We start from the raw sequence: 288,358 nt of genomic DNA on the forward strand, positions 1-288,358 counted from the left end.
CCTTGACTTGATATGCAAATTTGCAGACTTTGTCCAAAATTTGTTATAACAATATGGTGTAGAAGTGCTTATGACTACAAAAGTGATTAGAATTAAATTCTATTTGAATATGAAATGATTCAAATTTGACACGAATTTATAATTACTAGTTTGAGTTTGAGTTTATTGACAATGTTTGTTTGAAATTATCATAAGGATGAATAATGTTATCAATGAGATAAATGGTGTTAACAACTTATAAATAACATAGGCGACATGATTAACAATATTATCATAGAGGGATTTGAATTGAACTCAAACTAAACTATCAAATTGAAATTTCAATTTGAATTTTACTTGAATTAAGTTAAACACTTAATTAAATTGAACTAGTTTAGTCTGAATTCAATCACAAATGAAATATAAAGCCTTTAGTTGAGATATGAGTTTTTAGCTTATGGTATTTCTTTATAGAAATGGCAACGGGGAGGGGCAAGGAGGGGATTGATATACCTGTCCCTGTTGTAGGGATGAAAAAGATTCCCCGTCCTTTCTTTGCGGGGAAAAACCTTTTCTTTGTACCTTCTAAATACAACATAAATATATTAAATAATAAAATTAAATAAAATTAAAACTACTCTACTATTTCAAATATTACAAATATTATATATTAACCACTTTAATATACACTACCAAAACATAAATAAATTTGAAAAATATAAATAATCTAAAATTATAAAGATATGTTAGTATTTTAAGTAAATATATTAATATAAAAAGGTGGAGATAAGGACGGGTACAGAGATAGGGATGGAGACGGGGACAGGGGTGGGGTGGGGAGGCGCCACATGTATCCTCTTTCCTGATTACAATGATTTTTTTCATCCTTATATTTATTTTTATCAAAAATTATTCTCCCTGTTAGAGTCAAAGGCCCTAAATTCGGCCTAAAATTATCATTTTTATTTCTCTAATGCACCATTTCATATAGTCCGTTTTTCTAACAATTAATAATAAAAAGATTAAAAATAAATAAAATTATAATAATAAAAATTTTGAAAAAAGAAAGTACAAAATTGTAATATTTGAAGAAAGAAGGTACAATCGTTACCTTTTCTCCTCACTGAATCTTCAAGTTCAAGAATACTAATTAATGAATGAATATATTTTATAATGTAATCAGAAAAAGAGAGACCCATGCCATGTTTTTCTGGCAGGAACTTTCAGTTCTTGTTCTGAAAATAATTAAACAAACAGTGTGTGGAATTGTAATTTGCTGTTGATCAGGCATGAAAGTAAGCAAAAACAGTGTGTTTGTTTGTTTGATTGATTTTCAAAGGTCTAGATTTAGAGTGCCCAGGATTACTAACCTGGACACTCAGAAAATGTTTACAAACTAATGAAAGCTCTGTTTTTCACTCAAAGATTGAGATTGGTCACAGTCACACTGATCTCTTTTATGATATTGTGGGCACACAGCAGTGGGGCTGGAAACCAGCTCAGTTGCTTTTCCACCACAACAAATAAATGAAGTCAGTCGTCAATTCTACAATACAATTCTCTTTTTCTTACTTTAATAAATATTTCTTCGTTACCGTGATGGGACTCCACTTTAATTAATTATTTCCTGCAAACTTATAATAAATCTATCATGTTCACATTAAGCTACAGTTTTTTTCTCTGTCATAAAAAATTTCAATTTTAAAAAGAAAAAAAAATTATTATAATTAGAAATGAGTTTTATATATTTTATATAAAATTAGATTATTTTGTATATTATAAAATGATATTATTTTATTTTTTGTCCAAAAAAATAAAAAAATATGATAACTTATAATGTTAGTTTAGTACGATGAGTATATAAAATATATTTTTCATACGATTTAAGGTTTAAAGATATGATTAAATATATTTAAAACGATAAAATATGACAAACATATATAATATACGAATTTATTAACTAGAGCTACTATAGAGATACTTTGGCTATTATAGTCTATTTAGATATTAAAAAATTATCAAGACAATCTTGATTTTATTATCATTCTATTTTTATTTATTAATTTTTAAAGACAAAAATATTTTCAATTTCAATAAATATATCAAGTAATATGAATAATATTTTAAAATAATTAAATATTTAAGTAAAATAATATTTTAAAATAATTAAACATAATAATAATTTATAAATAATTTATTTTTTATAATATTTTTTTAATAATAAAAAATTATCAAAACCAATCATACCCTAAATATATAAAAGAATGTAGTTTTGGTGAATATATTATTATGTATTCCTTCTGCACTTTCTTGTGGAATGAGTTGCTCTGAAAAAATGTTATGTCAAAATATACATATGTATTTTTATATGGGTATTGCCAAAAGAGGACCCATAATGGCCGACATAGACTGGTCATCGTCATTCAACTAGAAGAAAGTGAAGGGGTCCACGGCAGGATACCATTATCCACCGGTTTTCCCATGATTGCACTTTTTTTCTGCAGCAATCATTCTTGTAACACGGTGAGACTAATAATTGAGTTTTCTATAATTGATAAAAAGGGAAATTAATTGGTAAGCACTTAATAAAGTTTAGCTAATTTATCTACTGTATGCTTCATTTTCCACCATAACAAATTATCATTAGAATGAATAATATTATCTATGCATAAATACTATCAAAAACTTATAAATAATATTATCGATAAAATTAACAATATTATCAAACAAAAATTTAAGTTAAACTCAAACTGAGTCAATTTAAATATTTAGTTAAATTGAATTAGTTTAGGTTTGTGATTCGAATATAAGATTTTTTTTTATGTTGTTTTAACTAATAATATAAAAAATAATATTTATTTAATAATTATTTGAAATAATTTTCGAACTAGGTCGTGTTATACACCAAGTTTGTGAGTTGGATTGATCTGAACTCTCTTTAATTTATATTATGAGTATAATTTTATGCATAAATAATGATATATAACTATATAATTGAATATTTTTAAATTAAAGATAAAATAATACTCAATTATATGATAACATATAATTATTTATGTAAAAAATTATATTCATTATTTAAGCTTTTAGTACTAGTTTGATTTTAACATTACCCCTACTCTAATTTGAAAAGTAAAGTCACTGTAATGTGGTAGCTTCTTTGAAGATGCAAACAAGTTTATGAAGTATAAAATAAGAAAAAGCAAAAAGGGAAATTACAATGAAGACCCCCCATGTGAATATGTCTCCAAAATCTAAAAGTTTATTTAGTCTCCTCACTTTGAAAAAGAAGAAAAAAAGGTTTTTTTCTCCTTGCACATGAAATTTCCTATTTTATCTCCTTAACAATCATGGAAGATTTTTTTTGTAATTTCAATCATAATATTTTTATTTTTACTATTTGAAGAGTATAGTCTTTGTTATGTGATAGATGTCTCTGGTTTTATTAGATTAATTATCTAATATGTTTGGTTAGAATAATATTTTATTATAAAAAATAAAACATTACTTACAAGGTTATCAAACATAAAGTATTATAAAAATTGATGACTATAAATAATTATTGTTTTTACTAAATATAATAAAATATTATTTTACTCAAATTTTATTAAGTATAATTATTTTAAAATATTATTTATATTATTTGTTATATTAATTAAAAATAAAAGTATTTTTGCCGTAAAAATTAATAATTAAAAATAGAATTATAACTAAATCAAGAGATTAATTTAATAGTCTATTAATACATATGATGAAATTAGTAATCAAATTAAATTTTTTATTATCTGTTTTATAACCATGATTAAAATTTTTTATTACTTATAAATCAAATAAAGTAATGTGTCACATTACAAATGATAATAAAAACTAAACAAAGTAATATGCTATATCACCACTAGTAATAAAAAATTATTAAAATATTTTATTATTTATAAATTAAAAAAATATAAATACTAAATAATAGATTAATATATACTTTTTTACATACTTTTCATATAACTTAATATATTAATATCTAATTAAGTAATTTTAAAATAAGAAAAAAATCTTATTATCCAATAACATGTTATAGTTATACAATTTAATCATAACTAAACATTTATTTATATTTATCTATCTACTACTTCATGACTCTTTATTTTTCACCATATATTAATGAGGTGAGTGGTAATTTCAAGTGTCAAATGAGTTGAATTTGGTAGAACTTTCATTTCATTTTATGTTGTAATGAATTGAGATGATAATTCATCATTCATAGCAAACTTAAAACCATTGTAAACCTTTTCACGAGGCTTTTACCCAATTTATAAATTCGCAAATCATATCATAAATTTGTTACAACAATTTGTTGTAGTAGAAGTACTTATAAACTACAAAAGCAATCAAAATTATATTCAAGTTGAGTTCTATTTGAATATAGATTGATTGAAGTTTGACGTGAATCCATAATTGTTAGTTCAAGATTAAGTTTGTTTGAGTTTATAAAAAACATTGTTTAAGATTATTATAAAAATAAATAATATTATTAATAAGGTAAATAATATTAACACCTTATAAATAATATAATCGAATTGATTAACAATAATATTATATAAGAATTTGAACTAAACTCAAACTAAACTATCAAATTAAAATTTTATTGGGATACAAAACCTTAGGTTGAGATTGGACTTTTGGTTTATTATAATTTTGTGATGTATACTAACAATAATAATACAAGATTAAAAAAAAGTAAGACTAAAATAATAATAATTTGAAGAAAGAAGGTACAATCGCTACCTTTTCTCCCCTCTCGATTCTTCAAGATCAACCATACTAATTAATTAATTAGTATATTTGATAAAATGTCATCAAAAGGAGAAATGCATGCCATGTTTTTCTGGTAGGAGTTTTGGGTTCTGAAAATAATTTAACAGTGTCTGAAATTGTAATTTGTTGTTGATGAGATATGAAAGTAAGAAAAAGGAAGGAAGAAATTGATTTTATCAGGTATTAATTCGAAGAGTACAATCAAAGTCAATGTAATATGGCAGCATCCTAGAAAATGCAAATGAGTTTATAAAAGCAGAAAAAAGAGATTACAGTGGAGACTCGTCACATGAATGATGTTGAATTTACTCAAAGTCTATTTCCATCACAGCAATAAAATTTTTTAATAGATTTTCTCATAAATTAAGAGTTGAATTAAAAATAAGTGGAGTGCCACCAAGAACAAAGAATTGCTTCCATAAATTGAATTTTGTGAAACTTTCATTTCTCTTTATCATCTTTACATTTCTTCTCTTTCAATCATTCAGAAATACTTTCACTCACAAACCTCTCTGAAACCACATCCTTTGATTCCTTCGGTTTGCGCCTTACTTGCCTTGTCACAAACCTCTCCGAAACTAGTTCCCCTGATTTCTTCAGTTCGCACCCTGGTTGCCCTGTTGCTTTCTCTGTTTTACTTTCTTTATTTCAGAATTTTTTTGCCCTATTTCTGGTTCTTTAATTTTTTCTGTTTCAATATTTCTGATTTCTTCAACCGAAAAAAAAAAAAAAACATTTTTGCTTTCAGTTATTTCTTGATTACTAGAAAGAATTATCATTTCTCGTATTTATTGTTAAATATTTTCATTTGCTTTACTTCTCTTCTGTTTTTGATTTCTTCGGTTTGCGCCTTACTTGCCCTGTTACTATCTCTCTTTTACTTTCTTTATTTCAGCTTTCTTTTTGCCCAATTTCTGGTTTTTCTTTTTTTTTAAAAAGAATATCTGTTTCAATATTATTTCTGATTTCTTCCAAAAATAAAAAAACCTTCTTGCATTTGGTTATTTCTCAATTACCAGAAAAAAATCCGTTTCTCTAATTTATTTTTAATTTCGGTAGTTGCATTTTAATTATTTTCATTTTCTTTACTTCTGTTTTTCAAACCTGAAAAAAGTTTTAAAAAATGGTTGATTGTCCCTGTATCGCGAGTGTGGTGAGTCCTGTCCTTCAAGTTGCCGAGTGGTTGGCTGCTCCAATTTGGCGTCCATTTAAGTACTTGTACAACTACACTACCAATTTCAAAAATCTGGAAACGGAAGTTGATAAGTTGAAGCATACAAGAGAAGAAGTTGAGCGTGAGATTATTGCTGCTGAAAGAAATGTGGAAGTGATCAACCAAAATGTTAAGAAGTGGCAGGACAGTGCGCAGGAGATGATTGATAAAGCAGAGCAGTTGATTCAAGAGAAAGAACAGTTCATTCGAGAGAAAGCAAACAACCCGCGTTGTTTCAAGGGATTGTGCTCCAATTTCATCATCCACTACAAACAAAGCAGGAAAGCTTTTAAATTGAAGCGGGATGATATTGATCCACTCCTCCAGCAAGAGAGGGAATTGAGTCCAATTTCCTATCAAACTAATCCACCAGAGATCTGGCTTAAATCTAGTGAAAATTATTTGGCTTTTGAATCAAGAGACACCACTGTGACGAATGTACGGGGTGCTTTAAATGATGAGAATGTGCACATGATTGGTGTTTATGGGATGGGTGGTCTTGGGAAGACCATGCTTGCGCAGGAAATTGGTAGGAAAGCCAACGAGGAAGGGCTCTTTGAGGACATTGTTCTTGTTGAGGTAAAGAAACATACAGTACACAACAATAAGGCTTACTTTATATTGGTTCTGACTGGGTATATATTTTTTTTCCTATCTTGCAGGTGTCAGAATCTCCTAATATACAGAAGATTCAAACAGAAATTGCTGACAACTTGGATTTGAAATTCGAAAACGAAAGTGGAAGGGCAAAGAAGCTATATTCAAGAATGGAGGGCCAGAAAATTCTTTTAATTCTAGATAATATTTGGGAACCTCTAGAATTTGAAAAGATTGGAATTCCTTGCGGAGCTGACCGTGGGAGAAATAAACTTCTATTCACAACAAGAAAGTTAGATGTGTTGGAGAGTATGGGTTCTACAAATAATTTCGGGATGGGTATTTTAAATGAAGAAGAAGCTTGGAACCTATTCGAGAAGATGGCAGGTAAAATGTGCTGTAGAACTTTTATTTGCATGTTTTTTAAATCAACACATTTTAATTATATTTTTTAATTATTTGATGTGTTTTGATGTGAATATTAAAATACCAAATTAATTATAACATGAACAAATTCCAACTTCAAATTTTAATTTCACTTGTGTTCTTGATAAAAAACATTATAATTCATTTTTATTATATTCAAGCTCAAAATTAAGAGTAGATAAAATCCAAGCTGTTTCAAATTGAATATTCAGTACAGATCAAACGAGTCAATTTTACACAAGAGTTTTAGATTAGTAGCTCAATTTAATAATTGACTTATTTATCTATTTAATGCAATTGTTCATCATATCAATGATGTTGTTAATCGCTTTGAATTAGACATTGTTGAGTGTTGACAATGTCAGTGGCTCTCCAATGGCATTGTTCATCAAATTGAACGATCTCCAATCGAACATTATGCCTTTGATCCAAGCTCGAAATCCATCTAGACATCAAATTTTTTTCTTTGATTTTATTGTGTTAATTGTTCTTCTAAAAGTAAGTACTTTTAAATTTTTATTAATAAAGTTTAATTGTGAGTGAAAAAGTGTTATTTATGTTCAACAAGGGTGCAAAAAAGTTTTAAGGTCAAACCTTGGGTGGAACACTAACTTACTCAATGCAGTATTCTGATTCGTGTTTAAAAGCTTAATCAAATTTTGTATAATGTGAAGCCTTTAAACTATTTTGAAGCTTGACTCTAAGGACGGTTACAATTTAATAGATTTTGACCATGAATAAACATAAATTTTTCCACTGAATTTGTGTATGAATAAATAATCTTAAGAACATATTTTTCTCTTGTTTGTTAAATAAAACTATTTTGCATTCAAGATATTAATTCGTATCTTTTTCAAACACTTTGAGAGAGACACTATTTGCCACTTATTATGTTACGAGTGTCTAATTATAGATTTTTTAAAATAAAAATTCAAGAGGAATTATATTTGATATTATAAACTAGAATTCATTTAGATTAAAAAAAATTTGATGGATTTAGTTGGAAAAGATTAAATTCAACATTTATAACTTTTTTTGTTTTTAAATCTAAAGTATGTATGTAAATAAAAAAATACAATTCGTATAATCTTAGATCTCTTTGCAGGAGATATTATTCAAAAACATGGATTGCATTCTCTACAAAAAGATGTATGCAAGGAGTGCGGAGGATTACCTCTTGTCATTAGTGCAATAGCTAAAGCATTAAGAAACAAGAGTGATCCATCTGATTGGAAGTATGCATTACAAGAATTGAAAGGACTTTCAGAAGTAAAGTATACAAGATTCCTTGAAAAGGAGTACACAAAGATCGCCTTGAGTTACAAATATTTAAGTGATGAACTTAAGAAAATGTTTTTAATTTGTAGTCTAATGGAAAATAATACTTCCATTTCAGACTTGTTCAAACATGTTGTGTGCCTGAATATACTTGGCGGAGTTAATTTGACAATGGAAGGTGCACGAAAAAGACTAGATAAATTGGTTCATGACCTCAAAGATGCTTGTTTGTTACTTGATGGGTTCGAAAGCGGCCAATTTGCTATGCATGATGTTATTCGTGATGTTGCCATAGTATTTGCACATGAGGAGTACCATGTGTTTACAACAAGAAATGATGTTGAACGAGATTGGAAGGATAGAGCAAAACTCAAGAAATGCACAAAGATTTCTTTACCTGGTAAAAGTACTAATATTAGTCAACTTTGGCCTTATGATTTGGATTGTCCAAATGATTTGGTTTGTCCAAAGGATTTGGCTTGTCTAGATCTTGACTATTTCTATATGACTGATATGTGGAACTCTTCTTTTGAAATGCCGAAGGGCTTTTTCACGGTGATGCCAAATCTTAGAGTATTGAATTTGGTTCGACTACAACAATTGCCATTGCCATCATCAATTCATCAATTGACAAACCTTCAAACATTGTGTTTAGATGGTAGCAACATTAAATATATTGCTATTATTGGAAAGCTTAAGAATCTAAAGGTCCTTAGCATGCGACATTCTTACATTAAAGAGTTTTCCACGGAAATGGATCAATTAACTTCACTAAGATTGTTAGATTTGAGCGATTGCTATCATTTGAAAGTTATTGCTCCAAATGTGATATTAAAATTATTCAATTTGGAAGAACTTTATTTGAAGGGGTGCCCTATTCAGTGGAAGATTGAAGTACTTGAGGAATTGAAGTGTTTGTCTAAACTCGCCATTGTAGAATTGGATATTCAAGATGACAAGGTTTTGCCTGAAGCCTTATTTTCTAGAGAGCTTGAAAGGTACAAAATATTAGTGGGAAATTGGAGGTACCAATATCTACCAATTGGTGAACACAAGTGTTTGAGGATATTGAAATTGATATTCAATCGTACCATCTACTTGGAAGAATTTTGCGGAATCAAAAATGTTGAACTCTTATGCTTAGTCAAACGTTCAAAAGATGAAGATAATGAGGATAAGGATGAAAGGATGTGGATGATGATGAGGATGATGATGAGCATGAGGATGAGGATGGACGAGGACGAGGGGGAGGGGGAGGGCGAGGGTGAAAGCACACCGATTTTTAACAAAAAGGTTTGATTTACTAGAACTTCTTGTATTTGCCTATTATATATTCTTATTTTCTTTTAGTTTTATTCTCATTTGTTAACATGTAGTTGTAGTATTCTCACTTGCATCTTTTTTACTAGTAACTCAAATTTTCAGATTCAATTCAATTTCATTATCAAGTACTATTCTTTAATTTTTCTCATATGAGTTTTTAAATATTGAAGCAACAATTAACTTTGATTGTAGGTTATCTTTTCTGATTTAAAGGTCTTGGTATTGAAGAATATTATTTCTAGAAAGATTTGGGACAACCAACTTCCATCATCCTCCTTTCAAAATTTGAAAGAATTGATATTGTGGAGATGTACAAGGATAAAATTTGTGTTTCCTTGTAGCATAACCAAAGACCTCAAGCAACTCCAATATCTTGAGATAAAGGCTTGTATTGATTTAGAGGAAATTGTTGCTACAGAAGAAATAACAGAAGCAGCTGCCAGTTTTGTTTTTCCTGAACTAACCTTTTTGAAGCTTGAAAATCTACTGAAACTTGCAACTTTTTATCCTGGAATACATACTTTGGAATGCCCAAAGTTGAAAAGGTTGGAGATGAAAAGTTGTAACAAATTTAAGATATTCAATTCAGAGCCAAGTTCTTTATGCTTGGACTATAAGGTATGAGTATCTAATTTTGTTCCTCTTTGAATGTTTAAAAAACCTTCTTTATACATATAAATTTGAAACAACTGAATTATCCCTCTCCTTTTTTTTTTTTCTCCGTAATGCTTTGTGAGTTGAATATTTGTTTTTCATTAATAGTGAACTTATATAGAAGTAAATTCAACTGATTGTTGATGTTTCCAAGAGACAAAGTAGGCATGTTAAAGGAATTCCAACCCCCTTAATCTTCACTTTTTGAAAATTTTACTGAAATTTATGTAAAGTTTCACAATTAAGATTTTTCAAAATTTTTTTTTAAAGATATATTTAATTTGTAGTTTTTGAAAACAGCTTTTGAACTTTTTAATTTTTATATTGATTTGAAATTTAAAAAATAAATAATTGAAGGCTTCAACTAATAAGCCATTAACTAAACTTTTGTTTTAAGAATATAATTAAAAAGTTGATTGGATTTTGTTTTGATGGTTTTGGAGATCAACCATGCTTGACTTAGTGACTTCTAAAAATTTCATCCCTATTTTTTACAGAAAAATATTAATGAAAAAAAATAAAAATCCTTAATAATAATTAACTTAAAATACATCTTCATAAATAATTAACAAAATTTAATAAACTAAATTATATGTGAATAATAGGAAATTATAATTAATTTCATAATTTATTGTAGTGATAAATTTTTTATTTAATTATTTGTTATATATGCTTATTTACGAAGATGAATTTTTAGTTCAAGTTGTCACTTAAGGAAAAGGTGATAACTTGTTGTACTTTGCTATTATGCTTTTTTATATTCTCTTATGCTTATTCTCATTTGTTAGTTGTAGTATTCAATTATTTGTTATATGCTTATTTTCCTTTTTGCATTTCTTTTTAATTTTTCAAGTGAATTAAATTTCTTTTTTAATTCATGCTTGCATCAATTTCACTAGAAAGTATTGATTTCATTAATTCATGCTTGCTTCTGTAGTTAATATTTTTAGAGACAAAAAAAAAACATTGTTAATATTATGAAATGTCATGATAAATGCATGAGTCAATTATTTCTTTTTAAGATTTTGAAACAACAATTAACTTTGACTGCAGGTTCATTTTGGTGATTTAAAGGTCTTAGAATTGAAGAATCTTCATTTTGAAAAGATTTGCGATAGCCAACTTTCAACTTCTTCTTATCAAAATTTGACACACTTGACCTTATTTGGATGCGATAAAATAAAATATGTGTTTCCTTTATCAATAGCCAAAAACCTCCAACAACTCCAATACCTTGAGTTAACGAGTTGTGAGGTTTTAGAGAGAATTGTTGCTCCAGAAGAAGGAACAGAAGCAACTATCAATTTTTTCTTTCCACAAGTGAGCACAATGAAGCTTCAATATCTACCAGAGTTTACAAATTTATATCCTGGAATACATACTTCAGAATGGCCAAAATTGAAAGAGTTGGTGGTCAAAGATTGTCCTAAATTTAAGATGTTCACTTCAGAGCTAAATTCTCTATGCTTGGACCAAAAGGTACAAGAACCCAATTTTATTCCCTTTTTTGTCTATAAAAATTTTCTATATTATATTACATAAATTCAAAACGATTGACTTAATGGCTTCTACAAATTCCATCCCTATTTCTTACAGAAAAATATTAAAGGAAAAAAATAAAAATCCTCAATAATAATTAACTTAAAATACATCTTCGTAAATAATTAACAAAATTTAATATACTAAATTATATGTGAATGTTATAATTAATTTAATAATTTATTATAGTGATAAACTTTTTTATTGAAAAGATTAAAAATAGTTTTTTTTTTTAAAACCATGTGGGCTAATAGTTTTTCTCCACTTGGCTTGAAATAGTTTTATCTCTCAAATTTTTTAATTAATTTAATAATTTAATAACTTAAAATACATCAAATTGCATATTGACACATCATCATTGATATCTAATTTGGTACTCATTATTAGTGCACATTATATTACTCATTTCAAAATTTTATCAACATGATTTGGTACTGAACAAGAATAAAAATCAGTTTAATTTTGAAACAAATTATATTAGGGTATTTGCCAATTTGATATGTATTGAATTCTTTGTATGTATAAATTTGTAAGAAAAAGGAATAGAAGCGACAAGTTAGCTAAGACATAAATTTTAAAAAATAAATAGTGTATAGATCAAGCAATTCACCGAACAGTTGGTGAACAATAACAACAGCTTCTACAAATTCTAACTGTCTCTCCTTTTTCTTTTTTGATGAAGCTTAGTGAGCTGAATTTTTTTTCATTAATATTGAACTTAAATACTAGAAGAATTCTAACCGCCTCAATCTTCAGTTTTTGAAATTTTTTATTATCATTTATGTAAAATAGATCATTTCAAAATGAGGAAACATGATTAAAAAAAAAACAAAATTAAACAATTAAGATTTTTCAAAAAAAAAATAAAAGATATATTTAATTAGTAGTTTGCGAAAACAGCTTTTGAACTTTTTAATTTTTATATTGATTTTAAATTTAAAAAATAAATAATTGAAGGCTTCAATTAATAAGCCATTAACTAAACTTTTGTTTTAAGAAGATAATTAAAAGGCTGATTGGATTTTGTTTTGATGGTTATGTAGATCAACCATGATTTGGAGTTATTTGTATTAGAGACTCAGAGCATGAGGATTATTTGGAATCGTAATTATAAAGCTCTGGATATCTCAAGTGATGAGTCAGCATATACTCCACTTCCAGTCCTTCAAAGATTTCAAAGTCTGGAAAGGCTCCAACTAGATAAATGTGAATACAAAGAAATTAAGAGTGTATTTGATCTTCCGAATCTTAATGTTCTAGGTATAGTGTGCTGTCACAAATTGGTGAGTCCAGTGCCATCATCACCTTCAACAGCTAGAAGCTTGGTACAGTTGAAAGAATTGTGCTTATCAAATTGTGGAATGCTGGCTGAAATATTAGAAAATAAGAGAGATGTAACAACAATTGAAATTGTTTTTCAAAAATTGACCAAGTTGTCACTTTATCAGTTAAAAAGTCGCACGTGCTTCTGCTCAGGGAATCACTCTCTCAATTTCCCATCATTGAAAGAGTTAATTATTTCAGATTGTCCCAACATAGACACTTTCTTCAGGGAAATCTCAAACGTTTCGGAATTGACTTTGCAATCCAATGAAATAACGCCATTTTTTAACCAAAAGGTTTGATTTATGATAACTTCTTGTACTTTTCTATTATGTATTCTTATATTCTCTTATGCTTAGTCTCATTTGTTAGTTGTAGTGTTCAATTATTTGTTATATATGCTTATTTTCCTTTTTCTTTTCTCAAGTGGATTAAATTTTCAGTTCAATTTTACTAGTAACTATTGATTTCATTCATTCATGCTTGATTCAGTAGTTAATATTTTTAGAGACAAAAAAATACATTGTTAATATTATTGCATGTCATGATAAATCCATAAGATTTTCTCAAGAGTTCTTAAATGTTGAAACAATAATTAACTTTAAATTTTTATATTTAATTAGTAGTTTTTGAAAATAGCTTTTGAACTTTTTAATTTTTATAATGATTTTAAATTTAAAAAATAAATAATTGAAGGCTTCAACTAATAAGGCATTGACTAAACCTTTGTTTTAAGAATGTAATAAAAAAGCTTATTGAATTTTGTTTTGATGGTTTTGTAGATCAACCATGATTGACTCAATGACTTTTAAAAATTTCATCCCTATTTTTTACAGAAAAATATTAAAGGAAAAAAATAAAAATCTTCAATAATAATTAACTTAAAATACATCTTCACAAATAATTAACAAAATTTAGTATACTAAATTATATGTGAATAATAGGAAATTATAATTAATTTCATAATTTATTATAGTGATAAATTTGTTATTTAATTATTTGTTATATATGCTTATTTTTCTTTTTTCCTTTTTCTAGTGCATTAAATTTTTAGTTCAATTTTACTAGTAAGAATTTTTAGTTCAAGTTGTCACGTAACGAAAAGGTGATAACTTGTTGTACTTTGCTATTATGCTTTTTTATATTCTCTTATGCTTATTCTCATTTGTTAGTTGTAGTAGTTAATTATTTGTTATATGCTTATTTTCCTTTTTGCATTTTTTTTAATTTTTCAAGTGAATTAAATTTCTATTTTAATTAATGCTTGCATCAATTTCACTAGAAAGTATTGATTTCATTAATTCATGCTTGCGTCTGTAGTTAATATTTTTAGAGACAAAAAAAAAATACATTGTTAATATTATGGAATGTTATGATAAATGCATGAGTCAGTTATTTCTTTTTAAGATTTTGAAACAACAATTAACTTTGACTGCAGGTTCACTTTCGTGATTTAAAGGTCTTAGAATTGAAGAATATTCGTTTTGAAAAGATTTGGGATAGCCAACTTTCAACTTCTTCTTATCAAAATTTGACACACTTGACCTTATTTGAATGTGATAAAATAAAATATGTGTTCTCTTTGTCAATAGCCAAAAGCCTCCAACAACTCCAATACCTTGAGTTAACGAGTTGTAAGGTTTTAGAGAGAATTGTTACTCCAGAAGAAGGAACAGAAGCAACTATCAATTTTTCCTTTTCGCAGGTAACCAAAGTGAAGCTTCAATATCTACCAGAGTTTATAGATTTCTATCCTGGAATACATACTTCAAAATGGCCGTAATTGAGAGAGTTGGTGGTCAAAAATTGTCCTAAATTTAAGATGTTCACTTCAAAGCCAAATTCTCTATGCTTGGACCAAAAGGTACAAGAATCCAATTTTATTCCCTTTTTTCTCTATAAAAATTTTCTATATTATATTACATAAATTCAAAACAATTGACTTAATGGCTTCTACAAATTCCATCCCTATTTCTTATAGAAAAATATTAAAGGAAAAAAAAATCCTCAATAATAATTAACTTAAAATACATCTTTGTAAATAATTAACAAAATTTAATATACTAAATTATATGTGAATATTATAATTAATTTAATAATTTATTATAGTGATAAACTTTTTTATTGAAAAAATTAAAAATAGTTTTTTTTTAAAAACCATGTGGGCTAATAGTTTTTCTCCGCTTGGCTTGAAATAGTTTTATCTCTCAAATTTTTTAATTAATTTAATAATTTAATAACTTAAAACACATCAAATTGCATGTGACACATCATCATTGTTATCTAATTTGGTACTCATTATTAGTGCACATTATATTACTCATTTCAAAATTTTATCAACATGATTTGGTACTCAACAAGAATAAAAATCAGTTTAATTTTGAAAGAAATTATATTAGGGTATTGCCAATTTGATATGTATTGAATTTTTTGTATGTATTAATTTATATAGGAAAATGTTATAGGTTATAAATCATACATTTTAACTGCCTCTCCTTTTTCTTTTTTAATAAAGCTTAGTGAGCTGAATTTTTTTCATTAATATTGAACTTAAATACTAGAAGAATTCTAGCCGCCTCAATCTTCAGTTTTTGAATATTTTTATTATCATTTATGTAAAATAGATTATTTCAAAATGAGGAAACATGATAAAAAAACAAAATTAAACAATTAAGATTTTTCAAAAAAAAAATTAAAAGACACATTTAATTAGTAGTTTTCGAAAACAGCTTTTGAACTTTTTAATTTTTATATTGATTTTAAATTTAAAAAATAAATAATTGAAGGCTTCAACTAATAAGCCATTAACTAAACTTTTGTTTTAAGAATATATTTAAAAAGCTGATTGGATTTTGCTTTGATGGTTATGTAGATCGACCATGATTTGGAGGAATTTAATTTAAAGACTCAGAGCATAGTGATTAGTTGGAATCGTGAAAATAAAGCTCTGGAAATCTCAAGTGATGAGTCAGCATATATTCCACTTCCAGTCCTTCAAAGATTTCAAAGTCTGAAAGAGCTCCAACTATATGAATGTGAATACAAAGAAATTAAGAGTGTAATTGATCTTCCGAATCTTAATGTTCTACATGTACAGAAGTGTAGCAAATTGGTGAGTCTAGTGCCATCATCAACTTCTTTGCAGAATCTCGAAGTTCTCATGGTAAGTGGTTGCAATGAGTTAGTTAACTTAACAACACTTTCAACAACTAGAAGCTTGGTGCAGTTGAAAGAATTGAACATATCAAATTGTAGAATGCTGACTGAAATATTAGAAGATGAGGGAGATGCAGCAACATGTACAGAAATTGTTTTTAACAATTTGAATAAGTTGTCACTTAACTTTTTAAATAAAAAGTCTCACAAGTTTTTGCTCTGGGAATTACTCCTTTAGTTTTCCATCTTTAGAAGAGTTAATTATAGAAGATTGCCCCAATTTGGAGATTTTTTGTCAAGGAAGCATATGCGCACCAAAGTTAGACAGAGTCATTTACAAGTTTGAAAATAAGAATGTGAGAGGTGTAGAGATCTGGGATAATGACTTGAATACAACTGTACAACAAGAATACAAAAAACAGGTATTTATTTAATTAATTAGTTTAAATTTGAGTAATTTTAAAGAATATTATATTTTCAATGTTAATTATAATTAATTGTGTTTTTAACAATATTGACCTTGAACCGCATAAAAGAATTTGTGTATATGGTGAGCATTATTGTTGAACTAGTGGCCACCACACACTTTCGCACATCTCTTCACTTCTAGGATACAACTAGCTTTCTTTATATTTTTCTAAGAAATTTCTAACAACTATAAAAATTATATTTTTTTCTCCTTGGTTCATGTTAAACATATTTAACATTATTAACTTTAATTTGATTGACATGATTTTTTTTAGGTTGGCTCCTTTGGGAAGGAATTGACATTAAGTACATACAGAGAAACTACAATGTTATAGTTAATGTATTGTTATAGTTAAAATAAATTTATTATAAATGTTTTTAAAGTATTGAGGTGGTTGTTAAGAAAATCCCTCATTTTCTTGTATCACATAAAAAAAAAAGAAGAAAGGAACTAGTGGCCACCACACAGTTTCACACCCCTCTCCACTATTACGATGCAACTAGCTTCCTCTATATTTTTCTAAAAAATTTCTAACGGCCATCAAATTCTTTTTTTTTTTTTAATCCTTGGTTCCTGTTAAAATTATTATAGGTTTTGAAGGGAAATATTGGCTTTAATTTATTGATATTATTTTTCTTTAATTTGGCTCCTTTTAGAAGGAATTGACAGGATCGTCAGAGGAGAAGAAGGGGACTAGAACCTGATGACAGGCATGGAAGATGAAGAAGAAAGCAGCAATGGATGTCCTCCGAGGAAGAAGCTCCGTCTCTCCAAAGAATAATCTCGTCTTCTTAAAGGAAGTTTCAGGCAAAACCATACCCCGTTATAACTTCACCCTTTCTCTCTTTTTTCTTTCTTTCTTTAACTCAAACTCAGTTTTGTCTCTGTTTTCTTTAGGGATAATAGGGGAAAAGTTTCCTTCAATGGGCACCGATTGAATGAGTTTGTTCCCCAAAAAACGTTAGCTTATATAAGCCAAGAGGATCTGCATATTACTGTGATGACTGAGTGAAACACTTGAATTTGCGGCCCAATGTCTTCATGTTGGAAACCAAGGAAGTAGGTTTCCTTAAATTTAATTCAATGAAGTTTTAATCATAGCCACCTAATCAATTCTCACGAGTAGTTGATAGGTACAGAGCTATTTTTGTTTCTGCTTGTGTAGATATGATGATGGAAGTCAGTAAAAGAGAGGAGACAGGCACTGTTCCAGATCCAGATGTAGATACTTACATGAAGGTGTCTTCAGCATACTTATCTTGTTTATATCAGATGTATTGTTCTATATGCAATTGTTGTGTTTACAAGTATGTTGTATCCTTTCATACATAAATGCCTTTCTATTTAATTTCATCTTATTTATCAATTCGTTATGTTGCAACAACTGTTTTTTAATCAATCAGTGCACCTATATTGAATGCTTATCATCAAGTATTCTCCAAAATGACAGTATATTGAATTTTTAGGATTAACTTTGTAAATTTTTTGTAGAAACGTAAAAGAAGATGATTACATACTCAAGATATTAATTCCTAAACAATATGTTTAAATTCACCTTTTAAATCATTTAAAAGTGGTGGCTGCAGAAAGCTTCTCACTTTCTGGTGGCTGAGGTTCTGATATTTAATTGATTGCTGTGATTTTAGGTTCTTCTGTCAGTTCATTCTACTTTTTGTAGTGCACCTTGCCTTTATATCCATGTTACGGTTTTTGGCATTAGTCTGCCAAACTCTGGCTGCTGCTATGAGGGCTGGTGTTTTTGCTTTATAGTAGTCCTAATTTTTGGTGGTTTCGTTATCAGACATGGTTAGACTATTTGGACCTTATCCAATTTGATTTCAAGATCATCTTCGAAAAGGATAAACTTGTGCTATGTCATTGGTTGCAGCCTCAATGCTAGGGTGGTTGAAGTGGGATTTTTGGGTTTCCCCTTTTTCATATGGAAAGATAGGCGTTTCAGTAAATAAATTTTTTGCTCCTTAGTGGCAAAAGGTGAGCTCTCATGGGAACACTTATTGGTTCCTCTAATCAAGAAAATTATGCAACAATCTTGTCAGCTGATGAAATTATTTCTTATATTTATAGACAGATTGTAGTTTTACCAATGGTAGTGTTTGTGCTGCCCAAAAACACTACAATTGGGTACTTGAAAGCCATGGATTATTAAACTTTAATAAATTTAATTTCAAATAAATCACTGTTAGTCTTGCGTTATGTGAACAAATATAATTTAAAAGGGAATTGATATACTTTTGATTCATTGTGCCAATATCTTAAACCGATTGAAGTGATCATGACATATTAAAACTAACATTATTCTTATTCATTAGAAGAGAAGTAATTTGGTTTTTTTTAATATAACAATTTAAACCCATATTTGCATAATGGTACTCCAATTTTTTCCTTTGTGTTATCAGGCAAGATCGAGCAAAGGCTGTTGAGATTCTTGTCAAGGACCTTAAGGTTTTTGCATCTTTCAACGGAGATCTTTTCAAAGGGATTACTCAGCTCCTTACTCTTGATAACATTAGGTGACTACACCACCTTTCTTTTTAATTGGTATGTTATGCTATGAAATTTTTTACTTGATCTTTTCTGTTGGCAATTTGTGGTCAGACAAAATGAGCATCTTTCCAAGTGTGGAGACACAAAATCGGCTTGTAATATTATGCTTGTAGAACTCAAAAAGCTAATTGAAGCAAACCCCCTGTTTCGTGACAAGCTTATACATTCCCAGTGTTCAAAAGTTCACGTCTGAGGACATTACTAAACCAGAGGTTATTCTTGAATCTTTTCATAGCATTTAATTTCTTATTTGTGCCATTGTCCTGCAGTGAGGTTTTTTGGTAAAAACAAAAAAACCTTTCAAAATCATTGACTTTTGTTTGTAAACATTTCTTCTTAAACTTATTTCAAAACAATACTGTTAGGACTAATGTATACATATCACGCAGGAAGAAACACACTAAAGAGAGGAAACCAAAAGGTGACAGCAGATGGGGACAGGTGTCACCCCAGCAGACTCTAAGGCCTTCAGAACCAACAAAGCACAGCAGGTCACAGACAGCAGCTACAGAAACGGTTAAAGGAATGGTCACAGACAACAGCTAGAGAAACGGTTAAAGGAATATAAAAAGAGAATGAGCGTCAGGGAGAGGGGGAGTAGAAAAATATATGAGAAGAGAAGAGGAGAATTGAGGGGGGAGCAGACCTTTTGTAGGCTCTGCAGGCTATTTACTTATTGTTAAGTTTATTTTATGTAATTTGGTTTTCCAGAGTAGTATTAAGGAATTATTTCTGTAATCAGAAGAGATTGCTTATCTTTATTTGGGAATGTTGACAGACTTTCATATTTTCATTGAACTAAACATACAACGTTCATTGTTACACATTTGAGGATAATGGCTCTCCTCTGAATCTATTTTCTCTATTCTGATTTCTTCTTTTTATTACTTTGTCTTGAGTCCTGAGTTCCGGAGATAGTGCTCGCCCATTACGGACCTTTAGACTGTGAGGCTACTGTTGTGAACATCTACCCACGGAAGTTGAAGGAGGGCTCGTTACTGCTACTAAGCTCCCTTCAGTTACCTAACAAATATATACGTTGCCTTCATAAGTTCAATTGATTAAAAATGTATGAATCACTATGTCCCACCCAAACTTTGCTTTTCCACTTTTTAAGTTAGAAAATTTAATTTTCCCACTTATATGCCATTTTTCATAAAAAGTTAACGATTAAAACTATTTTCTCAAATGGATACCACTTCCTTCAAATGCAACAACTCCTGAAGCCTTGCTTTTGATCCCACCAGCACAGGCCCCTACTTCAGTGTCTCCTATGTTTGAATTCTCAAATATGGCAACTTCCTTTCATCTTGCTCTTGTTTAATTATCATTGTTTTTCCACACTAACAGAAGTTTAATGTCATTGTAGAAGATTCTTCGGACTTTTGTCGTCATCAGAATTCTATCTGTACCCAATGTTGATCAATGCTCATGTTTGTTATTAAATTTTTTTGTTGTTGATGTAAAAGGTGATCAAGGAGTGAGTCGAATGGAGGATTCTCAAACGTAAACAAAGATCGTCAGGAGGAGGAGAAGAGGACTGGAACCTGATGATGAGTATGGAAGATGAGGAAGAAAGCAGCAATAGATGTCCTCCGAGGAAGAAGTTCTGTCTCTCCAAAGAATAATCTCGTCTTCTCAAAGAAAGTTTCAGGCAAAACCATACCCCGTTATAACTTCACCCTTTCTCTTTTTTTCCTTTCTTTCTTTAACTCATAAAACACCCTCTCCTTACAATAAATGTTCTACTTTTAACGTCTTGATTGCCTAATTTACTCAGTTCTGCTTCTGTTTTCTTCAGCTATTTTACTTCTCTATAATATTTGTGTGCTATCTTAGTTTAATTTCCTAATATACCCAATTTTGTCTCTGTTTTCTTCATGGGTAATAGGGGAAAAGTTTCCTTCGATGGTCACCGGTTGGATGAGTTTGTTCCCCAGAAAATGTCAGCTTATATAAGCCAAGAAGATCTGCATATTGCTGTGATGACTGAGGGAAACACTTGAATTTGCTGCCCAATGTCTCGGTGTTGGAAACCGCAGAAGTAGGCTTCCCTAAATTTAATACAATGAAGTTTTAATCAGAGCCACCTTATCAATTCTCACGGGTAGTTGTAAGGTACAGAGCTATTTTTTATTTTTCTGCTTGTGCAGATATGATGATGGAAGTCAGTAAAAGAGATGAGCCAGGCACTGTTCCGGATCCAGATGTAGATACTTACACAAAGGTATCTTCAGCATACTTATCTTGTATATATAAGATGTATTGTTGTATATGCTGTTGCTACATGTATGAAATATTCATGGCATGGACATGCGTTACTACATCATTGGGTACAGTCCTAAGGTCGAGAGGAAAGTTTTAATTGCAATGGCTGTGTTTACAAGTACATTGTATCCTTTCATACTTAAATACCTTTCTATTTAATTTCATCTTATTTATCGATTCGTTATGTTGCAACAACTGTTTTTTGATCAGTCAGTGCACTTATATCCAATGCTTATCATCAAGTATTCTCCAAAATGACAGTATACTGAATACTTAGGATTAGCTTTGTAAATTTTTTGTGGAAACCTAAAAGAAGATGATTACATACTCAGGATATAAATTCCTAAACAATATGTTTAAATTCACTTTTTAAATCATTCAAAAGTGGTGGCTGCAGAAAGCTTCTCACTTTCTGGTGGCTGAGGTTCTGATGTCTAATTGATTGCTGTGATTTTAGGTTCTTCTGTCAGTTCATTCTACTTTTTGTAGTGCACCTTGCCTTTATATCCACGTTACGGTTGTTGGCACCAATCTGCCAGACTCTGGCTGCTGCTATGATAGCTGGTGCTTTTGCATTATACTAGTCCTAATTTTTGGTGGTTTCATCATCGCACATAGTTAGACTATTTGGACCTCATTCAATTTGATTTCAAAATCATCTTCAAAAAGGATAAACTTGTGCTATGTCATTGGTTGCAACCTTCATGCCAGGGTGGTTGAGGTGGGATTTTCGGGTTTCCCCTCTTTCATATGGAGAGATAGGCCTTTCACTAAATGAATTTCTCGCTTCTCAGTGGCAAAAGGTGAGCTCTCATAGGAACACTTTTTAGTTCCTCTAATCAAGAAAATTATGCAACAATCTTGTCAGCTAATGAAACTATTTCTCATATGTATAGCCAGATAGTAGTTTTACCAATGGTAGCATTTGTGCTGCCTAGAAACACTACCATTGGGTACTTGAAAGCCATGGATTATTAAACTTTGATGAATCTTATTTCTGGCTAGCATTGGGCGCCTTGTTTGGCATGGCTTTACTTTTCGACATTGGCTTTATCTTGACCTTAAGTTTGTTGAAGCGTAAGTTCATCTTGTTATCACATATTAACTTAAGAAGAAACAATGCTACTCAAGTTTGCTCACCCGGTAAAATTCAAATGCAGCCCCCTGATCATCTTGTGTGATGATTTTGCAAGAAAAGTTGGGCAAGATTCAAGGAGGTCAGGATTCCGTTGATGGTAAACTTATGAAAGAAAAGTCTAGAAATACTCCCACAAAGGTGAATTTAATTTCTTACTTTCAATTCAGATTTTTATCCATTTTTGTTTTGGTTGTCTTTGTTTCACTTTAATGTTTGACATTATCTTTTTTGGGGTCTTATCTTATTTAGCGGCAGGATGGTCTTACCTTTTGAATCCCTATCAGTAGCATTTCAGTATATGAAGTATTTGTTGACATCCCTGCGATACTCCTCAATAGCCATTCTGCATTCAAAAACAATTATTTCCATTGCATGATATTTTAAGGCATCAGATCTCATACAGTCATTTTTGCATGTTTTATGTATAATTTGCATTTTACTTCCCTTTGGTTTTAGGAGAAGAAGAAATTCCCAACTGCTTTGTGATATTCTGTTGGATTAAGGCTTGATGTGCTTACAGCCTTGATGGGTGTTAGTGAAGCTGGAAAATCCACTCTTCTATGTTTTGGCCATACGATGTTGTATTGATAACAGACTTGTTCTTCTTGCTTTAATCTCTCATGAATCAATCAGTAAGGGTTTGTTAGTACTGAAAGCTCTGTGCTCATTCTCCTAGAAAACTGAACTGAGGTAGTCCACTTGTCATGAATTGACTAATTTGTGTTTGTTTGTTTGATTGATTGATTTTCAAAAGCCTAGATTTAGAGTGACCTGGATTACCAACCTGGGCACTCAGAGAATGTATATAAACAAATGAAAGCTCTTTTCTTATATTCATTCAATGAAATCATTAATGAGGTGGTAATTTGTTAGGTCTCCAATCATGCACGTGTACAAGAGGAAAAGCAAAGGAATTAAACAAAGGAAGATCTCAGGCACATCATCAGGAGAAAACAACAAACAATGAGGAAGCAATTCAGAAGACAACAAAGAGGCAAAATCAGGGCAGATAATGGCAGTTGAAATCAAGGCACAAATAAAATAAACTGAAATCAAGGCCGGACAACCAGACCAAGATTGAGAGAACAAAGCCAAAACAGACTATAAAAAGAGAAGATCAGATGAAGAAGAGGCAAGCAAGAATTCAATAATTCTTTAAGGGGGTTTTACAGCCAAAAAAGAGAGGGGGCTGGCACCTCTACTGCAAGTATATTTCTAGTTCTTATTACTATTTTCTGTAAGAGAATAGACACTTGTAGTGTGAAGCTTCATCAAAAAAATTCTGTGCATGTGTATTTACACATTCTGTGGTTCTCTATCTGTAATTTTCGATCAAAGTGGTATCAGCCCACACTGGGGGCTGGGTTATGGTGAACACCCCATATGGATTCTAGGCTGGATCAAGTGGTGACAGATTAGTTGGAGGTTGAAATTCGATCTCTAGTAGAGGGACTTAGTGAGATGAAAGACCTGTTAATAATAATCTTTCAGAGCAACCAACAACAACATAGAGACAAAATTTAGATGGTAACAGTTAACAATCCAAGGAGAAATCGGAGAACCAAGCAATGGGAGAACAAGGGCAAAGGATGCTGATGTAAGGCAGAATCATCAGAAAGAGGGGAATTAAGGTTGATGATAGATGAAAATTTGTTGTTGTGAAATGTGTGGATATTTGAACAATAGATTCTGTGGATATTTGAACAATAGATTCAACGTCTAGAATTGCCTCCTTTTTTGGTGAAGTTTCCCGTCAGGTGGATTTTTTGGGCAGAATGATGATTCGTTGTGAATTGAATGAGAGAAAGGGAGAAGGTGCCAGCAATCACAATCTGCATGAATGATTGGCCTTGTTTTGGTTACAGTGGATGGAATCCTGGAATCTCATGACAAAATTCATGATCGGGCATAATCATTCAACTTCGAGAGAGTGAACGGGTCCATGGTAGGATACTGGTATAGACCAGTTTTTTTCTTGTTTGCACATTTTTTCTGCAGCAATAATTCTTGTGATACAGTGAGACTAATAATTGAGTTTCTATAGTTATTGAAAAGGGCAATTAATGTAGGGAAAATAAGCTCACAGATGCAAGTTTGTGAATGAGTATTTAGCCTACAATGTTTATATCTGCTGTCATTTCCCCTTTTTCTGGGTAAATTAGTTTAAATTTGGAAGAACAGTGAGAAGCTGAAGCTGCTTGCCTGAGTTGATCAGGTTTTTTTGTGTAATGTTCTGTTAACATAAGAAGAAAGGTCACTCCCATGTCTGTGTTTTCAGATGACAAATAATTTCCTTATTTCACTTTAAATACACTAAGGTTTTGCTTCAAAGCTTGCCCTGTATTTTCTTAATATCATTTCTCTTTCCGTACAATTTCAGCTATAATACGTCATTGTACAAATGCAGTTTACAAGCTTTTAGCTGTACAATTCTACAAGTTTTATGTTGATGTATTGGTACAAGGATATATTGTAGCAAAACTCCATGCATGCCGATGATTTTAGCAGTTATGCCACATGAGTTATACTTGTTTTCTTCAGAACAAAGCCTGTCTGTTTCTCAAGGCATCGACATTTTGATACACTGCTTTAGAGAACACTTATTCTGCAGGTTCAAAATTTTCTTGTATTTCGTCTTTACCAATACTTGATCTGAAAGAGCAGTGAGCTCATGTCTCCGGATTAGAAAACTCTTATTATCAGAAAATGACAATGTAGCTGGCAGCTTTATTGAAATTGATAATATTAAACTCACAGTTTTCTGGTTTGGAGCATATCGTTTGGAAATGCCAATGTTAAAAACTTGATTAAGTCGAACCCATGTTTTTTCCTTAGAAGTTTTAATATTCCATTAATTTTACTAATATCTCTTTTTTGGTATCGTTTAAACTTTACTTTAAAATATCAAGGCTTCTAAGATGATAATGAGGAGAGTGAAGTTCAAGTTTCAGAGTCAAAATTCATTCTCTGAAGCATAGGCAATCAACCTTAAGTTAATATATATATTTATGAAAAATCAAAACTTAAGTGTATGATTTTTAATATTTCTTGTTACCTGAAACAAAATTTAGAAAAAGTAATATAAAATGAATGGTGGATTGAATTTGGACAGTTTGTAATGGGAATCTGGTTAATTAAACACATTAAAATAAAGGGTTTAAAAATCTGATGTTGTTTGAGTTTTGAATTTGAAATTGCTTGTAACTTGAGATGACACAAATAGTTGTGAATATCAAAAAATTAAATTAAATGTTAATAATTTATTTAAAAGATTAGTAGAGGTTTTTTTAGGACCAAGTGATACATCTTATTTTTGTGGGTTGATATTATTTTTTAGGTTGGACTTCGATCTTCCAAGGGGTCAGTTCACCATGATGGCCTATGAAGCGTAATTTGATAAGTAAAGGGCGCAGACATATAAAATGAGTTGGGTAGCCTAATCTGTTATTATAGCGGGTTGTGCCAATCTTGTGTATCAGTTGGGTTGTGTTGCAAGATGGGCCGATCCAACATTGTATACAATATTCTTAAAAATAAATAAGTCAATAAAATAATATTATAATATAAAAAATTATTTTTTTAAAATTAATGGGTTAGCCTGACCTTATATATATGGGATCATGTCATAAGTTTTGTATATTTTTAGGGTCAACCCAACCCAAAGACTCATAACTATGTGGGCCCTCGACCTAGCCTACCCCTAGCTCAATGGGCCACACTAGAACAGGCTGAGCCCAAACCACCGAAGCCTCTAAGTAAAACCCTCATGAAAATTTTTTTTTTAATCTAATTTTAATGAATGAATGATTCCTTCCTCAATAGTTGCTAATTTCATATTTAAACTACTGACTAATGTTGCTATTTTGAATTTCATTTATTTTCTTATTTAAATTTATCAAATTTGTTGCACATTTATCATTCATACTCAAATTTGCCTTCATTTTTTGTCATGATGTTGTACATTAGTCTACATCATCAAACATATAGATCTTGCCAAAATCAAACTCGTATCATCATCTAATAATTACTGATTAATGCTGGGCTAGAGCATAATTCCAATATATATGTTCGACCATTCCTTCCATGACACTCCTACCCATTAAAAGTATGTTTAATCACTAGTTTTGTAAGTCGTTTTTCAACATATTTTAATTAGAAACAAGCCATTAACTAAACTTTTCCATGGAATTATTAATTAATTGCATTACCATATTTCATGAATTTAATCATGTGCACTCATATTTCTAATTATTGATTAATTTATACAGTAATTAGTACCCAAACTTTTCTACCAAGAAATTGCTTCTCTAATTTTTCTTTGGCAACAATTAAAGTTTCGTTTTAAGATTATTATAAGCTAATTTTGATTTGGAGGCATTTCATTTTGAGGATGATGTGAGATCAATTACTTGGCGGAGTCAATCTAAAACTTGTAGTTTCACTCAACACAAATATTCCAGTTAAACTCTCTTAGAAATTTTCCAAGCTGAAAGTGCTGCAAGTATTTGACGACTCATCCAAAGAAATTAGTAGGGGCTATTGATCTTCCTGATCTCGAAGTTCTAGATTTAAGAGAATTTTGGTAAAGTAGAAACTTTTGAATTGATTAAGGATGAATATGCATATATTTCATTTCATTTTCTTCTTAAATTTATCAATCTTAAAAAATTCATATTGAAAGTAAGTTCATGCCAAGAGATTTTCTTATGTCGAGAAGGTGAAGAATATGCTAGAGCACTTGCAAAATTAAAAGTTCTAATATTACAAGGACTTTTTAATTAAAAGTACATTTAAAAACAAAACTTTCGGTTTCAAATCAGATTTTCAAAATATTTAACCTTTAGAGGTAGCATACCACTACAATTTGATGACTATGTTGCCACCTTCATCATCTATTGCAAACTTTTTAGGGTACTACATATTTTGTGCCCCAAATGTGGCAACCTCCTAATAGAACACTTATGACCAATGACATAAATGATGGTAAATTAGTTGAAGAGTCTGTTGCTTGCATTTCTTTATTCAAAAATGATTGTTTTGTCATATTTATCCCTAGTGAGGATATGATTTTAAGGATTTGAAGATTGATTTATAAGTTTTTAAACTTTTTAAGATTAAAAGTGTCAATATTAACACGTTTGAGTCTTATTGTAAGACAATTGTTTTTTTTCTTTCAAAATTAAAAAATAATACAATTACTATTTTACCCTTACACTGTTAATTCTTTTTAAATATTTTGATTTTGGATGGGAAAGTGTTATTCATGTCAAATAGGAGTGTAAAGATTTTTAGGCCAAACATTAGGTGTGAAATTTATGTACTGTTCTAATTTTGTTGGATCGAAGCGTAATTTTGTCAAACATCAGGGTCTAATTAGCAGGCACGGGCAGCGGATTCTAATAACTAGTGTCTTTCAACCCAGAAAGGCTCCGACTGCCTCTTTCAAGGTCGGATACGACACGAGAACAAATAAAAGGAAAAAGAGAGTGAGAGGAGAATCCATAAACAGATTGCTCAATGGTCAGCCTTGACTTCATTTCTTCTCTATTTTTTTTTTTAACTTTTATTTCCACAATCATTTCATTTATTATTACCTGAATAAAGAAATGGGAAAAATATCATAGGCTATGTTTATCTATTGTTCTGGTTTCTTAGGTCAATTGGGCAATGGGGTTTCGTTCTTTTTCCAAAATTTGTGAAACTGTTGAAAAAGTTTCTGCATTTTGGAGTAATGTAAATAGTCAGCGAAAGGGTATTTCTAATTCTGCAAAAGTTGGAGTCCTTTATTGGGGATGCTTGGAAACAAGATTTCTGGAGCACAAGGAGGCTATTAGGGCAACTGGGTTCGCTGATTCAATTGTGCGAGGAAATATTTTTTGGAGATTTAAGGTTCTTTGGAAGCAGTGAGGGTAATGGGGGTCAGTTGGATAGAGATTTTCTTGCACAGTTAATGGATTGCTGATAGGAGATAAAAAAGAAGAAGAAAAGTTGTTAAAGAGTAAAAATTATGGTAAAAAGGTTTATGATGCTGGGCCGCAAGGAAGATGGTATTCAGGTTCTGCGTCCCAGAAGCAAATTCTTATGAGCAGGGTAAACCAGTTCTGCATCAACCTCCTGTCAGTCAGTCTATCACCGGCTTTTTCAAACCTGTGTGCTCGGAGGAGGTGAATTTGTTTTTCTTTTGCTTTAAAGTTTTTATTATATGATTTTATTGCTTGTTTTGTTATGGTTATGTTATACGGTGTGAATGCTCTTTTGTTCCTTGGAAGAACATGTCTTGCAAAAGCATCAGCATATTGAATTTATAACATTTCAGTTATTGCATCATTACTATGTGATGGTTATGAACTTCTTCAGCAACACATCCTGATTCAGTTTCTAATTCCTTAACTGAATAAATCCTTTAATATAATCATGTGTCTGTGTTTGTGTTTTTTAGTTTTGTCACTGGGGTAAAATAGGGGTTGGGGGGGGTGGGGCATCATGTTAAAATGTGCTTTGACGTGCACAAATTTTCTGTGTAGTTCCATTGAGAGTTACATGATATTGACGTAGGACCTGTATTTGGGACCAAAGTTGTTGATTTTGTTGTTGTGGCAAAGTTCTTCTTAATCAGACTCATGGCCAATGATTTGGCAATTTACCTAGGTGCCTTTGTTGGTAGTTTGGTAGGTTCTAAGTCAATTAAAAACAATCATCTGTTCACCTGAGTTGCCAGACCAATGCTAATGTGATATGAACCTGCTGTTGCTGCCGAAGATTGCTGCTGGATGTTCCTGCTATTTCCTGCTCAAGTGCTAGTGTTGCCGTGTTTATGCTCAAGAACAAAAATAATAGAAGGACTAGGATAAAATGTATTCTGTACTAATTGAAATTGTAAATACTCAATGCAGCAGTGTAATGGAAAGTTTCTTATATTAGTAGATGAAGTTCAGACTTACAGTAACTGTTCTTGCTGATAGTATCACTCTCTCAACTAACATAACACGAAACAAACCAACAGAGAATCAACATCAAAAGATAAACCCAAATTCCAGCATTCGAGAGGCTGGTCTCTCCCTTCCTTCTACTTGACTGATTTCTCCCTACCCTCTTCTGCATCCCCTATGTCTCCTTTACCATGCTTCCCATAGTCAACTCTCTTGTCTCCTGCTGCAATATCAACCAATAGCATTTCTGTGGTCCCCTCCACTGAAAGCCTGGGCTCGGCTTCTTCAAGGTTACTTGTTGCATGCTTCCTGTCTAGATGACTGCCACTTGTTACTCCTGGATGTTCGCCACTTGTTCCTTCAGCTTCACCTTTCTTTCTTCCCTTTTTCCTTGCATAAATGTCAATAGGCACCTTGCCCTCAAGCTGCAGTTCGGAAAGAGCTGTTTGAGCTTATGATAGCATTCCAAGAGTTTTCGCCAGCTGGTAGCCCTTTCCACTTATCAACAGTTCCAAACTTCCTTAGAAAGTACAAAGACACCCCTGTGTTATGGGTAATAATAATAATATATTAACAAAAATGATTTACTTTACCACAATACTAAGATCGTAAGTTGAGTGCTATTAGATTTGAATTCGATTCAATTGGATTTATTCAAAATTTAAGTCTGAGTTTGGTGAGCTCAGGAGTTGTGAGCTCTAGTTGAACTTACAATAGAAATTGGTGAATTAACTTTAACTTGAAAAATTATAATTAAACGTATAACTTATATATTTATCAACTGTTTTGGATATGATGTTTTTATACCTTTTTGAAACCTTGAAAAAGAAATGTGACAACCTTGAGTACATAATTGTTTAACTGAAGATCCAATTCTTTTATTTTCATGTGATTAAAATTAATATATTTTATTTTATGTAAAACTAAATGGTATTATAAATTGAGGATACTCTTTTATATAAATAAATTAATATATCATCATATGATAGAGTAATTTAATTATACTTAATCATATAATATTGCGTTAAATTGTTTGAATATATTTCTAATCACTCGTTTATACATAAAATTTTTACATTTTGCTATAATTTAGGAATTATGTTATATTACATTTTAGTGTTCAAATTTAAAATTTCACATTTAGGCCTATTTAGACGTAGAAGCCGATTTAATTCTAGTCTAGTCAAATTTGAAGCCAATTTAAGGTTGGATCAAATTTATTATATTCAGTTTGAGTTTGAATTTTGTTTATTGATCAAATTGAGGATATATAGTCTATAGATGACATAGCACTTAAAGTAACATTAATTACTGTTTTTGTTTTACAATTAAATTAATGTACTGTTCTATATGATTTGCCTTCAAATTTTCAGTTGATTAATAAATTACTGGGTTATATATGATATTAATCAAAATTTAAAGGGGCAAAATGAAATCATATATCATATGAAAGACTTTAGTGATATTATCCAATCATTTAAATTTATCACAGAATTAGGTGTTTTTAGTGGTTAATTGCAATGACCCTATCCTAAGAGATGAATCTTGTAGTTTGCTCGAGTTTGATTTTGTGGCTTTAGTTTACAATTAATTTCAAATAAGTCATAATGACCACGCCATCCTTTCCCTTTCGTTCTTTGTAACCCTTTCAAAATTGTCGATAGTCCTGTCTGCTTCATTGTCATAAATCTGTGTCATTTTTGTCATCTCAAATATATAGAATTAAAACTAACTGAATGTATATATTAATATTTGTTAATGTTTTTAATTTCATAGGTGAGATTGTCAAGTTGTTCTCAAATGTATTCGACATGCGAGCAAAGTTGGTGTCAAATGACTTTCAATACACTAGGAGCAGTTCACAAGTTAAAATTGATGTCAATTAGTCTACAAGTGAACTCAATGTGATTTCAAGAACTTTTGTTGATGATTTATATAATGATGTTGTAGTTTTAATATGTGACTTACTTGAAATATGGTTTGAAAATGTGATTTTCGTGTTGTTGCTAGATTATTGTTGGATTGTGAGAAAGGTTGTGTTCGATTTAGGAAAGGTTCATCAAGAATTATAAAGTACAAATACGTTGAATTGAATGGCTCCTGAATGTATTTATGTGGTTAAAAATTTGGTACGCATATTTGTAATTCAGCTTGAATAAGTATAATTTGATAGTGTACTGATACGGAAATAAGTTGTTCATACTTTTAGTAATTTGCTTTTAAAATTGATAATTATACCCATAATTAGAAAATGTAACTGGTGGTTTTATTGAAATTGATAACGGTAGAATTTTAAGCATGTGTACATTAAGTTTGGCTAAGTAGAAGTAATGCTCATTGATGATTTTATATATATATATATATTACAAATAGGCCGAAAGAAACAGATCTGTGCAACGCATAGAGGCTCTTCAAGTACCTAACATGTAATAATGAAGCCCAATTGCAGGCGTTGGTTAAAGTACTAAGGAGAACAAAAAGTCATGATGAACATGACTCAGAAAGGCAGTGCAAAATTTTCTAGGTGAATATGAGAACGGATCTGTACGTTAAACTCGAAACAAAATAATGCTTCATATGTAAATGATGATGAAAAAGATTCAATTCAGTAAAGGTCTGATAGAGTAAGAATCCAGGAATCAATCAGTAAACACATCACGGAAAAAATCCACATAGAGGCTGGCATAAACACCAATGGCTGAACATATTGATGCCACAGAAACTTGAGAATCTGCCACAAGGCATAATAAAACAAGATATAAGAAAGTTTCAATAAATCACAAAAACAAATTATTAAATAAAACAGTTTACTCATGACAAAATGGTAAGAGTTATTCAAGAGGATACGATCCATGAAAGAAAAGATAAAAAGAAAACTTAGTTTACTGGTAAATTTTTGTTTTTGACATATGAAAATATAGAGAGACTATCAAGGACTGAAATCGAAAAACAGAGTACCCTGTGACAATGAATCATGGCTGAGAGAAGAGAGATCGTGGAGTTATGCAACCATTCCCTAAAAGTTGACTATCTGAAACTGAAGTAAACAGAGAAACAGCATAAAGTATTGAACTATTCAGAAATCATATTGCTTGAATCTCATGCTTGACGACCTGCAATGAGTAATTTAACTATCTCCAGAACAACCTGGATTAATGATTTTCCAAGAGTTCACACCCACAAGCAGCTAAAGCTTGGATTGTGAGCATCATGAAAGATGTTGTAGCAAAAGGAGACAATAAAGAACACAACAAAGCAAATCCATATCTGATTCAAGACAAGCAACAACAACTCAAATCTGTATAAGCATTTGAACATACAGGAAGTCAGTATATATACTCTTTTATACCATGTCCATTTAAATCAGCATTTCCAGTGCTTACATAATCTTGTTAAAAATGTCCTCAATCTAGTAACACAAATCAGAATTTAATTAAAAAAAATATGGCATCACTATCAGAATCATGTAACAACCTGTAAACATAAACAATTCCAGCAGATCCAACTAACATACAATTTTGATATGCTTTTTAAATCTGCATTTTCAATGCTTACATAATCTTGTTAAAGAGTCTTCAATCTAGTCAAACGAACCAGAATTTAATATGGCATTGCTATCACAAATAAAGATATGAACCATAAGCACAAGTCCACTCCTGCGAATTCAACACAGCAAGTTCTATACAATAGACAATTTAAAAAGACAAAAAACTTACATTCAGTGAAAAGCCAAGCTGGTGGAGGCCAAAATATACAGAAGATTCAGGAAATGAAATGAGCCACTTGTTACCACCGTCACTGAAGTCAAAAATCGAAGTATACATCCCGGGAAAATCTTATGTAATCTCAAAGAAATCAGTTTCACCCATATAAACACAATTTGGTTTTATTCCCAAAAAATCTTTAGCCGAAACAAATAAGTCACCTCCATCAAACAGAAACAATGCTCTACCATCCAAATCCCTCACTTCAATCCTCTCTTGCTTTTCTTCGTCAAGCTCAAACACATAGAAAATAGAATTCAAAACCACTTTCTGAGCCTTAGCTGGAGAGAAATTTTTCTGATTTCCAAATTTTTTACCACAACTATTACGATTTTCAATCAAATACAATTCACTAGATGTATTTACAAAGCTTTTGTAAGTAAAACGGGTCAACAATGGAGAACTAACCTCCAAAGACTTCGGATCAACACTTAAAATATGCCCATTTGACATCACTACATGAAATTGCTTCCTATAATAAACAATATCCTGAACATCAACATCACCAAAACCCAAGTCGACCCATTTCTTATCACTGCTTCTCCAAACCATCAACTCAAAATTCAGAAAAACCATGACCGCTAACTCATCATTATCTCCAGAGACGGCAAATTTTGCAACAAAATATACTTCCACCCACTAAACTGTCTCGGATGTTCAACCGGAACCCAATCAATTATATATCTTTTACCGATTTCCTGCACGCGATATTCCAGCAAGTTCACTGACTAAGGCAACATGTCAAGAACGTGCCCTTCAAAATGGCGGCGAAATGGCGGCGAGAGTAAGGGTCCCGGACCCGGGTTTTTCCCTGGCTTGATTTTTCAACTTTGATTATCGACGGAGGGGCCTCGAAGGAAAGGTGTTGCAAGGCATAGACAGTGGATTCCGCAATGACGAGTGAAAGTTTCGGAGAGGGGAGAGGGACGGCGAAGCGGAACGTGCTGCAGACGGCGCGGAAACGGCTGAGTTCAGTTTGGGTTGGAGGCGTTGCACGATGTTGAAGAAAATGGGGTCTGGGAGACTGCAACGGTCGGGGGTTGCAGGGGCGGTGGCCATGGATGGAGGGTAATTTGGAAAACAAAGATTAAAAGGGTAAAAACACTCAGCAGAGTACGGAGGGAGGAAGAAGAAAGGGAAAGGGAAAGGAAAGTTTTTTTAATGAATCACAAAGATGAAGATAATGGGATTTCCCAGACATGCCCAGGTCCAGTGTTAGTACGAGTAACTGTATCAGAAAATATCAGAAATCTGCAGTGGAATCCTCAAGTTTTGTAGAAAGTATCCACCCCAGTGTTACGGATAAAATATTATTATTTTAATATAAAGGCAGTTTAACATTTTACTATAATTTTAGCAATTATGTTATATTACATTTTAGTGTTCAAATTTAAAATTTTCATATTAAAGCTTATTTAGGTGTAGAAGTAGATTCAATCCTAGTCCACTCAAATTTGAAGCCAATTTGAGGTTGAATCAAATCTATCATATTATATTCGAATTCAAACTCAAGTTTAAATTTTGTTTTACAATTAAATTAATATACGATTTTATATGATTACAAATTGTTCAAAGTTATGGAATAGATACCCTCAAAAATGTTGGTAGCAAACTGCAAAATCATATGGTAAGTGTGTGGCATTAGATGAGGTTACATTTCTTCTTAAACATATTTAAAAAGAAATAAATAAATAAATATATATATATATATATATATATATATATATATATATATATATATATATATATATATATATATATATATATATATATATATATATATGTATGTATGTATGCATAAAAGTTTCCTTTTGATTAATAAATTCTAAGGTTATATATGATATTAATCAAAATTTAAAGGGACAAAATGAAATGATATATTATATGAAGGACTTTACTGATATTATCTAATCTTTTAAATTTATGGTAGAGTTAGGTGTCTCTGGTGGTTAATTGCGATGGTTCTATTGTTAGAAATAAATCCTGTAAATCTATTCTAGTATTCAGTTTTGTGGCTTTAGTTTACAGTCATTTCAAAACTAGGCATAACACCATGCCATCCTCTCCCTTCTGTTCTTGTAACCCTTTCAAAATTGTCGATAATCCCGTCTACTTAATTGTCATAAATCTATGTCTTTTTTGCCATCTCAAATATATAGGATTAAAACTAATTGAATACGTATGTTAATAATTGTTAGTGTTTTTTAATTTTGTAGATGAGATTGCCATGTTGTTCTCGTATATGTTCGACATGTTGGCAAAGTTGGTGCCAAATGACTTTCAATACATTGGGAGCAAATCAGAAGGTGCAATTGATGTCATTTTTGTAAGATTCTAGTTGTCAGGTGGACTCAATGTGCTTTCAAGAACTTTCATTGAGAATCTATATAATGATGTTGTTGTTTAAAAACGTGATTTATTTGAAATATTGTTTGAAAATTTGATCTTCCTGTTTTGTTACTAGAGTATTGCAGAAAGATTATTCAATTTAGGAAGGGTTAAGGATTATAAAGTGCAAATACATTGAATGATTTCCAAATATATATATGTGGTTAGAAATTTGGTATGCATTGAATTGTAATTCAACTTGAGCAAGTATAATTTGATAGTATATTGATGTGGAAATAAGCGAAGACCGACTAAATGTAACTTATAAAAGCATTTTTTTGTTGGGCTTTTGGTCACTCATGAGCCAAGCGAAGGAGAGGTGTTCCAGCAAGAATTCAATGTGTGTTAGAAGCCTGTCTTTCTCTTGTTGTCTTGTTCCTTTTTGAGGCTTTTTGATTTTTGGTGCTTTTGTTGTGCAGAAAGCTAGAAATGACAATGCATGATAGATAGTGATCTTATATATTCATGTATAATGAACAAATGTTTAAAGTTATTTCTTGGTTTGGGTTCTACATGTTTGGGGCTTTAATGTGTACTGGTAGTGAAACCTTTTAGGATCTGTAAAACTTAGCATGTAAGTGTTTCTTTTAGGTGTTGTTGAGAACATGCTCCTGTATTATTGAAGTTTAAGGATCGTCCTTAACTACTGGAATTGACTACTGTATGAATTTATGACTGGGTGAGGCTGACCATGATTAGTATAGAAGAGTTTTTGGTTATTAAGAAACTGCAAGTTTGTGAATTGATTTCCATGTAAAGAAATATTGTGCTGCTTGTTTCTTCATTCTGGTCAAAGGACTCAGCTGTGAAAATAAGGTGCTATGGATAAAAATAGTTAAAAATGAATAGATTACACTAGATAAATACATGAAGGGTAAAACTACTTTCCTTCATTTTTTCAAGGAAAGTAGTTTGTTTGTTGCTCTCACGGTTTTATATTTTTGGTTGGAATTTCGGCCTATGGTTGTTGATATTGGGTTAAAATATTAAAATTACAATGATAGATACCTACTCGTCTTTTGTAGATGTCTGACTTTAAAGAATAATTTAATGCAAGTAGCATTTTATGTCTTGATCAATGGGGAACCTATGCTCCAATTTTTTTTTTTTTTTAAAATATATAGAGGGTTGTAGTTTCGTTGAATAGTTTCGTTGAATAATTTAATGTAGTTTCGTTGAATATCTTTTTTAAAATAGGAAAAGAGTCCATATACAGATAACTCAGCTATTTTGATTTCTAATTGAGAAAAACACATAATAATACTTGCATACTGATTGATTATGGATGGCATATTGAATGAATGATTTACTTTTTGTAGCAACCCCCTGACTAAGTGAGTTAAATTAGTTTTACAAATGACATGTCGTTTATAAACTTGTTCAATAACAACTTGTGCAGGTGCTATAGGTAAGAAGAAAGATTAGTGGCCTACAAAATTAACAAGCAATCACCTCTTATTTTTCAGATGTTATTGCTAGAGAGTCAAGGACTGGCGATGCCAAGCTGATGATTGTATCAAACAATAGTTGTAATAATTAAATCTGAAAATAAAATAATAATTAATATTGCACCAAGTGAGAAAATGTCCCATCAACCTTTGGAAGTGACAACAACAATTTGTATTAATTTTGATATATATGTGTATATAATCTAAAATCTGGGTTATGAAAGTTGCCTATGGAATATTGAAAGAATCTGTGAGTCAGAAGATAAAAGAGCAGGAAATGAACAAATTCCAGATTTCAATATATTGCCAAACTAGGGCACGAACTTTCTTCTGAAATTCCTCAAAATCTTTCCTTAACCTTGCAAACTAGCTAATACAGACATTTATACAAACACTTGAGCTGCCAGGTCAGTAACTGAATTCTATATCCTGTCCATTGATTAAAACCAGATTTTTTAAAATCTACAGCTCATCATCAAATACAACCGAACAGTAACTAACCATACAAAGAAAACATAAAACATACACTGGATACTCTTTTAACAAAAAGTCAATTTGCACGGTACTTGAGCTAAAACTCCGTGACTTATTGAACTCAGCACTCCAACTTAATACAGTGTTTTTTGCATCATTTACATTAATAAAACGCACCATGTCATGCACCTCATTTACTTAACAGCATTTGGGCCACGTCTGGGCTTTAGACTTGCACATAAACTGGGCTTCTGTTTAACAAATATTATATTACAACTTGACATGTAAAAAAAGGGGGTTCTTATTATTTATATAGAGACGATTGTTGGGTAAATATTTTTTTTAATAAATTGTATTGGAAAATTAATAATTTAGACATGATAATAGATATGGTTATTTTGTTAGAGAAATAATAAATAATGGAAAAATGTGAATTGTTTGGCAGGAGGAAATTAGAAGACAACAAGTAAATGGTATGAATGATTTATGTTTCCCTAAATCAATTTACTATCAACTGAATCAAACTGGGTTATAGTTCTGTCATAATTATTATTGACAACTGAAGTTTGTTAATGCTTTGTATAGCAAGACTGGCATCCGGAGCAGAGATTATAATTGGCAAAGCGCAAAATGGGAATTCTGTTTAATGTTCATTTCCTAGCAATGCAATAACCTTGGATGTTTATATAAGAATTCAGTTCAATTGAAATTATTTATACTATTTGAACAATATTATTAGCATGTAAAATACCTTTTTCTTTTATCAATGGCTTGATGCCCCCTTGCCATAATCACAATGTAGTTTATTTAGATTCATATCAGAAAATTGTAACAGAACATGCAGGGGAATACAGAGCATGGATTTGTAGCAGAAAAAGAGAAGCAGACAAGCTGAAGAGGTTTTTGATATCATTTGCAATTTATAGACTGTTGAATTTTGATTTATTAAATTTTTACTGGGAATAGCAACGATTAAAATCCTTACTGCAGGACTAATGATTATGCATTATCAATATCACAAATAGGTGGGCAAATTCAGTGTGGCAAGGTGGCATGCCGATGTATACTTACCAGAGGAGGCACATTTCATACGCTTGTTTATTCTGGGTACTGAATTCCCCCACTCTTGCTGATATAGCTCTAATGCGTATTTAATTTGTCATACTGATACAATTCTATTGTTTTTGTAATAGAAAATTGAGGTAAAAACAAACTTTAGAACAGGTATGTAACAAATTGCCATTTATGTTTTCTCATTAGTACATTATTTGTAAGCTCAAATGGCTTAAATGCTTGAATCTAGAAGAAATAAGCATGAATGAGAAGGAGAAAAGGCTGCTGCTTGCATCAACAGAGAAGACGGTGTTCCTAGCTTAACTGAGCTGAAACATGCTTTGTTTGAGCCGAGGATCTGGCAGATGCAATATTAGCAGCCTTAGGTTCAGCAACAGCTATGTCTTCCTCAAGGAACATCTACGATGATGATGACAATAAATTTGTCAGATCTCGTTTGAGAATTCATGATGATGCTACTGTCTTCGGATAGTGTGATAATTTTCCTTTCTATGGCATTAGTTTTGGCTTTATTCAAAAGTAGTATTTTGAGCAGGGGATGATACAAAAAGTGAACAAGCTATCCACATAAACCAGGATTAGTGTAGCAAAGGCCTTGAGTGTTTTAAATATTTAAACTATCTGAACAGTAATTGGATGTAAAATACTTTTTTCATTCTTCAGTAGCTTGATTCCTCCTTACCATAATCACAACATTCTTGATTTAGATTGATATCAGAAAATTGTAATGGAAAATCCAGGGGAAAACAGAGCATGGAATTGTAGCTTGAGATGAGCATGCAGAATATCAATCCCATTCACATGCCACCGAATATAAGGTTGGAGTGTTGCTTCTGAATCTTGGAGCCAGAGACAGTTCACGATGTTCAGACATTTTTGTATAATTTATTTGCAGATCCGGTAATTCAGATTGTCCCTCCTTTCTTTGTTCTTAAAATTATTATCTCTTTTTATATTTGTATCTTTAAAATTTTACCTTTACACCAATTTTTCTTTTGATAAAGGACATGATACGCCTTCCCTAGTTATTTCGGTTTATTCAATGGCCCTTGGCAAAATTAATTTCTGTTCTACAGGTTGACATGTCCTGCTATTGGTAGCATTGTTTATGTTTGGGCCATGTTTGTTCATTGCATTTTATCTATTTTCTTCTTTTTTTTCTAAATTTTTACTTGTGCTCTATTTTTTCTTTCATTTTTGTCTGTAATATTGTGTATTGTAATTTGAAAAACTTGTTGCAGGCACATGCTCTTAGAATTGCTCTGGAAACATAGAACTTACCTGTCAACGTCTATGTTGGAATGAGGTATTGGTACATATTTACAGAGGAGGGAGAGCAGCGGGTAGGTTTTAGTCTTCTCACCTTTTTGCCTCACATTGAACTGCCATGTGGTTTATGAGCTTGTATCCTTTTGTTTTGTTAAATGTGATTTCATGGATTAGTTTTTAAACTCTTTTGAAAATAATTGAAAAATAGAAAAAAGAAAGACAAAGCAAGAGATAGGTTGCCCTTTTTTTCTATTTGTAAGCTTCTTTCCGGTGTTCAATTGCATTATTTTAGGACAACATGTTTTAACTATTGCTTTATGATAAGAATGACCCCTTTCTATCTTAGAATTGTCAGTGTCCTGATAGTTCAAAATTTCGCTACATTTGGCAGATTAAGAGAGACAAAATTACAAGGCTTGTTGTGCAGCCACTTTATCTGCAGTTCTCTATCTCTACAATTGGGTTAAGCATCCTTGTTCTTGAGAAAATATTTAGGTGCTGCTTCCGTTTTAATATATTCTCGGATTTCTTGGCTGTGGTAAATCAATTTGTATATCATGAACCATTTCTGAGTGAGAATAATATGTCAGGGAAGATGCATACCTATCTAAGATGCCTGTTTCTATCTTAAGGTCCTGGTATCACCAAGAAGGTTACATCAGGTCTATGGCTGACTTGATTCAGAAAGAGTTGGGGAAATTCTTAAATCCTGAGGAGGTGAACTTACTTAGTAGACACTCCTTTTCTATATGGATCTTTTACAGAACAAAACCAGTATATGTAATAAAATTTGGCTTGCTTGGGTTGGGGTCATTTGATGTAATAAGCTCTATACAACTTTTTTGACTTCTGTATGTGAAACTACAGGTAATGATCTTCTTTAGTGCCCATGGAGTACCAGTTAGTTTTGTTGAGAATGCTGGCGATATTTACAGAGACCAGATGGAGGAGTGTATCTACCTAACCGTGCAGAACCTGAAAAGGCGAGGAGTTGCAATGATCATACTCTGGTATACCAGGTTTTACTTTAAAAGAAATCCAACTGTGTAAGTTTTAGCTTCCTACTTTTTTGTCTTCCCTAGATTGTGAGCACTCTTATCATTAGGTTGGGTACTAAAATGTTTGGTTGGTTATTCTTTGGTTTTTCATTCCTTTCCCCATCTTTTGTTTCGTTAGAGTCAAGTAGGGCCGATACAATGGCTGAAGCCCTACACTGATGAAGTTCTTGATGAGCTCAGCCAGAAAGGAGTTGAGTCTTCTGGCAGTTCCAATCAGGTGCATGACTAGTTACAAATTTAGCATTTTCATGTGTCGATTTGAGCACTAAAACGGCTATCTACAGAGTTAAATTAATTGTTGTATTTACAAATGCTGCCTTGTGAGTCAGCAGGTACAAACACTGGGAGAGATTGGTACGGAGTGACGGCGGTTGGCTCTTGAATCTGGCATTCAAAACTGGGGACATGTACCCGCCCTCAACTGCACACCTTCCTTCATCATTGTCTGGCAGATGCTGCACTAGAAGCGTTACCTTCAGCAATTGCTATATCTTCCTCGAGGAACAACTCCAATGAAGACAACAATGACTTTGTGAGATCTCATTTGAGAATTCATGACAATGCCACTGTCTTGAGATAGTGTGATAATTTGACCAATCATTTGTGTTGAGAATGCTGGTGATCCATGCAACGACCAGATGGAATGCAGAAATTGGAAAGCTGATGATTTGGCAACGATCACACTCTGGCATACCAGGTTTGATTGTGAAACCCAATTTCATATGTTTTAGCTTGCATCTTTCTTGTCCACCCTTAATTATGAGTACTGTCACAACTGCTTTCTACCGACTTTCTTGATCTCATACTTTTTTGTTCCTCTTCATTAGGTTGGGCACTATAATGTTTGGTTGCTTAATTCCTGCACTGATGAAGCTCTCCTTGGGCTAGGCCAAAATGGTGTCGTGAGTCTTCTGGCATTTTCAGTCTGGTACATGACTTGTTACAAAAATATCAATTTTGTGTGTCGATATGAGCACTAAAATGGTAATATACAGAGTTAAATTAATTGTAATATGTACAACTGCAGCTTTGTGAGTGAATGCATAGAAGCCCTTGAAGGGATTTACATGGAGCACAGGGAGTTAGCTCTTGAATGTGGCAATCAAAAGTGGGGATGTTTTCCTGCCCTCAACTGCATGTGTTCTGTCATCACAGATCTGGCAGATGCGATACTATAAGTATTGCCTTCAGCAACCGCTATATCTTCCTCAAGGAACATCTCCAGTGAAGACAACAGTGACTTTGTGAGGCATGCTATCAAAATGTTCTTCAGTTCTATCTTAGCATTCATTTTGTTGTTGTCGCCAAAATGATACTTGCATTCAAGAATAATGTTTTTTGAAAGCGATTAAGAGTAGTATCATACAAGATTTTCAAAAAATGTTGAAGAACAGCTGAGTTTCATATGAACTGATGATTTCAGCATATAAAGTTTCAAAGGTGGTAATGTAGCTTGATCAAAATAGCAACGGCACAGGACTTGACATAGAGATGGTCAAGCCCAAAGCCCATAGGGTAAGAGGTAAACAGCTCCATTAGATCTATTTCAAGCCATGCATACCTCAGAATTTGTGTCTGGTGTTGAGGTGTTAAGCTGTGAACAACAGGATTTTGGTGATATTGGTTTGTGTTACAATCCCAAGTGTAAAATATGGGACTCAAATCCCATATTTCTTTTAAATATTTTGTTTTGTTTATATATAAATGTTTTTGTCAAGGAAAAACAAAATATTTTTGTAAATATTTCTTTTAAATGAAAAGATTCATATAAATATTTTCATTTAAACAACATATTTATATAATTTTTCAAATAGTGTAGACTATCTATTTAAATTTACAAAGTTAAGATATAAACAAATTACTAAAAATTCTATTTTTTTTTTATAAAATGAAAGTAGTATATAAAATAAAATAGAACCAAATGCATATAAATTTTCTTTTGTTTTTAGTTAATTTACAAACTAATATAAAACTATCATGAAATAAACAATTTATAATACAAAATTGAATTGAATTCTAAAAAAAAAAAACTTTAATCCTTAAATCATAAAACACCCGTATATCAACAACACAGCTTCACTATTTTAGTCTCCTTCTTAACAATTCTTCTCCTCCTAAAATCAATACTCAAACCTTCCTCTTTGTTTTGAAAGAAAAGAAAATCCTCACTCTCCCTTTATTAATATTGATTTTTTTTTTTTAAAGGTAAGTCTTAAAATAAATATACATTTATCACAAATAAAATATCTCCTCTCTTTATGAAAAATTTGACTATTATTTTGCTTTTACCTAATAAAATATTTTTAAAATTTAAACTTACCTTATCCCCTAAAATTTAAGTCTTATCCTATTTAAATAATAATAATAATAATAATTAAAAAGTGAATATTACATTTAAAATGTTACTTTTGCACCAATTTTGTTTTTGATAAAGGACATCATACGCCTTTCCGGGTTATTTCAGTTTATTCAATGGCCCTTGGCAAAATTAATTTCTGTTCTACAGGTTGGGATGTCCTGCTATTTGTAGCATTGTTTATGTTTGGGCAATGTTTGTTCATGGCATTTTATCTATTTTCTTCTTCTTTTTCTAAATTTTTACTTAGAAAATCTGTGCCCTATTTTTTTTTCATTTTTGTCCTTCAGTTTTGTCTGTGATATTGTGTATTGTAATTTGAAAAACTTGTTGCAGGCACATGCTCTTAGAATTGCTCTGTAAGCAAACAACTTACCTGTCAACGTCTATGTTGGAATGAGGCAATGGTACCCATTTACAGAGGAGGGAGAGCAGCGGGTAGGTTTTAGTCTTCCCAGCTTTTTGCCTCACATTGAACTGCCATGTGGTTTATGAGGTTGTATCCTTCTGTTTTGTTAAATGTGATTTCATGGATTAGTTTTTAAACTCTTCCGAAAATAATTGAAAAATAGAATAAAGAAAGACAAAGCATGAGATAGGTTGCCCTTTTTTTCTATTTTTAAGTTTCTTTCCAGTGTTCAATTGCATTATTTCAGGACATTAAGTTTTTACTACTGCCTTATGTTAAGAATGACCCCTTTCTATCTTAAAGTTGCTAGTGTCCTCATAGTTCAAAATTGACAGATTAAGAGAGACAAAATTACGAGGCTCGTTATGCCGCCACTTTATCTGCAGTTCTCTATCTCTACAACCGGGTTAAGCATCCGTGTTTTTGGGAAAATATTTAGGTGCTGCTTCTGTTTTAGAATGTTCTCCAATTTCTTGCCTGTGGTAAATCAATTTGTATATCATATACCATTTCTGACTGAGAATACTCTGTCAGGGAATATGCATACCTATCATGGATGCCTGTTTCTATCACATGGTCCAGGTATCACCGAGAAGGTTACATCAAGTCTATGGCAGACAATTTCAGAAAGAGTTGGGGAAATTATTAAAGCCTGAGGAGGTGCATTTTCTTTGCGGAAACTCTTTTTCTATATGGTTCTTTTGCAAAACAAAGCCAGTATATGTATTAAAATTTGACTTGCTTGGGTTGTGGTCATTTGATGGGATAAGCTCTCTACGACTTTTCTAAGTTCTATATGTGGAACTACAGGTCATGATATTCTTTAGTGCCCATGGAGTACCGGTCAGTTATCTTAAGAATGCTAGTGATCCATACAGAGACTAGATGGAGGAGTGAATCTACCTACCATGCAGAACCTGAAAAACCGAGGAGTTGGCATTGATCATACTCTGGCATATCAGGTTTTACTTTAAAAAAAACCCAATTGCGTAAGTTTTGGCTTCCATCTTTCTTGTCTGCCCTAAATTATGCGCATTGTCATAGCTGTTGTATACCGACTTTATTGATCTCTAATTTTTACTCTTATCATTCGGTTAAGCACTATAATGTTTTGTTGGTTAATTATTAGGAATTTTCATTTCTTTTCCCTTGTTTTGTTTTCTTAGGGTTGAGTGGGGCTGGTACAATGGTTGAAGCCCTACACTGGTGAAGTTCTTGATGAGGTCGGCCATAAAGGAGTTATGTGTCTTCTGGCAGTTCCAGTCAGGTACATGACTAGTTACAAAAATAGCAATTTCGTGTGTCAATATGAGCACTAAAACGGCTATCTACAGTGTTAAATTAATTGTTGTATTTACAACTGCAGTTTTGTGAGTGAGCACATACAAACATTTGAAGAGATTGACATGGAGTGCTGGGAGTTGGCTCTTGAATCTGGCATTCAAAGCTGGGGACGTGCACCCGCCCTCAGCTGCTGATCTTCGTTCACAATGGATCTGGCAGATGCTGCACTAGAAGCCTTAGCTTCAGCAACCGCTATATCTTATTCAAGGAGCATCTCCAATGAAGATGACAGTGACTTTGTGAGATACGCTATCAAAATGCTGCACTAGAAGCATTACCCTAGCATTCGTTTTGCTTCTGTAAGCTAAAATGATACTTGCATTCAAGATTAATCTCCTTTAAAGGCAATCTCTGGTAGTATGAAATCAGATTTGAAAAAACTCCGAAAAACAGCCTTGTAGATAACTGAAACTAAACCCTTGACGGGATTAATGAAATCATTTTTTAGTATTGAATTTTGTTAGTATTATTCTAAATAAATTTTAAAAATTTTTACATGCCTCGTAGATATAGCTCTCCCTCTCTCCTTATCCTGCATGTACAAATTCTCTTTGGTTACACAATGAATGCCAAAAGAAATAATCTTTAACTATTAGCTCTCATGCTCTGTATTCCGAGAGAAGAAATTTTAACTACAGAAGTACATCCATCCATTAATCACCCCATCTATGGTTAACGCTTATTTTTCAGCTATCGGCCTGGATGGTAATGTCCCATTTGCCTAATGTAGTTGAACAAGACTGTAGCGCAATCTGTTGTTGAGTCGTTAATTGCATCGGCACAATGGCAAGCATATTCTTTAAAAGCCTTACAACAGCTAGCGGCTGCAAAATTTGGTCCTTTGCATTGGCTTGTGAGGATGGTGAAATCCAGAGACTTTAAGTCCACAGTGCAATCTGCACATTAATTGTACAACATAACATCAGCATAATATTTCTGAATGCACATGCAGCACATTCACATTCAACTACTAAACATACCATTCTTAGCTTGACCAAGGTTTCCGCCAAAGACATCACCTGTATAATTATCAAAGACAGCAACAGATTCAATCACCTCCACATAAAATCACCCAAAAACAAATTAATGTAAACTCAAATGCTAGGCCTTGATGTATTGCCTGCACTGAAAGCTGAAGAAGACAAACCCACAAACAGAAATACAAAGAGAATTGAGCACGTGCTTCCACTCAACCCCAACTCCATCATGAGTAGTGAAATAAATTTTTGTTGTTTATTATGTATGAGTTTATTTATATTTGAGTCTTACTTGTATTACGAGCAAGTGATAACATATTTATATAAGGAAAATTAATTTTTCTATTGAATTTACATTCCATATATAGGCATAGAACAAACTATTCATTTAATTTACAACTGACAATTTCCTAATTTGTCAAGCTCTAATAAGAATAAATCCTGTCTGGAGGATGGCTTACGCTAACACTCTCCCTCAAATTGGTTCATAGATACCCATAATTCCCAACTTGTCAAGTGAGCTATGAAAGATCTTACTAGAACAGCCTTTGTAAGTAGATCAACCAGTTGATCTTCAGATTTAACAAAAGGAAGCCGCAATATTTTTGTTTCAGGATTTTGCTTGATGAAATGTTAATCCACTTCAATGTGCTTAGCACGATCATGCTGGATTGGATGATGTGAGATTTCAATGGATACCTGGTTTCCGTTAGTTTCCCTTTGACTGGATTAGAATAAATTTTAGGGTTAAATAAATGCAACATTTATTTTTGGTAATATTGATTAAAATTTCTTCTCTGGAGAGCATTGTTAGTAATACACTTCTACTGGAAAAGAGGCTCGTTTTGCTGCCGCTTTTTCCACAATTCTCTATCTCTACAACTAGATCAATGGCTTGATGCTCTCTCGCCATAATCACAACATAGTTTGTTTAGATTTGTTAGAACTAATTAGGATTTGTTAAGAATATTCTTTTAGATTATTCAGATTACCAAGTAACCAAACAGAACAATCCAGAATACGAAATCAACAAGAACAGGAACAAAGAACACAAGAAATACTTGGTTCGGGTTTCGATTTGAAACCCTACATCCAAGGCAGAGACAAGTCTCTAGTCGAATCCACTATAGAACACAAGCGATTACAGCTTACAGAATACCCTCCGATGAACCTCTCACGATATCAATACACCGCAAGATAATGCCTCCTAACAAGCCTTCTACCAGACTCAAGACAAATACACAATCAGAGAAAACAAGGAGATTTCTCCTTCGGCTCAACTAAATCAGAGAACCAGAACAGCAAACCCTAATCGCAAACCAGAGCAGAGCAAACCAGGGAGCCGACTAACATCAATCAAATGAGCGCTCACCTTAATATAGTTAGGGTTACATTTCAGTATAAGACCATACTGCCCTCAATGTACAAAATGACATTAATAACCCTAATAAGTCCTATAATGACCAAACTCTCCTTAATACGTTTTTAAGCCATATTCCACATAACTCCACCTTGGCTTAAATTTGGAGATGAAATGCATTCCACTAGAAAACCTTCTCTGCAGTTTTATTTCTGTCATAGCTTTTGACAGATATTTAGAGAGTTCAAGGCTTCCTTGAACTTGCTCACAGGAACTGCTTTAGTCAAAATATCTGCTGGATTCACACTAGTCATGATTTTCTCAATCAATATTTGCTTGCTGGACAGCACATCTCTGATGAAATGAAGTCTCACATCAATATGCTTAGTCCTCTCATGATATGCACTGTTTTTAGAAAGATGAATGGCACTCTGTGAATCACTGTAAATCACAGGAATATCTGAACTCAAACCCAGTTCAGATGTGATTCCCTTCAGCCACATAGCCTCCTTCACAGCTTCTGTCAAGGCAATATACTCTGCTTCAGTGGTGGATAAAGCCACAATAGACTGCAAATTGCATTTCCAGCTCACAATATTTCCACCATAGGTGAAAATATAGCCAGTTAAAGATCTTCTTTTATCCAAATCAGCTGCAAAATCTGAATCACAAAATCCTTTTACAAGTAAACTGTTAGTAGGATCAGATGTGAACAATAACCCAAGGTCTGCAGTACCTTTGAGATATTTCATTAACCATTTTACAGCATACCAATGATCTTTGCAAGGATTGCTCATGAATCTACTTACTAAGCTAATAGCATAGGCAATATCAGGTCTTGAACCAATCATTGCATACATCAAGCTACCTACTGCATTTGAATAGGGTATTTTATTCATGAATTCAGATTCAATAGTAGATAGGCTGACAGTAGATTTTAATCTAAAATGAGCACCCATAGGAATACTAACAGGCTTAGATTCAGACATATTATATATGCTTAAGATCCTTTTAATGTATCCTATTTGTGATAAAAATAAAGATCTTTTTGTTCTATCTCTTTCAATATCCATACCTAATATTCTTTTTGCTGACCCTAAGTCTTTCATAACAAATTCACTTTTCAGCATTTGTTTCAAGGTTATCAAAGCAGACATATCTTTGGAAGCTAGAAGCATATCATCAACATATAAAAGCAAGTAAACATAGCATCCAGCATCAGACTTTAAATAATACACACAATGGTCATAATTGCATCTTAAAAAACCAATAGACAGAACAAACTCATCAAACCTCTTGTACCATTGTCTAGGAGACTGCTTTAGCCCATACAGAGATTTGTGAAGCAGGCAGACTTTGTTTTCAGCTCCAGGTTTTACAAAGCCTTCAGGTTGCTCCATCAGAATTTGTTCTTCCAAATTTCCATGCAGGAATGCTGTTGTAACATCCATCTGTTCCAGTTCCATATCAAATAACACAACAGCAGATAATATGAGTCTTATAGAGGTATGCTTCACAACAGGGGAAAATACTTCATGGTAGTCTATCCCTTCTCTTTGTGAGAAGCCTTTTGCCACTACCCTTGCTTTAAATCTTGGCTGTTCTACTCCTGGAATACCTGGCTTCCTTTTAAAGACCCACTTACATCCAATTACCTTTTTCTTCAGAGGTCTATCAACCAGAGTCCAGGTGTTATTCCTTTTCAGAGATTCTATCTCACTTTCCATTGCTCTTAACCAATCTGAGCTATATTTACTTTCACAGGCTTGGGTGTAATTCAAGGGTTCACTCATCTCAATCAAGTCTCCAATTTGAAAAGCATAAGAGATGAGATCAGCATGAGCATATCTAGAGGGTGGTCTTATTTCTCTTCTTGGCCTATCTCTAGCTAATTTATAGTTAGAGAGATTTTGTTCTCCTGGGCTATGAGGACACTGAACTTGACTTTGAGGTGAGAGTTGCTGATTCAAGTCTGAGATTTCGTACTTTGAAGTACGAATTGAATCCAAACCCAAATCAGGTCCCTCACCAGACTCTATAGACTGAGATGCAGACTCTATAGCACTATGATGTCTAGACACAGGTGTCTCCACCTCAAACTGAACCTGCCCAGTTTTCCTTTCTGAAGAGAAAAGATCTTTGTAGAATTTTAATTCATTAAAAGTAACATTTCTACTCACAACACACTTATGTTCTTCTAACAGCCATAGTTTATAGCCCTTAGTGCCTGTGGGATAGCCTAGAAAGACAGCTTTTAAAGCTCTTGGGTTCAGCTTACCTTGACTAACATGCACATAGGCAAGGCATCCAAAAGGTTTCAAGTGATGTAAGGAAGGTGGTCTTTTTGACCACATTTCAATTGGAGTCTTAAACCCAACTGCTGATGATGGTGACCTATTTATTAGATAGCAGACAGTTGCCACAGCTTCAGCCCAAAATTTCTTGTCTAATCCAGAATCAGCTAGAATGCACCTAACCTTATTTAGGATAGTCCTATTCATTCTCTCAGCCAGGCCATTTTGCTGTGGTGTTTCACTACATGTTCTGTGCCTAAGAATTCCATGTTTCTTACAAAAATCATAAAAAAGTTTGTTGCAATATTCAAGGCCATTGTCAGTTCTAAGCACTTTAATTTTCTTGTTAGTTTGATTTTCAACTAGATTTTTCCAGTCTTTAAAGCACTCAAAAGCCTCATCCTTTTGTTTTAGGAAATAAACCCATACTCTCCTAGAGTAATCATCAATGAGTGTCATAAAGTAGTGTGCATGAGATAATGAATCAGGAACATGAGGAGAACCCCACAAATCAGAATGCACATACTCAAGTATATCATTTGATCTACATGTGGCAGTAGAAAACTTTAACTTATGAGATTTACCAAGCACACAGTTTTCACAGAACTTCAAATCAGAAAGCTTATTTTGATCAATAAGTTTTTGTTTACACAATTCATTTAAGCCTGCCATACTAATATGCCCAAGTCTTTTATGCCACAAGATTGTTTCATCAAAATTATCATGAGCAGAATGCATATTATCAGACACCACACTACCATCTAATATATATAACCCATTTGATAATTTTCCTTTCATTACAACTAAGGAACCTTTCATGATTTTTAAAACTCCTTTTTCAGATTTATATGAAAAACCATTCAAATCAAGTGAACCAAGAGAAATCAGATTTCTTCTTAACTTAGGCACTAGCCTGACATTTTCAAGAGTTTTTATAGAACCATCAAACATTTGGAATTTGACATTACCAATAGCAGTCACATCACAGGAGTCATCATTCCCCATCAAAACTTTCCCACCATTTATGTATTTTAAATCAGTAAGCCATTCTTTCTTAGGAGTCATATGAAAAGTACAACCTGAGTCCATTACCCACTCTTCATCTAACCCTATTTCAGAAAGAACTAACACTTCTGCACTTTCATACCCCTCAAGAAAATTTGCTAGTTCTAGATTTTCAGTTTTATTAGAAAGGACCTTCTTTTTCTCTGGACAATTTCTTTTGAAGTGACCCTCCTTATGACATAACCAGCAAGTTTTCTTAAATCTAGATTTTGACCTAGATGTCTTCTTGTTAATAGCATTATTCCTCTTTTCTTGTCTGCCCCTAATCTGAAGACCCTCCTCAATGGATTTCCTCTCAAATTTTATTTCTAAGTCTTTAGACCTTAGGGCTCCTAGGACTTCATCCAATGACAAGGAATCCCTCCCATATTTAATAGCAGCCTTAACATCCCTAAAAGATTCAGGTAAAGCATTCAAAATTATTATTGCCTGATTTTCATCTGATATTTTTTCATCAATACTGTTCAGATCAATAACAATTCTGTGAAACTCATCAAGATTATCATCTAAAGACTTAGAGGGGTCCATTTTAAAACCAAACAACTGTTCTTTCAAATATATTTTGTTTATCAATGATTTAGTCATATATAGGGATTCAAGTTTTAACCATATTTTTGCAGCAGTATCAGCATCATCAATTTTCCGCAACACATTATCAGACAGATGCAAAATTAATAGACTATAGGCTGTTTCCATTACCTCAGCTATTTCAACATCAGTCATACCTTCCGGGAACTCAGATGGTTTTCCCAATGCCTTCGCACATTTCTGATGCACCAGTACCGCATACATCTTCTTTTTCCACATGTTGAAATCGCCTTTGCCATCAAATTTATCGACATTGATTCTGGTTGAACCCATTCTTCCTGTCTAACAATTTACTTTACAATCTTTAGGCAAGAAGCAAGATTAGTAATATCAGAAAGATTATATTAAAGCAAAAATTCAAAGATATCACCAGAAATCGATCACCAGAACATTCACAACATAAAACCCTAACTGGCTCTGATACCACTTGTTAGAACTAATTAGGATTTGTTAAGAATATTCTTTTAGATTATTCAGATTACCAAGTAACCAAACAGAACAATCCAGAATACGAAATCAACAAGAACAGGAACAAAGAACACAAGAAATACTTGGTTCGGGTTTCGATTTGAAACCCTACATCCAAGGCAGAGACAAGTCTCTAGTCGAATCCACTATAGAACACAAGCGATTACAGCTTACAGAATACCCTCCGATGAACCTCTCACGATATCAATACACCGCAAGATAATGCCTCCTAACAAGCCTTCTACCAGACTCAAGACAAATACACAATCAGAGAAAACAAGGAGATTTCTCCTTCGGCTCAACTAAATCAGAGAACCAGAACAGCAAACCCTAATCGCAAACCAGAGCAGAGCAAACCAGGGAGCCGACTAACATCAATCAAATGAGCGCTCACCTTAATATAGTTAGGGTTACATTTCAGTATAAGACCATACTGCCCTCAATGTACAAAATGACATTAATAACCCTAATAAGTCCTATAATGACCAAACTCTCCTTAATACGTTTTTAAGCCATATTCCACAAGATTCATATCAGAAAATTGTAATGGAAAATACAGGGGAAAACAGAGCTTGGATTTGTAGCAGAAAAAGAAAAACAGACAAGCTAAAGAGGTTTTAGATATCATTTGCAATTTATGGTCTGACGAATTCTGATTCACTGAATTTTTCTAGAAATAGCAATGATTAAAATCCTTGCTGCACTACCAATGATTATGCATTATCAATATCACAAATAAGTGGGCACTTTCAGTGTGGCAATGTGGCATGCGGATGAACACTGACCAGAGGAGAGACATGTCATATGCTCGTTTATTTTTGCTTCCATCTTTCTTGTCTATCCTAAATTATGAGCAATATCATAGTTATTGTGTACCGACTCTCTTGATCTCTAATTTCTTACCCTTGTCATTGGGTTATTCAAATGATCACTTAGACTCATGAGAAAGAGTCCGCTTTTCTGAAATTTTGACAACCGACTTATGTTCCTGTTTTCGTGAGTTTCTGCAAGCCACAAAAAGCTGATTTCAATACAAACTTCAAGCAGCGATATCAAACCTGAGGATGATAGATGAGATAATTAGAGTAGCTGATACAAGCGATGATTGAGAATCTTCTGAATTTTGGTCTTGAAATATTATTATGAATTTTGATTATTGTTGTCGGGTGTCTATAAGAATTATGTGGCTAATTTCTATAATTTTCGGGATTAAGAGGGATCCTTCAATCCACTTGAACTTGTAGTTTTTATATTCTTATTAATGAATTTCATTGATGTTTCATATAATGGATGAGAACATTATGTCTTATGTCTAGTCAAAGGCCTGACTTTATGCATGTTAGTAGGTTCACGTAGACTATCAAGAGGTAGATGCTAGACTGGTTCATACATTTATTAAACCTAGATACTGAATTCTAGAGATAGATTATGTCCTTGTGGAGTCATTGGTGTCACAAAGTTAAAAAGGTGCGTATTAACCAAGTGCTATGAGAGCAGCTGCCCATTTAATGCTTGCATGCTTAGTTAACTTGAAAAGCGGAACTATGTAACATAGGATTGCCAACCATCAACACATTATGAATTAGAGAGAGTATACTCAATCAACTACAAGTTGGGATTGTCAGTGAAATATTAACCCCTTAGATATTGTTGATCTAAACACTATCTGAGTTGCATTTGTTTAGCAGCTAAATAGTAGTAGTGGTATTTTAATCTCATTAGTTAATACACTCTTAATATAGGTCGCATTCCCTAGCTAACATAGATTGCGAAATAAACTTAAAAATTACTTTGACATCTCGTGCACTTGCGAGCAAAATGCAAAATAAACTAGACAAAAAGTGATTGTATCCCAGATGCTAACTGGGAGCCATACTCTTCAGGAGCAAAGTGTAGGCGAAGATCATCATACATAAAAGGAAAAAAAAAAAAAAAGTAAATCTAGGAAAAGTGAACAACATTCCAAGTAGTTGCCTTTTCTTCTTATGAAACACAAACGCAGGAATGAAATTTAGCAGAAATCAGAGTGGAAATTAACTGAAACTAAACCCTTCATGGATTTTGTTAGTATATTTCTAAATAAATTTTGAAAATTTGTACAGCCTTGTATATATAGCTCTTCCTTTCTCCATATCAATTAGGTGATTTGAAAAAAAAAAAAAAAAAGATCTCCACATGAGTTGTTAATACTTCAAACAATATATAAGAAAAGAATATAAAGCTTGAGTTGAGAGCCAAAGCTGCTGGAATTAGAGCAAACAATGAAAGGAAAAAATAATAATGGAAGCAAAGAAGCCTTGAGTCCCAAGGCAAAGTCCATATGAAATTTTTTCTACTTTAGTGCCTTTCTGTTTTGTCCTTCAATTGTTTGATGCTGTAATTCTTCTCCTTTGTGTTAGAACAGATTCTTAATTTTCTTATGAGGAAAAGAATATCTTTTTAAATATTATATCAAACACATTTTCAAATATTAAGATACAACAACTGAACAATCTGAATTGTATTTACATTTTAATAAGTTTTTTTAAGTGACAAACAAGAATATGCTAACTCATTTTAAGGTAGAAATAATAAAAGAATCTGCATACATAAATTCTTTATAAAAGAAAAGAATATGTAGCAAGTAGCCTTGAGTAGAGAGAAAAGGCAAAGATGGAACCAAAGAATGACTTGCAAGGTTCATGGAATCAAAGAAGCCTTGAGGGGCAGGCAAAGTATATATGAAATCCAAAATACCAAAAAGGAACTTGGGAAATTGTTGAAAAGTGCTCTGTTTTCCTCTGTTTTGTTGAATAGTTGAGAAGATTCTTTAACAACTTGGAAAAGAATGGAACCATTATAAGATAAGATCTTTTCTAAATTCTATCCATCATTATTCATCCTCAATCTCTCAATAATCAGAAAAACTCAGAAATTTACATCATGGAAATTGTCACTGCACCTGTGAGTTCCATTTCTGAGATTATTTTCAACCGTTTGTTTGATGCAGCAGGCGGTTGGATTGGTTACCTGCTTAACTACAATGACAACATCGAGGCATTAAGAAAGCAAGCTCAGAAACTCAAGGCTACTAGAGACAGCATCCAAGTGAGAATTGATGCTGCTGAAAGAAACAGAGAAAATATCTTACCTGATGTCCAAAATTGGATATCAGAAGTTGGTAAAGTCAACGAAGAAGCTGAAAAGTTTTTAGATGATGAAGGCAATGCAAACAAGATGTGCTTCAGAGGGTGGTGCGTCAATCTCAGATTGCGTTACCGGTTCAGCAAGGTGGCAAAACAGAAGATAGCAGTGATCACTCAGCTCCAAGAAGATGGAAAATTCCAAACTCTATCTAAGCCTGCTCCTCCTCCTTCAGGAATTATCTCTCCAACTGTGGGATTTTCCAGAATTTTAGAATCCAGAGAATCAATCAAGAATGAAATTATGGAGGCCTTGAAAGATGACAGGGTCAGCATAATTGGAATATGTGGGATGGTGGGTGTGGGGAAGACCACACTAGTGAAACAAGTTGGCAAACAAGCTAAAGAAGAGAAGTTGTATGATTCAGTAGTTCTGGTGGTTGTGTCTCAAAGCCCAAATATCATGAATATTCAAGCCGAAACTGCTGAAATGCTAGGTCTGACTTCACTCTCGGTTAACTCTAAATCAGCAAGAGCAAGTTCCCTGTGGGAGCGAATTAAGGAGGAACGAATCCTCATAATATTGGATGATATTTGGAAAAAAAATTCAATTAGAGGAGATTGGCATTCCTTTTGGGAAAGACCATGGAGGTTGTAAGATCGTGCTTACCACTCGAAGGAAAAATGTATGCGATCAAATGGGCTGTGACAAGACATTTACTATTGGAACTTTGACGAAACAGGAGTCATGGGCGCTATTCAAGGAGCATGTTGGAATGAATGTTGAAAATTCTATTATAAGCTCAATCGCAAGAGAAATAACCACTGAATGTGATGGTCTACCGATTGCAATTGTGACTGTAGCCAGGGCACTGAAGAACAGGGGCATGTATGAGTGGCGTGATGCTTTACAACAACTTAAAAGGTCTACATCAACAAATATTGAAGGAATGCATGAAAATGTAATTTCATCCTTGGAGTTGAGTTACAATTTTCTTGAAAGTGAGGCAAAATCTGTCTTCTTATTTTGCTCTGTATTTCCTGAAGATTTCGTAATTCCTGTTGAAGTCTTAGTGAGATACGGAACAGGATTGAGATGGTTCAAAGACTTGGGGACAATTGAAGATATTAGAGTCAGAACACATGCTATTGTAAGTAACCTTATCTCTTCTTTTTTATTGATTGGGGAAGAATTTGGGGAAGAATATGGTGAGAAATCTATCAAAATGCATGTAGTTCGTGATGTTCCACATATCATAGCACCCAAACACAACCATACATTCTTAGTAAAAGCTGGTATTAATTTGAAAGAGTGGCCAGAAAGAGATATATTTGAAGACCTCATGTGTATCTCATTGATGTTTAATGATATTAAAGAGGTACCAGATGTGATAGAATGCCCAAAGTTACAGTCGTTACTGCTGCAACAAAATTCTGAATTGGTTGTTCCTAATAATTTCTTTCAAGGCATGAAAAATCTTGGAGTTCTAGATTTAAGTGAAACTCAATTATCACCATTGCTTGAGTCGCTTTCCTTTCTTGTAAACCTTAGAACTTTGTATTTAATGGTTGCAAATTGGGTGACTTATCTATAATTGGAGATCTAAGCAAACTAGAAATTCTTAGCCTTCGTGTATCTAATGTTAGGGAGATTCCTATATCGTTTAACCGATTAACTCATCTGAGACTATTAGATTTGAACTATTGTAATGAGTTGACACGAATACCACCTGGTGAAGTAATTTATTGTTAATTGCAAACAATTGTAAATTTTTTTTTTAATAGATTGTATTGGAAAATTAATAATTTAGGCATGACAATAGGAATGGTTATTTTGTTAGAGAAATAATAAATTATGGAAAAATGTGAATTGTTTTGCAGGAGGAAATTAGAAGACTAGTAACTGGTATGAATGATTTATGTTTCACTAAATCAACAACAAATTATTATTCTTGTTTCAGTTAATTTAATGACTAACAATATCTAAACACACCCCACAATTATCTTTACATTTAAAAAAGGCCAAGGAACATCTTACACTAACAAGGGACGGCGTTAGGCTCCCGGTCGATACCACCTGCCCCCTGTTTCCATTCTGAAGGTAATGGTAGTTAGCTACTAAGCTTCTAGCTTCTGTAATTTTCCCTTTTACTGTATTTGAATACATTTTACGGTTACAAAAATGCAAAAATATTGATTATAATGCAAGATTTTGATGATATTGATTGAAAATGCAAAATTTTGATAATGTTTATTTAAAATCTTAGGGCTTGAAATATGTCCTTATTATGCTGGCATACGTGTGTTCAATATTTGAAAACAGCTGTCATTAGATGTTTCTCTTTGTTTGAATCACAGAAGACAGTGATGAAGCCGGAGATGAAGAAGAAGAAGAAGAAGAAGATGAAGAAGGATGAAAATACATCAACTCAAAAATTAAGCCTTGCTTTCAGCTCCACAAGAACGACATTTTTGTACTTGGCTACTGAATTCCCTAACTCTTGCTGATATAGCTCTAATGCCTATTTAATTTGTCATGTTGATACAATTCTGTTGTTTTTGTCATAGAAAATTGAGGTAAAAACAAGCTTGAAAACAGGTATGTAACAAATTGCCATTTATGTTTTCTCATTAGTGCATTATTTGTAAGCTCAAATGACATAAATTCTTGAATCTAGAAGAAATAATCATGAATGAGAAAGGAGAAAAGGCTGCTACTTGCATCAACAGAGAAGATGGTGTTCCTAGCTTAACTGAGATGAAACTTGCTTTGTTTCAGCCGAGGATCTGGCAGATGCAATGCTAGCAGCCTTACCTTCAGCAACCACTATGTCTGTCTTCCTCAAGGAACATCTCCAATGATGATGACAATAAATTTGTGAGATCTCGTTTGAGAATTCATGATGATGCCACTGTCTTGGGATAGTGTGATAATTTTCCCTTCCATGGCTTTAGTTTTGGCTTTATTCAAAAGTAGTATTTTGAGCAGGGGATGATACAAAAAGTGAACAAGCTATCCACATAAACCAGGATTAGTGTAGCAAAGGCCTTGAGTATTTTAAATATTTATACTATTTGAACAATAATTGGATGTAAAATGCTTTTTTTCATTCTTCAGTGGCTTGATTCCCCCTTGCCATAATCACAACATACTTGGTTTAGATTGATATCAGAAAATTTTAATGGAAAATCCAGGGGAAAACAGAGCATGGAATTGTAGCTTGAGATGAGCATGGAAGTGCAGAATATCAATCCCATTCACATCCCACTGAAAATAAGGTTGGAGTGTTACCTCCGAATCTTGGAGGACCAGAGACAGTCCACGAAGTTCAGCCATTTTTGTTTAATTTATTTGCAGATCTGGTAATTCAGATTGTCCCTCCTTTCTTTGTCCTTAAAATTATTATCTCTTTTTATACTTGTATCTTTAAAATGTTACTTTTGCACCATTTTTTTTTTAATAAAGGACATCATACGCCTGCCCAGGTTCTTTCAGTTTATTCAATGGCCCTTGGCTAATTTAATTTCTGTTCTACAGTTTGACATGTCCTGCTATTTGGGGCATTGTTTATGTTTGGGCCATGTTTATTCATTGCATTTTATCTATTTTCTTCCTCTTTTTCTAAATTTTTACTTAAAAAATCTGTGCTCTTTTTTTTTTCGTTTTTGTCCTTTAGTTTTGTCTGTAATATGGTGTATTGTAATTTGAAAAACTTGTTGCAGGCACATGCTCTTAGAATTGCCCTGGAATCAAAGAACTTACTGTCAACATCTATGTTGGAATGAGGTATTGGTACCCGTTTACAGAGGAGGTAGGTTTTAGTCTTCTCACCTTTTTTCCTCACATTGAACTGCCATGTGGTTTATGAGCTTGTATCCTTTTGTTTTGCTAAATGTGATTTCACGGATCAGTTTTTAAACTCTTTTGAAAATAACTGAAAAATAGAAAAAACAAAGACAAAGCAAGAGATAGGTTGCCCTTTTTTTCTATTTGTAGGCTTCTTTCCAGTGTTCAATTGCATTATTTCAGGACAACATGTTTTAACTACTGCTTTATGATAAGAATGGCCCCTTTATATCTAAAAATTGTCAGTGTCCTGATTGTTCAAAATTTCTCTACATTTGGCAGATTAAGAGAGACAAAATTACAAGGCTCGTTGTGCAGCCACTTTATCTGCAGTTCCCTATCTCTACAATTGGGTTAAGCATCCTTGTTCTTGAGAAAATATTTAGGTGCTGCTTCTGTTTTAGAATATTCTCCAATTTCTTGCCTGTGGTAAATCAATTTGTATATCATGAACCATTTCTGAGTGAGAATAATATGTCAGGGAAGATGCATGCCTATCTAAGATGCCTGTTTCTATCATAAGGTCCTGGTATCACCAAGAACGTTACATCAAGTCTATGGCTGACTTGATTCAGAAAGAGTTGGGGAAATTCTTAAATCCTGAGGAGGTGAACTTACTTAGTAGATACTCCTTTTCTATATGGATCTTTTACAGTACAGAACCAGTGTATGTAATAAACTTTGGCTTGCTTGGGTTGGAGTCATTTGATGGAATAAGCTCTGTACAACTTTTTTGACTTCTGTATGTGAAACTACAGGTAATGATCTTCTTTAGTGGCCATGGAGTACCAGTTAGTTTTGTCGAGAATGCTGGTGATATTTACAGAGACCAGATGGAGTGTATCTACCTAACCGTGCGGAACCTGAAAAGGCAAGGAGTTGCAATGTTCATACTCTGGTATACCAGGTTTTACTTTAAAAGAAATCCAACTATGTAAGTTTTAGCTTCCTACTTTCTTGTTTTCCCTAGATTATGAGCACTCCTATCATTAGGTTGGGTACTAAAATGTTTGGTTGGTTATTCTTTGGTTTTTCATTCCTTTCCCCTTCTTTTGTTTCGTTAGAGTCAAGTAGGGCCGATACAATAGCTGAAGCCCTACACTGGTGAAGTTCTTGATGAGCTCAGTCAGAAAGGAGTTATGAGTCTTCTGGCAGTTCCAGTCAGGTGCATGACTAGTTACAAATTTAGCATTTTCGTGTGTCAATATGAGCACTAAAATGGCTATCTACAGAGTTAAATTAATTGTTGTATTTACAAATGCAGCCTTGTGAGTCAGCAGGTATAAACACTGGGAGAGATTGGTATGGAGTGACCGGAATTGGCTCTTGAATCTGGTATTCAAAACTGGGGGCATGTACCTGCCTTCAACTGCACACCTTCCTTCACCATGGTCTGGCAGATGGTGCACTAGAAGCCTTACCTTCAGCAATTGCTATATCTTCCTCTAGGAACAACTCCAATGAAGACAACAATGGCTTTGTGAGATCTCATCTGAGAATTCAGGACAATGCCACTGTCTTGAGATAGTGTGATAATTTGACCAAACAATTGTGTTGAGAATGCTGGTGATCCATGCAAAGACCTGATGGAATGCAGAATTTGGAAAGCTGATGATTTGGCAACGATCATACTCTGGCATACCAGGTTTGATTGTAAAATCAAATTTCATATGTTTTAGCTTGCATCTTTCTTGTCCGCCCTTAATTCTGAGTACTATCGCAACTGCTTTCTACCAACTTTCTTGATCTCATATTTTTTGTTCCTCTTCATTAGGTTGGGCACTATAATGTTTGGTTGCTTAATTCCTGCACTGATGAAGCTCTCCTTGGGCTAGACCAAAGTGGTGTCATGAGTCTTCTGGCATTTGCAGTCTGGTACATGACTTGTTACAAAAATATCAATTTTGTGTGTCGATATGAGCACTAAAATGGTATTAGACAGAGTTAAATTAATTGTAGTATGTATAACTGCAGCTTTGTGAGTGAATGCATAAAAGCCCCTGAAGGGATTTACATGGAGTACAGGGAGTTAGCTCTTGAATGTGGCAATCAAAAGTGGGGATGTTTTCCTGCCCTCAACTGCATGTGTTCTGTCATCACAGATCTGGAAGATGCAATACTAGAAGTATTGCCTTCAGCAACCGCTATATCTTCCCCAAGGAACATCTCCAATGAAGACAACAGTGACTTTGTTAGACATGATATCAAAAATTCTTCAGTTCTATCTTAGCATTCATTTTGTTGTTGTCGCCAAAAATGATACTTGCATTCAAGAATATTGTTTTTTGACAGCGACTAAGAGTAGTATCATACAAGATTTTCAAAAAATGTTGAAGAACAGCTGAGTTTCATATTAACCGATGATTTCAGCATATAAAGTTTCAAACATGGTAATGTAGCTTGATCAAAATAGGAACGACACAGGACTTGAGATAGAGATGGTCAAGCCCAAAGCCCTTAGGGTAGAGGCAAACAGCTCCATTAGATCTATCTCTAGCCATGCATACCTCAGAATTTGTGTCTGGTGTTGAAGTGTTAAGCTGTGAACGACATGATTTTGGTGACAGTGGTTTGTGTTACGATCCCAAATGTAAAGTATAAGACTCAGATCTCCTACCGAAATATATAAACTTCTAGTATGAGATTTATATAGTTTTGGGTTTTTTAATCTCAGTAGTTAGTTTTTAGATGTATTTCTTTTAAAGTTCATACCAATTTGCTGAATGGGTTATGATATTTTAGTTTGCTTCCAATGGTTCCTTGGACAAGCATTTGTCTGGTAATTTCTATTTTGTTTTGCAACTAAAATTATCTTACATTGGGTCGCTGTTTTTCTCAAACTTTGATGCCTATTTAGGGGTGTTTTTGAAAAGAAATAATGCTATGCATCCAAAATGATATGGCATAATGTTATACCTAATGGTATGTTCAATATCTTTTGCAATTCATATTGTCTATTATCATTTTTGCAAGATATCCCGACTATATATTCTAACTAGGGTTGCGAATAAATTAAGTCACAAGTAGCTTAATTGTTGTTAAGCTAAACTTGAGCTCACTAACTCTCAGTTAAAATTTTGAAATTTTGGACTTACACTCTTCAAATATTACATTTAAACTTTTAATAAGAGGGTAATTAATAAATTTATAACTTATGATATTTAACTAGCATTTCCTATCTAGAGCTAGAGCCGACATGTTCTATTTCATGCTCGAACCTCCCTAAAACCCAATCTAGTATTAAAATAACTTGAGTAAATCTAACTTGGATATCTATTACGTTAGATACTTCTTTATTTTTAGTTGTCTGACAAGATGAAATATTCTAACATTCAATACATAAAACGATCCATCTAAACTTATATATGACTTATTTGGTCAATCTAAAATAGGGTTTAGTTTTTCTTATATTACTCATAAATCCATTTAGGTTTTGACAAAAGAGTTTAACTTCTTTTAACTCAATCAATTATATTCAAACTGGTTTTAGATCAATGCTTATTAAACGGGTTTTGGATAAACGCCTATTAGGTCTTTGGATCTCCTAATACTCTATTTGAAAAATAAATCCTTTGACATTTATTAATTACAAACTTTTTAATATTTCTCATAAGTGGAATACATTATACTAAGAATAATAACGTAATTCTACAAAGATTAAAAAGCTGCTTCCTAATCTGAATTGTAATCTTTATTAGCTTATAAATACAAGATTTTGAAGATGAAGTTAGCTCACTGAAGGAGAAATTTGTGAGATCATCATGGAGCTTGTCTTTGGAAATCTTTTAGGGTATCATTTTTGGAAGGTATCATATTGTTTGACCTAGTCCTTTATTAGGTATTGGGATATTAATATTCCTTTTGAGTCTCATATATTTAGACTTGACAATGGGTTGTCTCAAGGCTAAAAAATCCTGACCTGAGGGGTATAATTGTAAAAATATGGGTTATGCGTCAGGGCCTATGAGGAAGGCCTATGGGCCTGCAAACGTATAAAAAAAATTAGTTTCTGATTTACTGGTCTATCAAAATATCCACATAAACACAACCCAGAGGCTAAGGTTGACCTATCAAACTAGACACACCTGACCCATTGTCACATTATACTAAATAAAATAAAATAAAATTTACATTAGCTACGATGATATTACCTTTCTAAATTTAAATTTGTGAATCCAATTTTAGAAAAAAAAAAAAGAAACAAAAGAAGTCAATTTAGAAAGCAAGAAAAACACAAAATATAGGATTTTGTAAAGAACAGGCAAAAACAAATTTATAGAAATTAACAAATGAAAAATGGCAATCAAGATTTAAAAAAAGTATCTCCATAGGATTCCTTATTTTAAAATTTTTAATAACATCCAGTTAAAGCCAAGATCAAAGAATAATCTCCCGTTTCTCTAAAATTCTTCACATAAATTTCATCGCTTGGAACATTTGTTTTTTAGCCAAGGAATTTTACTTAAGTTTGGAAACCAGGGCTGCTTTTGTCCCGGTTTCTTTTGCTTCCGAAAAATTCCTGCAGTAATTATGGAAACAGAGTCTGTTTCCTGGGAGAGTGGCGTCCTGAAACTGGTGTATCCTGGAGTCTTCGTCCAGCTTTACAGGACCCAAGAATGGCTGCAGAAGTCATGATACAAAACCCCAGACACTGCGTTACCCACCCGGATGTGTTCAAGTTTCCCTGGATTGTGGTCCTGATTCGGTTTTGAAGCCTGGACGAGTCTTTTATGTTGTTCCGAATCACACACTTCGCCAGTTGATGCAATCAAAAGGAGGGTCGAGACACAGGGCTTTTTCAGGGAAAGATTATTCTTCCCCTGGTTCGAAGGTTACTTCTTGGATGGAATCCTGTATTGATGGAATGGATTTATCTACTCGACGATAAAGGCATGGTCAGATGCATAAAGAGCAAGATTCGAGTGAAGTTTCCTGCAAGCTAAGCTATAATTTTCATCGGCTTGTGAAAAATGGAAACCCTGTGGTTACAGAAAATAAAATGAACACCAGGTGTGAAGATTGGTCTGAAGACTTTTCAGAAGATAATCAGGATTATTCTCCAAAGAAACAACACAAAAACCAGCAACCAGAGCAAGAAAATCGTTATGTCAATTTGCTCCTGGAAGACAAGCCTTTGTTTTCTGAAAAGCATGACAGCAGAAGAACTCACAAAGTTCATGATTTCTTGCCAAAATATGACTTAAAATTAGACCACAACTCTTCCCAGAAGATCACAATTTTGTGGAAACTTGGTTATACCCTCAACTTGTATATATTTTATAATATGCTTGACGCTATACACAACAATATAGGGAATTTTTTTTCTAAGAAATTCAATACGTTTAATATTGGTATTGAATTTCCTAACTCTTGTTGATGTAGCTCTAAATGCCTATTTAATGATAATGACACTGATACTCTTACTTACCCAAAAAAAAAAAAATGATACTGATACATTTCTCTATCGCCACTACTGGATCAAGCATCTGTTTTCTGGAGAGAATATTTAGGTGCTGCTTCTGGTTTAGTATATTCTCTAATTTCTTGCCTCTATGTAGTAAATCCATTTGTATATCATAAACCATTTGAGAAGAATAATATGTCAAGGAAGATGCATATATATATGTGTATATATATATATATATCAAGGATGCCTGTATGTAACATAGGGTCCTGGTATCAACGAGAAGGTTACATCAAGTCTATGGCTGACTTGCTTCAGAAAGAGTTGATTAAATTCTCAGAGCTTTAGGAGGTCACGATATTCGTTATTGCCTATAGAACCTGAAAAGCCCAGGAGCTAACAACGATCATACTCTGGCACACCAAGTTTGACTGTAAAACCCAATTTCAAAAGTTATTAGCTTCCACCGTTCTTGTCTTCCCATAATTATGAACACTGTCACAGCTGCCATCTATCAACTTCCTTGATCTTAGATTTTCTACCCTCGTCACTAGGTTAAAGTTTCGTTGGTTAATTCCTTGGAATTTTCATTTATGTCCCCTTCTTCTGTTTTGTTAGAGCCGAGTAGGGTTGGTACAATGGTTGAACTCTTACACTGATGTAGTTCTCATTGAGCTTGGCTAGAAAGGTGTCCCAATTGTCTTCTGGCAGTTCCAGCCAGGTACATGACTAGTTACAAAAATAGCAAATTTCGTATGTCAATATGAGCACTAAAATGGCTATCTACAGAGTTAAATTAATTGTTGTATTTACAATTGCAGCTTTGTGAGTGGGCACATATAAACACTTAAAAAGAGATGGACATGGAGTATAGAGAGTAGGCTCTTGAGTCCAGCATTCAAAACTGGCGACGTGCACCTGCTCTCAAATGCACATCTTTCTTCATGAAGGATCTGGGTCTGGCAGATGCTGCACTAGAAGCCTAACGTTCAGCGACTGTTGTATCTTCCTTAACAAAGTTTAGTGAATCTCAGAAGACTTTGGTTATGGAGAACAAATAACACAAAGCTTAATAAATTGTTTTTGAAAATAATCTTGACATGATAACAAGTGATGTCTTCTTAAAAAAATATTTAGTCAGTCAGAGACAAATTATCTAAAAATCTGGTTTGTTTTGCAGAAGGAAATTAAAAAGCGAGAATCTAAATGGGCATGAATCATGTTTCAATAACAAATTATTATTCTTGTATGAGTAGTCATATTTTATAGTAATCTAAAGATTTTATAATTGTATCTTGTGAGTTGAAGCAAGTACAAGTACGATATAATAAGAGTCGGATTTCTGTGATCCTATAGACATAAAAGGGGCAGAGTATCATACATTTAATGTCTGAAGAATAATATTGTTTTGTAAATAAATATATTGTTTTACAAAATATTGCTAGTGCCAACGTTTGAGTTGATTATGGCTGGGGTGGGCATGACATTACTTTGTCACCTTCTCGACACTGGGCTCGAAATCAGGAGGGTAATGTCCCATTTGACTAATGTAGTCGAACAAGACTGCGGCGCATCCTGTTGTTGGGTCGTTAATTGCATTGACATAAGAGCAAGCCCATTCCTTAAAATCCTTACAACAGCTAGTGGCTGGGAACTTTGGTCCTTTGCACTGGGTTGTGAGGATGGTGAAATCTAGAGACTTAAAGTCCGCAAGTAGGGTCGGATTTGAGTCGAGCCCGAGCTCAAGCGATCCCAAAACGAGTCACACATAAACGAGCTCAAGCCTGAGTTTGAGCTTTAAGCCAAACAGCTTGGCTCAGCTCACGAGCCAAGGCAGCTCGCCCATTCTCATTTCTCAAGCTGAGTGGGACGTCGTCCTTCTAGTCTTTTAAAAGAAGAAGCTAGATTGAAAGACTGAAAATCCCATATGACTGTGCATGTAATACCCTCAGGTATATTTCAGAGGCAATTATGTCTTTTGACCCTGTTTTGAGATTTTTCCCATTTTAAATATATATATGTATGGGTGTGCTTTTTTATATACATATATATATATATACATGTATGCATAAATAACTATATATATATAAATACAAAAAGTCAAAAAGGGGAAAACAAAAAGAGAAGGAGATAAGATAAAGGGAGAAAAGCAAAAGACAAAACCAAGACTTTTCCATCATTTTCATTCATATTCCAGCAGCCAGTTCATATTCCAGCAGCCATCATTCTTCATACTTTCCTTTGTTTTCTTGAAGAAAAAAAAGAAGGCTTTGAAGGAATTTGGAAGAGAAGAAAGAAAAGAAAAGAAAAGAAAAGGAAGCACTTGGAAACTTTGGTAACCAAAGATCTCCTTCCTTCTCCTTTTAGTTATGTTTATATGCATGTTATGTGTATATATTAGTGTGTTTTGATATTGATTTAAAGTGATCTTGGTGATAAAGGAAACAAAACAAAGAGAAGGAAGCCAACTTTCAAAGATTTGGCTTGAAACAAGGTAAGGGGAATCATCCTTGATATGTTGCATGTTTTAGGCTTTTGATTCCTTGGATTTATGTTATAAATGATGATTTTGAAGTTGAGAAATGTGGTTTTGCCATTTGGGATGTCTATGTGTATGATTTTGTGCATGGTAGAAAGTTGCATAATATTTACAGTTTTTGCCACTGAGTTCGTCCCATGTTTTGGCTGCCTTATCTATTGCATTATGAGTGCTATTATATCTTTTTGGAAAACTCTTTGAATCCTCTTTCCAATGATATATAGCTTGTATGAATTAGAGATCATTTGAACTGTTAAATATTGCATGAACCTCAAGGACTGTTTTATTAAATAAACAGAGGAGGCAGTTTTGCCACTGACTTCATTTTATGTTTTGACTGTCTTATCTAAGGATATATGAGTGCTATTATATCTTGTTGAAAAGCTCTTTGAATCCTCTTTCCAATGATATATATCTTGTATGAATTGGAGATAGTTTGGACTAATAAATATGGTATGAACCACAAGGACTGTTTTACCAAATAAACAGGGGAGGCAGTTTTTGCCACTGAATGTATCTCACGTTTTGACTGCTTTATCTAATGAATTATGAGTGCTATTATAGCTTGTTGGAAATATCATTGAATCCTCTTTTCAACGATATATAGCTTGTATGAATTAGAAACCGTTTGGGCTGTGAAATTGTATGAAAAAGAAGGCTGCCCAGTAAATGACTGTTTTGTGAACAGTATTTCGTAGTTTTGGGCAGGAAAGAAACAAAGAAAGGAAGAAGAAAGGAAAGAAAGGAAAGAAAGGAAAGGAAAGAAAGGAGAAAGAAAGAAAGAAAAGAAGAAAAGAAAAAAAAAAAAGAAAGAAAAGCAAGAAAAGGAATTTGGGGCTCAAGAGTAATGTCTGGTGGGTTATGAATAAATTTAAATGGAAGCAAAATTAGTAAGATATAAGACCCGCATGCATGCTATAAACTATGAGGGGGCACTTTACACTACATTGCCCACAGTAGGGCACGTCCGCAGTAGGACACATCCGTAGTAGGACATAGACCCACAGTAGGGTCTGCTTACAGTAGAGCATGCTCGCAGTAGAGTTTGATTCAGATTCAAAAATGGTGTAGTGAGAGAAAAGAAGAGAGCTTGAGCTTAGAAAAGTGCCAAATCCCTATAGTTAGCTTCCAGAAAGTATCAAATAGACACTAGATGGGACAAAGTATGACCCAAATAGTAAAGAATGAACTAGATTACCCCTTTAATCTCTTATAGAGGTTACGATGTCAGGTTGAGTCCCGAGAGTGGGACAGGAAAGGAAATAGTTTATTGAATTCTTTCCCCTTACTGAGTGTTCTTATCACTCACTCCCTTTTCTTTCCTGATTGCAGGTACAGGTGATCGAGGTAGCTGCGAGGTAGGGTCAGGTCAGCGTAGGTAGATCCGGCTGGAGCAGGTTATCTCTAGTTTATATTACATGCATACAGTGGCATGTTCTTGTCGACTTTTGACTTTTTGAGATTATGGTACAGTTGCATATGATTACTCCCTGTTTTCAGATACTTTCAGATGAGTTTTCATATGAGTATATACATCTTTTGTTCGCTTCCAGAATTTTCAGTTTTCTTGGAATACTTCCTAAACGTTTTTAATGATGCGTTTATTTTAAAGTATTTTTAAAAAGAAAAAAAAAATAGACGCTCCGAATATTAATTCGTAACATTTCTCCTTCGGTGGATAGTACTTCTGGGGAGGGGTGTTACAGTGCATCTGTCAGTTCATATATTGTCATATCTATTTTCCATGCAAGCAAAGAGATAGAGGTGAATTGTTACTCAGAAGCAAAAGAAAACAACAAACAAAGCCTCTTTAGTGTTTATTAGACCAAAGAAATGAATTGTATGTTTAAACAGAAACTCAAAGCTAGTTGTGGCTGTGAGTAAATAGTTCATAAAAATTACTTATTTGGATGTGGCAAAGAGAGAAGGAATAAATAGAAAGAAACAAAACAAGAGCCAAGAAAAGATGGGGTTTGAATGAGTGGGTTAACAGCATGGGCAAATCAAAGCCCTCATTAAATAATTGAATATACTACAACAACTAAAGTTACAATTGCATCAATCAATGGACAAGCACTAATATTCAATTGTAAGGTAATCTTAATAATTTTCATTTTGATGAATTAGATATATGTTAACATGATTAAATCTCTGGATTGAGGCTACTGCCTCTTTATATAATGTTATTTGTGTACCTTTTAAGGAATATCATTCATTTTTGTTTGTTGTATTTAATAAAATTGAGGTTTGTTCTTTATAAAACGTTATTGTTAATTGTATTTTAGTTCTTAAGAATTTTTTTCTTAATAAAATTAAGTACCTTTGAGCTTAATAATATATGTTTCTTATTCTGAATGATGAGGAATTCTATAGTTTTTGTTGTTTCTTTTTTTTGTTGCTTAATGAATTTTAATTGAAATAATGATATTTATGTGATTCGATTTAATAGATGAGTTATTATAGTTCAATTTAGTTTTAGATTACTGAAAAAAAGGCAGAAGCACATGGGTTTTGAACAAGCTCGATTAAGCTCACCTAGCTCAGCTCATGATCAGAGTCATTGAGCCTACTCAAGTCGAGCTCGCGAGCAGCTTGGCTTGTGAGCGAGCGGAGTTCGAGTATTGAATTTTTTGGCAGCTCGGGCTCATTTTAACAGTAACCAAGCAAAGTTCGAGCTTGAGTTTGGCTTGGCTCAAATCCAACTCTATCCACAGGGCAATCTGCACAATAATTGTGCAACATATTTAACATCAACATAATATTTCTTAATGCACATGCGCATTATAAGTACTAAACACAAAATTCCTAGCTTGACCAAGGTTTCTGCCTGCAAGAGATCCAAAGACATCATCTGCATAATTATCCAAAACGGCAACAGATTCAATCACTACCACATAAAATCACCTAAAAAAAATGCAAACTCAAATTGGTAAGCTTTTATTTTATTTTTTGGTGATAAGGAATCCTACCTGCAGTGAAAGCAGAAGAAGACAAACCCACAATCAGAAATACTAAGAGAATTAAGCAGATGCTTCTACTCTGCTATTTAAGCGCAGCATGAGTTATCCGCATAGTCACATAAGGAAAATAAATAATTAGGTGATAACTTATATAAGGAAAATTAATAAATGAATTTACATTCCATTATAGAAGAAACTATTCAATTAACTGACAATTTCCTAATTTGTTTAAGATTAATAGATGTGGATATTGATTTGGGAATTAATTGGAAAATACAGGGCAAAACAGAGCTTGGATTTGTAGCGGAAAAAGAAAAACAGACAAGCTGAAGAGGTTTTAGATATCATTTGCAAATTTATAGTCTGATGAATTCTGGTTCATTGAATTTTTCTAGAAATAGCAACGATTAAAATCCTTGCTGCACTACTAATGATTATGCATTATCAATATCACAAATAAGTGGGCAATTTCAGTGTGCCAAGGTGGCATGCCGATGAACACTTACCAGAGGAGACACATGCCATATGCTCGTTTATTCTAGGTACTGAATTCCCTCACTCTTGCTGATATAGCTCCAAGGTTGCTGCTTGCATCAACAGAGAAGATGGTGTTTCAGGGGAGGATTTTATCCACAACTCTCTATCTCTACAATTGGGTCAAGCATCCGTGTATTGAAGAGAATATTTAGATGCAGCTTATGTTTTTATATATTCTCTAATTTCTTGCCTGTAGTAAATCAATTTTTACATCATAAACCATTTATGAGTGAGAATAATATGTCAGAGAAGATGCATACCTATCAAGGATGCCTGTTTCTATCAGTCGGTCCTGGTATCACTGAGAAGGTTACATCAAGTCTATGGCTGACTTTATTCAGAAAGAGTTGGGGAAATTCTTATAGCCTGAGGAGGTGCATTTACTTGGTGGATACTTCTTTTCTATAGGGTTCTCTTGCAGAACAAAATCAGTATATATATTAAATTGGACTTGCCTGGGTTGTGGTCATTTGGTGGGATAAGCTCTCTACGACATTTCTGACTTCTATATGTGAAACTACAGGAGATTCCAATTGCATTACTATTAGGTTCCATCTTTCTTGTCTACCCTAAATTATGAGGAATGTCATAGTTATTGTCTACCGACTTTCTTGATCTCTAATATCTTACCCTCATCATTGGGTTATGCAAATGATTTGGAGAATATATTCAGCAATCTTACATGTCTTAGGGTCCCAAGGATCACTTAGACTCATGAGAAAGAGTTCACTTTTCCAAAATTTCAACAATCGACTTACGTTCCTATTTTCCTCAGTTGCTGCAAGCCACAAAAAGCCAATTTCGATACAAACTTCAAGCAGCAATATCAAACCCGAGGATAATAGATGAGATAATCCAAGCAGCTGATATAAGCGATCATTGAGAATCTTCTTAATTATAGTCTTGAAATATTATTATGAATTTTGATTATTTTTGTTACGTGTCTATAAGAATTATGTGTGGCTAATTTCTATAATTTTTGGGATTGAGAGGGATCTTTCGATCCACTTGAACTTGTAGTTTTTACATTCTTATTAACAAATTTCGTTATGTTTTATATAACGGATGAATTATGTTCTATGTCTAATTTCTACCTCTCGATAGTCTACGTGAACTTACTGAGTTTCATTAGTTTAGCAGCTCAATAGTTGTAGTGGTATTTTAATCGCATTAGTTAATACACTGTTAATATAGGTCAGATTCCCTAGCTTACCTAGATTGTGAAATAAACTTAAGTGTTACTTTGACATCTCGCGCACTTGCGAGCAAAATGCAAAATAAACTAGACAAAAAGTGATTGTATCCCAGATGCTAACTGGGAGCTTTCAATTTTCTGTTTCAAAATTGAAGGATTTTGATTGGCAGCTTTCAATTTTATTCTTCATTTTCTATGTTATTAACACTACAAATTTGAAGGATTTTAATTAAAATATATATTTTATAAATTATTGGGTAAATCACTATTCCCACCAAGGTTTAATTAAAAATATATATTTTTTCCTTTTATAATTTATTACAGCAAAATTTCATAATTTTTTCTCCTCTTTCTTTTCTTCCTTCTCTCTCCTTTCTTTTCCTCTTTCTTCTCTTCTTCCTTTTCTTCTTTGGCTGGCCCAACTGAGATGATGCCCACTATAGCCATTTTCTTCAATTTCCGTCTTTTAAGTGAAAAGCTTTACTTTTAAATATTATTAATTAAATTGGCACCGTCACATACAATATGCAATAATGCAAGTTTAAGTCAAGTCAATAAAGAGAAATGGCAGAGCATCCAATGTACTGTCCAGGAAATGAACTGGAAAGCCAACTTGCATTATTACATACGCTATGTAATGATGCAAGTTTAAGTCAAGTCAATAAAGAGAAATGGCAGAGCATCCAATATATTGTCCAAGAAATTTTTACAGGAGCAAAAATTTCTTTTCTATGGAGAAAAATACAAAACTTCAGGCAAATCTCCGAGAGTTGAAAAAAACAAATAGAGAGATATAAAAATAAACAAGAGAAAAAAAAAGCACAAAGAGAAATTCTCTTAAATGGGTTCTCTATCCTTTCTCTATTTCTTCTACTTCCCAATAAAAAATTTAATCTGCTTCTTTATTTATAGGCCAATTTTAATCAATCATGTGGTTGCCAATAAATCTGATGATTTTTTACGCTTCATAAATGGCCTATCGTAATTGATATCCATCACTTTCCAAAAACTCAATGCGAATTTGGCTGAAAATTTGAAGTTTCAAAGACATGATTTCGCCACCAATTTTGACTAACAAAAACTTTTACTTTTAAATATAGGCCAAACGACTATTTCCCACCCAAGTTTTAACTCACTATCAAAAATATATTTACGGTAATTCGAAAACTCAAAAATCTATCTATAGACTAACTTAAAATAAAATTTTTAATTATATATAAAGGTAAAATTACTATTTTATCATTAAATATTAAAACCTTAAAAGGGTACTTGGATCTAAGAGGGAAAAATATTACTTTAGTAATCTATCTTTTATCACTTATATTATTTTGTTTACTTTATATGTAATAAAAAAATTCTGATAATGGTGATGTGACAGGTAATTTTTATTTTATTATAAATATGTTGTTGTTTATTAATTTTTTTAAGAATAAAAATAATCTTATTTTTAATTAATATAACAAATAACATAAAAATATTTTGAAATAATTATGCTTAAAGTTATTTAAGTAAAATAATATACTAATATTTTTTTATTATCTCTAATCAAACACAATAATTATTTATTATTATCTATTTTTACTAAAATTTATTAAACGTAGTAATAATTTATATCTAATAATCCTTAAAATAATTGATCTTCAGGATAATTTTTTAACTTTGATAATAAAACATTCTCCAAATCAAATATCTCTTACGGGGCATTTGGTTTGGGCAATGTTTTATTACTAAAATAGAAATATTACCTTGAAGATAGATTACTTAAAATATTACTGAGTATAAATGATTACTATATTTGATAAAATTTGGTAGGTATAAATAATTATTATGTTTGGTTAAATGTAATAAAACATTACTAGTAAATTATTTTACTTAAATGCCCTTGAATATAATTATTTTAAAATATTTTTTTATATTATTTGTCATATTAATTAAAAATAAATTTATTTTTATCTCAAAAAATTAATAAATAATAATATAATTATAATAAACTCAAGATTATCTCAGTAATCTTTAAATACCTAAGGTAGTAATAGAAGATTACTGTAATATTTTATTATTAATAAACCAAACAAGAAAATAAAAAATAGATTACCAAGGTAATTTTAAAAACCCCCCAACCAAACTCCCCTTGAAAGTTAATATAATTCCTCTCATTTTAAAAACGAACACTTGACATGTAGCATGCAATAATGCAAGTTTTAGTCAAGTTTATAAAGAGAAATGGCAGGACATCCAATGCGTTGTCCAAGAATTTTTGTCGAAAAAAGCTCGAAACTTCATGGCGGGTGCATGTGATAGCTCATCATCTGATGACTTTTAGCTCTTCACCTCACCTACCATAATTGCAATCCATATGATTTTGCCACCAACTTTCACTAGTAAAAACTCTTACTTTAAAATATTATTAATTAAATAGGGCAAATTAAGTCAAGTCAATAAAAAAAATTGGCAGACAAATCTGGGGATTCTTGCAAAAAAATTTTAAATCTAATGCTTGAAAAAAAATTGCTATAATTTATTACAGCAAAATTTCAGTCTTTCTTTTCTCCTCTTTCTTTTCTTCCTTCTCTCTCCTTTCTTTTCCTCTTTCTTCTCTTCTTCCTTTTCTTCTTAGGCTGGCCCAACTGAGATGGTGTCCACTATACCCATTTTCTTCAATTTCCGTCTTTTAAGTAAAAAGTTTTACTTTTAAATATTATTAATTAAATAGGCACCGTCACATACAATATGCAATAATGCAAATTTAAAAGTCAATAAAGAGGAATGGCAGAGCATCCAATGTATTGTCCAAGGAATTTTTACAGGAGCAAAAATTTCTTTTCTACGGAGAAAAATACAAAACTTCAGGCAAATCTCCAAGAGTTGAAAAAAAAATAGAGAGATATAAAAATAAACAAGAGAAAAAGAAAGCACAAAGATTACATAAAGAGAAATTCTCTTAAATGGGTTCTCTATCATTTTATTATTTCTTTTACTTTTCAAAAAAGACTTCATCTACTTCTTTATTTATAGGCCGATTATTACAAAACATGTGGTTATCAATAAATGTGATGATTTTTTTCTCTTCATAAATGGCTTATCATAATTGATATCCATCACTTTTCAAAAGCTGAGCGCGAATTTTGGCTGAAAATTTGAAGGTTTAAAGACTCGATTTTGCCACCAATTTTGACTAACAAAAACTTTTACTTTTAAATATAGGCCAAAAGACTATTTCTCACCCAAGTTTGTTACTTTTAAATATAACCCAATCTTAAAAACATATTCACAGTAATTCAAAACTTAAAAATTTACCCATAGACTAATCTTAGATAAAATTTTTAATTATATATAAGTGTAAAATCGTTATTTTATCATTAAACATTAAAACTTTAAAAGGGTATTTGAATCTGAGAGGAAAAAAGATTACTCTAGTGATTTATCTTTTAACACTTATATTATTTTGTTTAATTTATAAGTAACAAAAGATTTTATTTATATTACTTAGGATAAAAATAATCATATTTTTAATTAATATAACAAATAATATAAAAAATACTTTGGAATAATTATACCTAAAAATATTTAAATAAAATAATATACTAATATTTTTTATTATTTCTAATCAAATACAATAATTATTTATATTTATCTATTTTTACTAGAATTTATTAAATATAATAATAAATTATACTCAGTAATTCTTAAAATAATTTATTTTCAAAGTAATCTTTTAATTTTGATTATAAAACATTCTCCAAACTAAATATCCCTTAAAAATTAACATTGTTTTCCTCCTATTTAAAAAATGAACACTTCACACGTACTATGCAATAATGCAAGTTTAAGTCACATACGCTATGCAATAATGCAAGTTCAAGTCAAGTCAATAAAGAGAGATGGCAGAGCATCCAATGCATTGTCTAGGAAATGACCTGGAAAGCCAACTTCTAATGCTCGAAACTTCGTGGTGGGTGCATGTGATAGCTCATCATCCAATGCATAATTTCTTTTCTAGGGAGAAAAATACAAAATATAAGGACAAATTTCTAACAGAGACTACACAAAAAAAAAAATTCTCTTGTTAAAAAAAAATAACTTCATCAGCTCTCTTATTTATAGGTTAATTCTAATTAATCAGAGTTGTTACAAATCATGTGGCTGTTAATAAATCTGATGAGTCTTTACTCTTCATAAATGACCAACCATAATTAACATCCACCACTTTTCAAAAGCTGAACATTAATTTGGAATAAAAATTTTGTGGGATTAAACACATGATTTTGCCACCAAATTTCATTAAAAAAAACTTTTACTTTTAAATATTATTAATTAAAAAGGGCACCGATACATGCATTATGCAAGTTTTAGTCAAGTCAATAAAGAGAAATGGCAGGGTATCCAATGCCTTGATTTTTGCTAAAAATGGGGCGAAATTTGTTTGCTGGTAGCTCGAAACTTCTTGGTGCATGCATGGGATAGAGTAAACCAAACTAGCTCATTATTGTCTTTCAAGTAATTCGAGTCTATGGTCTGGGTTATCTTATCTTGATCTCGCTACTGCCTGAAAAAATACAAGTTTATTTTCGTCTTTCAAGTAATTAGAGTAAACCGGTGTCGACGGCGTTCGCCAGAGCCTTCCTCTTCATCCTCCTCCACGTAAAATAGTGGGTCTCCTAACCCTAAGAGAAGAAGAAACCAGACTAGCTCAGTTATCATTGGTAATTAATTTCTGATTCACTGCCAGTAAATCGGAACAATCAGCAGATCTTATTTAAACTACATGTAAGCAGATTTTTAATTTTCTCTGCAAGTTCATGCAATGAGTGAAATTCACGACAATGGTAAAATTCCTAAATATTATTTAAACTATACTAGTTCCAAGTGTGTGCGGACTTGATGCAGTAAATTTTCATATAGAGTTATCCTTGTTAACCTTTGTCTTGGTTTTCTCTGTAGTGTGAAGAGTGAGACCGGATTCCTTAGCTCTATCCGACAGATCTGATCAAAGCCCCTCATCAGTTCAAGTTGATGGCTTCTTCTTCCAATAATCCAGACGTAAAGTATGATGTTTTCCTTAGTTTTAGAGGCAAGGACACCCGGAATAATTTTACAAGCCGTCTGGACGCAGCTTTGCGTCGTAAAATGATTCAAACTTTCATCGATGACGGACTCGAGAGAAGAGAAGAAATTTCACCATCTCTATTGGAGGCAATTGAACGGTCAATGATTTCTGTTGTCGTTTTGTCAGAAAATTATGCCTCTTCCAGATGGTGCTTAGAAGAACTTGCAAAGATCCTTGACTGCAAAAAAAGGTTCGGACAGATGGTAATACCAATTTTCTATCACGTTGATCCATCACATGTGAGGAATCAAACTGGAGCTTTTGGGAAAGCATTTGACGCACTCAAAAAGCGTTTTGAGGGGAGGTTAGATGTGCTACAGAGATTTATTTTTGGGCGCTCCCCCCCCCTGTTTTACCCAAAACAGGAAAATGATCTGCTACAGAGATGGGAGACTGCTTTGATGGAAGTAGGCAAAATCTCTGGAATTACTACAGATAGCAAGTACGTATATATTTTACTTAGTTCTCTTTGAAAATATTTTACTTTGTGCTATATTTTTTAAGCCAACTAAGGAAAAGAAATATAATTTTATTTGGAGAAACTTTCTTAACGGAGAAGAGACATATCTTTTATCAAGTAACAAATTGGTTAGGTCAGCTATTGAAATGAAACATGAGATGTCTTTCTGTCTCTTATTTATTTATACTAACTAATGGTTTTTTTAATCTTTTTAGGCGTGAATCTGAACTCATAGAAGAAATTGTTACGGATATATTAAAAAGACTAACAAAAATGTCTCCAAGTGCTCACAGTGACCTAATTGGAGTAGAATCTACCATCAAAGAAATTGAGTCTTTGTTGGAAATTGGATCCAACGATGTTTGTATTGTCGGGATTTGGGGCATCGGTGGAATAGGCAAGACATCTATAAGTCGTGGAATATTCAACAAACATTGGAGATATTTTGAAGGTTCTTACTTCGCTGAAAATGTTAGGGAAGAATCAGAAAGGAGGGGACTAACTTTCTTGCGTGAAGAACTTTTTTGCAAAATATTAGAGGATAGATATGCCAACATAGGGCTCACCCTCACAAAAGAAAGACTTGCCCATAAGAAGGTTTTCATTGTTTTTGATGATGTGACTTCTTTAGACCAAATAAAAAATTTAATTGGAGATCTCAAATGTTTAGGTTTAGGAAGTCGAATCATTATAACATCACGAGATAAACAAGTTCTTAACAATTTTTGTGGGGCAGATAAGATATACGAGCTTGAGAGATTACATCATCTCAAAGCTCTTCAGCTTTTTAGTCGTCATGCCTTCAAACACAATGGGGATACAATTAAAGAGTACATGGAGCTATCAGAATGGATGGTAACATATGCTAAAGGTGTCCCATTAGCTCTTAAAGTTTTGGGCTCTTTTCTATTAGGAAAGACAAAAAGAGAATGGGTAAGTGCAGTGGATAAATTAAAAAGATGTCCTCATAAGGATATCCAAAGTGTGTTGAAAATAAACTTTGAAGAGATAAGTTAGTCATATGAAGACCCTGTAATATGTTAATAAATCAATGTCTAGATGAATTATGTTGTTTAGATATATAGTCATATAATATGAATTATGGTTGAATTTAAATTGAGAATGTTTAAGCTCGAAAGGGCCAAAACAAGTTCAACTCAAGTGAACTCGATCTTAAACTCAAATTTCAGAGTTAAATATTTTTGAGTTCAAATTTTAGAATTATTAATAAGTCTAAAATATTTCGATGCTAATTGACTAAAATGATATCGTTTTAACTAATATGTATCAAAATGACATTATTTTAGTAATTTTTTACTTGGTTGTAATACTGAGTCAAACTCAAAGTTTGGTTGAAGCTCAAACTTGAGCTCAATTTCCCTCAAATGAGTTAAACTTAAACAAGTTTGAAAAGAGTTTAACTTGATTCGAATATAATCTTAACACAAATAAGCAAATTCACACTTTAAACATTTAGACAAACATCTTTCTAGATAAGAAAGGATGTATTGTTTGATTGCCTCTACACATTTGCCATCAAATGAGATACAAATTGCTATAATAGGCATTAGATATAATCATCACCTTGCTAACCAAAACAAATTATATCTTATTTGATTCAGAATAGTTGTACCATTTCAAAGACACAGTAAATGCAAAATAATTAAATTGGTTAGATAGTATGTATCACATTATATCTGAAGCTGTGGCGTTGCACCCAACTATCTTCATCGTGTACAAATTTTGGGTACACCCGTCCCTTTAATCAAATGCAAACCAAAAAACAATTTGAAACTTAGCAAGTAGGAGTTTAGGAATGGATTAAACTTAGGGTGGGAATAAGTCTTTTGGCCTTACAATTATCTAAGATTACTTTGTTAAAGACAGTAACCATAACATTCCCAAGACCTACAATTTCAATTTCCAAAAGCCCAAACACAAATTAAAATTTCCACTTAATTGCACTGCTCTACAGCTCACAAAAAGCTGTCCCAGAGATTACCCCACGACCTTCAATCCGGAAGATCCTGACCCTTCGTCCCTTCCCACGTGTCCCCAATACTTCCGTTGGATCCACGAAGATCTCCGACCATGGGCTCATTCTGGTATTACTCTAGACATGGTTGAGAGAGCTCGAAGAACTGCAAACTTCTGATTGGTTATTCTTAACGGCATGGTTTACTTCGGATCATTTCTGAAGCCATTTCAAACAAGAGAAATTTTTACCCTGTGGGGAATCCTACAGTTGTTACGGAATTACCCTAGCAATGTCCCGGACTTGGATATGATGTTTGACTGTGCTGACTGGCTCGTCATCAAGTCAAAAAATTATACTGCAGCTGATGCTCCTGGTCCACCGCCGTTGTTTCGATACTGTAGCGACAAGCAGTCACTTGACATTGGTTTCCCTGATTGGTCTTTTTGGGGATGGTACATAAGAATTATATTATACATGTAAATTTATTTATACAAACTGAGATAATAATTGGTAATTAAGGGATATGATTAATTTTTTATTTTAATTCAAAATCACTTAATTAGATGTTATCATATCAGATTAGATAAATAAATTTGCATAATTTATTTATTTATATATATTGTATATGTAATGGGATAATATGAATAATACTTTACGTATCTATTTTAAATACACATCATTATATTATTAGAAATTATTTTATTTTTAATTCATAATTACTCAATCATATAATAATGCATATTAAATATGTATCAATTTATATTCTCACAACTGAAATGCATAATTTTATTAGGATCACAATACTCAAATGTATTGCACTATTACTATTTTTCTACTGAAAGATCCAAATTTGTTTTTTTTTTGGGTTAAAGGTGTCAAACAAATTATCTTATTTCTAAAATAAATAAAAACAAAAGAATCCTAATTATGTTTATTCACTACCTTTGACAACAAATACTAGAAGTTCGGTCTTTTCAACTGTTCTTTTGTGAGTTCTAAGTCTGACGTTTAAAGAATTTGCGGGTCTGAGATCAATATAAAGTCATGGAAGCCATTACTGGAGGATCTTAAAGAAGGAAACCGAAGAATGAATTGGGAAGACAGGGAACAAGACTGGCTTAAATGTAATCCAGTCCCTACTTTCCCTACTTTCTTCTTAGGCTGGCCCAACCGAGATGATGTCCACTTTCCCTACTTTCTTCAATTTCCATCTTTTAAGTAAAAAGTTTTACTTTTAAATATTATTAATCAAATAAGCACCGTCACATATGCCATGCAATAATGCCAGTTTAAGTCAAGTCAACAAAGAAAAATGGCAGAGTATCCAATGTATCGTCCAAGAAATTTTTACGGGGGCAAAAGCTTCTTTTCTACAAAGGAGAATACAAAACTTCAAGCAAATTTCCAAGAGGTGAAAAAAAAAAATAGAGAGAGACAAAAATAAACAAGAGAAAAAGAAAGCACAAAGATTACACGAGGAGAAATTCTCTTAAATGGGTTCTCTATCCTTTCTCTCTTCTACTTCAAAAAAAAAAAAACTTCATCTGCTTCTTTATTTATAGGCCAATTTTAATTAATTAGAATTATTGCAAATCATGTGGTTATCAATAAATCTGATAATTTTTTGCTTATCATAAATGACCTATCATAATTAATATCCATCACTTTTAAAAAATTGAGCGCTAATTTTGGAGGTTCAAAGACATGATTTTGCCACCAATTTTGACTAACAAAAACTTTTACTTTTAAATATAGGCCAAAGGACTATTTTCCACCCAAGTTTTAACTCACTATCAAAAACATATTTACGATAATTCAAAAACTCAAAAATCTACCTATAAACTAATTTAAAATAGAATTTTTAATTATATATAAAGGTAAAATTATTATTTTATTATTAAACACTAAAATCTTAAGGGGACACTTGGATTCGGGGATAAAAAAGATTACTTTGATAATATATCTTTTATTATCTCTATTACTTTATTTGATTTATAAGTAATAAAATATTCTAATAATGGTGATGTGACAGGTAATATAAGGGTATTCTGATTATCACTTTTACATTAGGTATTAAAAAATCACCAAAGTAATCTTGATTTTATTATAAATGTATTGTTATTTGTTAATTTTTTTAAGAAAAAATAATCTCATTTTTAATTAATATAACAAATAACATAAAAATATTTTGAAATAATTATACCTAAAGATATTTAAGTAAAATAATATATTAGTATTTTTTTATTATCTTTAATCAAACACAATGATTACTTATATCTATCTATTTTTACTAAAATTTATTAAATATAGTAATAATTTATATCCAATAATCCTTAAAGTAATCTATCTTCAAAATAATTTTTTTACTTTGATAATAAAATATTCTCCAAATCAAATATCTCTTAAAAGTTAATATAATTTCTCTCATTTTAAAAACAAACAGTTCACATGTAGTATGCAATAATGCAAAATTTCAGTCTTTCTTTTCTCCTCTTTCTTTTCTTCCTTCTCTCTCCTTTCTTTTCCTCTTTCTTCTCTTCTACCTTTTCTTCTTAGGCTGGCCCAACTGAGATGGTGTCCACTATAGCCATTTTCTTCAATTTCCGTCTTTTAAGTAAAAAGTTTTACTTTTAAATATTATTAATTAAATAGGCACTGTCACATACAATATGCAATAATGCAAATTTAAGTCAAGTCAATAAAGAGGAATGGCAGAGTATCCAATGTATTGTCCAAGAAATTTTTACAGGAGCAAAAATTTCTTTTCTACGAAGAAAAATACAAAACCTCAGGCAAATCTCCAAGAGTTGAAAAAAAAATAGAGAGATATAAAAATAAACAAGAGAAAAAGAAAGCACAAAGATTAAATAAAGAGAAATTCTCTTCAATGGGTTCTCTATCCTTTTATTATTTCTTCTACTTTCCAAAAAAGACTTCATCTACTTCTTTTTTTATAGGCCGATTATTACAAATCATGTGGTTATCAATAAATCTGATGATTTTTTGCTCTTCATAAATGGCTTATCACAATTGTACAGTGGAAGCAGTTAGGATGGTGATGTTTGCAGCAGTAGTGATGAGGTATATGGTGAAAACTACGATAATCGATGCTCTGATAAAGGCATTTAGTTGGAACTGTAAAAAATGACATGGATGGATGTTATCTCATTGCAGCCAGGCAATCTATGATGTTGCTAGGGTTCGCAGCAAGGGTGGTCATTGTTATGGACCTTGTGATCTTGCTATTGAAAGCACTAGCAATGACAACAACATGATGGAGACCAAATTGGTTGAAAATTTAGTAATTTTCTTGTTCTCTTTAGTTTTCCTATAAATATCGAACTTTTTGTTTCTCTCTTGATTTAAAGCAGGATTCGAGCTAAATTATGTCTGAATGTAGGCTAGCTCTAATCCTATATGACCAACTTGAGTATGAGTTCAGCCCTAATTGGGCTTGTTAATGCCTCCACAAGGTTCATAAATGTAGCACAAAGAGAGATCACAATTCTATAGTTTTTGTTTATAAAATTTCTTACTCTTTAACCCTAATCCAATGGTCTTCAGGTTAAGTGTGAAAACTAAAAAGATTTATGATTATAATTGATTGATGACTTGTAATTTGTTATCACTAGTATCATTCCAACTAACCAACTCACTGTTTGATATTTTTTTGTCCAAAGAATGATATCTTTTCAACCATCATATGACATGATTTCAAGTCTTACAAAACAAGCCTTATGCTCCAAGACAAACATATCTACTATGTAATGTTATAGGTTTAGAGGTTTGGCACAATGGAATTGTTAGTGAGGCATCTTGAATACACTCACTTTTGGGGTTAAGTTTAGAGTTAAGGGTTCTTTTTGCGTTGGACTCATTAGAAGAGTGATTCCAACTCTTGGTCAACTTGTGTAACGATGACTTATTTCCTCTGTTAATATCACACATGACTTCACTTTTGCACTCACCACCCCTACAACTCTTTACTTTCATCTCAATACAAATCAATAACCTTAAACTCTCTTCTTATATTGTTGTGCTTATCACAATGATTTTACATTGAGACATAACCATAAGCATTCAAGTACATGCCAATGCAACATGTCATTTACACCCATCCACCATCCTTAAACTTTAGCCACTTATTCTTGAAAATGAGAACTAGTTGCTATAAATTTCATGCTTTGGTGGTCAAACTTAGAATTGGATTTGAGTCAAGCTTGTTTGAGTTCAAACTTGAGCTTTAAGGTTGTTTGGCTCGTCAAACTCGCGAGCCTAGAAAATTCGATGCAAAAGAATGTCATTTTAATCAATATGCACTAAAACGACATTATTTTAGTATCAAACCAAGTTTAAAGTTTAATTCAAGCTGAACTCGAGTTTGATTACTTTGAAACGAGTTACGCTTGAGTGCCTTTGAAGCGAGCTTGTTTCCATACAAATTGAGCTGAACTCAAACTCAAGCTCAAGCTCAAGTTCAAGCTTAATTCGGTTCGAATCTAGCCCTAATCAAGCTCAAAGTCCATTGTAACTTTGTTTTTTATTGCGATGAGGCTGCTGATGAATGTAGTTCAAAGTTTCAAGTCAAAATAAGGATACATCTATTCATCAATTTGAATATCAAAAGTTTCATTAGTAACTAATTGAATCAACTTTCGAATGAATACACATCTTCCTAAAAAGTGTTCATTTACATGTAAAATGTTATTGTTTTGTATTGATTTTATTATCTAGAAATAATGATAGATGTAGATGGTGGAAAAATAATACAATTGGTGTAATTTTTTAGTCTATAATCTCTGTCCATTGTCAAAATATTGTCCTTTTTAAATAAATAATATCTTTTCTTTTTTTAGTTTTGCAATTCAAAATTAGTTTGATTCAATAATCTGACCTAATATCGAGATATTATCATTTTTGAATATATAATCCTTCATAATTTTGTTATTAATTGTGACCTAAAACATGTTTTGAAAGTTTGAGAATTCATATAATATTTTAACCAGTCTTATCACCCTAAGTGCACATACATATCCAACTCTTATATGCTTTGTTAAGGTGAGATTTTCAAAGGAGCAATGTTATATACATTTATAATAAGTATCAATAATGATATGTTACCATGTGATTGAATATTATTTTATTTTTAATTCAAAATCATTAAATCACATGGGAACACATTATTATTGATGTTCAATTTGATACTTAATATAAGTGTACATAGTTTTATTGTTTGTAAAAAAGTGTTACAATTAATTATAGTTTTTTGTCCTTCAAATGATATTTTCTAGTGAAGAAGAATATGAGAGTGCCCTAAAAGTTTAATGTTTTTTTGGCCAAATTAGACTGAAACAATCATTAAACTTAAACAATGCTATGTGCATATAATTTTGAATATTTTATTGAATACGGTTATTAAATAATTAAATATTATTATACATTTAATTTAAAATTAATTAATTATATAATAATATATTATTTATCAATCTAATTGATTTATCGAAATTAGATATATTTAATTTTATTGATTTAATTCAGAATAATCTCTCAATTGTAATCATATAATAAAAACCAAGAATAGGAAACTCATGGGCACAAAACTTCTTCCTTCACTCTACTTTAATATTACTTGTTTATAAAAAGACAAATCTGGCTATTCTTGCAAAAAAATTTTAAATCAATGCTTGAAAAAAAACAAATTTGCTATAATTTATTACAGCAAAATTTCATAATTTTTTCTCCTCTTTCTTTTCTTCCTTCTCTCTCCTTTCTTTTCCTCTTTCTTCTCTTCTTCCTTTTCTTCTTTGGCTGGCCCAACTGAGATGATGCCCACTATAGCCATTTTCTTCAATTTCCGTCTTTTAAGTGAAAAGCTTTACTTTTAAATATTATTAATTAAATTGGCACCGTCACATACAATATGCAATAATGCAAGTTTAAGTCAAGTCAATAAAGAGAAATGGCAGAGCATCCAATGTACTGTCCAGGAAATGAACTGGAAAGCCAACTTGCATTATTACATACGCTATGTAATAATGCAAGTTTAAGTCAAGTCAATAAACAGAAATGGCAGAGCATCCAATGTATTGTCCAAGAAATTTTTACAGGAGCAAAAATTTCTTTTCTATGGAGAAAAATACAAAACTTCAGGCAAATCTCCAAGAGTTGAAAAAAAAAATAGAGAGATATAAAAATAAACAACTGAACAATCTGAATTGTATTTACATTTTAATAAGTTTTTTTAAGTGACAAACAAGAATATGCTAACTCATTTTAAGGTAGAAATAATAAAAGAATCTGCATACATAAATTCTTTATAAAAGAAAAGAATATGTAGCAAGTAGCCTTGAGTAGAGAGAAAAGGCAAAGATGGAACCAAAGAATGACTTGCAAGGTTCATGGAATCAAAGAAGCCTTGAGGGGCAGGCAAAGTATATAATATATGAAATCCAAAATACCAAAAGGAACTTGGGAAATTGTTGAAAAGTGCTCTGTTTTCCTCTGTTTTGTTGAATAGTTGAGAAGATTCTTTAACAACTTGGAAAAGAATGGAACCATTATAAGATAAGATCTTTTCTAAATTCTATCCATCATTATTCATCCTCAATCTCTCAATAATCAGAAAAACTCAGAAATTTACATCATGGAAATTGTCACTGCACCTGTGAGTTCCATTTCTGAGATTATTTTCAACCGTTTGTTTGATGCAGCAGGCGGTTGGATTGGTTACCTGCTTAACTACAATGACAACATCGAGGCATTAAGAAAGCAAGCTCAGAAACTCAAGGCTACTAGAGACAGCATCCAAGTGAGAATTGATGCTGCTGAAAGAAACAGAGAAAATATCTTACCTGATGTCCAAAATTGGATATCAGAAGTTGGTAAAGTCAACGAAGAAGCTGAAAAGTTTTTAGATGATGAAGGCAATGCAAACAAGATGTGCTTCAGAGGGTGGTGCATCAATCTCAGATTGCGTTACTGGTTCAGCAAGGTGGCAAAACAGAAGATAGCAGTGATCACTCAGCGCCAAGAAGATGGAAAATTCCAAACTCTATCTAAGCCCGCTCCTCCTCCTTCAGGAATTATTCTCCAACTGTGGGATTTTCCGGAATTTTAGAATCCAGAGAATCAATCAAGAATGAAATTATGGAGGCCTTGAAAGATGACAAGGTCAGCATAATTGGAATATGTGGGATGGGGGGTGTGGGTAAGACCACACTAGTGAAACAAGTTGGCATACTAGCCAAAGAGCAAAAGTTGTTTGATTCAATAGTAATGGTGGTTGTGTCCCAAACCCCAAATATCATGAATATTCAAGCCGAAATTGCTGAAATGCTAGGTCTGACTTCATTCTCGGTTAACTCTAAATCAGCAAGAGCAAGTTCTCTATGGGAGAGAATTAAGAAAGAGGAACGAATCCTCATAATATTGGATGATATTTGGAGAAGAATTCAATTGGAGGAGATTGGCATTCCTTTTGGGAAGGACCATGGAGGTTGTAAGATCGTGCTTACCTCTCGAAGGAAAAATGTATGCGATCAAATGGGCTGTGACAGGACATTTACTGTTGGAACTTTGACAAAACAGGAGTCATGGGCGCTATTCAAGGAGCTTGTTGGAATGGATGTTGAAAATTCTATTATAAGTTCGATCGCAAGAGAAGTAACCGCTGAATGTGATGGTCTGCCGATTGCAATCGTGACTGTAGCCAGGGCACTGAAGAACAGGGACATGTATGAGTGGCGTGATGCCTTACAACAACTTAAAAGTTCAACATCAACAAATATTGAAGGAATGCATGAAAATGTAATTTCATCCTTGGAGTTGAGTTACAATTTTCTGGAAAGTGCGGCAAAATCTGTCTTCTTATTTTGCTCTGTATTTCCTGAAGATTTCGTAATTCCTGTCGAAGTCTTAGTGAGATATGGAACAGGATTGAGATGGTTCAAAGGTTTGGGGACAATTGAAGATATTAGAGTCAGAACACATGCTATTGTAAGTAACCTTATCTCTTCTTTTTTATTGATTGGGGAAGAATATGGTCAGAAATCTGTCAAAATGCATGATGTAGTTCGTGATGTTGCACATATCATAGCACCCAAACACTACCATACATTTTTAGTGAAAGCTGGTATTAGTCTGAATGAGTGGCCAGAAAGAGATACATTTGAAGATCTCATGTGTATCTCGTTGATGTTAAATGATATTAAAGATGTACTAGATGGGATAGAATGCCCAAAGTTGCAATCGTTGCTACTGCAACAAAATTCCAGATTGGTTGTCTCTAACAATTTCTTTCAAGGCATGAAACATCTTGGAGTTCTAGATTTAAGTGAAACTCAATTATCGTCATTGCCCTTATCGCTTTCTTTTCTTGCAAACCTTAGAACTTTGTATCTTAAAGGTTGCAAATTGGGTGACTTATCTATAATTGGAGATCTAAGTAAACTAAAAATTCTTAGCCTTTATGGTTCTAATGTTAGAGAGATCCCTATATCTTTTAGCCGATTAGCTCATATAAGGTTATTAGATTTGAATAATTGTAAAGAGTTGACACGAATACCACCTGGTATCATATCCTCTCTTTGTAAATTAGAGGAGTTGTATGTTTTAGAAAGTTTTAGCCTTTGGGATTTAGAAGGAGATGAGGGAGATTCAAGTAGCAATGCGAAGCTTGCTGAGTTACAATTCTTGTCTAGAATAACTAGTTTGGAAATTATTATCCCAAACTTGAATTTCTTAATTGATAATCATGTGCCGTTCAAAAATCTATCCAGCTTTACAATAATAATAGGTGCTCCAGAAGATGAAGAAAAAAGGAAATTTATGAGATTTTCAAGCAAGTATTCACGAAAATTGATGATCTCATATAATAATGAGGTTATGATTTTAGGATTACTTGATTGCTTGAAGAATTTGGTAATTGAAAGAACAGAGTATCTATATATTATAGGTTTGGACAACATCTTTCATGATCTGGTAAATAGAGGGTTGAATGAACTGAAGTGTTTAGCAATGCTTAATCAGAAGGTAACATTTCTTGTAAATATTTTGGAATGTTCATCAAATTTAAGTTTCCACAACTTAGAGTTTCTACAAATTATTAGCAATCCCAACTTGGTTGAAATATGTCATGGTGAACCCTCAATCCAGTCCTTCAATAAGCTCAAGAATTTGACTGTTAAGAGGTGCGGCAGGTTGTTGAATATTGTTCCAAGTAATTTGTTATGGAACTTTCAAAGTCTTGAAAATTTGAGCGTAACTTGGTGTGATTCAATGGTATATATATTTGATCGTAAAGAGGCTAAGGTGGTAGATGGAGAAACAAAGATGCTCTCGTCATTAAAGAATCTAGAATTGCATGATCTAGCAAATATGACACATATATGGATGGGTGACACTCAATTCATAAACCTATGCAACTTGAAGAGATTGGATTTGTATAAATGCCCAAAGTTAATTAGGTTGTTTTCACGAGCTTTATTGCAAAGTCTTGTTTGTTTGGAAAATATGTACATCCGACAGTGTTACAATTTAGAGGAGATTTTCATAATGAAAGAAGAAGGGGAATTAATACCACCAAAGAAAGATCTCACCACAACCTTATCAAGTTTGGGAAACTTAAGTTCAATACATATATCTTATTGCTTCAAATTGAAAAAACTATTCACCCCCTCCATAGTCAAAAGCTTGGTAAAGCTTAGTGACCTTGAAATATATGACTGCCCAATATTAGAAGAAATAATTACAAATGAGGAAGCATCATCATCATTAATAGAGAAGATTGTGTTCCCTAGTTTGTTCTACTTGGACCTTAGAAGGCTAAACAACCTTGGTTGTTTTAGCTCAAGTTCATATTCAATTGAATTCCCAGTTTTGCAGGCAATTTACATCGGTTGTTGTGCACGTATGAAGATCTTTGGTTATGGAGAACAACTAACACCAAAGCTCAACAAAGTTTTGGCAATTTTTTACCTTGTTAAAGAACGATGGATGAGTAACCCTAACTCTACAATCCAACAATTGTTCGAAGAACAACAAGTATGTGAAGTAATTAATTGTTAATTGCAAACAATTGTAAATATTTTTTTTAATAAATTGTATTTGAAAATTAATAATTTAGACATGATGATAGATATGGTTATATTGTTAGAGAAAAAATAAATTATGGAAAAATGTGAATTGTTTTGCAGGAGGAAATTAGAGGACAAGAAGTAAATGGTATGAATGATTTATGTTTCACTAAATCAATTAACAAATTATTATTCTTGTTTCAGTCGTCATATTTTATATTAATTTAATCACTAACTTTCTGCAAACACAACCCACAATATCTTTATGTTTTATAAAGGCCAAGGAACATCTTCCCGTTAAAATCAACGGCGTTAGGCTCCCCGTCGATACCACCTGCCCCAACCCTAACGGCTTTCAGCTCGACATGAACAACATTATTCATCCCTGTTTCCATTCTGAAGGTAATGGTAGTTGGCTACTAAGCTTCTAGCTTCTGTAATTTTCCCTCTTACTGTATTTGAATACATCTTACGGTTACAAAAATGCAAAAATATTGATTATACTGCAAGATTTTGATGATATTGATTGAAAATGCAAAATTTTGATGATGTTTATTTAAAATCTTAGGGCTTGAAATATGTCCTTATTATGCTGGCATACGTGTGTTCAATATTTGAAACAGCTCTCATTAGATGTTTCTCTTTGTTTGAATCACAGAAGACAGTGATGAAGCCGGAGATGAAGAAGAAGAAGAAGAAGATGAAGAAGGATGAAAATACATCAACTCAAAAATTAAGCCTTGCTTTCAGCTTCACATGAACGACAATTTTGTACTTGGCTACTGAATTCCCTAACTCTTGCTCATATAGCTCTAATGCCTATTTAATTTGTCATACTGATACAATTCGATTGTTTTTCTAATAGAAAATTGAGGTAAAAACAAGCTTGAAAACAGGTATGTAACAAATTGCCATTTATGTTTTCTCATTAGTACATTATTTGTAAGCTCAAATGACATAAATGCTTGAATCTAGAAGAAATAATTATGAATGAGAAAGGAGAAAAGGCTGCTACTTGCATCAACAGAGAAGGTGGTGTTCCTAGCTTAACTGAGATGAAACTTGCTTTGTTACAGCCGAGGATCTGGCAGATGCAATACTAGCAGCCTTACCTTCAGCAACCACTATGTCTGTCTTCCTCAAAGAACATCTCCAATGACGATGACAATAATTTGTGAGGTCTCGTTTGAGAATTCATGATGATGCCACTGTCTTGGGATAGTGGGATAATTTTCCCTTCCATGGCTTTAGTTTTGGCTTTATTCAAAAGTAGTATTTTGAGCAGGGGATGATACAAAAAGTGAACAAGCTATCCACATGAACCAGGATTAGTGTAGCAAAGGCCTTGAGTATTTTAAATATTTATACTATTTGAACAATAATTGGATGTAAAATGTTTTTTTTCATTCTTCAGTGGCTTGATTGCCCCTTATCATAATCACAACATACTTGGTTTAGATTGATATCAGAAAATTTTAAAGGAAAATCCAGGGGAAAACAGAGCATGGAATTATAGCTTGAGATGAGCGTGGAAGTGCAGAATATCAATCCCATTCACATCCCACTGAAAATAAGGTTGGAGTGTTACCTCCAAATCTTGGAGGACCAGAGACAGTCCACGAAGTTCAGCCATTTTTGTTAATTTATTTGCAGATCTGGTAATTCAGATTGTCCTTCCTTTCTTTCTCCTTAAAATTATTATCTCTTTTTATATTTGTATCTTTAAAATGTTACTTTTGCACCATTTTTTTTTTAATAAAGGACATCATACGCCTGCCCAGGTTGTTTCAGTTTATTCAATGGCCCTTGGCTAATTTAATTTCTGTTCTACAGTTCGACATGTCGTGCTATTTGGGGCATTGTTTATGTTTCGGCCATGTTTATTCATTGCATTTTATCTATTTTCTTCCTCTTTTTCTAAATTTTTCCTTAGAAAATCTGTGCTCTTTTTTTTTTCGTTTTTGTCCTTTAGTTTTGTCTGTAATATGGTGTATTGTAATTTGAAAAACTTGCTGCAGGCACATGCTCTTAGAATTGCCCTGGAAGCAAAGAACTTACTGTCAACATCTATGTTGGAATGAGATATTGGTACCCGTTTACAGAGGAGGTAGGTTTTAGTCTTCTCACCTTTTTTCCTCACATTGAACTGCCATGTGGTTTATGAGCTTGTATCCTTTTGTTTTGTTAAATGTGATTTCACGGATCAGTTTTTAAACTCTTTTGAAAATAACTGAAAAATAGAAAAAACAAAGACAAAGCAAGAGATAGGTTGCCCTTTTTTTCTATTTGTAGGCTTCTTTCCAGTGTTCAATTGCATTATTTTAGGACAACATGTTTTAACTACTGCTTTATGATAAGAATGGCCCCTTTCTATCTTAAAATTGTCAGTGTCCTGACAGTTCAAAATTTCGCTACATTTGGCAGATTAAGAGACAAAATTACAAGGCTCGTTGTGCAGCCACTTTATCTGCAGTTCTCTATCTCTACAATTGGGTTAAGCATCCTTGTTCTTGAGAAAATATTTAGGTGCTGCTTCCGTTTTAGAATATTCTCCGATTTCTTGCCCGTGGTAAATCAATTTGTATATCATGAACCATTTCTGAGTGAGAATAATATGTCAGGGAAGATGCATACCTATCTAAGATGCCTGTTTCTATCATAAGGTCCTGGTATCACCAAGAAGGTTACATCAAGTCTATGGCTGACTTGATTCAGAAAGAGTTGGGGAAATTCTTAAATCCTGAGGAGGTGAACTTACTTAGTAGATACTCCTTTTCTGTATGGATCTTTTACAGTACAGAACTAGTGTATGTAATAAACTTTGGCTTGCTTGGGTTGGAGTCATTTGATGTAATAAGCTCTATACAACTTTTTTGACTTCTGTATGTGAAACTACAGGTAATGATCTTCTTTAGTGGCCATGGACTACCAGTTAGTTTTGTCGAGAATGCTGGTGATATTTACTGAGACCAGATGGAGTGTGTCTACCTAACCGTGCAGAACCTGAAAGGGCAAGGAGTTGCAATGTGTGTTGGGTCATTAATTGTGTCGACATAAGAGCAAGCGCATTCCTTAAAATCCTTGCAACAGCTAGTGGCTGGGAACTTTGGTCCTTTGCACTGGGTTGTGAGGATGGTGAAGTCTAGAGACTTAAAGTCTGCAAGTAGGGTTGAATTTAAGTCGAGCCCAAGCTCAAGCGATCCCAAAATGAGTCACACATAAACGAGCTCAAGCCCGAGTTTGAGCTTTGAGCCAAACAGCTCGGCTCAGCTCACGAGCCAAGGCAGCTCGCCCATTCTCATTTCTCAAGCTGGGTGGGACGTTGTCCTTCTAGTCTTTTAAAAGAAGAAGCTAGATTGAAAGATTGAAAATCCCATATGACTCTGCATCTGTCAGTTCATATATTGTCATATCTATTTTCCATGCATGCAAAGAGACAGAGATGAATTGTTACTCAGAAGCAAAAGAAAACAACAAACAAAGCCTCTTCAGTGTTTATTAGACCGAAGAAATGAATTGTATGTTTAAACAGAAACTCAAAGCTAGTTGTGGCTGTGAGTAAATAGTTCATAAAAATTACTTGTTTGGATGTTGCAAAGAGAGAGGGAATAAATAGAAAGAAGCAAAACAAGAGCCAAGAAAAGATGGGGTTTGAATGAGTGGGTTAACAGCATGTGCAAATCAAAACCCTCATTGAATAATTGAATCTACTACAACAGTTAACATCTCATAAAACTCTAAATTTATCTCTGTTTATTGGAGAACAAAGTTACAGTTGCATCAATCAATGTACAAACACTAATATTCAATTGCAAGGTACAAAAATAATTATCTTAATAATTTTCATTTTGATGAAATAGATATATGTTAACATGTTTAAATCTCTAGATTGAGACTACTGCCTCTTTATATAATGTTATTTGTGTACCCTTTTAAGGAATATCATTCATCTTTGTTTGTTGTATTTAATGAAATTGAGGTTTGTTCTTTATAGAATGTTATTGTTAATTGTTTTTTAGTTCTTAAGAATTTTTTTCTTAATAGAATTAAGTACCTTTGAGCTTAATAATATATATTCCATATTATGAATGATGAGGAATTCCATACTTTTTGTTGTTTCGTTTTGCTTTTGTTGCTTAATGAATTTTAATTAAAATTATGATATTTATGTAATTCGATTTAATAGATGGGTTATTATAGTTCAATTTAGTTTTAGATTATTGAAAAAAGGCAGAAACACATGGGTTTCAAATAGACTCAATTAAGCTCGCTAAGCTTAGCTCGTGATCAAGGTCATTGAGCCTACTCAAGTCGAGCTCGCGAGTACCTTGGCTTGTGCGCGAGTGGAGTTCGAATATTGAATCTTTTGGTAGCTCAGGCTCATTTTAACAGTAACTGAGCAAAGTTCAAGCTTGAGCGTGTTTTGGCTTGAATCCAACCCTATCCACAGGGCAATCTACACGTTAATTGTGCAGCATATTTAACATCAACATAATATTTCTCAATGCACATGCGCATTATAAGTAGTAAACACAAAATTCTTAGCTTGACCAAGGTTTCTGCCTGCAAGAGATCCAAAGACATCATCTGCATAATTATCCAAAACGGCAACAGATTCAATCACTACCACATAAAATCACCTAAAAAAAATGCAAACTCAAATTGATAAGCTTTTATTTTATTTTTTGGTGAGAAGGAATCCTACCTGCAGTGAAAGCAGAAGAAGACAAACCCACAATCAGAAATACTAAGAGAATTGAGCAGATGCTTCTACTCTGCTATTTAAGCGCAGCATGAGTTATCCGCATAGTTACATAGGGAAAATAAATAATTAAGTGATAACTTATATAAGGAAAATTAATAAATGAATTTACATTCCATTATAGAAGAAACTATTCAATTAACTGACAATTTCCTAATTTGTTTAAGATTAATAGATGTGGATATTGATTTGGGAATTAATTGGAAAATACAGGGCAAAACAGAGCTTGGATTTGTAGCGGAAAAAGAAAAACAGACAAGCTGAAGAGGTTTTAGATATCATTTGCATATTTATAGTCTGTTGAATTCTGATTCATTGAATTTTTCTAGAAATAGTAACGATTAAAATCCTTGCTGCACTACTAATGATACAACTGAACAATCTGAATTGTATTTACATTTTAATAAACTTTTTTAGGTAATAATCAAGAATATGCTAACTGTTGAGGACTCAAAAAATGAAGAGTCCCACATCTAATAAACTTAAGTAAAATGAGTGGTATATAAGTGTTGTGGATTGGACCTTAACATAAGTCAATTGGTTTTGTGTAACATGGGTTTCAATCTACACACTTATAAGCCCAATTTATATTTCCAACATGGTATCAGAGCGCGAGCCAAACGGCGGGTTTAACCGCCTAAGTGTTAAACGGGGGTGTTGAGGACTCAAATAAAGAAGAGTCCCACATCTAATAAACTTAAGTAAAATGAGTGGTATATAAGTGTTATGGATTGGACCTTAACATAAGCCAATTGGTTTTGTGTAATATGAGTTTCAATCTACACACTTATAAGCCCAATTTATATTTCCAACACTAACCCATTTTAAGGTAGAAATAGTATAAGAATCTGCATACGTAAATTCTTTATAAAAGAAAAGAATATGAAGCAAGTAGCCTTGAGTAGAGAGAAAAGGCAAAGATGGAACCAAAGAATGACTTGCAAGGTTAATGGAATCAAAGAAGCCTTGAGGGGCAGGCAAAGTGTATATGAAATCCAAAATACCAAAAGGAACTTGGGAAATTGTTGAAAAGTGCTCTGTTTTCCACTGTTTTGTAGAATAGTTGAAAAGATTCTTAAACAACTTTGAAAAGAATGGAACCCAGAAGCCTTGAGACAGAAGGAAAAGGATGGAAGCATTATAAGATAAGAATTACACACCATTCTCGTCTCTTTTCTACATTCTATCCATCATTATCCATCCTCAATCTCTCAACAATCAGAAACACTCAAAAATTTACATCATGGAAATTGTTACTGCACCTGTGAGTTCCATTTCTGAGATTATTTTCAACCGTTTGTTTGATGCAGCAGGCCGTCAGATTGGTAACCTGCTCAACTACAATGACAACATCAAAGCATTACAAAAGCAAGCTCACGAGCACAAGGCAACCAGAGACAGCATACAAGTTATAATTGATGCTGCTGCAAGAAACAGAGAAATTATCTTACCTAATGTCCAAAGCTGGATATCAGAGGTTGATAATGTCTTTGCAGAAGCAGAAAAGTTATTGGAAGATGAAGGCAATGCGAACAAGATGTGCTTCAGAGGGTGGTGCATTAATCTCAGATTGTGCTACCGGTTGAGCAAGCAGGCAAAGCAGAAGATAGCCAAGATCACTCAGCTCCGAGAACATGGAAAATTCCAAACTCTATCTCAGCCTGCTCCTCCTTCTTCGGGCATTATCTCTCCAACTGTGGGATTTTCTGGAATTTTCAAATCCAGAGAATCAATCAAGAATGAAATTATGAAGGCCTTGGAAGATGACAGGGTCAGCATAATTGGAATATGTGGGATGGGGGGTGTGGGTAAGACCACACTAGTGAAACAAGTCGGCATACTAGCCAAAGAGCAAAAGTTGTTTGATTCAATAGTTATGGTGGTTGTGTCCCAAACCCCAAATATCATGAATATTCAAAGAGAAATTGCTCACATGCTAGATCTGAAATCATTATCTGATTGTCCTGAATCAGCAAGAGCAAGTTCTCTATGAGAGAGAATTAAGAAGGAGAAACGAATACTCATAATATTGGATGATATTTGGAGAAGAATTCAATTGGAGAAGATTGGCATTCCTTTTGGGACGGACCATAGAGGTTGTAAGATCGTGCTTACCTCTCGAAGGAAAAATGTATGCGATCAAATGGGCTGTGACAAGACATTTACTGTTGGAACTTTGACAAAACAGGAGTCATGGGCGCTATTCAAGGAGCTTGTTGGCATGGATGTTGAAAATTCTATTATAAGCTCAATCGCAAGAGAAGTAACCGCTGAATGTGATGGTCTACCGATTGCAATTGTGACTGTAGCCAGGGCACTGAAGAACAGGGGCATGTATGAGTGGCGTGATGCTTTACAACAACTTAAAAGGTCAACATCAACAAATATTGAAGGAATGCATGAAAATGTAATTTCATCCTTGGAGTTGAGTTACAATTTTCTTGAAAGTGAGGCAAAATCTGTCTTCTTATTTTGCTCTGTATTTCCTGAAGATTTCGTAATTCCTGTTGAAGTCTTAGTGAGATACGGAACAGGACTGAGATGGTTCAAAGACTTGGGGACAATTGATGATATTAGAGTCAGAACACATGCTATTGTAAGTAACCTTATCTCTTCTTTTTTATTGATTGGGGAAGAATTTGGGGAAGACTATGGTGAGAAATCTGTCAAAATGCATGATGTAGTTCGTGATGTTGCACATATCATAGCACCCAAACACAACCATACATTCTTAGTAAAAGCTGGTACTAGTTTGAAAGAATGGCCAGAAAGAGTTACATTTGAAAATCTCATGTGTATCTCATTGATGTTAAATGATATTAAAGAAGTACCAGATGCGATAGAATGCCCAAAGTTGCAGTCGTTACTACTGCAACGAAATTCCAAATTGGTTGTCCCTAACAATTTCTTTAAAGGCATGAAAAATCTTGGAGTTATAGATTTAAGTGAAACTCAATTATCATCATTACCTGAGTCACTTTCCTTTCTTGTAAACCTTAGAACTTTGTACCTTAATGATTGCAAATTGGGTGACTTATCTATAATTGGAGATCTAAGCAAACTAGAAATTCTTAGCCTTTGTAGTTCTAATGTTAGGGAAATCCCCATATCCTTTAGCCGATTAACTCACCTGAGGCTATTAGATTTGAACTATTGTGAAGAGTTGACACGAATACCACTTGGTGTCATATCCTCTCTTTGTAAATTAGAGGAGTTGTATGTTTTAAAAAGTTTTAGCCTTTGGGATTTAGAAGGAGATGAGGGAGATTCAAGTAGCAATGCGAAGCTTGCTGAGTTACAATTCTTGTCTAGAATAACTAGTTTGGAAATTATTATCCCAAACTTGAATTTCTTAATTGATAATCATGTGCTGTTCAAAAATCTATCAAGCTTTACAATAATAATAGGCGCTCCAAAAGATGAAGAAAAAGGGAATTTCAGGAGATTTTCAAGCAAGTATTCACGAAAATTGATGATCTCATATAATAATGAGGTTATGATTTTAGGATTACTTGATTGCTTGAAGAATTTGGCAATTGAAAGAACAGATTGTCTATATATTATAGGTTTGGACCACATCTTTTATGATCTAGTAAATAGAAGACTGAATGAACTGAAGCGTTTAGCAGTGCTTAATCAGAAAGTAACATTTCTTGTAAATATTTTGGAATGTTCATCAGATTTAAGTTTCCACAACTTAGAGTTTCTACAAATTATTGGCAATTCCAACTTGGTTGAAATATGTCATGGTGAACCCTCAATCCAGTCCTTCAATAAGCTTAAAATTTTGACTGTTAATGGGTGCGACAGGTTGTTGAATATTGTTCCGAGTAATTTGTTATGGAACTTTCAAAGTCTTGAATATTTGAGTGTAGATTGGTGTAATTCAGTGGTATATATATTTGATTGTAAAGAGGCTAAGGTGGTAGATGGAGAAACAAAGATGCTCTCGTCATTAAAGAATCTAGAATTGTATGATCTAGCAAATATGACACATATATGGATGGGTGACACTCAATTCATAAACCTATGCAACTTGAAGATATTAAGTGTGTTTCCGTGCCCAAAGTTAATTAAGTTGTTTTCACGGGCTTTATTGCAAAGTCTTGTTTGTTTGGAAAATATGAGGATCGAATATTGTGACAGTTTAGAGGAGATTTTCATAACGAAAGAAGAAGAGGAATTAATACCACCAAAGAAAGATCTCGCCACAACTTTATCAAGTTTGGGAAACTTAAGTTCTATATATATATATCTAATTGCTCCAAATTGGAAAAAACTATTCACCCCCTCTATAGTCAAAAGCCTAGTAAAGCTTGGAACACTTACAATATATGAATGCTCAACACTGGAAGAAATAATCACAAATGAGGAAGCATCATCATCATCAATAGAAAGGATTGTGTTTCCTAGTTTGTCCAACTTAGGACTTTTAAGTCTAAACAACCTTGGCTGTTTTAGTTCAGGTTCATATTCAATTGAATTTCTAATTTTGGAGGAACTTTATATCATTAAGTGTCCAAACATGAAAATCTTTGGTTATGGAGAACAACTAACACCAAAGCTCAACAAAGTTAGGACAGAGATTCTCACTTATACAAAACGATGGATGGGCAACCTTAACTCTACAATCCAACAATTGTTCAAAGAACAACAAGTATGTGAAGTAATTAATTGTTGATTGTAAACAATTGTAAATATTTTTTTAATAAATTGTATTGGGAAATTAATAATTTAGACATGATAATAGATATGGTTATATTGTTAGAGAAATAATAAATAATGGAAAAATGTGAATTGTTTTGCAGGAGAAAATTAGAAGACAACAAGTAACAGGTATGAATGATTTATGTTTCAATAAATCAATTAACAAATTATTATTCTTGTTTGGGTAGTCTCTAGTCATATCATATTTTTATGAATTATCAATACTAAACACAGGCGGGCAATTTCAGTGAGGAGACACGTGTCAAACGCTGGTTTGGAAGATGTCCTTATTATGCTGGCATAAATGTTTTCGATATTTGAAACAGCTCTCATTAGATGTTTCTCTTTTGTTTGAATCACAGAAGACAGTGATGAAGCTGGAGACGAAGAAGAAGAAGAAGGAGAAGAGGAAGGATGAAAATACAGCCACTCAGACTTGATTCTGCAATGCATACTGGTGCGAACCATGTCCATCAAATTTTTTTAATAATTACAATGAAATTAAACATTAATTTAATATTGAATCAAACTTGGTTATAGTTTTGTCATAATTATTATTGACAACTGAAGTTTGTTAATGCTTTGTAGAACAAGACTGGCATCCGGAGCAGAGATTATAATTGGCAAAGCGCAAAATGGGAATTCTGTTTAATGTTCATTTCCTAGCAATGCAATAACCTTGGATGTTTATATAAGAATTCAGTTCAATTGAAATTATTTATACTATTTGAACAATATTATTAGCATGTAAAATACCTTTTTCTTTTATCAACGGCTTGATGCCCTCTTGCCATAATCACAGTATAGTTTATTTAGATTCATATCAGAAAATTGTAACAGAACATGCAGGGGAATACAGAGCATGGATTTGTAGCAGAAAAAGAAAAGCACACAAGCTGAAGAGGTTTTTGATATCATTTGCAATTTATAGACTGCTGAATTTTGATTCATTAATTTTTTCCTGGAAATAGCAACGATTAAAATCCTTACTGCAGGACTAATGATTAAGCATTATCAATATCACAAATAGGTGGGCAAATTCAGTGTGGCAAGGTGGCATGCCGATGTATACTTACCAGAGGAGGCACATTTCATAAGCTCGTTTATTCTAGGTACTGAATTCCCTCACTCTTGCTGATATAGCTCTAATGCGTATTTAATTTGTCATACTGATACAATTCTATTGTTTTTGTAATAGAAAATTGAGGTAAAAACAAACTTTAGAACAGGTATGTAACAAATTGCCATTTATGGTTTCTCATTAGTACATTATTTGAAAGCTCAAATGGCTGAAATGCTTGAATCTAGAAGAAACAAACATGAATGAGAAAGGAGAAAAGGCTGCTGCTTGCATCAACAGAGAAGACGGCGTTCCTAGCTTAACCGAGCTGAAACATGCTTTGTTTGAGCCGAGGATCTGGCAGATGCAGTATTAGCAGCCTTACCTTCAGCAACAGCTATGTCTTCCTCAAGGAACATCTACGATGATGATGACAATAAATTTGTCAGATCTTGTTTGAGAATTCATGATGATGCTACTGTCTTCGGATAGTGTGATAATTTTCCTTTCTATGGCATTAGTTTTGGCTTTATTCAAGAGTAGTATTTTGAGCAGGGGATGATACAAAAAGTGAACAAGCTATCCACATAAACCAGGATTAGTGTAGCAAAGGCCTTGAGTGTTTTAAATATTTATACTATTTGAACAATAATTGGATGTAAAATACTTTTTTCATTCTTCAGTAGCTTGATTCCTCCTTACCATAATCACAACATTCTTGATTTAGATTGATATCAGAAAATTGTAATGGAAAATCCAGGGGAAAACAGAGCATGGAATTGTAGCTTGAGATGAGCATGCAGAATATCAATCCCATTCACATGCCACCGAAAATAAGGTTGGAGTGTTGCTTCTGAATCTTGGAGCCAGAGACAGTTCACGATGTTCAGACATTTTTGTATAATTTATTTGCAGATCCGGTAATTCAGATTGTCCCTCCTTTCTTTGTTCTTAAAATTATTATCTCTTTTTACATTTGTATCTTTAGAATGTTACCTTGAAACCAATTTTTCTTTTGATAAAGGATATCATACGCCTTCCCAGGTTATTTCGGTTTATTCAATGGCCCTTGGCAAAATTAATTTCTGTTCTACAGGTTGACATGTCCTGCTATTTGTAGCATTGTTTATGTTTGGGCCATGTTTGTTCATTGCATTTTATCTATTTTCTTCTTTTTTTTTTCTAAATTTTTACTTAGGAAATCTGTGCTCTATTTTTTCTTTCATTTTTTTCTGTAATATTGTGTATTGTAATTTGAAAAACTTGTTGCAGGCACATGCTCTTAGAATTGCTCTGGAAGCAAAGAACTTACCTGTCAACGTCTACGTTGGAATGAGGCAATGGTACCCATTTACAGAGGAGGGAGAGCAGCGGGTAGGTTTTAGTCTTCTCAGCTTTTTGCCTCACATTGAACTGCCATGTGGTTTATGAGGTTGTATCCTTCTGTTTTGTTAAATGTGATTTCATGGATCAGTTTTTAAACTCTTCCGAAAATAATTGAAAAATAGAATAAAGAAAGACAAAGCATGAGATAGGTTGCCCTTTTTTTCTATTTTTAAGTTTCTTTCCAGTGTTCAATTGCATTATTTCAGGACATTAAGTTTTTACTACTGCTTTATGTTAAGAATGACCCCTTTATATCTTAAAATTGCTAGTGTCCTCATAGTTCAAAATTGACAGATTAAGAGAGACAAAATTACAAGGCTCGTTGCGCTGCCACTTTATCTGCTGTTCTCTATCTCTACAACTGGGTTAAGCATCCGTGTTTTTGAGAAAATATTTAGGTGCTGCTTCTGTTTTAGAATATTCTCCAATTTCTTGCCTGTGGTAAATCAATTTGTATATCATATACCATTTCTGACTGAGAATACTCTGTCAGGGAAGATGCATACCTATCATGGATGCCTGTTTCTATCATATGGTCCTGGTATCACCGAGAAGGTTACATCAAGTCTATGGCTGACTTGATTCAAAAAGAGTTGGGGAAATTCTTAAAGCCTGAGGAGGTGCATTCACTTAGTGGATACTCTTTTTCTATATGGTTCTTTTGCAGAACAAAATCTGTATATGTATTAAAATTTGGCTTGCTTGGGTTGTGGTCATTTGATGGGATAAGCTTTCTACGGCTTTTCTAAGTTGTTATGTGGAACTACAGGTAATGGTATTTTTTAGAGCCCGTGGAGTACCAGTCAATTATGTTGAGAATGCTGGTGATGCGTACCAAGACTAAATGGACGAGTGAATTTACCTAGCCATGCAGAACCTGAAAAACAGAGGAGTTGGCAATGATCATACTCGGGCATACTAGGTTTTACTTTGAAAGAAACCCAATTGTGTAAGTTTTAGCTTCCATCTTTCTTGTTTGCCCTAAATTATGAGCATTGTCATAGCTGTTGTCTACCCACTTTCTTGATCTCTAATTTTTACTCTTACCATTGCAATTCCCCCCTTTTTTTTTTGTTAGAGTCGAGTAAGGCCGGTACAAAGGTTGAGGCCCTACACTGATGAAGCTCTTGATGAGCTCGGCCATAAAGGAGTTATGAGTCTTCTGGCAGTTCCAGTCAGGTACAGGACTAGTTATAAAAGTAGCAATTTCGTGTGTCAAATCAGCACTAAAATGGCTATCTACAGAATTAAATTTATTGTTGTATTTACAATTGCAGCTTTGTGTGTGAGCACACAAAAACAATTAAAGAGATTGACATGGAGTGCTTGGGAGTTGGCTCTTGAATCTGGCATTCAAAACTGGGGACGTGTGCCCACCCTCAGTTGCACGTCTTCCTTCATCATGGATCTGGCAGATGCTGCACCTGAAGCTTTACCTTCAGCAACTGCTATATCTTCCTTAACGAACATCTCCAATGAAGATGACAATGACTTTGTGAGATATCCTATCAAAATGTTCTTCGGTTCTATCTTAGCGTTCATTTTCCTTTTGTCACCAAAAATGATACTTGCATTCAGGAATAATCTCCTTTAAAGGCAATATAAAGTAGCATTACACCAGATTTATAAAAAATTAGAATAACAGTTGAGCTAGTGATGTACATATAGTATTGGATTATAGCCTTGTATATATAATTCTGCCTGTCTTCTTATCTTGCATACAACTTCACTTTGCTTACACAATGAATGCCTCAAGAAAAAATCTTTTACTATTAGCTCTCATGCTCTGTATCCCGAGAGAAAAATTTTAACTGTAGAAGTACATGTATCCATTAGTCATTATTGTCAAAGGCGAAAAGTGTCAAAAGACAATGAGTTCTATTGCCTAAGTGAAAAAAGCAAGGCAAAGACGTCTGCATTTTTACCTAAGACAATTAAAAAATTTACGAACAGATAAATTGCAATTATATTTACCTTTTCATCAGTCTTTTAAAATAAAACATTTTAAAGAAAGAAAGTAATTCAATGTATATATAAACATATTTAATGTTTGTTTAAAATTGTAAATATGAATTATGATTATAAGAATAATTGATTATATGATAATCAATTAATGTCGGAACACTCAAGACTTATATCTAGTTTAGTTGTTTATGTATTCTCCTCCCCCTTTTGTGGCTTAGCTTTTCGTATTTTCTGTGTATTTTGTAAGTTGAAGCAAGTACAAACACGATATAGATATAATATGAGTTAGATTTCTGTAATATTATATAAAAGGGGTACATTATCATATAAACTCAGAAGAAGAATATTGGTTTGCAAACAGATATGTTGTTTTCCAAAACATTGTTGGTGCCTGCGTTTAAGCTATTTGATGGCTAGGGTGGGCATGAGATTACTTTGTCACCTTCCCGACACTGGGCTCGAAAAACACCAGGAGGGTAATGTCCCATTTGCCTAATGTAGTTGAACAAGATTGCAGCGCAATCTGTTGTTGGGTCGTTGATTGCATCGACATAAGGGCAGGCGTATTCCTTAAAAGCCTTACAACAGCTAGCGGGTGCGAACTTTGGTCCTTTGCATTGGCTTGTAAGGATGGTGAAATCCAGAGACTTGAAGTCCACAGGGCAATCTACACATTAATTATGCAACATTTTTAACATCAACATAATATTATTTCTCAATAGACATTCAACTTCTAAACATACCATTCTTAGCTTGACCAAGGTTCCTGCCTGCATGAGATCCAAACGCATCATCTGTATAATTATCAAAAACGGCAACACATTCAGTCACTGCCACATAAAATTAATCACCCAAAAACAAAACAATGCTAACTCAAATTGATAAGCCTTTATTTTATTTCTTGATAACGAGGAATCCCACCTGCAATGAAAGCAGAAGAAGACAATCCCACAAACAGAAATACAAAGAGAATTGAGCACATGCTTCTACTCAAACCCAACTCCATCATCAGTGAAATAATTTTTGTTGTTTGTTATGTATTCATAGTGTATGAGTTCATTTATATATGAGTCTTACTTGTATTACAAGCAAGTGATAACCTATTTATATTAGGAAAATTAAAAAATTAATTGATAACCTATTTATATTAGGAAAATTAAATTTTTTTTCCTGTTAAATTTATATGAATTCATCTAATCAGTATATTAGGAGAACAAACTATTCAATTAATTTACCAATTTCCTAATTTGTCAACCTCTGATAAGAACAAATTTTGTTATATTAGGGAGAAATCAGCTATATAAGGAAAATTAATAATTAATTAATAACTTATATCAGGAAAATTAATAATTTGTATTGATTTCAAATGAATTCACATTATTTATTTTCAGCAGAACAAAATATTGAATTAATTTACAGTTCATAATTTCCTAATTTGTCAAGCTGTGAAAAGAATAATAGATTTGGAAAAATAATTTCACTTGTTCCCTGCAATAGTACATCAAAATAATAGCATGGCCTACTGGATTTTTGAAACTTTAGGGATGCTTGTAATAAATTCTGAAAGAGTTATATCCAGTGTTTTTAAAAGTAGATAGTTAAACCGGCAGTCAGTTGGGTAAACTCTTTACATTGATATTAGGCCAAAGGACTTATTCCCACCCGAAGTATGTAAAAAGTCTTCGTCGTCAAGGAAGACGAGTCGTCTTTTCTGATGACGACAGTGCCGCATAGCGTTGGAAGAAGGACGACTGAAAGGAAGACACATTAAAAAGGAAGAGACGTTACCTACAGATTACTGGAGAAGTTTCTTCATTGCTGAAAAAATTGAATGTTGAATGTTGTAAATACTTATACTATTTGAACAATATTTGGATGTAAAGTAGAAGACACTAATTAAGTAGAAGGAGAAGAAGGAGCATATGCAGAGAAAATAAGTAATATAACAACTCTTCAATTCAATTTTACATATTTATCTTTTTATCAGTCTTTTAATATAGAACATTTTAAAGAAAATAAATAATTCTATGTATATATTAATGTATTTAATGCACGTTTAAAATTATAATTATGATTATAATAATAAGAATAATTGATTATATGATACTTCAGTTGTATTCTGTTTTTCCTCCCTCTTTTGTGGCTAAGCTTTTCATTTAGCCTTCTGGTCCTATATCAGATCTCTTGCAATTCAACACCTATACTAAACACTCAGCACTTTTGTTGCCAAGTGTTTTTAATTATTTAAAAACTGACAATTGTTGAGGCATATCATCTTTGTGAAGAAGATACATGAAGACATTTGATTTTCTGTGTATCTTGTGAGTTGAAGCAAGTACAGGAACGATATAATAAGAGTTGGATTTTTGTAATACTATATTAAAGGGGTACATTATCATATAATGCCAAAAGAATAATACTGTTTTCCAAAACATTGCTGGTGATGGCTAGGTTGGGCATGAGATTACTTTGTCACTTTCCCGACTCTGGGCTTGAAAAACGCCAAGAGGGTAATGTCCCATTTGCCTAATGTAGTCGAACAAGACTGCGGCATAACCTGCTGCTCAACATAAGGGCAAGCGCATTCCCTAAAAGCCTTACAACAGCTAGCAGCTGCAAACTTTGGTCCTTTGCATTAGGTTGGGAGGATTAGAGGTGAGCAAAATACTCGAACCGAAACTGGAACTGTCAGGTATCTGGATTTCGGTTCCAGGTAGGAACTGGAACCGACTTACCTTGTGTAAGTTTCTGCTCTAATTCTTTGAATCCGACAGGTTCCAGTTCCAATCCCGATTCCAGACACTTAAAAACCGCAGCCAGGGGTAGGAACCGAATCTAATACACAACAAACCAATCCCTCCATCATCAAACCTGGACTATGCTTATTTGACTCATTGAACCACTACAGACCTCCCTTCTTCATCCCCAGAAAATCAAGAAATCAAAAAATTAGAAGAAGCATGTAAAGATTAAACGCAAAAGCACCATGCCAAGATTGATCTTGCTGGGAGAAGAATGGCATTAAATGGCCTTTGCTTAGAATTAAATGGCAAGAGTAGGAGCAGTAACAAGTCTCCTTTATCACTTAAATTCATTACCTTCTAACAAATCGAAAACTTCTTCTTCTACTTTCTGTTACAGAGATAACATAAAATGCCCTTTGCTGCTGCTTTTTTCAATCTCTTATTTTCCCATGGATAAGTTTATCATTTGCCGTCAGAAAGATATTTAATATCACCTCAGTTGCACCAAAATTTAAACCTTCAGACCTTAAAAGAGAAAATGGCCTTTTCAAAAATTTTTAGTTGTTGGTTCTAGGTAGGATTCGGACTGTACCCAGAACTGACCATCTTGGTTCCAAGTAGGAACCTATTTTAAAAGGGACCGGTTCCGGTTCTGGTTCCTAAAATAGGAACCAACCGGTTCAGGTTTCCTGTTTTTTAACAGGGTATCTGGAACCGCTCACCCCTTGTGAGGATGGTGAAGTCCAGAGACTTAAAAGTCCACAGGGCAATCGGCACATTAATAGTGCAGCATATTTAACATCAACATTATATTTCTCAATGCACATTCAACTACTAAACATACCATCCTTAGCTTCACCAAGCTTCTGCCAAATACATCATCTGTATAATCATCCAAAACAGCAATACATTCAATCACTACCACATAAAATCACCCAAAAACAAATTAATGTAAACTCAAACACAAATACTAAGAGAATTGAGCACATGCTTCAACTCAACCCCAGCTCCATCATGAGTGAAATAATTTTTGTTGTTTGTTATGCATTCATACGTATGAATTTATTTATTTATGAGTCTTACTTCTATTACAAGCAAGTGATAACCTGTTTATACAAAGAAAATTAATAGTTAACTGATAACTTAAATAAGGAAAATTTATAATTTGTATTGATTTCAAATGAATTTACATTCCATCATAGAACAAAATATTTATACTAATTGAACAATATTTGAATGTAAAATTCTTTTTTCATTCTTCAGTGGCTTGATTCCCCTTTACCATAACCACAACATACTTTGTTTACATTCATATCAGAATATTGTAATGAAAATCCAGGGGAAAACAGAGCATGGAATCGTAGCACAAAGAGATCAAAAGGTACATAAACCAATTTTACACTTTTTGGTGTAGTATTAGGTTATTAAAGATTCTCTTTGCAAATTTTATTTTTTATGTTTCATCAATATCACAAATGGGTGATTTGATTTCTTTCAGTCTGGCAAGGCAGCAGGCTGACAACTAGTTAACAGAGGAGCTCGACACAGTTATAGTTGCATTTGGGTACCACATCCCCCTCACTCTAAGGGTCTACTGAACATCAAATAAGTTCAAAGTCTTCAAATTTTACTACTCTCAAGTTGTCCTCGACTTGTAATAGAGAAAGCTGATCTATATGCAAGTGGAGTTGTTATTTGGAGCTGCTAATTGGCATCAAAGCAACTATATCAAGAAATGCAGGAAAAAATAATGCGAATGTACGATGAGTATTATACATACTTTCTGGATATCATGCTGACATTATTAAACTAAGTTATTTGAGTATTGATGGTGCTTGGGCAATGAGAAAAGAAGATGATGAATGAGTTTTGTGATGAACGAAGTTAAATGTATGGCGCATCATACTTCTGCCATTGACAGGAAGGTAATTTCTGATGATTTTCAGCTAGAGATCATACATTCTATCAGACAAGTCAGTATAAGCTCTGGTTAGAGTCTTGTGTTTTCTAGAGCTGTTCAAGTAAAATATATTTATTTTATAATTTTCATTATATGTTTAACAAATGTGTGAGAGCTTTTTTGGAAGGGTAGGAATCAGAAGCACAACATCAATCAGCACAAGCTTTCTTCTGAGAAGATTTCTTCACCAAGTTTATACAATGTTAGCATTTCCTACTTATATTTAATGGCACACATTTCTTATTATTCACTACAACAAATTTCATAAAAGGCGAAAGAAGATTTTTGCCCAAAAAGTCAATTGTAATAAAAGATTAAATCGTCACAAAATACGCATTATCAAAACATAATACCCACGAAAAATATTGTCCTTAATAACTAGTTATTGTCGACAAACTTATGTTTTCTGATAAAACGATATAAATTTTGGGATGAAATTTTTACTCTATAAAGAATTTGATTTCATTCTAAATAATTTTATTTTGTCCCAAAAAGAACACATTTAGGGACAAAATATTTTGTAAAAGGATACACATTTGGGGACGAATTAGTAAATAATTTTTTCACTCTTAGTATCCAAATTGTAATATACAATATTTGTTGTTATTGCTAATTCTTTATCTTTTTAATAATAAATCATCACAGATTTCACAATATTTGTTGCTATGTATAGTTAATGTTTACATTAAGTTTTATCCTAATACCTTTCAAAATTTTATCCTAATACAACATAAATAAAATTGTGAGGGAAATTGTTTTTTCTCTTAATTGATCAAATTTATCTCATGCATAGGCCTGTGAAATCAGTAAATCATGTAAGTGCTTTTAGAATAAAAATAAGATCTAGAAGAAAAGAATATTAAGCTTGAGTTGAGGGCAAAGCTTTTTGGAATTACAGCAAAGAATGAAGGAAAGAATAATCTTTTCAATGATAATAGAACCAAAGAAGCCTTGAGTCCCAAGGCATCTTCTATAAGAAATCTTTTGTACTTTAATGCCTTTCTCTTTTCTCTTTCAATTGCTTGATGCTGTAATTCTTTTCCTTAGTGTTACAACAGATTCTTAATTTTGTAATGAGGAAAAGAATATCTTTATAAGAGGTGAATTACTGGCCATTCACCTCTCTTTCCTACATTCTATCCATCATTTTTCTCTCATCATCTTTCAACAATCAAAAACAAAGAAAATTAAGAACATGGAAATTTGTGTTTCAACTGTCAGTTCAATTGCGGGCAACATTTCCAACCGCCTGTTTGATGCAGCAGGCCATCATACTGGTTACCTGCTTAACTACAATGACAACATCGAAGGATTAAGAAAGCAAGTTCTGAGACTCGAGGCTATCAGAGGTGACATACAAGTGAAGATTGATGCTGCTAAAAGAAACAGTGAAATTATTTTACTTGCCGTCCAAAATTGGATATCAGAAGTTGATAATGTCTCTGCAGAAGCTAAGAAGTTTTTGGAAGATGAAAGCAATGCGAACAAGATGTGCTTCAGAGGGTGGTGCATCAATCTCAGATTGCGCTACCGGTTCAGCAAGGTGGCAAAGCAGAAGATAGCAGAGATCACTCAGCTCCAAGAAGATGGTAAATTCCAAACTCTATCTCAGCCTGCTCCTCCTCTTTCGGGCATTATCTTTCCAACTGTGGGATTTTCTGGAATTTTCAAATCCAGAGAATCAATCAAGAATGAAATTATGGAGGCCTTGAAAGATGACAGGGTCAGCATAATTGGAATATGCGGGATGGGGGGTGTGGGTAAGACCACACTAGTGAAACAAGTTGGCAAACAAGCTAAAGAAGAGAAGTTGTACGATTCAGTAGTTATGGCGGTTGTGTCTCAAACCCCAAATATCATGAATATTCAAGCCGAAATTGCTGAAATGCTAGGTCTGACTTCACTCTCGGTTAACTCTAAATCAGCAAGAGCAAGTTCCCTATGGCAGAGAATTAAGAAAGAGAAACGAATCCTCGTAATATTGGATGATATTTGGAGAAGAATTCAATTGGAGGAGATTGGCATTCCTTTTGGGAAGGACCATGGAGGTTGTGAGATCGTGCTTACCTCTCGAAGGAAAAATGTATGCGATCAAATGGGCTGTGACAGGACATTTACTGTTGGAACTTTGACAAAACAGGAGTCATGGGCGCTATTCAAGGAGCTTGTTGGAATGGATGTTGAAAATTCTATTATAAGTTCGATCGCAAGAGAAGTAACCGCTGAATGTGATGGTCTGCCGATTGCAATCGTGACTGTAGCCAGGGCACTGAAGAACAGGGACATGTATGAGTGGCGTGATGCCTTACAACAACTTAAAAGTTCAACATCAACAAATATTGAAGGAATGCATGAAAATGTAATTTTATCCTTGGAGTTGAGTTTCAATTTTTTGGAAAATGAGGCAAAATCTGTCTTCTTATTTTGCTCTGTATTTCCTGAAGATTTTGTAATTCCTGTTGAAGTCTTAGTGAGATACGGAACAGGATTGAGATGGTTCAAAGGCTTGGGGACAATTGAAGATATTAGAGTTAGAACACATGCTATTGTAAGTAACCTTATCTCTTCTTTTTTATTGATTGGGGAAGAATATAGTGAGAAATCTGTCAAAATGCATGATGTAGTTCGTGATGTTGCACATATCATAGCACCCAAGCACAACCATACATTCTTAGTGAAAGCTGGTATTAGTCTGAATGAGTGGCTAGAAAGAGATACATTTGAAGATGTCATGTGTATCTCATTGATGTTAAATGATATTAAAGAGGTACCAGATGGGATAGAATGCCCAAAGTTGCAATCGTTGCTACTACAATAAAATTCCAAATTGGTTGTCCCTAACAAATTCTCTCAAGGCATGAAACATCTTGGAGTTCTAGATTTAAGTAAAACTCAATTATCGTCATTGCTTGAGTCACTTTCCTTTCTTGTAAACCTTAGAACTTTGTATCTTAATGATTGCAAATTGGGTGACTTATCTATAATTGGAGATCTAAGCAAACTAGAAATCCTTAGTCTTTGTGGTTCTAAAGTTAGGGAGATCCCTATATCGTTTAACCGATTAACTCATCTGAGATTATTAGATTTGAACTATTGTAATGAGTTGACATGAATACCGCTTGGTGTCATATCCTCTCTTTGTAAATTAGAGGAGTTGTATGTTTTGGATAGTTTTAGGCTTTGGGATTTAGAAGAAGATGGGGGAGATTCAAGAAGCAATGTGAAGCTTGCTGAGTTACAATTCTTGTCTAGAATAACTAGTTTGCAAATTATTATCCCTAACCTGAATTTCTTAGTTGATAATGATGTGCCATTCAAAAACTTATCAAGCTTTACAATAATAATAGGTGCTCCAGAAGATAAAGAAAAAGGGAAATTTATGAGATTTTCAAGCAAGTATTCATGAAAATTGATGATCTCATATAATAATGAGTTTATGATTTTAGGATTACTTGATTGCTTGAAGAATTTGGTAATTGAAAGAACAGATTGTCTATATATTATAGGTTTGGACCACATCTTTTATGATCTAGTAAATAGAGGACTGAATGAACTGAAGTGTTTAACAGTGCTTAATCAGAAGGTAACATTTCTTGTAAATATTTTGGAATGTTCATCAAATTTAAGTTTCCACAACTTAGAGTTTCTACAAATTATTGGCAATCCCAACTTGGTTGAAATATGCCATGGTGAACCCTCAATCCAGTCCTTCAATAAGCTCAAAAATTTGACTGTTAATGGGTGCGACAGGTTGTTGAATATTGTTCCAAGTAATTTGTTTTGGAACTTTCAAAGTCTTGAATATTTAAGTGTATCTCGGTGTAATTCAGTGGTATATATATTTGATTGTAAAGAGGTTAAGGTGGTAGATGGAGAAACAACGATGCTCTCATCATTAAAGAATCTAGAATTGTATGATCTAGCAAATATGACACATATATGGATGGGTGACACTCAATTCATAAACCTATGCAACTTGAAGATATTAAGTTTGTCTATGTGCCCGAAGTTAATTAAGTTGTTTTCACGAGCTTTATTGCGAAGTCTTGTTGGTTTGGAAGATATGAGGATACACTATTGTGATAGTTTAGAGGAGATTTTCATAATGAAAGAAGAAGAGGAATTAATACCACCAAAGAAAGATCACACCATAACCTTATCTAGTTTGGGAAACTTAAGTTCAATATATATATCTTATTGCTCCAAATTGAAAAAATTATTCACCCCCTCCATAGTCAAAAGTCTAGTAAAGCTTGGAACACTTACAATAGTGGATGCTCAACACTGGAAGAAATAATCACAAATGAGGAAGCATCATCATAATCAATAGAAAGGATTGTGTTTCCTAGTTTGTCCTTCTTGGCATTTTTAAGTCTAAACAACCTTTGTTGTTTTAGCTTAGGTTCATATTCAATTGAATTTCCAATTTTGGAGACACTTGATATCAATGAATGTCCCAATATGAAGATCTTTGGTTATGGAGATCAACTAACACCAAAGCTCAACAAAGTTAACACATTTATTCCCACTTATAAAAAACGATGGATGGGCAACCTTAACTCTACAATCCAACAATTGTTCGACGAACAACAGGTATGTGAAGTAATTAATTGTTGATCGTAAACAATTGTAGATATTATTTTTAATAAATTGTATTGGAAAGTTAATAATTTAGACATGATAATAGATATGGTTATTTTGTTAGAGAAATAATAAATAATGGAAAAATGTGAATTGTTTTGCAGGAGAAAATTAGAAGACAACAAGTAACAGGTATGAATGATTTATGTTTCAATAAATCAATTAACAAATTATTATTCTTGTTTGGGTAGTCTCTAGTCATATCATATTTTTATGAATTATCAATACTAAACACAGGCGGGTAATTTCAGTGAGGAGACACGTGTCATACGTTGGTTTGTTGAAATATGCCCTTATTATACTGGCATACGTGTGTTCAATATTTGAAAAAGCTCTCATTAGATGTTTCTTTTTGTTTGAATCACAGAAGACAGTGCCGAAGCCGGGTACGAAGAAGAAGAAGAAGAAGAAGAAGAAGAAGAAGAAGGATGAAAATGCATCAACTCAGACTTGATTCTGCAATGCATACTGGTGCGAACCATGTTCATCAAATTTTTTTAATAATTACAATGAAATTAAACATTAATTTAATATTGATTAATGAACTTCAAAGAGGAAATTTACTGTCAACTGAGTCAAAGTTGGTTATAGTTTTGTCATAATTATTATAGACAACTGAAGTTTGTTAATGCTTTGTAGAACAAGACTGGCATCCGGAGCAGAGATTATAACTGGCAAAGCGCAAAATGGGAATTCTGTTTAATGTTCATTTCCTAGCAATGCAATAACCTTGGATGTTTATATAAGAATTCAGTTCAATTGAAATTATTTATACTATTTGAACAATATTATTCGGATGTAAAATACCTTTTTCTTTTATCAATGGCTTGATGCCCCCTTGCCATAATCACAATATAGTTTATTTAGATTCATATCAGAAAATTGTAACAGAACATGCAGGGGAATACAGAGCATGGATTTGTAGCAGAAAAAGAGAAGCAGACAAGCTGAAGAGGTTTTTGAGATCGTTTACATTTTATAGACTGTTGAATTTTGATTTGTTAAATTTTTACTGGGAATAGCAACGATTAAAATCCTTACTGCAGGACTAATGATTATGCATTATCAATATCACAAATAGGTGGGCAAATTCAGTGGCAAGGTGGCATGCCGATGTATACTTACCAGAGGAGGCACATTTCATACGCTTGTTTATTCTGGGTACTGAATTCCCCCACTCTTGCTGATATAGCTCTAATGCGTATTTAATTTGTCATACTGATACAATTCTATTGTTTTTGTAATAGAAAATTGAGTTAAAAACAAACTTTAGAACAGGTATGTAACAAACTGCCATTCATGTTTCCTCATTAGTACATTATTTGTAAGCTCAAATGGCTTAAATGCTTGAATCTAGAAGAAATAAACATGAATGAGAAAGGAGAAAAGGCTGCTGCTTGCATCAACGGAGAAGACGGTGTTCCTAGCTTAACTGAGCTGAAACATGCTTTGTTTGAGCCGAGGGCAGATGCAATATTAGCAGCCTTACCTTCAGCAACCGTTATGTCTTCCTCAAGGAACATCTCCGATGACAATGACAATAAATTTGTCAGATCTCGTTTGAGAATTCATGATGGTGCTACTGTCTTCGGATAGTGTGATAATTTTCCTTTCTATGGCATTAGTTTGGCTTTATTCAAAAGTAGTATATTGAGCAGGGGATGATACAAAAAGTGGACAAGCTATCCACATAAACCAGGATTAGTGTAGCAAAGGCCTTGAGTGTTTTAAATATTTAAACTATTTGAACAATAATTGGATGTGAAAATACCTTTTTCATTCTTCAGTGGCTTGATTCCTCCTTACCATAATCACAACATTCTTGATTTAGATTGATATCAGAAAATTGTAATGGAAAATCCAGGGGAAAACAGAGCATGGAATTGTAGCTTGAGATGAGCATGAAGAATATCAGTCCCATTCACATGCCACCGAAAATAAGGTTGGAGTGTTGCTTCTGAATCTTGGAGCCAGAGACAGTTCACGATGTTCAAACATTTTGTTATAATTTATTTGCAGATCCGGTAATTCAGATTGTCCCTCCTTTCTTTGTTCTTAAAATTATTATCTCTTTTTATATTTGTATCTTTAAAATGTTACCTTTACACCAATTTTTCTTTTGATAAAGGATATCATACGCCTTCCCAGGTTATTTTGGTTTATTCAATGGCCCTTGGCAAAATTAATTTCTGTTCTACAGGTTGACATGTCCTGCTATTTTGGATTATGTTTGGATTAATTTCTGTTCTTTTTTTTTTTTCTAAATTTTTACTTGGGAAATCTGTGCTCTATTTTTTCTTTCATTTTTTTCTGTAATATTGTGTATTGTAATTTGAAAAACTTGTTGCAGGCACATGCTTTTAGAATTGCTCTGGAAGCATGGAACTTACCTGTCAACGTCTATGTTGGAATGAGGTATTGGTACCCATTTACCGAGGAGGGAGAGCAGCGAGTAGGTTTTAGTCTTCTCACATTTTTTCCTCACATTGAACTGCCATGTGGTATTTGAGCTTGTATCCTTTTGTTTTGTTAAATGTGATTTCATGGATCAGTTTTTAAACTCTTCCGAAAATAATTGAAAAATAGAAAAAAGAAAGACAATGCAAGAGATAGGTTGCCCTTTTTTTCTATTTGTAAGCTTGTTTCCAGTGTTCAATTGCATTATTTTAGGACAACATGTTTTAACTAATGCTTCATGATAAGAATGGCCCCTTTCTATCTTCAAATTGTCAGTGTCCTGATAGTTCAAAATTTCGCTACAGTTGGCAGATTAAGAGAGACAAAATTACAAGGCTCGTTGTGCAGCCACTTTATCTGCAGTTCTCTCTCTCTACAATTGGGTTAAGCATCCTTGTTCTTGAGAAAATATTTAGGTGCTGCTTCCGTTTTAGAATATTCTCCAATTTCTTGCCTGTGGTAAATCAATTTGTATATCATGAACCATTTCTGAGTGAGAATAATATGTCAGGGAAGATGCATACCTATCTAAGATGCCTGCTTCTATCATAAGGTCATGGTATCACCGAGAAGGTTACATCAAGTCTATGGCAGACTTGATTCAGAAAGAGTTGGGGAAATTCTTAAATCCTGAGGAGGTGAACTTACTTAGTAGATACTCCTTTTCTATATGGATCTTTTACAGAACAAAACCAGCATATGTAATAAAATTTGGCTTGCTTGGGTTGGGGTCATTTGATGTAATAAGCTCTATACAACTTTTTTGACTTCTGTATGTGAAACTACAGGTAATGATCTTCTTTAGTGGCCATGGAGTACCAGTTAGTTTTGTCGAGAATGCTAGCGATATTTAAGAGACCAGATGGAGGAGTGTATCTACCTAACCATGCAGAACCTGAAAAGGCGAGGAGTTGCACTGATCATACTCTGGTATACCAGGTTTTACTTTGAAAGAAATCCAACTGTGTAAGTTTTAGCTTCCTACTTTCTTGTCTTCCCTAGATTGTGAGCACTCTTATCATTAGGTTGGGTACTAAAATGTTTGGTTGGTTATTCTTCGGTTTTTCATTCCTTTCCCCTTCTTTTGTTTCGTTAGAGTCATGTAGGGCCAATACAATGGCTGAAGCCCTACACTGATGAAGTACTTGATGAGCTCAGCCAGAAAGGAGTTATGAGTCTTCTGGCAGTTCCAGTCAGGTGCATGACTGGTTACAAATTTAGCATTTTTGTGTGTCGATATGAGCACTAAAATGGCTATCTATAGAGTTAAATTAATTGTTGTATTTACAATTGCAGCCTTGTGAGTCAGCAGGTATAAACACTGGGAGAAATTGGTATGAAGTGACGGAGTTGGCTCTTGAATCTGGCATTCAAAACTGGGGACATGTACCTGCCCTCAACTGCACACCTTCCTTCATCATGTTCTGGAAGATGCTGCACTAGAAGCGTTACCCTCAGCAATTGCTATATCTTCCTCAAGGAACATCTCCAATGAAGACAACAATGGCTTTGTGAGATCTCATTTGAGAATTCATGACAATGCCACTGTCTTGAGATAGTGTGATAATTTGACCAAACATTTGTGTTGAGAATGCTGGTGATCCTTGCAAAGACCAGATGGAATGCAGAAATTGGAAGGCTGATGATTTGGCAACGATCATACTCTGGTATACCAGGTTTGATTGTGAAACCCAATTTCATATGTTTTAGCTTGCATCTTTTTTGTCCTCCCTTAATTATGAGTACTGTCACAACTGCTTTCTACCACCTTTCTTGATCTCATATTTTTTGTTCCTCTCCATTAGGTTGGGCACTATAATGTTTGGTTGCTTAATTCCTGCACTGATGAAGCTCTCCTTGGGCTAGGCCAAAGTGGTGTCATGAGTCTTCTGGCATTTTCAGTCTGGTACATGACTTGTTACAAAAATATCAATTTTGTGTTTCAATATGAGCACTAAAATGGTAATATACGGAGTTAAATTAATTGTAGTATGTACAACTGCAGCTTTGTGAGTGCATGCATAGAAGCCCTTGAAGGAATTTACATGGAGTACAGGGAGTTAGCTCTTGAATGTGGCATCAGAAGTGGGGATGTTTTCCTGCCCTCAACTGCATGCATTCCGTCATCAGAGATCTGGCAGATGTGACACTAGAAGTATTGCCTTCAGCAACCGCTATATCTTCCTCAAGGAACATCTCCAATGAAGACAACAGTGACTTTGTGAGGCATGCTATCAAAATGTTCTTCATATCTATCTTAGTATTCATTTTGTTGTTGTCGCCAAAAATGATACTTGCATTCAAGAATAATGTTTTTTGAAAGCAATTAAGAGTAGTATCATACAAGATTTTCAAAACATGTTGAAGAACAGCTGAGTTTTATATGAACTGATGATTTCAGCATATAAAGTTTCAAACGTGGTAATGTAGCTTGATCAAAATAGCAACAACACAGGACTTGAGATAGAGATGGTCAAGCCCAAAGCCCTTAGGGTAGAGGAAAGCATCTCCATTAGATCTATCTCTAGCCATGCATACCTCAGAATTTGTGTCTGGTGTTGAGGTGTTAAGCTGTGAACAATAGGATTTTGGTGATATTGGTTTGTGTTACGAACCCAAATGTAAAATATGAGACTCAAATCCTCCATTGAAATGTATAAACTTCTAGTATGAAATTTATATAGTTTTGTTTTATAAATTATAAATTATATGAATAACTCGTTTTGTTTTATATATTTAAATGTTTTTGTAAATTATATAAATATTTTGTTTTGTTTATATACAAATGTTTTTGTCAAGGAAAAACAAAATATTTTTGTAAATATTTCTTTTAAATGAAAAGATTCATATAAATATTTTCATTTAAACAACATATTTATATAATTTTTCAAATGGTATAGACTATCTATTTAAATTTACAAAGTTAAGATATAAACAAATTACTAAAAATTCTATTTTTTTTTATAAAATGAAATTAGTATATAAAATAAAATAGAACCAAATGCATATAAATTTTCTTTTGTTTTTAGTTAATTTACAAACTAATATAAAACTATCATGAAATAAACAATTTATAATATAAAATTGAACTGCCATGTGGTTTATGAGCTTGTATCCTTCTGTTTTGTTAAATGTGATTTCATGGATTAGTTTTTAAACTCTTCGGAAAATAATTGAAAAATAGAATAAAGAAAGACAAAGCATGAGATAGGTTGCCCTTTTTTTCTATTTTTAAGTTTCTTTCCAGTGTTCAATTGCATTATTTCAGGACATTAAGTTTTTACTACTGCTTTATGTTAAGAATGACCCCTTTATATCTTAAAATTGCTAGTGTCCTCATAGTTCAAAATTGACAGATTAAGAGAGACAAAATTACAAGGCTCGTTGTGCTGCCACTTTATCTGCAGTTCTCTATCTCTACAACTGGGTTAAGCATCCGTGTTTTTGGGAAAATATTTAGGTGCTGCTTCTGTTTTAGAATGTTCTCCAATTTCTTGCCTGTGGTAAATCAATTTGTATATCATATACCATTTCTGACGGAGAATTCTCTGTCAGGGAAGATGCATACCTATCATGGATGCCTGTTTCTATCACATGGTCCAGGTATCACCGAGAAGGTTACATCAAGTCTATGGCAGACTTGATTCAGAAAGAGTTGAGGAAATTCTTAAAGCCTGAGGAGGTGCATTTTCTTTGTGGATACTCTTTTTCTATATGGTTCTTTTGCAAAACAAAATCAGTATATGTATTAAATTTGACTTGCTTGGGTTGTGGGATAAGCTCTCTACGACTTTTCTAAGTTTTATACGTGGAACTACAGGTAATGATACTCTTTAGTGCCCATGGAGTACCAGTCAGTTATCTTAAGAATGCTGGTGATCCATACAGAGACTAGATGGAGGAGTGAATCTACCTACCATGCAGAACTTGAAAAACCGAGGAGTTGGCAATGATCATACTCTGGCATACCAGGTTTTACTTTAAAAGAAACCCAATTGCATAAGTTTTAGCTTCCATCTTTCTTGTCTGCCCTAAATTATGAGCATTGTCATAGCTGTTGTCTACCGACTTTATTGATCTCTAATTTTTACTCTCATCATTTTGTTAAGCACTATAATGTTTTGTTGGTTAATTATAAGGAATTTTCATTTCTTTTCCCTTCTTTTGTTTTCTTAGAGTTGAGCAGGGCTGGTACAATGGTTGAAGCCCTACACTGGTGAAGTTCTTGATGAGGTCGGCCATAAAGGTGTTATGTGTCTTCTGGCAGTTCCAGTCAGGTACATGACTAGTTACAAAATGAGCACTAAAATGGCAATCTGCAGTGTTAAATTAATTGTTGTATTTACAACTGCAGTTTTGTGAGTGAGCACATATAAACATTTGAAGAGATTGACATGGAGTGCTGGGAGTTGCCTCTTGAATCTGGCATTCAAAACTGGGGACGTGTACCCTCCCTCAGCTGCTCATCTTCGTTCACAATGGATCTGGCAGATGCTGCACTAGAAGCCTTACCTTCAGCAACTGCTATATCTTCTTCAAGGAACATCTCCAATGAAGATGACAGTGACTTTCTGAGATACGCTATCAAAATGCTGCACTAGAAGCCTTACCCTAGCATTCGTTTTGCTTCTGTCAGCTTACATGATACTTGCATTCTAGATTAATTTCCTTTAAAGGCAATCTCTAGTAGTATGAAATCGGATTTGAAAAAACTCCGAATAACAGCCTTGTAGATAACTGAAACTAAACCCTTCACGGAATTAATGAAATCATTTTATAGTATTGAATTTTGTTAGTATTATTCTAAATAAATTTTAAAAATTTTTACATGCCTTGTAGATATAGCTCTCCCTCTCTCCTTATCCTGCATATACAAATTCTCTTTGGTTACACAATGAATGCCACAAAAAATAATCTTTAACTATTAGCTCTCATGCTCTGTATTCCGAGAGAAAAAATTCTAACTACAGAAGTACATCTATCCATTAATCACCCCATATATGGTTAACGCTTATTTTTCAGCTATCGGCCTGGATGGTAATATCCCATTTCCCTAATGTAGTTGAACAGGACTGTAGCGCAATCTGTTGTTGAGTCGTTAATTGCATCGGCATAATGGCAAGCATATTCTTTAAAAGCCTTACAACAGCTAGCGGCTGCAAAATTTGGTCCTTTGCATTGGCTTGTGAGGATGGTGAAATCCAGAGACTTAAAAGTCCACAGTGCAATCTGCACATTAATTGTACAACATAACATCAGCATAATATTTCTGAATGCACATGCAGCACATTCACATTCAACTACTAAACATACCATTCTTAGCTTGACCAAGGTTTCCGCCAAAGACATCACCTGTATAATTTTCTAAGACAGCAACAGATTCAATCACTACCACATAAGATCACCCGAAAACAAATTAATGTAAACTCAAATGATAGGCCTTTATGTATTGCCTGCACTGAAAGCTGAAGAAGAGAAACCCACAAACAGAAATACAAAGAGAATTGAGCACATGCTTCCACTCAACCCCAACTCCATCATGAGTAGTGAAATAAATTTTTGTTGTTTATTATGTATGAGTTTATTTATATATGAGTCTTACTTGTATTACAAGCAAGTGATAACGTATTTATATAAGGAAAATTAATTTTTTTCTATTGAATTTACATTCCATATATAGGCATAGAACAAACTATTCATTTAATTTACAACTGACAGTTTCCTAATTTGTCAAGCTCTAATAAGAATAAATCTTGTTACAATAGGAAGAAATCAGTTATTTAAGTTCAGTCTGAGCTACTGTGTATAGTTATATACATACAAAAATTAGCAAATCAAATATTCCTACCATCAATTAAAATGATTTGGAGGATGGCTTACGCTAACACTCTCCCTTAAATTGGTTCATAGATACCCATAATTCCCAACTTGTCAAGTGAGCTATGAAAGATCTTACTAGAACAGCCTTTGTAAGCAGATCAACTAGTTGATCTTCAGATTTAACAAAAGGAAGCCGCAATATTTTTGTTTCAGGATTTAGCACGATCATGCTGGATTGGATGATGTGAGATGTCAATGGATACCTGGTTTCTGTTAGTTTCCCTTTGACTGGATTAGAATAAATTTTGGGGTTAAATAAAGGCAACATTTATTTTTGGTAATATTGATTAAAATTTCTGCTCTGGAGAGCATTGTTAGTAATACACTTCTACTTGAAAAGAGGCTCGTTTTGCTGCCACTTTTTCCACAATTCTCTATCTCTACAACTAGATCAATGGCTTGATGCCCTCTTGCCATAATCACAACATAGTTTGCTTAGATTCATATCAGAAAATTGTAATGGAAAATACAGGGCAAAACAGAGCTTGGATTTGTAGCAGAAAAAGAAAAACAGACAAGCTGAAGAGGTTTTAGATATCATCTGCAATTTATAGTCTGATGAATTCTGGTCTGTTTGTGTTGTGCCTCAGTAGCTGTTGACAGTTGTTGAAGTGGCAGATTTTGATTTGGACTAAGTCAAGGCTGCACATATTTGTTTCTGTTAATTTGTTCTATTTTTTTGGTGTTTGTTAACAGCAACAACAAGTTAGGAGGATCAGTGACTTAATGTGCTGCATATTTTAGTTCTTTTCTGTTTTTAGTTGATCTATTTAAGCAGTGTAATCATTTTAATAAAATACACTTAGCAGCCTATTTTTGTTCTCCGTAACTTTTATTTTCTGCAGAATAAACTTCTGCAATTTTAATTAAACAGACCAACAAATTGGTATCAAAGCCTTCTTCTTACGGGACTTGTGAGTATTTCCAAGTGCTTCCCATTAAAAGACCTAACCAATCTTCCAACAAGTCTATCAAACAATGAATTCAGACTCACCATTTACAGCAGTTGCACCACTTGTATTTGATGGGGAAAATTATCAGGTTTGGGCATTTAGAATGGAGGCCTACTTGGATGCCAGTGATCTTTGGGAGGCTGTTGAAGAGGATTACGAGATTCATCTATTGCCAAACAATCCAACACTTGCTCAAATCAAGCTTCACAAAGAAAGAAGGCAAAGGAAGTCAAAGGCAAAATTATGCTTGTTTTCTGCTGTCTCACCAACAATCTTTACCAGGATTATGACCTTAAAAACAGCCAAAGAAATTTGGGACTTCCTCAAGAAAGAGTATGAAGGCAATGAGAAAGTCAAAGGGATGCGAGTGATGAATTTGATCAGGGAATTTGAGATGTAGAGGATGAAAGAGTCAGAAACAATCAAGGAGTATGCTGACAGGCTCCTCAACATTGTTAATCGGGTAAGATTGTTGAATTCTGATAGGCTTGACATTTTGTATACTGTGAGTGTCTTGTCAAGATTTATGCACTGTGCAAGTGAAGTGCATCTCAAAGCAGCCAAGTGTGTATTAAGATATGTCAAAGGGACTCTAGATTATGGAGTTAAGTTTTGTTATGATCAAAATTTTCATTTTCATGGCTATTCTGATAGTGATTGGGGAGGGTCCATTGATGACATGAAGAGTACCTCAGGGTACTGTTTCAGTTTTGGCTCAGGTGTGTTCTCTTGGTGTTCCAAGAAGCAAAAGATTATTGCTCAATCAACAACTGAGGCAGAGTTTATTGCTGCTACAGCTGTTGTAAATCAAGCTTTATGGCTTAGGAAGGTTTTAGCTGACTTACATATGGAGCAAAAGGAGAGCACAAAGGTGTTTATTGACAATCAGGCAGCCATCACAATCTCCAATAATCCAGTATTCCATGGGAAGACTAAACATTTCAACATTAAGTTGTATTTTTTAAGAGAAGTGCAGAAAAATGGAGAAGTATGCTTGATGTACTGCAAGACAGAAAATCAGCTTGCTGATATTTTTACGAAGGCACTTCCTGAAAGCAAATTTGAGTCTCTGAGAAAGAAACTTGGAGTGTGCAGCTACTAAGGCAAGGAGGAGTGTTTGTGTTGTGCCTCAGTAGCTATTGACAGTTGTTGAAGTGGCCGATTTTGATTTGGACTAAGTCAAGGCTGCACATATTTGTTTCTGTTAATTTGTTCTATTTTTCAGGTGTTTGTTAACAGCAGCAGCAAGTTAAGAGGATCAGTGACTTAATGTGCTGCATATTTTTAGTTCTTTTCTATTTTTAGTTGATCTATTTAAGTAGTGTAATCATTTTAATAAAATGCACTTAGTAGCCTATTTTTGTTCTCCGCAACTTTTATTTTCTGCAGAATAAACTTCTGCAATTTTAATTATACAGACCAACATGGTTCACTAGATTTTTCTAGAAATAACAACGATTAAAATCCTTGCTGCACTACCAATGATTATGCATTATCAATATCACAAATGGGTGGGCAATTTCAGTGTGGCAAGGTGGCATGCTGATGAACACTTACCAGAGGAGAGACATGTCATATGCTCGTTTATTTTAGGTTCCATCTTTCTGGTTTATCCTAAATTATGAGCAATGTCTTAGTTATTGTGTACCAACTTTCTTGATCTTTAATTTCTTACCTTTATCATTAGGTTATTCAAATGATTTGAAGAATATGTTCAACAATCTTACACGCCTTAAACTCCCAAGGATCGCTTAGACTTAGGAGAAAGACTTCACTCTTCTGAAATTTTGACAACTGACTTACATTCCTGTTTTCTTGAGTTTCTGCAAACCACAAAAGCCCGATTTTGAGATAATTCGAGCAGCTGATATGAGCGATCATTGAGAATCTTCTTAATTTTAGTCTTGAAATATTATTAGGAATTTTAATTATTGTTGTTGGTGTCTATAAGAATTATGTGTGGCTAATTTCTACAATTTTCAGCATTGAGAGGGATCCTTCAATGCACTTGAACTTGTAGTTTTTATATTCTTATTAATAAATTCCGTTGATGTTTCATATAATGGATGAGAGCATTATGTCTTATGTCTAGTCAAAGGCCTGACTTTATGCATGTTAGTAAATTCACGTAGACTATCGAGAGGTAGGTGCTAGACTAGTTCATACATTCATTAAACCTAGATACTGAATTCTAGAGATAGATTAAGTCCTTGTGGAGTCATTGGTGTCACAAAGTTAAAAGGGTGTGTATTAACCAAGTACTATGAGAGTAGGTGTCTGTTTAATGCTTACATGCTTAATCAATCTTGGAAGAGGAACTAGCGTAACATAGGATTACCAAACATCAACACATTATGAATTAGAGAGAGTATACTCAATCAACTACAAGTTGGGATTGTTGGTGAAATCTTAACCTTTAGATATTGTTGATCTAGAGGTTGATCTAAACACTATCTGAGTTGCATTAGTTTAGCAGCTAAATAGTAGTAGTGTTATTTTAATCGCATTAGTTAATACACTCTTAATATAGGTCGGATTCCCCAGCAAACCTATATTGCGAAATAAACTTAAGTATTACTTTGACATCTTGAGCACTTGCGAGCAAATTGCAAAATAAACTAGACAAAAAGTGATTGCATCCCAGATGTTAATTGGGAGCCATACTCTTCTGGAGCAAAGTGAAGGCGAAGATCATCATGCATAAAAGAAAAAAAAAGGTAAATCTAGAAAAAGTGAATAACATTCCAAGTAGTTTCCTTTTCTTCTTATGAAACACAAACGCAGGAATGAAATTTAGCAGAAATCAGAGTGGAAATTAACTGAAACTAAACCCTTCATAGATTTCTAAATAAATTTTGAAAATTTTTACATGCCTAGTATATATAGCTCTGCCTTTCTCCATATCAATTTAAGTGCTTTGAAAAAAAAATATAAGATTCCCACGAGTTGTTAATACTTCAAAGAATATAGAAGAAAAGAATATAAAGAATTATAATGGAAGCAAAGAAGCCTTGTGTCCCAAGGCAGAGTCCATATGAAATCTTTTCTACTTTAGTGCCTTTCTCTTTTGTCCTTCAATTGTTTGATGCTGTAATTCTTCTCCTTTGTGTTACAACAGATTCTTAATTTTCTTATGAGGAAAAGAATATCTTTTTAAATATTATATCAAACACATTTTCAAATATTAAAAACATGAAGATACAACAACTGAACAATCTGAATTGTATTTACATTTTAATAACTTTTTTTAAGTAATAATCAAGCATATGCTAACTCATTTTAAGCTCTTTTAAGGTAGAAATAATATAAGAATCTGCATACATAAATTCTTTATAAAAGAAAAGAATATGAAGCAAGTAGCCTTGAGTAGAGAGAAAAGGCAAAGATGGAACCAAAGAATGACTTGCATTGAGAGGCAGGCAAAGTATATATGAAATCCAAAATACCAAAAGGAACTTGGGAAATTGTTGAAAAGTGCTCTGTTTTCCTCTGTTTTGTAGAATAGTTGAAAAGATTCTTAAACAACTTTGAAAAGAATGGAACCCAGAAGCCTTGAGACAGAAGGAAAAGGATGGAAGCATTATAAGATAGGAATTACACACCATTCTCTTCTCTTTTCTACATTCTATCCATCATTATTCATCCTCAATCTCTCAACAATCAGAAACACTCAAAAATTTACATCATGGAAATTGTTACTGCACCTGTGAGTTCCATTTCTGAGATTATTTTCAACCGTTTGTTTGATGCAGCAGGCCGTCAGATTGGTTACCTGCTCAACTACAATGACAACATCAAAGCATTACAAAAGCAAGCTCACGAACTCAAGGCTACCAGAGACAGCATTCAAGTTATAATTGATGCTGCTGCAAGAAACAGAGAAATTATCTTACCTAATGTCCAAAGCTGGATATCAGAGGTTGACAATGTCTTTGCAGAAGCAGAAACGTTATTGGAAGATGAAGGCAATGCGAACAAGATGTGCTTCAGAGGGTGGTGCATCAATCTCAGATTGTTCTACCGGTTCAGCAAGCAGGCAAAGCAGAAGATAGCCAAGATCACTCAGCTCCAAGAACATGGAAAATTCCAAACTCTATCTCAGCCTGCTCCTCCTCCTGCGGGCATTATCTCTCCAACTGTGGGATTTTCTGGAATTTTCAAATCCAGAGAATCAATCAAGAATGAAATTATGGAGGCCTTGAAGGATGACAAGGTCAGCATAGTTGGAATATGTGGGTTGGGGGGTGTGGGTAAGACCACACTAGTGAAACAAGTTGGCATACTAGCCAAAGAGCAAAAGTTGTTTGATTCAATAGTTATGGTGGTTGTGTCCCAAACCCCAAATATCATGAATATTCAAAGAGAAATTGCACACATTCTGGATCTGAAATCATTATCTGATTGTCCAAGTTCTCTATGGGAGAGAATTAAGGGGGAAAAACGAATCCTCATAATATTGGATGATATTTGGAGAAGAATTCAATTGGAGGAGATTGGCATTCCTTTTGGGAAGGACCATGGAGGTTGTAAGATCGTGCTTACCTCTCGGAGGAAAAATGTATGCGATCAAATGGGCTGTGACAAGACATTTACTGTTGGAACTTTGACAAAACAGGAGTCATGGTCGCTATTCAAGGAGCTTGTTGGAATGGATGCTGAAAATTCTATTATAAGCTCAATAGCAAGAGAAGTAACTGCTGAATGTGATGGTCTGCCGATTGCAATCGTGACCGTAGCCAGGGCACTGAAGAACAGGGAATGCATGAGTGGCGTGATGCCTTACAACAACTTAAAAGTTCAACATCAACAAACATTGAAGGAATGCATGAAAGTGTAATTTTGTCCTTGGAGTTGAGTTACAATTTTCTCGAAAGTGCGGCAAAATCTGTCTTCTTATTTTGCTCTGTATTTCCTGAAGATTTCGTAATTCCTGTTGAAGTCTTAGTGAGATACGGAGCAGGATTGTGATGGTTCAAAGACTTGGGGACAATTGAGGATATTAGAGTCAGAACACATGCCATTGTAAGTAACCTTATCTCTTCTTTTCTATTTATTGGGCAAGAATATGATAAGAAATGTGTCAAAATGCATGATGTAGTTCATGATGTTGCGCATATCATAGCGCCCAAACACAACCATACATTCTTAGTGAAAATGCTGGTACTAGTTTGAAAGAGTGGCCAAAAAAAGATACATTCAAAGATCTCATGTGTATCTCATTGATGTTAAATGATATTAAAGAAGTACTAGATGCGATAGAATGCCCAATGTTGCAATCGTTACTACTACAACGAAATTCCACATTGGTTGTCCCTAACAATTTCTTTCAAGGCATGAAAAATCTTGGAGTTCTAGATTTAAGTGAAACTCAATTATCGCCATTGCCTGAGTCACTTTCCTTTCTTGTAAACCTTAGAACTTTGTATCTTAATGGTTGCAAATTGGGTGACTTATCTATAATTGGAGATCTTAGCAAACTAGATATTCTTAGCCTTTATGGTTCTAATGTTAGGGAAATCCCCATATCTTTTAGGCAATTAACTCATATGAGGCTTTTAGATTTGAATAATTGTAAAAAGTTGACACGAATAACACTTGGTGTCATATCCTCTCTTTGTAAATTAGAGGAGTTGTACGTTTTGAAAAGTTTTAGACTTTGGGATTTAGAAGGAGATGGGGGAGATTCAAGAAGCAATGCGAAGCTTGCTGAGTTACAATTCTTGTCTAGAATAACTAGTTTACAAATTATTATCCCCAACCTAAATTTCTTAGTTGATAATGATGTGCCATTCAAAAGCTTAACAAGCTTTACAATAATAATAGGTGCTCTAATAAATTTTGAAGAACTTTTTATGTCTTTTTCAAGGGAGTATTCACGAAAATTGATGATCTCAAATAATAATGAGGTTATGATTTCAGGATTACTTGATTGTCTGAAGAATTTGGTAATTGAAAGAACAAAGTGTCTATTTATTATAGGTTTGGATAACATCTTTCATGATCTAGTAAATAGAAGACTCAATGAACTAAAAGGTCTAGCAGTGATTAATTTGGAGGTAACATTTCTTGTAAATATTTTGGAATGTTCATCAAATTCAAGTTTCCACAACTTAGAGTCTTTATGGATTGATAGCAATCCCAACTTGGTTGAAATATGTCATGGTGGACCCTCAATCCAGTCTTTCAATAAGCTCAAATTTTTAATTGTTAGCTGGTGTAATAGGTTGTTGAATATTGTTCCAAGTAATTTGTTACAAAACTTTCAAAATCTAGAATATTTGAGAGTAGATCACTGTAATTCAGTGGTATGTGTATTTGACTGTAATGAGGTTAAGGTGGTAGACAGAGAAACAAAGATGCTCTTGTCATTAAAGAATCTAGAATTGTATTATCTAGCAAATATGACACATATATGGATGGGTGGCACTCAATTCAGAAACCTATGCAACTTGAAGAGATTGATTTGTATAAATGCCCGAAGTTAATTAAGTTGTTTTCACGAGCTTTATTGCAAAGTCTTGTCTGTTTGGAAGATATGACAGTACAATATTGTTACAGTTTAGAGGAGATTTTCATAATGAAAGAAGAAGGGGAATTAATACCACCAAAGAAAGATCTTACCACAACTTTATCAAGTTTGGGAAACTTAAGGTCAATATATATATCTAATTGCTTTAAATTGAAAAAACTATTCACCCCCTCCATAGTCAAAAGTCTGATAAAGCTTGAGACTCTTGTAATAGTTGGATGCTCAACACTGAAAGAAATAATCACAAATGAGGAAGCATCATCATCATCAATAGAAAGGATTGTGTTTCCTGGTTTGTTTCACTTGTTCCTTGAAGGACTAAACAACCTTGGTTGTTTTAGCTCAGGTTCACATTCAATCGAATTCCCAGTTTTGGAGTCAGTTCATATCAGTAAATGTCCAAGTATGAAGATCTTTGGTTATGGAGAACAACTAACACCAAAGCTCAACAAAGTTGAGACATTTATTTCCACTTTCGAAGAATGATGGATGGGCAAACTTAACTCCACAATCCAACAATTGTTCGAAGAACAACAGGTATGTGAAGTAATTAATTGTTAATTGTAAACAATCGTAAATAATTTTAATAAATTGCATTTGAAAATTAATAATTTAGACATGATAATAGATATGGTTATATTGTTAGAGAAATAATAAATTATGGAAAAATGCGAATTGTTTTGCAGGAGGAAATTAGAAGACAACAATTGTTGTATTTACAATTGTAGCTTTGTGAGTGAGCACATAGAAACACTAGAAGAGATTGCCATGGTGTACAGGAAGTTGGCTCTTGTATCCGGCATTCAAAATTGGTGATGTGTACCCGCCCTCAAATGCACGTCTTCCTACATCATGGATCTGGCAGATGCAATATGATAAGGCCATTAATTGTTACTATTTTGATTTATAATTTCCTTGTGTTGTGTGGAAATTTGATGCAATCTAATAGAATTACTTATCTTTTTGCTTTTAGGAAGTTTTGAGCAATTTTAGAATAAATAGGGCCAAAAAGAGGAAAAACTGGAGCAGATATATTAAACTGGAAATTTCGTAATGCAGACTAGGCGTGGGCACGTGAAAGATGAGAGCAGAATCCGAAAAGCAGATCTAAACGTCCAGATCAGCTGCAAGAGTCCAGAAAATATGAAGATTTGCTTCCTAGGAAAAGGATAATCACCAGCTGGAAAAGATGATTAATTGAGCTAGATAAGGAAGGAGATTGTAGGAAGAAGGATATATATTAAAGATACATATCTTTTCCTTTCTTTTTGGGAAGATATGTATCACTTTGCTTGATTGGATTAGGAGATTAGTTTAATTTCCAGATTTTTAGTAGGAAGACAATATATATACTCTTACTTTCATTTGAGATTAGGAACCATTGTAATTAAAGAATTATAGAGCAAAATATGGTTTACAGTGGCTGAATAGTTTATCTTGGTTGAAGGGATCTGAAACCATGGAACTACAATGATTGTGAGATTTATTTTTGTTCTTTAATGCATCTTTTAATTATTCGAGTATTGATTATCTTTCTGAATTATTTGTTTATGATTGTGTTGGTTGATTTCTAAGGCGCGCGATTAGTTTATCAATTAATATAATCTACGGCTAGTTTAGGTGCTGAATCCGTAATTGTTCAATCCATCTAATTGAAGTGGCAACTAGGGTTATCGTTTACTGCGTTAGAAGCTATAATCCTAGGAAAATAATCAACTGGATTAAATGCAACGTCGTACGTTTGTGTTGTCTTGCTTCGTTGGTCTTTCTAATTCGTAATGCTATTGTTTAATTAAATTCGAGATCGTATCCGAATTGTTAATCAATAAGGGTTAATTGGAATACATGTTTTTGGTTAACTAATCGTAAGGAAGGACAGGTAAATTTAATACCACAACGAATATTTGAATAATTAATTTGATATTTTGTTTCGATGATCAATCGTAGTTCTAATGGTGGATGTGACCGAAGACCAAGGTTTGTTAAATCAATTTATTCCTTTTAGATTATTTTACTAAATTTTTAATTATTGTTTTTCATTATAATTTGCATTCACTTCGAAACCCCCCTTTTTATTTATTTGTTTCGATTTATTTGTGACGATATACTAATCAAAGCTCTTCGAGGGATCGATCCCTACTTTCCTTTACTACATTTTTGTTACAGGAATTTAGGATTTAATTTGGGTGTCAACGACAGCACGTACCAAATTTTGGCGCCGTTGCCGGGGAGTTTTTAATTTGTATGTTCGTTACGCGATCTTTGAAACAAGCTAGTTTACAGTTTGATCCAGAAATTGAAAAGACTGCAAAAGGGCTGAGAAAAGAAGCGAAAAGGAGACTGCAAGCACACAAATCTACTTACGAAACAGAGGAAAACATGGCTGAAAATCAGACTTTACGAGAGCTTGCTGCTCCAAATTTAAATCAACAACCACACTGCATTACTTTTCCGAATTTAGATGTTAATACTACCTTTGAATTAAAATCTGGACTAATTCATCTTTTACCTATTTTTCGTGGCTCTGCAGGTGAAGATCCTCATAAACATTTAAAGGAATTTCATGTGGTGTGCACCGGAATGAAACCGAATGGAGTAACCGAAGAACAAATCAAGATGAGGGCTTTTCCGTTTTCTTTGAAAGATGATGCACAAGATTGGTTGTATTATCTACCTGCTGGAAGTATCACTACTTGGCATGAGATGAAAAGATTATTTCTGCAGAAATTTTTTCCAGCATCAAGAGCAGCCAGCATAAGGAAAGAAATCTGTGGCATTAGGCAGCAAAGTGGAGAGTCTTTATACGAATATTGGGAGCGCTTTAAAAAACTCTATGCGAGCTGTCCACATCACCAAATTAGTGACCAGCTGCTTATTCAATATTTTTATGAAGGACTTCTATCAAATGAGAGAAATATGATTGATGCAGCAAGTGGTGGAGCATTGGCTGACAAAACACCTGAAGCAGCCCGGAATTTAATTACAAATATGGCGTCAAATTCACAACAATTTGGAAATAGATTAGACCATTCGTCTCGACGCGTCAATGAGGTAAATATATTTTCTCTTGAAAGTCGACTTGATGATCTAACTACTCTTGTACGTCAAATGGCTGTAGGAAAAACAGAGGTAGCGAAAGTTTGCGGAATTTGTTCGGTAGGAGGACATCTAACTGATATGTGCCCAACACTTCAGGAGGACTGCTCTGAACATGCTAATGCAGTGGGCAGATTTTTAGGACAGCAGCAGCGAAATCATAATTATAATCCCTATTCAAATACTTACAACTCCGGTTGGAGAGATCATCCTAATTTTCGTTATGGGAATGCAAATACGAATCAGCCTTCAAATAATTTTCAGCCGTATCAGCAGCCCTATGTTCCTAGACAACAGCAACCAACCCAAAATTCTGGTTCAGGTACATCTCTTGAGGATATTGTTAAAACTATGGCTACTAACACTGTGAAATTTCAGCAGGAAACAAGAACAAGTATTCAAAATTTGGAGAATCAAATGAGTCAGATGGCTACTGCAATCAGTAGGCTGGAAGCACAAAATTCAAGTAAACTACCGTCACAAACTATGGTGAACCCAAAGGAGAATGCTAGCGCCATAGTGCTGAGAAGTGGAAAAGAGTTGGAGATGCCAATTAAATAACCACCTGTACCACCTGTACCAACACAAAAAGCGGAAAACAGAGAGGAAACGGTAGTAGAAAAGAATCCTTCCGAAAAGGTAGCGATAGGTAAATATCCTCCTTTCAGCGAATACAAACCTATTCCTCCTTTTCCTGAAGCTTTAAAACTGAAGTGCGAAAGCAATGCGGATTTATATGAGACCTTTCGAAAGTGTGAAGTCAATATCCCACTGTTTGATGCAATAAAACAAGTGTCTCGCTATGCTAAATTTTTGAAAGAGCTGTGTACATTGAAAAGAAAGCAAAAACTCAAAAGGTATGAAAAAATAAAGGTAGGAGAAAATGTTTCAGCCATAATTCGAAAGAGTCTTCCTGAAAAATGCAAAGATCCATGTATGTTTTGCATCCCTTGCACCATAGGAGGAACAAAAATTGAAAAAGCCATGTTAGATTTAGGAGCATCTATTAATGTAATGCCATATTCCATTTATTCTGCTCTTAATCTGGGTCCTTTAGAACAAACTGGTGTAGTTATTCAGTTGGCCGATAGATCGAATACATATCCGAAAGGATTAATTGAAGATGTTCTTGTTCAGGTTAATGATAAATTAATTTTTCCAGCTGACTTTTATGTTCTTGACATGGAAAATAATGACAAATCTGCACCTATTTTGCTAGGAAGACCTTTTCTGAAAACAGCTAAAACGAAAATTGATGTTCATAAAGGCACACTGACCATGGAGTTTGATGGTGAAGCTGTCCAATTTAATATTTATGATGTTATGAAATATCCTGATATGGATTTGCCTGTGTATTCAGTGGATTTAATTGATTCTTTAACGCAAGAAATTTTTGATGATGAAGATGAGTTGGAAGCAGCTAACCAGGAAAATATTTTGGAAGAAAGAGATGAACCTAAATTAATTCCAGATGTGCAGAATACAGTGGCTGAATGAGTGCAGAGAGCTGGAAAATACAGATAATTTATCTTATATTGAGCTGCCAGTACCTAACGAAAAATTGATACCTTCTGTTTTGCAGGCACCAGAGCTGGAGCTGAAACCTCTTCCAAATCACCTAAAATATGTGTACCTTGGAGATGGGGAGACCTTACCAGTGATTATTTCCAGCAAGTTGATTAAGCAGCAAGAGGAAAAATTGGTACAGATTCTGAAGAAGCATAAAACAGCCATAGGATGGACCATTGCCGACATAAAAGGAATCAGTCCCTCTACGTGCATGCATCGAATTCATCTTGAAGAAGGAGCTAAACCAATTCGACAGCCACAAAGGAGGCTGAATCCACCAATGATGGAAGTGGTAAAGAAGGAAATTTTGAAGTTGCTTCAAGTCGGAGTAATTTATCCTATTTCAGACAGCGAATGGGTCAGCCCTGTTCAAGTCGTTCCGAAGAAGACCGACATCACAGTGGTGAAAAATCAGAATGATTAATTGGTGCCTACTCGAGTTCAGAATGGGTGGCGGGTCTGTATAGATTATAGGAAATTAAATTCGGTAACCCGTAAAGATCACTTTCCGTTACCATTTATTGATCAAATGTTGGAAAGGTTGGCTGGCCGAGCTTATTATAGTTTTCTAGATGGTTTTTCAGGATATTTTCATATTGCAATTACTCCCGAAGATCAAGAGAAGACAACTTTTACATGTCCATTTGAAACTTTTGCATATTGACGAATGCCATTTGGAGCTTGTAATGCGCCGGCTACTTTTCAAAGATGTATGGTAAGTATATTTTCAGATTATGTTGAGCACATTATCGAAATTTTTATGGACGATTTTACTGTTCACGGAGACTCATTTGATAATTGTTTGCAGAATCTCACACTTGTGTTACAAAGATGCATTGAAACTAACCTTGTTTTAAATTTTGAAAAATGTCATTTTATGGTTGAGCAAGGTATAGTTTTGGGGCATGTAGTTTCAGCCAGGGGTATTGAGGTAGATAAGGCTAAAGTTGATATTATTCAGTCCTTACCTTACCCCGCTAGTGTGCGGGAAGTTCGTTCTTTTCTTGGCCATGCAGGTTTTTACCGACGTTTTATTAAAGAATTTTCACGTATTGCATTGCCATTATGTAAGCTGCTGCAGAAAGAGGTGACTTTTGAGTTTGATGAAAGCTGTGAAAAGGCATTTGACAAGTTGAAGCAGCTGCTGACTTCTGCACCAATAATCCAGCCACCAGATTGAAGTCTCCCGTTTGAAATAATGTGTGTGCCAGTGATTACGCCGTAGGAGCCGTGTTGGGGCAGCGAGTTGGAAGGGTGCCACATGCCATATATTATGCATCAATGACCTTAAATGATGCACAAAAAAATTATTCGACCACTGAAAAAGAACTCTTGGCTGTTGTTTTTGCATTAGAAAAATTCCGTTCTTATTTATTGGGTACTAAAGTGGTTATTTACTCTGATCATGCAGCTCTTAGGTACTTGATTACGAAGAAAGAGGCAAAGCCAAGGCTTATAAGATGGGTTCTGCTGCTGAGTGAATTTGACCTGGAGATCAAGGATAAAGCTGGACAAGAAAATCGTGTTGCTGACCATTTAAGCCGTCTGGTTCATGTTAAAACAGAGCAGGATCTGCATGAGCAATTTCCTGATGAGCAATTATTTTCAGCGAGCTGTAGGCTGCCCTGGTACGCACACATGGTGAATTATTTAGTTACTAACACACTGTCAACTGATTTATCTAAGGCTCAAAGAGATAAACTGAAAAATGATGCAAAGTATCACGTATGGGACGATCCATATCTATGGAAACGTTGCGCTGATCAAATTATTAGAAGGTGCGTACCTGAAACTGAAATTTCTTCTATCATTACCTTATGCCATTCGTATGCTTGTAGAGGCCATTTTGGAGCAAAACGGACAGCAAGAAAAATTCTGGATTGTGGATTTTTCTGGCCAACTTTATTTCGAGACACGTACTTATTTTGTAAATCTTGTGAACGCTGTCAGAAAACAGGTAATATTTCGCAGAAAAATGAAATGCCTCAAACTCCTATTTTAGTTTGCGAAATTTTTGATGTTTGGGGTATTGATTTCATGGGGCCTTTTCCATCTTCGTTTGGTTACGTCTATATTTTATTGGCAGTTGATTATGTCTCGAAATGGGTAGAAGCGAAAGCTACCCGAACTGATGACTCTAAAGTTGTTTCAGGTTTCCTTAAATCTAACATATTCAGCAGGTTCGACATTCCGAAGGCTCTAATTAGCGATCAAGGGAAACATTTTTGCAACTGAACAATAGAGGCGCTGCTAAAAAAATATGGTGTAACACACAAGATTGCCACGACATACCATCCACAAACCAGCGGACAAGCTGAGGTTTCGAATCGAGAAATTAAATCAATCATAGAGAAAACAGTTGGTCCGACAAGAAAGGATTGGACTTTGCGATTGGAAGATGCGTTGTGGGCATACAGAACAGCGTACAAAACGCCAATTGGGATGTCGCCGTATAGGTTAATATTCGGTAAGGCCTGTCATCTTCCAGTTGAATTAGAACACAGAGCATATTAGGCTGTCAAGCATTGCAATATGAAGTTGGATGAGAGTGGCGAACATAGGAAATTACAGCTGCAAGAATTAGAAGAAATTCGCAATGACGCGTACGAGAATGCTAGAATCTACAAGGAGAAAACAAAAGCTTTCCATGACAAAATGATTTCCAGAAAGGAATTTTCACTTGGCCAAAAAGTTCTCCTTTATCATTCAAGACTTCGATTATTTCCAGGTAAATTACGTTCTCGTTGGATTGGGCCGTTCGTTGTTACTAACGTTTTTCCTCATGGTGCAGTGGAGATTCAGAGCTTAACGACATCAAAAGTATTTAAAGTTAATGGCCACAGACTCAAAATGTTTTACGAAGGAGTGCCGACTGAAAACATCGGAGAAGTGGAGCTGAAAGACCCCATGTACATGGATGAATAGATGAGGGCATTACGTCGAGCCGACGACTATAAACAAAGGCGCTACTTGGGAGGCAACCCAAGCTTAATTTTGATTAATGTTTCAATTTTAATTTTCTCAACAATTGCTTTAATTTCGGTTTATGTGTTCAATTTTTCGTTTTAAATTTCGGTTTTAGGATGTTTAGATAGTTAATTAGCAATTATTTTATGATTTTTTTATTGGGTTGATTTTAATTTATTTTCAGGTTACTGTTCAATCGTCTTCTTCCTCCTGCCAGTCTCAATTAGCCTTCTGTAACTATTCACGAGGGGAGGAATCTGTACTTTGGTAATCTGGAGCTGGGTTATGTATTTCTGTCAAAAGTCCAACTTTTGGCTTTGATATTTGCTTGAAACCAAGGGGGCAATATGAATTTGTGTGATTAAAAGGGCTGGGTTAATTGCTTCCAGAGACATAATCGACAAACATATGCCTCAAAAATTTCTCTCCACCTAAAACGAAACCCTAGCAGCCCCCTTTCCTCCATTCTGAAACATCATGGTCCGAACCCGTTCACAGCGTCATCGAGCAGCCAAATCCGGCCATCGGAGACCATCCACACCAGAGCTGTTGTCCGATTCCGACGATTCACTGAGTAATAGCACGCCACAGTCCACACCGTCTCTGACGAATGTAACTCCTCCACCATCATTCCCTTCACCGTCACCTCAGCCACAACCAACCACCACGGCTTCCGTCCGCTCGGGTCCACGTTCGCGCACTCAAAAAGGGAAGCAATTGGAAATCTCCAGCAGCCTACAACTCAAATTAGGCGGTTTCAATACATTCATAGATGCACAAGACCAACAACGGTATGGGTCTATGTGTGAGCGGAAAATCTACCCATGTAAGTATATTCACACTCACACTCTTGATCAATTAGGAATTCGTAATGAAATTGATGAGCTAGTGAATAGATTGAATTGGCAAAATTATGTATATGTGGACTGCCCTGCGTTTATTGAGCTCACCCGTGAATTTTATACAACATTTCAGTTTAATGTTGCTGAGGAATTTGATTTGTTTACCAAGGGGATAGTTGAGTTTAGGCTAATGGGGAAAGAATGTTCATGTTCAATTTCTGAATTTAACATTGCTTTGGGGTTTTTGAAAAAAGAGGATGAAAAGAGTGAGCGCTACGTACAATCCCAATGTGATTACAATCCTGATTTTAATCCTAATGAATTATGGCATGAATGGTCAGTTGATGTTGCTCCTTATAATCCTAGTGCTTCTAAGAGTTCGTATTTAAAAAGCCCTGTGTTCAAATATTTACAACGATTCTTAGCTTTTAATTTTTCTGGAAGGAGGGATAGTGCAGGTACCATTTCCAAAGTTGAGTTTTATTTTTTATGGTGTCTGGAGCATAACATTCAGGTTAATTTAGGCTTTTGGTTACTCACCCAATTCCAGTCAGTGGTCCAGAAAAAGAATAAACCTTTAATCCTTGGTTCATATATTACTCAATTAGCCGTTAACTTGAGTTTATTAGATATTTCTAATCATAACATGCATACTGCTTGTGAGGTAGAACCATTGGATATAACTTGTTTAGATAGGATGGGGATTGTAAGACAACAAGCAGATGGTAGTTTCAGCTTCCTGTAACCTGGACCAGCAACACCGCCTCATTCCAGGCCAAATAGGTACCACAGAACGCAAGCAGAAGCAGCTCCCAACAATACCCAACCACAAGCAGATCTTCCATCATCCTCCTCTGCTCATTCATTCGACAGTATAGGGACCCAACTGCAGAGATGTGAACAAAAATTAGACCGTATGGAGCGTAATCTGCTAGCCTTTTTCAATTCGCAAGGATTCACGCCGCCATCTTCACCATCTCCATAATTCGACCTGTTCCTCCTTTTCCACAAAACCAGAGAAGTTTCCCTTTCCTTTTTCTTTTAAATTTCAGTTTTTATTATTATTCTGTTTTGTTTAAACATTGAGGCCAATGTTTGATTTAAGTGTGGGGGAGGGTTTATTTGTGTTTTATTTTTCTGCGGTTTATTTTTCTGTTGGTACTATTCTGTCCTTCAGTTTTATTTTATTTAGTTTTTTTTTTTCTGCTCTGTTTTGTTTACGTGTTCTGTCCTTCTCTGCTATAGTCTTCTTTGTTCTACTTTTATGTTTTGTCTATGTTGCTGCAACTTGCTGGATAAAGTTTGATTTTTATGGCAGCTAGTGTATCCCTCTCTGTTTTTAGTCAGCTAAACAGTCCATTAATCTCACTTTGAATGCATTAATTTGTATGCATGCCTTGAAATTTAGCCGATTCAATAGGAGAGTATTATACACTGATTTGTTAGACTAATTAGGGGTATGCATTTAAACAAATTTTGATAATTGAGTGCTCGAGTTTGTTTGAAGTTAAGGTGAATTTAATTAACCCGTGAGTTTTGAGCCGAAAAAGATTGAAACATTCATATCAATCTATGTTTTCTTTGATGAGTGATATTCTTCCGTGTGAATATATCTCTAGAACTTGCTTTAAACCGTTTCGAGACCACATTGAAATATGCATGCATAAAAATGATAAAGGCATTCTTGTTTAAACCCTTTAGCTTAAAAAGCCAACCTATGTTAAATTTCCCTAGTTAGCCCCTTAAGCCTTACAAAACCCTTGATTCTTTGTGCTAAAACCATATTACAAACCCAAGCCTTCAAGTAAAAGTCCTCAACCAACCATGAAAATTAGCAAGGCATTTAAACTAAAAATTTGTTGCTGGGTGAATTTGCTATCTTGAAGAATTTTAAGTGTGGGGAAAAAGGGGATTTAAATGCAATAAGAAGAGATGATGAAAAGAAGTTGGCATGAAGAGTGCTATTGAGATTGTCTTATGTTGTTATCTTTGCTACCCAATTCTCTTAGTTATTCAAAAAAAAAAAAAAAAGAAAGAAAGAAAAGAAAAAATGATGTAACAGAAAAGAAAAAAAAAGAAAAAAAAGAAAAAGAAAAAGAAAAAAGAAAAAAAAGACAGAAAAGAAAAAAAAAAGGAAATTGAAAAAGAGAGAAGAAAAAGATAATAGCAATTAGCAAAGAAATATAGTGAATGTGGTGGCTTTAGCTTTACATTTTTGTTCCCCTTATATTTTTAAATGTTTTGTTAATATTAATGGTTTTAACCTTTTGTATCCATTAATCCTCACCTTTACCCAAAGCCCCATTACAACCTAAAATAAAGTCCTTTTGATTTATACATGTATATAATCTAAGTGGTGGAGATTTGGTGCATGAGCAAGCTTATGGTAGAATGTTTGCATTGGAAGAATTTGAGCGAAACACCGAACCATTAAACACATGAGTGATATGAGTGATAACCGTGAGGATGATTCACCGAAGCTTTATACATGCTTTAGAATGCGATTATCTTGATTTGTCTTTGTGCATATTTTCCTTGTAAAGTTTGATAATGATGTGTGTTGATGCTTGAATCTTGGTTGGTTTGAATTTTAAGGTATGCACACTTTTTGGTATCGTGAGAAAAGAGATTGATGGAACCTTTTTGAGTTTGTTTTGTTTTGTTTTTGTTTTACTCGAGGACGAGCAAAAGATAAGTGTGGGGGAATTTGATAAGGCCATTAATTGTTACTATTTTGATTTATAATTTCCTTGTGTTGTGTGGAAATTTGATGCAATCTAATAGAATTACTTATCTTTTTGCTTTTAGGAAGCTTTGAGCAATTTTAGAATAAATAGGGCCAAAAAGAGGAAAAACTGGAGCAGATATATTAAACTGGAAATTTCGTAATGCAGACTAGGCGTGGGCACGTGAAAGATGAGAGCAGAATCCGAAAAGCAGATCTGAACGTCCAGATCAGCTGCAAGAGTCCAGAAAATATGAAGATTTGCTTTCTAGGAAAAGGATAATCACCAGCTGGAAAAGAGGATTAATTGAACTAGATAAGGAAGGAGATTGTAGGAAGAAGGATATATATTAAAGATACATATCTTTTCCTTTCTTTTTGGGAAGATATGTATCACTTTGCTTGATTGGATTAGGAGATTAGTTTAATTTCCAGATTTTTAGTAGGAAGACAATATATATACTCTTACTTTCATTTGAGATTAGGAACCATTGTAATTAAAGAATTATAGAGCAAAATATGGTTTACAGTGGCTGAATAGTTTATCTTGGTTGAAGGGATCTGAAACCATGGAACTACAATGATTGTGAGATTTATTTTTGTTCTTTAATGCATCTTTTAATTATTCGAGTATTGATTATCTTTCTGAATTATTTGTTTATGATTGTGTTGGTTGATTTCTAAGGCGCGCGATTAGTTTATCAATTAATATAATCTACGGCTAGTTTAGGTGCTGAATCCGTAATTGTTCAATCCATCTAATTGAAGTGGCAACTAGGGTTATCGTTTACTGCGTCAGAAGCTATAATCCTAGGAAAATAATCAACTGGATTAAATGCAACGTCGTACGTTTGTGTTGTCTTGCTTCGTTGGTCTTTCTAATTCGTAATGCTATTGTTTAATTAAATTCGAGATCGTATCCGAATTGTTAATCAATAAGGGTTAATTGGAATACATGTTTTTGGTTAACTAATCGTAAGGAAGGACAGGTAAATTTAATACCACAACGAATATTTGAATAATTAATTTGATATTTTGTTTCGATGATCAATCGTAGTTCTAATGGTGGATGTGACCGAAGACCAAGGTTTGTTAAATCAATTTATTCCTTTTAGATTATTTTACTAAATTTTTAATTATTGTTTTTCATTATAATTTGCATTCACTTCGAAACCCCCCTTTTTATTTATTTGTTTCGATTTATTTGTGACGATATACTAATCAAAGCTCTTCGAGGGATTGATCCCTACTTTCCTTTACTACATTTTTGTTACAGGAATTTAGGATTTAATTTGGGTGTCAACGACAGCACGTAGCACAATACTAGCAGCCTTACCTTCGGCAACCGCTATGTCTTCCTCAAGGAACATCTCTGATGACGAAGACAATAAATTTGTGAGATCTCGTTTGAGAATTCATGATGATGCCACTGTCTTGGGATAGTGTGATAGTTTTCCTTTCCATGGCATTATTAGTTTTGGCTTTATTCAAAAGTAGTATTTTGAGCATGGGATGATACAAAAAGTGAAGAAGCTATCTGCATAAACCAGGATCAGTGTAGCAAAGGCCTTGAGTGTTTTAAATATTTATACTATTTGAACAGTAATTGGATGTAAAATACATTTTTTATTCTTCAGTGGAAAACAGATCATGGAATTGTAGCTTGAGATGAGCATGGAATTGCTTGATATCAATCCCATTCACATGCCACTGAAGATAAGGTTGGAACGTTACTTCTGAACCCTGGAGGACCAGAGACATGACACGATGGTCAGCCATTTTTGTTTAATTTATTTGCAGATCCGGTAATTCAAGTCTATGGCTGACTTGCTTCAGAAAGAGTTGATTAAATTCTCAGAGCCTTAGGAGGTCACGATATTCGTTATTGCCTATAGAACCTGAAAAGCCCAGGAGCTGACAACGATCATACTCTGGCATACCAAGTTTGACTGTAAAACCCAATTTCAAAAGTTATTAGCTTCCACCTTTCTCGTCTTCCCATAATTAGGAACACTGTCACAGCTGCCGTCTATTGACTGCCTTGATCTTAGATTCTCTACCCTCGTCACTAGGTTAAAGTTTCGTTGGTTAAGTCCCTGGAATTTTCATTTATGTCCCCTTCTTCTGTTTTGTTAGAGCCGAGTAGGGTTGGTACAATGGCTGAACTCTTACACTGATGAAGTTCTCATTGAGCTTGGCTAGAAAGGTGTCCCAATTGTCTTCTGGCGGTTCCAGCCAGGTACATGACTAGTTACAAAAATAGCAAATTTCGTATGTCAATATGAGCACTAAAATGGCTATCTAAAGAGTTAAATTAATTGCTGTATTTACAATTGCAGCTTTGTGAGTGGGTACACATAAACACTTAAAAGAGATTGACAACTCTTGAGTCCAGCATTCAAAACTGGCGACGTGCACCTGCTCTCAAATGCATATCTTTCTTCATGAAGGATCTGGGTCTGGCAGATGCTAGAAGCCTAACCTTCAGCGACTGTTGTATCTAATTTCTCAAATGCACATGTTTTATATAATGGATGAATTATGTTTTATGTCTAATTTCTACCTTTCGATAGTCTACGTGAACCTACTGAGTTTCATTAGTTTAGTAGCTCAATAGTAGTAGTGGTATTTTAATCGCATTAGTTAATACACTCTTAATATAGGTCAGATTCCCTAGCTAACCTAGATTGTGAAATAAACTTAAGTATTACTTTGACATCTCGTGCATTTGCGAGCAAAATGCAAAATAAACTAGACTAAAAGTGATTGTATCCCAGATGCTAACAGGGAGCCATACTCTTCAGAAGCAAAGTGAAGGCAAAGATCATCATGCATAAAAGGAAGAAAAAAAAAGTAAATCTAGGAAAAGTGAACAACATTCCAAGTAGTTGCTTTTCTTCTTATGAAACACAAACGCAGGAATGAAATTTAGCAGAAATCAAAGGAGTGGAAATTAACTGAAACTAAACCCTTCATGGATTTTGTTAGTATATTTCTAAATAAATTTTGAACATTTTTACATGCCTTGTATATATAGCTCTGCCTTTCTCCATATCAATTTAAGTGCTTCAAAAAAATATATATAAGATCGCCACGAGTTGTTAATACTTCAAAGAATATATAAGAAAAGATTATAAAGCTTGAGTTGAGAGCAAAAGCTGCTGGAATTAGAGCAAAGAATGAAAGGAAAGAATAATGTTTCAATGATAATGGAAGCAAAGAAGCCTTGAGTCCCAAGGCAAAGTCTATATGAAATCTTTTCTACTTTAGTGTCTTTCTCGTTTGTCCTTCAATTGTTTGATGTCGTAATTCTTCTCCTTTGTGTTACAACAGATTCTTAATTTTCTTATGAGGAAAAGAATATATTTTTAAATATTATATCAAACACATTTTCAAATATTAAAAATATTAAGATACAACAACTGAACAATCTGAATTATATTTACATTTTAATAACTCATTTTAAGTAATAATTAAGCATATGCTAACTCATTTTAAGCTCTTTAAAGGTAGAAATAATATAAGAATCTGCATACATAAATTCTTTATAAAAGAAAAGAATACGAAGCAAGTAGCCTTGAGTAGAGAGAAAAGGCAAAGATGGAACCAAAGAATGAATTGCATTGAGAGGCAGGCAAAGTATATATGAAATCCAAAATACCAAAAGGAACTTGGGAAATTGTTGAAAAGTGCTCTGTTTTCCTCTGTTTTGTAGAATGGTTGAAAAGATTCTTAAACAACTCTGAAAAGAATGGAACCAAGAAGCCTTGCGACAGAAGGAAAAGGATGGAAGCATTATAAGATAGGAATTACACACCATTCCCTTCTCTTTTCTACATTCTATCCATCATTATTCATCCTCAATCTCTCAACAATCAGAAACACTCAAAATTTACATCATGGAAATTGTTACTGCACCTGTGAGTTCCATTTCTGAGATTATTTTCAACCGTTTGTTTGATGCAGCAGGCTGTCAGATTGGTTACCCGCTCAACTACAATGACAACATCGAAGCATTACGAAGGGAAGCTCAGAAACTCAAGGCTACCAGAGACAGTATACAAGTTATAATTGATGCTGCTGCAAGAAACAGAGAAATTATCTTACCTAATATCCAAAGCTGGATATCAGATTCAATCACTACCACATAAAATCACCCAAAAACAAATTAATGTAAACTCAAATGATAGGCCTTGATGTATTGTCTGCACTGAAAGCTGAAGAAGACAAATCCACAAACAGAAATACAAAGAGAATTGAGCACATACTTCCACTCAACCCCAACTCCATCATGAGTAGTGAAATAAATTTTTGTTGTTTATTATGTATGAGTTTATTTATGTGTGAGTCTTACTTGTATTACAAGCAAGTGATAACGTATTTATATAAGGAAAATTAATTTTTTCTATTGAATTTACATTCCAAATATAGGCATAGAACAAACTATTCATTTAATTTACAACTGACAATTTCCTAATTTGTCAAGCTCTAATTAGAATAAATCTTGGTACAACAGGAAGAAATCAGTTATTTAAGTTCAGTCTGAGCTACTGTGTGTAGTGATATAAATACAAAAATTAGCAAATCAAATATTCCTACCATCAATTAAAATGATTTGGAGGATCGCATACGCTAACACTCTCCCTCAAATTGGTGCATAGATACCCATAATTCCCAACTTGTCAAGTGAGCCATGAAAGATCTTACTAGAACAGCCTTTGTAAGTAGATCAACTAGTTGATCTTCAGATTTAACAAAAGGAAGCCGCAATATTTTTGTTTCAGGATTTAGCACGATCATGCTGGATTGGATGATGTGAGATGTCAATGGATACCTGGTTTCTGTTAGTTTCCCTTTGACTGAAACAATCTGAATTGTCTTTACATTTTAATAACTTTTTTTAAGTAATAATCAACAATATGCTAACTCATTTTAAGGTAGAAATAGTATAAGAATCTGCATACGTAAATTCTTTATAAAAGAAAAGAATATGAAGCAAGTAGCCTTGAGTAGAGAGAAAAGGCAAAGATGAAACCAAAGATGACTTGCAAGGTTCATGGAATCAAAGAAGCCTTAAGAGGCAGGCAAAGTATATATGAAATCCAAAATACCAAAACGAACTTGGGAAGTTGTTGAAAAGTGCTCTGTTTTCCTCTGTTTTGTAGAATGGTTGAAAAGATTCTTAAACAACTCTGAAAAGAATGGAACCAAGAAGCGTTGAAACAGAAGGAAAAGGATGGAAGCATTATAAGATAAGAATTACACACCATTCTACTCTCTTTTCTACATTCTATCCATCATTATTCATCCTCAATCTCTCAACAATCAGAAACACTCAAAAATTTACATCATGGAAATTGTTACTGCACCTGTGAGTTCCATTTCTGAGATTATTTTCAACCGTTTGTTTGATGCAGCAGGCCGTCAGATTGGTTACCTGCTCAACTACAATGACAGCATCAAAGCATTACAAAAGAAAGCTCACGAACTCAAGGCTACCAGAGACAGCATACAAGTTATGATTGATGCTGGTGCAAGAAACAGAGAAATTATCTTACCTAATGTCCAAAGCTGGATATCAGAGGTTGATAATGTCTTTGCAGAAGCAGAAACGTTATTGGAAGATGAAGGCAATGCGAACAAGATGTGCTTCAGAGGGTGGTGCATCAATCTCAGATTGTTCTATCGGTTCAGCAAGCAGGCAAAGCAGAAGATAGCCAAGATCACTCAGCTCCAAGAAGATGGAAAATTCCAAACTCTATCTCAGCCTGCTCCTCCTCCGTGGGCATTATCTCTCCAACTGTGGGATTTTCTGGAATTTTCAAATCCAGAGAATCAATCAAGAATGAAATTATGGAGGCCTTGAAAGATGACAAGGTCAGCATAATTGGAATATGGGTTGGGGGGTGTGGGTAAGACCACACTAGTGAAACAAGTCGGCATACTAGCCAAAGAGCAAAAGTTGTTTGATTCAATAGTTATGGTGGTTGTGTCCCAAACCCCAAATATCATGAATATTCAAAGAGAAATTGCTCACATGCTGGATCTGAAATCATTATCTGATTGTCCTGAATCAGCAAGAGCAAGTTCTCTATGGGAGAGAATTAAGGGGGAAAAATGAATCCTCATAATATTGGATGATATTTGGAGAAGAATTCAATTGGTGGAGATTGGCATTCCTTTTGGGAAGGACCATGGAGTTTGTAAGATCGTGCTTACTGTAACATCTCTGGTCCAATAACCCAGCCTACTGTCAAGTTATTATCCATTTCGGACACACAGTCCATCATGGGTTTGCTTCTGGGCTTTGCAACCCAAAACGCATCTTAACAGTTAAGGAGCTCACAGGCTATTTAACCAATCAAATTCTCCCACCACTAACCAATGTGGGATACATAGACAGACTCAGCATCTCTTCCGTGCTTTGTTGATGTGGGAGTCGCCTTAGGGTATCACATACACCCCCCTTACGGGACTCAGCATCCTCGCTGAGGTTTACCCCACCATCATTCATTATTCAAGAGGACACGCGAAGCTACTCTGATACCATTTGTAACATCCTTGGTCCAACAACCCAGCCCACTGTCAAGATATTGTCCACTTTGGACACACAGTCCATCATGAGTTTGCTTCTGGGTTTTGCAACCCAAAACGCGTCTTAACAGTTAAGGAGCTCAAAGGCTATTTAACCAATCAAATTCTCCCACCATTAACCAATGTGGGATACATAGACAGACCCAACATTTCTTCCATACTTTGTCGATGTGGAATTCGCCTAAGGATATCACATACAACCCCCCTTATGGGACTCAGCGTCTTCGCTGAGGTTTGCCCCACCATCATTCAAGAGGGCACGCGAAGCTGCTCTATTACCATTTGTAACATCCCTGGTCTAATAACCCGACCCACTGTCAAGATATTGTGTCGGATAGAGATGCACGTTTCACCTCTAAATTTTGGGTAAGTTTGCACCAAAATCTTGGGACAAAACTTAGTTTTAGCACTGTTTTCCATCCTCAAACTGATGGTCAATCTAAAAGGACTATCCAAACCCTTGAAGATATGTTGAGAGCATGTATGCTAGACTTAGGTGGTTTTTGGGAAGACCATTTACCCCTAATAGAGTTTGCTTATAATAACAGTTTCCACTCTAGTATTGGTATGGCTCCTTATGAAGCTTTGTATGGTCAAAAGTGTAGATCACCTATTTGTTAGGATGAAGTTGGAGAAAGGAAGTTGCTAGGACCAGAACTTGTTCAGATTACATCTAATAAAATTAAGTTGATTAGAGAAAGGCTTCGCACAGCTCAAAGTAGACAAAAGAGTTATGCTGATCATCGTAGACAAGAGTTGGAATTTGAGGTTGGAGATTTTGTTTTTCTGAAGGTGTCACCTTGGAAAGGAGTTTTTCGGTTTGGAAAGAGAGGGAAGCTAAGCCCTAGGTTTATAGGGTCATTCGAAATTTTGGAGAAGATTGGTGCAGTTGCATACCGTGTGGCCTTACCACCAAGTCTATCTAGGCTTCACAATGTATTTCATGTTTCGGCATTAAGGAAATATTTGGCTTACCCATCCCATGTTTTAGACTATCAACCAATCCAAATCTCTGAAGATTTGTCATATGAAGAGCAAGCCTTAGAAGTCATTGATAGAAAGAAGCAATTTCTAAGGAATAGAGTTATTCCATTGGTAAAGGTGCATTGGAGAAATCACTCATTAGAAGAGGCCACGTGGGAGCAAGAGGCTGAAATAAAGGAGAAGTATCCTCAACTCTTTGACGCTTTAGGTATGTACTAATTTCGAGGACGAAATTTTTTTTTAGGGGGGGAGAATTGTAATATTCACCTTTTAATTATTATTATCATTAGTATTATTATTATTATTTAAATAGGATAAAATTTAAATTTTAGGGGATAAGATGAGTTTAATTTTTTAAAGATATTTTATTAAGTAAAAACCAAGATAATAGTTAAATTTTCCATTAAGAGATGAGATATTTTATTTGTAATAAATGTGGATTTATTTTTAAAACTTATCTTTAAAGAAAAATAAAATCAATATTAATAAAGGGAGAGAGAGGTTTTTCTTATTTTCAAAACAAAAAGCAAGGTTTTGAGTAATGATTTTAGGAGGAGAAGAATTGAGTAGGAGACTAAAGTAGAGAAGCAGTGTCGTTTTATTTCATTAAGGTATGTCTCAAGATTTTTTTTATTTTGATAGATAGGTGTTTTATGATTTGAAGATTAGGGTTTTCTTTTTTAGAATTCAACTCAATTTTGCATTGTAAATTGTTTGTTTCATGATAGTTTTATATTAGTTTGTAAATTTACTAAAAACAAAAGAAAATTATATACTTTTGATTCTATTTTTATTTTATATATTAATTTCATTTTATGAAAAGAAAGATGAGATTTTATGATTTCCTAAGTTATAAAAATTTCATAGAATTAGCTAAAATTTTTAAATGATAAACTTGAAATTTTTAATGAAGTTCATGCCTATAAAAGATTTATTTATTTTTATATATATTTTTCATCATTTTCAATTTAAATATTTTTTTTATATAAATCAATATGTCTAGTTATGTTCTGAAAATTTTCATAATTTTATCAATTTAATATAATTTATTAAAATTGTTAAAGTATTGAGTGTTAAACTTGAAATTTATTTGACATAATTTGTGACTAGTAAATAAATATAATTTTTAGTTTCTTTTTAAATTAATTGTGACTTGAATATTTTTTTAATAATTAAATTAGCATGTATAGTTTAATTTTGGAAGTTTTCAAAATTTTATATATTATATGTTATCTACAAAAATTATTATAAGAGTATATGTTCAATCTGGAATATTTTTGACAGTGTTAATAGTTTGTGATAAAAATTTCGTTTTGCATGACTTTTAAAATATTTTTCGGTTCATATTTTTTCGATAAAAACGTCAATATGTTAAGTTTATATTTGAAAAAATTTCGTGAATTTTCGAGTTATACAGAATTTTATAAAATTGCTGGAAGCATGAACTATCAAACTTGAAAACTGTTATTGGGTTCATGAGCTGTGGACGGAAGTAATTTTTTGAGAATTTTATATATATATATTTTTTAAGCTGAATACTTTTTGGGTCAACCATCTATATGTCTTCTTTGTCCCTGCAAAGTTTTGTAACGTTTTGATTTGTGTAAAAATTTATAAAATTCATAGAACAAAGGTTATACAGTATAAACATGTGTTAGTTAGGTCTGGGATTATTCACCTTAGACACTCTTAGAATTTGTAAAATTAGTTTTGGAATTGACGATTTTCAGCGGGATTTAAGGATATTACTAAGAGTATTATTATAATTTGAATTCATTGGTTTTGGCTAGGATCCGAATAGGTTATACGTGATAGCTTGGATTGTATAAGGGTTTGTGTAGACTTTTGTTGTTAGTCGAGGTAAGTAGAAACTATTCTTTTTATATGCATATAAATGTTATATGTTTGGAAATGATAGTCAAATCTGAAAACTTTGGTCTTCGTAAGCTATATAATATTTTTATAAACGTTTTCTATCAAACCCAAAGAATTTCTACAAATGTTTTGTTTATATAATATAGATATTTCTTTGATTTATATATATATTTATTATTGTTTTGTTCATATACATGGGTTGTAAGTTATATAAATGATATTTCATTTTGTTTGCATGAAATGACTTTTGTAAGTTATAAAATATTTTTGTATACTTTTTGTTCCACCTAAATTCTAATTACTTAGACATTGATTCAATAAAATTATTTATGGTACATTTATGATCAGAAATTTTGTTTATATATACGGTTTTTGACTCATTGTTTGTAGTCTCTGAATATCTGCTCTGAACTCTGAAACTATAAATTTGGTCCAGCTGGATTATTTGTTCTGTTGTGCACATTTCTGAAATTCTGGCCAGGTCACCAAGATTACAGGTGACATTTGATTCTGAAATTCTGGCCGGGTCACTGAGAGTACGGGTGACACTACGTGACAAGAGTTTAAAATAAATTTTGACTTAAGTTTGGTAGTTTAAAAGGTTTTGAAATAATTTATTTATTTATTTATTTATGGTTTTATATGTGTAAGCACTTGGTTTTCTGTTTGACCTTCTTTTATTTGATTTTCTTTATTAATATTTGAATTAAATGTTTAAGTATGCATATATAACGTTTAGCTTCTGCTTACCGAGTTGACGGCTTACCCCTCTTCATTAACATATATGTGATACCCTTAGGCGAATCCCACATCGACAAAGCACGGAAGAGATGTTGGGTCTGTCTATGTATCCCACATTGGTTAGTGGTGGGAGAATTTGATTGGTTAAATAGCCTGTGAGCTCCTTAACTGTTAAGACGCATTTTGGGTTGCAAAGCCCAAAAGCAAACCTATGATGGACTGTGTGTCCAAAGTGGACAATATCTTGACAGTGGGTCGGGTTATTGGACTAGGGATGTTACCAATGGTATCAGAGTAGCTCCGCGTGTCCTCTTGAATGATAGTGGGGCAAACCTCAACGAGGACGCTAAGTCCCATAAGAGGGGTGTATGTGATACCCTTAGGCGAATCCCACATCGACAAAGCACGAGAGAAATACTAAGTCTATCTATGTATCCCACATTGGTTAGTGGTAGGAGAATTTGATTGGTTAAATAGCTTGTGAGCTCTTTAACTGTTAAGACACGTTTTAGGTTGCAAAGCCCAGAAGTAAACCCATGATGGACTGTGTGTCCAAAGTGGACAATATCTTAACAGTGGGTCAGGTTATTGGACTAGGGATGTTACACTTACCTCTCGAAGGAAAAATGTATGCGATCAAATAGGCTGTGATAAGACATTTACTATTGGAACTTTGACAAAACAGGAGTCATGGGTGCTATTCAAGGAGCTTGTTAGAATGGATGCTGAAAATTCTATTATAAGCTCAATCGCAAGAGAAATAACTACTGAATGTGATGGTATGTCGATTACGATCATGACTGTAGCAAGGGCACTGAAGAATAGGGATATGTATGAGTGGCGTGATGCCTTACAATTTTCATCCTTGGAGTTGAGTAATTTCATCCTTGAAGGAATGCATGAAAATGTAATTTCATCCTTGGAGTTGAGTTACAATTTTCTTGAAAGTGTGGCAAAATCTGTCTTCTTATTTTGCTCTATATTTCCTGAAGATTTTGTAATTCCTGTCGAAGTCTTAGTGAGATACGGAGCAGGATTGAGATGGTTCAAAGACTTAGGGACAATTGAGGATATTAGAGTCAGATCACATGCCATTGAAAGTAACCTTATCTCTTCTTTTCTATTGATTGGGGAAGAATATGATAAGAAATGTGTCAAAATGCATGATGTAGTTTGTGATGTTGCACATATCATAGCGCCCAAACACAACTATACATTCTTAGTGAAAGCTGGTACTAGTTTGAAAGAGTGGCCAAAAAGAGATACATTCGAAGATCTCTTGTGTATCTCATTGATGTTAGATGATATTAAAGAAGTACTAGATGCGATAGAATGCCTAATGTTGCAGTCGTTACTACTGCAACGAAATTCCAAATTGGTTGTCCCTAACAATTTCTTTCAAGGCATAAAAAATCTTAGAGTTCTAGATTTAAGTGAAACTCAATTATCGTCATTGCCTATGTCACTTTCCTTTCTTGTAAACCTTAGAACTTTGTATCTTAATGGTTGCAAATTGGGTGACTTATCTATAATTGGAGATCTAAGCAAACTAGAAATTCTTAGCCTTTATGGTTCTAATGTTAGGGAAATCCCCATATCTTTTAGCCGATTAACTCATATGAGGCTTTTAAATTTGAATAATTGTAAAGAGTTGACATGAATAACACTTGGTGTCATATCCTCTCTTTGTAAATTAGAGGAGTTGTACGTTTTGAAAAGTTTTAGACTTTGGGATTTAGAAGGAGATGGGGGCGATTCAAAAAGCAATGCGAAGCTTGCTGAGTTACAATTCTTATCTAGAATAACTAGTTTAAAAATTATTATCCCCAACCTAAATTTCTTAGTTGATAATGATGTGCCATTCAAAAACTTATCAAGCTTTACAATAATAATAGGTGCTCCAATAAATTTTGAAGAAGAAATTTTTTTGTCTTTTTCAAGGGATTATTTACGAAAATTGATGATCTCATATAATAATGAGGTTATGATTTCAGCATTACTTGATTGTCTGAAGAATTTGGTAATTGAAAGAACAGAGTGTCTATTTATTATAGGTTTGGATAACATCTTTCATGATCTAGTAAATAGAAGACTCAAGGAACTAAAAGGTCTAACAGTGATTAATCTAGAGGTAAAATTTCTTGTAAATATTTTGGAATGTTCATCAAATTCAAGTTTCCATAACTTAGAGTCTTTATGGATTGATAGCAATCCCAACTTTGTTGAAATATGTCATGGTGGACCCTCAATCCAGTCTTTCAATAAGCTCAAATTTTTAATTGTTAGCCGGTGTAATAGGTTGTTGAATATTGTTCCAAGTAATTTGTTACAAAACTTTCAAAATCTAGAATATTTGAGAGTAGATCGCTGTAATTTAGTGGTATGTATATTTGACTGTAATGAGGTTAAGGTGGTAGATAGAGAAACAAAGATGCTCTCGTCATTAAAGAATCTAGAATTGTATTATCTAGCAAATATGACACATATATGGATGAGTGGCACTCAATTCATAAACCTATGCAACTTGAAGAAATTGATTTTGTATAAATGCCTGAAGTTAATTAAGTTGTTTTCACGAGCTTTATTGCAAAGTCTTGTCTGTTTGGAAGATATGACAGTATAATATTGTTACAGTTTAAAGGAGATTTTCATAATGAAAGAAGGGGAATTAATACCACCAAAGAAAGATCTTACCACAACTTTATCAAGTTTGGGAAACTTAAGGTCAATATATATATCTAATTGCTTTAAATTGAAAAAACTGTTCACCCCCTCTATAATCAAAAGCCTGATAAAGCTTGGGACTCTTGTAATAGTTGGATGCTCAACACTGAAGGAAATAATCGCAAATGAGGAAGCATCATCATCATCATTAATAGAAAGGATTGTGTTTCCTGGTTTGTTTCACTTGTTCCTTGGAGGACTAAACAACCTTGGTTGTTTTAGCTCAAGTTCATATTCAATCGAATTCCCAGTTTTGGAGTCAGTTCATATCAGTAAATGTCCAAGTATGAAGATCTTTGGTTATGGAGAACAACTAACACCAAAGCTCAATAAAGTTGAGACATTTATTTCCACTTTCGAAGGATGATGGATGGGCAACCTTAACTCCACAATCCAACAATTGTTCGAAGAACAACAGGTATGTGAAGTAATTAATTGTTAATTGTAAACAATCGTAAATAATTTTAATAAATTGCATTTGAAAATTAATAATTTAGACATGATAATAGATATGGTTATATTGTTAGAGAAATAATAAATTATGGAAAAATGTGAATTGTTTTGGAAGAGGAAATTAGAAGACAACAATTGTTGTATTTACAATTGTAGCTTTGTGAGTGAGCACATAGAAACACTAGAAGAGATTGCCATGGTGTACAGGAAGTTGGCTCTTGTATCCAGCATTCAAAATCGGTGATGTGTACCCACCTTCAAATGCACGTCTTCCTACATCATGGATCTGGCAGATGCAATACTAGCAGCCTTACCTTTAGCAACCGCTATATCTTTCTCAAGGAACATCTCTGATGACGAAGACAATAAATTTGTGAGATCTCGTTCGAGAATTCATGATGATGCCACTGTCTTGGGATAGTGTGATAGTTTCCCTTTCCATGACATTATTAGTTTTGGCTTTATTCAAAAGTAGTAGTTTGAGTAGGGGATGATACAAAAAGTGAAGAAGCTATCTGCATAAACCAAGATCAATGTAGCAAAGGCCTTGATGTTAAAAATTGATGCAAAGTTAACTTTTATTTATGGCTTGGGTTAGTTAAATGTGTCCTAATATTTAGTCTAATGGGTATTGTTAGTAGATTAATTTTATCCTAGTCTTTAGCTTAATGGGTGTAGTTAGTAGATTGAATTTATTTTAATATTTAATTTAATAGTGTTGTTAGTGGGTGTAGTTAATAGCCACTAAATCATAATGTGGCATTTTTTTCTCATTTGTTTACTTATATATATGTGTGAATTGAAGCTGCATTTTTTAGTATCTTATTCTTAGTTCATTTCCTTTACCTACAAATTATATGATAAAATTTCTAAGATACTATCTTTATTCTTAATTCTCTTCATCTGCCCATATTTCATTACTTTATTCCAACACTTTATGGTATCAGAGCCAGGTTCCAATTAGAGTGGGCGTATTGTGTGATCGAGATTATTGTTGAAGCAAGTAAAGGGTTTTGTATTCATCATGTCTAACGGTGTGAATACTCTGAATGTTTCTCAAACATTGGTGCCTATCTTCAATGGAGAAAATTATGCTTTTTGGAGCATAAAGATAAAGACGTTTTTCATTGCCCAAGAGTTATAGGATCTTGTAGAAAATGAGGAAACAGAATTTGGTAGACCTAAATGGGAGGTACAGATGAGAGAATGACGGAAGAAGAATTGGAAGGCGTTGCTCATATTGCAATAAGCAGTGACAGACTTAATTTTCCCTCGTATTGCTAATGCGACAAAAGCAAATGAAGCTTAGACCATTCTGCATAAAGAGTTTCATGGAGATAATAAGGTAACAGTTGTGAAACTCCAAACTCTTCGTAGAGAATTTGAGAATTTATGTATGAAAGGTAATGAATCAGTTCAAGATTATATTGGTAGAGTTTCTATCATTGTGAATCAAATGAAAACTTATAGGGAACATATTAAAGATCAAACAATAGTAGAAAAAGTTTTAAGAAGTTTACCTTCTAAATTTAATCATGTTGTTGCTGCTATTGAGGAGTCCAAAAATCTTTCTACTTATTCTCTTAATGAGCTGATGGGTTCACTTTTTGTACATGAAGAGAGGATGAACAGGTCTAAAGAGAAGAGCATGGAGCAAGCCTTTTAGACGAAGATAAAGATTTCTGGCAAAGATAAAAAATACAATGATACTAATTTTGCTGACAGAGATAGAGCAAAAGGTAGAGGTGGCTATCGAGGTAATGGTAGAGGTCGAGGAAGATCATATTTCAGTTACCAAGAAACTGAAAATGGTGACAAAGGCAATCAGAGGCCAAGTTATAAGGGTAAGCAGTGTTATTTTTGCAAGAAGATGGGGCACATAGAGGCGAATTGTTGGAGAAAGGCAAAGCAACAAGCAAATTTTGTTGAAGAAAAAGAAGATGAAGGTAACTTGTTTTTGACTTGTATGAATCCAAAGGAGATTAACTGTGATCTTTGGTTTCTAGATAGTGGATGTAGTAACCACATGACAGGAATTAAAAGCCTTTTTCAAAATATTGATGAATCAGTGAAGTTGCAAGTTCACCTCGGAAATGACAAGCAAGTGCAAATTGAAGGCAAAGGAACAGTAGCAGTGAAAACCAAGTCAGGTATCGAAAGGTTAATTCATGATGTTTATTACATTCCTAGCTTGGCATATAATTTACTTAGTGTGGTGCAGTTGGTACAGAAGGGATATTCAATTTTATTTCACAAAGGTGTATGTGAAATCAAGAGTGAAAAATCTGATGCTTCTTTTGTTAAAATTCCTATGGCTGAAAATAAAATGTTCCCTCTCGAAATTTTATGTTTGGATGATTGCGCACTTGTTGCTAGTATTAAAAATGACTCATGGTTGTGGCATTTGAGATATTGGCATTTGCATTTTAATGGGTTGAAGCTATTGAGTCAGAAAAATATGGTTCATGGGTTGCCTTCTATTTCTTTTACTGATGAAGTTTGTGAAGGTTGTATTTATGGAAAACAATATAGACAATCATTTTCGATTGGGAAAGCATGAAAAGCGAAAAAACCTTTAGAGTTGGTGCATGCAGATATTTGTGGGTCAATAAACACCCCATCCTTGAACAAGAGTAGATATTTTTGTTATTTACTGATGATTTTACTCGAATGAGTTGGGTGTTTTTTCTTGTTCAGAAATCAGAAGCGTTGGGGAAGTTTCAGGAATTTAAAACCTTCGTAGAAAAAGAATCTGGTCATTAATTAAAAATTCTTCAAACCAATAGGGGAGGAGAATTTTTATCTGATGAGTTTACATTATTCTATAAGCAAAATGGGATCAAGAGGCAGCTAACTGTGAGAAGAACACCAGAGCAAAATGGAGTTGCTGAAAGGAAGAATCGAACGGTAGTAGAGATGGCAAAGAATATGTTGAGTGAGAAAAAGCTTTCAAATGATTTTTGGGTTGAAGCAGTTGCTACATCAGTTTATCTTCTCAATATCTCACCAACAAAAGCAGTGCATAATATAACTCCTTATGAAGCGTGGTGGAATCGCAAACCCAATGTAAGTGCTTTGAAGATTTTTGGATGTATTGCTTATGCCATGTTAACTATTAATGATCGAACGAAGATGGACAAGAAGAGTGAGAAATGCATTTTTGTTGGGTATAGTGATGAGACAAAAGGATATAGGTTGTATAATCCTATTACTAAAAAGCTAATCATTTGAAGAGATGTTATTTTTGATGAGAATAGTTTTTGGGAGTGGAATGCAGAAAAAATTCAGCATCTTTCATGTTAAGAAAATGAGTCAAAAGGCTTACAAGACGAAGATAATGAAGTGACACAAGAAAATTCTCCTACATCTAATTCTCCAAGGTTGTTGCCACAAACTTCTCCAACTCCCCAGCCATCAAGAATGACTACTAGAAGCTTGTCTGGGGTTCTTCCAAGAAAGGTAAAACCTTGGGAAAATGTTTATGACTCTAATACATTTGCTCTTTTAGTGACAGAACCCTAGAGTTTTGAAGAAGCATGTGGAAAAGATGATTGGGAGATAGCTATGAAGGAGGAAATGGCTTCTATTGAAAAAAATAGCACTTGGGAGCTAGTTGATATGCCAAAGGGAAAAGAAGCAATTGGTGTGAAGTGGATCTACAAAGTGAAGTATCATACAGATGGAAGTGTGCAAAAACATAAGGCAAGGTTGGTGGCTAAAGGATATGTTCAAAAGTATGGTAAAGATTTCTTTGAAACCTTCTCTCCTGTTGCTAGATTTAAGACTGTAAGATTGATATTAGCATTAGCAGCTCATATGAAGTGGAATGTATTTCAATTTGATGTGAAATCTGTTTTTTTGAACGGTTACTTGGCTGAAGATGTTTATGTTGAGCAGCCACAAGGTTTTGTTGTTGAAGGAAAAGAGGATAAAGTGTACAAGCTCAAGAAGGCCCTTTATGGACTCAAGCAAGCACCACAAGTATGGTATGGCAGACTTGATTCTTATTTGAATGATAATGGTTTTTATCGTAGTAGCAGCGAACCCACCTTGTATGTGAAGGAAAAAGGAGATGATATTCTCATTGTTTGTGTTTATGTGAACGACGTTATTTACTTTAGTTCTTCTGAAGTTCTTATTGGGAATTCAAGAAGAGTATGACAAATGAATTTGAAATGTCAGACTTGGGGTTATTGCATTATTTTCTTGGGTTGCAAATTAGCCAAACTGATTATGGTATTTTTGTTTTACAAGAAAAATATGCTTTAGATTTGTTAAAGAAGTTTAATATGCAGAATTGTAAGATGTTTTCTACTCCCATGAACACAAATAAGAAGTTGACAATGGATGATTGAACCTCAAAGGCCAAAGAGAAGTATTTCAGAAGTTTGGTTGGAGGGTTGATGTATTTAACTCATACCCGTCCAGATATCATGTTCCCAGTCAGTTTAGTCTCAAGGTTTATGCATAATCCCTCCTTACATCATCTTGGGGCAACAGAGCGAATTCTTCGCTACATTCGAGCTATAAGCAATTTTGGAATTTGGTACAAACCAATTCCTAACTTTAAACTATCTGGTTTCACTGACAGTGATTAGGCAGGTTTTGTAGATGATAGAAAGAGTACAAGTGGCTTTATTTTCAGTTTTGGCTCAGGAGCTGTGTCATGGAGCTAAGAGAAGAAAGCAAGCACAACATTATCATCTTTAGAAGCTGAGTATATTGCCGCAACCTCAGTTGCTTGTCAAGCAATTTGGATGCGGAGGATTATGGAAGATTTACACCAAGCTCAAGCAAATGTTACAGAGATTTTTTGTGATAACAAAGGAACAATCTCAATGACTAAGAACCCAGTGTTTCACGGAAGAACAAAGCACATCGAGCTTCGTCATCATTTTATTCGAGATGTCGTGGCAGAAGGGTTAATTGTGATGAAGTACTACTCAACAAATGATCAAGTCGCTAATGGCTTTACCAAGGGACTTGGTTACTCCAAATTTGTGAATTTTCGATCATCACTTGGAGTTGCTGACATTGCATCAAGGGGGGATGTTAAAAATTGATGCAAAGTTAACTTTTATTTATGGCTTGGGTTAGTTAAATGTGTCCTAATATTTAGTATAATGGATATTGTTAGTAGATTAATTTTATCCTAGTCTTTAGTTTAATGGGTGTAGTTAGTGGTTTGAATTTATTTTAATATTTAATTTAATAGTGTTGTTAGTGGGCGTTGTTAGTGGGTGTTATTAGTGGGTGTAGTTAATAGCCACTAAATCATAATGTGACATTTTTTTCTCATTTGTTTACCTATATATTTGTGTGTCTTGTTGATAGATTTAAGTGTGAATTGAAGCTGCATTTTTTAGTATCTTATTCTTAGTTCATTTCCTTTGCTTATAAATTATATGATAAAATTTCTAAGATACTATTTTTATTCTTAATTCTCTTCATCTGTCCATATTTCATTACTTTATTCCAACACTTGAGTGTTTTCAATATTTATACTATTTGAACAGTAATTGGATGTAAAATACATTTTTCATTCTTCAGTGGAAAACAGATCATGGAATTGTAGCTTGAGATGAGCATGGAATTGCTTGATATCAATCCCATTCACATGGCACTGAAGATAAGGTTGGAATGTTACTTCTGAACCCTGGAGGACCAGAGACATGACACGATGTTCAGCCATTTTTGTTTAGTTTATTTGCAGATCCGGTAATTCAGATTGTCCCTCCATTCTTTTTTCTTAAAATTATTCTCTCTTTTTATATTTATATCTTTAAAATGTTAGGTTTACACAATTTTTTGTTTGTAAAGGACATCGTACGCCTGCCCAGGTTATTTCGGTTTATTCAATGGCCCTTGGCAAATTTAATTTCTGTTCTACAGGTTGACATGTCCTGCTATTTGTGGCATTGTTTATGTTTGGGCCATGTTTGTTCATTGCATTTTCCCTATTTTCTTCTTCTTTTTCTAAATTTTTACATAAAAAATCAGTGCTTTTTATTTTTTTTAATTTTTATCCTTCAGTTTTGTCTGTAATATTGTGTATTGTAATTTGAAAAACTTGTTGAAGGCACATGCTCTTGGAATTGCTCTGGAAGCAAACAACTTACCTGTCAACGTCTATGTTGGAATGAGGTATTGGTACCCGTTTACAAAAGAGGTAGGTTTTAGTCTTCTCACCTTTTTCCCTCACATTGAAGTGCCATGTGGTTTATGAGCTTGTATCCTTTTGTTTTGTTCAATGTGATTTCATGGATCAGTTTTTAAACTCTTCTGAAAATAATTGAAAAATAGGAAAAAGAAAGACAGAGCAAGAGATAGGTTGCCCTTTTTCTACTTTTAAGTTTCTTTCCAGTGTCCATTTGCATTATTTCAGGATGTTATGTTTTAACTACCGCTTTATGATAAGAATGACAACTTTCCATCTTAAAATTGTCAGTGTCCTGATAATTCAAAATTTGGCTACATTTGACAGATTAAGAGAGACAAAATTACAAGGCTCGTTGTGCTGCCACTTTATCTGCAGTTCTCTGTCTCTACAACTGGGTTAAGCATCCGTGTTTTTGAGAAAATATTTAGGTGCTGCTTCTGTTTTAGAATATTCTCCAATTTCTTGCCTGTGGTAAATCAATTTGTATATCATATACCATTTCTGACTGAGAATAATATGTCAGGGAAGATGCATACCTATCAAGGATGCCTCTTTCTATCATATGGTCCTGGTATCACCGAGAAGGTTACATCAAGTCTATGGCTGACTTGGTTCAGAAAGAGTTGGGGAAATTATTAAAGCCTGAGGAGGTGCATTTACTTAGTGGGTACTCTTTTTCTATATGGTTCTTTTGCAGAACAAAATCTGTATATGTATTAAAATTTGACTTGCTTGGGTTGTGGTCATTTGATGGGATAAGCTCTCTACGACTTTTCTAAGTTCTTATGTGGAACTATAGGTAATGGTATTCTTTAGAGCCCATGGAGTACCAGTCAATTATGTTGAGAATGCTGGTGATGCATACCAAGACTAAACGGATGAGTGAATCTACCTAGCCATGCAGAACCTGAAAAACCGAGGAGTTGGCAATGGTCGTACTCTGGCATACTAGCTTTTACTCTAAAAGAAACCCAATTGCGTAAGTTTTAGCTTCCATCTTTCTTGTCTGCCCTAAATTATGAGCATTGTCATAGCTGTTGTCTACCGACTTTCTTGATCTCTAATTTTTACTCTTATCATTATAATTCTTTGGAATTTTCATTTCTTTCCCCTTTTTTTAGAGTCGAGTAAGGCCGGCGGTACAAAGGTTGAGGCCCTACACTGATGAAGTTCTTGATGAGCTCGGCCATAAAGGAGTTATAAAAGTAGCAATTTTGTGTGTAGAAATCAGCACTAAAATGGCTATCTACAGAATTACATTAATTGTTGTATTTACAATTGCAGCTTTGTGAGTGAGCACGTATAAACATTTAAAGAGATTGACATGGAGTGCTTGAGAGTTGGCTTTTGAATCTGGCGTTCAAAACTGGGGACGTGTACCCGCCCTATATTGCACATCTTCCTTCATCATGGATCTGGCAGATGCTGCACTAGAAGCTTTACCTTCAGCAACTGCTATATCTTTGTTAAGGAACATCACCAATAAAGATGACAATGACTTTGTGAGATATGCTATCAAAATGTTCTTCAGTTCTATCTTAGCATTCGTTTTGCTTCTGTCGCCAAACTGGGTTACACAATGAATGCCTCAAAAAAAAATCTTCTACTGTTAGCTCTCATGCTCTATATCCCAAGAGAAAAATTTCAACTGCAGTAGTACATCTATCCATTAATCATCATTGTCAGAGGCGAAAAGTGCCCAAAGGCCATGAGTCCTATTGCCTAAGTGAAAAAACCAGGCGAAAGTGTCACATTTTTACCTAAGACAATTAAAAAATTTATGACCAAGTAAATTGCAATTATATTTACCTTTTTATCAATCTTTTAAAATAAAACATTTTAAAGAAAGAAAGTAATTCTATGTATATATAAATATATTTAATGTCTGTTTAAAATTATAATTATGAATTATGACTATAAATATTATTGATTATATGATAATCAATTAATGACGAAACACTCAAGATTTATATCTAGTTCAGTTGTATTCTGTATTCTCCTCTCTTTCGTGGCTAAGCTTTTTCGTATTTTCTATGTATCTTGTGATTTGAAGCAAGTAAAAGCACAATATATATATATATATATATATATATATATATATATATATATATATATATATATATATATATAAAATAAGAGTTAGATTTCTGTAATATTATATTAAGGGGGTACATTGTCATATGATGTCATAAGAATAATATTGGTTTGCAAATAGATATATTGTTTTCCAAAACATTGTTGGTGCCTGCGTTTAAGCTATTTGATGGCTAGGGTGGGCATGAGATTACTTTGTCAAATTCCTGACACTGGGCTCGAAAAACACTAGGAGGGTAATGTCCCATCTGCCTAATGTAGTTGAACAAGACTGTAGCGCAATCTGTTGTTGAGCATGTGGGAATGGATGTTGAAAATTCTATTATAAGCCCAATCGCAAGAGATGTAGCCACTGAATGTGATGGCTTGCCGATTGCATTTGTGACTGTAGCAGGGGCATTGAAAAATAAAAATGAGCATGTGTGGATCAATGTGGCACAACAACTAAAAATGTGTAACATCTCTGGTCCAATAACCCGGTCCACTGTCAAGATATTGTCCACTTTAGACGCAGGCTTTGCAACCCAAAACGCGTCTTAATAGTTAAGGAGCTCACAGGCTATTTAACCAATCAAATTCTCCCACCACTAATTGTTCTTGATATATACATCTTTGTTTTATTTAATGTTTATTTATACTTGTTTGTGTTTGACGATTGTTTATTTTTATAATGAAAGTAGTTGGTTTGTTGCTCTCAAGGTTTTGTATTTTGTTTGTACTTTATCAATTGAATTTGATAAAGTATAATTTTGTTCACATGGTGAGTTTCCACAATCAATCAATTGAATTTGATGGAACTTTTTTCATAGATGAATCATTCACACTAAATTTATAACCAATTAATTCTTCATCACTGTTATCTCTATTCATCATTTTTAACTTTCTTCTCTCTCAATCATTCAGAAATATTTTCACACACAAACCTCTCTGAAACTAGTTCCCCTGATTTCTTCAGTTTGCACCTTAGTTGCCCTGTTACTTTCTCTGTTTTACTTTCTTTATTTCAGAATCTTTTTGCCCTATTTCTGGTTCTTTATTTTTTTCTGTTTCAATATTTCTGATTTCTTCAACCAAAAAATTAAAAAAAAACACTTTTTTGCTTCCAGTTATTTCTCGATTACTAGAAAGAATTATCATTTCTTGTATTTGTTGTTAATTATTTTCATTTGCTTTACTTCTCTTCTGTTTTTCAAACTTTTAAAAAAAAAAATTTTTTAAATGGTTGATGTTGCCGGGAATGTTGCGGGAGCGGTGGGGCCTGTCCTTCAACTTGCCGAGTGGTTGGCTGCTCCGATTTGTCATCAATTTAAGTACTTGTACAACTACACTACCAATTTCAAAAATCTGGAAATGGAAGTTGGTAAGTTGAAGAATACAAGAGATGAAGTTGAGCGTAAGATTGTTGCTGCTGAAAGAAATGTGGAAGTGATCAAACAAAATGTTAAGGACTGGCAGAAAAATGTGGAGGACACAATTACTAAAGCTGAGCAATTGATTCAAGAGAAAGAAATCAACTCGCGTTGTTTCAAGAGATTGTGCCCCAGCTTCATCATTCACTACAAACAAAGCAGGAAAGCTTTTAAATTGAAGCGGGATGGTATTGATCCACTCCTCCAGCAAGAAAGGGAATTGAGTCCAGTTTCCTATCAAACTAATCCACCAGAGATCTGGCTTAGATCTAGTGAAAATTATTTGGCTTTTGAATCAAGAAACTCCACTGTAAAGAATGTATGGGATGCTTTAAATGATGAGAATGTCTTCTTGATTGGTGTTAATGGGATGGGGGGTCTTGGGAAGACCACTCTTGTGCAAGAAGTTGGTAGGAAAGCCAAGAAGGAAAAGCTCTTTGACGACATTGTTTTTGTGGAGGTAAGGAAACATACAGTACACAACAATAAGGTTTACTTTATATTGGTTCTGACTGGGCAAATATTTTTCTTCCTATCTTGCAGGTATCAGAATCTCCTGATATAAAGAAGATTCAAACAGTAATTGCAGACAACTTGGGTTTGAAATTCGAAAACGAAAGTGAAAGGGCAAAGAAGCTATATTCAAGAATGGAGGGCAAGAATATCTTTTGATTCTAGATAATATTTGGGAACCTCTAGAATCTGAAAACACGATAGGAATTCCTTGCGGAGCTGATCATGGGAGAAATAAACTTCTGTTTACAACAAGAAACTTGGATGTGTTGGAGAAAATGGGTTCCACAAATAATTTCGGGATGGGAATTTTAAATGAAAGCAAAGCATGGAACCTATTCACCAAGATGACAGGTAAATGTGTTGTAGAACTTTTACTTTTATCTTTTATTGCTTAACTCATAAATTTTATTGTTTTTTAATAATATGTTGTGGTTTGATGTATTTAATAAAATATTAAAGTAATTATTTGTCATTAAAAGATAAAATTATTTATGATATCAATTTTATATATTATAAAAATAAAGGTTTAGCTTAAGTTAGTTAAGTCTAAGAGACTATCCTATTGTCGGATTAGAAATTTGTTATTATATTTGTCATATAAAAGAATAGTTTTAATATATACATGAGCAATATTATTTGACATTATAAGTAGAACTCATTTAGATAAAAAAATTTTTGATTAATTTATTTGGAGACGAATAAAATTCAACATTCAAAACTTTTCTTGTTTTTAAATCCAAACTATGCATGTAAAATGAAAATCAATTTATATAATCCTAAATCTCTTTGCAGGTAATATTATTCAAACACATGGATTGCATTCTCTATCGAATGATATATGCAAGGAATGTGGGGGTTTACCTATTGTCATTTGTACAATAGGAAAAGCATTAAAAAACAAAACTCATCCATCTCATTGGAGGGTTGCATTGCAAGAACTAAGAGCACCTTCACCAACAAATTTCACCGGATTGCTAGAAAATGAATACGTGAAGATAGCCTTGAGTTACAAGTTTTTAAGAAATGATGAATTGAAGAAAACTTTTTTAATGGCTAGTCTATTGGAAAATGATACTTCCATATCAGAATTGTTCAAAGATGTTGTGTGTCTAGATATACTTGAAGGAACTAACTTGACAATGGAAAATGCACGAGATAGACTAGATACATTGATTCGTGAACTTAAAGATGCTTGTTTGTTACTTGACGGGTTCGAAAGCAGACAATTTGCTATGCATGATGTTATTCGTGTTGTTGCTTTAACAATTGCATATGTGGATCACCATGTGTTTACAACAAGAAATGACGTTGAACGAGATTGGAAGGACAGAGACAAACTCAAGAAATGCACAAAAATCTTCCTACCTAGTAATAGTAATATTATTAGTCAACTTTGGTCTAACTATTTGGACTGTCCAAATCTTGAATATTTCTATATGACCAATATGTGGAACTCTTCTTTCGAAATCCCTGAGGACTTTTTCGCAGTGATGCCAAAACTAAGAGTGTTGAATGTGGTTGGGCTACAACAATCATTATTGCCATCATTAATTGGTCTTCTGACAAACCTTCAAACATTGTGTTTAGATGATAGTAAAATTAAAGATGTTGTTGTTATTGGAAAGCTTAAGAAGCTAAAGGTCCTTAGTTTGCAAGGTTCTAATATTAAGGAGTTTCCTACGGAAATGGGACAATTAACTCAACTAAGACTATTAGATTTGAGCTGGTGCTATTAATTGGAAGTTATTGCTCCAAATGTGATATCCAAATTATCCCAATTGGAAGAACTTTATTTAAAGAATTGCCCTATTCAGTGGAAGATTGAAGTACTCAAGGAATTGAAGTTTTTGTCTAGCCTCACTAGCTTAGAATTGGATGTTAAAGATGACAAGGTTTTGCCTAAAGACTTGTTTTCCAAAGAGCTTATAAGGTACAAAGTATCAGAGGGAAATTGGCAATTCCCAAATCTAATAATCAGTGAATATGAGTGTTTGAGAATATTGAAATTGGTATTCAACGTTTCCAACTACTTGGAAGAATTATGTGGAATCAAGAATGTTGAAATCTTATGCTTAGCCGAATATTTAGATGATCGTGGGCATCCAAAATTCAGTTTGCAGTCCAATGAAATCACACCGCTTTTTAACAAAAAGGTCTGATTTACTATAACTTCTTGTACTTTTCTATTATATATATTCTTATTTTCTTTTAATTCTATTCTCATTTGTTAACACTTAGTTGTAGTATTCTCTCTTGCATCTTTTTTACTAGTAACTTAAATTTTCAGATTCAATTCAATTTCATTATCAGGTACTCTTCTTTTTAATTTTTCTCATGTGAGTTCATTAATATTAAAACAACAATTAATTTTGATTGTAGTTTATCTTTCCTGATTTAATGGTCTTGGTGTTGAAGAATATTATTTCTAGAAAGATTTGGGACAGCCAACTTCCATCTACCTCCTTTCAAAATTTGAAACAATTGATATTGTGGAGATGTGCAAAGATAAAATTTGTGTTTCCTTATGCCATAACCAAAAACCTCCAGCAACTCCAATATCTTGAGATAAAGGATTGTATTGATTTAGAGGAAATTGTTGCTACAGAAGAAATAGCAGAAGCAGCTGCCAGTGTTGTCTTTCCTCAAGTAACCATTTGGAAGCTTGAAAATCTACCGGAACTTGCAACTTTTTATCCTGGAATACATACTTTGGAATGGCCAAAGTTGAAAAGGTTGGAGATGAAAAGTTGTAACAAATTTAAGATATTCAATTCAGAGCCAAATTCTTTGTGCTTGGACCATAAGGTGTGAGTATCTAATTTGGTTCCTCTTCGAATGTTGAAAAACCTTTTTTATACATATAAATTTGAAGCAACTGAATTGTCTCTTTCCTTTTTTTTTTTTCGTAATGCTGAATATTTGTTTTTCATTAACGGTTAACTTATATAGAAGTAAATTCAACTGATTGTTGATGTTTCCATGAGACAAAGTAGGCATGTTAAAGGAATTCCAACCCCCTCAATCTTCACTTTTTGAAAATTTTACTGAAATTTATGTAAAGTTTCACATTTAAGATTTTTCAAAAAAAAAATTTTAAGATATATTTAATGAGCAATACTATGTGTACCCACTTTAGGTAAACAAATGTATACACATTTATATGTGTTATCATATGATTGGTTATTGTTTTATTTTTAATTCAAAATCGTCCAATCACATGATGACACACATAAATGTGTATATATTTGTATACCCAAAGTGGGTACACATAGTTTTATTGATATTTAATTAGTAGTTTTCAAAAACAGCTTTTGAACTTTTTAATTTTTATATTGATTTGAAATTTAAAAAATAAATAATTGAAGGCTTCAACTAATAAGCCATTAACTAAACTTTTGTTTTAAGAGTATAATTAAAAAGCTGATTGGATTTTGTTTTGATGGTTTTGTAGATCAACCATGATTGACTCAATGACTTCTAAAAATTTCATCCCTATTTCTTACAGAAAAATATTAAAAGAAAAAAAATAAAAATCTTCAATAATAATTAACTTAAAATACATCTTCATAAATAATTAAAAAAATTTAATACACTAAATTATATGTGAATAATAGGAAATTATAATTAATTTCATAGTTTATTATAGTGATAAATTTTTTATTTAATTATTTGTTATATATGCTTATTTTTCTTTTTTCTTTTTTCTAGTGCATTAAATTTTTAGTTCAATTTCACTAGTAAGAATTTTTAGTTCAAGTTGTCACTTAACGAAAAGGTGAAAACTTGTTGTACTTTGCTATTATGCTTTTTTATATTCTCTTATGCTTATTCTCATTTGTTAGTTGTAGTATTCAATTATTTGTTATATGCTTATTTTCCTTTTTGCATTTCTTTTTAATTTTTCAAGTGAATTAAATTTCTTTTTTAATTCATGCTTGCATCAATTTCACTAGAAAGTATTGATTTCATTAATTCATGCTTACTTCTGTAGTTAATATTTTTAGAGACAAAAAAATAGATTGTTAATATTATGGAATGTCATGATAAGTGCATGAGTCAATTATTTCTTTTTAAGATTTTGAAACAACAATTAACTTTGACTGCAGGTTCACTTTCGTGACTTAGAGGTCTTAGAATTGGAGAATATTAGTTTTGAAAAGATTTGGGACAATTGACTTTCAACTTCTTCTTATCAAAATTTGACACACTTGATCTTATTTGAATGTGATAAAATAAAATATGTGTTTCCTTTGTCAATAGCCAAAAGCCTCCAACAACTCCAATACCTTGAGTTAAAGAATTGTAAGGTTTAGAGAGAATTGTTGCCCCAGAAGAAGGAACAGAAGCAAGTGTCAATTTTTTCTTTCTACAAGTAAGCACAGTGAAGCTTCAATATCTACCAGAGTTTACAGATTTCTATCATGGAATACATACTTCAAAATGGCCAAAACTGAAAGAGTTGGTGGTTGAATGTTGTGGTAAATTTAAGATGTTGACTTCAGAGCCAAATTTCCTGTGCCTTGACCAAAAGGTACAAGAATCCACTTTTATTCCTTTTTTTTTTATAAAAATTGTGTATATTATATTACATAAATTCAAAACAATTGACTCAATGACTTCTAAAAATTTCATCCCTATTTCTTATAGAAAAATATTAAAGGAAAAAAAATAAAAATCCTCAATAATAATTAACTTAAAATACATCTTCATAAATAATTAACAAAATTTAATATACTAAATTATATGTGAATATTATAATTAATTTAATAATTTAATATGGTGATAAATTTTTTTACTGAAAAAATTAAGAATTGTTTTTTTTTAAACAGTGTGGGCTAATAGTATTTCTCTGCGTGGCTTGAAATAGTTTTATCACTCAAATTTTTTAATTAATTTAATAATTTAATAACTTAAAATACATTAAATTGCATGTGACATATCATCATTGATATCTAATTTGGTACTCATTATTAGTGCACATTATATTACTCATTTCAAAATTTTATCAACATGATTTCGTAGTGGACAAGAATGAAAATCAGTTTAATTTTGAAACAAATTATATTAGGGTAATTGCCAATTTGCTAGGTATTGAACTCTTTGTATGTATAAATTTTTAAGTAAAAGGAATACAAGCAAGGAATTCGCTGAGACATAAATTTTAAAAAATAAATAGTGTACTGATCGAGCAATTCATCGAACAGTTGGTGAACAAAAACAACTTCTACAAATTCAAACTCAAAAGCTAACAACATATCACAGATTAAACCCACTTAAAAATGAAGTTAAAAATTGATCTATTGTTTCAAACACTGAATTAAAAGCACAAAATTTATACCAAAATCTCCAATATTGCTACACAAGATAGATGGAAAGAAAACTAGAGAGATGAAGGATAGACTGAGAGATAAAAGAGTTTATTTTTGTTGTGTTTGGATATCGAGATGCAAAGACGGTGTTCTAAACTCAAAAGACCATGAACTGGAGCAGGAATTCTTCGTTGGGATAGAGTTTTTTGAATGTCTATGTCATAAAGGATAATGTTAGAGGTTATAAATCATATATTTTAACTGCATTATACAATTCATAGCATTTTTTTTTATGAACTCTTTAAGGTACTATTAGGTTCTAAAAATGATAAATATAATTTTATTTTTGTTAGAAAAATATGTAATAGGCGCATGGTCTTTCATATTATTGGAAAGCTTAATGAGTTGAATCAATTTTCATGAATATTGAAATTATATATTACATTAAACAATTAAGATTTTCCAAGAAAAAAATCAAGAAGTATGTTTAATTAGTGGTTTTAAAGAATAGTTTTTGAACATAATTTTAATGTTAATTTTGATTTTTTTTAAAGAACAATAAAGATAAAACAAAGTAAGCCTTAACTAGACTTTTATTTTAATAATATAATTACAAACTTAATTGGATTTTGTTTTTATGGCTTTGTAGATCAACTATGATTTGAAGATGTTGCAATTACAGAATGGTCGGGAAAGGATCAGATGGAATCGTCAATCTAAAAAACTTATAATCTTCTCTTATGAGTTGGCGCATATTCCACTTTGGCTTCTTCAAAGATTTGAAAATCTTGCATGTTTTTCTGTTTGCTTTTGCAAGTTGGTTAACTTAACAACTCTTTCAATAGCTAGAAGCTTAGTGCAATTGAGAGAATTGGAGATAGACAATTGTAAAATGCTGGTGGAAATATTAGATATTGAGGAAGATGCAACAACTGAAATTGTTTTTGAGAATTTGAGCAAGTTGTCATTTAGTCACATAGAAAGTCTTATATGTTTCTGCTCTGGGAATTACACTTTGAATTTCCCATCATTGGAAGAGTTAAATATAACTGAATGTCCCAATATGAAGACCTTTTGTAGAGGAATCTTGAGCACTCCAAAGTTACAAAAAATCAATTATGAGAGAATGGAAGTAGAAAATGAGAGGAATGATCTTAATAAAACCATACAAGGATTATATAAAGAGAAAAACCAGGTATACATTCAATTAATTTAGTATAAATATTTATTTATCTCTTCAAGTATTTTTAGTTTAGAAGAAAGACAAATAATTATTTTAAATTACTTTATAATAAAATAATTATTAAATTTTACTGCAGGACATCTCTTTTGATTTGAATTTGAAGTGCAAGACATTCCACCATGATAATTCTATGGAGATTGGCTACAACCAACATCCGAGTTCTTTCTATCAAAATTTGACACACTTGTTCTTGTGGAAATGTGGAAACATAAAATATGCATTTCCATCTTCTATTGCCAAAAGCCTCCACCAACTCCAACAACTAAAGATTCAAAATTGCAAGGTTTTAGAGGAGATCATTGCAAAAGAAGATGGAGCAAATGCAGTTGTCAATTTTGTCTTTCCAAATATAACCTTATTGGCGATTGAAGATCTACCAGAACTTATCGCCTTCTACCCTGGAGTATATGCTTTAGAAATGCCAAAGTTGAAAGAATTGGTGATCCAAGACTGTACCAAATATGTGAACTTAAAAGAAAACAATATGGAGACCGAGCTTAATATTTTAGATCCAAAATCTATCTTCTTGGACAATAAGGTAAGAATCTCTTATTTCATTGTTTCTCATAAAAAAAAAAATTGCTTTCTTCTTATATATTACATTTATTCAAAAGTTTAATCATGGAATTCTTACCTGAACAAATTTAAATTAATTACTTTCTATTTGTTTGAATTTATTCTGTCATTAGTCAACTTATATAATGATTTTCATCACCTATAAAAGCACATATTATGGTTCAGATTGTGAATTGATAGGTACATAATACATCCAGGTAATACATTGAAAGGCTGAGTAATTATAATTTGTTCAGACTTTTCCATGGGATTTTTAATTAATAGCATTTCCACTTTTCATGAATTTAATCATGTTCAGAAACACTTGTAAGTATTGTATTGATTTTTCCTGTAGTTTTTCCTACACAATAATTAAAATTTTGTTGTAAGAATTATCAAAAACTAATTGGATTTCGTTTTGATGAATTGTAGATTAACTTCAGATTGGAGTTATTTGAATTAAATGATGGTGGGACAAATATTCATTGGCAAAGTCAATCTAAAACTCTTACAATCTATAACGATGTCTCTGCAAATATTCCACTTCGACTCCTTCAAAGATTTGAAAATGTGAGAGAGCTCCAACTATCTCGGAGTCAATATAAAGACATCAAGAGCCTATCTGATCTTCCAAATCTTGAAATTCTAGAAATAGATTATTGTGACAGATTGATGAGTCTAGTGCCATTCTTAGGTTCTTTCCAGAATCTTAAAGTTTTGAAGGTAAGTTCATGCAATGGATTGATAATGAAGTTAATTACACTTTCAGTGGCTAGAAGTTTTGTGCAATTGAGAGAACTGAGCATATCAAGTTGTGCAAGGCTGATTGAAATAGTAGAAAATGAGGGAGATGCAACAACATGTACAGAAATTGTTTTTAACAATTTGAACAAGTTGTCACTTGAATTTTTAGAAAGTCTCACATGTTTTTGCTCTGGGAATTACTCCTTTAGTTTTCCATCTTTGGAAGAGTTAATTATAGAATATTGCCACAATTTGGGGATTTTTTGTCAAGGAAGCTTATGCACACCAAATTTAGACAAAGTCATTTACAATGGCACAAAGGTGGAAATTGGAGAGAATGACTTGAATACAACTATACAACAAGAATACAAAAAACAGGTATTTATTCAATTAATTAGTTTAAATTTGAGTAATTTTTAAGAATATTAGATTTTCAGAGTTAATTATAATTAATTGTGTTTTTAATAATATTGACCTTGCCTTGCATAAAAGAATTTGTGTATATGGTGAGCGTTATTGTTGAACTAGTGGCCACCACACTCTTTCGCACCTCTCCACGTTTAGGATGCAACTAACTTCCTCTATATTTTTTAAAGAAATTTCTAACAACTACAAAATTCATATTTTTTTCTCCTTCGTTCATGTTAAATATATTTAATATTATTAACTTTAATTTGATTGACATGACTTTTTTTTTTAGGTTGGCTCTTTTGGGAAGAAATTGACATTAAGTAGATATAGAAAAACTACAATATTACAGTTAATGTATTGTTGTAGTTAAAATAAATTAATTATATATGTTTTTAAAGTATTGAGGTGATTGTTGAGAAAATCCCTCATTTTCTTGTACCACATAAAAAAAAAAAAATAGCGGCCACCACATAGTTTCACACCCCTCTCCACTACTAAGGGACAACTAGCTTCCTCTATATTTTTCTAAGAAATTTCTAACAACCATCAAATTCATTTTTTCATTTTTATCATTGGTTCCTGTTAAAATTATTATAGGTTTTGAAGGGAAATATTGATTTTAATTTATTGCTATGATTTTTCTTTGATTTGGCTCCTTTTGGAACGAATTGACAATATCGTCAGAAGGAGAAGAAAAGGACTGGAACCTGATGACAAGCATGGAAGATGAAGAAGAAAGCAGCAATGGATGTCCTCCAAGGAAGAAGCTCCGTCTCTCCAAAGAATAATCTCGTCTTCTCAAAGGAAGTTTCAGGCAAAACCATACCCCGTAATAACTTCACCCTTTCTCTCTTTTTTCTTTCTTTCTTTAACTCAAACTCAATTTTGTCTCTGTTTTCTTCACGGGTAATAGGGAAAAGTTTCCTTCAATGGTCACCGGTTGAATGCGTTTGTTCCCCAGAGCACGTTAGCTTATATAAGCCAAGAAGATCTGCATATTGTTGTGATAACTGAGTGAAACACTTGAATTTGCTGCCCAATGTCTTCATGTTGGAAACCAAGGAAGTAGGTTTCCTTAAATTTAATTCAATGAAGTTTTAATCATCGCCACCTAATCAATTCTCACGAGTAGTTGATAGGTACAGAGTTATTTTTGTTTCTGCTTGTGCAGATATGATGATGGAAGTCAGTAAAAGAGAGGAGACAGGCACTGTTCCAGATCCAGATGTAGATACTTACATGAAGGTGTCTTCAGCATACTTATCTTGTTTATATCAGATGTATTGTTCTATATGCAATTGTTGTGTTTACAAGTACGTTGTATCCTTTCATACATAAATACCTTTCTATTTAATTTCATCTTATTTATCAATTCGTTATGTTGCAACAACTATTTTTTGATCAATCAGTGCACCTATATTGAATGCTTATCATCAAGTATTCTCCAAAATGACAGTATACTGAATTCTTAGGATTAGCTTTGTAAATTTTTTGTAGAAACGTAAAAAAAGATGATTACATACTCAGGATATAAATTCCTAAATGATATGTTTAAATTCACCTTTTAAATCATTTAAAAGTGGTGGCTGCAGAAAGCTTCTCACTTTCTGGTGGCTGAGGTTCTGATATTTAATTGATTGCTGTAATTTTAGGTTCTTCTGTCAGTTCATTCTACTTTTTGTGGTGCACCTTGCCTTTATATCCATGTTACGGTTTTCGGCATCAGTCTGCCAAACTCTGGCTGCTGCTATGAGGGCTGGTGTTTTTGCTTTATAGTAGTCCTAATTTTTGGTGGTTTCGTTATCAGACATGGTTAGACTATTTGGACCTTATCCAATTTGATTTCAAGATCATCTTCGAAAAGGATAAACTTGTGCTATGTCATTGGTTGCAGCCTCCATGCTAGGGTGGTTGAAGTGGGATTTTTGGGTTTCCCCTTTTTCATATGGAAAGATAGGCCTTTCAGTAAATAAATTTTTTGCTCCTCAGTGGCAAAAGGTGAGCTCTCATGGGAACACTTATTGGTTCCTCTAATCAAGAAAATTATGCAACAATCTTGTCAGTTAATGAAATTATTTCTTATATTTATAGATAGATTGTAGTTTTACCAATGGTAGTGTTTGTGCTGCCCAAAAACACTACAATTGGGTACTTGAAAGCCATGGATTATTAAACTTTAATAAATTTTATTTCAAATAAATCACTGTTAGTCTTGCATTATGTGAACAAATATAATTTAAAAGGGAATTGATATACTTTTGATTCATTGTGTCTATATCTTAAACCAATTGAAGTGATAATGACATATTAAAACTAACAGTATTCTTATTCATTAGAAGAGAAGTAATTTGTTTTTTTTTAATATAACAATTTAAACCCATATCTGCATAATAGTGCTCCAATTTTTTCCTTTGTGTTATCAGGCAAGATCGAGCAAAGGCTGTCGAGATTCTTGTCAAGGACCTTAAGGTTTTTGCATCTTTCAATGGAGATCTTTTCAAGGGGATTACTCAGCTCCTTACTCTTGATAACTTTAGGTGACTACACCACATTTCTTTTTAATTGGTATGTTATGCTATGAAATTTTTTACTTGATCTTTTCTGTTGGCAATTTGTGGTCAGGCAAAATGAGCATCTTTCCAAGTGTGGAGACACAAAATCGGCTTGTAATATTATGCTTGTAGAACTCAAAAAGCTAATTGAAGCAAACCCCCTATTTCGTGACAAGCTTATACATTCCCAGCCTTCAAAAGTTCACGTCTGAGGACATTACTAAACCAGAGGTTATTCTTGAATCTTTTCATAGCATTTAATTTCTTATTTGTGCCATTGTCGTGTAGTGAGGTTTTTTGGTAAAAACAAAAAACCTTTCAAAATCATTGACTTTTGTTTGTAAACATTTCTTCTTAAACTTATTTCAAAACAATATATACGTTGCCTTCATAAGTTCAATTGATTAAAAATGTATTAATCACTATGTCCCACCCAAACTTTGCTTTTCCACTTTTTAAGTTAGAAAAATTAATTTTCCCTCTTATATGCGATTTTTCATAAAAAGTTAACGATTAAAAAAATTTTCTCAAATGGATACCGCTTCCTTCAAATGCAACAACTCCTGAAGCCTTGCTTTTGATCCCACCAGCATAGGCCCCTACTTCAGTGTCTCCTATGTTTGAATTCTCAAATATGGCAACTTCCTGTCATCTTGCACTTGTTTAATTATCATTGTTTTTCCACACTAACAGAAGTTTAATGTCATTGTAGAAGATTCTTCGGACTTTTGTCGTCATCAGAATTTTATCTATACCCAATGTTGATCAATGATCATGTTTGTTATTAAATTTTTTTGTTGTTGATGTAAAAGGTGATCAAGGAGTGAGTCGAATGAAGGATTCTCAAACGTAAACAAAGATCGTCAGGAGGAGGAGAAGAGGACTGGAACCTGATGACGAGTATGGAAGATGAGGAAGAAAGCAGCAATAGATGTCCTCCGAGGAAGAAGTTCTGTCTCTCCAAAGAATAATCTCGTCTTCTCAAAGAAAGTTTCAGGCAAAACCATACCCCGTTATAACTTCACCCTTTCTCTTTTTTTCCTTTCTTTCTTTAACTCATAAAACACCCTCTCCTTACAATAAATGTTCTGCTTTTAACGTCTTGATTGCCTAATTTACTCAGTTCTGCTTCTGTTTTCTTCAGCTATTTTACTTCTCTATAATATTTGTGTGCTATCTTAGTTTAATTTCCTAATATACCCAATTTTGTCTCTGTTTTCTTCATGGGTAATAGGGGAAAAGTTTCCTTCGATGGTCACCGGTTGGATGAGTTTGTTCCCCAGAAAATGTCAGCTTATATAAGCCAAGAAGATCTGCATATTGCTGTGATGACTGAGGGAAACACTTGAATTTGCTGCCCAATGTCTTGGTGTTGGAAACCGCAGAAGTAGGCTTCCCTAAATTTAATACAATGTAGTTTTAATCAGAGCCACCTTATCAATTCTCACGGGTAGTTGTAAGGTACAAAGCTATTTTTTATTTTTCTGCTTGTGCAGATATGATGATGGAAGTCAGTAAAAGAGAGGAGCCAGGCACTGTTCCGGATCCAGATGTAGATACTTACACAAAGGTTTCTTCAGCATACTTATCTTGTATATATAAGATGTATTGTTGTCTATGTTGTTGCTACATGTATGAAATATTCATGGCATGGACATGCGTTACTACATCATTGGGTACAGTCCTAAGGTCAAGAGGAAAGTTTTAATTGCAATGGCTGTGTTTACAAGTACATTGTACTTAAATACCTTTCTATTTAATTTCATCTTATTTATCGATTCGTTATGTTGCAACAACTGTTTTTTGATCAATCAGTGCACTTATATCCAATGCTTATCATCAAGTATTCTCCAAAATGACAATATACTGAATTCTTAGGATTAGCTTTGTAAATTTTTTGTGGAAACGTAAAAGAAGATGATTACATACTCAGGATATAAATTCCTAAACAATATGTTTAAATTCACTTTTTAAATCATTCAAAACTGGTGGCTGCAGAAAGCTTCTCACTTTCTGGTGGCTGAGGTTCTGATGTCTAATTGATTGCTGTGATTTTAGGTTCTTCTGTCAGTTCATTCTACTTTTTGTGGTGCACCTTGCCTTTATATCCATGTTACGGTTGTTGGCACCAGTTTGCCAGACTCTGGCTGCTGCTATGATAGCTGGTGTTTTCGCATTATACTAGTCCTAATTTTTGGTGGTTTCATCATCGCACATAGTTAGACTATTTGGACCTCATTCAATTTGATTTCAAAATCATCTTCAAAAAGGATAAACTTGTGCTATGTCATTGGTTGCAACCTTCATGCCAGGGTGGTTGAGGTGGGATTTTCGGGTTTCCCCTCTTTCATATGGAGAGATAGGCCTTTCACTAAATGAATTTCTCGCTTCTCAGCGGCAAAAAGTGAGCTCTCATAGGAACACTTTTTGGTTCCTCTAATCAAGAAAATTATGCAACAATCTTGTCAGCTAACGAAACTATTTCTCATATGTATAGCCAGATAGTAGTTTTACCAATGGTAGTGTTTGTGCTGCCTAGAAACACTACCATTGGGTACTTGAAAGCCATGGATTATTAAACTTTGATGAATCTTATTTCTGGCTAGCATTGGGCGCCTTGTTTGGCATGGCTTTACTTTTCGACATTGGCTTTATCTTGACCTTAAGTTTGTTGAAGCGTAAGTTCATCTTGTTATCACATATTAACTTAAGAAGAAACAATGCTACTCAAGTTTGCTCACCCGGTAAAATTCAAATGCAGCCCCCTGATCATCTTGTGTGATGATTTTGCAAGAAAAGTTGGGCAAGATTCAAGGAGGTTAGGATTCCGTTGATGGTAAACTTGTGAAAGAAAAGTCTAGAAATACTCCCACAAAGGTGAATTTAATTTCTTACTTTCAATTCAGATTTTTATCCATTTTTGTTTTGGTTGTCTTTGTTTCACTTTAATGTTTGACATTATCTTTTTTGGGGTCTTATCTTATTTAGCGGTAGGATGGTCTTACCTTTTGAATCCCTATCAGTAGCATTTCAGTATATGAAGTATTTGTTGACATCCCTGCGATACTCCTCAATAGCCATTCTGCATTCAAAAACAATTATTTCCATTGCATGATATTTTAAGGCATCAGATCTCATACAGTCATTTTTGCATGTTTTATGTATAATTTGCATTTTACTTCCCTTTGGTTTTAGGAGAAGAAGAAATTCCCAACTGCTTTCTGATATTCTGTTGGATTAAGGCCTGATGTGCTTACAGCCTTGATGGGTGTTAGTGAAGCTGGAAAATCCACTCTTCTATGTTTTGGCCATACAATGTTGTATTGATAACAAACTTGTTCTTCTTGCTTTAATCTCTCATGAATCAATCAGTGAGGGTTTGTTAGTACTGAAAGCTCTGTGCTCATTCTCCTGGAAAACTAAACTGAGGTGATCCACTTGTCATGAATTGACTAATTTGTGTTTGTTTGTTTGTTTGATTGATTGATTTTCAAAAGCCTAGATTTAGGGTGACCCCGGATTACTAACCTGGGCACTCAGAGAATGTATATAAACAAATGAAAGCTCTTTTCTTTTATTCAGTCAATGAATTCATTAATGAGGTGGTAATGTGTTAGGCCTCCAATCATGCACGTGTACAAAAGGAAAAGCAAAGGAATTAAACAAAGGAAGATCTCAGGCACATTATCAGGAGAAAACAACAAACAATGAGGAAGCAATTCAGAAGACAACAAAGAGGCAAAATCAGGGCAGATAATGGTAGTTGAAATCAAGGCACAAATAAAATAAACTGAAATCAGGGCCGGACAACCAGACCAAGATTGACAGAACAAAGCCAAAACAGACTATAAAAAGAGAAGATCAGATGAAGAAGAGGCAAGCAAGAATTCAATAATTCTTTAAGGGGGTTTTACAGCCAAAAAAGAGAGGGGGCTGGCACCTCTACTGCAAGTATATTTCTAGTTCTTATTACTAGTTTCTGAAAGAGAATAAACACTTGTAGTCTGAAGTTTCATCAAAAAAAAATTTTGTGCATGTGTATTTACACATTCTGTGGTTCTCTATTGATTATATATTCTGTAATTTTCGATCAAAGAGGTATCAGCCAACACTGGGGGCTGGGTTATGGTGAACACCCCACATGGATTCTAGGGTAGATCAAGTGGTGACAGATTAGTTGGAGGTTGAAATTCGATCTCTAATGGAGGGATTTAGTGAGATGAAAGACCTGTTAATAATAATCTGTCAGAGCAACCAACAACAACATAGAGACAAAATTTGAATGGTAACAATTAACAATCCAAGGAGAAACCAGAGAACCAAGCAATGGGAGAACAAGGACAAAGGATGCTGATGTAAGGCAGAATCATCAAAAAAAGGGGAATTAAGGTTGATGATCAATGAAAATATGTTGTTGTGAAATGTGTGGATATTCGAACAATAGATTTAACGTCTAGAATTGCCTCCTTTTTTGGTAAAGTTTCCCATCAGGTGGATTTTTTGGGCAGAATGATACTTCGTTGTGAATCGAATGAGAGAAAGGGACAAGTTGCCAGCAATCACAATCTGCATGGATGATTGGCCTTGTTTTGGTTACAGTGGATGGAATCCTGGAATCTCATAACAAAATACGTGATTGAGCATGATAATTCAACTTCGAGAGAGTGAACAGGTCCATGGTAGGATACTGGTATAGACCAGTTTTTTCTTGTATGCACATTTTTCTGTAGCAATAATTTTTGTGGTACAGTGAGACTAATAATTGAGTTTCTATCGTTTGTGGATGAGTATTTAGCCTATAATGTTTATATCTGCTCTCATTTCCTCTTTTTCTGGGTAAATTAGTTTAAATTTGGAAAAACCATGAGAAGCTTTATTGAAACTGATAAAATTAAACTTACAGTTTTCTGTTTTGGAGTATATGCTTTGAAAATGCCAATGTGTAAAAATGTTCCACTAATTTTGCTTAAACTTTACTTCAAGGTACCAAGGCTTCTAAGATGATAACGAGGAGAGTGAAGTTCAAGTTTCAAAGTCAAAATCCATTCTTTGGGGCATAGGCGATCAATATCAAGTTAATACATTTATACATACATATATACATACATACATATATGATAAATCAAAACTTAAGTATATGATTTTTAGAAAATTTAGAAAAAGTAATATAAAATGAATGGCGGATTGAATTTGGACAGTTTGTAATGGGAATCTGGTCAATTAAACATATTAAAATAAAGGGTTTAAAAATCTAATGTTGTTTGAGTTTTGAATTTGAATAAGAATTGGAAAGTAATCATAATCTTTAAATTTCGTATTGCTCGTAACTCGAGATGACGCAAATATTTGTGAATATCAAAAAATTAAATTAAATGTTAATAATTTATTTAAAAGATTAATAAGGGGTTTTTTTAAGAACAAGTGATCTATCTTATTTTTATAAGCTGATATTATTTCTTAGGCTTGGCTTCGATCATCCAAGGGGTCAGTTCACCATGATGGCTTATTAAGACTAATTTGATAAGTAAAGGGTGTAGACATGTAAAATGTGTTGGGTAACCCAATCCGTTATTATAGCGGGTTATGCCAATCTTGTGTATTGGTTGGGTTGTGCTGCAAAATGGCCCGATCCAACATTATATATAATATTATTAAAAAAATTAATAAAATAATATTATAATATAAACAATTATTTCTTTAAAATTAATGGGCTAGTCTAACTTTATATATATATAAGATCATGTTGTAGGTTTTGTGCATTTTTTGGGTCAACCCAACCTAAAGACCTATAACTATGTGGGCCCTTGACCCAACTACCCCTAGTTCAATGGGCCACACCAGAACAGACCAAGCCCAAACCACTGAAGCCTCTAAGTAAAACCCTCATGAAAATTTGTTTGTTCAATCTAATTTTAATGATGAATGATTCCTTCCTCAATAGTTGTTAATTTCATATTTAAACAACTTACTAATGTTGCTATTTTGAATTTCATTTATTTTTTTATTTAAATTTATTTGATTTGTTACACATTTATCATTCATACTCAAATTTGCCTTCATTTTTTGTCATGATGTTGTACATTAGTCTGCATCATCAAACATACAGATTCTGTCAAAATCAATCTAATAATTGCTAATTAATGTTGGGCTAGAGCATAATTCCAATATATGTGTTCAAACCATTCCTCCGATGACACTCTTGCCTATTAAAAGTATGTTTAATTACTAGTTTTCTAAGTCATTTTTCAACATTATTTTAATTAGAAACAAGCCATTAACTAAACTTTTCCATGGAATTATTTATTAATTGCATTACCATATTTCATGAATTTAATCATGTGCACTCATATTTCTAATTATTGATTAATTTATACAGTAATTAGTACCCAAACTTTTCTACCAGGAAATTGCTTCTCTAATTTTCCTTTGACAACAATTAAAGTTTCGTTTTAAGATTATCATATGCCAATTTTGATTTGGAGGCATTTCATTTTGAGGATGATGTGAGAATGATTACTTGGCAAAGTCAATCTAAAACTTTTAGTTTCACCCAACACAAATATTTCAGTTAAACTCCCTCAGAAATTTTACAAATTGAAGGTGCTATAAAATATTTGACTACTCATCCAAAGAAATTATGACCAATGATATAAATGACCGCATATTTTCAAAGTATTTTTAGGCCAAACATTAGGTGGGAAATTGATTTACTCTTCTAATTTTGTTGGATCTAAGGGTCATGTTGTCAAATATCAGGGTCTAATCAGTAGGCACAGGTAGCGGATTCTAATAACTAGTGCCTTTCAACCCAGAAAGGCTACGAATGCCTTTTTCAAGCTCGGATACGACACGAGAACAAATAAAAGGAAAAAGAGAGTGAGAGGAGAATCCAGAAACAGATTGCTCAATGGTCAGCCTTGACTTCAATTCTTCTCTATTTTTTTTTTTTACTTTTATTTCCACAATCATTTCATTTATTATTACCTGAATAAAGAAATGGGAAAAATATCATAGGTTATGTTTATCTATTGTTCTGGTTTCTTAGGTCAATTGGGCAATGGGGTTTCGTTCTTTTTCCAAAATTTGTGAACCCGTTGAGAAAGTTTCTGCATTTTGGAGTAATGTAAATAGTCAGCGAAAGGGTATTTGTAATTCTGCAAAAGTTGGAGTCCTTTATTGGGGATGCTTGGAAACAAGATTTCTGGAGCAGAAGGAGGCTATTAGGGCAACTGCGTTCGCTGATTCAATTGTGCGAGGAAATGTTTTTTGGAGATTTAAGGGAAATTATGTACAGTTAAGACCATTCTTTGGAAGCAGTGAGGGTAATGGGGGTCAGTTGGACAGAGATTTTCTTGAACAGTTAATGGATTGCTGATAGGAAATTTGAGAAGTCTAGATAAAAAAGAAGAAGAAAAGTTGTTAAGAGTAAGAATTATGGTAAAAAGGTTTATGATGCTGGGCCACAAGGAAGATGGTATTCAGGTTCTGCGTCCCAGAAGCAAATTCTTATGTGCAGGGTAAACCAGTTCTGCATCAACCTCCTGTCAGTCAGTCTATCACTGGCTTTTTCAAATCTGTGTGCTCGGAGGAGGTGAATTTGTTTTTCTTTTGCTTTAAAGTTTTTATTATATGATTTTATTGCTTGTTTTGTTATGGTTATGTTATACGGTGTGAATGCTCTTTTGTTCCTTGATAGAACATGTCTTGCAAAAGCATCAGCATATTGAATTTATAACATTTCAGTTATTGCATCATTACTATGTGATGGTTATGAACTTCTTCAGCAACACATCCTGATTCAGTTTCTAATTCCTTAACTGAATAAATCCTTTAATATAATCATGTATCTGTGTTTGTGTTTTCTAGTTTTGTCACTGGGGTAAAATAGGGGTTGGGGGGGGTGGGGCATCATGTTAATATGTGCTTTGACGTGCACAAATTTTCTGTGTAGTTCCATTGAGAATTACATGGTATTGACGTAGGACCTGTATTTGGGACCAAAGTTGTTGATTTTGTTGTTGTGGCAAAGTTCTTCTTAATCAGACTCATGGCCAATGATTTGGCAATTTACCTAGGTGCCTTTGTTGGTAGTTTGGTAGGTTCTAAGTCAATTAAAAACAATCATCTGTTCACCTGAGTTGCCAGACCAATGCTAATGTGATATGAACCTGCTGTTGCTGCCGAAGATTGCTGCTGGATGTTCCTGCTATTTCCTGCTCAAGTGCTAGTGTTGCTGTGTTTATGCTCAAGAACAAAAATAATAGAAGAACTAGGATAAAATGTATTCTGTACTCATTGAAATTGTAAATACTCAAAGCAACAGTGTAATGGAAAGTTTCTTATATTAGTAGATGATGTTCAGAATTACAGTAACTGTTCTTGTTGATAGTACCACTCTCTCAACTAACATAACACTAAACAAACCAACAGAGAATCAACATCAAAAGATAAACCCAAATTCCAGCATTCGAGAGGCTGGTCTCTCCCTTCCTTCTACTTGACTGATTTCTCTGTACCCTCTTCTGCATCCGCTATGTCTCCTTTATCATGCTCCCCATAGTCAACTCACTTGTCTCCTGCTGCCATCTCAACCAATAACATTTCTGTGGTCCCCTCCACTGAGAGCCTGGGCTCGGCTTCTTCAAGGTTGCTTGTTGCATGCTTCCTGTCTAGATGACTGCCACCTGTTACTCCTGGATGTTCGCCACTTGTTCCTTCATCTTCAGCTTTCTTTCTTCCCTTTTTCCTTGCATAAACCTTGCTCCTCACATTCCCACCCGTCAAGAGTCACTTTGCACTCAAGCTGCAGTTCAGAAAGTGCTGTTTGAGCTTATGATAGCATTTTAAGAGTTTTCACCAGCTGGTAGCCCTTTCCACTTATCAACAGTTCGAAACTTCCTTGGAAAGTACAAAGACACCCCTGTGTTATGGGTGATAATAATAATATATTTACAAAAATGATTTACTTTACCACAATACTAAGATTATAAGTTGAGTGCTATTAGATTTGAACTCAATTCAATTGGATTTATTGAAAATTTGAGTCTAAGTTTGGTGAGCTCAGGAGTTGTGAACTCTAGTTGAACTTACAATAGAAATTGGTGAATTAACTTTAACTTGAAAAATTATAATTAAACGTATAACTTATATATTTATCAATTGTTTTTAGATACGATGTTTTTATACCTTTTTGAAACCTTGAAAAAGAAATGTGACAACCTTGAGTACATAATTGTTTAATTGAATATCCAATTCTTTTATTTTCATGTGATTAAAATTAATATATTTTATTTTATATAAAACTAAATGGTATTATAAATTCAGGATACTTTTTTGTATAAATAAATTGATATACATCATGTGATTAAGTAATTTAATTATATTTAATCATATAATATTGCATTAAATTGTTTGAATATATTTCTAATCACTAGTTTATACATAAAATAATAAAATCATTTTTACATTTTACTATAATTTTAGGAATTATGTTATACTACATTTTAGTGTTCAAATTTAAAATTTTCATATTTAGGCTTATCTATATGTAGAAGCCGATTTAATCCTAATCTAGTCAAATTTGAAGCCGATTTAAGGTTGGATCAAATCTATTATATTCAGTTTCAGTTTGAATTCTGTTTATTGATCAAATTGAGGACATATAGTCTATAGATGACATAACACTTAAAGTAACTTTAATTACTGTTTTTGTTTTACAATTAAATTAATATACTGTTCTATATGATTAGCCTTTAAATTTTCAGTTGATTAATAAATTACAAGGTTATATATGATATTAATCAAAATTTAAAGGGACAAAATGAAATCATATATCATATGGAGGACTTTAGTGATATTATCCAACCATTTAAATTTACCGCAAATTAGATGTCTTCGGTGGTTAATTGCAATGACTCTATCCTAAAAGATAAATCGCGTAGTCTGCTCGAGTTTAGTTTTGTGGCTTTAGTTTACAATTAATTTCAAACAAGCCATAACGACCACGTCATCCTCTCCCTTTCGTTCTTTGTAACCCTTTCAAAATTGTCGATAGCCCTGTCTGCTTCATTGCCATAAATCCATGTCATTTTTTTCATCTCAAATATATAGAATTAAAACTAACTGAATGTGCATGTTAATATTTGTTAATGTTTTTAATTTTGCATATGAGATTATCAAGTTGTTCTCGAATCTGTTCGACATGCTAGTAAAGTTGGTGCCAAATGACTTTCAATACACTGGGAGTAGTTAACAAGTTAAAATTGATGTCAGTTTTGTCAAATCCCAGTCTACAAGTGGACTTAATATGATTTCAAGAACTTTTGTTGAGGATCCATATAATATTATTATAATTTTAATATGTGACTTATTAGAAATATTGTTTGAAAATGTGATTTTCGTGTTTTCTTGGTAGATTATTATTGGATTGTTAGAAAGGTTGTATTCAATTTAGGGAAGGTCCATCAAGAATTATAAAGTGCAAATATATTAAACTGAATGGCCCCTGAATATATTTATGTGGTTAGAAATTTGATACGCATTAAATTTGTAATTCAAATTGAGCAAGTATAATCTGATAGTGTATTGATGCGGAAATAAGCTGTTTATATTTTTAGTAATTTGCTTTTGAAATTGATGATTATACCCATAATTAGAAAATGTAGCTGGTGGTTTTATTGAAATTGATAACGGTAGAATTTTAAGCATGAGTACATTAGTTTGGCTAAGTAGAAGTAATGCTTATTGAAAAGTTGCCTTGTGTTGTCGTTGGTGTTTGTTGAGAAGGGAAACTAAGGTGAAGGAGTAGTTGGAACTAGACATGTCCATGGGTCAAGCCAGGCCTTAAGCCCACACAATGATGCACCTTCGGGCAGGCCTGCCCATATAATTTTTAAGGTCTAAAGCCCGACCTTATATATAGGGCCTTAATCAGACCAGTCCATTTAAACATTTTTTTTAATTTTTAATTAAAAAATTTAAAAACAAATTATTTTTTAATTATTAAAATTGAAAACAGTACCTCGAATATTTTATTTATAATCTCTCATTTATGGCAAAATAATACCGTGGTTATATAATAAAAAATATTATAAGTTTATAATATAGTACAAATAGATTAATTTACATATTGTATAATTACAAACATAAATAATATATATATATATATATATATATATATATATATATATATATATATATATATATATATATATATATATATATATCATACCATTTATCTACTCGTCCAAATTTTTGAATTCATTTGACATTAGATTTATTTGTAATATTTTGTAATGATAAAATTGAAATAAAAATGAAATTATAAGCACAACGAATTATTATTTGTGAATTCAGATAGCTTTCGAAAAAAAGTTAATAAAAGAAAATGAGATTGTGAATATAATGAAAGAATTGAAATTAAAAGATTGAAAAATTTGTAAATAAAATTGGAAATGGAAAAGATTTGAATTTGTTTATATAGAAAAAATTAAAAATAAAACAATAGAAGTAGTCATTGAAGGCTTGACTTCTGCTTTTGGCAGAAGCAACCGAAGCTTTGCCATTTTATTTTATTTTCTTTATTTTTTTAAATGTTAAAAGTGTCGGTTCGGATTAGGTTTGGTCATGGACCTAATATTAAAGCTCACAACCTGACTTAGAAGGCCCATTGGTTGGGCTTGAATTTCGGGCTTCGGATTGGGCCTCCATTTGGCCCGACTTAATTGATGTGTCTAGCTGAAACTGAGAAGAGGCCAGGGAAGAGTTTTGTTTGAAGAGGGGCTGCCCGGGTACCCAACAGATATCTGCACTGAAACAATGGTGAGAGATGACATGAGAAGAGGCATCTCTCGCTTTCATAAAGGAGATGGGCTACAGGTATTTATTAGCTCAAAGGTTTAAAGTTTTGCGAGAATATGCAATGATGAATTGACATGAAAAGCAATTTCTTGTTACAGATTGTTATAGTTGCAACGCTCACAATGAAGCAGACTCGGATGGATATTGATGTTCTTCAGGCAACTTACAAGATGGTGCCCTGTTCTTTGGACTCATGAAGCAACTACCTATGTTTTGTGCATGAGCTGGCAGTTACCTATGTTTTGTATACAAGCTGATGTTGACACTAAGAGCAGATCAGAAGTCGAAATTGATGTTTCATTTTGTCAGATTCTAGTCAGCATGTGGACACTATTTGATTTCAGGAACTTCCATTGAGGATTTAAAGCTGTAGTTTTAAAATATGATTTACTTAAAATGTTGTTTGAAAGCATGATTTTTGAGATTAATTGATACTGCAAAGATCGTGAAGGAAAATACATTGAAAACGTGACGTCTTTTCCTTACCAAAAGCTATTCTTGTCTTGTTGTGTTTCAGTTTGGTCAACATTTCTTTGTAGTGCAGAAACCTAGAAATATTAATCCATGTTGGATAGTGATCTTATGTATTCATATATAACGAAAAAATGTTCAAAAGTTTTTTTATCTTGGTTAGGGTTCTACATAGTTTGGGGCTTTGATGTGTAGTGGTAACCTTTTAGATTATGTAAAATTTAAAGATGTTGATTTTCATATTTTCCCTGTTCTTATCATTTTAACTTTCTTTCTTTATTTTTTTTAGTCTCTCCTCCATTACTATGAAATGGGAAATAAGCTTTTTGCACAAATCTTCCTTTGACTGGGATATGTCCTTCTACAGGTTGCTGCCAAGATGCAAACGCTGAGAAATGTCGCAGACTACATTGTGTGAATATGTTTCTGTAAACCTGCTGGAGTCAGTCAGAACTATACTGATTTGAACCTTGTTTCATAAGCCCTTCGGAAGCTATTCTGTAGTCAAGTTCACTGGGTTCATGATTGACATACTCCTTTCTGGATCAACCATACTGATTGTCTTTATCTTTATGGCTGAACAGTCCTTGCAAAGATCAAACTTTTGTTATAAATTGATGTTACATTTAATTTCTTGTGTATTGAATGATTCATGAACTAAGCATTGGCAACCCAAGATTGTTTCATGAGCATTCTTCTCTTGTCTCAACCAGTAGGATCACATTGTGATTTAGTATGAAGATCGATTTAAATACTTAGTATATTATCTCCATGTGGATCTGGGTTTCAGCAGTGCTTCTGTTTTCTTCAACACTTGACAGGGGAAGTCTCGCACTCCAGGTATCACACCTTAAAATTCCCATTCTTGGAAAGCTTAACTGTGAATGAATGCTCCAAATTGAAGACTTCCTCTGGAGAAGGCTTAAGCATGTCAAGGTTACAAGAGGTGAACACAAGACATTGTTCGAAGAGTGGCTTAATATAGTTATACAACAATTACAAAATGGTAAATATTTACATTTACTTATTAACAATATACTTTTTACATAGACTTCTTTGTCGTCTTTCTTTAGTATTGATTTTGTGTTTAATTGAAATCTTCTGAGTCAGTCATAGGCAAATTCGTAAATATAGAGAAGCTACAATATTACATGCTATGTCTCTGTATAATTTGCCTTTCACTTCACTTTGGTTTTAGGAGAAGAAGAAATTCCCAATTGCTTTCTGATATTCTGTTGGATTAAGGCTTAGTGTGCTTACAGCATTGATGGATGTTAGTAAAGCTGGAAATTCCACTTTTTTATGTTTTGACCATACGATGTTGTGTTGATAACAAACTTGTTCTTCTTGCTTTAATCTCTGATGGATCAATCAGTAAGGGTTTGTTAGTACTCAAAGCTCTGTGCTCATTCTCTTCAAAAACTGAACTGAGGTAATCCATTTGTCATGAATTGACTAATCTGTGTCTGCTTGTCTGATTGATTGATTGATTTTCAAAAGCCTAGATTTAGAGTGACCATGATTACTCAGAGAACGTATATAAACAAATGAAAGCACTTTTTTTCACTCAACGAAAACTCTTGAAAAATTTCATAACAGAAGTAAAATTGAGTAATTCATTAATGAGATGGTAATGGGTTTGGTCTCCAATCATATACATGATTGTGAGAATTTTATATCGGACCTATTACATGTTTTAAAATGCTGCAAGTGCGTGAACCCTTAATTCTTCTTGTAGTTTTACTTAATCTTTATTATACATTATTTATTTGTATTTGATTATTGATTATTTTTTCAAGGAAAGTAGTTTGTTTGTTGCTCTCAAGGTTTTGTATTTTTGATTGCCTATTGTTGTTGATATTGGGTTAAAATATTAAAATTACAATGACAAATACCTACTCGTCCTTTGTACATATCTGACTTTGTAAATCAATTGAATTTAGTGGAACTTTTCATAGATAAATCATTCACAATAAAATCAAGAGCAATTAAATCAAGTTCTCTGTCATATAAGGAAGTTGTTGATTTTTTATTTTCTTTTGTGTTTTTCTCAAGTTTTTATATTTTTGGTTGGACTCTGCCTATTGTTGTAAAAATTAGAAGTGTTTGATACTTGCATACATAAAAGTATACAAGTTTCAGCTCAGTATTATGTTATTAAATTCATTAATTAAGCTTTGTAGTTATTAATTACTGATTGATGACATATTGAATGACTGACTTTTTGTAGTAGCAATGCTCATGTTTAACTGAATTAAATTAGTTTTACAAATGATATGTCGTTTAGAGACTTGTTAAAAAACACCTTGTCCAGATGCAATAGCAATTAAAGTATAATTCTGTTTACATTGTGAGTTTCCACTGTCAAGCAATTAAAAGTTAAACCAATTGAATTTGGTGGAGCCATCATAGATAAATGAATTGAGTTTGCAATGAATTATTCCAACTAAAGTTATAAGCAATTAATTCTTATTCATTGTTTGTATTTGATTATAGTTTATATTTTATGAAGAAAGTAATTGGTATGTTGCTCTCAAAGTTTTGTATTTTTTGTTGGATTCTCTACCTATAGTTGTTGAGATTAGCAATTAAAGTATAAATCTATGTCATTTTTGTCATCTCAAATATATAGGATTAAAACTAATTGAATGTTAATGTTAACAATTGTTAGTGTTTTTAATTTTGTAGATGAGATTGCCATGTTGTTCTGGTATATGTTCAACATGTTGGCAAAGTTTGTGCCAAATGGCAAAGTTGGTGCTATCTCGAAGTCATATCTGTGAGATTTGAAAATTCAAATGTCTCACTTATATATTAAAAATCTCAGTTATAATTAGGGATAAAATCATTATTTAATAAAAAATTTTAAAAATCTAAAGTTTTATTATGTTTGCCTCTCTCAGTTTGAAAATCTTACAATTCCCCCTACCTGAAGTTTGAAAAATCAAAATTTTCCTCCTAGGTTTTGCAAATCATCACCAAAGATGGTTGTCTCCGGTGGCGTTAGCTTTCGTTTATGGTTTAACTCTCCTTGTCGTTCACTTTCCAACCACCAACGAAGCCCATCTCTTCCGACGAAGATGATTTCATCTTCGTCGGAGAGTCTTCATCTGATTTCGTCTTTGTCTATGACAAAGACGACTATTGATGGTCTCAAACAAAGATGATATAGTCGTCTAAGACCTTTGATGATCGTCTTCGTTCGAGACAAAGACTCTCCAACAAAGACGATTTCATTTTTGTCAAAAGAGATGGGCTTCGTCAATGGTTGGGAAGTGATCAGCAAGGAGAGTTAAGTCAGAAGAGAGAGGCAATGACTCTAATGACGATTTGCAAACCCTTGAGGGGAGATTTTGATTTTTCAAACTTCAGGTGGTGGGAAATTATGAGATTTTCAGTTTAAGGGGGGTAAACATAATAAAACTTTAGTTTTTTATTAAATAACTGTGTTACCCTTAACTTCAACTGAGATTTTTAATGGATGAGTGAGACTTTTGAATTTTTAAACCTCACGGGTGTGACTTTGAGAATACATTTAAACTTGGGTGAGAAATAGTCGTTTGGCCCTTAGTTTGACATCAAACTTGACTCAGTCGATTAATGAATAATATCAACAAAGAGGAGGAAAAATCACCAATGCGACAAGTTTTGATGCACCCACAATGACAGTGAAAGTTTCAAGCCAAAATAAAAAACAAATACTTTATATGTACAATAGATATAATACTCTTGCATAGACAAATGACACAAATCTAGCATTAAGTGATGCCAAATAAACGAATGAGATTTGCCCACAATCTTATAGGAGTAAATGAAATAAACTAAACAATACCTAGTTACCATAAGTATGCTTCGTTGACAGAACTATAGTCATTTATATTTTTGGATTAGGGTTCAAACTATTGGGTATAGCACTGCAATCGAATCGAGTTAAACCAAGTATTGTTTAATTTGACTTTGACTTGATTATATTTAGACAAATCTCAAGCTCGTGCTCACCGAGTTAGGAAGTTCTTGGCTTGAGCCTAAGATAAAAATAACTGACTCAAGCTTGATTCGATCAATTATAATAAAATCCCGTAACATAGATATTAATCAATTATACTCATATTTAAAATCAAAACAACTACAAGCACAGCTCCGCTTGATATAAGCCAAGCCATGTGCAGTTTGAGAGCATCTCACCTCATTTGCAGTCCTAATGTGGCTTCGACACTCCTCCAATTATCATCAGAACAATAATTTGAAAAACTCTAAGCTCATCAGGACAGTATTAGCAGCTCAAAAAGTAGAGGAAACGACCAAGCTTAAATACAGGAGTCTGAAGGCATAACAGGAGAATTAAATGACCAAGCTCAAATCTAGTTTCATGACATTAAGACCCATAATGCATATATACATGCTCACAAAATAAAACCAACACAACTACCAAGTTGGTAGTACCAACTAATAAAATGGTCCGACCAAGATGGTAATCAAATCTTCACATTGATGATGAAACACTCTTCAAGCGGTTGATCCCAGAAACTTCCTAGATACAATGTCTTCGCACCTGTTTAAGTACCAAAAATGTAATAATAAAGTTCAAATGCCAGCATTTGTCAAAATACTAAGGAGAACAAAACGTTATGGTGAACCTGACTCAGCAAAGTAGTGCCAAATTTCTAGGCAAACATGAGAATGGATCTATCTGTTAAACTTAGAACAAAATAATGCTTCATATGTAGCCGAGATGAAAAAGATTCAATTTAGTAAAGATTTGATAGAGTAAAAAATCCAGGGATCAATCAGTAATCGCATCACGAAGATATAATATTGCTGTATATTATGAAGTGAGAAAAAATACACATAGAAGCTGCCATGAACACCAAAGGCTGAACATATTGAAGCCTCAGAAACTTAAGAAACTGCCACAAGGCACAAATTAATCAACTGTTAAAAAGGAAACTCAGTTGACAGATAAATATTTGTTTTTGACATATGAAAATAGAAAAACTATCAAGGACTGAAATTGAAAAACAGAGAACCCTATGACAATGAATCATGACCAAGAGAAGAGAGGTCATGGAGTTTTGAACCATTCCCTAAAATTAATTATCTGAAACCGGAGTACACAGATAAACTGCATAAAGCATTCAACTATTCATAAATCATATTGCTTGAATCTCATGCTTGATGATCCCGCAAAGAGTAAGAGTACTTTAACTACAGAACAACCTGGATGAATGATTATCCAAGAGTTTGCACCCACAAGGGGCTAAAGCTTGGATTATGACAAAAAGAGCATCATGAAAGATGGTGTAGCAAAAGGAGACAATAAATAACATGGCAAAGCAAATCAATATCCGATTCAGAAAAGGCAACAACAAATGAATTCTGTAAAAGTACTTGAACATCGAAATTTTACATACAGGGAGTCAGTATACATACTCCTCAGGATTCCAGTGCTTACATAATCTTTTTAAAAATGCCCTCAGTCTAGTTACACAAATCAGAATTTAATGCGGTATCACTATTAGAATCATGAAACAACCCATAAACATAAACAATTCATGCAGATCCAACTAACATACACTTTTGATATGCTTTTTAAATCTGCATTTTCAATGCTTACATAATCTTGTTAAAGAGTCTTCAATCTAGTCAAACAAATAAGAATCTAATATGGCATTGCAATAAATAAATACAGAATGAACCATAAACATAAGTCTGCTCCTGCGAATTCAACACAGCTAGTGCTATACAATATACAATTTTAAAAGAAAAAACCTTACATTCAGGGAAGAGGCAAGCTGGTGCAGGCCCAAAAATCTCAGAAGATTCGGGAAATGATACGGGCCACTCATTACTACCGTCACTGAAGTTGAAACTTGAAGCATACATCCTGGGGAAATCAAATGTAACCACAAAGAAACCAGTTTCACCCATATAAACACAATTTGGTTTTATTGCCGGAAAATCTTTAGACAATAAATAAGCTACCTCCATCAAACAGAAACAATGCTCTACCCTCCAAATCCTTCACTTCAATCCACTCTTGCTCTTCTGCGTCTAGCTTAAACACAGAGAAAATAGAATTCAAAAGTCAAAACCACTTTCTCAGCCTTAGCTGGAGAGAAATTTCTCTTATTTCCAAAGTTTTTATCAGTACTATTGCGATTTTCAACAAATACAATTCAGTAGATGTATTTACAAATCTTTCTTAAGTAAAACGAATCAACAATGAAGGCAAAGTTTTACTAACCTCCAAAGACTTCGGATTAACGCTTAAAATATGCCCATTTGTCATCACCACATGAAACTGCTTCTTATAATAAACAATATCCTGAACATCAACATCACCAAAACCCAAGTCGACCCATTTCTTATCACAGCTCCTCCAAACCATCAATTCCAAATTCAGAAAAACCATAACTGCTAACTCATCATTATCTGCAGAGACAGCAAACTTTTTGCAACAAAATATATTTCCACCCACTAAACCGTCTCGGATGTTCATCCAGAACCCAGTCAATTCTATAGCCTTTACCCATTTCCTGCACACGATATTCCAGCAAGTTCACTGACTGAGGCAACATTTCAAGAACGTGTTCTTCAAAATGGCAGCGACAAAAGGGGTCGTGGACCCGGGATTTCTCCTGGCTAGATTTTTCAACTTTGACTATCCACGGAGGGGCCTCGTGGGAAAAGGGTTGCAAGGCATAGACAGTCGATTCGGCAATGATGAGCTGCAAAGGAGGGTCGGAGATTCCGGGGTCATAGTAATAATGAACGGGAGCAAGTTTCGGAGAGGGGAGAAGGACGGCGAAGCGGAACGAGCTGCAGACGGCGCGGAAACGGCTGAGTTCAGTTTGGGTTTGGAGGCAGTGAGCGATATTGAAGAGAATTGGGTCTGCGAGATTGATGGTGAAAAAATTCTATTTTTGTCAAGTAATTAAATTTATTATACTTTTATTCATGTAATATTACATTTATATCATATATATATATATATATATATATATATATATATATATATATATATATAAATGGTACCTGAGTGGATCTTTGAAGTATAAATAAATTTATTTATTATCATGTAATTGAATAATTTAATTATTTATATTATCTTTAATTTAAAATTATTTAATCAGATGATAACAAAAAATCTAATTTTGAATAGATTTTTAACCGTCTTATATATAAAGAATAATATTATACGTATCTATTTTGAATATACAAATAGATATATGTTTATGTGTATCGTTATATAATTAAATGCTATTTTATCTTTAGTTTAAAATCATTAAATCACATGACGACGCGCATCAAATATGAACCTATTGATGTATTTAAAATAAATATATATAATTTTATTAATACATAAAATATTATTATTTTAACAATAAAATTGTGTATACACATTAGTGATTGGTGATTTGTGTACTCAAAATAGGTATAAATAGTGTTACTCTTATTTTAATGCTAAGGGATTTTTATGTATTTCGTTACGATAAGTTTAGCATTTATGTTATATTACATTTTAGTGTTCAAATTTAAAATTTTCATACTAAAGTTTATTTAGATCTAGTGGTGGATCTAATCCTAATTGAGTCAAATATAAAGTTGGGTTGAGCTCAAATTAAATCCATTATGCGTAGTTTGAGCTAGAGTTCGAGTTTAAGTTTGTTTGAACTGATGCACAATATCAACATAAAGTAATTACTAGATAAACAAAGTTGTTATAAAAATAAATAACATTATTAATAAGATAAACAATATTACTAGATGATAAACGAGTTAATCTCAATTCAAGATGTTGAGTTAAAGTTTCAGTTTAAATTTAACTTGTTTAAATCTAATAATAGATTTAAATCAAACCAGTTTGAATTAGATTCAACCCTAATTAGATCACTAATTGGGTTTGATGTAAAAAGACTTTAAAAGAAGCTTTGGCGAAACAATGGCATCTTCATTACACACGCATAATAATTTTTTCTTACTACAAATCAAAGAATACAAATAACAAGTTTGGAAACATTAAAACTTGAATTGAAACATAAAACATGGAACATTTGAGATTAAAATGAATAAATTTAGTAACCAGTTGGAGTCGACTTCCTACCAGAATCAGCACCTGATGGCTTATAGTAAGAATCGTCTTTATGATATTCTACCGATTTTGATTTGTAAAAATCCACTTTACGGCCATAACTGTAATCTTCCAGCTTGAAACCAGTCGGAGTTGACTTCTCGACGTCTGGTTTGGACTCATAACCATTATCTTTTGTTTTGGAAACATAACCCTTATCCTCTTGCTTTGATTTTTCGGCGTATGATTTGACACCAGAACTCTTTTCTTCGGGTTTTAACTTTTCAGCATATGGTTTGGAACCATAGGCATTGCCCTCAGGGTTGGCCTTCGGAACAAATGGCTTTGAGTCATAGCCATAGCTTTCTGGCTTAGAAGTGTAACCCTTATTCTCCAGTTTTGAGTTTAGAACGTATGGTTTGAAGCCATAGTCATTACCTTCTGGCTTTGAGCTGTAACCATAATCACTTGCAGAGGCAAGGATGAGCAATGAGAAGAGAAGCAAAGAGGTTGTGAAGAAGATTTGACTGACAGCCATGACTATGAAAATATTGTATGAAGAGAGAAAGGATTTATTGGTGAGTTGCTCAAGGAAGTGCCAATATCGCCTTTTATAGATAAGAAGGATCATGGATGGCCTATTTCTTTTACTTAATAAGAATTAAAATATGCAAGCAACACAACGACACTTCTGCACGACTTCACACATAATCTCCTTGCCATTAAAAGGAACTTGAATGCCTCCAAAAGAGGAAGGGTTGAAACCGAGCTTGGCTCAGGTTTGTAGGATCGCTCAAGATAGAGTTCTAGGCTCGACTAATAATCAAGCTAAACTCAAATAAGAAGGTATTTGACTCAGTTCAATTTGAAAACCAATTTTATAGATTGAATTGGTTTAAGTTTGATTCGTATATCAAATCAAATTAAAAGTGAACAATTATTAAAACGATGTTAATTTAATCATTATGAAAGCAATATCATTTTTGTAATGAGAAAAACGATATTATTTTAATAATGATCAAAACAAAATCCTTTTAAGTGTTAAAACTTGAAATCTAAATTCAAACAAAGTAACTAAACTACAAATACGAGTGAGTTTTGAGCTATTAAATCGACTTTAAGCCTCCCTTCAATACAACTCAACAAATTCAAATAGCTCAATGAATTCGTGACAAGCTCCAACTATCTTATAATTCATACAAACCTAACTCAAGTTAGTCTTTGTTTAGACTCAACTTGGCTCGTATCTAGACCTACATATATAATATAGTTGCTGCCCATAAACACATGTTGGTATATGAAATCGTCTATGGCTCTTGAATTGTTTCTGTTAAGCTCATTTGCTTCTTGTTGTTCCGCCATGGATTGGGCTAGTGAGAGATTTTAGGTTTTCAGTTGGTTCGATGCATAATAAACTCTTAAGATGTGAAGTATCAAATTACTATTTTAGCCCTACATATTAGGATTACAATAAAACTATGTATTTAGTTATGTTAGGTATCAAAATAATATATTATTATATAATTGAATAATTTTTTAATTTTGGTTTATGAAAAAAATAATACTCAATCATATAATGACACAATATTTATAGGTGCACATAACATTGTTCTCAAGATTAATGGAAGACTATTTACATTGTTTTCTATCAAGCTTTTCAAACCTAGACTGCTCGGTTATTAAGCTAATCAAAGGGTTGCATGAGTCTTAACTGATTTGATTGTGATAGATTAAATAAATATAAAAGGTAATATTCAACTAAACAAAATTATAGTCTCATGTTATATGGTATGCATTTCCTATTGGATAGAAAAATTTTTCAAAATAAGATATGAAATCAATTCCTCTCATCAACAATTGTTATCTATCCAAGTCTTATAAAAGATAAGATGCGGTTAACAATATTAAGGATCTTATATGAACTTTGATATCCAATACGAAGGTTTAAATTAGAATAAATGCAAAAGAATATAAAAAAAAGTGAACACAAAGTGATTTTTATACCTCAATTAATGTTTCTTTTTTAAACTACAAAACACTGTGATACGATTTGTGAAGAGAAAACCAAAGAATAAACCAATGGCAAAAAGTACAAATACTAGACATTGGGATGCAAGTATTTACGTGGAAACTCAATACAAGAGAAAAAAGTCACTATTAACGAGAGGATTAAATGGTGATGAAGAGATTTTCTTCAGTTTAATACTATTTTTATATACCCTAATTGACACAATCTTAACATATGTACTCACTGATCACATGTCCATAGTAAGTTATACCTGCACTCTAACAGATTATTGCTCTAGTCTAGTCCATAGGTGTATCTACTTAATTTGTTTAACTAGACTAACTAGCAGGTAGAATCATATCCACTACATTTACTCGGTTGTATTTGAAATACATTTACTCAATTGAATTTGAAAAGGTTCATATTGCAAGAACTACATGATTAGGCCTACCGGCCTAATCCCTCCATCATTGTCACAAATCTTTTGGAAAAATCACCTTTTGAATATACATTTCTTGAAATCGGTTAAACAATAAAATTATATATACACACTTTAACTGTATAAATAGGTATATATATAATATGTTATAATGTAATTAAATGATTTTGAATTAATGATAAAAAAACAATCAATCACGTGATGATGCATTATATATATACCTATTAGTATACTCAAGAGTAAGTGTATATATATAACATTTTTCATATGTGGGGAGAAAGGGCTGATTGCCTGGGTGTAGTAAAAGGGAAACCTGTCATCTTTAGACATCAGGAAGGTTCAAGTTCCTCCATCCCCGGAAAAAGGGCCAGCTATCCAACCAAACTTCATTATTAAACACTGTTATATTGTATAAGATACATCTTGTTATGAAAGACTTACGAATGAAAAATTCATGGGCAGAGCCGGAGAATAGTAACTGTGCAAGTCAATTACCAATACAATTCGTATTGATTAAATAAATACTCCATGTATAAACGTAACAATTTGACAATCAGGACAACAAGACGAAAAAAAGTGACATTGTAAGTTAAACATACATCCTTTTACCATTTAGGATTGGATTCGATACGAATTATCCAAACTTAGATTTGAATTCAAATCAAATAAGTTTTTGATAAGGAATGAAAATGCAGTGAAACTTAAAATTTTAATCTACAACTAATATTTTTTGATCGAATTAACAAAAAATTCATGTTCAAAGCATTCATGTTAGTTCATTTTTAACAAATCATGCATGGCACAAATGTTGACCAAACCTGAGTTAATCTTGATAGATGGAACAACGCTATATGCAACCAAAATTAAATACTAAATTAGATATTAGAATTATCTATTATTATCTGATTAAATATTATTTAATCATTATTAAATCATAATTATTTGAATCCTCAAATCAAAATTGGATGCACATTGTTTCACTGTTTAAAAATAAGAGCTTTCAAACACGTTCTGGAGTCAGCATTTCAAGATACCATGACATATAAACAGATTTTTTTTAGCCTCCGGTTTAGGTGAATAAGGCCCAAATCCGGCAGTTTGAAGTATTAGGATATGCCCTCTATTGCACCATTGGCAAAGGAGAAATAGACATTATGGAGATAGAATTTGAACCATTAAAACTGAGACACTATCAAAATGAGGGGGTCTTTTAGTCTCTGTATTAAAATACGAACCGCCCCATCTAGTCTGATTGGGAATTGGCGATAAAATCGGTTTTGCTCATAGGCAAAATTCTTTTGAAACGTTTAACTTGATCAACTTATAGTTGAATTAAGTGAATTTTACCAATTCATGGTTCATCCACCTAATCAAAGTTGACATCAGCATGGCTATAACATATTTTAAATTGTTAATTATGTTACACTTATATCATCAATGTATCCCTTTGATTGGATCAATTGATTTGTAAACTGACACTTTCATTAATTGAAAGATTAGTACAAGTCTAAAACATTGATTATAGTTTATAAAAAATTGAAATTATCCCAAATTAGTTATATCGTATTGATATTATTAGTTGCCCTTCTGATCAAATCAATCAACCGGAAAACTGACCGTTTGACTAAATCAAGGCCTTATTCAAGTCTAAAACATTGATTATAGTCTATAAGCATTTGTTAATATAAGAGGGAAAAAATCTACTGTTTCAAAACTTAGGACCTAGACTAAGTAAGCCAAAACCTCAAGGTGGATAAATGATTTAGCCTCACACTCACATATATAATTCAGAAACTTCATAATCAATTAGCTACCTGTGAGTTCTGGACGGCAACTAAATTAAGCCTCTTGCTTTTTCATGTAATCAGGCTCAAATAATTTATGGGCGAAGATATGAGACTTTCTCATCAAATCGTGCAGCAATGTATTGTTTTTACTTGTATATTTAATTCATTTGTGATCTATAAAAGGCCATACTGGCCCTTCCCTAAGCAATTCATCACCAATACATCTTTTCTTTCTTTCCTGCAATATTTCATGGTCATGGCCCTCACTCGTATCTTTTTTACAGCCTCTTTGTTTCTTTTCTCATTGCTTATCGTTGCCTCTGCTGGTGATTATGTTTATAGCACCAACCGTGGGAGTGACAAACCAAAGTCTCAAGGTTACGCTTCTCAATCATACGTTGAGAAGTCGAAATCTGAGATAAAGGGTTATGGCTCTAAGGTAGAAGATAATGGTTACGACTTCAAACAACACGTTGAGAAGTTCAAGTTTGAAGAGAAGGGTTATGATTCCAAGCCGGAAAGTAATGGTTACGACTTTAAACAACACGTTGAGAAGTTTAAGTCTGAGGAGAAGAGTTATGATTCCAAGCCAGAAGCTAATGGTTATGGCTCTAAACTGTACGTTGAGAAATCAAAACATGAGGAAAAAGGTTACGATTCCATGCCAAATGTTAATGGTTATGGCTCCAAACCATATGTTGAGAAGTCAAAGTCTGAGGAAAATGATTACGACTTAAAGCCAGAAGGTAATAGTTATGGTTCCAAGCTATATGTTGAGAAGTCAAAACATGAGGAAAAGGGTTATGCTTCTAAGTCAGAAGGTAATGGTTATGGCTATAAAGTGTACGTTGAGAAATCGAAAGATTTGGAAAAGGGTTATGATTCCAAGCCAAAAGGTAACAATTATGGCTCTCATTTGTACGTTGAGATCTCAAAACACGAGGAAAAAGATTACAATTCCAAGCGAAGCGTTAATGGTTATGCCACCAAACCATATGTTGAGAAATCAAAGTCTGAGGAAAAAGGTTACGATTCAAAGGCAGAAGGGAATAGTTATGGTTTCAAGCAATATGATGAGAAGTCCAAACATGAGGAAAAGGGTTACAGTTCTAAGTCAGAAGGTAATGGTTATAGTTCAAAGCCAAAACGTATTGACTTTGGTCGTAAATCAGCACCAACTGGTTACTAAATTTATTAATTATTTAAAAAAGTTATACGTCCTGTTTTCTTTTTTTCTTTTTTCAGTTTTCTAATGTCTCCAAATTCTTGTTGTTCAATGTGTTCTTTGATTTGTTGTAAGAGGGAAATGATGATGTGTTTGTAATGAACATGTCATTGTGCCATGAGATGAGACTTAAATTAAGCTTCTTGATATTTGAAGGTTGAATTTTAATTTCTTGATTAAAGTCTCAAATTCCGTAGACTTGTTTTGAAGACAATTTCTTCTTCTTTGTATCAATAATCCTTATTGATCAAACTTGAGAGTGTGTGGAAAAAATTAGGCAAACAATCACACTTGTGAATAATATTGGCACTATAAAAGCTGATCATTATTTATATTAACGTGGAAACATATAGTACACTTGTAAAAGAAAGGTTAGGTACAAACTTAACAAATTAAAGTAAGATTAGAATTGTATATAGCTGAATATGATACAACATGACTTGTATATAGCTGGATATGATACATAAAAATATTTGGTTAAAGATGTGCTATATAGCTGGATATGATACAAGAAAGTATATGGTCAAAGATATGCATAAGTTGTTTGTATCACCTTCCCTCAAGCCTAATAGGATTGGCAAAAACTGCTAGTTTGTCTTTCAAGAGTAGAAATCTCTTTTTGGGCATTAATTTAGTTAGAACATCTGCAATTTGGTCCATGGAAGACAAGTATCGTACCTTGAGCAGCCTTTGTTGGACTTGATCTCTCACAAAATGGAAGTCAATTTGCAAGTGTTTACACCTTGAATGAAAAATGGGACCCATTGTGAGATATGTAGCAGATAAATTATCACACCAAAAAGCGTAAGTCGTTTCAATAGGAAATCTAATTTCACAAAGCAAAGATTTAAGCCACATGATTTCTGATGCACTTGTTGCAATAACCTTATACTCGGCTTTTGTTGAGGACGAAGCGACTGTCCATAGCTTCCCGGAACTCCATGAAATTAAATTAGAGTTAAAGTAGATTACAAATCCCATTGTATTTTTTCTATCATCTAAACGATCCCCCAGTCTACATCACAGTAAGCAACAAGGTCAAAGTTGCCTGATTTGCGAATAAACAAGCCATGACCGAGAGTGCCTTACAAATATTGTTGGATTCCTTTGACACCTTACCAATGAGTTTTATTAGGTTGATGTCTGTATTGTGCCACTGATTAACAAAGAATGCTATTTCGGGTCTTGTGATGCACAAATATTGCAAGCTATCAACCTCTTGTCTAGACAACGTGGGATCATCAAAGGCTTTAGAGTCTTTATGTGCAAATTTGATTCTGGGACAAGGAGTAGAAACAGGTTTGGCATTGCTCATGTTAGCTTTACAAAGAAGATCCTTAATTTCCTTCTCTTGAGATAACAACATCCCATGATTCAACCAACTAACTTCGACACTTAGAAGGTAATTCAACATATCAAGATATTTGAGAGCAGCTTCCTATTGAAGCTACTTGATGACATAAGCTAGAAAATTAGAATAGTTACTAGTAAAAACAAGATCATCCACGTAGATTAGACAATAGGTCATATTGTTCCCTTGCCTATAACAATGAAATGAAGTATCAACTTTGGATCCAAAAAATTTGAGCTTGCATAAAAGAGTAGTGAGGTGGGAAAACCACACCTTGGTGCATGTTTAAGGCCATGGAGGGACTTCTATAGGCAGCACACATGATATGGTTTCATTGGATCAACATAGCCATGAGGTTGCACCATGCACATAGTTTCATCAAGTTTTCCATGTAAGAAAGTATTAGAAACATTTAACTTCTTGATATTCTAGTCAAGAGACATCGCAAGTGATAGGATGAGTCGGATTGTGGATGGCTTGATTACTGAACTAAATATTTCAAAGTAGTCGATGCCAAGGTGTTGATGGAACCTTTTTGCAACAATTCGTGCCTCATAGTAGTTGATAGTGTCATCACAATTCTTTTTAACTCTAAACACCCATTTTTTCAACTAAATTGGATGCTTTTTCTCAAAGTACAAAATCCGATATGCATGGGATAAAAGGGCATCAATTTCTTCACTCACCGCATCACGCAAACTTTGTGCTTGAAGCTCTCTACAAAAGAATCCAGTGATTTAGGTATAATCATGGTTGTGGTATTTAATTCAGGTTTCAAGTTCTCTAATTTGATCTAGTTATCATAGGATGAATATTTTTCTCGGGTTGCGGAGGTGATGAAAAAGAGGTGGTCAATTGGAATGGCTAATTTTGGGAAATTGTGAGAGGTCCACAAGTAAATTCAATCTTAGTGGACTTAGAGTATAACCACCATAAGAAATTCAATAGTGCATGCCAGATTGACAAGGTAAAACAAAAGGCTTTATAACGACCATAAGAAGAATGAAATGACTCTAATGAGAGGGAATATAATCCCTTGTCATTCAAGCCTTTGTAAAGTACTACTTTCATTGCCAAATCCTTAATCAAAAAATGGTCAAGAAAAAATTCAAGAGAAACATGATTAGCATGAGTAAACACATTAACAAAAAGTAAATTTTGACAAACAGTTAGAATATAAAAAATATCTTGAAAGGAAGAGGACTTGGAATTAAGTGAAAATTTATTAGAACCAATATGAGTGATGGGATGTGTTTTACCATTGCTGATAGCAAACTCTTTTGATCCAGTATATTTAGAATGAATGGTTAGGTTTTCCATGTCATTATTTATATGATGAGTGGCTTCAAAATCAATAACTCCTGGTTTAGAAGCACTAGTTGATGTGGTCAGGTTGTTGTGTGGTCTTGCTTGAGTCTAAAAGTTGCTATTATCTTGCATTCTAGAGGAAGGACATTGTTTTGAGACATGTCTGATACCAAGACAATTATAACACGGGATCAGAGAATCATGTGAAAAAATGCCACGTGAGAACTAATTGGAAAATTGATTATTTGTGCCACCTGAAAAATGGTTAGGATTGTTAGAATTTGAAAAAGATCCAGATGAGAAATGACTGCCATAAACTTGTCCATATGAGGTCTACCTACCCTATCCACTTCCTTTATCTTTGGTGTTGGATTGACGTGAAGTGTATTGGGCTGAAAAGGCAACAACTTCGACTTGCACAGAGTCCTTAGCCAATTGGGTTTCCTCACTAAGCAACAAACCGCAGAGATCATTGAAGGACACAACAGTAAGACGTGATTCAATGTCACGAATAAACAGATGATATGTTGGTCTAAGCCTTGAGAGCATCTTATCAACAAAGTCTTTGTCATCTACTAGATGATTGAGGGCACCCAATTGATCGAAAACAATTTTAATCCACTGCACATGCTTGGGAATGGGATCATTATCTCGACAGTGATTATTCAGTTAAACCTTAAATCGTCGCACTTGTGTTCTTGAGCCAAACGCATATGTTTGTGCAAGCTTTTGTCAAGCCTCCCTTGTAATGGAGACATCAACAACCTAAGGAAAGACTGTTTTAGAGAGAGAACTTATTATCCAGCTCAACATGAGTTGATCTTGGCTGAACCATGATGTGTATGCAGGATTAACTTCTATCCCATTAATTAATTTTGGTGGTGGTGATTAATTGTCATCAATAAGGTGAGCCAGTTGATATCCATGCAACAAAGGCAAGATTTGGAGATTTCAAAGGTAAAAGATAGGCTATATTTGGAAGAGGAGTAGAATGTGGTGTGGACGAGTTTGCGACATTGATAATTGCTCTATCAGCAGCCATGAAAAAAAAAGTTGTTAGACTTTAAAAAGCTTTGATACCATGTAATCGATATTGGAACTCCAAAAGCTAATAATTATTTACATTAATGTGAAAATATATAATACACGTGTAGGAGTAGGTTAGGTACAAACTTAACAAATTAAGTTATGATTAAAGTTGTATATAGTTGGATATGACACAACGAAATATATGATAAAAAATACACGAGTTGCATATAACTAGATATGATAAAATAAAATATATAGTTAAAGATATACATGAGTTATCTGTATCAACACTAAGTTAAGAAAAAACACGTGATTCATCCAAAACAAGCTTGCTTCCCACAAAGTGAACATTAATTCAATATCTTCTCACTTTTCTCATGACAATAAAACACTTTCTCTACTAAAGAATTGCTTGAATGATTGACAATAACATCTAGAGACAACGGTTCGCTTGTTAATGTGTCATGTTTCTATTGTGTCTTTTCATCTTACGAGTAAGAAGACACTCAACCCAAATATAACACAATTAAAATTCTGTAAAAACACTTTAGTTGAACAAGACCTATTTTATGAAAAAGTTGACAAAATACAATTCATCTAACTTATTTAGAAACATTTTGTGTTAACAACCAATTCAACCTATTTTATCAGTGTTGACACATTTTACATGTTTTTGATTTATATATGAACTGGATTGATTTGATTTTACTCTTTTTGATAAGACATAAAATGACGAGATACTTATATATAGATCGTAATTGGGCTTTGAAAGGTCAACCCAAACATGACCCGCTTCATGTATGGGCTGACAGAAACATGATCGATTTGCTATTCATATAAAAATTACTCAACTGAAACCCACTTGTTATTTATAGTACGATATTATCGAGTCACGTCTCAAATTACCAGTCTAGCCTTTAAATCTTTCATGTTAGTTACATAGCTTTTACATATAATGCATGGCACAAGTTTTGGCCCAGTCAAAGTGAATCTCCAGAAATGACATAAAAATAAAAAAGGGCCCATAGAAAAATAGATATTGAAGATTAATAACACCAGTAAAATCACCTTGGAGATCATATAATTCTTGAGAAATTTCATGTTTCTGACGTCCTGTTACAGTTCGAGACGCCATGGCATATAAAATAATAAATAAAGTTCAGAATCAATTCAATAATATAATATTTCCAACTGCTACATCCTACATGTATGTATTCATGGGGAGCAACTATATGAATTAAAAACCTCTAGCTTTTTCATGCAACCACGTTCATTTGTATATCTTATCGGCAGGGATGATCACGATGGTTTCTTCTCAAATCGTGCAGCAATGTATTCTATATTTACTTGCATATTAAATTCAGTTCATGTTATCTATAAAAGGCCTGGTTCTTTCCTTAGCAATTCACCAACACATCTTCTCTTTCTTTCTTGTAAAATTTTCAAGTCATGGCTCTCACTCGTATCTTCTTTACAGCCTCTTTGCTTCTTTTCCCATTGCTTAGCGTTGCCTCTGCTGGTGATTACGGTTATAGCACCAACCCTGGGAGTGACAAACCAAAGTCTCAAGGTCACGATTCTCAATCGTATGTTGAGAAGTCGAAATCTGAGATAACGGGTTACGGTTACAAGGTAGAAGATAATGGTTACGACTTCAAACAACACGTTGAGAAGTTTAAGTCTGAGGAGAAGGGTTATGATTCTAAGCCAGAAGGTAATGGTTATGGTTCCAAACCATATTCTGAGAAGTCAAAGCCTGAGGATAAAGGTTACGATTCCAAGCCAGAAGCTAACGGTTATGACTCTAAACTGTACGTTGAGAAATCAAAACATGAGAAAAAGGGTTACTATTCCAAGCCAAACGTTAATGGTTATGGCTCCAAACCGTATGTTGAGAAGTCAAAATCTGAGGAAAAGGATTACGATTCAAAGCCAGAAGCTAATAGTTATGGCTCCAAGCTATATGTTGAGAAGTCAAAACATGAGGAAAAGGGTTATGCTTCTAAATCAGAAGGTAATGGTTATGGTTATAAAGTGTACGTTGAGAAATCGAAAGTTTCAGAAAAGGGATACGATTCCAAACTAGAAGGTAACAATTATGGCTCTAATTTGTACGCTGAGATCTCAAAACACGAGGAAAAAGGTTACAATTCGAAGCAAAGCGTTAATGGTTATGCCACCAAACCATATGTTGAGAAATCAAAGTTTGAGGAAAAAGGTTACGATTCAAAGCCAAAAGACAATAGTTATGGTTTCAAGCAATATGTTGAGAAGTCAAAGCATGAGAAAAAGGGTTACGACTCTAAGCCAGAAGGTAATGGTTATGGATCCAAATCTAAGGATAATGAATATGTTTCCAAGTCAGAAGGAAATGTTTATGGTTCAAAACCAAAACGTTTTGACTTTGGTCGTAAATCAGCACCACCAACTGGTTACTAAATTGATTCATTCTTCACAAATGTTCTCTGTCCTATTCTTTGTTTTATTTTGCTTTCAGTTTTCTAATGTCTCCAAATTCCTGTTGTTCAATGAGTTCTTTGATTTGTGGTAAGAGGAAAATGATCAGTTGTTTGTAATGAAAGTGCCATTGTGTCATTATGCATTCCTCAACAACTCATGAGATGAGAATTCAATTAAGCTTCTTGATGTTTGAAGGTTAAATTTTAATTTCTTAATTAAAGTCTCAAATTTCCTTGACTTGTTTTGAAGACAATTTTCTTCTGTTTTATTGATAATCCTTACTAAACGAATTAGAGAGTGTGAGGAAAAAATAATGCAAACAATCACACTAAGAGAAAGCACATGCTATTTATTTTGGTTTACCCAAAATAAGGATATGTTCAACAAAGTCAATATTATTTCAATATCTTCTCACTTTTCTCATTATAATAAAACACTTCCTCTTCTAAAGATTTGTTTGAAAGATTGACAACAAAATCTAGAGTTAGCATTCCTATTAATGTGTTGTGTTCCTATTCTATCTTTCTGTATTACTTGTTGGAAGACAATTAACCTAAACACAGCCTAATTAAAATTTTGTTGAAAACACTTAACTCGAAAATGACTATATTATGAAGGGTTTGATACAACAAGAATAATTCAACCTATTTTAGAAATAGGTTATATTATAACACAACCAATTCAACTTGTTTAATGAGTTTTATCTGTTTTGACATATTTTACATATTTTCCATTTTATAAATAACTTGAATTGACCTCATTAGACCCGTTTTGACACAAAAAAAAAATACGATACTTATATACAAATCATGTTTAAGTTATAAAGGTCAACCAGAACACAACCCATTTTACAAACGATTTGACTCAATCATGATCAATTTGTTATTGATGTAAAAAATACTAAACTCGAACTTACTTTTTACATATCATATCAAATTGATGAATCTTGTCACAAATTGTCAATCTAGTATTTAAATCTATGTAGCTTTTACATGCATATAATGATACTTATATATAAATTGTGTTCAAGTTATGAAGGTCAGCACAAACACAACCTATTTCACAAATGAGTTAACCCAAACATGATCAATTTGTTAATGATGTAAAAAATACTAAACTCAGGCCTGTTTTTTTACATATTGTATCACATTGACAAATCTTGTCACAAATTGCCAATCTATTGTTTGAATCTTTCATGTTAGTTATGTAGCTTTTACATGCATATCATGCGTGACACAAGTGTTGGCCCAGTCAAGGTGAATCTCCGGAAATGATATATAAAATAAAAGATTTCCATATAAAAATAGATATTGAGGATATATAAAACCAGTAAAATCACCATGGATAATATCCTTGATGAGAGGAAAAAAAAAAAAAAAACTTCCAAATCGTTCTGAAGCCAATGATTCACGACACCACGACATAAAAAATAATAAAGAAACTTTAGAATCAATTCAATAGTATGAGATTTCCAACAGCCACATATATAATATGTGTTCATGGAGGGCAACTATATGAATTAAAAACCTCAAGCTTATTCATGCAGCCACGTTCACTTATCTTATTGGCAGGCTTGATCATGATAGTTTCTTCTCCAATCGTGCAGCAGTGTATTGTATTGTTACATGTATATATTAAATTATCAGTTCATGTTATCAATAAAAGGCCATTTTGGTTCTTCCTTTAGCAATTCACCAATACATCTTCTCTTTCTTTGTTGTAATATTTTCTGAGTCATGGCTCTCACTCGTATCTTCTTCACAACCTCTTTGCTTCTCGTTTCATTGCTTATCCTTGTCTCTGCTGGTGATTATGGCGTTTCATTGCTTATCCTTGTCTCTGCTGGTGATTATGGCCATAGCACTAACCCTGAGGGTGATGATTCTCAATCATCCGCTTACAAATCATACGTTGAGAAGTCAAAACCCGAGCAAAACGGTTACGATTATAAGATAGAAGGTAAAGGTTATGACTTCAAACAACAAGTTGAAAAGTATAAGCCTAAAGAGAAGGGTTATGGTTCAAAGCCAGATGGTAATGGTTATGGTTCCAAACCATATGCTGAGAAGTCAAAGCCTGAGGATAAGGGCTATGAAACCAAGCCAGAAAGTAATAAATACGGATCTAATGGTAATGGCTACAGTCGTAAGGCGGATTTTGAAAAATCAAAATCGGTAGAGTATCACAATGAAATCTCAAAGCCAAATTACAGTAAGGGTTATAACTCTAAGCCAACAAATATTGATTTCGGTCGTAAATCAGCTCCAACTGGTTACTGAATTTATAAATTATTTGCAAATGTTTTATGTGGTATGTTTTGATATTTGTTCATTTTTATATCTTAAAATTCTTGTTGTTCATTGTTCTGGTTTGTGATAAGAGAAAGATTACCTTTGTGTGTGTAATGAGGATGTCATTGCTCCATTATGTATACAACAACTTATGAGATGAGGCTCATACATACCTTCTTGGTATTTGAATATTAAATTCTCCTTTTGTTGAAAAGTTTCAAAACCTAAAAAATTTCCTGTTCTTGTGATGTATTTTAAGATTTCTCGTCACCAACTAAAATGTACAATTCAAAGTATTACATAAAATAGAATACAATATGGACAATAAAATTAGATAATTAATTTTAATATCCACCATGTTGAAAGATAAATAAAAATAAAAATATTATATGACACAATGCCCTATAGTCCAAAACCTACCTCCATGATATATTTTGATACGTCTTTAGAATGACTTGAATTTAGATAGAAGTAGGCGACTTCTATCAAGGTTGAGTATCAAAAAGTTGCTGAATACAACTCGTCGCTTGTGTTTAATAGTCTATATGTGCTTTTATATTGGTCCTTCATAATCTATTCATATTATTACTGAACTAAAATAGAATCCCGATTTGATAAGAAATAAACAATTGTTTTTTATTTCTAATCCGTCTAAATAATCATTTTAAGCTGAAAAAAAGGCCTGAAATTAGTTCTCTCTAAAGACCCAATCAGTTTCAAAATAAATTTCATAAACATTCAACACTAAATCAAGGTGGAGATCACACACTGCACTGATACCAAATGTTCAGTCTTTTTACATAATCTGAATTGCACATAACAAAATCAAAACAAAAAAAATGCAGAATATAAAACTAACTTCCAGTCATTTCTTAGTATTGAATTTGTAGCTGAATGATAGTTTTTCGTCCTTTAAATGCAAGAACTTAAACGCAAGTAATCCGAATTACACTTAAAAAAAAAAAAAAAACAAAGGTATATGTGATTTAAAAGTGTGTTCGCCCAAGGATCTTATTCTGAAGTCTTAGTATATATCCTTAAATAAAAGATGTAATTGAAATATAAAAACTGGGGAAGTTACGAACCGCTCATTTCATTAACTTTGTAGCACTACAGTAACTGTTTAGAGTAATTACATGAAGATAGAGATATGTAGAGTTAATAGTTCGTTTTATGGGTTGTATCTTTTCATATTACAGTCAGAAGACACTCAAAATGAACATGACTTGAATAACATTCAACCAAATATGGTATGAATTAGAATTATATGAAAAATATCTAACCTAAACACGACCTATTTTACGGATGGATTGACATGACATAACTCGTTAACACAATGTGTTCAACATGTTTAACATATTATTCTCGTTACACATGTTACCATATGTTGACAAGTCAAAATCTGAGCAAAAGGGTTACGATTCCGAGGTAAAAGCAAATGGTTTTAAGTTCAAACAACATGTTGAGAAGTTTAAGCCTGAGGAGAAGGGATATGGTGCTAAGCCAGAAGGCAAAGGTTATGGTTCCAACCCATATGTTGAGAAGCCAAAACCTGGGGATAAGAGTTACGATTCTAAGCTAGAAGGTAACCGTTATGGTTTGAAGCCCGGAGGTGGTAACAACTATAGTGATAAGCCAAATGGCAATGGTTACGATCGTAAGGTGGATTTTGAAAAATCAAAATCGGTAGAATATCATAGTGAATACTCAAAGCCAAATTACAGTAAGGATTATAACTCTAAGCCAACAAGTATTTATTTCGGTCGTAAGTCAGCTCCATCAGGTTACTGAATTTATTAATTCTTTGCAAATGTTTTATGTTGCATGTTTTGATATTTTGTTCTTTTTCTTCTTCATGTCTCAAAATTCTTCTTGTTCATTGTATTACTTGATGTGATAGTAGAAAGATTCTCAATGTGTTAAGAAGATGTCACTGCGCCACTTTGTATTCAATAACTCATGAGATGAGATTCATATATGCCTTCTTGGTATTTGAATGTTAAATTTTTTTGTTGAAAAGTTTCGAATTTATAAAACTTTTTTGTTCATGTTATGTGTTCTGTTGAGAACAATTACCGAGTTTTACTACCACTATGGGGTGAGATCCTTTCCCAAAGACTTGGATAGTAATCTTAGGGCTTCTCACCCCGAAAGTTAGCTCAAAGGATAAAGTTTTTCCTCACACTTGTAAACTTTGCCTTTAGCCCCTTTCAATTTTCGATGTGAGACAACATAAAAACAACACTGTGAAATGATTTCTATTAAGATTAGGCCAAAAGACTTGTTCCCACTTATGGTCAGGAGTAATTTTAAACTCACACTTTTCAACTTTTAAAAACCTAAAGTTTTGTCTATGAGCAAAATTTTATTAAAATTCTTTATTAAAATTTAAGATAAAATCATCATTTAACAACAAATTTTAAAAAACTAAAGTTTTATTATATTTTCTCTCCTCAATTTAAAAATCTAATAATTTATCCTTCAATCTAAAGTTTGAAAAATAATAATTTCTTTCTTAAGGTTTTGAAACTGTCGTTAAAGACGATAAACTTAATTTTCAAATTGAGAGAGGAAAATATATAATAAAACTTAGGTTTTTAAATTTTTTTTGGTTAAATGAAGGTTTTACGGATTTTGTGAAATTTTGTTTATGAATGAGACTTTGGAGCCATTTGGTTCCATGAATTTAAAAATTACTTACTTATATTACCTTATTTGTCAGTAATGACATGACAGGTAATATAGGTATACTCTGATTACCATCTTCATCCTATATATTAAAAGATTATTAAGATAATTTTGATTTTATTATAATTATATTATTATTTATTAATTTTTTGAGAAAAAATAAATTTATTTTTAATTAATATAACAAATAATATAAAAAATAATTATACTTAAGGGCATTTAAGTAAAATAATTTACCAATATTTTTTTATTACTTTTAACCAAACACAATAATTATTTATACCTACCAAATTTTATCAAACATAAAATCATTTATACCCGATAATCTTTTAAGTAATCTATCGTAATCTTCGTATTTTGATAATAAAACATTACTCAAACTAAATGCCCCTTTTAAGTTTTTAAAGTTGAAGGGTTAACCTTGGGTGGGAAAAAGTTGTATCAATGCAAGTGAGAGAGACTAAAGATGATTGAACTCATCAACATTGCCAAAAAGAATCAAATATTCATCTAAGCAAAGATGAACTTTCTTTGAAACCAAATTCTCAGTATCAGCAACAGTTTTCAGTAGCCAACATTATTGCAAAAGAACATAAAAACCATAATTAACTTGCAAAAAAGGCAAAAAGAACGGAGGCAAACCCAGGTTTAAAACCCCCTCTGTGATCATTTGATCATTAAAAAGTGAAAGCACAACCAAAAAGTGGTCAGCACACTCAGTTTTATATTCAGTGTTCCTTGTTTGGGTCAGCAGGAGCCATAACATTCTCTGGCAGAGCCTGCAAAGCCGGTCTTGTCTTGGCAACATTTGGTCCATCATTGTTCCTATTCTTGTTGGTTATTATGAGCTTTTCTCTCAGCATCTTGTTTAGCTCCCTTAGACTTTTCTTTTGCAATGATTTCACCAAGCTGTCCTCATCAGTTGTGCTCTTGTCCTTCTTTGCTTTATCCTTCTTAGACTCCAACTGGAACCCAATGCTGTCAATGTTCTCCTTATTGCATGCAGGCAAAGTTAGTTCCTGAGCTGTGGCATGTCTCTTGTTAGAAGACCGCATTGGTGTCAACCGAGTTGGTCGTGGAAACTGGCCTGAAATTGAATCAGCTCCAAATGGAGTCTGGTCCCCAGAGATTGAATCAATTTGCTTCACAGATTTTGGTGTCTTGTTCTCAAAAGAAACTTCTGCTTCTTTGGTCCCTTCTGCATCAAATCTTTCCTCGATATCATCAGAAGTGGGTACTTCTGCTCCAATCAAATTAACATCAACTGATCCTTCTACAGAAGATATGGGAGCTTCGACTTCAGTCAATTGAACATCAACAAGTTCATCATCTGAACTAGATTCATTGTCAGTCTCATCATTTGTATAATCAGAACTGTAGGTTTCCACGTTATTCTCTGAATCCAACTCGTCATCTGTCTCAGCATTTGGATTATCAGAATTGTAGGTTGCATTGTCTGACTCAAACTCATTGTCTGTCTCAACATCTGGACCATTAGAACTGTCGGTTGCCACAACATTATCGAGATCCAGATGAACACTCTCATTTTCAAAACATTCAAATGGAACCTGCATGTTCAAAACACATTCAACTGGAATCTGCATGTTGGTTGCCATAACATTGTCTGTCTCAACATTTGGACCATCAGACTTGTAGGTTGCCACCACATTGTCCAGATGAACACTCTCTTTTTCAACACATTCAACTGCAAACTGCTTGTTCAATGGAGAAGCAACGGAATTCGTAACACATTGATTGGTATCAGCCTCTGACCTCTTTCCAGAGTCTACAAAATGGTCTTCCTGAACAGCATCTTCCACCACCTGAGCAGAAATTTTATCAGATTCCTCAACAGCAAGGGGCCCTTCAGGTTCCATCATCTGCTTCTTCATTGGAGAAGCAATGGAATTGGTAACAGATTGATTGGTATCAGCCTCTGAATTCTTGCCAGAGTTTACAAACTGGTCTTCAGGAACAACATCTTCTACCACCTGAGAAGAGATTTTATCAGATTTCTCATCAGCAAGGGGCTCTTCAGGTTCCATCACCTTAATAGATGTATTATCAGCTTCAGATAAGGACTCAGTTTCTGGAATATCAACTGGTTCTGCAAAGCAATAATATGCTTTCAGAGAACTTACGTAAATAGTACATTAAAAACAGCACAAAATAAAACTTTAGTACTGCATATCACCTACCAATTTCATTTGAATTTTCAACTGGAAGCTTATCTGATGCATCAGAAGTCTCATCATGGTTGTCATCCTCTGCAACTAAAACTGAAACATTATCCATATTGACAGAATTCTGAGTGCCCAAATTGCAATCTTCCTCTCCATTCTCATTGCTCTTGTCCTCCTCACATACTTCTTCCGATCCCCTTTCATTCTCCAATGACTTGAGAAAAATTACACCTGAAGAAAATTCTGAATCATTGTTCGTTTCCAAACTCACTTCTCCATCACACAAAATTTAAAATGATCAAAATCTCTTGACAATTTTAGCACAGCATAACAGACTTAAAAATTTCACTTAACCAAACTACAATAGACTAACACAAATTATGGCCTCAATTAAGCAACAAAAAATTAATTTCAAACACAATAACATTCTATTTACTGTTCTAGAACACTTACCACAGATATCCTTCTCTCCAGTTTCATCCAAGACATCCATCTTAACAGGCTCTTCCATCACTTCATCCTTCAAACTCAAATCGGCTAAGGTCTTCTCCAGGAGTCTCACAGACCGCCTTGTGCTATACACGCGCTGTATTGATTCCTCCTCCAACTTTCTTCTAGTTGAACCCATTTGAGTGGCCTTCCTCCTACCAGCCTGCATCATAGGGGTCTCAGTCTCAACCACACAACTCATTTCTCTTCCCACATTGTCCTTCACTTGAGAGTCCGTTTTCTTGCTAGCTGAAGCAGCTGGTGCCTTTCTCCGGCTTGCTGCATTGTCCTTCACTATAGGAGTCTCACCCACATTCAGATTCTGGTTTTCTTGGTCAAAATCTTTCTCTAACGTTTTCCTTGTTGCACGGCGAGTTCTGGTCATTGGTTGCACGGTTTCAGGATCCTCCTTGATGGGTTTTCTTCTGGTTGAGGTTCTGTTAGCAGTCCTTGGAATCGTTGCTGATTCAGTCTGGGTGGTTTTCTCTGGTGAATGGGATTGGTTCATGAACTCATCCAGTCCTTCAACCTGAAGAGACATTGAAATGCAAGAATGTCAATTTAATTGATGAAAATGAAAATCAAGACTTCTGTTTAATTCATGAGAGAAAAGTTACAGCCAAAACAGCTTCTTTACAGAAGCACTTCAGTAAGAAAATGTTTCTTCAGCATCAAAAAGAACTTTATACAAACAGCTTTTTGGCAATCAATCAGAACCTTAAAGAAAATTTGTGAACAATCAGATATCTCACCCAATAATTTCAATATTTCAAGATTAAAATAAACTTAAATCTGAACTTTTTAATTGCCACAAAATCAGACACTAATAATTCAACAGGATTTAATTTCCAAATTACGAAGACAAAAAAAAAATTCACTATCATTCCCGAATTTTCTTCCAGTTTTCTTAACAGTTTCTTCTCAAATAAACACAAGATCATATTTCAACAATTCAAGATTAAAATAACCTTTAATATGAACTTTTTGATTGCAACCGAATCAGGAATTACTAACCTGGGTTTCATTTCAAGATTACCACCGACTCAAAATTAAAACCCAGCATTTCATTTTCAGAACAGAAGCAAGAAACGGGCATTGACAGATTGAATGAAAAGCTTACGAATTCAAGAGCAGAGAGAGCATCAGCCATGGCGACGTTGGCGATGTTGGCAGGGATCTTGTTCTTCTTGCAAAGAGTCTGGAGCTCTTTCCTTGTAAGGGTGTGGAAATCCATTGATGAATTTTGAAAACAAAAACTCAAAAAGGGTTTTGAAAAAAAGGATCGTTTTTGGTTTAGCACTGCCTCTGGTTGTTTGTTGCGGAGACTGTGAAGAAGCTTGGGGTTTATATACAGCTTGGTTGCAGAAAAACCTAGAAAAATATGACCGTTGGAGCGCGATTTCAAATTTGAAAAGTGGATCCCATTCTTTCCTTATTTATTCAAATTAATATCCGGATTTTTATGGTAATTTTTGGTTAATTATTTATTTTTTACTTTTATTTTAATGATAATAGTATCAATAAGTTTCTAGCACTCAAAACTTGAAAGTTGAATATTCAAATTGACTTGAACTCAATTCATTTTTTATTCTAGCATTACCACCTCAAATAGAATTCAACCTTGTAGGATATAGTAAAATAAATAACGATGGATTTGAATTGAATCAAATCAAATTTAAGGTTAGTGTAAGTTTAGATCAATGCTATAATACTTAATTTAAGTTTGAATTTAAACTCGTTCGATATGATGTATAGTATTTGTAATACCTAAATGTACATCTCGAAGGCCAAATAGTCTTTATATGTGAGTTTATTGAATATATACATGAGTTAATGTGAATTGAAAATCAAAATGTGAGTCTTTATGCGTGTCATTGTCACGTCAACTAGATAAAAAGATTTTGTGTAAAATTTAAATTGTGTGACATACGATTGTGTATGGGGGGATACACGCTCGTGTGTGATGTTATGCGAATCCAGTTTATATAAAACACATTTGCTACGTTTTAGAGATATGATTTCTCAACCCTAGACGCACGAAATTTTCAAAAAAGAGAGACAAGAGAGAGTTTGATATTTTGGCTTCTATGCAGCAATTTCGACTATCACTTTCTAACGACGTTGTGAGATGAAGTCTAGAGAGAAGGGAACCTACCTGTGCACTCCATCTCCTATGAATTAGAGGTAAGTTAGGATCTTGTTACTTTTCCTTAGCGTGTGATAAAGTATTGAATCAAGAATGTCTTTGATTTTGTGATGTTTATGTTCATTAATCTGGGAATATTGATGTATGATTCTATTATGCTATATTGAATAAGCATGGTTGAGATGATGAGATATAGATGGCTATGTATATATATATTTGTCACCATGATGGTGGATCTGTTCTTAATGAGAATTATATGTGTTATGTGTGTTTGAATCATGAGAAATGCAGTAAAGTGTGAAAAGATCATAAGGAAGGTCCGTGTGTGTATTGAATTGCTTATGAACTTGATGAATTGAGCTTGATTTGAGTAAGTGGATCAATTTATGAGTTTCAAACATTTGATGGTATGTTGATCGACTTGTGTTCATGATATAGTCATTCTTTCTTGTGAAAGTATTGAGTAGATAGCATGTGAACATTTGAAATCAGAGAAGGGATCGAAATTAGGTCTTCTTGATTTGTTGTATGTATTCCTTACACAGTTGTGTGGTATGGGACACATACCCACATACACGAACTCCTGATTTTGGGTCAAGATCCCTGATGCTCCAATGAACGTTGGATGTCATTGACTAATTAGCGGTCAACTAGAACATATGGATTTCTCATGCATAGCTTTAACACAACTGTGTGTGGAGGAGAAATGATCGAAATACCACTACAAAGTGATGTGGTTGAGATGAGTTTTAGAAAGAAAAGTAAAGTAAATATCTAAAAAGGCACACATTCATGTTAATAAGAGCACACACCCGTGGGCGTAGAGAAAAATACATGGGAAGAGGCCACATAGAGGTTAGTTGTGTATGAGAAAACAAAAGGACATACCCCTGTGTATCAAGAAACACACACCCATATGTGTAGAACAATATAAAAAGAAAAGAAAGGGAATCAAGCTAAAAGTCTAAAGGTTGTCCCAAAAGTTAGTAAAGAGATTTCGATACACAAGAGTACATGCCTAAGAGTTAAGCCCTAGTATGGCAGTAGACATATTTTTAAGTGGAAATGAGAGCAAGTCAAGTTGAGTTAAGGTTTGAGATACATGTATGCTAGACATCATAAGATTGCTATAAGAGGGCATCATAAATACTTATTCCTTACACCACTTGCAGTAAGACATGTTCACAGTAGGATAACATACCCATAGTAGGGTACTTATTCACAGTAAAACCCAATTGAGATATAGCTTGGTATAATAGAGTGGAGAGATAACTCACATGGTCAATGTATCAAATCACTATATTTGATCTAGACTAATCGACTAGTATACAAATCAGTTCAACTTTCAAATACAAATGCTTCCATCAAGTTAAGTAAAGTGAGGCCATGTCAGATAGTAATTTGAGGAATGGTCCTATAGTGATTGAACAAGACATAGTTTGATCTGAGAATAAAAAGAAGTACTTTAGATGTTCCTTAAAGTTTAGTATGAGCACAAAAATAATAGTTAGGACCTACCATCATCCTTATAGAGTTTAATGTCAACTTCGGATGATAAAGACAATATGGGTCATGATTAAGAGTATTTTGGGGATTTAAGTAAAAGTTGTTAGTAGAGTTTTACTTACTGAGTGTTTTATCACTCGCTCCTCTATTTTTATATATACAGGTACAAGTGATCATGAGGACTACGAGGACTAGTGGTGGTCAATGGACATAAAGCAAAGAGGACATTTCTATCATTTTAGTTTCTCTCAGTTTTATTTTATGATGAATTTTCATTTATGTATTTGACTACACTATATAACTCTTTTACTTTATATTTTAAATTTTAGACTTCTGACAAATATTTTTAATAAAAGCATTTTGGTCATTTTCTAGAAATGAATAAATGATGTATATTCAAGCTTTTATGAAAGTTCATTTATGTGTTTTAAATGTTTTGAAAAGTCAAGTATATTCAAATAGTTAATTTAGTAATTTTTCCCTCCAAAGGCAATAAATCTAAAAGAGAGGTGTCACAGTATCACCAAATGATCATCATCAAAATGAATAACGTCATTTGAGGGATGAATAGTATTATAACTTGTAAGTGGAATGAACAATATCATCGGATAAAAAAACAAATCAATTTTGAGCTAAATTATCAAGATAGAGTTTCAATTCGAAGTCGACTTTTTCGAGCTAAACTATGGATTCGATTTGAGCCAATTTGGATAGGATGTATCCCTAAATTAACATACAAAACAAAAAGGCCAAAAGACTTATTTCCACCTAAGGCATAGCGTAAACCTAAACTCATACTTGCCAACTTTCAAAAACCTAAAGTTCTATCTATGAGCCAATTTCTGTTAAAATTTTAAGTTATGACTAAAAATAAAATCGTTGTTTTAATAATATTATTAAAAAAAAACTAAAATCTTATGTTAATAATATTATTAAAAAAAACTAAAATCTTATTTTAATAATATTATTTAAAAAAACTAAAATCGTATTTTCTTTTCCCACCTTAGTTTTAATATTCTGGTTTTGAAAAATGACATTCCCCTCAACTCTCGGGTTTCATACTTTTTCAAGTTTTTCTTTGGCAGTTGGCTCCCAAAACTTTTGAAACTTTCATTTTACCCCAATATAGTTTCCATTTGCTGCCCTTTTTCAACACTGCCTCTCTTTATCTGTGGTCATCTCTTTGCCCGGGATCAAGCCATCGTTAGCCTAACATCCCTCTCTAGTGAGATGGCTATGTGGTTCTTCTCCATCAAGTGCGACTCTCTACAACCTCTCTTCCTCATCTCTCTCTTAGTGTGTCACTGATGGACAAATGAAAAAAGCAAGTCGACAACGAGAGAATGACCTAGTCATCGGGAGGAAAAGAGTGAGTCGTCGTTGTTGTCATACGGAGAGAGATGTTTTATTGTGCAGGATAGAAAGACGTGTTGTCAATGAAAGTCGTAGAAACACTCCCTATGTTGCTATGGTTTTCGTCATTTGGCATCGCCATCTCATTGGATAAGAATGTTGGGTTGACGATTACAATTTTCAGCATTCGGTGTCACCATCTCGCTGGAGAGTTACTTGAAATGAATTATATGAGGGGTGAAAAAAGAAGTTTCAAAAAGTTTTGAGGAGCGACTACAAAAGAAAACTTGAAAAAGTATGAAACTCTAGAGTTGGGGGGGGGGGGGGTTGTCATTTTTCAAAACTAGAATATATGAAGTCAGGAAGAAAATTGTTAGTTTCTGAAACTACGATGAGAAAAAGAAATAAAATTTTAGTTTTTTTAATATTATTATTAAAATAATAATTTTATCTTTAATTTTAATTAAAAAATTTATCAGAAATTAACTCATATATCAGATTTTAAATTTTTAAAAATTATTAAGTGTTGAGTTTACTTGGATGAGAATGAGTTTCGGCCAAACAAAAATATATTGGATTGGCCTAATATCCAAAAATCGGTGGGCCGACAAGCAGACCACCACGACATAGTAAAAAAGGCGTTGCCTACGAGACACACCATTAGAGGAGAAAAAAAAAAAAAGGGTAAAACCGAACATCCTAGAGAAAAAAAATCAAAACAACAATCCCAAAATCGAAAATCAAAATTCCAAATAAAATTTCACAAACCCTAGAAATGAAAAATCCCCAAATCTGAATGGAATCTTCATCCCTAACCCGATTCCTGCCCTTCGGATCCTCCACTCGTTTCCGTTACCGTATCTTCTGTTTCTCCCTCTTCTTCGCCGGTGGCTGACCGGGACCCGACCCAAATCTCGCCAGTCCTTTTCGTTTTTGTGTTATTTTGGTAGTTTATGTTTAGAGAAAGTAGTGTTTTTTAGGGCAAGAGAGTCTGCGCGTTTGTAATGATGGGGAGTTCGGGGGGATCGGGAGGTGAAGGAGGAAGCGGAGGGGAGTGCGGAGTCGGATCAATTGTGTGGGTTCGACGGAGAAACGGGTCGTGGTGGCCCGGGAAGATTCTCGGACCTGAAGAGCTCAACGCCACTCATCTCACTTCACCGCGATCGGGCACCCCCGTTAAGCTGCTTGGACGAGATGATGCTAGTGTGTAAGTGTGGTTTTTTTAAAAAAAAAAAATTAGTATTTGTAGTTCAGTATCTGATTGTATTTATGTATTTCTTTTGGAATTATATTTTAGCTTAGAATGATAATTCTTTTGTGTTGAGAGTTTAGTGTTGGTGTATTTGTTGATTGGTGCATTGTGTATTGAGGTGTTTGGTTTTATAAAATTGAAGGGTTAGTGTGTTTTGCTTAACGGAGGTTTGGGGTTTGATATTTTGGGGGACCTGCTCTGAAGTTTTCCAAGCGGGTTTGAGGATTTGTTGATTATTTGGGAGAAAGAAAATTATTTCCTGTTTGTTTGTATGTTTTGGTTGGTTTGTTATTATTAAATCATGTTGGACACGATGAACCTAGAATGAGAAAGTTTTCTCTAACCTTTGGAGGTTAATGACTTATGATCTTGATGGTTGATGTTAGATGGCATAAAGTTTTTAACAGCTGGTACCATGTTAATTCCAACTTGATATGCATAAATGATATCAGTTGCTTGATCTGATTATTTTAGAATGATAGTAAGTAAAGGTTAATAGACTGATGCTTCTTAGTTGTCAATTGGTTACACGCCAAGCTAGCTTGTCAACCTATTGGGCTATTTGTTCTTATTGGTTGCATTGTATATGCTGTAATTGATGAGTTGCTTTAAAATAGGGATAGTTCTGGACAGTGTAGAACAATAGATGATTATCAGTTGCTTTCTAACTTTTCATATGGTTGAATGAGAAAATGGAGTTGATATGGAACTTTCTCTATGGTGCTTATCAGTTGGTGCCAAACTTTTCATGTAGGAGCAATTAAATAAATATTGTATGTGCACCACTCAAAGTCTAGAAGGAGGCATCGGTTTTAGCACTATAATTAGGGAAGCAATCTGGGTCTATACATATGGAAGTTAAACTATTATTGTCTCTTGTGATTTGGACCTCTTTCAGATTTCTATGTTAAGTATAATTAGTTTGTGTTCATTGGATTACTTCAATTCTGACCTTCTTGCCAATTCAGGAAAGTCTGTGCTGGTGATGCTAAATTGGTAACCATTTTTTGTGTGAAGGGCTCATAAGTAAACTTTCGTACTGGTCTAGATAAGTCTCTTGTTTTTATAAATATTTAGATAAGCATACTGTTATTAAATCTGAGGTGTGGGATTATGGCATTTTGAAAGCATTGCTAACCTCTATCTTTGCTAGTTTGTTGGTTCTTCAGTCTTAGATTATTGGGCTGCGTCATAAACATTTTCTAGCTGTAGTATGCTTGTGTCCTTAATGGTTTATGGCCAAATTTGTCAATCTGAGACCAAGCAAGAACATATGAATTTTGTGTGATTGGAGAACAATGTTGAAAATTTAGGATAACATATGGGATTTTTAGATACAAGCTAACAGAAACAACTTAGAATTATAACTGATTCTGAACTGGTTTATAAAAATAGTTGGAAGGCAAATGCGTTTTCTTCAGATCTGTTGTGTCCATTGTTTTATAAATGAAAAACTGTACACAAATTGCAAATCAAACCTCTCCAAATGTAAAATTCTTTTTCCCAGGTCAATATTGCCATAACAATACAATAATCTCCTTTCCATTCCCAAAATTTTCCAAGCTGTACCATTGCAAGAATCTAAGCAAGTGTTTGATGGAGATATAATCATTCATCTTACATACTATTGTATGGTTTTTTTATTTCTATGGTGCAGCTAAGCAAATTTTTTATTATATTTTCTCTATCTACAAGCTATTACATTTTCCCTGTATTTTCACTTGTAAGATATAGTGTTTGGTCTTCCTTAGGGATTGGTACAATTTGGAGAAATCTAAACGTGTCAAGGCATTTCGATGTGGTGAATTTGCTGATTGTATTGAAAGGGCTGAAGCCTGCCGGGGCATACCTGCCAGGAAAAGAGAGAAATATGCACGTCGTGAAGATGCTATTCTTCATGCACTTGATCTGGAGAAGGAGTTGCTGAGGAAACAAGGAAAATTAGATTCAACTTTGGATCATGTAAGAAGTAAATCATCTGGTTCTTTGAAAAAGAATATAGTTACACCTTCAGGAGCTTCAGATGGTCATGGTGGAAAATCTGGGAATTCCAAATCAAATCAAAGTTCGAAGATAATTGAAACATCTCCCAAGGATGAGGCTACAGACACATCTTTAAATTTGCAAAAAGCCAAAGATGAAAGTCAACCGAGCTTCGAGGATGAGCATTCTGAAGTCACACCTAGGATGAGAGGTTTGCAGGACTTGGGGCTTAGAATTGTGGCACCAAAGCGGAAGCTTTCTTCTCCTGATGCTTCAGATGGTCCAGAGAAACCTACAGTTGACAATAATTTGCAGACCTCTTCTACTGGTCACCCTAGCACAGGAAGAATTAACCTTGCAAATGGTAAAATTCTCTACAGTAAAAAAGGGCATTGTATGAGGGGTTGACTAATGAAAATATTGTTCAAAGTAATCTCTCATTTCTTACACATGACTCTAATACTGTTTGTACTTATTTTCAGGAGGGGCACAAATGGGAGGTACTTTCCGGTCAAAGAGGAGTAAATGTGCTTACTTGCCATCTGATTCTAATGACACCTTGGATTGTAAAGAAATTACTCCTAGCCAGACTGAGATGTCAACTTTGCCGGTTGAAGATAGTGAATGTGGTCCTCGTATTCATGTTGAAGAAAACTCTTCAGGGTTTGTGGAAGATGATGAATCTCATTCTTCTGAGTCAGAGTCAGAGTCTGAGTCTGAGTCAGAGGCTGATTCATCTGAGACTGAACCTGATATTGATAAAGAGATGACTATACTTTCAGGTTGAGTTTTTCTAATTCTATCTCTTGTCAATAGATATTATTTTCTCCATTACGAAAGTGATTGTCTTCTGTTGTTTAATGTTACAGTCAAAGATAATTTGTTCATTTACTTTCTGGTATTTTCTGTTCAACAATTTAAATTAATATATATTTTTACAGAGCTTATATGAGATCTAGGCATGCTTATTTTGTCTTGACAGTTGCTTTGAGAAATGCTCCACTTGGATGCGTTCCCATGATATAACATGTTCTACTAGTGTCATTTTTGTGTATAATACTTCCAACTAGCACTATTGTTTTTAAGTTAGTGACCGTTTAACCCAGAGCAGTAGTTCTTGGTGGTTTACTTGTGTTTCTTATAGAAAAATTCTCTATCTCTATCACCCCTCACTTTCTTGGTGAAAAAACTTTGGCATTTTCTTTCCTCTCTCATTTCTTCTCATCCAGTAAACCACTTTAGGGTCGTCTTCTAATAGAGAAGTATTCTATCTCTATCACCCCTCACTTTCTTTTTACAAAAATCTTTGGCATTCTCTTTCCCCTTATTTCTCTTACTCCAGTAGTAGCACTTGGATTGCGGGAAGAAATTGTTTAGAGATAAACCACTTTAAAGTTCTCGGAACTTCTTTTGGTTCCATAAATTATGCTTGAGGTGTGTGTTAGTACATATACTTTTTCAAATGCAATATGATTTAAATGTTTGGAAGGTTTTAGAATGAAAATGGGTTACAAGTGCATGACACTTTGGAAGTATCAATTGCCTAACATAAAGACACTTTTATAATTGCTTTTAATTATTTAACAATATTCTTTTTCTCCACTTTAATATTTTTGATGTTCCTTAATGGTTTTCTTCGCTTTGGCCTTCGTAAAATTCAATGTTTGGTAATAGTTTTGTAATTGGAATTTGTCTGTATAGTGCTTCACCCTGTGTTTAGGTGTCTGAGAGATATGCTTCAGTGTTGAAGTCTTCTCAAATTTGAATATTTTCTCTGTGGCCATTGTGAAACACATTCATTTAGTTTTTTCTTCTTGAGGCGGAGTATCTCATGTTCTTTTGTGAAACATATTATGAACCATGTTTCTGCTTGAAGATTTTAATCTGTTGCATGGATAAGTTTTACTTGGCTTATTATGCATACGGTAGTTAGCATTGTGCTTTTAAGATTCCAATAACTGCCGGGACGCTAGCAAGTCATCCCAATTTTAGTATACAATCTCTGTAAGAAAACCTATTTTACTTTAGGTACTTTAACAAAGGTCTTGGAATCTGATCAATTCAGTCTACTTTTGTTGTCTTATTGCTCATGCCTTCTGGGTTTGGTGACCAAGTTTTGCTCATTTGCTCCAATTTCTTGACAATTCAGGTGCTGCTGAACCTCGGAAAGTTGAATATAGATCTCCAACTCTAGGAGAACAGGAACATGCAAGTGTGAGCAGTGAAGAGCATGATCACTCAGCACTATCTGGTGATATATCTCACGTCCATCCTCAAAATCCTTTTTCTGCTAATGAAGCAGTTTCTAAGTGGCAGTTGAAAGGCAAAAGAAATATCCGCAATATTACTAAAAGTTTGGCAGAGGCAGCTGACAGAAGAGATTTTAATGGATCCGCTTGCAGAACTTATCGGGAAGAAAAGATTGCTGCTTTCACCCCCAGAGCATTGGGGGGAAGTATGGATTTCCGGAGAAAGGATTATTTCAGTGACCCCCTTGATGAGGTGGATTTTGATGATAGGGATTTCTTTTCCCCTATGGTGGGGTTGGATGGAGGATATGGAAATTTGCCCAGGGCTGCATCAAGAGGTCAAAATAATTTCAGCCGTAATATCCTTGATTGGGATGACATGGCATGGGAAGATCAGCCCACCTTCAGAGGACACTGTGGGCGCCATGTGGAGCATTTTAGTCCGAGATTTTTTGGCCGTTACGGTTTTGTTGGCAGGCCACGAACTATGTTGGTTGATGTAGATCTGAAGGTCCAAGCAAGCTATCCAAAAGAGCGTGTTCCGTTAGTTTCTCTGTTGAGCAAATTAAATGGGAAGGCAATAATTGGGCACGCACTCCAAATTGACAAACTAGAAGATGGTTCATCTGATTGTCTTATTCCTGCAAATGAATATTATGGCAGCGAAGCAATTGATCATGATAGAACACTTTCACCAGCTTGGAGGACTGCAAGGAGGACTAATCTTCGGGTCCCACGATCTCACTTATCATCATCACCCAATGGTGACATGGCTGCTGAAACCCATTCTTTTTTTGATGATGACAGAAGAGTGTTCAAGAAACAAAATATAGGAAATTTTAATCATAAGGAAAGTTTGGTTAAGAAGAGCCAGTCACACAGTCCCCAGTCTGCCATGGATAAAAAGTTTCCTAAAAAGCAGCCAAAGAAAGTTAGCTTATCCGCTAGCCAAAAAACAAGAACTTTGTCATCAATTGCTATTGACCAGAGTCTCAGTTCTAGGACCTTATTTGATACGAAAATTAGTCAAATGAATGGATTGCTCAAACCGGCGTCATCTGGGCCGACAACAGTAGCTTGCATACCAGTGAAATTAGTATTCAGTAGGTTACTTGAGAAGATCAATAGGCCACCGTCAAGGGTATCTAGTAAAGCGGTTCAGTCAACTAGTGGTGCAGAAAGGAATCCATCATAGATTACATGTACATTATTATATGGGAAAACACTAATACATCCTGTGCAACATTTCTTGCTGATTTCCTCTTTCTGACAAAGGCAAGCTGTATACATTGTTGGCAACACGGTGTGTAGATTCGTCATGAATAATCAGATAAAGCAGGTAATTTGGAAGAAACTACTATATATACTGAATATGTTGGATGATGAGGTTGTTTAGACTTTATCATTAGTAGCAAAAATTCGTTGGTTGGAAGAAGAAAAGTAGCTTTATCTAGGCAGGAACAGAATAATTAGAAATTATAGTGGTTAAAATTAGATAGTTCTGAAACCATATAGATGATTGTATATTTATTTTTCATAAAAAGCCTATTTATTTTTCAAACTTCTTTTTCTCTTTTTTATTAATTAGCTTAGATATAAAGCAGCTTGTGAAGTGACTCTCTGCTACCACTTAACATTGTGAGACAGATTCTTACTATCTTGAATGCCATGAGATCTAAATAGCAGAAACCTGAAATGTTTATGATTCAGTGTTAAGTTGATATCTAGTTATTGTTGCTTATGTAAATCCCATTTGTATCATATCATTTTGTCTCAGAAAGTTTGTTGTTCTCCAGGCATCGTTCTCGACGAGTAATATTAACTTTATGAGTGAAATCCTGAAATTTCACCATTTCATTAACAATAAAACTATTTTTACTAACAATGAGTACTCATTTATTTACTAACAATGAGTACTAATTTATGTATTAATAATAATGTATTACTATGTGATTTGATAATTTTAATTTAGGAATGAGTAACATTTCTTTTGATATAAATTGAATGAAGTTGATTGTCATGGAGTTTGTCACTAATGGAGGTTAGGCCATGCAATTAATCTTCCACTTCAAAAGGTTGATATCTAGCTATCTAATTAACATACAAGAATTAAGATTGAATTCAATCTAAACAGATCTAACTTGAATTTGAGTTCGGATTAAGTAAATCCAGTTTAAGTAAATGATCCAGTTCCTTTTTTTTAAATGAGTTAGAGTTAAATTTAGTTTTGTATGGATTGAATATAAAATTAAATTAATTTTTAATCAAGATAGAGTTTCAACTCTTTGATCTTAAGTGACACTTTTTTAACTTCAACTCTAGTTCAAATTAAATCTTGCTTGGGTTTGGTGTGGATTAGATGAGGTTATTTCGATCATCCTATAAGTCAAGAAATTTTGAAAGGTATGATCTGTGATCGAAAGGGAGTTGAACACTAGAGGCCCCTTGGTTAAAACCGAAAAAGGGGTTGACCATAGGGTGAATGAGCCGAATATTATTTGACATGAGTTTGGCTCAATTGAGTTTATGTAAGGTTTGAGCTCCAGTCAGCTACTTAACTTAACTACTGGGACTTGACCATAGAAATTTTGAAAGATATGATCTGTGATCGAAAGGGAGTTGAACACTAGAGACCCCTTGGTTAAAACCAAAAAAGGGGTTGACCATAGGGCGAATGAGCCGAATATTATTTGACATGAGTTTGGCTCGATTGAGTTTATGTAAGGTTTGAGCTCCAGTCAGCTACTTAACTTAACTACTGGGACTTGACCATTACACTATTAAGAGATGTTGCATTTTTATTTAATTTCCAAACAAACACATCGCACAGTCTGCTTTTATCCATACCAAACACGGTAATTTCTCACCACACTTATCCTCACGACAAAATAAAGTGAAATCACACTACTAGGTTTGCAGAAAGTGGATGAAAGTGTAGATTAGGCCTTTAAGATGCTTTCCATGAAGATAGCGGTGGAGTTTCGGAGTCCTTGTAGGTGGTGACGTCGCTGGTATATCTATCGCCCTTTACAGCATCTGCTGAAGCAATGGATTCAAGTTCAGTCATTTCTTCTGGAGTTAGTTTCACAGACAACGCTTTGATATTTTCGTTGAAGTTTTCAATCTTGGTGGTTCCAGGAATCGGACATACATCATCTCCTTGGTGATGAACCCAGGCAAGCGCAAGCTGTGATGTGGTGCATCCTTTCTTTGCTGCCATTTCATTAACACAGTTGAATAACTTTTTGTTATGATCCAGATTTTCAGGCTGCAACCTGGGCAAATGCTGCAAAAGTTGAAATATAATGTTTGCACTGCACAAAGTGAGGTCATGCTACAACATTTGTTGAATACAATACAAACACTAAAAGTTGTATTATTGTCTACAAACCCATCTAATATCATCTTTCGAAATGTTTTCAAGCAACTTAGCCCCTGATGAAAAGAATCCTCGTCCAAGAGGACTATATGCAACAATCCCAATGCCAAGTTCCCTGAGAAATCCGTAGGATTGCATTAGAAATCATTTGTTTTTTTATTTTTTATATATTACATAGTCTCACTAAAGTCTTACCTGCAAGTAGGAACTATCTCTTCCTCCACATCTCGCGACCATAAGGACCATTCCAACTGCACAGCTGTTATTGGATGAACAGCATGAGCTCGTCTAATTGTTGAAGCAGATGCTTCAGATAGACCTATATACTTTATTTTGCCCTCTTCAACAAGTTTTTTGAGTTCCCCAATCTTTGAACATGCAGAAGAAAGGAAGCAAAAAATTAGTGTATAAGCTTGCTGTTTTAGCTGATGTGAGCCATACAAGGAACAAAGCAAAATTTATGTAAAATGCAGCGTATTGCAATGCAGGGAACTCAAACTGTTGGTGTAAACAAACAACAGTTTCATAAAAAATTCAGCCTAATTCAACCATTGATGCTCACAGTCCGACAAAAATTACACTCTGATTACAGATGCTACCAGTAACAACCCTGAGCCCCTCTTGAATCGAGGAGTGAAAACCTAAACAACATAAACATCTCCGTTGTCTTACCCAAAAACAGATATAAAAGGTATTGTTTGCTGCAGACCAGATCTCTACCGTATTGACACTAGCCTAAAAAGAGTACTAGTATTCTCCTGTACACACAACACGGATGCGTGCCATATAACAATCTAAACACGAATTTCAGAGTAATAACACTAATCAAAAAGCAGAAGAAAGGTCTTGCAAGGAGCAAACCGTGACTTCAATGGGAACTTTACTGTCAATCCTATGTTGGTAGTAAAGATCAATACAATCAACATCTAGCCGCTTCAAGCTGGCCTCACAGGCAGCCCTCACATAAGCTGGATCGCCGCGTATTTCCCTCTTGCCATCTGCAAAGTTGATACCAAATTTAGTGGCCAATTCAACTCTTTCTCTCATCCCTTCCTTCAAAGCCTGCCCAAATTCACATCAAATGACATAACAGTTAAGTTTTAAACCATATACAAGACCACAATGAAAACATTAACCAAATTAAGATTTCAGTAACTTCCCTAGAATTGTTATATGTGGCTTAAAAATTCATCAAGAGCCTCATCTAAATTATGAGATCATCGTATACATCTCCCCAAAATCCACCTTTTTGTACTTCATTTTAAAACCAGATGGATTCATGGATAAATATGCGATTTGAACAAAATAAAAACATAAACTTTATAAAATTCTCTGTTCATTATTCACATCAGTTCAAGCCTGTAGAAACTCAAAAAAAAAAAAAAAAAACCCACAAGAAAGTAAAGGAAGAGAGAAAAATATTGAACCTTTCCGAGAAGAATTTCGTTGGTGTGAGGTCCATACACATCAGAAGTGTCAAGAAAAGTGATGCCACTGTTGATGGCATGGTGAATCAAAGCGATCATTTCAGGCTCAGGTTTTGGAGGGCCGTAGAAGGCTGACATCCCCATGCAGCCTAATCCTTGAGCAGAAACTTCCAGGCCTTGTGAACCAAGCTTGATTCTCTTCACTGTGGCCATTGATTCCTGCGAGTTTCTGGGTTGAATTTTGAAGTTAAAGGGTAAAAGAGTTTGGGATATTTTTGCTAAATGGGGCTGTGTTGTATGGGCTGCTTCGCCTCTGTATTGCAGGGCACCTTTTATAGTGTTTGAGTGAATTGGGAGGGTGACGATATGCTTAGGTATGCTCTTACGGATAGCAGACAGAGGGACGAAAGTAAAAAAACAAAGACTTAGGGGTGTTTTGGAAATATCAAGTCAATGTTTCTTGCATTGTCCATCCAACTTTGGACAATTGGACTCCCTGTCACCGAAAATTTATTAATAATATTTTATCTTAAAAATAAATTAATATTAAATTATATAATAAATAATAGCAATTATATTTATTATTTGTTTATATATTATTATTATAAATTTATTGTATAAAACAATAATGCTTTATTTAATAATAGATAAGTATTAATAAGATAACTTGTTATTATATGACTAAGTTATTGAATTATAGATAAAATAAATACTTAAATTATACAATCTTATAATAATAAGTCAAATATCAATACTCTTATGGGACGTTTAATTGGATAAAAAAAATTACTCTGATAATCTATCTTTTATTATTTATATTAATATGATTTATAAGTAAAAAAAGATTCTGATAATTTTCAACTACCAATACTTATGTGACAAATAATATAAATAATAATGCTTAACTTTATTATAAATATTAAATGTTAAAATATTATTAAAGTAATCTTAATTTTATTATAAATATATTCTTATTTATTAATTTTTTTACATTAAAAATAATTTTATTTTTAATTAATATAATAAATAACATAAAAAATCATTTAAAATAATTAAACCTAAAAACATTTAATTAAAATAATATACTAGCATTATTTTATTATTTCTAATCAAATATAATAATTATTTATATCTATCAAAATTTAGTATTAGTAATCATTTAAATAATATATTTTTAAGATAATATTTCAATTTTTATAATAAAATATTATTTAAATTAATCACACCCTTAATATAAATGCCCTATGTCGAACTTGTGTAAGATATAGTAAAATATATGTTATGTATGTAAAAGATTCCTTTCCTATATCGTATTAGATGTAATCAAGTGTATTTTAAAGTAATATTTGAATGGTGTTAACCATAGAGAACTTAACCAAAACATGATTGAAAGATCACCAAAACAATTCTTAAAACTTTCATCAATCTTCCTTTATTTAATTTGAAACAACCACATCCCACTCAACCATTTTGTTTTTCTTCTTCATATCAAACATAGTAATTTAACCTACAAATGCTTATCCTCACAACAACATAAAAGTGCAGAATCCATGGCCTTACGAAGCTTTCCACGAAGACAGTGGTGGAGTTTCCGAGTTCTTGTATGTAGCAAAGCCACTCATATATCGGTCACCCTTTACAGCATCTGCTGCGGCAATGGATTCAAGTTCAACCATTTCTTCTGGAGTTAGTTTCACCGACAATGCTTTGATATTTTCATTGAAGTTTTCGATCTTGGTGGTTCCAGGAATCGGACATACATCATCTCCTTGGTGATGAACCCAGGCTAGTGCAAGCTGTGATGTGGTGCATCCTTTCTTCGCTGCCATTTCATTAACACAGTCGAATAACTTTTTGTTATGATCCAGATTTTCAGGCTGGAACCTGGGCAAATGCTGCAAAAGTTGAAACATAAAGTTTGCACTGCACAAAGTGAGATCATGGTACAACATTTGTTGAATACAATACAAGTACTAAAAATTGTATTGTTGTCTACGAACCCGTCTAAAATCATCTTTCGAAATGTTTTCGAGCAACTTAGCCCCTGATGAAAAGAATCCTCGTCCGAGAGGACTGTATGCAACAATCCCAATGCCAAGTTCCCTGAGAAATCCGTAGGATTGCATTAGAAATCATTTGTTTTTTTATTTTTTATTTATTACCTAGTCTCATTAAAGCCTTACCTGCAAGTAGGAACTATCTCTTCCTCCACATCTCGTGACCATAAGGACCATTCCAACTGCACAGCTGTTATTGGATGAACAGCATGAGCTCGTCTAATTGTTGAAGCAGATGCTTCAGATAGACCTATATACTTTATTTTGCCCTCTTCAACAAGTTTTTTGAGTTCCCCAATCTTTGAACATGCAGAAGAAATGAAGCAAAAAATTAGTGTATAAGCTTGCTTTTTTAGCTGATGTGAGCCATACAAGGAACAAAGCAAAATTTATGAAAAATGCAGCGTATTACAATGCAGGGAACTCAGACTATTAGCGTAAACAAACAACAGTTTCATAAAAAAATTCAGCCTAATTCAACCACTGATGCTCACAGTCCGGCAAAAATTACACTGTGATTTCAGATGCTACCAGTAAAGACTCCGAGCCTCTCTTGAATCGAGGAGTGAAACCCTAAACAACATAAACATCTCTGCTGTTTTACCAAAAGACAGATATAAAAGGTATTCTTCACTACAGACCAGATCTCTACTGTATTGAAACTAGCCCAAAAAGAGTACCAGTATTCTCCGGTTCACAGGACACAAATGCTTGCCACACATTTTCAATATAGAACACTACAATGATGAAGAACCCCTATCAGTGTTACTACCCTCATTCATTCAATCAATTTGAAATCATCTTAAAAGGAAACCTCATTAGCTGCAGGCCATTCGATTGGTTAAATTGATTTAACAGCGACATAATGTGCACAAATAATAATCTAAACATGAATTTCAGACTAATAACACTAATCAAAAAGCAGAAGAAAGGTCTTGCAAGGAGCAAACCGTGACTTCAATGGGAACTTTACTGTCAATCCTATGTTGGTAGTAAAGATCAATACAATCGACATCTAGCCGCTTCAAGCTAGCCTCACAGGCAGCCCTCACATAAGCCGGATCGCCATGTATTTCTATCTTGCCATCTGCAAAGTTGATACCAAATTTAGTGGCCAATTCAACTCTTTCTCTCATCCCTTCCTTCAAAGCCTGCCCAAACTCACATCAAATGACATAACAGTTAAGTTTTAAACCCTATACAAGACCACAATGAAAACATGAACCAAATTAAGATTTCAATAACTTCCCCAGAATTGTTATATATGGCTTAAAAATTCATCAAGAACCTCGTCTAAATTATGAAATCATCGTATACATCTCCCCAAAATCCACCTTTTTGTACTTCATTTTAAAACCAGATGGATTCATGCATAAACATGCGATTCGAACAAAATAAAACATAAACTTTATAAAATTCTCTGTTCATTATTCACACCCAGTTGGTGTATGATCAATTCAAGCCAGAAGAAACTCAAAAAAACTCACAAGAAAGTAAGGGAAGAGAGAAAAATATTGAACCTTTCCGAGAAGAATTTCGTTGGTGTGAGGTCCATACACATCAGAAGTGTCAAAAAAAGTGATGCCACTGTTGATGGCATGGTGAATCAAAGCGATCATTTCAGGCTCAGGTTTTGAAGGGCCGTAGGATGCTGTCATCCCCATGCAGCCTAATCCTTGAGCTGAAACTTCCAGGCCTTGTGAGCCAAGCTTGATTCTCTTCACTGTGGCCATTGATTCCTGTGAGTTTCTGGGTTGAATTTTGAAGTTAAAGGGTATTTCTGCGAAATGGGGCTGTGTTGTATGGACTGCTTCGTCTCTGTTTTGCAGAGCACCTTTTATAGTGCTTTGAGTGAGTTGGGAGATGACGATATGCTTAGATATGCTCTTACGGATGGCACAGGGACGAACAAAGACTTTGGGGCGTTTTGAAAAGGGAAATTTTAAAAAATGGCCAAAATGCCCTCCCATTAAGCAAAAATACCCAAAATCACTATTTCCAAGCCAAAATGCCCAAAATCACTGTTCTAAAAAAAAAAATGCCTATGACTTTTTTTAATACCAAAACTACCCTTCCCCTCATATTTATATAACTCTCCCACTTATTATAGGGTTTTAATGTAATTTTAGATAAATATGAGGGGTTTTTGAATATTTTACATTATAAAGGCATTTTGATATTTATTTATTTATTTCAAACTTTTTCTAAAATGTCAAAATTACCCTTCCCTTCATTTATATAACTCCCCTCACTCATTATGGGGGTTAAAATAATTTTAGATAAATATGAGGGGTTTTTGGATATTTTACATTGTAAAGGCATTTTCATTTTTATTTATTTATTTCAAACTATTTCTAAAATGTCAAAATTACCCTTCCCCTCATCTATATAAACTCTCCTCACTCATTTTATTTACACACACTTCTCATATCACTCAAACACAAATACTCACTCTCACTTTCATTTTTTTTCAACATCAATTAGTAGGGATTCGTTCGGACAGAAGAAGTTCGTATTTCTGTGTTCGACTCGAAAAAACACTATTTATCGAAAAAAGGTATTTATGTCTATCTTAGTCTAAAACTTAATTTCATTTGTTAAGTTTAGTTTTTATGTTATAATATGGGGGTTAAATGCAATGCTTCACAAGTATAGGGGGTTAAATGTAATTTAGGATAAATATGGGGGTTTTTAGATATTTTACATTATAAAGGCATTTTGATATTTATTTATTTATTTATTTAATTACTTTTTCTAAAATGTCAAAATTACCCTTCCTCTCATCTATATAAACCCTCCTCACTCCCTTTATTTACATACACTTCTCATATCACTCAAACACTCACTCTCACTTTCATTTTTTTTCAACATCAATTAGTAGGGATTCGTTCGGACGGAAGAAGTTCGTATTTTTGTGTTCGACTCGAAAAAACACTATTTATCAAAAAAAGGTATTTATGCCTATCTTAGTCTAAAACTTAATTTCATTTGTTAAGTTTAGTTTTTATGTTATAATATGGGGGTTAAATGCAATGCTTCACAAGTATAGGGGGTTAAATGTAATTTAGGATAAATATGGGGAGTTTTTAGATATTTTACATTATAAAGGCATTTTGATATTTATTTATTTATTTATTTAATTACTTTTCTAAAATGTCAAATGAAATGTTATTAAAATTAGGGCGCATTTTCATATTAAACATGGTAGGCGCATTATAATTGAAATTATAGGTTTTTTCGAGTTTCACTCCTTTAGGATATATCAATTAACATTTTCCAGATTTTTACAGAATTTTTCGATTGTTGCCGTACTAGGGTATTTAAACTTTTAGATTCCGAATTTCAGTTCCGTTTTTTCGAATTTCATCCTTTTAGGATATATCGATTCGTATTTTTAAAATTTCTGAAGAATTTTTCGATTGATGTTATTCTAGGGTATTTCAACTTTTAGAATTCAAATTTCAATTCTGTTTTTTTGAATTTCACCGTTTTAGGATATATCAACTTGTATTTTTCAGATTTTCGAAGAATTGTTCGATTATTACCATTCTAGAATATTTCAACTTTTAGAATTTGATTTTCAGTTCTGTTTTTTTGAATTTTATCGTTTTAAGATATATCCACTAGTATTTTCCAGATTTCTGAAGAAATTTTTTATTATTGACATTTTAAAGCATTTCAAAGTATAGAATTTGAATATCTATTTCAAAGTATAGATATTATAAAAACGTTTTAAATGGAATGTTACAAACATATAGATGCATTTTGAGGGGTAAAATAACATACAAAAGTGTTATATAAATTGTCAAATAATTATAGGGGGATAAATAAATTATTAGAAAAATATTAGGAGTTTTTCTTAATTATTAATAATTGTATAACTGTTTTTCATAGTTATTATTGATTTTTTTATTATAAATGAATAATTATCTTCAAAAACTGGTCATTGCAGGATTCATAATTAAAATGGATGGTTATGCATCAGTTCGTTATCAGGGAGAATGGATTCAAGGTTGCAACAACACAATGAAATATGTTGGAGGAGCCAAACAATTGATTAAAATCCCTTATGGAACAACATTCGAGGGATTTATTGAGCTTTTGACGGAGTCTTGCAGTATTGATCCAATGAAAAACTACATTCAAGTATCAATGAAGCCAAGAAAAATTGAGCTCGACGGCCCCATCCAGATCCAAAATGATGAAGATGTCCAAGGTCTTCTTGATAGTTCCCAGTACTTTCAGGAATGTATTCCTGTATTTGTTACATGTACCCCAATTGAAGGGCAGGAGGATGAAGATGAAGATGAAGATGAAGATGAAAACGAAAGTAGTTGGGTCAAAAAAGAATATGATTTGGAAAAGTTAATTGATTTCAGTAATGACCCGTTGTATATTGCAAACTCATGGGCTCATGGAGAAAAATATATAGTTCCCTATTGGGGTGACTTTGATGGAAATGATATGCCCGACATTCCTTCACAAGATGTAGAGCCTGAGTATATGGCATCAGTTACCGAGGGTATGGATAGTTTACAGCTTGAAGATCCTATTTCAGGTGGTGGAAATTATTCTGGGCCATTTTTTGACAATGTCCCCACTGATCCATTTAGGTGGCTTCCTGATTTTCCTCCACAGCCATCAGCATCATCAGGTAGTTCCAGATCGATCCGAGAGGAGCATGGTGTCAAGATAGGGGATATTTTTCATAATAAAGTCCAATTAAAAGACGCTGTGAAGCAATTCGCCTTACTGAAAGGATTTCAATTTGATGTCAAAAAGTCTGACAAGAAACGGTGGGAAATTAAGTGCACGGTCGAAAATTGTAAGTGGTATATACATGCAACCAAGTCCACTGTTGGTGATGTGTGGGGTATCAACTCTATGAATCCTACCCACACATGTTTAGTTGATCAAATCTTGCCACATCACAGACAAGCTGGCGCCCGAGCTTTAGGTCAATTAATGAGATCAAAGTTTGTGATGATTGATCGAATTTATCGGCCTAAAGAAATAATTGTAGACATCGCCGACCGATATAAAATTGATATTTCCTACTCACAGGCTTGGCGGGCAAGAAATTGGGCTATCAATTCATTGAGGGGTTCACCGGAGGAATCTTTTATGCTGTTACCAGATTATTGTTACAATTTACAACGTACTAATCCGGGCACCGTTACTGCTATTGAAACAGATGATGAGCATCGATTTACAAATTTTTTCATGGCGTTAGGATGTTCCGTTCGTGCGTTTAGTCAATATCTTCGCCCCGTTATTTGCATTGACGCTGCTTTCCTTAAAGGTCGATATCTGGGGCATTTATTTATTGCGGTGGCTCTTGATGGTAATAATCAAATATACCCTATTGGTTTCGGTGTCGGCAAAAAAGAAGATCACGACACGTGGTGTTGGTTTCTTATGAGAATTAAAGAATGCATCCCTGACCTCTCTGAGCTTGCAATAATCTCCGATCGATATCATGCTATCTACTCGGCAATGGCCGAAGTCTTTCCAGATGTCCACCATGGATGCTGTTGTCATCACCTTCTGTGTAACATGCGGGCAAAGTATAAACGGGACTCAAAGGTATATTGTAAACAAGTAATTAAATTTATAACAGTTTATCATTTTCAAACATTTTGCTTACAATAAGTTTTAATTTTTTTTTCCCTCTTACAGGTTGCGGGTGCATATTGGAAAGCCGCTAAAGCATACACAGAGTCTGAATTTGGTTCGATGATGCAATCCATTGACTCAATGAACCCCCAAGCTGGAGCTTATCTACGGGATGTCGACTTTCACCGTTGGAGTAGAGCGTACTTTCCAGGACATCGATACAACATTATGACCACAAATATTGCTGAGTCATTTAATGCCCTTGTCAGACATGCACGGGGCCTACCTATAACCATGCTCTTGGAGTTTATTCGTGGTACAATGCAACGATGGTTTTACGAGAGGAGAACTCATGCAAGTAAGTATCAAATCGATATTAATTAAAAGTTGTCTCATATACTTTTTTCCACTTTGTTAATCATATTACCAAATGTGTTCTTAATATTTTTTCTGAATTACAGGTGAATGTCATAACTTCCTCACCCCTTGGGCGGAAGATAAGATCAGTAATCGTCTTTCAAAGTCTGCGAGTCTGGATGTTCGACCGATTACACCTACTCGGTATCAGGTTGTTGGATTTGGTGGATTCATGGGTATTGTGGACCTTGGTGACATGTCTTGCACGTGTAGAAAGTTTCAACTTTCACGTATTCCGTGCAAGCATGCCATTGCCGTTGCACGACATATGAGACTGACGAATGTGCACGCATGGGTTCATCCATTCTTCTGCACCGATATTTACCGTGTAATATATCAGGAACCGATCAATCCTCTTGGAAATCAATGTGATTGGTTACACTCACCGGAAGACAGAGTTATATTGCCCCCCGTCCTCGATAGTTGTCATCCAGGTCGTCCATCCAATAGAAATCGACGTCCATCGCAAGGAGAAATTGTTACACCAAGGATTTGCAGTCGTTGCCATGAACCGGGGCATACACGAACCCAATGTAAATCCCCAGCACCGGTCCCGAGCTCCGCCCCCCAGCGTTCACATACAAAAGGCAAAGGAACGAGATCTTGACATGCTTATACTCAATTTTGTTTGTTAAATGATTCTTCATTGTTGTACTTCAGTTTTATGTAACCGATGTATTTTTATTATTGTTTAAAACGTGTAATTGTATTGTCATTTGATGTAATAAATTTAGTGTTTCGTATGAGTTATTTCAGTATTACGTTATTTTCTCTAATTGTTTCAAGTGTGTAAATGTTTGAGTAATCATACGTTTTTATTGTTTTTTCATTACAAGATTATTTAAAAAATGAAATCAAATACAATACACATCCATATATAACCACAAATAAAGTATATCATACACATATACACATACAATAAATATATACATCTAAACATAGGAATAACGATAAATATACATCCGTGAGCTACTCGATACAGTGAAAATACAACTGCGTCGCTAATCGTCGACGCATAGAGGTAGACGACTCTCGGGGAAAAACGTAGCTCCGTGCCTACCCGTCTTCTTTTGCGAGAAATATCTTGAGACAATGTAAAAAATTCGTTAGACATGAGTAAAAACAAATATGTAAACAAATGTATACGTGGAAAAAACATAAAAAGATGAAAAATACCAAATAATAAAAAAGGAAATGACAAAACTTAAAAAACAAGATTTAACTGCCTGATAACGGAATTGAAATTCGAATTCTAAAAGTTGAAAAACCCTAGAATGGAAACAATCGAAAAATTCTTCAGAAATCTGAAAAATATGAGTCCATATCTCGTAAAACGGTGAAATCCGAAAAAACGAAATTGAAATTCGAATTCTAAAAGTTGAAAAACCCTAGAATGGAAACAATCGAAAAATTCTTCAGAAATCTGAAAAATACGAGTCCATATCTCGTAAAACGGTAAAATCTGAAAAAACAGAATTAAAATTCGAATTCTAAAAGTTGAAAAACCCTAGAATGGAAACAATCGAAAAATCCTTCGGAAATCTGAAAAATACGAGTCCATATCTCGTAAAACGGTGAAATCTGAAAAAACGGAATTGAAATTCGAATTCTAAAAGTTGAAAAACCCTACAATGGGAACAATCGAAAAATCCTTCGGAAATCTGAAAAATACGAGTCCATATCTCGTAAAACGGTGAAATCCGAAAAAACGGAATTGAAATTCGAATTCTAAAAGTTGAAAAACCCTAGAATGAAAATAATCGAAAAATTCTTCGGAAATCTGAAAAATACGAGTCCATATCTCGTAAAACGGTGAAATCCGAAAAAACGGAATTGAAATTCGAATTCTAAAAGTTGAAAAACCCTAGAATGGGAACAATCAAAAAATCCTTCGGAAATCTGAAAAATACGAGTCCATATCTCGTAAAACGGTGAAATCCGAAAAAACGGAATTGAAATTCGAATTCTAAAAGTTGAAAAACCCTAGAATGGAAACAATCGAAAAATCCTTCGGAAATCTGAAAAATACGAGTCCATATCTCGTAAAACGATGAAATCCGAAAAAACGGAATTGAAATTCGAATTCTAAAAGTTGAAAAACCCTAGAACAGAAAAAACGGATATAAAATTCGAAAACTACACAATCAAAAACCCTAGATAAGAAAAATCTCAATTTACCCCCTCATGAAAACTCAAACTCTAAGAGGTCCACTGTGTTCTAAGGAATTTCCCAGCTTCCCAATATTTTAAAAAAGCTACTTTTCCCCCCCAAAAACAGCCAATCTTGGCTGAAAAGGTCATGCACGATTTTGACATGGAAACACTGTTCACAGTCGGACTGTCGATCTCTTCGGCAGTCATTTTCGGCCAAATTTTGGTCGTTTCAGCCTCCGATTTTCACATAAATCAAATCTACACGTTGTCTAACACAAAACCCCTCAATCAATTCAACAAAAACAACCAAGAATCAAAACATTTTAAGCATTATTCAAACCGTAAACCCTAAAATTTCAAACCGAAAAATCTCAATCAAATCTCAATAATATGAGCAATAACTTGATCCAAACAAGATTACGGGAGATATACTAACCTTCTTTGCCATTTGTGGGTGCCGGAAATCAAGAAAATCGACGGAAATCGACGGAAATCAGATCGCCCGTGGGATGAACGTGGTGACGTGAAAATGTTTTGAAATTTGAGAGAAATGCACAGTAAATTCGCTAATATTATATAATGGACATTTTCGTAATTTCGCCAAACTCACGTTGATGTGATAAATTTCAAAAAAACCCCACGTGGGCTAAGGATATCCCACGTCACCCCAATTGTTTTAAAAAGCTAAGTTACCCCCCCAAAATTAGGCTGAATGTGGGATTATTATTCTGACGTGGGAAACACTGTTCACAGTCGGACTGCCGATCTCTTCGGCAGTCATTTTCGGCCAAATTTTGGTCGTTTTAGCCACCGATTTTCACATAAATCGAATCTACACGTTGTATAACACAAAACCCCTCAATTAATTCAACAAAAACAACCAAGAATCAAAACATTTTAAGCATTGTTCAAACCGTAAACCCTAAAATTTCAAACCGAAAAATCTCAATCAAATCTCAATAATATGAGCAATAACTTGATCCAAACAAGATTACGGGAGATGTGATAACATTATTTTCCATTTTCGGTTGCCGGAAAGCAAGAAAATCGGCGAAAGTGACGTTCACCGTGGGATTGCCGTGGGATGCGTTAAAAATTCGAATTTTCTTTGTATTACACAGTGAAAATTTGCTTTGTTTATATATGGGGGCATTTTCGTCATTTCACAAAACCTGGGCATTTTTGCTTAAACCTGAATTTTTTGGGTAATTTCGCTTAGACCCCTTTAATTTTGCCTAATTTTTAAAATTTCCCTTTTGAAAATATCGGGTCAATGTTTCTTGTATTGCCCACCGTACTTCGTACAATTGGACCCTCAGTGTAACCGAAGATTTATTAATAATATTTCTATCTGTTAGCAAGGATTTAAATTAAAAATAAACTAAAACTAAAATATATAAGAAGGGGTTAATAGTTACAGTTATTATTAATTTATGTAATATTATTCAAAGTTTGATGTATAAACAATAATACTTCATTCAATAATTGGAAAGTTTGATCGAGAGAATATATTATTATGTAATTAAATTATTTTTTATTAAAATTAAATAAATAATTAAATTATGCAATGTCATGATGATATGTTAAATATCAATACCCTTATAAGGTGTTTCCTTGGGATAGATAAAAATTATTTTAGTAAATAATCTTTTATCACTTATATACATAATAAAAGATTTCGATAGTTTTATACTATCAATAGTTATGTGTTAGGTAATATAAATAATAATTTTAACTATAGTTGGATTCAAACTGAGCTTGTTCGAGCTCGAGCTCGAGCTCGAGTTTAGTTCGAACGAAGCCAAAATGAGCTTGAACTTGAAAATTCAATATTTATGAACTCAAACTTTGAGGTGTTTAGCTTATCAAGCCCTTAAACTAAAAATGTTGATACAAAATTACGTTATTTTAATCAATATATATTAAAATAATACCGTTTTAACAACAAACTAATTAAAAGTTCGATTCGAGCTCAAGTTCAAACGAAACTCGAGCTCAACCCTAATCTTAACATTGGAATATATAATAGTGATTATATTTATTATTAGTTTATGTAGCATTATTCAAAATTTATTGTATAAAATAATAATACTTCATTTAATAATAGATAAGTATTAACAAATTAACGTATTATTATATGATTAAATTATTTTGAATTGAAGATAAAATAATTAATTAAATTACATAATCTCATAATTAAATTACTCAATTTATTTTTTATTACTTATATTACTATGGTTTATAGTTATTAAAAGATTTTAATAATCTTCTACCACCAATATATATGTAATAAATAATATAAGTAGTAATTTTATTATTATGTTTATCTTAGGTATTACAAGTTAAAAAATTACTATAGTAATTTCGATTTTATTATAATTATATTTTTATTTATTAATTTTTTATGATAAAAATAGTTTCATTTTCAATCAATATAATAAAATAATATGTTAATATTTTTTTATTACCTCTAACAAAATACAATAATTATTTATACCTATCAAAATTTGGTATCATTAATCGTTTAATTAATATATTTTTAACATAATATTTTAATTTTGACAATAAAATAATATTCAAACCAAACACTTTTTTAATATAAATTTGTAAGTTTATGTAATATTTAGAGTCTACAACGTTCTATTTTGAACCGATGTAAAATATAGTAGGATATATGTTATTTACGTAAGAGATTCTTTCCCTATAACATATTTGATGTAATCAAGTGTATTTTAAAGTAATAATTGAATGGTGTTACCCATGGAGAAGTCAACCAAAACATGATTGAGAGATCACCAAAACAATTCTTAAAGTTTGCATCAATCCTCCTTTGTTTAGTTTGAAACAATAACATCCCATTCAACCTTTTCTTTTTCTTCATATTAAACATAGTAATTTAACGGACAAAGTGCAGAAAGTGGATAAGTCCATGGCTTTAAAAAGCTTTCCATGAAGATAGCGGTGGAGTTTCCGAGTTCTTGTAGGTAGCGAAGCCACTCATATATCGGTCACCCTTTACAGCATCTGCTGCAGCAATGGATTCAAGTTCAGCCATTTCTTCTGGAGTTAGTTTCACAGACAACGCTTTGATATTCTGATTAAAGTTCTCAATCTTCGTGGTTCCAGGAATCGGACAAACATCATCTCCCTGGTGATGAACCCAGGCTAGCGCAAGCTGTGATGTGGTGCACCCTTTCTTCGCTGCCATTTCATTAACACGCTCGAATAATATTTTATTATGATCCAGATTCTCGGGCTGTAACCTGGGATAATTCTGCAAAAGTTGAAATACAAAATTTCATTAACCCGGCCGTGCACAAACTGTGGTGCTGTGTGTTTAATGTAAAACTGAGTTGTTATTTACAATTTGTCTATTGTCATCTTTCGAGATGTTTTCAAGCAATTTATGCCCTGATGAAAAGAATCCTTGTCCGAGAGGGCTATACGCAACAATCCCAATCCCAAGTTCTCTGAGAAATCAGCAAGAGTGCATTAGAAATCATATGGTAATTTTTCATATCTTTTTTTTTTCTTTTAAACTTTCAGCAAATAATTTGCCCCATTAATGCTTTACCTGCAAGTAGGAACTATCTCTTCCTCCACATCTCGCGACCATAAGGACCATTCCAACTGCACAACTGTTATCGGGTGAACAGCATGAGCTCATCTTATCGTTGAAGCAGATGCTTCAGATAGACCAATATACTTTATTTTGCCCTCTTCAACTAGTTTTTTGAGTTCCCTGATCTTTGAACACACTGAAGAAATAGAAGCAAAAAATTAGTGTATAAGCTATTAAGCTTCTTTAGAAGATGTGATCCATATAAGGAACAAATCAAAATGTAGGGAAAAGGCAAAGCATTGTTGTGCAGGGCACTCAGACTGTTGATGAAAACAAACAGCTAGTGTCATTAAAAAATACGACCAAATTTGACACGGATTGATGCCCACAGTCCAACAAAAACCACACTCTGAGTGCCCTTGGAATGGATAGTTTACTCCTAATGACAGTTTCAGTTGTAATTATTATATCATCTCCCTTGTCTTACTAACAAAACAGACATAAAAGGCATTCTTCACTGCAGGGCAGATCTCTACCATATTGACACTCGCCTAAACAGATACAAGGCTTGGGTATGTGCCATAAATTTCAATATAAAACAAGAGAGAGGAAGAACCCCCTTTCAGTGTCACTACTCTCATTCATTCATTCAATCAATTTGTAAAAAACTAAAAGGTAACCACTGTTAGCTGCTGGCTGTTCAATTGGTTGAATTGATATAACAGCATCATAATGTGCACATATAACAATCTAAACATGAATTTCGGTCTAACAACACTACAGAGTAAAAATTTTGCAAGGGACAAACCGTGACTTCAATGGGAACTTTATTGTCAATTCGATGCTGATAGTAAAGATCAATACAATCAACATCTAGCCACTTCAAGCTCGCCTCACAGGCAGCCCTCACATAAGCCGGATCACCTCGTATTTCCATCTTGCCATCTGTATAGATGATACCAAATTTTGTGGCCAATTCAACTCTTTCTCTCATACCTCCCTTCAAAGCCTGCCCAAATTCACATCAAAGGACAAATCAATTAATTTTTAAATTCTATACAAGGCCACAGTGGAAACATAAACCAAATTAAGCTTTCGCTGAGCTCCCCAGAATTGTAATATATATGCCTTAAAAATTCATCAAAAATATACAAATTCTTCATGGACAAAGTACAAAAGAGATGATTGGTATAAATGGGCATCCCGAATCACTTGAGATTTTGAACTGTCAAGATGTGTGTCCAAAGACAAAGAAGCTCATCTAAATTAAGAATTCATCATAAAAATCACCATATCATCTACCCTTTTGTACTTCCTTTTCAAACCACATGGATTCATGGATAAATACGCGATTAGACCAAAATAAAAGCATAAACTTCATAAATTCTCCGTGCATTATCCATATCCAGTTGGTGTATGATCAAGTCAAGCCTGAAGAAATTCAGGAAAACGCACAAGAAAGTAAAGAAGGAGAGAGAAAAATTGAACCTTTCCCAGAAGAATTTCGTTGGTGTGAGGTCCATACACATCAGAAGTGTCAAGAAATGTGATTCCACTGCTGATGGCGTGGTGAATCAAAGCGATCATTTCAGGCTCAGGTTTTGGAGGGCCGTAGAAGGCTGACATCCCCATGCAGCCTAAGCCTTGAGCAGAAACTTCCAAGCCTTGTGAGCCAACCTTAATTCTCTTCACTGTCGCCATTGATTCCTGTGAGTTTCTGGGTTGGATTTTGATGCTAAGGTGTAAATGAGTTCGGGATTTTTTTTGGTTTTTGTGAAGCGGAGCTCTGCTGTGTGGATCGTTTTGCCATCGCATGTCAGGGCCCTATTTATCGTCTTGGAGAGAGTTGGGAGGGTGACGATATGCTTAGATAAGCTCTGACGGATAATGTGGTGACTAAAGTGGAAGAAACAAAGACTTTGAGTTGGTTGGCATGAATTGATTGCCACTTACTAAACACCATTACTAACCACGAAAAAGAAAGAGAAAAGCAAAAAGAAAATAGGATTCTTACGAAGTTAGGGTGTATAGAGGCGACTGGTATCTGAATTTAGGAAGTGCAAACTCCATAGGTGAATTTTCAAGAGTAGCGAAATTAGACACTCGAGTAAATCCAATGGTTAGGATCCTGTTTGCTGGTTAGTCTAATCAAACAAACTGAGTGTGACTTATGAACTCAAATGATCTATTGTAGCGTACATATGACTTCCGATAGACATGAGACAAATTAGAACACGTATGTCACAAAATCAGAGCGAGCTACACTTATGAGATTTGACAGAGAGAACAAAATAAATAATTTTTTCATTTTGTAATGGTTGCCATATTGTAATACCCTCGTATGTGTTTTAGGGGTATTTATGTCTTTTAACCCTATTTTGAGATATGTTCAATTTTAAATATATATGTTCATATGCATGTGCGTGTGTTTTTTTATATATATATCTATATAAATATATAGATATACATAAAGAATTTAAAAAAAAAAGAAAAGAAAAAAGAAAAAAAAATGAGATAAGAATTACATAAAGAGAGAGAAAAGTCAAAAAGGTAACTTTTACCCTTTTTTCCATCATCTTCTCCGCCTCATCCAACAGCCAGCCTTCTTTATGTTTTTTCTTTGTTTTTTTGAAGAAAAATGAAGAATTTGAAGGAGTTTTGAAAGACAAATAAGGAAAGAAAAGAAAAGCAAACACTTTGGAAGTCTTGGTAACCAAAAGATCTCTTTCTTTTCCCTTTACCTATGTTTATATATGTATTGGATGCATGTTATATGAATATGTTAATATGTTTTAGTGTTGATTTAAAGTGATTTTGGTGATAAAGGAACAAGACAAGGGAAAGGAAACCAACTTACAAAAAATTGGCTTGAAATAAGGTAAGGGGTATCATCCTTGATATGCTACATGTTTTAGGCTTTTGGTTCTTTGGATCTATGTTATAAATGATGATTTAGAAGTTGAGAAATGTTGTTTTTCCATTTGGAGTGTTTATGTGTGTGATTTTGTTCATAGCAGAAAGTTGCATAATATTTACAGTTTTACCACTGACTTCGTCCCACGTTTTGACTACCTTATCTGATGAATCATGAGTGCTATTATAGTTTGTTGGAAAGATATTTGAATCCTCTTTCCAATGATATATAGCTTGTATGATTTAGAGATCATTTGGACTGATAAATATTGTATGAACCACAAGGACTACTTTACCAAATAAACAGAGGAGTCAGTTTTTGCCATTGATTTTATCTCACATTTTGACTACCTTATATAATGAATTATGAGTGCTATTATAGCTTGTTGGAAAGCTCTTCGAATTATCTTTTTCGTGATATATAGCTTGTATAAATTGGGGATCATTTGGACTGTTAAATATTGTATGAACCACAAGGACTGCTTTACTAAATAAACAGAGGTGTTAGTTTTTGCCATTGCTTTCATCTCACATTTTGACTGCTTTATCTAATGAATTATGAGTGCTATTATAACTTTTTGGAAAGGTCTTTGAATCCTCTTTTTAACGATATATAGCTTGTATGAATTAGAAACCATTTAGACTGTGAAATTATATGAAAAAGAAGATTGTCCTGTCAAATAAACAGGGTTGTGAACAGTATTTCACAGTTTTGAAAAGGAAAAGAAAGAAAAGAAAGGAAAGGAAAGGAAAGAAAGGAGAGAAAAAGAAAAGACGAAGAAAAGAAAGAAAAACAAGAAAAGAAATTTGGGGCTCAAAATTCAGGGGTCGTCCCAAGAGTATGGTCTAGTGAATTATGAATAGATTTAGATGGAAGCAAGATTAGTAAGATATAAAGCACGCATGCATGCTATGAACTATAAGGGGGCACTTTACACTATACCGCCTACAATAGAGCACGCTTGTAGTAGGATATAGACCTATAGTAGGGTCCACTCATAGTAGAGTTGTAACATCCCTCCCTAGAAGTACTACCCACCGAAGGAGGAATGTTACGAATTAATATTCGTAGCGTCTATTTTTTTTTCTTTTTAAAAATACTTTAAAATAAACGCATCATTAAAAGTGTTTAGGAAGTATACCACGAAAACTAAAAATCTGGAAGCGAACAAAAGATGTATATACTCATATGAAGACTCATCTGAAAGTATCTGAAAATAGGGAGTAATCATATGTAACTGTACCATAATCTCAAAAAGTCAAAAGTCGATAAGAACATACCACTGTATGCATGTAATATAAACCAGAGATAACCTGCTCCAGCCGGATCTACCTACGCTGACCTGACCCTGCCTCGCAGCTACCTCGATCACCTGTACCTGCAATCAGGAAAGAAAAGGGAGTGAGTGATACGAACACTCAGTAAGGGGAAAAAATTAAGTAAACTATCCTTTTTTCCTGTTCTAACTCACTTTTGGGACTCAACCCCACATCCTAACCTCTATAAGAGATTGAGGGGGTAATTTAGTTCACTCTTAACTATTTGGGTCATACTTTGTCCCATCTGGTATCTATTTAATACTTTCTGGAAGCTAACTATAGGGATTTGACACTTTTCTAAGCTCAAGCTCTTTTTCTTTCACTACACTATTTCTGAATCTGAATTGAGCTCTACTGCGAGCATGCTCTACTGCGAGCGGACCCTATTGGGGGTCTATGTCCTACTACGGACGTGTCCTACTGCGGACGTGCCCTACTGCGGGCGGTGTAGTGTAAAGTGCCCCCTCATAGTTTATAGCATACATACGGGTCTTATATTTTACTAAATTTGCTTCCATTTAATTTTATTCATAACTCACCAGACATTACTCTTGGGACGACCCCTAAATCTTGAGTCCCAAATTCTTTTTCTTATTTTTCTTTCTTTTGCTTTCCTTCTTTTCTTTTCTTTCCTTTCCTTTCTTTCCTTTCTTCTTCCTTTTCTTTCTTTCTTTCTTTCTTTCTTTCTTGCCCAGAATTGCGAAACACTGTTCACAGAACAGTCATTTAACAGGGCAACCTTCTTTTTCATACAATTTAACATCCCAAACGGTTTCTAATTCATACAAGCTATATATCGTTGAAAAGAGGATTCAAAGATCTTTCCAACGACCTATAATAGCACTCATAATTCAATAGATAAGGCAGTCAAAACGTGAGCTAAACTCAGTGATAAAATTACGAAATACTGTTCACAGAACAGACATTTAGCAGGGCAGCACACTTTTTATACAATTTAACAGCCCAAATGGTTTCTAATTCACACAAACTATATATCGTTAAAAAGAGGATTCAAAGATCTTTCCAACAAGCTATAATAGCACTCATAATTCATTCAATCAGGCAGTCAAAACAGCAGATAAATTCAGTGGCAAAAACTGCCTCCCCTGTTTTTCTTTAGTAAAACAGTCCTTTCGGTTTATACAATCTTTAACAGTCCAAATGATCTCTAATTCATACAAGCTATATATCATTGGAAAGAGGATTCAAAGATCTTTCCAACAAGATATAATAGCACTCATAATTCATTCAATAAGGCAGCCAAAACATGGGACGAACTCAGTGGCAAAAACTGTAAATATTCTGTAACTTTCTGCCATGAGCAAAATCACATACATAGACATCCCAAATGGCAAAACAACATTCCTCAACATCAAAATCAACATATATAATATAGATCTAAGGAACCAAAACCCTAAAACATATCACATATCAAGGAGGAAACCCCTTACCTTGTTTCAAGCCAAATCTTTGAAAGTTGGCTTCCTCCTCTTTGTTTTGCTTCCTTTATCACCAATATCACTTTAAATCAATACCAAAACACTCTAACATATTCACATAACATGCATATAAACATAGATGAAAGAAGAAGGAAGGAGATCTTTGGTTACCAAAGCTTCCAAGTGCTTCCTTTTCTTTTCTTCTTATTTTATCTTCTAATATTCCTTCAACTTTTTCCTTTGGCTTCAAGAAAGCAAAGAAAAGAACATGAAAGGAGGCTGCTGGAGTTTTTTTACGGGAGAAGATGTAAAATGATGGAAAAGTCTTCTCTTTCTCTTTATATCTAAAGCCTTATCCCTTTCTCTTTTTCTCTTTTCCCTTTTTGCCCTTTTTTGCATTTATATATATATATATATATATATTTATTTATGCATATATATATATATATAAAGCACACCCCTACATATATATATTTAAAATGAGAAAAATCTCAAAACAGGGTCAAAAGACATAATTACCCCTGGACTATACCTGAGGGTATTACAACTCTTCCCCCCTCACAAAAATTCCGTCCTCGGAATTCACAAAAACAACTCTGGATGCTTCTCCTTCATGGTTTGCTCCATTTCCCAGGTAGCCTCCTCTGTCTTCTGGTTTGTCCATAAGACTTTTACTAAAGGAATCTGTCGGTTCCTTAGTTGTTTAATTCTTCTATCAAGTATCTGAATCGGTTTTTCTTCGTAACTAAGGTCTTCTGATAACTTAATATCTTCTGTATTCACAACCTGGGAATGATCACCAAGACATTTTCTTAACGATGAGACATGAAATACATCATGAATCCGGTCCATACTCGCTGGTAAGGCTAATCTGTAAGCCACTTTACCAACTCTCTCAAGTATCTCATATGGACCAATAAATCTGGGAGCTAGCTTTCCCTTCTTTCCGAATCTCATCAAATGCTTGAATGGAGCAACCTTTACAAATACAAATTCACCTACATTGAATTCCAAGTCTCGACGTCGATGATCTGCATAGCTTTTCTGTCGATCCTGAGCCTGTTTTATTCTCTGCCTGATCAGTTGGACATCATCAATCATTTTCTGGGTCAATTCAGGCCCAAGGGATCGGGATAACACATCTCTCTCTCCTATCTCATCCCAGTGAAGAGGAGAACGACACCTCCTACCATATAATGCCTCATAAGGTGCCATCTGAATAGTCGTCTGATAGCTATTATTGTAAGCAAACTCCACCAAGGGTAACATTTCTACCCACGTAGCTTTATGATCCAAGCAACAAGCTCTTAACATGTCTTCCAAAATCTGATTAACCCTCTCCGTCTGACCATCTGTCTGAGGATGATAGGCTGTACTAAATGCCAAATTAGTACCCAAAGATCTTTGAAGACTCTTCCAGAAAGCTGATACAAATCTTGTATCACGATCAGATACTATGGTCCTGGGTACACCATGTAATCTAATAATCTCCCTAACATATAATCTCCCCAACTGATCTGTGGTAGTAGTATCTTTGATGGACAGGAAATGAGCTGACTTGGTTAATCTATCAACAATCACCCAAATAGCATTACATCCATTCTGAGCTCTAGGGAGTCCACTAATGAAGTCCATGGAGATATGCTCCCATTTCCATTCTGGAATAGGTAGAGGCTGAAGTAACCCTGCAGGTCTCTGGTGTTCGGCCTTAATTTGCTGACAGGTGAGACATCTAGTAACAAACTCACCTATATCCTTTTTCATGCCTGACCACCAAAAATGTCTTTTTAAATCTTGATACATCTTTACACCCCCAGGGTGGGCAGTGTAAAGAGAACTATGAGCCTCTGTAAGAATTTTTTGTCTCAAATCAGTTATCTGGGGAACATATACTCGATCTCTGAATTTGAGAATTTTATTCGATACTTGAAAATCTGTCTCAAGACCCTCTTGAACCTTTTGAAGTTTCTGTTGACACCATTCATCTTGTGTCTGAGCCTCTCGAATCTCATCTAGAAGAGTGGATTGAATCTCTAACCTGGTGAGGGCCCCAATCACAAGCTCAATCTGTTCTCGGTCCATCTCTCTCTGAATTTCTCTCTGGACCGTCAATTGTGATATCATTACATTTCTACTGAGGGCATCTGCAACTACATTAGCCTTGCCTGGATGGTACTTAATATCACAGTCATAGTCTTTTACTAACTCGAGCCATCGCCTCTGTCTCATATTTAACTCCTTCTGAGTGAAGAAATATCTGAGACTCTTATGGTCAGTATAAATATTACATTTTACCCCATACAAATAGTGTCTCCAGATTTTTAAAGCAAAAACCACCGCTGCTAACTCCAAATCATGAGTGGGGTATCGAGTTTCAAATTCTTTCAATTGTCTTGAGGCATATGCTATCACCTTGCCTCGCTGCATCAACACTGCTCCTAAACCACCGTGTGAGGCATTCGTGTATAAATCATACTCAACTCCCTCCTCTGGAAGTGCTAACACAGGAGCAGTAGTCAATCTTCTTTTCAATTCTTGGAAGCTTGTCTCACAGGCATCTGACCACTGAAATGACATTGCTTTCTTCGTGAGGGTTGTAAGAGGTCTAGCTAATCTGGCAAATCCTTCCACAAACCTTCGATAATACCCTGCCAAACCCAGGAAACTACGAACCTCTTTGACTGTCTTTGGTCTCTGCCATTCAACTATTGCCTCAATCTTACTGGGATCCACTGATATACCCTCTGCTGAAATCACATGCCCCAAAAAGGTAACTCTATCTAGCCAAAATTCACATTTTGAGAATTTGGCATATAGTTATTTCTCTCTCAATCTCTGGAGGGTAAACCTCAAGTGTTGTTCATGCTCCTCTCGACTGCAAGAATATACTAAGATATCATCAATGAATACCACAATAAATTTATCCAGGCAGTCATGAAATACCCTATTCATCAAATCCATAAATACTGCAGGGGCATTTGTCAATCCGAATGGCATCACTACAAACTCAAAGTGGCCATACCTCGTTCGGAAAGCTGTCTTGGGTATATCCTTCTCTGTCACTCTCAACTGGTGATAACCAGATCTCAAATCTATCTTGGAGAAGACCACGGATCCCTTCAACTGATCAAATAAATCATCAATCCTGGGTAACGGGTACTTGTTCTTAACTGTGGCCTTATTTAGCTCTCTGTAATCAATGCACATTCTCATAGACCCGTCTTTCTTTTTCACAAATAGGATGGGAGCTCCCCAAGGAGAATGGCTCGGTCTGATAAAACCATGTTCTAATAACTCTTGAAGCTGCTTTTTCAATTCTTGTAACTCGGCAGGGGCCATTCGATAGGGTGCTTTTGAAATAGGTGCTGTGCCAGGTGCCAACTCTATGCTAAACTCAAACTCTCGCTCAGGAGCTAATCCCGGTAGCTCACTTGGAAACACATCTGGAAACTCACGTACCACTGGTGTTTCCTCAATAGTTGGGCCTGACTCAACCTTGCTCACTACATGAGCCAAATACCCTGTACACCCCTTTTTCAACATTTTATTAGCTTTTAACATACTGATCATTAAACTCCGGATATGACCCTCACCGAACTCGAATTGATCTCCAGAGTCTAGGTTAAATCTCACTTTCTTCTTTTTACAATCAATCTCAGCTCCATATCTCCCCAAAAAGTCCATCCCTAAAATCATGTCAAAATCAGGCATTTCGAACACAATCAGGTCCACTAGTAATTGTCGACCCTGAATCATAATACTCTGTCCTAGTAGCATCATCTCACTAATGACTGACCCCCCATCAGGCAACTCAATCATAATCCTCTGGGCTATTCTAACAGGTTGCAACTTTAACCTCTCAAGCAAACTCTTGGCTATAAAACAATGAGTAGCCCCACAATCAATTAAAACATAAATAGGAGTATCAAGATAGAGAATCTGACCCGTGACTGCTGATGGGTTAGCCTCTGCTGGGCCCTGGGTGATCATATAAACTCTAGCTGTGGCCCCTCCTATAGGCTGCTGCTGCTCTACTCTCACTGGGGCAGCTGTACAAAAACGAGCAATATGTCCAGGCTGACGACATCTGAAACAAACTGCCTGACCTGTCAAACACTCTCCTCTATGGTGCTTCCCACATTTCTGGCAAGCTGGTATCTCAGGTCCTTTTTGTTTCTTTCCACTCTTCCAGTTCTTTTTCATGCCTCTGAACTGGAGAGGTCGTTTACCTTTCCTGTCTCGCTCTGGAGGAGGGTCTCTCTGTACTGAAGCTGAACCACTACTCACCGGGGGAGCTGGCATGGTAGAAGGAGGTGTAACTTTTTGCCCTGTAGTCTGACCAAACCTCCTCCTAACAAAAACCTCTGCCCTCAAAGCTCTATCAAGGGCCTCTGCATAAGTTCTGGGTGGCTGCGCCCCGGTCATAACGTCTCGAGCTATCTCTGGATCCAGCCCGTACACAAACTTCTGCATACGCCCCATTTCTGTGCTAGCTATCTTAGGGGCATACTGGGACAATTGATTAAACTTTGTGGAATATTCTTTTACAGAGTCTGTCCCTTGCACTAGACTGATAAACTCCTGGGCCCTGATACAAGTAACATCGGTGCCCCTGTACTCTGCCTCGAATCGGCGCCTAAACTCTGTCCATGTCATTTCTGAGACATTGACCGTCTCCCTGACTAAGTTCCACCATATTCTTGCCCCTGACTTGAAAAGATAAGTGGCATATCTCACTCTTTCTTGGTCAGTCATGTCAAACAAGGCCATGGCACTCTCTACTGATTCCAACCACTCTTCAGCTGCTAATGGGTCTCTTGCACCATCAAATTTTTGAGGTTGGTGCATACTAGGGAGGTTAAAAATAGGATGCAACTGAGTCCTCACTGGGGCTGTTGTAAATGCTGAAGTAACCTCTCTCATATCATGCCCCTGGATTGGCGGCGTATGAGCCGTCTCACTTCCCTGTGTAGGAGCACCTTTGTGCTCTCTCATCATCTCTCTGAAAATCTCTCGCACATCATGTGCACTGAGTGCCCCTTGGGGTACCTGAGGGGCTGCTCCTTCATTCTGGCCCCTCTGAGAGGGATCTACTGGTGTATGACTCATAGGTCCTGAAAATGAACACATTAGTTTCATAAAACTCAGCAGGTATAAATGAAAACTTAACTTACAGTGATCGACTGCGAGGGTGGTCAGCGTGGCTGAAGGGTATTTCATCTCTGTGTTACTTTGATTACTCCATTTTGTTTTAGAAAACATCTTTTGGGTTCCAAAATCATGCTCTGATACCAACTGTAACATCCCTCCCTAGAAGTACTACCCACCGAAGGAGGAATGTTACGAATTAATATTCGTAGCGTCTATTTTTTTTTCTTTTTAAAAATACTTTAAAATAAACGCATCATTAAAAGTGTTTAGGAAGTATACCACGAAAACTAAAAACCTGGAAGCGAACAAAAGATGTATATACTCATATGAAGACTCATCTGAAAGTATCTGAAAACAGGGAGTAATCATATGTAACTGTACCATAATCTCAAAAAGTCAAAAGTCGATAAGAACATGCCACTGTATGCATGTAATATAAACCAGAGATAACCTGCTCTAGCCGGATCTACCTACGCTGACCTGACCCTGCCTCGCAGCTACCTCGATCACCTGTACCTGCAATCAGGAAAGAAAAGGGAGTGAGTGATACGAACACTCAGTAAGGGGAAAAAATTAAGTAAACTATCCTTTTTTCATGTTCTAACTCACTTTTGGGACTCAACCCCACATCCTAACTTCTATAAGAGATTGAGGGGGTAATTTAGTTCACTCTTAACTATTTGGGTCATACTTTGTCCCATCTGGTATCTATTTAATACTTTCTGGAAGCTAACTATAGGGATTTGACACTTTTCTAAGCTCAAGCTCTTTTTCTTTCACTACACTATTTCTGAATCTGAATTGAGCTCTACTGCGAGCATGCTCTACTGCGAGCGGACCCTACTGGGGGTCTATGTCCTACTACGGACGTGTCCTACTGCGGACGTGCCCTACTGCGGGCGGTGTAGTGTAAAGTGCCCCCTCATAGTTTATAGCATACATACGGGTCTTATATTTTACTAAATTTGCTTCCATTTAATTTTATTCATAACTCACCAGACATTACTCTTGGGACGACCCCTAAATCTTGAGTCCCAAATTCTTTTTCTTATTTTTCTTTCTTTTGCTTTCCTTCTTTTCTTTCCTTTCCTTTCCTTTCTTTCCTTTCTTCTTCCTTTTCTTTCTTTCTTTCTTTCTTTCTTTCCTTCTTTCTTTCTTGCCCAGAATTGCGAAACACTGTTCACAGAACAGTCATTTAACAGGGCAACCTTCTTTTTCATACAATTTAACATCCCAAACGGTTTCTAATTCATACAAGCTATATATCGTTGAAAAGAGGATTCAAAGATCTTTCCAACGACCTATAATAGCACTCATAATTCAATAGATAAGGCAGTCAAAACGTGAGCTAAACTCAGTGATAAAATTACGAAATACTGTTCACAGAACAGACATTTAGCAGGGCAGCACACTTTTTATACAATTTAACAGCCCAAATGGTTTCTAATTCACACAAACTATATATAGTTAAAAAGAGGATTCAAAGATCTTTCCAACAAGCTATAATAGCACTCATAATTCATTCAATCAGGCAGTCAAAACAGCAGATAAATTCAGTGGCAAAAACTGCCTCCCCTGTTTTTCTTTAGTAAAACAGTCCTTTCGGTTTATACAATCTTTAACAGTCCAAATGATCTCTAATTCATACAAGCTATATATCATTGGAAAGAGGATTCAAAGATCTTTCCAACAAGATATAATAGCACTCATAATTCATTCAATAAGGCAGCCAAAACATGGGACGAACTCAGTGGCAAAAACTGTAAATATTCTGTAACTTTCTGCCATGAGCAAAATCACATACATAGACATCCCAAATGGCAAAACAACATTCCTCAACATCAAAATCAACATATATAATATAGATCTAAGGAACCAAAACCCTAAAACATATCACATATCAAGGAGGAAACCCCTTACCTTGTTTCAAGCCAAATCTTTGAAAGTTGGCTTCCTCCTCTTTGTTTTGCTTCCTTTATCACCAATATCACTTTAAATCAATACCAAAACACTCTAACATATTCACATAACATGCATATAAACATAGATGAAAGAAGAAGGAAGGAGATCTTTGGTTACCAAAGCTTCCAAGTGCTTCCTTTTCTTTTCTTCTTATTTTATCTTCTAATATTCCTTCAACTTTTTCCTTTGGCTTCAAGAAAGCAAAGAAAAGAACATGAAAGGAGGCTGCTGGAGTTTTTTTACGGGAGAAGATGTAAAATGATGGAAAAGTCTTCTCTTTCTCTTTATATCTAAAGCCTTATCCCTTTCTCTTTTTCTCTTTTCCCTTTTTGCCCTTTTTTGCATTTATATATATATATATATATTTATTTATGCATATATATATATATATATAAAGCACACCCCTACATATATATATTTAAAATGAGAAAAATCTCAAAACAGGGTCAAAAGACATAATTACCCCTGGACTATACCTGAGGGTATTACAACTCTTCCCCCTCACAAAAATTCCGTCCTCGGAATTCACAAAAACAACTCTGGATGCTTCTCCTTCATGGTTTGCTCCATTTCCCAGGTAGCCTCCTCTGTCTTCTGGTTTGTCCATAAGACTTTTACTAAAGGAATCTGTCGGTTCCTTAGTTGTTTAATTCTTCTGTCAAGTATCTGAATCGGTTTTTCTTCGTAACTAAGGTCTTCTGATAACTTAATATCTTCTGTATTCACAACCTGGGAATGATCACCAAGACATTTTCTTAACGATGAGACATGAAATACATCATGAATCCGGTCCATACTCGCTGGTAAGGCTAATCTGTAAGCCACTTTACCAACTCTCTCAAGTATCTCATATGGACCAATAAATCTGGGAGCTAGCTTTCCCTTCTTTCCGAATCTCATCAAATGCTTGAATGGAGCAACCTTTACAAATACAAATTCACCTACATTGAATTCCAAGTCTCGACGTCGATGATCTGCATAGCTTTTCTGTCGATCCTGAGCCTGTTTTATTCTCTGCCTGATCAGTTGGACATCATCAATCATTTTCTGGGTCAATTCAGGCCCAAGGGATCGGGATAACACATCTCTCTCTCCTATCTCATCCCAGTGAAGAGGAGAACGACACCTCCTACCATATAATGCCTCATAAGGTGCCATCTGAATAGTCGTCTGATAGCTATTATTGTAAGCAAACTCCACCAAGGGTAACATTTCTACCCACGTAGCTTTATGATCCAAGCAACAAGCTCTTAACATGTCTTCCAAAATCTAATTAACCCTCTCCGTCTGACCATCTGTCTGAGGATGATAGGCTGTACTAAATGCCAAATTAGTACCCAAAGATCTTTGAAGACTCTTCCAGAAAGCTGATACAAATCTTGTATCACGATCAGATACTATGGTCCTGGGTACACCATGTAATCTAATAATCTCCCTAACATATAATCTCCCCAACTGATCTGTGGTAGTAGTATCTTTGATGGACAGGAAATGAGCTGACTTGGTTAATCTATCAACAATCACCCAAATAGCATTACATCCATTCTGAGCTCTAGGGAGTCCACTAATGAAGTCCATGGAGATATGCTCCCATTTCCATTCTGGAATAGGTAGAGGCTGAAGTAACCCTGCAGGTCTCTGGTGTTCGGCCTTAATTTGCTGACAGGTGAGACATCTAGTAACAAACTCACCTATATCCTTTTTCATGCCTGACCACCAAAAATGTCTTTTTAAATCTTGATACATCTTTACACCCCCAGGGTGGGCAGTGTAAAGAGAACTATGAGCCTCTGTAAGAATTTTTTGTCTCAAATCAGTTATCTGGGGAACATATACTCGATCTCTGAATTTGAGAATTTTATTCGATACTTGAAAATCTGTCTCAAGACCCTCTTGAACCTTTTGAAGTTTCTGTTGACACCATTCATCTTGTGTCTGAGCCTCTCGAATCTCATCTAGAAGAGTGGATTGAATCTCTAACCTGGTGAGGGCCCCAATCACAAGCTCAATCTGTTCTCGGTCCATCTCTCTCTGAATTTCTCTCTGGACCGTCAATTGTGATATCATTACATTTCTACTGAGGGCATCTGCAACTACATTAGCCTTGCCTGGATGGTACTTAATATCACAGTCATAGTCTTTTACTAACTCGAGCCATCGCCTCTGTCTCATATTTAACTCCTTCTGAGTGAAGAAATATCTGAGACTCTTATGGTCAGTATAAATATTACATTTTACCCCATACAAATAGTGTCTCCAGATTTTTAAAGCAAAAACCACCGCTGCTAACTCCAAATCATGAGTGGGGTATCGAGTTTCAAATTCTTTCAATTGTCTTGAGGCATATGCTATCACCTTGCCTCGCTGCATCAACACTGCTCCTAAACCACCGTGTGAGGCATCCGTGTATAAATCATACTCAACTCCCTCCTCTGGAAGTGCTAACACAGGAGCAGTAGTCAATCTTCTTTTCAATTCTTGGAAGCTTGTCTCACAGGCATCTGACCACTGAAATGACATTGCTTTCTTCGTGAGGGTTGTAAGAGGTCTAGCTAATCTGGCAAATCCTTCCACAAACCTTCGATAATACCCTGCCAAACCCAGGAAACTACGAACCTCTTTGACTGTCTTTGGTCTCTGCCATTCAACTATTGCCTCAATCTTACTGGGATCCACTGATATACCCTCTGCTGAAATCACATGCCCCAAAAAGGTAACTCTATCTAGCCAAAATTCACATTTTGAGAATTTGGCATATAGTTATTTCTCTCTCAATCTCTGGAGGGTAAACCTCAAGTGTTGTTCATGCTCCTCTCGACTGCAAGAATATACTAAGATATCATCAATGAATACCACAATAAATTTATCCAGGCAGTCATGAAATACCCTATTCATCAAATCCATAAATACTGCAGGGGCATTTGTCAATCCGAATGGCATCACTACAAACTCAAAGTGGCCATACCTCGTTCGGAAAGCTGTCTTGGGTATATCCTTCTCTGTCACTCTCAACTGGTGATAACCAGATCTCAAATCTATCTTGGAGAAGACCACGGATCCCTTCAACTGATCAAATAAATCATCAATCCTGGGTAACGGGTACTTGTTCTTAACTGTGGCCTTATTTAGCTCTCTGTAATCAATGCACATTCTCATAGACCCGTCTTTCTTTTTCACAAATAGGATGGGAGCTCCCCAAGGAGAATGGCTCGGTCTGATAAAACCATGTTCTAATAACTCTTGAAGCTGCTTTTTCAATTCTTGTAACTCGGCAGGGGCCATTCGATAGGGTGCTTTTGAAATAGGTGCTGTGCCAGGTGCCAACTCTATGCTAAACTCAACCTCTCGCTCAGGAGCTAATCCCGGTAGCTCACTTGGAAACACATCTGGAAACTCACGTACCACTGGTGTTTCCTCAATAGTTGGGCCTGACTCAACCTTGCTCACTACATGAGCCAAATACCCTGTACACCCCTTTTTCAACATTTTATTAGCTTTTAACATACTGATCATTAAACTCCGGATATGACCCTCACCGAACTCGAATTGATCTCCAGAGTCTAGGTTAAATCTCACTTTCTTCTTTTTACAATCAATCTCAGCTCCATATCTCCCCAAAAAGTCCATCCCTAAAATCATGTCAAAATCAGGCATTTCGAACACAATCAGGTCCACTAGTAATTGTCGACCCTGAATCATAATACTCTGTCCTAGTAGCATCATCTCACTAATGACTGACCCCCCATCAGGCAACTCAATCATAATCCTCTGGGCTATTCTAACAGGTTGCAACTTTAACCTCTCAAGCAAACTCTTGGCTATAAAACAATGAGTAGCCCCACAATCAATTAAAACATAAATAGGAGTATCAAGATAGAGAATCTGACCCGTGACTGCTGATGGGTTAGCCTCTGCTGGGCCCTGGGTGATCATATAAACTCTAGCTGTGGCCCCTCCTATAGGCTGCTGCTGCTCTACTCTCACTGGGGCAGCTGTACAAAAACGAGCAATATGTCCAGGCTGACGACATCTGAAACAAACTGCCTGACCTGTCAAACACTCTCCTCTATGGTGCTTCCCACATTTCTGGCAAGCTGGTATCTCAGGTCCTTTTTGTTTCTTTCCACTCTTCCAGTTCTTTTTCATGCCTCTGAACTGGAGAGGTCGTTTACCTTTCCTGTCTCGCTCTGGAGGAGGGTCTCTCTGTACTGAAGCTGAACCACTACTCACCGGGGGAGCTGGCATGGTAGAAGGAGGTGTAACTTTTTGCCCTGTAGTCTGACCAAACCTCCTCCTAACAAAAACCTCTGCCCTCAAAGCTCTATCAAGGGCCTCTGCATAAGTTCTGGGTGGCTGCGCCCCGGTCATAACGTCTCGAGCTATCTCTGGATCCAGCCCGTACATAAACTTCTGCATACGCCCCATTTCTGTGCTAGCTATCTTAGGGGCATACTGGGACAATTGATTAAACTTTGTGGAATATTCTTTTACAGAGTCTGTCCCTTGCACTAGACTGATAAACTCCTGGGCCCTGATACAAGTAACATCGGTGCCCCTGTACTCTGCCTCGAATCGGCGCCTAAACTCTGTCCATGTCATTTCTGAGACATTGACCGTCTCCCTGACTAAGTTCCACCATATTCTTGCCCCTGACTTGAAAAGATAAGTGGCATATCTCACTCTTTCTTGGTCAGTCATGTCAAACAAGGCCATGGCACTCTCTACTGATTCCAACCACTCTTCAGCTGCTAATGGGTCTCTTGCACCATCAAATTTTTGAGGTTGGTGCATACTAGGGAGGTTAAAAATAGGATGCAACTGAGTCCTCACTGGGGCTGTTGTAAATGCTGAAGTAACCTCTCTCATATCATGCCCCTGGATTGGCGGCGTATGAGCCGTCTCACTTCCCTGTGTAGGAGCACCTTTGTGCTCTCTCATCATCTCTCTGAAAATCTCTCGCACATCATGTGCACTGAGTGCCCCTTGGGGTACCTGAGGGGCTGCTCCTTCATTCTGGCCCCTCTGAGAGGGATCTACTGGTGTATGACTCATAGGTCCTGAAAATGAACATATTAGTTTCATAAAACTCAGCAGGTATAAATGAAAACTTAACTTACAGTGATCGACTGCGAGGGTGGTCAGCGTGGCTGAAGGGTATTTCATCTCTGTGTTACTTTGATTACTCCATTTTGTTTTAGAAAACATCTTTTGGGTTCCAAAATCATGCTCTGATACCAACTGTAACATCCCTCCCTAGAAGTACTACCCACCGAAGGAGGAATGTTACGAATTAATATTCGTAGCGTCTATTTTTTTTTCTTTTTAAAAATACTTTAAAATAAACGCATCATTAAAAGTGTTTAGGAAGTATACCACGAAAACTAAAAACCTGGAAGCGAACAAAAGATGTATATACTCATATGAAGACTCATCTGAAAGTATCTGAAAACAGGGAGTAATCATATGTAACTGTACCATAATCTCAAAAAGTCAAAAGTCGATAAGAACATGCCACTGTATGCATGTAATATAAACCAGAGATAACCTGCTCTAGCCGGATCTACCTACGCTGACCTGACCCTGCCTCGCAGCTACCTCGATCACCTGTACCTGCAATCAGGAAAGAAAAGGGAGTGAGTGATACGAACACTCAGTAAGGGGAAAAAATTAAGTAAACTATCCTTTTTTCATGTTCTAACTCACTTTTGGGACTCAACCCCACATCCTAACTTCTATAAGAGATTGAGGGGGTAATTTAGTTCACTCTTAACTATTTGGGTCATACTTTGTCCCATCTGGTATCTATTTAATACTTTCTGGAAGCTAACTATAGGGATTTGGCACTTTTCTAAGCTCAAGCTCTTTTTCTTTCACTACACTATTTCTGAATCTGAATTGAGCTCTACTGCGAGCATGCTCTACTGCGAGCGGACCCTACTGGGGGTCTATGTCCTACTACGGACGTGTCCTACTGCGGACGTGCCCTACTGCGGGCGATGTAGTGTAAAGTGCCCCCTCATAGTTTATAGCATACATACGGGTCTTATATTTTACTAAATTTGCTTCCATTTAATTTTATTCATAACTCACCAGACATTACTCTTGGGACGACCCCTAAATCTTGAGTCCCAAATTCTTTTTCTTATTTTTCTTTCTTTTGCTTTCCTTCTTTTCTTTCCTTTCCTTTCCTTTCTTTCCTTTCTTCTTCCTTTTCTTTCTTTCTTTCTTTCTTTCTTTCCTTCTTTCTTTCTTGCCCAGAATTGCGAAACACTGTTTACAGAACAGTCATTTAACAGGGCAACCTTCTTTTTCATACAATTTAACATCCCAAACGGTTTCTAATTCATACAAGCTATATATCGTTGAAAAGAGGATTCAAAGATCTTTCCAACGACCTATAATAGCACTCATAATTCAATAGATAAGGCAGTCAAAACGTGAGCTAAACTCAGTGATAAAATTACGAAATACTGTTCACAGAACAGACATTTAGCAGGGCAGCACACTTTTTATACAATTTAACAGCCCAAATGGTTTCTAATTCACACAAACTATATATCGTTAAAAAGAGGATTCAAAGATCTTTCCAACAAGCTATAATAGCACTCATAATTCATTCAATCAGGCAGTCAAAACAGCAGATAAATTCAGTGGCAAAAACTGCCTCCCCTGTTTTTCTTTAGTAAAACAGTCCTTTCGGTTTATACAATCTTTAACAGTCCAAATGATCTCTAATTCATACAAGCTATATATCATTGGAAAGAGGATTCAAAGATCTTTCCAACAAGATATAATAGCACTCATAATTCATTCAATAAGGCAGCCAAAACATGGGACGAACTCAGTGGCAAAAACTGTAAATATTCTGTAACTTTCTGCCATGAGCAAAATCACATACATAGACATCCCAAATGGCAAAACAACATTCCTCAACATCAAAATCAACATATATAATATAGATCTAAGGAACCAAAACCCTAAAACATATCACATATCAAGGAGGAAACCCCTTACCTTGTTTCAAGCCAAATCTTTGAAAGTTGGCTTCCTCCTCTTTGTTTTGCTTCCTTTATCACCAATATCACTTTAAATCAATACCAAAACACTCTAACATATTCACATAACATGCATATAAACATAGATGAAAGAAGAAGGAAGGAGATCTTTGGTTACCAAAGCTTCCAAGTGCTTCCTTTTCTTTTCTTCTTATTTTATCTTCTAATATTCCTTCAACTTTTTCCTTTGGCTTCAAGAAAGCAAAGAAAAGAACATGAAAGGAGGCTGCTGGAGTTTTTTTACGGGAGAAGATGTAAAATGATGGAAAAGTCTTCTCTTTCTCTTTATATCTAAAGCCTTATCCCTTTCTCTTTTTCTCTTTTCCCTTTTTGCCCTTTTTTGCATTTATATATATATATATATATATATATATATATATATATATATATATATATATATATATATATATATATATATATATTTATTTATGCATATATATATATATAAAGCACACCCCTACATATATATATTTAAAATGAGAAAAATCTCAAAACAAGGTCAAAAGACATAATTACCCCTGGACTATACCTGAGGGTATTACAAGAGTATGCTCGTAGTGGAGTACAATTTAGATTCAAAAATGGTGTAGTGAGAGAAAGAAAGAGAGCTCGAGCTTAGAAAAGTGTCAAATCCCTATAGTTAGATTTCAGAAAGTATCAAATAGACACCAGATGGGACAAAGTATGACCCAAATAGTAAAGAATGAACTAGATTATCCCTTCGATTTCCTATGAAGGTTATAAATAAGGTCGAGCCCTGAGAATGAGTTAGACCAGGAAAGGAGATAGTTTACTTAATTCTTTCCCTTTACTGAGTGTTCTTATCTCTCACTTCCTTTTCTTTCATGATTGCAGGTACAAGTGATCGAGGTAGCTGCGAGGCAAGGTCAGGTCAGCGTAGGTAGATCCGGTTGGAGCAGGTTATCTCTGGTTTATATTACATGCATATAGTCGCATGTTTTTATTGATTTTTGACTTTTTTAGATGATGGTACAGTTGTATATGATTACTCTACGTTTTCAGATGCTTTCAGATGAGTTTTCACATGAGTATATATATCTTTTGTTCGCTTACAAATTTTCAATTTTCTTAAAATAATTTCTAAACACTTTTAGTGATGCGTTCATGTTAAAGTATTTTAAAAGAAAAAAATAGACGCTCCAGATATTAATTCGTAACATTTCTCATTTGGCGGATAGTACTTCTAGGAAGGGATATTACATATATATAATAAAATTTTCTCCATTCTCTACCTGCGGATTTTTTATGTTGTCAAGTATTTGTGCGCATTATTGTTGTTTGTTTTTATGGGTTTCAAAACAAATTATCTCTCCTAAATTTTTTTGGCATTACTAATCCAAATTAGATTCATCATCAAAGGGTTGTTGAAGTTCTTCCTTCTAGTATTTAACCGAAAAGACTTTTCATTCAGCTTGAGTAATTTTATCTTTGTAAAATCGATTGTTTAAAGTAGGATGGATTGTTTTACTATTATCATTTTATTTTATTTCTTTTTTATTTATTTGATTTTCAAGTTATTCAAACTTTTAATTAGAAAAATTTGTAAAATTTTCTTTTGGGAAGTTCATGTTCTGGATTCAGTGTTTTTCTTAAGAATTCAAAAAAGCCTCTAATTCTATGCTTGAATGTGCATGTACGGTTAAAAACTGTGGCTAGCTTTCTCGTTTGGTTTCGATGTGAAGTTTGAGTTGATATTTTTTTTTAGAGAGAAATGTTTAATTTGGATAATATTTTATTATCAAAATAGAAATATTATCTTGAAGATACATTACTTAGAAGATTACTGAATATAATTGATTATTATATTTGATAAAATTTGATAGGTGTAAATAATTATTGTGTTTGGTTAAAGGTAATAAAAGATTATGAGTAAATTATTTTATTTAAATATCTTTGAATATAATTATTTTTAAATATTTTTGTATATTATTTGTCATATTAATTAAAAATAAATTTATTTTTGTCTCAAAAAATTAATAAATAATAATATAATTATAATAAAATCAAGATTATCTTGGTAATTTTTAAATACCTAAGGTAAAAGTGTTAATCAAATTATCACCTATATTACCTATCACGTCAGCATTGGTAATAGAAGATTACTGTAATCTTTTATTACTGACAAACCAAACAAGAGAATAAAAGATAGATTATCAAAATAATCTTTAAACACTGAAACCAAACACCCCCTCATTCTATTGTTTAGTTCCTTCAGTAATTTTGGTTAGTTTAATTTACCTTTTTAATATAATAAAAAATTATTAATAAATTAATATAATTTTAATTATTAATTAAAATTAATAGTGGAATCTTTCACTTTTCCTCTACTCAAACTTCAAAGGTATCCTTCACTAGAACTTTATAAATTTGAAAGTTCCCTGTACAAGACCATAGTTTTTTTAAATTGAGAATTTCATATATATTAATTAAATAGATAAATTCTGAGATATAATTATCAGATTTATATTATTATATTAAATTAATTAGAATTTTATAAGTATAATAAATATTTAAATCAAAATATTTCTTAAATTCTAATATTTTTCTAATTTTATTAAACCTAGACAAAATTTACTTAGTTTATTTTCGGTTATTTTTTTAGAGCTCGGAGAGAAAATTCCCGTTCTATTATAAATATGGATAGATTATGAAAATAAACACTGTAAAAATGTCCTTTTATATGAATCTAGGTGTACTAATATGCCATACAAATTAAAATAAAAAAAGAAAAACCTCTAAAAATCAAGATTCAATTTTTAAGTTTCCAGATCCTAATCGAGAGCATTAGGACCAGCACAAGCCTTCAACACAAGACTTCAAATCCACTGAACCAAAAACTTCCTGCCTCTCCTCCCATTCATATTGAAAGTCCTTCCTTCTATCTCCGTCGGAGTCGTCAGATGCTCTCCAGCGTACCAAGCATGTACCAGTTGATTCGTCGACAGCTCAACGAGCTCGTGGGCTATTACGCTTATCATCCCGTCCACACCCACGTCACCGTTCAGCGGATTCAATGACTGCAGCCCACCTCCACACATGTAGCCCAACACCGGGCATTGCGTCGCGGAGTTGCAGATCCAGGTGTACGGCAAAGTGTAGCACACCATCGACGAAACGTAAAGTAACAGAACCCGCAAACGGCTCCGCAAAAATCTTGCATTGTAACGTCCGATGCCGTCAGCATTAGGCAGATTCCGTTCCTGTGGTCGACGGGAAAAGACGTCGACTTTACTGCCGAGGCGATCACCAGATTAAAACGAATACTTGCGTGGTGGTGATGGTCAAGCATCAAATGCATTTGGTCAACATTAAATTTGTTAAGACGAGTGTCATCTATTAATTTGTCAATTGAAATTAACTTTTTTATCCCACCATTTATTACTGGGCCCAACATGTTTGAACAAACACATTATAATATATATATATATTTATTTATTTTTAATACTGAAAAAGCCTTTTTTTACCACGAATGAATATGATTGAATAGACTAGACTAGTCGTATGGGTATTTAAATTTTTTAAGATTAATTGGTATAAATTTGACAACATACCAAGTTTTGGGTGGGAAAAAGTTTTTTGACCTATTAATAGTGGTATATGTTTATTAAGCTATAAATGCATGGAGCACTTGAGAGTGAGATATATGATGGCACCATAAAGTTTTGTTGGTACGTAGGAAGGTTTAACTTAAACAATCTTTTGTGATGCCATTGGTTTTGGATTTTTGGTAGACATCATACTTTTATGGGAAAAATCAAACTCTCACTCATGACTCAATTTCTCTTATCATTCTTTAATAAAAACAAGAGTAAAATAGTTATTTTATTATTTATATTAAAAAGATATAAAATTTGTTATATTTTTTCATTCAAGTTTTAAATACTAATAATTTCGTTCTTGTCTAAAGTTTTTAAACTCTAAAAATAACATTTTCACCCCCAAACCAAAGATTTCTATATTTTTCAAACTGTAGCCACCTCCATAACTTTCAAAAATAACATTTTTACTCCCACTCTTCAACTTCAGCTTCCGACATCCTCTCCAGCCTCCTCTTTCTCTTGCGTCAACGGTAAGTGATGTGACAAAGAGGCACATCGACGAATCACGCAATGTTGTCTCCCCTTCTTTTGCTCAATTCGTCTCCCTAGCGTTGTCCAAGTGTCTATCGTCATCGTTCCAACATCTCTCATAGTCGTTTGACATCATCTTGTCATCATCATTATTAAATCGAGCGTTGTGAGTGAAATCGATGAATCACACAACATTGTCCAAGTGTCGTCTGATTGTGATAAATGGGTGGCCATCCAAGCATCAAACGAAAGATGGGTGGTTGCGTTTCCTTCTTCTTCGGTTGTCGACGAATGATGGGTGGTGAAAGTCAGCTCCGATTGCTAGAGAAAAAACATTAGAAATTCCAAACCCTAGAGGGGAAATGGTAACTTTTCAAAGTTGATGTATGGGGTGAAAGTTAATTTTCAAACTTTTAGAGTGAATGAGATAAAATTATATATCTTTTTAATATAACCAATAAAATGATCATTTTACCTTTACTTTTAACAGAAAAAATTAACAGAAGTTGGGTTATAGGTGAGAGTTTGAGTTTTTTAACTGCCACTGGTATGTTTTTGAATTTCAACTAAAAATTGGGTGAGAAATAATCTTTTTCCCTATTTTTATTAGCTTTGACTTATGATATATAAATTAACATTTTATCATATGATATATCATCATTGATACATAAATCAGTATTCATTATAACTGTATATAATATCATTTTTATTTTAAATACATTATTTAAGTAGTGATTATACCACTAAGATTGTGACTTCAATTAAGAGTAATCTGATCCAAGTTGACTTGGTTTAAATCTATCATTTGATTGAAATAAGCTAATCCTAAGACAGAATTCTAATTTAATTGTCCCAATCAAAATCGATTTGTATGTCTATTCAATGACATTGTTTATTTTGTATATGACACTAATAATCCATTTGATAATATTATTCATTTCGTTGACAATTCATCTATAATATTAACTCGAATGAGCTTGAACTCTAATTTCAACCAAACTTTATAGATTTAATTCGAACTCAAGCCCCTCAAACTTCCAATGTTACAAAGTTCAAAATAATTTAGGAGTAATCAACGTGCAGAAATATTTACTGTTAACCATTGAGAACTCAACCACAAAATCAATGAGAGATCACCAAAACTATTATTATAACTTGCATTGATCTTCCTTTATTTAGTTTGAAACAATAGCATCACATTTCTCTTCCTTTTTTCATATCAATCATAGTAATTTAAAATACAAATACACTTCCTCACAACAAAATAAAAGTGCAGAAAGGACTGTGTAAGTCCATGGCTCTAAGAAGCTTTCCGTGAAGATAGCGGTCGGGTTTACGGTTTGGCCGGTTCGACCGGCCGGTCCGGTCCGGTTTTGTAATCCTTGGTTGCAAGTGACAAAGCTATACATATCTCTGTCACCCTTTACCGCATCCGCCGAAGCAATGGATTCAAGTTCAGCCATTTCTTCAGGAGTCAATTTCACAGACAACGCTTTAATATTATGATTAAAGTTGCCAATCTTTGTGGTTCCAGGAATCGGACAAACATCATCTCCCTGGTGATGAGCCCAGGCTAAATCAAGCTGTGATGTGGTACATCCTTTCTTTTCTGCCTTTTCATTAACACGCTCAAACAACTTCTTGTTGTGCTCAAGATTTTCAGGTTGCAACCTGGGTAAGTTCTGCAAAATTTGGGGTTATAAAAGTTGATTGATTAACTTTTGCAAATAACTTAGATTTAACTTCAATTATTTAAGGGTTCAAGCATTAGGTTGCACATAGCTACTGGTGGATTCAAGTTGAGCTGGTTATGACTCAAGTTTGAATTGAATTGATAATGTTTAGCTAGAATTTATGTACAATGTTATCAAAGGATTGTTGACAGGGTAAACAATAATAATATTAGGGTGAATAATGTTATTGGTGGATGCAATGTCACCTATAAGTAGTAGTAGATCGTTATGGCTCATAGGCTAGTTAGACCCACAAATTTTGGCATGCGCCAAGGCTTGCAAATGAAGTAAGCCGTGTCAAGGCTTCACAAAAAAAGTCAAAAAATAAACTAAAATTAAAAAAATATATATATTTTAAGTGGGTTGACTTGCCAAAAACTCCACAGAGGCACAACCTACATGTTGTTTGTTGTGCCCCAGGCCTTGGCATGACATGGATAGTTTTGGCACGACTCGTTGCCAGCTCAAGCTATCACCTAATAGACAAAAGAATCGAGATGTTGAAATGAAACTCCAACTGGAGATCAACTTGTTCAAGATGATATTTATTTTCAGTAGTGATAGTAGCGATATGTAGTGCATTCCAGATACTAAGAATTGAATTGATGGTTACAAACCTGTCTAAAGTCATCCTTTGAAATGTTTTCAAGCAACTTAGGCCCCGATTAAAGGAATCCTTGTCCTAGAGGACTGTATGGAACAATGCCAATGCCAAGTTCCCCAAGAAATAAGAATCCATCTGCTTAATTTGTATTGGATTGTAAGCAATTCATTAGCCCTATTAATGCAAGAGTATTGTCTTACCTGCAAGTAGGAATTATCTCTTTCTTTGCATCTCGTGGCCATAAGGACCATTCTAGCTACACAGTTGTTATAGGATGAACAACATGAGCTTTTCTAATTGTTGAAGCACATGTTTCAGAGAGACCTATGTACTTTACCTTACCCTCCTCAACTAGCTTTTTAAGTTCCCCCATCTTTCAAAGCACACAAAAAAGGATCCAAGAATCAGATATTGGGTATGTCTTAAATTAATTGTCATGATGCGTTTTGAGTTATAGAACTTACAAGTAAATTATAATGTACAATGTCCCTAAAACAAATAATAATTTGCAGTGTATTTTGGCAGGACCATATCCGAATGTTTGTGTAAACATGATAGATAATACTAATCAACAAGCAAAGTAATTAAGAGTTAATTAAAGGAGCAAACCGTGACTTCAATGGGGACTTGAGTGTCAATCCGATGAATGTAATAAAGATCAATACAATCAATACCTAGCCTATGCAAGCTCCCCTCACAGGCAGCCCTTACGTAAGCTGGATCGCCCCGAATTTCTAGCTTGCCATCCTGAAAGCGGGCGCCAAATTTGATGGCCAATTCAACTCTTTCTCTCATCCCTCCCTTCAAAGCCTGCCCAAACTCACATCAAAGGGCAAACCAATTAAGTTTTAAATTCTATATGAGGCCACAGTGAAACACAATCCAAATTAAGATTTCACTAACTTCCACAAAATTGTAATATATATAGCTTAAAAATTCATAAAAAATATACATATACCACATCGAAAAAGTACTATAGTGGTTTTTTGTATAAATGAACATCCCAAGTCACTTGAGTTTATAAAATGTCAAGATGCAGGTGTGTCGAAAGACAAAGAACCCCGTCTAAATTAAGAACTCATATTCATCATAAAAATCACCATATCATATTCCCTTTTGTATTTCATTTTCAAACTAGATGGACTTATGGATAAATATGCAATTAGGATCAAAATTAAAACGTAGACTTCATAAATTCTTTGTGCATTATCCATACCCGGTTGATGTAGGATCAAGTCAAGCCTGAAGAAACTCAGCAAAACGCGCAAGAAAGTAAAGAAAGAGAGAGAAAATTTGAACCTTTCCCAGAAGACTTTCGTTGGTGTAAGGTCCATACACATCAGAAGTGTCAAGAAATGTGATGCCACTGTTAATGAAGCAGCTTATGAAGTGACTCTGTGCTACCAGTTTATTTTTCAAACTTTTTTTCTCATTTTCTTCAATAAGCTTTGATATAAAGCAGCTTATGAAGTGACTCTCTGCTGCCACTTAACATTGTGAGACAGAGTCTTACTATCTTGAATGCCATCAGATCTAAGTAGCAGAAACCTGAAATGTTTATGATTCAGAGTTCAGTTGAAATCTAGTAATTGTTGCTTATGTAATCCCATTTGTATCTTATCATTTTATCTCAGAAAGTTTGTTGTTCTCAAGGCATCGTTCTAAAAGAGTAATATTAACCTTCTGAGCCGTTTCATTAACAATAATCTATTTGTAATAATGAGTACTAATTCAGTAATTTTAATTTAGGAATGAGTAACATTTCTTTTGATTTAGACTGAATGAAGTTGATTGTTATGGAGTTTGTCATTAATGGAGGCTAAGCCATGCAGCTAATCTTCCACTTCAAAAAGTTGATATCTAGCTATCTAATCAATATACAAGAACAAGGATAGAATTTGATCTAAGCTGATTTAGCCTAAATTTGAGTTATGATTGAATAAATTGAGCTTGAGTTATCGAGTATATTTTTTTCAAATGAGTTGAGTTTAATTTAATTTTGTTTGGATTGAATATAAAATTAAATTGATTTTTAATCAAGATGGAGTTTCCACTCTTTGATTTTAAGTTGACTTTTTCTAGATTCAACTCTAGTTCAAATTAAATCTTGCTTGGGTTTGGTGTGGATTAGATACAGACCTAGCAAGAACAACTACCAAGAATTCAAAACCATTCCATAATTTTCATTTGGGGTTATTTCGGCCATCTTACAAGTCAAAAAATTTTGAGAGGTATGATATGTGAACCAAAAAGAGTTGGAATGTTTGAGGCCTCTTGGCTAAAACAAAAAATGGGGTTGACCATAGAGTGAACCAGCCAAATATTGCTTGACATAAGTTCGACTCGATTGAGTTTATGCAAGACTCGAGCTCGAGCCAGCTACCTAACCAGTGGGACTTGACCATAACACTATTAAGAGATCTTGCATCTTTATTTAATTTCCAACAAACACATTGCACAGTATCCACACCAAACACAGAAATTTCTCACCACACTTATCCTTACAACAAAATAAAGTGAAATCACACTAGTAGGCTTGCAGAAAGTGGATGCAAGTGGAGATTTGGCCTTTAAGAAGCTTTCCATGAAGATAGTGGTGGAGTTTCGGAGTTCTTGTAGGTGGTGACACCGCTGATATATCTATCGCCCTTTACAGCATCTGCTGCAGCAATGGATTCAAGTTCAGTCATTTCTTCTGGAGTTAGTTTCACAGACAATGCTTTGATATTTTCGTTGAAGTTTCCGATCTTGGTGGTTCCAGGAATCGGACATACATCATCTCCTTGGTGATGAACCCAGGCTAGCGCAAGCTGTGATGTGGTGCATCCTTTCTTCGCTGTCATTTCATTAACAAGGTCGAATAACATTTTGTTATGATCCAGATTTTCAGGTTGCAACCTTGGAAAATGCTGCAAAAGTTGAAATATAAAGTTTTCACTGCACAAAGTTAGATCATGCTACAACATGTGTTGAATACAATACAAATAATAAAAATTGAATTGTTGTCTACGAACCACCCGTCTAACATCATCTGTCGAAATGTTTTCAAGCAACTTAGCCCCTGATGAAAAGAATCCTCGTCCGAGAGGACTATATGCAACAATCCCAATGCCAAGTTCCCTGAGAAATCCACAGGATTGCATTAGAAATCATTTATTTTTTTATTTTTTATTTATTATTATCTCATTTTTGTTTGACCTAGTCCCATTAAAGCCTTACCTGCAAGTAGGAACTATCTCTTCCTCCACATCTCGCGACCATAAGGACCATTCCAACTGCACAGCTGTTATTGGATGAATAGCATGAGCTCGTTTAATTGTTGAAGCAGATGCTTCAGATAGACCTATATACTTTATTTTGCCCTCTTCAACTAGTTTTTTGAGTTCCCCAATCTTTGAAAATGCAGAAGACAGGAAGCAAAAAATTAGTGTGTAAGCTTGCTTTTTCAGCTGATGTGAGCCATACAAAGAACAAAGCAAAATGTATGAAAAATACAGAGCATTGCAATGCAGGGAACTCAGACTGTTAGTGTAAACAAACAACAGTTTCATAAAAAATTCAGCCTAATTCAACCACTGATGCTCACAGTCTGACAAAAATTACACTGTGATTTCAGATGCTACCAGTAATGACTTGGAGCCCCTCTTGAATCGAGGAGTGAAAACCTAAACAATATAAATATCTCCGTTGTCTTACTGAAAAACAGACATGAAAGGTATTCTTTGCTGCAGTCCAGATCTCTACCGTATTGACACTAGCCTAAAAAGAGTACTACTATTCTCCGGTACACAGGACACGGATGCATGCCACACATTTTCAATATAGAGCACGAGAAAGGGGAAGAACCCCCTGTCTGTGTTACTACTCTCATTCATTCAATCAATTTGAAAGCAACTTGAAAGCTGCAGGCCGTTCGATAGGTTAAATTGATTTAACAGCTACATAATATGCACATGAATTTCAGACTAAAAACACTAATCAACAAGCAGAAGAAAGGTCTTGCAAGGAGCAAACCGTGACTTCGATGGGAACTTTACTGTCAATCCTATGTTGGTAGTAAAGATCAATACAATCGACATCTAGCCGCTTCAAGCTAGCCTCACAGGCAGCCCTCACATAAGCCGGATCGCCATGTATTTCCATCTTGCCATCTGCAAAGTTGATACCAAATTTAGTGGCCAATTCAACTCTTTCTCTCATCCCTTCCTCCAAAGCCTGCCCAAATTCACATCAAAGGACATAACAGTTAAGTTTTAAACACTACACAAGACCACAATGAAAACATGAACCAAATTAAAATTTCAGTAACTTTCCCGGAATTGTTATATATGGCTTAAAAATTCATCAAGAACCTCATCTAAATTATGAAATCATCGTATACATCTCCCCAAAATCCACCTTTTTGTACTTCATTTTAAAACCAGATGGATTCATGCATAAACATGCGATTCGAACAAAATAAAACATAAACTTTATAAAATTCTGTGTTCATTATTCACACCCAGTTGGTGTATGATCAATTCAAGCCAGAAGAAACTCAAAAAAACTCACAAGAAAGTAAGGGAAGAGAGAAAAATATTGAACCTTTCCGAGAAGAATTTCGTTGGTGTGAGGTCCATACACATCAGAAGTGTCAAGAAAAGTGATGCCACTGTTGATGGCGTGGTGGATCAAAGCGATCATTTCAGGCTCAGGTTTGGGAGGGCCGTAGAAGGCTGACATCCCCATGCAGCCTAAGCCTTGAGCAGAAACTTCCAGGCCTTGTGAACCAAGCTTGATTCTCTTCACTGGAGCCATTGATTCCTGTGAGTTTCTGGGTTTGAAGTTAAAGGTTAAAAGAGTTTGAGATATTTTTGCGACAAGGGGCTGTATCGTGTGGATTGCTTTGTCTGTGTACCGCAGAACCCTTTTTATAGTGCTTGGGTTGGGAGGGTGACGATATGCTTAGATATGCTCTGACGGATAACACAGGGACGAAAGTGATGGAAACAGACTTATTGTCCATACAAATTTGGAAAATTGGATTCTCAGTATAACCGAAAATTGTGAATCATATAATAAAATGTTAACCATTATATTTATTAGCAGTTTATATAGTATTACTCAATTTTTTTTTTTATAATACAATAATTGTTTATTTAATAAAAGGTAAGTATTAATATTTTAAATTATTTTGAATTATAAATAAAATAAATAATAAAATTATATACTCTCGTGATGATATGCCAATTATTAGTGTCTATATAGGGCGTTTGGTTAGTGTAAATAAAAATTGTTTTGTTAATATATTTTTTATTGCTTATAGGGGTGTTTGGTTTAAAAGGAAGAAATATTATTCTGATAATTTATTTTTTATTATTTATATTATTTTATTTTATTAGTTAATGATAAAAAGATTCGGACAATCTTTTATTATCAATAGTGATGTGACAGATAATATTAAAAGTAATTCGATTATTACTTTCATTTTAATTATTAAAAAATACAGTACTCTTGATTTTATTATAATTATATCTTTATTTATTAATTTTTTTAAAGTGAAAATAATCTCTTTTTGAATTAATATAATAGATTATATATAAAATATTTTAGAATAATTAAACCCAAAGGTATTTACGTAAGATAATATACTAATATTATTTTATTACGTTTAACCAAATATAATAATCATTTATATTTATTCATTTTATCAAATTTTATTAAATATAGTAATAATTTATATTCAATAATCTATCTTGAAGGAAATCTTCTAATTTTGATAATAAAATGTTACTCAAACCAAATGCCCTCATATTATTATAAGTTATAAATAATAAAATATTCTAATAATTTTTTATTATTAATAATTATGTTACAAGTAATATAAGTGGTACTCTTACATTTATCTTAGATATTAAAAATTAGAATATTACTAAGGTAATCTTAATTTTATTATAATTATATTTTTATTTATTAATTTTTTGAACAAAAATAACTTTGTTTTTAATTAATATAATAAGTAATATAAAAAATAATTTTAAATACTTAAACCTAAAGAAATTTAAATAAAATAATATATTAATATTTTTTTATTACTTTTAATAAAACATAATAATTATTTATTTTTATCAAAATTTGATATCAATAATTGTTCAAATAATTTATCTTCAATTTTGATAATAAAATATTATCCAAATAAAACACACTTTTAAAATAAATTCATTAGTATATGAAATATTTAGGGTCAACAACGCCAGTGTCAAACCTATGTTGAATATAATAAGATAACTTCATAATTATTATTTATGTTTATCCAAATTTGGTAAATTTGGGATTTTTTTGGGTCTTTGTGAAGTAGAGCCCTGCTGTGTGGATTGCTTTGCCTTCGCATGTCCGGGCCCTATTTATGGTGTGGGGTAGAGTTGGAAGGGTGACGATATGCCTAGATAAGCTCTTACGGATAATGTGGTGACTAAACTGAAAGAAACGAAGACTTTGAATTGGTTGGAATGAATTGATTGCCACTAACTAAGCACCATTACTAACAACCAAAAAAAAAAAAAAAAAGGAGAAAAGCAAAAAGAATTTAGGATTCTTACGAAGTTAGGATGTGCTATAGATTGATAAATTTGAATCCCAAAATATTTCGATCCAACCAATATCAAAGCAAAAAGCCAAAAATAATAATAACACGATATACTTGGTTGGAATTTCATAAAAAAAATCTTACATCCAAGATAAAGGTATTCTTCTAGTCAAATCTATTATTTATCAAGTTTGATTATAGAATACAAATACATGAATCCCATACAATATAGAGAAATTTTCATTCATAACACTCCTTTTAATACCAACATTACTTTGAACATGCATCAAATTAAATGAAACATTATTTTGTAAATGAATTCGGATCAAACCATTAGACAATGTATCATTTCTTACAACTGTAGATTTATAAATCAAACTAAATGCAATTTCATTAAATGTAAAGAAAAATGCAAAAGGTACAAGTCTTGAAACAGAAATCAAGTTTCTAGAGAAACTTGGAATATAAAAAGTTTGTTAAATCCAAAACAAAATTAGAATTTAAAACTAATCTGCACGTTTTGACCGCTTCCACATGTGAATGCATCTTATTTCCCGAATAGATGCTCTGTTCATTGGCCATCGGCTTCATTTGGTTTAGAAAACCCTGCAAGGTATTTGAAATATGGATTGTAGAACCAGAATCAATCTACCAAGTGTTATGACAAACATCAATCATATTAGATTCATAACATACAAGTGAGATTGGATTACCTTTCTTTTCAAGTCAAGCTTTAAACTTGATGCAATCTTTTTTCACATGTCCTTTCTTTTTACAGAAAAAACATTTGGATTCCTTCTTAAATTCAGGATGATTGAATATTTTATCTTTTCCCTTATATTTAGCTTGGTTTTTCTTCTTCTTCCCTTGTGTAACCATATGTGTATTTTCATTCATTTCAATCAATAACCTTCCTTCCTCTTGTACACAAATGGTCAGAAGTTCATTGATTGATCATTTTTCTTTATGTGTTATAAGAGATTTTGAAAGCTTCATATTGTTGTGGAAAAGAATTTAGAATGAAATGCATCAGGAAAGATTCAGACATCTCAATCTCAAGAGTCTTAAGTTGAGCTACAATATCTCTCATTTGCATGATGTGCTCACGCACACCTTTAACACTAGTGAGCTTTATTGATGTAAAGTTTGTTATTATAGTGTTGACAAGTGCTTTATCTGAAAACTCAAACTGTTCAATAGCCTTTAGTAATTGCCTGTCATTATTACCCTCAGGGACTGAACCACAAATACTAGCATATATGCGTGTCTTGATAAACATCATACTCAAGCGATTAGATCGCTCCCAACGCTTATACAAGACAATTTCATTTTGAATGCTAGTTTCTATAGCTGTAAGTGGTTCATCCTTTCTAATAGCATAATCAATGTCCATACCTCTTAATTGGAGAAGAATTCTCTCTTTCCAAATTTTATAATTGTCACCACTCAAAATAGAAACATCATATACATTATCAAAGAAATTCATAGGTTGAAGAATTGCAAATAAATATTAACATATATGCTTAAGTCACTAAATTTGACACTATCAAAATTAATATCATGTTTTACTAATGTATAAACATGCTATAAATATATAAACCACATAACATAAAAACTGTTTGTGGGCTAAGTTTTTAATTTAAATAGGTTTATATACAAACATATAAACCGTATGATGAAACCACTAAATTATATTCTTTTTTTTAATTCTTATGGGTAGATTAAGAAAAATAATTTGTTATTTCATCATAATTAATCACATAAATATAATAAAAAAGAATTTTTATTATATTTATGTGATTAATTATGATGAAACTACTAAATTATATTCTTTTTTTTAATTCTTGTGGGTAGATTAAGAAAAATAATTTGTTATTTCATCATAATTAATCACATAAATATAATAAAAATTCCCGTGGGATAAGATTTATCATACTTACATTGATTAATTATAATTAATGTCATATAACTAAATGTGATTCTAGGATATTTAATGTATAACTTTGATATAATCAAAGATGTTATAACTACTCTATGATCAATCAAAATTAGACTAATCACATGACATCTAATTTTATGCATATAATCTTTAAGAAATTATTTAAAGTATAATTTCATTTAAACCAAAATTATGCATAAAATTAATCATATAAACAACATTAAATGATTTAATAAACACTAAAAATTGGATAAATGAAACTTAAATTATCCAATTAAAAATAATAATAATAATTTTGGCAATCACATACTATAAAAATATATTTTATTAAGGCCAAAATGTATAATATATATTGAACCCTAACAGCTTTTATTTCTCATAGCAGGGGAAGGTTGCGGGTTCCAGCAAACTAAAATTTTATGAAAACTAAAACTAACTTGTATAAAAATATACGTTGTCCCAAATTCCCAACGAAATGAATTTGGCTTGGCGGTAAGTCTCTCGCTTATAACCTTGTGTCTTTTTGGCCTGGGTTCAAAACGTAGAAATGAAGTAACTTTTTTATTTTTATTAAAGAACGGCATGTCATCTGCTGCAAATGAATGCAGATGTCATGTTGGCTGGAAGTGCAACACAAAAGAGGCAGAAGTGACGCATATGATATGTCGTCTGCAGAAACTCATACGCATCTGCAGAAACCAAAAACAAATGACATATCATCCGAAGATCGTCCCTGACCTCTAGCCGGGTCAAGATTCAAGTTGATAGACCTGATTACAGACTCGTATACATTTTATACTCTAAATCAGTTTACAAAACTTTGATTTTGACGTTTCATATATCAAAATTCTCAGTTTTTGATGTAGAATTCATCTAAATAAAAATTTTAAACAAAAAAAAATACCAACAACCAATTTTCTCTTTCTAAAGAAATTCGGGATAATACACATCAAAGCAAGGCAGAGGCATAAAATTGCTTTGATACCAAATGTGAAACATGTATATGATCTCTATCTAAACATATATATACTGAATATGCAAGATAGAAACCAAAAACTAAAATTTGCGGAATATTAATCACTAACCTCCGGTCATTGCTTGACGATTTGATGCAGAATAATCCTCTGAAAATTGTTTGTAAACTTTTCGTCTTCCAGGTGAATTCTTTTTCTCATAGAATAATGTATGCATTTCAGAAAAAAGCTCACCTAGGGACCCTCTTTGTCACCTTAAAAATCATCATTCTACCATCAAGAATGCTCCGAAAAAGGTGTGGAGTTATGACATGGGAGTTACAGACCATGATGCATGGGAAGTTATTGCATGAAGCAGTTACGTGGAAACGAAAAACGAAACTGACATCCCAACCTTTGTACAACCAAACAATAGACAAACCATATACAAGATAAAAACAAAGTCAAAGAGAACTTGACTTCATTGGGGAGATGTCGTCAATCGAACTCAAAAAGCCAAAACTTTTTCACAATAGCCGATAGATGTAAGAAACCAGAGAAGGAAAAATACACAGTAGCCTTACGCCTTTTTCCTCTTTATATTATGCAGTTCACAATAAAGAAAGTTTATATAAGTAGGTTAAAATAAGTGAAAACCCAACAAAATGATAGAACTGCCTTTACTTACAAAAATAATGACTCATGCATCCTTAACTATAGATTTACAGTTATGCCCTTATAGTTTGAAACAAAACATTACAAACTCCACCTTGTTGAAAACTATAAGACTCAAAAAACATGAATTCAACTAGTAAAAAACACTTTTGCAAAAGAAAAAAAATAAATAGACTCACACTTCCAACATGTAACAAGTCTAAGGCAATCTTAAACTTGTTTATTGGAACAACCTTTGCCAAAATATCAGCAAGATTGACCTTTAAAGCAAATTTCTCCGGAATTACCTGACCTTTAGACAAAACTTCCTTTATAAAATGCTACCTAACATCTATATACTTTGTTCTTTCATGAAAAACACTATTTCTAGACAGATGTATTGCACTTTGTAAGTCACAGTATATCACAGGAGTACCACAACTCAACCCCAACTCTTTTATTATACTTTTCAGCCATAAAGCTTCCTTAGTAGCGTCTGTTAATGTAACATACTAAGCTTCTGTTGTAAACAAAGCAACAATATGTTGAAGGCAGCTCTTTCAAATTATTACATTATCACCATATGTGAAAATATATCTAGTTAGAGACCTTCTTTTGTTTAAATCTGTAACATAACCTGAATTTTAGTATCTTTTAACAAGTAAATTGTTAGTATTAGATGCAGTATATACAAGACGAAAATCACATGAACCTTTAAAATATCTCAACACCTATTTAACAACATTCCAGTGTGCTTTACAAGGTTTTCCTATAAACCTACTCACCAAACTGATTGCATAAGCAATATCAAGCCTGGATCCTATCATAGCATACATTAGACTACTTACCACATTTCCATAAGGAATCTTTTTCATATATTTAGATTCATCAATAGGCAAATCATGTAATGCAAACATTAATTTGAAATAAGCTCCCATATAGATATGCTCTTCTAGGTTACCATGAAGAAATACAATGATAACATTTAGTTGTTCAAGTTCTAAATCAAACAACACCACAACAGATAAAATAAGTTTTATTGATGTATGCTTAACTATAAGTGAAAAAATCTAATGATAGTTAATTCCTTCTACTTGGGAAAAACCTTTTGCAACAACTCTAACCTTAAAACTTTCATTTCCAAAGCCTGGAGCAGTAAGTTTTCTTTTAAAAAACTATTTACAACCTATGATCTTTTTATTTATAGGTCTTTTAAGAAGAATCCATGTGTTATTTTTATACAGGGAATCTATCTCAGCTTGCATGACATTTAACCATTCATTTTTGTGTTTACTCATATAGGTTTGTTCGAAATTTAAAGGTTCATACAATTCAATACAATCACCTATATTAAATGCATATGATATGAGATCTGCATGAGCATATCTAGATGATAATTTAATAGTTTTTCTAGACCTATTTCTAGCCAATTGATTATCAAAAAGATCAAAATGTACATTATTGTTTAAACTATTTTGACTCTGACTCTATAATGGTTGCTGGTTCAAACCTTTATCTTCATACTTTGAAGCATGAATTGGATCTGAGCCCAAACCAAGTCCATCACTTAAGTCAAAACTGTCAGATTTACTCAAGTCATAATTCTCCACCTTAATATAAACCTGCTTAGACTGAGATTGCTTAGAGATAAATAGATCTTTATAAAAAACAAATTCATTAAACATAACATCCCTGCTAATCACATATTTTAACTCATCAATTAACCAGACTTTATAACCCTTAGTCCTTGTAGGGTATCCTAAGAAAACAACTTTTAAAGCTTCAGGGTTCAACTTATCTTGATTCACATGGATATAAACAAGATATCCAAAAGGTCTTAAGTGATTTAATTTTAGTGGTATGTCAGACCATAATTCAATTAGGGGTGGATTCGAAGCGAGCTTGTTCGGACTGGAAACGAGCTTTGCTCGAACGAGCCCGAACTCGAGCTTGCTTTGAACGAGCCCGAGCCTGAACACGAGCCTGAATTTTAAGCAAAAACAAATACGAGCCCGAACACGAACATTGGTTAAGCGAGCCGAGCACTCAAATAAAAAAATATTTATTTCAAAGAAGAAACGACGCCGTTTTTCCTTGGAAATACGAGCCCAAAGTGAACCCGAGCCCGAACACACGAACCCGAATACTAAAATTATGAAACGAACCGAACACGAACATATGTTTAGCGAGCTTGTGCGAGCCCGAGCTTGGGCTCACTGAAAACGAGCCAAAAACGAGCTGGGCCCTGTTCGGGCTCGGTTCGGCTCGTATCCAGCCCTAAATTCAATAGGAGTTTTAAAATTAATAGCAGAAGAAGGTGATCTATTTATTAAGTAACAAGTAGTAACAATTGCTTCAGCCTAAAATTTCTGACTCAATCCTGAGTCAGCTAACATGCATCTTACCTTATTCAGAATTGTTTTATTCATTATTTCTACAAGACCATTTTACTGAAGAGTGTCTGTTTATTAAAAATTGCTTATAGAATTCAATATACTGTTTATTACGAAATTAAAGACCAGTGTCTATTCTCAAAACCTTTAATTTTTTTATTAGTTTAATTTTCAACAAGAGTTTTCCATTCTTTAAAGAATTCAAAAGCTTGATCTTTATTCTTTAAAAATAAACCCACGCTCTTCTTGAAAAATCATCCACAAAGGTTATAAAAAAATGAGTATTAGACAGAAAACTAGGTATTTGAGGAGAACCCCACAAATCTGAATGTACATAATCAAAAATATTCTTTGATCTGTGAGTGGCAGTTACAAACTTCAGCCTTTGAGACTTCCCTAAGACACAATTCTCACAAAACTCTATTGTAGAAATTCTTTCAGAATTAATCAAGTTTTGTTTACAAAGTTCTTCCAAGCCCAAGAAACTAATGTGTCATAGCCTTTTGTGACACAAAAGAGTTTCATCCACCTTATCAAGTTTAAAAAACATTGAGTCATTTACAACTGTTCCCTATAAAATGTATAACCCATTTATTAGTTTAGCTCTCATTACTACTAAAGCTCATTTCATTATTTTAAGCACACATTTTTCAAACTTATAAGAGTAGCCATTGGAATCTAACAAACCTAAAGAAATTAGGTTTCTTCTTAATTTGGGAACTAATCTAACATCATTGAGAATTTTAACATAACCATTAATAAGTTTCAGTTTTATTGCACCTATACCAGTAACCTCTATACATCATCATTACTCATTAAGACTTTTCCCCCATTTATATGTTTTAAATCTAAATAACCGATCTTCTCTAGTGTCATGTGATAAGTGCATCATTAATCTAAAACCCATTATTCTCTAGATAACCCTCTAGATAATACCAATACTTCGACACTGTCATAACCATCAAGTAGATTTACAAACTCATGTTTCTCATTATTAGAAGGAAAATTTATTTTCTTTCATTTAGGGCAATTTCTTTTCATGTGACCTTCTTTATGACAATTCCAACAAAATCTTTTAAACCTAGATTTAGATCTATTATTTCTTTTATCTTTTTGTTGAGTTTTCTTTTCTGCTCTGCCCTTAACCAACAAACCTTCACCTATGGCTTTCTTTTCTATCTTCATTTCTAAATCTTTTGACTTAAGAGCTCATAAGAGATCTTCTAAAGAAAGAGACTTTCTACCATATTTGATAACAACTTTTACATCTTTAAAAGTTTCAGGCAATAAGTTCAAAATAATAATAGCTTGATTTTCGTCTAAAATCTTTTCTTCTATATTAGCTAGATTAATTGTAATTTTATTGAACTCATCTAAATTTTCTTCCAAAGTTTTTCCTGAATCCATTTTAAAACCAAAAAGTTGCTCTTTCGAATAAATTTGATAGTCAAAGATTTAGTCATATAAAGAGACTCAAGTTTCAATAATAGTTTTGCAACAATATTAACATCATCTGCTTATTTTAAAATATATCAAAAATATATAAAATAAGCAAGTTATAGGCAGTTTCAAGTACCTCAGCCTTCTGAGAATTTGTCATTATCAAAAGGTAAAACATCAACACCCTCTAAGGCCTTTACACATTTTTTATGCACCAAAATAACCCTCATTTTTTTCCTCCAAATATTAAAATCATTTTTTTTTCTAGTAAATAGCTCTATTTCTAGTCTTGTTGACCGCATTATGTTCTTTTCTTTTTTCTTTTAGTTTCTTTAATCCTATAAAGACCAAAAGAATGCACAACAGTACCAAAAAAATAATGTACCAGTAGGAAGAACACAATCTTTCCAAAAAATATTCAAATATATCAAGAGACTCAACATGTATATTTCACCAGAACATACTAAAGAGCATGAAAGCCAAACACATCTCAAGATATAAACAAACAGCCTAATATAATCAAAAAATAAGTCAAAGAACATAGATCAAAAGATCTTTAGTGGAGCTGATACCACTTGTTATAGATTTATAGATTTGAACCCAAAAATATTCAAATCCAAACAATATCAAAGCAGAAAACCAGAAATAATAATAACACAATATACTTAGTTCGAATTTCATAAAAGAAATCTTACATCCAAGGCAGAGGTGTTCCTCTAGTTAAATCCACTATTTATCAAGTTTGATTACATAATACAAACACACGGATCTCAACCTTTGTATAACCATACGGTATACAAACCATATACAAGGTAAAAACAAAGTCAAAGAGAACCTGACTTCACTTGAGAGATGTCGTCAATCAAACTCAGGAAGCCAAAACTTTTTCATAACAGTTGATAGATGCAAGAAACCAGAGAAGAAGAAATACACAACAGTCTCACGCCCTTTTCCTCTCTATATTATGCAGTTCACGGTAAAGGAAGCTTATATACTTAGGTTAAAATGAGTGAAAACCCAGCAAAATGACAAAACTGCCCTTACTTGCAAAAATAATGACTCATGCATCCTTAACTAAAGATTTACAGCTATGCCCTTATTGTTTGAAACAAAACATTATAGGATGTATAGAGGTGATTGGTATCTGAATTTAGGAAGTGCAAACTCCAAAGGTGAATATTCAGAAGTAACAAAATTACACATTTAAGTGAATACAATGGTTAGGATCCTATTTGTTGGTTACTCTAATCAAACAAAGTGAGTGCGACTTATGAACTCAAGTGCTCTATTGTATCACACGCATCATATCTAATAGACATGAGACAAATTAGAACACATAGCAAATATCTATTAACTAGAGTTGATATATAAAAATTGTGCTAAAAATTAATATAAAATGGGTGAGTGTGTGCCACAAAATTCGAGATTGCTAAACTTATGAGCTTTGACAGAGAAACAAATTAAATATCTTTTTCATTTTGTAATATTTCTCATATATAATGAAAATTTCTCCAATCTCTATCGTGGATTTTTTGTGTTGGGTTTTCTATGTAATATATCAAGTATTTGTGCTTTATTGTTGTTTGTTTTCATGGGTTTCAAATTTATCTTAACTTTTTTGGTGTTACTAATCCAATTAGATGCATTATCGAAGGTTTGTTGAAGTTCTTCCTACCAGCATTTAACCTAAAAGACTTGTCATTCAGCTTGATTGATTTTATCTTTGTAAAATCAATTTATTGCTTTTTTATTTATTTGATTTTCTTAAATCATACTTTATTCAAGTTTATTAGATATGAATTTTTTTTTTTCTTTTTATTTGAGTCTCCAATACCCCTGACTCAACCAGTTTTTAGTTAGATATATTGTCAATTATATCCAGAAATACTTAGACTATTAGGTCTACAATTTAACTCGCATTCTGATACTATGTTAGAAATATATATTAATTTACAAATGTGAATATTGGAACTCATATTACATAAAATCAATTAGTTTATATTAAAGTCTAATCTATATACTTATATATCACTTACTTTACTCAAATTTATTAGATGTGAGACTCCTTTTCTTTCATTTTATTTAAGTCTCCAATAACTTAAAATCCACTTAACCAAAAACTTCCTGCCTCCCCTCCCATTCATATTGAAAGTCCGTCCTTCTTTATCTTTCATCACTTGACCGATATACCCTCCACCGCCACCTGTCCCTTACAGCCCTTCAGACAAATCTCCTATCTCCGTTGGATTCGTCGGATCCTCTCCAGCGTACCAGCCAGCGGATTCGTCCGACAGCTCAACAAGCTCGTGGGCTATTACGCTTATCATCCCGTCCACACCCACGTCACCGTTCAGCGGCTTCAATGACTGCAGCCCAGCTCCACCCATATAGCCCAACACCGGACATTGCGTCGCGGAGTTATGGATCCAGGCGTACGGCAAATTGTAGCCCACCATCGACGAAACGTGAAGTAACAGAACCCGCAAACGGCTCCGCAAAAATCTTGCATTGTAACGTCCGATGCCGTCGGTATTAGGTAGATTCCATTCCTCTGGTTAACGGGAAAAGGCGTCGACTTTACTACCGAGGCGATCACCAGACTAAAAGGATTACGTGGGTGGTGGTGATGGTCAAGCACCAAATGCATTTGGTCAAGCATTAAATAAAATAAAATCTCCCAACATTAAATTTGTCACGACAAGTGTCATCTGTTGATTCGTCAATGGAAATTAATTTTTTGTCTCACCATTTATTATCGGGTCCCTTATCTTTGAAAAAGCACATTATAATTTATTAAAAATATAACAAATATAACTTTTCTTAATCCCACAAAGAAAATCTAACTGAATAAATATTTGGATTACCTAAAATTAGCTACAATACGTTTGACAATATAGTAAACTTTGGGTGTAAGTAAGTCTTTTGGACCATTAATTAGGGTTGAATTCAAATTGAGCTGAATCGAACTTAAATTCGTTTGAGTTTGAGTTCGGCTTAATTTGTATATAACATAATTTGAGCTCATCAAACATAGTTCGAATTCAGTTTGGCTTATTTTAAGGTTGAATTTTTAACTATTTCGTTATTAAAACGACGTTGTTTTAATATATATTAGTTAAAACGATATCATTTTGTATTAAATTTTTTAATTAGAAAATTTGGCAAGTAGCTCGAGCTCGAGCTTAAACTCGACCGAGCTTATATAAAGTTGACTTGTTTCAGGCTTGTTCAAGTTGAACGTGAGCTCGAGCTCAAACGGGCTCGATTCAAATCTAGCCCTACCATTTATAATTGTACGTCTCTATTAGCGTATAAATATAGGACTTGAGAATCAATGAGCTCCCATGGAAGAGAAATATGTGAGGATCTCACGAGGTTTTGTTGTTATATAGAAAGGTTTTGGTTAAGGATAAAGTTAGATGTACATATTTTGAGTTTATAAATACATATATATTTATGTATATTATTATATAATTGAGTAATTTTAAATTAAAGATAAAATAATATCTAATTATATTAATACATATATAAATATATACTTATTTGTATACTTAAAATGAGTATGTATAATATTGCTATTCAGTTAAACACCTTTTGTGATACCATCGGTTTTGGATTTTTGGTAGAGATTATATTTTTGTTGGCTTTGACTTATAGTATATATATTAACACCCGATCATACGTCACATTATTATTGATACTTAAATTGATATTTATTATATCTGTATATAATATCATTTTTGTTTTAAATATATTATTTAAGTAGTGATTGTACAATTAAGATTGTGACTTCAATTAGAGGTGATTCAATCCAAGTTGACTCAATTTGAATTTATCATTGAAATAGATTTGTGTGCCAATAATATTATTTATTTTGTCTATAACACTAATAATCTTTTTGACAGTATTATTCATTCTGTCGATAATTCATCAATGATACTAACTCAGATGAGTTTGAACTCTAATTTGAACCAAACTTTATAGATTTAATTTGAACTTAATTCCCCCAAACGTCAATTGTTACAAAGTTCAAAATAATTTCGGAGTAGTCAACATGCAAAGATATTTACTGTTGACCATTGAGAACTCAACCACAACTTCAATGAGAGATCCAAAACTATTATTATAACTTGCATTGATCTTCCTTTATTTAATTTGAAGCAATAGAATCACATTTTTCTTCTTTTTTCGTATCAATCATAGTAATTTAACATACAAATACACTTCCTCACAACAAAATAAAAGTGCAGAAAGGACTGTGTAAGTCCATGACTCTAAGAAACTTTCCATGAAGATAGCGGTGGGGTTTCGGAGTTGTTGTAAGTAGCAAAGCTATACATATCTCTATCACCCTTTACAGCTTCCGCCGAAGCAATGGATTCAAGTTCAGCCATTTCTTCAGGAGTCAATTTCACAGATAACGCTTTAATATTCTGATTAAAGTTGCCAATCTTTGTGGTTCCAGGAATCGGACAAACATCATCTCCCTGGTGATGAACCCAGGCTAAAGCAAGCTGTGATGTGGTACATCCTTTCTTTTCTGCCATTTCATTAACACGCTCAAACAACTTCTTGTTGTGCTCAAGATTATCAAGTTGCAACCTGGGTAAGTTCTGCAAAATTTGGGGTTGTAAAAGTTGATTAATTAACTTTTGCAAATAACTTAGATTTAACTCAAAATTATTTAAGGGTTCAAGCATTAGATTGCACATAGTTAGTGGAGGATTCAAGTTGAGCTGATTATGACTCAAATTCGAATTGAATTTATAATGTTCAATTCAAGTTTATGTACAATATCATCCAAGTGTTATTGACAGGATAAATAATATTGTTATAGAAGTGACCAATGTCATTGATGCGATAGATAATATCACTTAGAGGTGGCAATAGATTGTTTCGGCTCACAAGTCGACTAGACCCACAACATTTGGGTAAATGTCAAGGTGTGCAAATGAAGCAAGCCGTGTCGAGACCTCATGAGAAGACCCACACAAAAAATTTATAATTAAAAAAATATATTTTAGGCAGGCCGACTCACCAAAAAGTCTACAGAAGCACAACCCTTCATGTTGTTAGTTGTGCCCCAGACCTGGGACGACATAGACCAGTATGACACGACCTATTGTTAGGTTTAGTTATCACTTAATAAACAAACAAATTAAATTGCTAAATTGGAACTCCAAATTGAAGAAGAAATCATTCGAGCCCATATATATCTCCAGCAGTGATATGTGGTGCATTCCAAATACTAGGAATTGAATTGACGGTTACAAACCTGTCTAAAATCAGCCTTTGAAATGTTTTCAAGCAACTTAGGCCCTGATGAAAGGAATCCTCTTCCTAGAGGACCATATGCAACAATGCCAATGCCAAGTTCCCTGAGAAATAAGGATCCATCTAGTCAATTTGTATTGGATTGCAAGCAATCCATTAGCCTTATTGATGTAAGAATATTGCCTTACCTGCAAGTAGGAATTATCTCTCTCTGCATCTCGTGACCATAAAGACAATTCTAGCTGCACAGCTGTTATAGGATAAACAGCATGAGCTCTTCT

General features: G+C 33.7%; 24 protein-coding genes, 5 long non-coding RNA genes, 1 other non-coding gene and 10 pseudogenes across 59 annotated transcripts; 28 read left to right on the forward strand and 12 right to left on the reverse strand.

Moving 5' to 3' along the window:
* The first annotated feature begins 5,075 nt into the window (after positions 1–5,075).
* Positions 5,076–24,832, forward strand: LOC123205126 (probable disease resistance protein At4g27220). 11 transcript variants are annotated; one of them, XM_044621974.1, is made up of 19 exons: positions 5,076–6,580; positions 6,664–6,985; positions 8,130–9,595; positions 9,818–10,243; positions 11,333–11,758; positions 16,014–16,304; positions 17,423–17,573; positions 17,664–17,825; positions 17,932–18,005; positions 18,655–18,758; positions 19,184–19,297; positions 19,383–19,543; positions 20,801–21,000; positions 21,223–21,558; positions 22,311–22,402; positions 22,496–22,676; positions 22,760–22,875; positions 23,194–23,427; positions 23,611–24,832. In XM_044621974.1, exons 1-7 carry the CDS (start codon positions 5,912–5,914, stop codon positions 17,468–17,470), a joined length of 3,648 nt encoding a protein of 1,215 aa, XP_044477909.1. In that variant the 5' UTR covers positions 5,076–5,911; the 3' UTR covers positions 17,471–17,573; positions 17,664–17,825; positions 17,932–18,005; positions 18,655–18,758; positions 19,184–19,297; positions 19,383–19,543; positions 20,801–21,000; positions 21,223–21,558; positions 22,311–22,402; positions 22,496–22,676; positions 22,760–22,875; positions 23,194–23,427; positions 23,611–24,832. The 11 variants fall into 11 exon arrangements, with proteins under 11 accessions (XP_044477909.1, XP_044477906.1, XP_044477904.1 ...); XM_044621971.1 differs by having other exon boundaries at positions 16,014–16,719; positions 17,423–17,825; positions 17,906–18,005; XM_044621969.1 differs by having other exon boundaries at positions 16,014–16,719; positions 17,423–17,825; positions 18,568–18,758.
* A 3,319-nt stretch (positions 24,833–28,151) lies between these two features.
* Positions 28,152–29,904, forward strand: LOC123205185. The gene is made up of 3 exons (XR_006499809.1): positions 28,152–28,257; positions 28,393–28,901; positions 29,262–29,904. It is a non-coding gene; the product is annotated as an uncharacterized LOC123205185 (long non-coding RNA).
* Positions 29,905–39,193: 9,289 nt separating this feature from the next.
* LOC123205221 lies at positions 39,194–42,714 on the forward strand (annotated as a pseudogene).
* Positions 42,715–43,878: 1,164 nt separating this feature from the next.
* LOC123205183 lies at positions 43,879–45,592 on the forward strand (annotated as a pseudogene).
* Positions 45,593–45,940: 348 nt separating this feature from the next.
* On the reverse strand, positions 45,941–46,455 carry LOC123205222 (GPI-anchored protein LLG1-like). The gene is made up of 3 exons (XM_044622147.1): positions 46,371–46,455; positions 46,231–46,269; positions 45,941–46,146 (listed from the first exon to the last, which is right to left on the reverse strand). The coding sequence occupies exons 1-3, from the start codon at positions 46,453–46,455 to the stop codon at positions 45,941–45,943; spliced, it is 330 nt and encodes a 109-aa protein (XP_044478082.1).
* Positions 46,456–54,924: 8,469 nt separating this feature from the next.
* Positions 54,925–56,256, forward strand: LOC123205182 (putative disease resistance protein At4g10780). Its single transcript, XM_044622088.1, has 2 exons — positions 54,925–56,086; positions 56,172–56,256. The coding sequence occupies exon 1, from the start codon at positions 54,925–54,927 to the stop codon at positions 55,780–55,782; it is 858 nt and encodes a 285-aa protein (XP_044478023.1). The 3' UTR covers positions 55,783–56,086; positions 56,172–56,256.
* On the forward strand, positions 55,823–56,719 carry LOC123205223 (disease resistance protein RPS5-like). Its single transcript, XM_044622149.1, has one exon. It carries the CDS (start codon positions 55,823–55,825, stop codon positions 56,717–56,719), a length of 897 nt encoding a protein of 298 aa, XP_044478084.1.
* A 588-nt stretch (positions 56,720–57,307) lies between these two features.
* On the forward strand, positions 57,308–61,201 carry LOC123205224 (annotated as a pseudogene).
* Positions 61,202–69,566: 8,365 nt separating this feature from the next.
* Positions 69,567–71,174, reverse strand: LOC123205157. Of its 2 annotated transcripts, none has more exons than XR_006499805.1 (4): positions 70,672–71,174; positions 70,381–70,601; positions 69,884–69,953; positions 69,567–69,765 (listed from the first exon to the last, which is right to left on the reverse strand). It is a non-coding gene; the product is annotated as an uncharacterized LOC123205157 (long non-coding RNA). The 2 variants fall into 2 exon arrangements; XR_006499804.1 differs by having other exon boundaries at positions 69,884–69,956; positions 70,672–71,173.
* A 4,788-nt stretch (positions 71,175–75,962) lies between these two features.
* LOC123205118 (disease resistance protein RUN1-like) lies at positions 75,963–78,289 on the forward strand. 4 transcript variants are annotated; one of them, XM_044621939.1, is made up of 3 exons: positions 75,963–76,432; positions 76,548–77,155; positions 77,389–78,289. In XM_044621939.1, the coding sequence occupies exons 2-3, from the start codon at positions 76,620–76,622 to the stop codon at positions 78,188–78,190; spliced, it is 1,338 nt and encodes a 445-aa protein (XP_044477874.1). In that variant the 5' UTR covers positions 75,963–76,432; positions 76,548–76,619; the 3' UTR covers positions 78,191–78,289. The 4 variants fall into 4 exon arrangements, with proteins under 4 accessions (XP_044477874.1, XP_044477875.1, XP_044477876.1 ...); XM_044621940.1 differs by having other exon boundaries at positions 75,963–76,373; XM_044621941.1 differs by having other exon boundaries at positions 75,963–76,309.
* An 8,007-nt stretch (positions 78,290–86,296) lies between these two features.
* LOC123205203 (disease resistance protein At4g27190-like) lies at positions 86,297–92,892 on the forward strand. The gene is made up of 8 exons (XM_044622134.1): positions 86,297–87,146; positions 89,034–89,192; positions 89,345–89,372; positions 89,503–89,626; positions 89,883–90,882; positions 91,243–91,331; positions 91,649–91,972; positions 92,123–92,892. The coding sequence occupies exons 1-4, from the start codon at positions 86,298–86,300 to the stop codon at positions 89,523–89,525; spliced, it is 1,059 nt and encodes a 352-aa protein (XP_044478069.1). The 5' UTR covers position 86,297; the 3' UTR covers positions 89,526–89,626; positions 89,883–90,882; positions 91,243–91,331; positions 91,649–91,972; positions 92,123–92,892.
* A 2,337-nt stretch (positions 92,893–95,229) lies between these two features.
* On the forward strand, positions 95,230–95,979 carry LOC123205225 (disease resistance protein SUMM2-like). Its single transcript, XM_044622150.1, has one exon. The coding sequence runs from the start codon at positions 95,230–95,232 to the stop codon at positions 95,977–95,979; it is 750 nt and encodes a 249-aa protein (XP_044478085.1).
* On the forward strand, positions 95,910–96,583 carry LOC123205204 (probable disease resistance protein At1g52660). The gene is made up of 2 exons (XM_044622135.1): positions 95,910–96,393; positions 96,479–96,583. Exons 1-2 carry the CDS (start codon positions 96,130–96,132, stop codon positions 96,485–96,487), a joined length of 273 nt encoding a protein of 90 aa, XP_044478070.1. The 5' UTR covers positions 95,910–96,129; the 3' UTR covers positions 96,488–96,583.
* Positions 96,584–96,657: 74 nt separating this feature from the next.
* Positions 96,658–99,133, forward strand: LOC123205226 (disease resistance protein RPS2-like). Its single transcript, XM_044622151.1, has 2 exons — positions 96,658–97,878; positions 99,020–99,133. Exons 1-2 carry the CDS (start codon positions 96,658–96,660, stop codon positions 99,131–99,133), a joined length of 1,335 nt encoding a protein of 444 aa, XP_044478086.1.
* Positions 99,134–100,229: 1,096 nt separating this feature from the next.
* LOC123205205 lies at positions 100,230–102,858 on the forward strand (annotated as a pseudogene).
* Positions 102,859–108,976: 6,118 nt separating this feature from the next.
* On the forward strand, positions 108,977–110,626 carry LOC123205227 (disease resistance protein RPS5-like). Its single transcript, XM_044622152.1, has one exon. The coding sequence runs from the start codon at positions 109,004–109,006 to the stop codon at positions 110,624–110,626; it is 1,623 nt and encodes a 540-aa protein (XP_044478087.1). The 5' UTR covers positions 108,977–109,003.
* A 3,191-nt stretch (positions 110,627–113,817) lies between these two features.
* On the forward strand, positions 113,818–117,469 carry LOC123205228 (annotated as a pseudogene).
* On the forward strand, positions 117,437–119,565 carry LOC123205230 (annotated as a pseudogene).
* Positions 119,566–119,928: 363 nt separating this feature from the next.
* On the reverse strand, positions 119,929–120,955 carry LOC123205231 (GPI-anchored protein LLG1-like). Its single transcript, XM_044622153.1, has 3 exons — positions 120,821–120,955; positions 120,220–120,270; positions 119,929–120,135 (listed from the first exon to the last, which is right to left on the reverse strand). The coding sequence occupies exons 1-3, from the start codon at positions 120,953–120,955 to the stop codon at positions 119,929–119,931; spliced, it is 393 nt and encodes a 130-aa protein (XP_044478088.1).
* Positions 120,956–125,424: 4,469 nt separating this feature from the next.
* LOC123205232 (probable disease resistance protein At1g61190) lies at positions 125,425–129,084 on the forward strand. The gene is made up of 3 exons (XM_044622154.1): positions 125,425–126,572; positions 126,862–127,461; positions 128,955–129,084. The coding sequence occupies exons 1-3, from the start codon at positions 125,425–125,427 to the stop codon at positions 129,082–129,084; spliced, it is 1,878 nt and encodes a 625-aa protein (XP_044478089.1).
* A 1,935-nt stretch (positions 129,085–131,019) lies between these two features.
* On the reverse strand, positions 131,020–131,126 carry LOC123205264. Its single transcript, XR_006499828.1, has one exon. It is a non-coding gene; the product is annotated as a small nucleolar RNA R71 (small nucleolar RNA).
* A 15,143-nt stretch (positions 131,127–146,269) lies between these two features.
* LOC123205233 (probable disease resistance protein At4g27220) lies at positions 146,270–151,321 on the forward strand. Its single transcript, XM_044622156.1, has 3 exons — positions 146,270–146,293; positions 146,683–147,253; positions 150,246–151,321. The coding sequence occupies exons 1-3, from the start codon at positions 146,270–146,272 to the stop codon at positions 151,319–151,321; spliced, it is 1,671 nt and encodes a 556-aa protein (XP_044478091.1).
* Positions 151,322–154,023: 2,702 nt separating this feature from the next.
* LOC123205234 lies at positions 154,024–156,069 on the forward strand. Its single transcript, XM_044622157.1, has 4 exons — positions 154,024–154,112; positions 154,309–154,470; positions 154,564–154,998; positions 155,625–156,069. The coding sequence occupies exons 1-4, from the start codon at positions 154,024–154,026 to the stop codon at positions 156,067–156,069; spliced, it is 1,131 nt and encodes a 376-aa protein (XP_044478092.1).
* A 1,538-nt stretch (positions 156,070–157,607) lies between these two features.
* Positions 157,608–160,581, forward strand: LOC123205235 (annotated as a pseudogene).
* A 1,760-nt stretch (positions 160,582–162,341) lies between these two features.
* Positions 162,342–163,374, forward strand: LOC123205258 (probable disease resistance protein At1g61310). The gene is made up of 2 exons (XM_044622177.1): positions 162,342–162,961; positions 163,045–163,374. The coding sequence occupies exons 1-2, from the start codon at positions 162,443–162,445 to the stop codon at positions 163,171–163,173; spliced, it is 648 nt and encodes a 215-aa protein (XP_044478112.1). The 5' UTR covers positions 162,342–162,442; the 3' UTR covers positions 163,174–163,374.
* A 1,385-nt stretch (positions 163,375–164,759) lies between these two features.
* Positions 164,760–167,341, forward strand: LOC123205259. Its single transcript, XM_044622179.1, has 3 exons — positions 164,760–165,170; positions 165,397–165,822; positions 167,124–167,341. Exons 2-3 carry the CDS (start codon positions 165,415–165,417, stop codon positions 167,190–167,192), a joined length of 477 nt encoding a protein of 158 aa, XP_044478114.1. The 5' UTR covers positions 164,760–165,170; positions 165,397–165,414; the 3' UTR covers positions 167,193–167,341.
* A 1,877-nt stretch (positions 167,342–169,218) lies between these two features.
* Positions 169,219–170,917, forward strand: LOC123205236. Its single transcript, XM_044622158.1, has 4 exons — positions 169,219–169,521; positions 169,646–170,107; positions 170,557–170,847; positions 170,894–170,917. The coding sequence occupies exons 1-4, from the start codon at positions 169,219–169,221 to the stop codon at positions 170,915–170,917; spliced, it is 1,080 nt and encodes a 359-aa protein (XP_044478093.1).
* An 822-nt stretch (positions 170,918–171,739) lies between these two features.
* On the forward strand, positions 171,740–178,615 carry LOC123205111. Of its 12 annotated transcripts, XR_006499772.1 has the most exons (15): positions 171,743–172,108; positions 172,193–172,344; positions 172,451–172,524; positions 173,087–173,091; positions 173,174–173,277; positions 173,703–173,816; positions 173,902–174,062; positions 174,644–174,843; positions 175,066–175,218; positions 175,328–175,401; positions 176,144–176,235; positions 176,329–176,509; positions 176,593–176,708; positions 177,027–177,260; positions 177,449–178,615. It is a non-coding gene; the product is annotated as an uncharacterized LOC123205111 (long non-coding RNA). The 12 variants fall into 12 exon arrangements; XR_006499771.1 differs by lacking the exon at positions 173,087–173,091 and having other exon boundaries at positions 171,740–172,108; positions 175,890–176,235; XR_006499778.1 differs by lacking the exon at positions 173,087–173,091 and having other exon boundaries at positions 171,741–172,108; positions 172,425–172,592.
* Positions 178,616–180,620: 2,005 nt separating this feature from the next.
* LOC123205155 lies at positions 180,621–182,204 on the forward strand. Its single transcript, XR_006499802.1, has 2 exons — positions 180,621–180,741; positions 180,877–182,204. It is a non-coding gene; the product is annotated as an uncharacterized LOC123205155 (long non-coding RNA).
* Positions 182,205–185,592: 3,388 nt separating this feature from the next.
* Positions 185,593–187,620, forward strand: LOC123205158. Its single transcript, XR_006499806.1, has 3 exons — positions 185,593–185,708; positions 185,789–187,167; positions 187,360–187,620. It is a non-coding gene; the product is annotated as an uncharacterized LOC123205158 (long non-coding RNA).
* Positions 187,621–190,225: 2,605 nt separating this feature from the next.
* LOC123205156 lies at positions 190,226–193,071 on the reverse strand. 3 transcript variants are annotated; one of them, XR_006499803.1, is made up of 4 exons: positions 192,406–193,071; positions 192,144–192,212; positions 191,936–192,045; positions 190,226–190,713 (listed from the first exon to the last, which is right to left on the reverse strand). XR_006499803.1 is itself a non-coding variant. In XM_044622031.1 (4 exons), the coding sequence occupies exons 1-4, from the start codon at positions 192,658–192,660 to the stop codon at positions 190,693–190,695; spliced, it is 459 nt and encodes a 152-aa protein (XP_044477966.1). In that variant the 5' UTR covers positions 192,661–193,071; the 3' UTR covers positions 190,226–190,692. The 3 variants fall into 3 exon arrangements, 2 of the variants coding, with proteins under 2 accessions (XP_044477966.1, XP_044477965.1); XM_044622031.1 differs by having other exon boundaries at positions 192,144–192,216; XM_044622030.1 differs by lacking the exon at positions 190,226–190,713 and having other exon boundaries at positions 191,721–192,045; positions 192,144–192,216.
* Positions 193,072–204,828: 11,757 nt separating this feature from the next.
* On the forward strand, positions 204,829–205,818 carry LOC123205237. The gene has a single exon (XM_044622159.1). The coding sequence runs from the start codon at positions 204,829–204,831 to the stop codon at positions 205,816–205,818; it is 990 nt and encodes a 329-aa protein (XP_044478094.1).
* Positions 205,819–211,285: 5,467 nt separating this feature from the next.
* On the reverse strand, positions 211,286–214,870 carry LOC123205148. Of its 2 annotated transcripts, none has more exons than XM_044622022.1 (4): positions 214,611–214,870; positions 213,455–214,019; positions 213,017–213,232; positions 211,286–212,925 (listed from the first exon to the last, which is right to left on the reverse strand). In XM_044622022.1, exons 1-4 carry the CDS (start codon positions 214,722–214,724, stop codon positions 211,547–211,549), a joined length of 2,274 nt encoding a protein of 757 aa, XP_044477957.1. In that variant the 5' UTR covers positions 214,725–214,870; the 3' UTR covers positions 211,286–211,546. The 2 variants fall into 2 exon arrangements, with proteins under 2 accessions (XP_044477957.1, XP_044477956.1); XM_044622021.1 differs by having other exon boundaries at positions 213,017–213,274.
* Positions 214,871–219,168: 4,298 nt separating this feature from the next.
* On the forward strand, positions 219,169–225,688 carry LOC123205202 (uncharacterized protein At1g51745-like). The gene is made up of 4 exons (XM_044622132.1): positions 219,169–219,702; positions 221,499–222,094; positions 222,213–222,512; positions 223,880–225,688. The coding sequence occupies exons 1-4, from the start codon at positions 219,500–219,502 to the stop codon at positions 225,172–225,174; spliced, it is 2,394 nt and encodes a 797-aa protein (XP_044478067.1). The 5' UTR covers positions 219,169–219,499; the 3' UTR covers positions 225,175–225,688.
* A 1,063-nt stretch (positions 225,689–226,751) lies between these two features.
* LOC123205175 (probable aldo-keto reductase 2) lies at positions 226,752–229,095 on the reverse strand. The gene is made up of 5 exons (XM_044622083.1): positions 228,786–229,095; positions 228,220–228,420; positions 227,554–227,726; positions 227,371–227,473; positions 226,752–227,265 (listed from the first exon to the last, which is right to left on the reverse strand). The coding sequence occupies exons 1-5, from the start codon at positions 228,996–228,998 to the stop codon at positions 226,927–226,929; spliced, it is 1,029 nt and encodes a 342-aa protein (XP_044478018.1). The 5' UTR covers positions 228,999–229,095; the 3' UTR covers positions 226,752–226,926.
* Positions 229,096–230,191: 1,096 nt separating this feature from the next.
* On the reverse strand, positions 230,192–232,659 carry LOC123205174 (probable aldo-keto reductase 2). Of its 2 annotated transcripts, XM_044622081.1 has the most exons (5): positions 232,363–232,655; positions 231,793–231,993; positions 230,969–231,141; positions 230,786–230,888; positions 230,192–230,680 (listed from the first exon to the last, which is right to left on the reverse strand). In XM_044622081.1, the coding sequence occupies exons 1-5, from the start codon at positions 232,573–232,575 to the stop codon at positions 230,342–230,344; spliced, it is 1,029 nt and encodes a 342-aa protein (XP_044478016.1). In that variant the 5' UTR covers positions 232,576–232,655; the 3' UTR covers positions 230,192–230,341. The 2 variants fall into 2 exon arrangements, with proteins under 2 accessions (XP_044478016.1, XP_044478017.1); XM_044622082.1 differs by lacking the exon at positions 231,793–231,993 and having other exon boundaries at positions 232,363–232,659.
* Positions 232,660–241,813: 9,154 nt separating this feature from the next.
* On the reverse strand, positions 241,814–244,791 carry LOC123205172 (annotated as a pseudogene).
* Positions 244,792–267,667: 22,876 nt separating this feature from the next.
* Positions 267,668–270,387, reverse strand: LOC123205238 (annotated as a pseudogene).
* Positions 270,388–271,263: 876 nt separating this feature from the next.
* On the reverse strand, positions 271,264–273,751 carry LOC123205176 (probable aldo-keto reductase 5). The gene is made up of 5 exons (XM_044622085.1): positions 273,444–273,751; positions 272,874–273,074; positions 272,079–272,251; positions 271,874–271,979; positions 271,264–271,768 (listed from the first exon to the last, which is right to left on the reverse strand). Exons 1-5 carry the CDS (start codon positions 273,654–273,656, stop codon positions 271,430–271,432), a joined length of 1,032 nt encoding a protein of 343 aa, XP_044478020.1. The 5' UTR covers positions 273,657–273,751; the 3' UTR covers positions 271,264–271,429.
* Positions 273,752–286,994: 13,243 nt separating this feature from the next.
* LOC123205239 overlaps positions 286,995–288,358 on the reverse strand; it is a 5,219-nt pseudogene continuing 3,855 nt past the window's right edge.

This window comes from Mangifera indica, unplaced genomic scaffold (assembly GCF_011075055.1).
Source record: "Mangifera indica cultivar Alphonso unplaced genomic scaffold, CATAS_Mindica_2.1 Un_0002, whole genome shotgun sequence".
Lineage (NCBI taxonomy): Eukaryota > Viridiplantae > Streptophyta > Magnoliopsida > Sapindales > Anacardiaceae > Mangifera > Mangifera indica.

Bases quoted from the DNA above. Each gene is read 5' to 3' on its own strand.
- LOC123205126 (XM_044621966.1), top strand. From the start codon at position 5,912: ATGGTTGATTGTCCCTGTATCGCGAGTGTGGTGAGTCCTGTCCTTCAA. The intron at 6,986-8,129 runs GTAAAATGTGCT...ATCTCTTTGCAG, and splicing joins CCTATTCGAGAAGATGGCAG to GAGATATTATTCAAAAACAT. The intron at 13,438-14,579 runs GTTTGATTTATG...CTTTGACTGCAG, and splicing joins CGCCATTTTTTAACCAAAAG to GTTCACTTTCGTGATTTAAA.
- LOC123205222 (XM_044622147.1), bottom strand. From the start codon at position 46,455: ATGGAGTTGGGGTTGAGTGGAAGCACGTGCTCAATTCTCTTTGTATTT. The intron at 46,270-46,370 runs GCAATACATCAA...ATAATTATACAG, and splicing joins TTCTTCAGCTTTCAGTGCAG to GTGATGTCTTTGGCGGAAAC. The intron at 46,147-46,230 runs GTATGTTTAGTA...ATTAATGTGCAG, and splicing joins CCTTGGTCAAGCTAAGAATG to ATTGCACTGTGGACTTAAAG.
- LOC123205182 (XM_044622088.1), top strand. From the start codon at position 54,925: ATGGAAATTGTCACTGCACCTGTGAGTTCCATTTCTGAGATTATTTTC.
- LOC123205223 (XM_044622149.1), top strand. From the start codon at position 55,823: ATGGGCTGTGACAAGACATTTACTATTGGAACTTTGACGAAACAGGAG.
- LOC123205118 (XM_044621938.1), top strand. From the start codon at position 76,620: ATGGCTTCTTCTTCCAATAATCCAGACGTAAAGTATGATGTTTTCCTT. The intron at 77,156-77,388 runs GTACGTATATAT...TAATCTTTTTAG, and splicing joins GGAATTACTACAGATAGCAA to GCGTGAATCTGAACTCATAG.
- LOC123205203 (XM_044622134.1), top strand. From the start codon at position 86,298: ATGGAGGCCTTGAAAGATGACAAGGTCAGCATAATTGGAATATGTGGG. The intron at 89,193-89,344 runs GTATGTGAAGTA...ATTGTTTTGCAG, and splicing joins AATTGTTCGAAGAACAACAA to GAGGAAATTAGAGGACAAGA. The intron at 89,373-89,502 runs GTATGAATGATT...TGTTTTATAAAG, and splicing joins TAGAGGACAAGAAGTAAATG to GCCAAGGAACATCTTCCCGT.
- LOC123205225 (XM_044622150.1), top strand. From the start codon at position 95,230: ATGGAAATTGTTACTGCACCTGTGAGTTCCATTTCTGAGATTATTTTC.
- LOC123205204 (XM_044622135.1), top strand. From the start codon at position 96,130: ATGGGCTGTGACAAGACATTTACTGTTGGAACTTTGACAAAACAGGAG.
- LOC123205226 (XM_044622151.1), top strand. From the start codon at position 96,658: ATGCATGATGTAGTTCGTGATGTTGCACATATCATAGCACCCAAACAC. The intron at 97,879-99,019 runs GTATATATATTT...TATTTGAAACAG, and splicing joins TAGATTGGTGTAATTCAGTG to CTCTCATTAGATGTTTCTCT.
- LOC123205227 (XM_044622152.1), top strand. From the start codon at position 109,004: ATGGAAATTTGTGTTTCAACTGTCAGTTCAATTGCGGGCAACATTTCC.
- LOC123205231 (XM_044622153.1), bottom strand. From the start codon at position 120,955: ATGATCGTGCTAAATCCTGAAACAAAAATATTGCGGCTTCCTTTTGTT. The intron at 120,271-120,820 runs GTATCTATGAAC...TTGCTGTCTTAG, and splicing joins TGACAAGTTGGGAATTATGG to AAAATTATACAGGTGATGTC. The intron at 120,136-120,219 runs GTATGTTTAGTA...ATTAATGTGCAG, and splicing joins CCTTGGTCAAGCTAAGAATG to ATTGCACTGTGGACTTTTAA.
- LOC123205232 (XM_044622154.1), top strand. From the start codon at position 125,425: ATGGAAATTGTTACTGCACCTGTGAGTTCCATTTCTGAGATTATTTTC. The intron at 126,573-126,861 runs GTAATTTTGTCC...CGCATATCATAG, and splicing joins TTGAAGGAATGCATGAAAGT to CGCCCAAACACAACCATACA. The intron at 127,462-128,954 runs GTCTAGAATAAC...ATTGTTTTGCAG, and splicing joins CTTGCTGAGTTACAATTCTT to GAGGAAATTAGAAGACAACA.
- LOC123205233 (XM_044622156.1), top strand. From the start codon at position 146,270: ATGGGACTCAGCGTCTTCGCTGAG. The intron at 146,294-146,682 runs GTTTGCCCCACC...CCTATTTGTTAG, and splicing joins GACTCAGCGTCTTCGCTGAG to GATGAAGTTGGAGAAAGGAA. The intron at 147,254-150,245 runs GTATGTACTAAT...ACAGTGGGTCAG, and splicing joins TCAACTCTTTGACGCTTTAG to GTTATTGGACTAGGGATGTT.
- LOC123205234 (XM_044622157.1), top strand. From the start codon at position 154,024: ATGGGAGGTACAGATGAGAGAATGACGGAAGAAGAATTGGAAGGCGTT. The intron at 154,113-154,308 runs GTATTGCTAATG...GAAAACTTATAG, and splicing joins GACAGACTTAATTTTCCCTC to GGAACATATTAAAGATCAAA. The intron at 154,999-155,624 runs GTTAATTCATGA...TCAAACCAATAG, and splicing joins ACCAAGTCAGGTATCGAAAG to GGGAGGAGAATTTTTATCTG.
- LOC123205258 (XM_044622177.1), top strand. From the start codon at position 162,443: ATGGAAGTTGGTAAGTTGAAGAATACAAGAGATGAAGTTGAGCGTAAG. The intron at 162,962-163,044 runs GTAAGGAAACAT...CCTATCTTGCAG, and splicing joins ACGACATTGTTTTTGTGGAG to GTATCAGAATCTCCTGATAT.
- LOC123205259 (XM_044622179.1), top strand. From the start codon at position 165,415: ATGGTCTTGGTGTTGAAGAATATTATTTCTAGAAAGATTTGGGACAGC. The intron at 165,823-167,123 runs GTGTGAGTATCT...CTTTGACTGCAG, and splicing joins CTTTGTGCTTGGACCATAAG to GTTCACTTTCGTGACTTAGA.
- LOC123205236 (XM_044622158.1), top strand. From the start codon at position 169,219: ATGCTGGTGGAAATATTAGATATTGAGGAAGATGCAACAACTGAAATT. The intron at 169,522-169,645 runs GTATACATTCAA...ATTTTACTGCAG, and splicing joins TATATAAAGAGAAAAACCAG to GACATCTCTTTTGATTTGAA. The intron at 170,108-170,556 runs GTAAGAATCTCT...GATGAATTGTAG, and splicing joins CTATCTTCTTGGACAATAAG to ATTAACTTCAGATTGGAGTT.
- LOC123205156 (XM_044622030.1), bottom strand. From the start codon at position 192,660: ATGAACATCCGAGACGGTTTAGTGGGTGGAAATATATTTTGTTGCAAA. The intron at 192,217-192,405 runs GTTAGTAAAACT...TCTGTGTTTAAG, and splicing joins TTAATCCGAAGTCTTTGGAG to CTAGACGCAGAAGAGCAAGA. The intron at 192,046-192,143 runs GTAGCTTATTTA...TGATTTCCCCAG, and splicing joins ATTGTTTCTGTTTGATGGAG to GATGTATGCTTCAAGTTTCA.
- LOC123205237 (XM_044622159.1), top strand. From the start codon at position 204,829: ATGGCTCTCACTCGTATCTTCTTTACAGCCTCTTTGCTTCTTTTCCCA.
- LOC123205148 (XM_044622021.1), bottom strand. From the start codon at position 214,724: ATGGATTTCCACACCCTTACAAGGAAAGAGCTCCAGACTCTTTGCAAG. The intron at 214,020-214,610 runs GTAAGCTTTTCA...ATGTCTCTTCAG, and splicing joins CTCTCTCTGCTCTTGAATTC to GTTGAAGGACTGGATGAGTT. The intron at 213,275-213,454 runs GTAAGTGTTCTA...TGTGTGATGGAG, and splicing joins TGGAGAGAAGGATATCTGTG to AAGTGAGTTTGGAAACGAAC.
- LOC123205202 (XM_044622132.1), top strand. From the start codon at position 219,500: ATGATGGGGAGTTCGGGGGGATCGGGAGGTGAAGGAGGAAGCGGAGGG. The intron at 219,703-221,498 runs GTAAGTGTGGTT...GGTCTTCCTTAG, and splicing joins GGACGAGATGATGCTAGTGT to GGATTGGTACAATTTGGAGA. The intron at 222,513-223,879 runs GTTGAGTTTTTC...TTGACAATTCAG, and splicing joins AGAGATGACTATACTTTCAG to GTGCTGCTGAACCTCGGAAA.
- LOC123205175 (XM_044622083.1), bottom strand. From the start codon at position 228,998: ATGGCCACAGTGAAGAGAATCAAGCTTGGTTCACAAGGCCTGGAAGTT. The intron at 228,421-228,785 runs GTTCAATATTTT...GAATTTGGGCAG, and splicing joins ACGAAATTCTTCTCGGAAAG to GCTTTGAAGGAAGGGATGAG. The intron at 227,727-228,219 runs GTTTGCTCCTTG...GCATGTTCAAAG, and splicing joins AAGTTCCCATTGAAGTCACG to ATTGGGGAACTCAAAAAACT.
- LOC123205174 (XM_044622081.1), bottom strand. From the start codon at position 232,575: ATGGCCACAGTGAAGAGAATCAAGCTTGGCTCACAAGGCCTGGAAGTT. The intron at 231,994-232,362 runs GTTCAATATTTT...GAGTTTGGGCAG, and splicing joins ACGAAATTCTTCTCGGAAAG to GCTTTGAAGGAAGGGATGAG. The intron at 230,889-230,968 runs GTAAGGCTTTAA...CGGATTTCTCAG, and splicing joins GAGATAGTTCCTACTTGCAG to GGAACTTGGCATTGGGATTG.
- LOC123205176 (XM_044622085.1), bottom strand. From the start codon at position 273,656: ATGGCTCCAGTGAAGAGAATCAAGCTTGGTTCACAAGGCCTGGAAGTT. The intron at 271,980-272,078 runs GTAAGGCTTTAA...TGGATTTCTCAG, and splicing joins GAGATAGTTCCTACTTGCAG to GGAACTTGGCATTGGGATTG. The intron at 271,769-271,873 runs GTTCGTAGACAA...CAACTTTTGCAG, and splicing joins CAGATGATGTTAGACGGGTG to CATTTTCCAAGGTTGCAACC.